General features: G+C 35.9%; 1 protein-coding gene and 1 non-coding gene across 3 annotated transcripts; both read left to right on the top strand.

Moving 5' to 3' along the window:
- The first annotated feature begins 73,352 nt into the window (after positions 1 to 73,352).
- GABRG2 (gamma-aminobutyric acid type A receptor subunit gamma2) lies at positions 73,353 to 189,340 on the top strand. 2 transcript variants are annotated; one of them, XM_043596562.1, is made up of 10 exons: positions 73,353 to 74,044; positions 107,716 to 107,867; positions 109,420 to 109,487; positions 111,795 to 112,015; positions 115,010 to 115,092; positions 118,501 to 118,638; positions 170,104 to 170,256; positions 183,263 to 183,468; positions 185,456 to 185,479; positions 186,880 to 189,340. In XM_043596562.1, exons 1-10 carry the CDS (start codon positions 73,938 to 73,940, stop codon positions 187,153 to 187,155), a joined length of 1,428 nt encoding a protein of 475 aa, XP_043452497.1. In that variant the 5' UTR covers positions 73,353 to 73,937; the 3' UTR covers positions 187,156 to 189,340. The 2 variants fall into 2 exon arrangements, with proteins under 2 accessions (XP_043452497.1, XP_043452506.1); XM_043596571.1 differs by lacking the exon at positions 185,456 to 185,479.
- A 7,064-nt stretch (positions 189,341 to 196,404) lies between these two features.
- Positions 196,405 to 196,511, top strand: LOC122496278. The gene has a single exon (XR_006300750.1). It is a non-coding gene; the product is annotated as a U6 spliceosomal RNA (small nuclear RNA).
- Positions 196,512 to 288,358: the final 91,847 nt, after the last annotated feature.

The following is a 288,358-nucleotide window of genomic DNA, read 5'->3' as shown; positions in this document are numbered from 1 at the left end:
TCAACATTTGGTAGCTCATCTACAGATATATTACCTTTATCAAATCATCTTGGAATGCAATATCCATTATCCAAAGCAAAGAATTGTTTTTTCCCTCGTGCTGACCTTATCCTTTCATTTATTATTACAAGGGAGATCACAACTATTTTTTAGGTACTTTTTACTACTGGGTAGTATTGAATTAAAATTGCAACATCTGGGGCACTTGGGTGGCTCAGTTGGTTAAGCGTTTGACTTCAGCTTAGGTCATGATCTCACAGCTCATGAGTTAGAGCCCTGCATTGGGCTCTGTGCTACATACAGTTCAGAGCCTGGAGCCTGCTTTGGATTCTGTGTCTCCTCTCTTTCTCTGCCCCTCCCCCACTCATGCTCTGTCTCTGTCTCTGTCTCTCTCTCAAAAATACATAAACGTTAAAAAAATTGCTACATCTTTCTACATTTATTTCAATTGGTAACTAACTTATTCTTATGAATTTCCTTTTGGGAAGCAAGCATACATTTCTATTGTCACTTAATATTTTTCTTCTTCAAATGGACAATTATTTTAACCTCTCAAGGACTTCTTTGTATCTGATACTGTAATTGATCTTTTTTGTTTCTTTATAATATCTGTCACCTCCAAATTAGGCAAGCTATCAGTGTTCTTATCAAAGTCATTAATAAAATTTTGAATGTGGTAGAGTCAAAGAAAATGTCATAACGTTCCAACTTGACATTGACGTATATCATCACTTTTAGGTTGTGATTCCACCCCTCTCCATTATTAACCATGATATATTTTTGTGCCTGGTCCAATCATTTCTTAAAACTCTGTCAAATGCTCTACTGAAATGCAGAAGCACTCTAAGTTTCAGTCTGTAAAACCTCGATTTTGGGAGAGGTACAACAAATAGAATATTCACTTAGATTACAAGAAATAGCTTAACATGCATGGCTATCCCAATAAAATTATCACTAATTCTAAACAATATTATAAAAAATGATACTATATATCATTATCCTCTTTAGAACCTCTTCACTCTTACTTTTCTGCATCATTTACTTGTGTCCTTATTTCTATGCCACATTTCCTTCCCACCAGAATTTTGGATCTCATAGCTTAGTTAAATTTTAAAAAATAGCAATTCCAGTAGTAATAGTTGCTAGCTTTTTAATTTTCTAAGTAAAGAGAATACAAATAAACTAGTTCATTTGTTTTTTTCATTTAAGGAATTATTTTTATCATTAAAATAAGAGCATAATCTCAAAAATTAAAAAAAAATAATAATTACACATATCTTTCTGAAAATTGACCACATTTCACTGGCTGAGAAAATATTTCTATACACCATCTTTTAAAGACCACTGATCTAGGGACTTCTGGGTGGCTCAGTTGGTTGAGCGTCTGACTTCAGCTCAGGTCATGATCTCTCTGTTCTTGAGTTCGAGCCCCACATTGGGCTCACTGCTGTCATTGCTGAGCCTGCTTTGGATCCTCTCTCTGCCCCTCCTCTGCTTGCACTCTCTCAAAAAGAAATAAACATCTAAAAAAATAATAATAAAAACCATTGGTCTAGAGTTTGTTCTCAGTAGACCAAAAAAGAAACATTCCATTTACTCAATAAACATACAGAAAAAGGTATTATGTGTCAGAAACTGTGATAAGTGCCTCAGGGATGGAACAGTTTGTAAGATACGTTTAATTGAGGAGAAACAACAGGCCAGCAAACAGGTAATCAGCTACAATACAGACTGGTGGTAAGTGTTATGACAGGGTCAGCTTAGGGTGCAAAGAAAACATGGAGTGAGGGCTACCATATTGATCTAAAATGAGCTAAAGGAGGCTTCCCAGAAAAAGTGAGGGTTAAGTTAAAAGGTAAGTAATTGACAATGATAATAACTATGATTATGATGATATTAAAGAGCAGTAAGGAAAAAGACACAGAGAGAAGGTTGTTCAGATATCAGAAACAAGTAATGAGGCCAGGCATTGAGAACAAAATTGAAATTTCAAAGTAACTAAAAGTAGTTTAGCATAAAGCACAAGAAGACAAGGATAAGATTGAGGAGATGTGATAACAGAGACATTTAGATTAGTGAAGATAACAGTGTCTACTTTCTATTGAGTTTCTACTTGGTGCTTTACTGCCATGTATTTAAATTAATTTTGTTCTTACATTTATTATATTTGACTAGCACCTGTAAAGCACTTATATTTACCAGATTTTCTTCTAAGCGAGAGAAAGGAGACTAATTTAACCCTCAAAATATCTATTTATGTGTATTATTTTCTCCATAATATTAATGGGAAAACCAAAGTATAGAGATGCTACATAACGTGTTAAGTGATACAACTGATAAGTAGCAGAACTTGGCTTCAAATCCAGTCTAGCTCCAGAATCTATGCTCTCAAATACTACATTATGCATAAGAAATGCATAGTATCTCCATTTTGAAGTTGAGGAACTCATTTAAAAGATTGGTCCAAGATTTCTGGGACCAGAATTTATGTGTATTCTACTTCAACTTCATGTTCTGCAACAATAAGAGCATAGCTCTGAACATTCTGGAGCCAGACTGCCAGTGTTCATATCTTTACTATTTATTAACAACTGCTTAGTAACTGTATTATTTTAGAAAACTTTTCTTGCTTTCCTATGCATCAGTTTCTTCATGTGTAAAAAAATCAATTGTAAAATATATGCCACACAAGGTTGTAGGTAAGAATTAAAGAACTATTATTTCTAAAATACTTTAGAAGTGAGCATAACTGACAATGCCCTATAAGAATCATTTATTACTAGAAAGTTTTGCATGGCCTCCTGGTAAGTAAAAGCAGGCTCTAAAAACATTTGTCATGATCATGGAGCACCTGGGTGGCTCAGTCGGTTAAGTGTCTGACTTTGGCTCAGGTCATGTTCTCATAGTTTGTGAATTTGAGCCCTGCATTGGGCTCTGTGCTGTCAGCTCAGAGCCTGGAGCCCGCTTCGGATTCTGTGTCTCTTTCTCTGTCTGCCCCTCCCCCATTTGTGCTCTGTCTCTCTCTGTCTCTCAAAAATAAATAAATGTAGAAAAAAAAACCTTTTAAAAACATTTGTCATGATCAAATAGAATTTCACAGATGTGTGTTGAAAGAAAATATTTTGTTTGTTTTATAAAAACACACCTAACCTGATTAAATGAGCAAACTGATCATGTAACTTTCTAGGGCACAATTGGCCCATTAATAGTTTTAACATTAAATTCATCATTCATTTTAAATGTTTTGTTTTTCTTGTTACTGAAAGTTTAGATTTACGACTTTCAGGCATCAGTTTTAGCTAATCGGAAAATTAAAGATATTCTTTGGTTCTGTTGCTGAGCCTTTTCAAGAATCAGCTTTCCTTTCAAGAAGAAGCCAGTAAGACCAATCAGGATGGTATGATCTGTCAGCTGAATGTACCATTTGTTGATTTCAACAGTAAGATGCCTACAATTGACATTTTAGTCTTCCTTTTAAGGCTCTTTAAAAAATTAAATACAACAGAAAAATTGGATGAAGTTTAGTGGGAAATAAAGAGATGAATTACTTATAATGAAAATGAAATTTTCAAGTATAATTTATTCTTTAAGCCAACCTGTAACATCATAAACTTGTCTTCGCACATTTTGCAATTTATTTAAAAAATTCTTCAGTGTCCACTGTATTCAGGCATTTGGAAAAATCTGCTGAATAAGGTATGTCATATTGTGTCACATTATGTATCACATTGTGGTTCAGGTACATGTTAGAAACCAACCATACACAGAATAACAAGAAATGATCTCTGCCCTGAAGAAACAGTTTGTTTCTGTTATCTTATAATTCTAAAATTCAAATGACTACCAAATCTAATATTCAGCATTTATATTTACTTAATCAACAATAGTCAGAACATTTCTTGGTTGCTACCCAGTTAGTTTCTAATTAATATTTGTCTTCTCCTAAAAGGGAGCATAGTAAGATATATTCATTGACATTTTGTTCTTGGAGAAGATTTCTCTTTCAAATCAACAAGTAGATATTTAGAAACTCAGTATCAGTACTTTGGCCTTTTGTAAATCCAGAATCAAGAATTATTACCCATTATCAATACAATTCTTGGTTAAAGAGGAATTATTGCCTCTCCACTTTTGTATGGGTAAGTGTTTTGTACTTAAGAAGAAAACCTTGTTCTGAATTAGAACCAATCAGATAAGTCCTTTTCAAGGTGAAGTGTAGCTAAATGTGAGCATATTCTATCCCCAATGTTCAATAGAATTTCCGAGATAAAGTCCTTGTTCCTAAATGATAGTGGTCCTTTTGATTTCTGCACTTTTTTTTCCTGTACATAAAAAATTAAACAGTTATTAGAATATTTGACTAAAATGCTTATTTTTCCATCAGGTATAATATAAATGATTGTTATTTATTTATTTATTTATTTATTTATTTATTTAGAGAGGGAGGGGCAGAGAGAGAATCCTACAGGGCTCAATCTCACAAACCACAAGATCATGACCTGAGTGGAAATCAAGACTTTGAGCCACCCAGGTGCCCCATCTTTTTTTGTCTTTTTGCTCTCATTTGACAGGAACTGCCATTTAAGAATATTTCATAGTATTGTAGTTAACCCTTCTTTTTATTTCCCCCAAAAAATTTGCTTAGAAATTATGTCAAGATGACATTCTCTTTCAAAAGGAGAAACACAAAAGCATCTGAATGAATTATGGGATAAATAATCATTACCTATAAAGATGGGAGACTATATGCCATTTCACTAATTGTAAATAACATCCCTGATGCTAATCTAGAAGCGAAATGGTTCATCAACTTAAATTAAGACTGGGTTTGCCCCTCTACAGAGTTAGTAAGTGGAAACATGCATGCTGCATTTGACTTGCAGTAAGACAGGAGATCCTGAAATTTTATTATGATCCCTACATCAAATTTAACAAGGCAGTCTTTTAGATATATCAAATGTATGTACTCCCTGAATACATATTTTTTTTAACTTTGAAAAGAAATATTTTATGCATGAATTGCTATGAGATGACTTAGCTGAGAAAAATACTATGATTACTTTAAGATGGCATTCAATTGATTCCCTTTCTGTTAAAAGCAATTGTGTTTCTATATCCAGAGAAATAACTGGATAGTTTTCCTCATAATTAGAACGGGAACATTTTTCTCTAATATTATGAAAGAAATGTTGATCTTGCGCTGAACCATTCCACTATCTGCAAATAGGAAGAGTGGTGAGTTTTTACTAGTTACTCACTTTGACCTTCATCCAGTTACCTCCATTAGGAGGAGCTCCAGCTGGGCATTATTTGGCCCAGCTGGGTTTAACTTGGCAAGCCTCAGAAGGTAGTCATTTTAACAGTGCTACAAAACAGTGAATTTTAAAAACCAGAACACATGCATTTTCTGTGCTTTCCCTCTCCATGTAAAAGCAAAGCATTGTGGGTTTTTTTCCTACTAATCTAATCTTAGAGTCTACACACTAACTTTGGTTTTGTTGATACATGTAAAAGGCTACTTCAAGAACATTGGCTCAACAACTGAGTCCATTTTTCTGAAGCACTTAGAGATGGTGTTAGAATAATCACAGACAAAAGAAATGGTAGAAACCTGAGAAGCCAATTAAGTGGGGAACAACTTACTCAAATTCTTACTCAAGTATAATTTAATAATTGATTTCTGATTTTCATAGTATACAATAATAACTACTATATTTTGAACTCTTACCATCGACTGGAACTGTTGTAAGAATTTTCCCTAACTTATCTAATTTATTTCTAAATAACTTGTGATACAACTAAAAGAGAAAGTTTGATAACTTGCCCAGGTTACACAGCTAGTAAAGGGAGAAACCCAGCTTTCATCAAATGGCATTCATTATTTATTATTCAAAAATGTTTAGAAAGATTTTTTTTGCCCAGATTTCTCCTACCATGTCATTTTTTCCCCATTCTAATAATCAAATAAGGAAACACAAAATGAAATTGGAAAAATTAGCTTGTTACTATTGCTTTTATTTTTGACACTAAGAGGTATCTGATTTCAGCTTTTTTTCCCAGTGAAATGATCTCATCCTTTAATATCCCATGCTGGCCAGGAGCAAATTTTTAGGGTCCCTAAGTTAAGTTTCAAAATTCCTAAAAGTGGGTTTTCAAGTCCATAGGATAATGGCAGCTAATTAAATTAAATCTGTTTTCCAGGTACAGACAGACCCATGAGAAGAGATTCCAGTAAAAACAAACAAACAAAAAAACCCCCATAAACCCATTCTTACTGTATAATTAAATCATACAGGATACTATTCCTGTAAATTTCCATGTAAGTTGGAAGACAAATTCCCAAGCTTGGCACAGCTTGTCCTAAAACCCACGCTGAGGCAGGCCCAGTGATGATAGAAGATAGGTGAAGGCCCTCCCTAAAAGAGAAAGAAACACCTGGGTGAGGAAATAGATTCAAGATCACACAAGATCAGAACACAGTCTGCAGAATAATCAACGGAAAGGTCCTCAAAACTGGTCAGAACAATAAATGACATTCTTGAAAGAGTAATGTTTCTGACATATCTTAGATGCTTGGAGTAAAGGGAATGAACAAAACAAGTAGTGGAAAACAAAGTTCCTACAGAACAAGATAAAGTACAAGCCTCAGCAAAGAGTTCAGCTCTTGTGTATATGAAGTTAAATTATAGGCCCCTGAAACATAGAATTCACATAGTTCTACTAATCCCATAATGGGCATACATGCCATTATAATCTTTAAAATGGAAAGAAAAAATAAGAAACAAATGCCTCCTCTCCCTTCAGATGGTCGAAATGTTTTCCTCTTTGCCTTTGGTCTGTGCCAGACATTTGCTGTAATTAAACTATACAATGGTAAGTGTCTTTATCTTATAGGTCAGTCTTAAGTCTTTATCTGTCATTTTAGCTTATGCTCTTTACATTGCGTACCACAAATACACCCTTTACTTCATTGGTGTTCTTTCAATTTATGAGCAAACACATGAAGACACTCAAAAAATATATGCTATATGCTGTGTTAAAAATTTAGAAACAAAAAGCTCCTATAAAACAAAACTGAATCACAAAATCAACATACCAAATATTTTCTACCAAAAGAAATATTGCCTATTAAAGATACTGAGCTTTACTACACAGCAGATCAGGGCACTTCTGGAATAAGAAACCTAGTTAATCACCCTTTGACTTCCTATCTACATGTACTTGTTTGTTTTTCTAATGCAAGAAACTCCAAACTAACCAGGTGTCATCCCTCTCTTTATAACACTCCAAAAGGTAACCGTTGATGGGCAGGCTTTTTTGTTGTTGTTTTGTTTTTGTTTTTGTTTATTGTTTTTTTCCTATGGAAAAACACACATGCTCTTCTCTTAGCCTGAATCACTTTCTCTAATTTCTCCATATGGAAAACTTTACTTACTTTCAATATCAGTCCAGTTATCACTTCCACTCCTCTACTATTGCCAACCTTTGTCAAATGACCTTCCATGTACTTCTGTGGTACCCTGTAATTCTCCACATAGTTCTTATTACATTGCACTGCAATAGCCTTTTCTCCATCTTTCCCTACTAGACTATGAGCCCCTTAATGGTTGAGGCCAGTCTTTCTATTTACAATTTTGATCCTGATGTTTTGTAGGAACATTAAATTTTGTTTGGAGTAACTAATGATGTCCTGAATGAGTAAATGGCTATACATTTAAAGATTGAGTGATTATTGAATATCAGGTATTGGGAGGCCCAAGTTTCAAATGTCTAGGGGATATTTGGTTAAAAGTGAGTGTATAATAAATTTAAGTGAAGATGGAAGAGTTACTGAACTGGAAAAATAGTGTATTAAAAGATTTGCTCCATATCACTGGAAATTTACTTGAAGCTAAAAAACACTGTAGATAAGTTAGTATTAATTAAACTACTTTCTGGTACACTAGACTTTAATTACATTTTTTCTTGTCTGATAATTTATCCTCTTCTATCATCTTTTTCTCACCCCAATTTTTTGCTGACCTAGTAACCATAACATAGTCCTCAATAACTTACAGAGTGTCTTGTGATGTTAACTTTGAATTTAACAAGGTTGTGCTACTGAACATCTTTAATTAAATATTACTCACTTTAGTGGTTGAATGGACATGTATAGAAAAATAAAACATCTGGGAGGAAAATATAGGCCTTTTGAATGAATTAAAATGAAGAGCACATGAGAAGATAACTGTATCCAAACCCCAACACTTCCACTCCTCCATGCAAATATACCACCACAATCCACAATTTTGGAAAAAGCAATCCTTTGTTGCTTTTGCTAGAAAGTTTTTTCCAGAAAACCTTACAGGATGTCTTCATTATGGGGATTACACGAGTTATAATAGCATGCCCTGTACCCCAAATATTGTCAATTTGCACCGTAAATATCCCAGCATTTTTCATCTACTACCTATACCTTAATTCTCTTTTGAATTTTATTTTGAAATAAGTATAGATGCATGGAAAATTGATAGATAATACAGCGAGGTCCTGCGTGCCTATCACCCATTTTCCCTAATAGGTAGTACAATATTAAAACCAGGAGTTTGACATAACTATAATGTGTGTATACAGCTCTATGTCATTTGTGATTTATGTAACCACCAGCACAATCAAGACATAAAATATTTCAGCCCCACAAAGATCTCCCTGCTACTAAGCTTCTACAGTTAAACCCACCCCTACCACTCCATATCCCCAAACTATGGTTATATAATTTTGGAATTTGGGGAATATTATATAAATGAAATCATAGGGTATTTGACCTTCGAGGTTGTCTTTTTTTTCACACAGCACAATGAAATAATTTGTTCTTTTGTCTTGTTGAGTTATATTCCGAGTAATGGGTGTACCACAATTTGTTTAAATATTCACCAATAGAAGGCATTTTTGTTACTTTCAGGTTTTTACTACTATACAAAACTGCTAAGACCATCTTACACAAGTTTTTGAGTAGATACAAGTTTTAATTTTCCTGGTATAAATGCCTAGGAGTGTTGTGTTGAAGGAAACGATCCAGAGATTGTGATTTTCATTTTACCTCAGAGCTCCACCCAGGCAACTGGAGGCTCCTGGTCTCCTCTGTGTCCTTGGAGGGAACTTAATCCACCATTCCCACAGCTGAAGCCATTTCAAGGATGCAGCTTTGAAAGAGTAAGGCATGTTGAGATCACCTGGAATGAATATGTAATTAATCCTCATTAGGGCCTCTATATATAGTTCAAGATTCTCACAAGGATGTGTGGAAGTTTAGTTGCCTTGTGGCTCCCTGGGATAAATCTCATATGTAAGTTCCCTTACTTATTAAACCTGTCACCTACCCATTCAGAGTGATCTACCTCTTTCTCTGGTCTCTCCCTGCCCTCTGTTCTGAAGTTAATTTTAGATTTCATTCAGGAAATTCCCAAGGTTCTTGACCAATGACTGCAACCAGGAGACCATGGAAATGGGGCTTGGGAAAAAGCCAAACTTGAGAGAAATTTTAAGTTGGCCACTGGCCACTGAGCTCTGGGAAACGGGGGTAGGGGGAATGGCTGTTAGATGCTTATATACCCGCTGCCTGGTGAGTACAGGGATGCCTCCAAATGCCAGCTAGATTAATGTATTTGTTTAAGGAACTGCTCATAGAGCTGTGATAGGGAAAAACAATGAAGGCATTTTTGAAGTGATTGTATCCATGTTTAGATCCAAAAGATTAAAAAGAGATAGTCATTTGTAGATTTGAACATGACTGTGAATTGTAGGAATAGATCAGTTTGAATGTAATCATGTTTTAAGTAGAAAGAATAGCAGGTCAGTTGGGTGGCTCAGTCAGTTAAGCGTTTGACTCCTGATTTTGGCTCAGGTCATGATCTCATGGTTCATGGGATTGAGTCCCACTTTAGCCTCTGTGCCAACAGCATGGCGCCTGATTGGGATTCTTTCTCTCTCTGCTCCTCCCCTGCTCACTCTTTTTCCCAATAAATAAATAAATTGGAAAAAAAAACAACAACAACCAGAGTTAAATTGCAAGATGGGGGCAAGGTGGAAATCTTGGAACTTTTGAGGAAAAGAGAGGAGGCCAGTGCTCCAGGACAATATTGCATGAGTGTTAATGTGGTGTGGGATGGTACTGGAAAAGGAAATGGAGTCAGATCTTACACAAGAAGCAGTGGAAAGCCATTGAAAATTTTGAAGTTAGGGTGACAAAATATAGTTTGCATTATAAAAGACCCATTCTTGCTTCTCTATGGATAATAGACTGAGAAAAAGATTGAAATAAAGTATCAGAGTGATTGCAAGAGGTTCTCAAGGTGAGAAAAGATGCTTTGGTCATAAAGGATTACAGATTTAAAGACTCAGATGGTAAATATCTAGAAAACTTGGAGATACTTTGGGTAGATGGATATGGTAGGAGGAAGAATCAGTATTACAATATATACTTTTTCATGTTTTGTTATATCTTCTATGTTACAGTATTTATAAATCTACATTTGTATAACCTACAGTTGAGTAGATGGCAGGCAGTGTGGACAGGAGCATCAGTTTGGGACTCAGTTCATCTGATTTAAAATCCTATCTGTAGTACTTACTGCTCACTGGAAATTAGAAGATGGGCTTAATTTCCTCCCTGGGAAAATGGCAGTGCTAAAACCACAATACTGTCATGTGGGTTGTTGGGAGGCTTAACTAAGAATACAATTGCAGTGTCTGCAACAGAGACTGGCGTTGTGTATCCAGTGAAGGGCAGTAGAATGTAGTGGAAGCATTTATTGAACACATGGGGAATAACCATCAATTGTACCTGTGCAAAGTTAGGAATGGGTTTGTAAAAAAGTAGTACTTTTGTTGAGGCTTGGAATATCACAAAACCTTGGCCAGGTGAACACAGCAGATAAGGGAGAAGTGAAATCTGATTTAATTGGAGAGAAGAAAACTAATCTTGCAAATAAACATTCATCTCAGGGAGAAAGGTCTGTAGTCTCTAGGACACTGTTGTTACTTTGCAATAATATAAATCAAACTAACAATAGTTTCTTTTCTAAAAACATTTTGAATCCACTTACTGGATTATTAAATCATTGAGATGGTGCATTTTGTGAGGATTTTATGTTGATAGTGATGATAGGATCTTATAAATCAGTCTGTGAGGCCACCCATGTGTAAGGCTTATCCTGCACAACATAGATCTACCCCATGAAGTGGGAAAGTGTCTGTCAAAGATCCCTGTAAGGCAAACCTCTTTTGGCTGGTATTGAATAGCCCTGACCCCTTTCTGCCAGGATGTTTGTAAGTCAGGTAACCACTCTTTTCATTCAGGCTCTTCCAATTCATTTTATCCTCTAGGTCTTTGGAATGCTCATTTTAATCCCAGTTCTTTTAAATTACTTACATTTACTTTTTAAGTGAGGTTGCTGGAGTTCATTTAATAATGGAAGGAACATAGATAATTCCTCACTAACAGCAGTTCAATACCAGGACTTTAATAATAATCTGGAGCATAAACAAACAATTATTAATGCCTTTTGTGCTATCTTCACATAACCATAGATTATTTAGAAGTGTGGTGTTTGATTTCCAGATATATGGAGACCTTGACATACAACTAGTTATTAATAATTTCTAACTTAGTACCCTTTTGACAAGAAAATATGGTGTACTTATTTTTACCCTTAAAATACATTGAGACTTGTTTTATTGCCCACTGTGGTTTATGTTGGTAAATATTGCCTATGTATTTGAAAGACTTGTGTATCCTACAAGTTGTTCAGTGTGTTCTAAAATGTCAATTAGAAGTTGCTTGAAGCTGGTTTTTAAATCTTCAGTATTCTTGTGGATATTTGATATGTATATATTTTATCATATACTGAAAGATGCTATTAAAATCTCCATGACTGTCTATTTTTTCTATTTTCTCCTCTAGTTTTATCAATGTTTCCATCATTATATATTGAATCCCATTAAGCACACGCATATTCAGCCTTATCTTCTATATGAATGGATCCTTTATATCATGAAATGCCAATTTTATTTCTGATAATATTCTTTATCACAAAATCTTTCATTTCATTAATATTACACAGTCAAAGCCACTCATGCTGTACAATATCTTTTAATGTTGCTGTTTGTATTAGTTAGATTAGTGGCTCACAGAGATTAATTTGAGATCTTATTCCACGAGAAGGTGAAAAAATGCAAAAAACTGAGTTGATCATTTACCTCCACTTTGATTATTAATTCATCTATTCAACTGAAACACCAAAGAGCATATATTCTGTGCCAGGCTTTCTTCTGCATGCTTGGAACACAGCAATGAAAGGACAAACCAATATCCATGCCCCCACCAACCCTGAGCTTATATTCATTCACTTTTTATTCATAATTTATTCATAATTTATCCATTAGAATTCTGTTAAATTCTAGCATATCATTCATCTCTAGAATTTAAGGAAAATATATTCTGTTGATAATAAAATCATTGTATATCTACTTCTATTCAGAGTTTAAGTACCTGGATATTTACAAGTGATAGCATAAAATTAAACATTTGTACTTTGCAATTTGTGAAAATGAATGACTTTGGAAGCCCATTTACTGCTAAATATCTAAGTGCAGCTTTCTAAAAGAGTCAGAAGGAAATACTAGAAGAATGATTATAATGAAATTAAAACATAATTAATGGCTTTAGTAGTTATTTACACATGTCAGAAAACAGAATGCATTGGAAGATAAGCCTGTAGAAAATGTCAAAGTTGAAGCCCAGAAAGGAAAAAAAAGGGAAATAAAAGAAAGAGTAAATATCTTTTGGAACAAAGAAAAGAAATCTCTCTTGTGCTTTTTTAACATTAAAATACACATAAATTCCAGAAACTTTCAAATTGGAAACTCAGAGTGGATGGCTCTAGATAATATTTAAAGAGTTACTATTTTCTAAAACTAGTGAGCTAAATCTCACAGTCAAGTGTTTCTAGATATGCTAAGTAAAATAAAACCAAAGAAACAAGTCTTGGACATATTGTGTTAAAATTCTTAATCTAAAGAGAAAATATTAAAAAGAGAGGAGGGTAAAAAGGACATAATATATTCAGGGGAGCAGCCCACAGCAGCGTTTTGAAAGTGGGGAAGGCAGAAAAAAATTAAAGGTCATCTTTAAAGCACTGAAAGATGGAGAATTGCTTAATTATTATAATATCAGATAAAATAGAATTTAAGAAATTTTACAAGTATAAGGAACTATCCATACTGGGGGAAAAAAGGTGTGATTTCAACAGGGAAATACAGCAGTGCAAGAATCCCAAGCATGCTCTGCGCTGTCAGAACAGAGCCAGTCGCAGGACTTAGTCTCATGAGCTGTGAGATCATGGCTTGAGCTGAAATCAAGAGGTGGACACTTAACCACCCAGGTGCCACAGTCATGTAATCTGAAGACACCTCTCAGTAAACTGCTGTAGTGAACACTGATGTGCTAATAGATCCTGATGTGCTAATAGATCCTGATGTGCTAATAGATCCTGATGTGCTAATAGCACTGATGTGCTAACAGATCCTGATCTGTTTTCTGGGAAAAAACCCAGAAACAGGATTGCTGGATCATATCATAGTTCTATTTTTTTTTCTCTGTTGAAGAAACTCCATAATTCCATACTGTTTTCCACAGTGGCTGTACCATTTTACATTTCCCCTAATAGTGTACAAAAGTTCCAGTTTATCCACATCCTGACCAATACCTGTTGTTTTTGTTTTTTGATAATACCCATTCTAATAGGTGGGAGGTAATATTTCATCATGGGTTGGATTGCTATTTGCCTGGCAATTAGTAACATTGAGGATCATTTCAGATAGTTTTTGGCCATTTGTGGGTGTTCTTTGAAGAAATGTCTATTCCAGTCTTGAGCTCATTTTTTAAATTTGGATTATCAGGGTTTTCTGTCTGTTTTTGTTACTGAGTTTTAGGAGTTCCTTACGTATTTTGGAAATTAACACCTTACCCAATATGTATTTTGCACATATTTTCTTCCAACCCATAGGGTGCATTTTCACACTATCGTTGATTGTTTGCATGTAGAAGCTTTGTAGTTTGATGTAGTCCCATTTGTCTATTTTGTGTTTTTTTTGTGTTTTTTTTTTTGATCCTATCCATAAAATCATTGCTAAGACCAGTGTCATGGAACTTTCCCCCTATGTTTTCCTCTAGGAGTTGTACAGTTTCAGGTCTGAAATCTGCCTTGAATCCATTTTGAGTTGATTTTGGTGTACAGTATAAGATAGGGTTCCAATTTATTTCTTGTGCATGTGGCTATTTATTCAGTTGTTGCCATTTTCTCAACACCATTTTCAAAGAGATTCTCCTTTCACCATTGTGTGTTTCAGGCAACCATAACTGTTAGTTACTTCTAGGATCTCTATTCTGTTGGGTTTCTCTTTGTGCCAGCACCATACTGTTGTTGTTATTATTGTTTTGTAAAATATTTTGAAATCAGGAAATGTGATGCCTCTGGCTTTGTTCTTTGTAAAAATTGTCTTGGCTTTTTAGGGTCCTCTGTGGTTCCATATGAATTTTAGAATTTTGTTTTATTTGTCTGCAAAAAAAATGTCGTTGAGATACTAACAGAGATTGTAGTGATATTAGCACTGTAATGTTCACTGCAGTATAATTCACAATAGCCAAAATGTGAAAACCACCTAAATATTCATCAACAGATGTTGTATATACATGCAATGGAATATTCAACCTTGAAAAAGAAGAAATACCTGACATAAAGTGAAAACTTGGGTGAAGCTTGAAGACATTATGCTAGCTGAAATAAGCCATTCAAAGAGGGACAGATACTGCATGATTCCACTTACATGCAAGGTGTCTAAAATAGTCAGGGTCATAGAAAATAAGTAGAATCATGGTTGATGGGCTGGGAGGAGTAGAAAGTAGGGAATTGCTAATCAATGGAAATAGAATTTCAATTATCCAAGATGAGAAGTTCCAGAGATCTGCACAACAGTTTGTCTATTAATAATATTTTGTTATACACTTAAAACTGTAGGAAGGTACATCTCATGTTAAGTGTTCTTAGTACAAAAAAGTCATTGTAACTAAAATGGTAACTAGATCAATGCACAATCATAAATGAAAATAACTCCTTTCTCTCTGTAACTAAAGGAAAACAAGCAAACAAAAAATCAGTAAGAATAGATGAAGAAATTGGATTTATGACAAATAGGGTGTTCTACTAACACAACAAAGAATAAATGCTGTGTGTTAGTGCATCTAGAACATTGACTAAAATATTACAATACTGGGCAATGAAGAATACATTGTCTACCCATAGAGAAATTGAGGTATAATCAACAGGAAATTACTCCCTATGCTTGGGAAATAAGAAATACCATTCTATGTAATCTAAACTAAATTATAATGTAAAGGCAACATACTAAAATCCAAGGGATGGAATTACATATTTAATGTAAATTTCTAGCTCTATCTGTAGAGTATATAAGCATACAAATAGATTCTCTTCTAAGACTGCTCTAATAGGTTACTGTAATGAAACCGTTTGGACTTTTGGTAATCAAAGGAATTTTGGTTCACCTGTCAAAGCTATCCACAATTTTCTTAAGTTTATTGTATTTTAAATTATTTTCTTAAAATGTATCTCATTTTAAGATACATAACTGAGATCTTATTTTGATTTTGTTTGCATTGTTGAAAATATCTCCTTACTATCAAGTTTGACCTTATAAGAATAGGGTACCTTTTATTCAAGGCTACCAAATAAGTATATATCAGTAGAAAAGAGAAACTCATGTAAGGCAAAATGTATACATAGACTTTAATAAGTGAAATGCTCATTTTATTAACAAAACATTGAAATGCAGAAATTAAGTTGTACATCAGAAAAAACATACATTTAGTGAAGATAAGCTTTTGGTTAGCTATATTAAGACATCTTTTTTTTTTTGTTTTTTTTTTTTTACTGAGAACATTAGTTCTTGTGTTTTCTTAACAGAAAAAAACTTTTTTTTTACAAGAAAACAAATCTACACCTTTATTTACTTTTCAGTTAGTTTAAATCTTTGAGGGGTACAGCGTCACATGGATTCTGTGGGCAATGGCTTTAGCAGGAAGGGTGCTTTGGAATTTGGCAGAAATCCCACTACTATTTCCATGAGCATGAGTTACTTTTCCCCAGATTACTCTGGTTTTGTTCGGTTTGTCACCAGGAGTCACTGTGTTGTTCTTTGCTTTCTACACATACGCACATATCTTGCCTACATAAAATTCAGTTTCATCTCAAGCATAAGCACCTTCAATTTTCAGAGGAGCTGTGTGCTCCCTCTTGTTCCAGAGACCCTGCTTATAGCAAAAATGACTTTGGACCATTGCCTTCCAGACATATTTGTCGTTTTTAGAAGTCTTGTTCCTGGCAGGCCTCCACAAGTTCCAAGATGGCAGAAAGAGAAATGCCAACAAAGTTTTAATAATTTTCCTTTTCTTCAATAAGTCAAAGTTGTTAGGAAATAAAAAAGACTTTACTGAAATATGAATTGGGAGATCTGTATCCTATATAGGCCATGCTATTAACTAACATTAAAACTTTTTTCAGAATTGTCTTAAATTTGCTGTTTAGAATCCCTCTAAATTAAGATTTCATGAGCCTTGATTTTTGACACAATGGTATCAAAGTCAACTGATTCAAAGTGAGGGACTTTGCCATCTTCTAACTTAACTCACCCAGTTGGTAAGACAAGTGTGGCATCATATTAGGGTTGTAAAATTACTCCAAAGCTTTTAGTACTACCTAAAAGTTCCTAAGAACAGAAAAGCATTCATTAGAAATCTACTCTTTAAACACACACACACACACACACACACACAATCTTACATTCGTGAGTTTATGAAGCAATATTTGATAAACAACTTTGCCACCTAAAATAGGGCTTTTTAGCCACAATGTCCTTTTATTTTCCATATCTTTAAAAAAAACCATAATGTAAAAATGTCAGAGAATAGCTCTGTGCTATCTTACAACATTCTTCTTTGATATACAGAGAAAACTTTGGTTGGATAATAAAAAATAAAATTTATCCATGAAGATAAATGTAAAAATAAAATTATCTACCTCTGGCATGCTGAACTAAATGAACTGTAATTCATTGGACTTTAGAGATAGGGCAATAAAAATGCATTAATTCAAAAGTGGAAATGAAAAATTTATCTTGCCACCCTCCTTATCAAAATCAGGAAACTTACTTTAATCATTCCTGAAAAAAAAAATGGCAGCAAGGAAATTAATCCAAATAAAATAGTGAGAGAACTTCTACCCTATGTACTTATTAAGCATCAGAAAATAAGTTAGAGAACATATGATTTTAACCTAAGTATTGAATCAAATATTCTATCACCATGGGTGTAGCCAAATGGCAAAAGTGACTATTTTCAGTGAATGCCTTATTTCAGAATAGACATAAAGTTTTAGAATCCATGTATAGTTCCAAAAACATTACTTAAATTCATTTCTAAGATGAATGTAATTTCTGAAAATCCTACTTTGTTGAATGAAAAATACTGATAAGTAGAAAGATAAATTGTATTCTGATATTTTCTGTACATACTCATTACCCTATACAATTTATAGCTATCACCAAAATAAGAATAGCTATAATGACTATTAATATGGCTTTGAGGGAAAAGTATTTCTTCTCTGTATAATACTGTCAAAAATCTCAGAACTTGCCTAACAAAAAGCAAGTCCTCATACCTTCTTAAACATTTATCAAAATAGAAAAGTGTTAATATTACATTAAAATGTTGAGTTGAAGTTTGAATATTTTAAAAATCAGCTTTTTTGTGGTAGAATTTATATATAGAAAAATTTACCAATGTAAGTTGAATATTTCATTGATATATATTTCATTAATATGAAATGTATATACACATACACACAGATGTGTGAGACAGAAAAAGACTATAGCTATCGTAATAATCAAGAGAACTCCAAGTTATCTGCTTGCTTCTCTTTAGTCCATCCTTTCCTCCTATCTCATGCCTCAGAAAATGACTGATTTTGATTTTTGTCATGAATCATTTAATACCCAATACTTTCACAGTCATTTTGAAAAGATGCTAAATTGCTATGTATTGTACAAGAGTCATTATGATACTTTTCTGTTCCTAGCAAACACCAGCTAGGCAAAAGCAACTGTCTTAAATGTTAAAAATAAGAGTGTCTCCACTTAAGAAGAAGGCAGTGCAATGTCCTAGTTAAGAGGACAGGTTCTCGAACACGTCTGGGTTCAGGGTTCACTCCTTTTACTTAAGAGCTGAATATTTGGTCAATAACTCAGTCTCACTGTGCCTACATGGATAAACTAGAAAAGTAATAGTACCCACTTCATAGGGTAATGATTATATAACTTAATGTATGCTATATACAACAAGTTTAACACAGCCTTTTTTACATGCATTGTTCACCATTAGCAGTTATTAATTAGATATAGACTTGGTTCTAAAAATGTGTATAGTTTGTGCAAATTGAGTCTACTTTAAAGAGTCTAATATTAGAGAATTCAGATATTAAAGCAAAATAAAAATATATAAAACAAGTACTTTTGTCTATTTCTTTAAATTGCTTTCCATTCTATTAGGTTGTATTTTAACTAAAAGAAAATGTGTATCCAGAGAATTGAAGAATTTAATCTTGCTGGATTCAAATGGAACCACTTTCTACTGGTTGAACTCAGTGATACTTTTCTGGCTTGCTTCTGGACAATTCTTAGTCCTGCTATCTGACATATTCTTAGCCTGGAAATCTGACCTCCCCCCACCCCATTAGTCTTCCAATAAGTTAGATTTTCTTATATTCACAATGGAGATACTAAAGCTGTAGTCTAGTCATCTCCTGAAGATATTCAGAGGCTTTTTTGAAGGAACACATATCTGTTTGTACTGCACATTCCTTGTAAAGAAGTAATGTTGTTCTTCATATTCATAAATATGTAACCAAATCAGAAATATAGATGGCACATAAGTCTTAATCCTTTTATCTAAAGCTTATGCTCACAGGACTCCTTTTCTTTAGGAATTTGCTTTATGTCCTATAAAGTTTTTAATATCAATGTTTCAAAAGCCTCCTTTAATCAGATTTTCTATGGCCTTTATCCTTACTAAAATGTTGACTGTCTTAAATTGTTCCAGAGTCTAGCTTTGTCACTCAGACCTTAGACTATGAAATAGGTTTAATTATAGTTAAAGAATCCATAATCTGCTAAGCTTTGTTAAATTCTTTGCTTTGGCATTACAAATGGAAAGTCGATTTATGATAATAAGCTAAACAGATTATAGATTCTTCTAATATTTTTCACTTTTGACTCTTATTTGGGCTCTGGAAATTATTTTAGTTATGAATACTTTTTAGAGAAGTAACTTTATTAATACATATTACATTGTAATTATTAAAAAAATTAATACCAGCTTTGATCTTTGTATCATCTGAGATAATAATAGAAGCATAAGTCTCTTATCTTCTTGATTGTTAAAGATATTACAAAGCATAACTAAAAATAACTCCATACAGTCAAGTTTGACCTTTTAAGATTCAAAAAGGTTTTAGGCCATTTTTTTTTCCTGTTTGTAGAAGTAATGGTTCTTTAAAGAAATGGAAGGATATTAAGATTTAATTTGTAATAGATCTCAGCATAAACTTTCCTGTGTTTAAATTTATTTTTTAAATGTTTGAAAGAAAGCACAAAATGGGGAGGGGCAGGGAGAGGGAGAGAGAGAATATCAAGCAGGCTCTGTACTGTGAACATAGAGCCTGACTCAGGGCTGGAACACATGAACCATGAGATCCTGACCTGAGCTGATATCAAGAGTCAAATGCTTAATTGACTGAGTCAACCAGGTGCCTCTAAGCTTTTCTGTGTTTATATTTAGATTTCATCTTTTTGTCTTTTCCAATTGAGTCAATTTTTGATTTCTGTATAATTGTTATATATTCATTCTCCAAGGTCAAGTAACTGTTACATATTCTAGTAGATAAATAAACTAAATTACCCTAAAAAGAACATATACTTAAAATGAAACAAAATGTTTATGTATTTCTAAAAAGCTAATCACATAAGCATAAATCAGACTTCACATAAGAGATGACATTCAATATATCAAGTGAACATAAACCTTCAGTTAGCTGACTAGGCATATCAATTTTTCTGGTAATGTTGATGCTTCTTTAACCTTAATAAAGAATTAATAGTATTTCACTTTGTCCTTCCTAGATGAGCAATCGATCAACCTCACAGATGTTTCTAATTCATCAGGAAAGCAATGAACTCTCACTCTGAGTAAGTCCATGGTCTGTAAAGGACATAAGGCCAATGTGGTATTTGAAAGCAATGAAGAAAAGTTACACTTTGAATAATTTATCCAAGACACAGTTTGTGAAAAACTGTATCTTTTCAAATTTTGCCAAAACAGAATATAGAGCCAGAAAAGATCTTGTTTAGTTTAGCTTTTTTTCCTGGCAAATCTATAGAAATAAAAAATGTGTTTTAGTATATGTCTATTACTAGACTATGAAAAAGGTGCTGGATAGATTTTTATCAGATGTGGAAGAATATTTGAAATGATTTGACTTGAATGCACATCTTTCTTAACTGATAAGTAAAAGTCTTTGGTGGTTGAATTCCTGTTCTCTTGTCAAACATTCATGGACTTTATACAAAACACAGTCTTGGGAAACTACGTGGATTTGAATCACAGTACCACCACTATAAGACGCTAGGAAAAACTTTTAATTATAATGAGCCCCAAGTTCATTTGTCAAATCAGGACAGTAAGTTCTGTGCCTCACATGGTTGTTACATGATTAATGATACCATGCACTTGAAGTGGCCAGCAGAGTATATGGCACATAGAAAGTGTCTAATTCACATTAGTTAGCTATTATCAGTGTCATTATTATTTGTAGGCAATTATTATACATGTTAGTGCTCCTTGACTATAAGAAAATATGAAATTAAGCTTCTGGATACTAGTGTGGATAGAAGTTATTTAATACTCCCTACCCCCAACCCCCACAACCAGGTCAGCTTGTATTACTAGTTCATCCATCAAATGTACTCTTACAAATAGCAATCATCCACTGTTCCCCATCAATCAACAAATCCTTATTACTAGGCATCATCTATTTAGGGTCTACTATATACTATATGAAGGGCCACTGGGAGATACTTTAGGAGTATATGGCAGGGATGGTCTATGGTCTTTCTTAGATTTTTGGCTGAATTAGAGCAGACTAATTCACAGGAGTCATTCATGAATAATAAAATGAACTGTAAAATTAAAGGCTACATATCAAGGCAAAAAGTGTTGACCCTGTAATATATTTATAAAGAGTCTTCAAGATTCAAGTAACAATATATAACTCAAATTAGATGAAATAGAAACATGAACTTACTGGCTTGTATAAATGAAAGACTTCGGGCAGATATTGGGTACCACAGGATCCAGGAAATTAAATAATTGCATCAATCCTCAGTTTGTCTCTACTTCTCTATTACATTTTGGTCTGTGTTGGGTTCATTTTCATAGGGCTCTCCCTGTAAACTGGTGAAATTGGTGTTGGCATCTCCTGACTCACAGAACCGAAATATGCCAAAGTCCAAGAATATATCATGAAGTCTATTCTCTCTGGTATCCATTTTTCAGCCAGCTTTGCTGAAATTATGTTGGATACTTCCAAGCTATTTCCACTAGGTGGCCTCTGACAGTCCAAAGTTATATCCTCACTCTCCAAGGACAGGAAGGAGTTAGAGATTCTTTTAATCATCTCAACAAAATCCCATGAGTGCATCACCTACATCACTAGTTCTGGTTTGTCTACTTACCCATTTCTGAACAAATCCCTCTTTGTGTATGACAGAGGGCAGAGGGAGAGGGTTGCCATGCTTTAAATGGCTGAAGGCTGAGCCATACAATTACTCCTAAAGCCTGATGTGAATTTAATACCACCAGAACCAAATTAAATGGATTTTAATATGGAAGGGTTTGTTCTCCAATGAGAACAATTAAGATGTTATTGAAAAGATTTTATGGATGCCTGGAACATTCCAAAATAGATGGCCATTAAATTGCTTAAGGCAGGTTGGATTCCTAATCACCAGTTCTTACTCTAGAAAACCCCAGCACTGCTTCCAAAATTCCTGTGCAATCTTCAGCAACAACTACTTAATTGGTAAGCTCTAAGTTGGTTTTCACTGTTTTCAAATACTTTAAACACTTAATTTACATATCTATATTGTGAGGTAAATATTATCTCCTATTCAGATGCACAAACTGAAGCCTATCTGGGATTTGTGCAAGTCCCCAGGGCAAGTTAGGTAAAAAGCAAGTATATAAAAACATATCTGGTTTAGAATATATAAATTGGAATGTATGAATAGAATTACCTTGTTATTTTAGGAGCATCACCTTGCATTCTCTTAAGTCAAGAGACACAAATTTCACTGCCTATAAGAGAAAGGCAGGCAATATAAATTGATGGAGTAAGCAGGGTAGAGATGAACAAAGTCACAAATATGCATATCTTCTGGAGATGGGCAACTCCTACATAGTGACAGATAATAGTTGCCATATAAACATGTAGAATAAATATCTTTAGTCTTTGGATCTTTCAAAGATTAAAGAGAGGGTAAATATTTGAATGCTGTATGCAATTTCCTGTAAGTCCTAGCATCTTGGAGGCTACATAAAATATTTCTCATGCTATACATGTATGGTGTTTTAAACAGTTCAATACCCTTACTCTCACTCAATGTCACTACTGCAGAATTAACTGTGTTTACTTCTTTCTCAACCTGCTGTTCCTAGAATGAATCACTTCATGGGAACACTGTGCTCTTCCTCAGATAAATGAGCTGCATACTCTATCTTGCTCTACATTTCTCTGAGCACTCTTCTTCCTTTGTGGCATTATTATTAAACCTCCATAAATTGTGAAAGAAGATGGAGGAAGAGGCAAATTGTATAGAAAAAAGTTGGAGGCAAATGAGATAGTCTGTCCAGCTAACTAAGGGATGAAAGGAGAGCAGTAATTTAAGAAATATTTCAGAGATAGAATTGAAAAGGATTTCCTTTATTTGGATGGCTGAGAGAAGGGAAGAGTTAAGATTCTCCTGATTGTTATTAAAGAAGAAATTGAGATCAAGAGGGCTTGTTCAAATCCACAAGTGATAGCAGAGATAGACGTAAAAACCATCCAGATGTGACTTCCAGCTGTCAGTTGCTTATCTCTTGAAAAGTTTCAATAGGTTCTCCCGCTTCCTGTGTCTTTCTCAGCCTGTGTGTGTGTGTGTGTGTGTGTGTGTGTGTGTGTGTGTGTGAGAGAGAGAGAGAGAGAGAGAGAGAGAGTGACCCAGTGAGATGACAACATGTCACAGATAAGCTCCTTGTTTTTGTGCATGATCATAAGAAAATATGAAACTGGGGAATAGGGTGTTGGGCATGAAACAATAAGTAATACAATAAAAACAAAATACTCATTGGAATTTCAGTAATCAAATTCCTTGCTATTCAGACTTTAAAACATTTCCTTTAAGGAAAGATCTGAATGAGTACCTATTTCTCTTTCCCTATAACCACCTTAAAAAATAGCATGCCTGTGATATTGTATCAAAAATGTATCATTTCTTTCACTTGAACAAATAAGTTTCTGCCTATCACTTTGTTCTAATTCCCCTAAATTTGCCCTCATTTATCACTTTGTCCAGGCATATTAGCTTCTTTCTCCCCCCTGTTCCTTGAACATGCCAAGATCTTTTCCATGTGTTCTTCCTTATGCCTGGAACATTTTTGCCCCAGATTTTCACATGCCTGCCTGTTATTCTCTTTTTAGAAACCGTTTAAATGTCCATTACTACTCAATCTGAAGTTACACCCTCAGTTAACTATTGTCTCATACCACCATCCTAAAACATATTTGTTTAGTGCTTTTTTTCATTATTTGCTTCTTCCACTAGAATGCAAGCTCCATTTGAAGAGTCCTTATTTGTCAATATCACCATTGCATCCCCAGATCTGGAAGAGTAATTGACACATTGGAGGTTTCTAGGTCTCTGAGAGGCCATGTCTTTTCCACATGTGTTCCAGAAAATGAAAAGAAACAGAGATGGGCAGACAGAACAAGAGGGCCAGATGGAGGTCAAAGCATTATCTACATTATTAGCTGTAATGTATTGACATTACTCAACAAATAGCAGACTCTCCCTTTCTATCTCAGGCAATTCCCGTCTAGGACAGCTTGATGCAAAAGAATATGCCCCTGGAACATCAGATAAGATTCCTGGTTTACAAGGGAAAAAGAAGCTACATTGAACCTGATCAGTTTATTCTTCTCAGTTATTCTAATCCTCTAAGGTCACTTTTCCCTCCCAGAGAATCAGTATGTGAAGAGGCAGGGAGAAGCCAATATTTACATTAACTGATGTCCTTTGACACAGAAATACCTAAAGTGAGAGACAGGCATGTCTTCCTAAATACTAACGAATTAATATTCTTGGAATGAATTATGTTCTTTAGCTCTAACTATAGGTGTGAAAAGGAGATGCTGTGGGTTTGAAAGGGATTTTCCCAAATTTATTAAAGCAGGTGTCCTATTTTCTACTAGAGTATTTTCATACAACATTGTAAAAAAGTATTTCTAAGTTTGGAGCTTCTTGGTGGCATGTGAAGGCCACAGGAACTAATGATGAAGGGTAAACACAAGAAGACAAATAAGTCCTGAAATTTCAGCAGAGGAAATGAGACCAGTGTTTATATTCTGAGCACCCAACAGCTTGGGCCCTAAGAACTGGTTTCCTCTGCTCATCGGCTGCTCATTTTCAGTGAGTCTCCACTACTAAAAGAAGACAAACCATCGGCGGAAACTAATCTGTCCTCATTCAATTAAACTGCGAAGCAATTACTTTTTTCCCCTAAGAGAGTGCAATTAGTCCCCTTTGAAAATTTATTCCAGCTCCAGGAGAAAAACAGAACCTCTGAAAATGTATGTCAAAAGCAAAAATATGAAGAAAGGCTCCTCACCCTTCTTCTCTGTCTACAGCTTGAGTTTTCCCTCTTTGGGGCCCAGCCTCTGTTTGTTTGATCTTTGGTGCCTCTCTTACCTGATTTTCTTCATGGCCTTTCCTAGTTAGGGACCTTTTCTCCTAGTACAAAGAGGCACAGGGATAGGATCTGAGAATGCATAGAAGCAGCATGATATACCAGTAGATCAGTTGGATTTGGAGATGGAGCTGTTTTCTGCTCTGTGACTCTGGGCAACCTAGCTTCCCTCTCTGGGCTTTAGTTCCCTTATTTTTAATTCGAGGCATTCATATTCACATGGGTGTAAAATAGAACACTTTTTAAAATTCTTTTCCAGTAAACTCTTAAAATCAATAAAAATTTGTAGTTGTTCTAGTTGAAGTATCAAGGGGTACAGGAGTACATAGGAAGAGTAAAAGTCAAGGATCTTCCTTCTTAGTAAACTCAGGATCCCTCTTAGGCCCTTAGGAATGTGTGGAAGAGACCACTGAACTAGACAATCTGACGTTCCCTCCACCTATAATAACTCTGAATCCTCCTAGTCTAGGAGCATGGTTTATAGATAACTTGATAGACCTAAGTTTGTATCATAAAAGGATCTTCTTGACCCTTGGAAATTTAATCTATAAAGAGAGTTTACTCTTTTGCAAAATAGAGGAAAATTGATTTTTAAAGAAATGTTATCATACTTTTCTGAAACATTCTTAACTTTACAAAGTCTTAGCATTCTTTCTGAAAAAGTAGATACAAATCTTTCGATCACTGTAACTAATCCACACTGTTCTGGAACATAGACATAATTACCGTTCATCTTGTCACTGAACTTCAGAGTGTTACCATCCCCCCCCACACACTGGCTGCAAATAATACTGAAATGAATACCCATGCATATGTCTCCTTCCATGCATTCAAAAGAATATATGGATTATGAATCTAAACTGGAATCAGATATTTAATATTTTCCATTCTGGTAGATAACATCTAATAATTGCCCAAAGGTTGTGGGGTTTTTTGTTGTTGTTTTTGTTTTTGCCAATTTATGATCCCAGTAATCTTGAACTTGATTACCCTTTTTTCTATAACTCTATCAATATTTGGATGCATCCTATCCTTAAATTTAATAATTTTAGTAATTTTTTGCATTAATTTTCACTATTGCTGAGCTAATACAGAACCTGAAACATTAGGTACTTAACACATATTTATTAAGCTGGACAGATTTGTTATTTTTTCACTAGACATGAGAATAACAAAGTATTGTATAATTAGTATTTTTTCTTGACATGTTAAGAATTAATGTTAAGAACTTTTGATTACAGGTAAATTAGGTGTAATGCTAATAAAAGGGGAGTTCGGGAAGCCAGGTCTAATATGAGAAATAATTACATATGGAAAAGAACAATTACTTTGAGCCTGGGCACACTGAGTTTGAATCTGAGTTCTCCCCCCGCCACCATTATGTATGTTACTATGGGAATTTTACTCTACACACTATGCATCCATTTGTAATTTGTAGAGTAGAGGTTGCACAGCCAATTTCTCAGGACTATGAAAAATGATCCACATATAATGTAAGATGGCCAATTTGGTCCACAGTAGCTATCAGACATTACTGGTTAGGTCCATGTAAAATGCCAGTCTGGTGACCTACCCTACAAGCTTTATATGTTTTCCAAGACTCCATGAGCTAGATACCAATATAATTTTCATTTGGCAGAAATAGGACTCAAATTCAGGTTTTTTTTTGAACTTCTGGAATATACAAATCAAGGAGGATACATTATTTTTAAGAGAGAAATATTTCTATTTTCAGCTCACCACTTAACCCAGCAGTAGTGGAGAAGACCAGATCTATGACAATTGCTTAATAACTTTTATGGGAAACTTGGGCTCTGATTGCAGGATGAATTGAGGTCTGGAGTTTAAACAAGGACACTTAAAACTTCAGCATTTGTTTATCCATCATCTAGAAGAAAGACCCAAAAAGACTTGTGCGTTCGAGGATGGGGCAAAACAATTAGAGAAGGGTTTGTTTAATTATTTTTACTTCCACAAATAAGACGCCAGCCATCTGGCATTTGGCAAGGAAAGAATTCATTCACTTGACTCTTGGGAAATGCTAGGGGCTTGAAAGAATATGTCAAAAGACGAAGACGATATTAGGCATAAATACAATACTTGCTAACTCAGTTTGCTCACCCTTGCTCCTGCCAGCATTAGACATCATGTGTCTCACTACCCAAAATGCTGCAGTCACTTTCTAAATGGTCTTCCTCATGGCATTGGCCTTTTCCCCCAAAGAGTTTTATTTTATTTTTTGTCTGTTTGTCTTTCCCAAAGAATTTTAAAGCAAAACGAAAGAGAAAATTTTCCAAGACAGCCAAACATGACTGTAGTGCCGTGACCAACATTTCTTCATGTTTTCTAAATCACATTTACCTGCAGAGGCTCTAAGTCTCGGTGTACTTTTCTCTGGGCATGTAGCATGTCCATGACCATGGTGACTGCCTACCCCTTGCTGTGACTTTGTGGAAACTACCTGTGTCTTCTTGGAGAAGACAACAGGTATAAATAGCCCTGAGAAATTAATTGTCTGAGAGGACAAAGCTGTTCACCCATAGGTCTAGCTATAAATAAAAATTGCTCACTAAAAAGCAACGGAAGTCCTTGGGGTCAGAATAGGGATTTCCAGATTGATGTCTAACATCTGAAAAGGAAGGAATATGTGTGATGGTGGAGGAGGAGCAATAAGATGGGATGAAATTATAAAATCCCATGCCATTAAGTGAAATTAATTCCAATTCAGTTTGAATATTGGGATTCAGAAGTAGTAACAATAGGAAATATTAGTCCTCTATAATGTTAAGACTAATGAACATGCGTCTGTGTCCATATGCTTTATTGATGTTTTAACTTAATGTCAGAGGTGGGTCAAACTTAACATGTCCAAAAGGTAACCTACCACCATTCACTTTAAACCTGTTCTCCCTCATGGGTTTCTCATTTCAGTAAATGGCACCATCATCCACTGAATGGCCCAAAGCAACTGATGTCCCACATCCAATTAATCACTACTACATCTCCTTAATTCTCTTAATATGTCCCCTTCTTTACAACCCCAATATACCTGGCCAGTAAGGTCTAACAATCTGTCACTTGGACTCTTAATGTAAGACTCCAACTCGGCTTCCTCCTTCCACTCTTATTACCCAAACTAGCTCCTACTAAATTTTTTAAAAATGCTAATCTGACTGTCCGTGGTATGCTCTCTGGGGAAAACACAAAGCTCCTATTTGTTATGTTTGCCAACTTCTTTGATGCAAATACTCCACTATGACCAATTTCAAGTTGCCAATATGATATCACTGAACACAGAGTTGGGGAAAAAGAATTAAAATCATCTTGGGAGTTTTCTCTCCCATTTGCAGAGATATTCTTCTCTTCCACTTATCCTTATTTTTTTAGGCAAAAATAAAATTTACACATGTGCTAGCAGATCATGTCCTAATACAGAGAAAGCATGATGAAAGCATGTTTTACTATAGGCCATGCTCTAGGGCATGTTTTCCACAATCTCCATGCTCTTGACATTTGGGGCCATAAATAATTTTTTGTTGTAAGAAGGCTCTCTGTGAAATGTAGGGTAGTCAGCAGGATTGTGGGAATCTACTCATTAGATGCCAATAGCACATCCTCTGCAACCCCATCTTTTCCTCCCCACCAACATGTGACAACCAAAAATGTCTCCAGACATGGTCAGATGTCTCCAGAAGGAAGGGATAAAGTTCTTCATTGAGAGTCACTAATATGTGAAACAATTTTAGGTAATTACTATAGCCCCACATATGTGTACAAGCTGAAGGTTTCAACTCTTAAACTATCATTTGTCTTCTAGGTATTTAAAGTTCTATTTGTTTTTCTTAACTTTTTTTAAGTGGAAGTGAGGGGGTGGTGGTGTTTCTTTGTTCCATTGTTGTGTTTCGTGTGTTGCTCTATAGGCAAAAGGAGGGACCTTATTGGCAAGGAATAATCTGGATATGGCTTGGAAAACTGCATATCCTTTCTGCTGAACCTATTAACATTGGCTAGCAGGTCTTACATGGATTATAACCTCCATATGGATGTTAGATGGCACTCATGTGTCTGTGGATATGGCACAGCTCCCCCATTGGCTCCTGGGCAATCAGTCATTGACAGCATGCTACTGGACAGTCTGTTCTTTTTGTTCGGGACCCCACAGAACTCTCTAACCTTACTATGATTCTTAGGCCTTAGGAATAAGGACAGTTTGTCTATTTTCTTGCAAATATATATATATATTTTTTATGATATGAGCTTTCTCTTTTTTAGGGCTTAGCCCTCTGAATTCTAAATTAGCAAACTTATACAAACTAAAACTTTTTGCTTTCAAGGTTAAATCCTCTCCAAAGTTTCAAGAATTTTTTTAAACTTTTTTTTCTATGCATTTGATGCATCACTCTGATCTATTTTAATGTGAATAACTACATAAAAAGCAGAGTGAGGGGGTGGACTGGAGGGGGACAGCAGAGAGGAAAGGATATCTCCAACAATTACAGTATCAAAATATTATCCCACTACAAATTTAGATTATTTCCATGTATAATGAAAAGTGTAATATTCAAGTGTTCTAGGTCTATGAAGCCATGGCTATATGGTTATGAAGCCATGACCCATATGATTTAGCCTCTAAGGACTGTTTACTATTTTACAGAATGATTTACAAACAAATATTGAAGAGGGATTCTCTTCTTTCTTCACATGTTGTGAAGAAAATGGTCTGATTAATGGCCTGATTAATAAATGCCTAGAGCAAGTTTTCTAATATATCCTTTTAACGTCCAAGCATTGAGATACATACTTCCTTCTGAACTTGGTCCTTCTTCCATCCTCCTCTTCTCTAGATTGTTTAAGACCAAAATCACTTAACCCAAAAAAGCATGTAACCAAAATCACTTAACCCAAAAAGGGACAACACTTTCTTACACTTTGAGGAAGAAAAAAAGAGAAAGCTTTGCTGAAGTTGTAGTTGCTTTTAGGTACAGGCTGAAGGGAAAGGCTCAGAACACAAAAGTCCTAGCAATCTGTGAAAGTGCTGTGAGAGCACAGAGAAAGGAAGATTTACATCTGTCCATGAGTGAGGGCTGGGCTGAGGGTGGAGGGGGCAGGAAAGTATTTATGGAGAAAGTGACATTAAATGGAGTTTTGAAAAATTAATAGTTTGCCAGGAAAGAAGATGCGCCTCAAAGGTGTGATTTTTTCCTTATCTCTTCTAATGTATACTTTCCCCCCCATGAATCTGTTACTTCATACAATTTGTGGTTGTGTGTGATATCCGTACATAATCTCTTCAATCATATGATAGATTTCTTAAGGTAAAACTATGTATTACACTTATTATTCCTAACATCTTTTTGGTGAATTATAGATACTTAGTAAAGGCTTTGACTATTGGTGAAAAGGTGATAAAAATTATATCATCCCTCTGTTTTCCTTCCCCTCCAAGAACCTAATTATTTTATGCTAAATATGGATTACACATGGCTACATGGAGGACTTCAAAATCTTCAGCCTTTTCTTCTTCAGAAGGAAAGTGTGGTAACTGTAACTCACAGGATGCTTCTTAAGTGGAGCTTGGAATAGAAGTCTGGAGGAGGGAAATTCCACAAATGAACACAGATGTATTATTTGCAGATTAGCTAACATATGGCATGTTTAATTGCAGTTCTAAAACAACAGCAAGACTAAAACTGATGGTTCATTTTTAAAGCTTCAAGTTATAGTACCTTTTAAACATCATTTAAATGTCAGTGTTTTATCCAAATTACCTAAAGCATTTCTCATAGTTTAAAAGATTGAATTGGAAATTCCAAAAATGATTGAAGATTTAAGGAGAAAAAAGTCTTTAAAAATAGGCTGACTTTTCATTCATATGGTAAATCATAATTTCTTTTTCCTCTTTCTCTTCCTTCACTTTGAGAAAAACCACAAGATTTGGAATAAAAGCACATTAAGACATAATAATTGTACTCTTCCTTTCCATTTATCTTGAACAATGAAAAGCACAAAAGATACAGTCACGTTGATAATAAGAAACTTCTTCTGAATGATTATTTTATGTTTATTTTGTTTATGATTAAGTGATACATAATGTTCTTAGTTTGCCTTTTTCTTCAAAAATCATTTTGGAGTAAAAGTTGCAAATCAAAATAGTGCAAAACCAGAAACAAGTGAAAATTTTGCATTTTATCTGTAAAATTTAAAAAAAATCTCACAAATTTGTACTATTATTTTATGGTATCTATAAGCTTCCTAAAATTGTTGTGTGACCAGAGATTGATAATACTTGATTTTTAATATAACCTATATAACTTGATTTATTTTTAAGTTTTATTGTGATATATTTTAACTAGATAAAATACATCAAACATGAATATGTAATTTCATAATTCGTGTTTAATTGAAAAGTTTAAATGCACGAAACCACTATCAAGAAATATAATATTGGAATAATATTTCTTGGAAGATTCCAGTGCCTTCCCTTAGTCAAATCATCCTTCTATCCCTAGAGGTAATCATTCCCCTGACTTCTATAAACACATATTATCAGGACTTTATTAGTTTGCTACTTAAAATGCAGTATATTTTGTGGTTGCTTTTTTTTCAAATTGCTTTTCTGAATCTATTAACATCAGGTAATTTTCTAGTCTAATCTCTTAGATGTAATGTAATTGGATGGATTACATTAATTTCCTAAAGTTAATGACCTCCTTCCTTTCAGGGATGCCCATAACTTCCTTATTATTCATTTTAAGTTCTTGGTTTTCATTTGCTATTATTTTGCAAGAATATTATGACATTAATGAAAAGGATTGGAGGGTGTCTGGGTGGCTGAGTTGGTTAAGTGTCTGACTGTTGATTTTGGCTGAGGTCATGATCTCACAGATCATGAGATCAAGCCCCGTGCCAGGCTCCATGTTGACAGCATAGAACCTGCTTGGGATTTTGGGATTCTCTCTCTCCCTCTCTCTCTGTTCCTCCCCCACTCATGCAGGCACACACACACACTCTCTCTCTCTCTCTCAAAAATAAGTAAACTTTAGGGGTGCCTGGGTGGCTCAATCGGTTGAGTGTTTGGCTTTGGCTCAGGTCATGATCTGAGATGATGTGAGATCGAGCCCTGCGTTGGGCTTAGAGCCGGGAGCCTGCTTCAGAGTCTGTATCCCCCTCTCTCTCCGCCCCACCCCTGCTTGTGCTCTGTCTCTCTGTCTTTCAAAAATGAATAAATATTAAAAAAATTAAAAATAAATAAACTTTAAAATAATGGAAGAAACAATACATATATGTATATGTGTGTATATATATATGCGCACACACACATACACACACATACATATATATATATGTATATATATATATATATATATATATATACACACACATGCATACATACAAACAGAACTATAGGTGGTCAAATGCTGTCTAAATTATTTCTATGTAAAAATAATTTTTATCATTTTTCTATAGAAAATAATTTAAAAAGTCATGTTCTACCCTTCATCACCTTACTTTAAAAAATGTTTATTAAACATATTTGGGAATAAGTGTGGCCGTGCATATTACTCCATTTACTACTTCAAAACATCTGTAATTTTTACTCAGATTTGCCCTTGTGATTAAGTAGAATGTTTTAAAATATATTCTGTAGCCTACTATCCTTTATTCCAGAAAATATTAAGAGCATCATTTGGTGTAAAGTTAATAGATATATGAAATACACTGCTCCAAATGTGAACTTTTGATTTTGCAGCCATTTTATTCTCAAAAGGACGTGATGAACTGTTATGCAGTTCATTGTTACTGTATTGACTTGTGTACATACACCTACCAGATGGTACCTTGTTCCTAGCATTTTCTCAAGAGGGAGGAAAATTCACTTAAGCTGTCATTATTTCATCTCCAAAAAAAGCTTCTAATTTTAGTAGTCTGCTATCGGGATGGGTCTAAGTTAATGCAAGGTGACTAGAACTTGACATTAATGCCTCAAGGTGCAGTGGGCTAGAAGAAGTGTCCACAAGAGCTTGAAACGCTAGAAGAATTTGTATAAAAATTATTTCAGATATTTTACTTTGTCTAAAGCTAAACATAATTGTACATGCTAATTTGTAAGTGTAATTGTCTCCATTTCTGGGTGTCATTTCTTATTTCTGAAAGTCATCTTCTGACACTGAAGCATCAAACACTGATTGTGTTTGTTTGTTTGCTTGCTTTTACTAGCATCTTTGATTTGTATGTATGGTCCAAATTTTAAAGAGTAATAAGTGCTCACTGCAAAAAGCTCAAGAAACAGAAAAAAAACACAGAAATTTAATTTTTCAAAAATCACTTCTAATTCACCATTCATAGAGAATAATTTTTAGCATTTTGATGTTTTCATTTTCAGATGTATGAGTAAACAAGTTATATATATAGTGTATGTACTCATTAAACTGTTGATAGACGTTTGTGCTAATTTTTTTGTTAGTTTATTTAGAGAGCGAGAGAGAGAGAGAGTGTGAGTCGGGGAGGGGCAGACAGAGAGAGAGAGAGAGAGAGAGAGAGAGAGAATCCCAGGCAGGCTCCACTGTCAGTTTGGAGCCCAATGTGGGGCTCAAACCCAGAACTATGAGATAATGACCTGAACTGAAACCAAGAGTTGGATGCTTAATTGACTGAGACAACCAGGCTCCCTATTTGAGCTATTTTTAAAAAATACAGTTGGCACACAATGTTATGTTAGTTTCAGGTGTACAATCTAATGATTCAGCTTCTCCATACTTGATGCTATGCTCACCACAAGTACCACCTGTTACCATACAACATATTCTAATATTATTGACTGTGTTCCCTATGCTGCACCTTTTATTCTTATGACTTATTCATTCCATGATTGAAAGCCTATACTTCCCACTCCCATTCACCCATTTTGCCCATCTACCTCTCTTTGGGCACTCATCAGTTCTCTGAATTTATAAGTCTGATTCTACTTCTTTTGTTTGTTTGTTTGTTCATTCGTGTTGTTTGATTCCACATATGAGTAGAATCATATAGCCATTTGTCTTCCTCAGTCTGACTTATTTCACTTAGTAGAATACCCACTAGGTACATCCATGTTGTCACAAATGGTGCAAACTCATCTTTTTTATGGCTGTATGATACTCCATTGTGTTATATACATGGCATCTTCCTTATCCATTTATCTAATCATCAAAGAAATGTAAATCAAAACTATAGTGATAAATCACCTTATACCTGTCAGAATGGCTAAAATCAAACAGACAAGAAGTAACAATTAGTTTCTAATTGCTGGGATTTTTATTGGAATTGTATCTAACCTGCAGATTAAATTGGGATAAATTGATGTTTTAATAATACTGATTCCAGTCCATAAATGGGAATGATTCTCCATTTATTTAGATCTTTGATTTCTTTTATGTATGTGTTGTAGTCTTCTACATATATTGTATGATTTATAACTTGGTAATTTTTTCTCTTGTTATTATAAATGGTATTGACTTTTTAATTTAAAAATTCCAGTGTTCACTGCTGGCATAAAGAAAAGCAATTGACTTTTGTATATTAGCCATATATATACAGCAATCTTATACATGCTTTTCATTTTCATAACATTTGTTTTTAGTTTTTGTCTTGTTTAGTTTTTGAGGATTCTTTGAGAGTTTATAAGACACTCATGTCATCTATGAATAGAGTTTGATTTATTCCTTTCCAGTATGTATACCTTTAAAAACATTTTTTTAAGTTTATTTTGAGAGAGAGAGCATAAACAAGAGGAGGGGCAGGGAGAGAGAGAATCCCAAGCAGGCCCCATGCCATCTGTGCAGAGCCCGATGTGGGGCTCAAACTCACAAACCATGAGATCATCACCTGAGCTGAAACCAAGAGCCAGACACTTAACCAACTGAGCCACCCAGACATCCCAAGTATACCTTTTATATAATGGAAAAGTAGACCAAATGCAATAACAGATGGGTGATACAAGTAGAGAGATGGAAATTCTAAAAGAAGTCAAAGGGAAATGCTATGAATAAAAAACAAACAAACAAACAAACAAACAAAGTGTAAGAGCAAGAAATAATACCTTTGATGGGCCCATTGGTAGTCAACATAGCCAAGGGAAAAAAATCAGTGTTAATGTTATTCCTTTATTAGCTCTTCATTAACACTTTATTTTTTTATTCATTTTATTCTTTTGGTAGTTACCATATAAATTAAAACGTGCATCCTAGATTTATTACACTGTTGATTGAATTCATTCATTACCACTTCTCAGGGAATAAAAGAAACTTGTAACACTTCATTTTCATTTCACACCTCCAACCTTTGGTGTTAAATATGATTTTTCAGTATATCTTTCACGAGACATTATTTTTCTTTTATTAAGTAGCTACTATTCATCTTCATTTGTATTTATTATCATGTTTACCTTTCTAGTATTTTTCCCCTAAAATTCTAGGGTTCCATTTGGGATCATTTTCCTTTTAACCTGAAGAGGTCCCTTTGCTAATTTTTGTACATTAGCCCTGCTGGCAATAAATTCATCAAATATCAGTGTTGCTTTTTTTTTTATCTTAAAAAAGAAACATTTCTCTCATTTTTATTACTGAAGAATATTTTACCTGAACAGAATTCTAAGTTGGCAGTATTGTTATTTTAACACTCAAAAATTCTTTGTACTTTCAAAGACTTTCTTAAAAAGTTTGCAGTCAGTCTTACTGCTTTCTGTTGTTTATGTACTTTTATGTGGTTATATTTGAGATGTCTACTTTCTTTTTTAATTTTTTAAGTTTATTTTGTGAGAGAGAGAGAGGTGCAGGGTGAGAGAGAATCCCAAGCAGGGACTGCACTGTCAGCATGGAGCTTGATGTGGGCCCAAACCCACAAACTGCAAGATCATGATCTGAGCCAAAAACAAGAGTTGGATGGCTAACTGACTGAGCCCAGATGCCCCTGAGATGTTTACTTTCTAACTATCACTTAGTTAGGTGTCATTTCTTTGTATTTATTTTGTATGGGATTTGCTGAATTTCTTGAATCTGTGGGTTAATTATTTTCATCATATTAAGAAAATCATTGAACAATATTTCTTCAAATATTATTTACGCTCTAGTAGTTCTTTTTAAAGGAAGACTGACTGGGGGCGCCTGGGTGGTTCAGTCGGTTAAGCGTCTGACTTCGGCTCAGGTCATGATCTCACGGTCTGTGAGTTCGAGCCCCACGTCAGGCTCTGTGCTGACAGCTCAGAGCCTGGAGCCTGTTTCAGATTCTGTGTCTCCCTCTCTCTCTGCCCCTCCCCTGTTCACGCTCTGTCTCTCTCTGTCTCAAAAATAAATAAACGTTAAAAAAATTAAAAAAAAAATAAATAAAGGAACACTGACTGAAAGACACTACGTAATATGATACTTAGATACTATTTAAATTTTTTCTTTCTGTTTGTACTCCAGTTTGGATCTTTTCTATTAATTTGTGTGATTTTTAAAAAATGTTTTAAATGTTTTTATTTATTTTTGAGAGAGAGACAGAGCATGAACAGGGAGGAGCAGAGAGAGAGGGAAACACAGAATTTGAAGCAGGCTCCAGGCTCTGAGCTGTCAGCACAGAGCCTGATGCAGGGCTTGAACTCACAAACCACGAGATTATGACCTGAGCCAAAGTCAGATGCTTAACCCACTAAGCCACCCAGGGGCCCCTTAATTTGTCTTTTAATTCACAAATCAGGCTTTATTCTGTGTCCAGTTTGCTCTTAAAAACCAACTGAAGAATTCTTAGAATTCTTAGTTTGCAGTCTTAGGATATCTATTTAATGGTTTTAAATGAATTCTATATCTGTTGAAATTCTGTATTTTTTAATTCGTTTTTTTATCCTTTTCTCAGGTGTCTTTATCATATGATTATAGTTCTACTGATGACTTTGTCTATAGTTCCTATCTCAGTCATCACTGATTTTGCTATGACTGAATCTTTTTTCCTCTTGATTACTTGTCACTCTCTTCCATATATATATATATATATATATATATATATGTGTGTGTGTGTGTGTGTGTATGTGTGTGTATGTATATATATGGAATACATATGTATGTGTATATGTATATATCATATACATATCATGCATTGGGCACCATGGAAGATACGTGGGTGATATATATTACCTTCTTCTAAAAAGTATTTAAAATATGTCAGGCAGATAGATTACACACAGATTAATTTGACAGTGTTAAACTTTGAGGCTTTTGAGAGATGACTCAATTTCATTTTTTCCCTTAAACTTAGGGCACAATCCAGGGGTGTCTCAGTCGATTAAGTGTTGGACCTTGGGTCAGGTCATGATCTCACCTTTCCTGCGTTCCAGCCCCATGTGGGCTCTGTGCTGTCAGCCCAGAGCCTGGAGCCTTCTCCTGATTCTGTGCTTCCTGGTCTTTCTGCCCCTCCCACTCACATTCTGTCTCTCTCTCTCTCTCTCAAAAATAAACATTAAAAAAATTAAAAACAACAACAATAATAAACTTAGGGCACAATCCTTATTCCTAGGCCATGCCCTTCCTGGGTTTCTCAGTAGCTGGGCTCAGACTAAAAGTTCTTTCTCCCAATATTGTAAAAACTCTGAAAGACTTGTCCGCATCTCCAGCCTCTAAGTGGTTCTAACTTCTAGGCCTCCTCAAATCTGCTATGTATGTATAGCATAGGGGTTGGTAAAGAAGCCAAGAATAGTCGTTTATATAGGATTCTAAAGCTCCTTCCCTGCTTCTTTCTCTGTATGGCCAGATTTCCCAAACCCCAGCTCTGAGGGCAGCCCTCAACTCCAACTCTATGTCCTCTGCTGGTTGAGACCACTACTCTGCTTGGAACCTATGTTCCTGTGCCACATTTTAGAACAAGGATTGACAAGTAGTTCAATAGTAAAAGATGGGGAGTCTATTTGCTGACCCTGTTGTTACAACATTCTCTCAGGGGAAAAGCCAAGGTAATAGTGGAGTTTAACATCTATGTATCCCTTCTCTCAATAATGGCACCTGCTATCCAGAGTATACCAAACAGCAGACCACTGATTTTTTTTAAATACTCTCACCAGCTTTTACAGTTTATATATTTTTAATAGTGGGATGGTCTGATGACAGCTACTCCAGCTTTGTCAGAACCAATAGTCTTCTCTTAATCTTATTTCCATATGAAGCTTATAGTCTAAATATTAAAAAAAAATTGGGGGTGCCTGGGTGGATCAGTCAGTTAAACACCTGACTCTTGATTTCTGCTCAGGTCATGATCTCATGGTCTTAGGATGGAGCTCCGTATTGGGCTCAGTACTGAGCATGGAGTCTTCTTGGGATTCTCTCTCTGCCCATACCTCTGTCTCTCTCTTTCTCAAAATAAATAAACTTTAATAACCAAACAAATCTTCCTTAAACCACATTGCTAAATTTCCTCTGCTGACCTCAAAGAAAGATGTGAGGCATAACGTTAAGAAGAGAAAGGGGTGTGGGGTGCCTGGGTGGCGCAGTCGGTTAAGCATCCGACTTCAGCCAGGTCACGATCTCGCGGTCCGTGAGTTCGAGCCCCGCGTCGGGCTCTGGGCTGATGGCTCAGAGCCTGGAGCCTGTTTCGGATTCTGTGTCTCCCTTTCTGTCTGCCCCTCCCCCGTTCATGCTCTGTCTCTCTCTGTCCCAAAAATAAATAAACGTTGAAAAAAAAATTAAAAAAAAAGAGAAAGGGGTGGAAATGAAGGCAAAAGTAAGAGATACTGGGGGAATCTTTACATATTGTTTCACTTCATCCAAAGAAGTTATGTAATCTCTCTGCCTTAAAAAAAATAAAGGTTTACAACACTAGCAATTCTTTTTGTTTAGAGCTTTTTAATTTACTGTCTTTTCTCATTTGATTAGCAAAAAACTTAGATATTTTCTGATCAGAGAAATACATAATTTCATCAGAACAATATATAAGAACAATAATTTGAAGCTTGCTTGATGTTTGAAATTCTCTGAACTATTCCCTATGTCCATTAGCATGTATAATTGAGAGATACTCATTTGGTAGACGCTGTTACCTTCTCCTGATCGTTTCTGTAAGAGTATCTGTATTTAAGAATACATAACGAAGATGCCTTCTGGGAGTGTTGTGTTCTAGGCTTAAGTAATAATGGTACTTGAGAAGAAAAGTTACTTAATAGAGTTTTTAATTTCAATATCTTAGTATACAAGTTCTGTTCTTTCAGGAAGGTGTTTTCCAAGCCCAAAGCAAATAAGTAATATTTCTTCCTAAGTAGCTAGAAAGAATTGGGGGGAAAGCCCACAAAAGTCAATCAAATGCAAAAGTTAAGTGTCAAGGTCATGTAGGGATTCAAATTCTGACTTAATTCAGTTCACATCCTTTTTCTCCACTCTGAAGTCATGTTTGTGGATGTTAAATACAAATGACTTGTTTTATTTTTACCAGCATTGCATTTGTAAAATCACAAACCAATTTCAAGTAAATGTCCTTGATTTATCACTTAGCTCCGGTGAGCTCAATCCAATATGAAATAAAGAAAGAATATCAAGCTAGCACAAAGAGACCTCCCTTGCTGTAACTGCCTGAGGTACATTCATGCAGAAGAAAGCTTTGAAATGTCTCCAAAATAGAGTTGGTTAAATTGCCTCTTAAAAGAAAGTATTTAAAGTCTACCTAAGTATAGTGTCAACTCCTTACATGTGGTATAACTGATGTGCCCATTCTAGATATAAACTCTGACATGTAGAATTAAAGATTAAAGGACACTGAGGAAAATTCAATTTGACATGTTGTAATCGATGACCTATGGATATATGAACTCACTTTGTACAGGACGAAACCCACAGATTCCTAATAAAAATTCTCAGAGCTACCACTTATTGAGTACTTAATAAAATACCAAACACTGCATAAATTATCTATTTTAAATCTTCCAATATCTGATAATGTTTTATCCCCATTGTGAAGCAAATGAAACTGTGACCCAAGATGGTTAGGTGATTCATCACAGTTGCAAGCTAGTCCAAAGCAATGAACTAGTCTAAAAGCAGTGTTTACCCCACATCCCTCTGGATTCAAGGCTAGGGATCTCAAAACCTTGCCATTTTGCTTCTGAGCTAACCTCACTGTTATGCAAATTTAGTTCAACTGGTTTTTTTGGCTAGACAATTAAGTCACAGAGAGCAAGACCACTTCTAATCTACCTCCACTTGGATGTGATGTTTGATGTGGAAAACAAAGGCAAAAGAAACAAATTTCTTTGCCACTTACAGCTCATTGACAAGTACTTGACACAGGCAGAGTGACAATCCTCTAGGAGCTCAAGCTGCTACAGTGATGCAGCTAAGGGCAAAAGGCAATCTTAGCTGACCACACCCACCCCCATCCTATAAATCTACTTTAACATATAAAATTCCTTTAAAATGTCCTTTATCTCTACCTCTTGCCCCAAGGTAAATGTTGACAATCCTACTCCAAGCTTATAGCCCACTGATCTACATTGAAAGGGTCTCATGACTGAGGGTTTACTAGAAAGTAGTAAACGACCTTTGCTAACAACAGCTAGCCCCTTCAAGATCCTGGAAACCTTACTTTCAAAATTTCTTACAAACCTGCTATCCCTAATTCCCTACCAACCTGGAGGTATATAATCAGTCACCTGTCACAATCTCATTGTAGCTCTTTCTGCGCACGGGTTCTATCCCCATGCTTTAATAAAAGCCACCTTTTTGCCCTGAAGATGTCTCAAGAATTCTTTCTTGGCCTTTGGCTCCAAACCCCAACACAACATTTCCACATCAATGTTCATTTTCATTATTTCATTCACTCATTTGTTAACTCCTTTAACAAATATCTACTGAATGCAGATCTCCTGGCCATTAGAAATGTACAAGACAGACAAAATACCTCTCTTAGGGAAATCACGTTCTAGTAAAGAAGACTGACAATAAGGATAATAAGAAAAATAATTATGATAATTTTTAATAGTGGAGTGCCTGTGTGGCTCAGTTAAGTGTCTGACTTCGGCTCAGGTCATAATCTCATGGCTCGAGAGTTTGAGCCCCATGTCGGGCTCTGTGCTGACAGCTCAGTGACACAGCTCTGTCTCAGTGAGACAGTCCTGTGTCTCCCTTCTGCTCTTCTCCTGCTCTGTCTCTCTCAAGAATAAATAAACATAAAAAAAGATAATTTCTAATAGTGATAAGTTCTATGAAAATTATGAAATATGCTACAAATGGAATGAAATTTAGATAGCATGGTCAGTGAGGCCTTTCTAGTCAAAGTAACATTGCAGTTGATAAAATGTATAACTCACCTGCATTTTAAAGCCTAAATTTCATACCTGTCAAGCCTTGGGTTTGCTTAATTCAAATTGAGATTTGCTCTCCATTTCTGTATTACTGCTTCAGGGGAAGAGTCTTTGAGCTCCTCAAAAGGAGATGCATCCTTCTATTGCTATTTTTTTTATTATAGATACTGCTTTACAGTAAGAATATTTGCTTGCAAAGGATAATTGTCTCCTGTGATAGCATAACTTCAAAGTAAAAGTGATTACTTTTTCCACTGCTATTCCTTACCATTTCAAAGAGCCTCTGTTGCCATTGTTAGTCTTGTTGAACATGGTTCTAATAAAGGAAAGAGATCTGCTTAGTGGAAGAGGTATGTCAATTCATGAGATGATGGTGAGTCTCTTTTTTTCCCTATTGTGTTAGGAAAAACGTTAATCAACCAGGCAGATGGGAGAAACATCTTCAGAATACCCAGTAGTCATTTAGGCACTATTGTTTAATTGGTTTTCTTCATTTAAATAATCATTAACAGCTTGTATGAACCAAACACTTTGATAAAGTTTACCTTATAATATAATGAAAAAGCATTCATACCAAAACTAGACAGACACACACAAAATGCATCTCTCAATGGCAATACATTGCTATATTTATATACTATTTATTTATATACCTAAAATTTATATTATTTATTAGACCTTTACTAAGGTAACCTCAAATTAAGTTTTTTATTTGTAATGTTTCCAGGTAGTACCTGATAGCATCATATAAAAACTTTTGTGAATCGAGGCAGTTAAAACCTTGCCTTACACAAGGGAAATGTGCCACTGATAAGAAAGGCTTTGGGAACATTCCTAGTTTGGAGGACAAAACACCCAACACCTATTAAAATTCTGAAATATCATTGCAAATTGTGATCATGTGTTATTTTACTATGGTCAAACTATGATTAAAATGATATTTATATTCTTACTACCAAAAAGGTAATGCACATTTTTGCTTCTGATTAATTGAGGTGATATAATCTCTTAAGGCAAGAATAGCACCACTGGCTCTCTTTGCTTCCTTTAATTATTTTGTGTTAGCTTGGACAAGGTGTAACTGCAGATTTAGTGCAAAGAATTTCACTTCACTAGTGCTTAGGCCTTATTAGGGAAGCATAGCCAAACCTTTATTCTCTATGGCATGTGTACATGGCTTTGAAATAGCTGTATTTCCAAACTAAAGCTCAAAATCTATAAAAGAGACAAGATATGACAGGTGCCGTATACAATGAACAATTGCTAAAGGCAAGATTTGGTAACCAAAATTTCTTTTTTGTTAACTCCTTTATATCTTCTCTGAACAATCATCATGATGTTCAATCCTCTGTTTCTCTAGCACATTCTTTGTAAGATCCGTTAGGGATGATTATTTGAAAAATAAGTTTCTTGTTTTTCTCCACTTGCTACCTCTTTGTAACGATCTTAAATAGTGAGGCTTTCTTCTTCAAGAATCTTCTGAGAATCATGTGTGACTTCATTTGCCTACCAAGTAACTTGAGCTAATTTATTCAGTTATGTGAAATCCCTGGAATAATTCAGCATCTCAGCATTTATATGAAAACTTAGCTGTCCATCTCCTAACCCTCTCCTCCCACAACACCCACATGAACACAAGAGTATTTCCAATAGGGCATAGGCAAACCAGATAGCTTGAGTTACATATTGCCTAACGATTTACTCAGGATTGTCTATCTACATCTCTGATCTCTCATCCCTCCTCCACTTTGTGTGTTAAAAGTAGATAAATAATTATGCACAAATTCACAAATGGAGTTGAAATAAAAACTCCGGAAATGTAACACCCTGTAATGTAGTGAGAGTTGAGTTATTTATTTAAATATTTTTATTGTGGAAAACAACTTTATTTTCTGTAACTTCCAGTAATGGGAAATTATGAATTTTCTTATTAAATAAACTGAAATCAATACTTTCTGTTAATTCTCAGCTCAAAATATCCTGATATTGTATCTCAAATATAATCAGTGGTAATGTGGTAATATAAATCACGGGACATTTTTTAGATAATTTTCAGCAAGTAACTTTAATTACTTTAAAAAGTACACCTCCTTTAGGGTGCCTGAATGGCTCAGTCATTTGAGTGTCCAACTCTTGATTTCGGTCATGATCTCACAGTTCACAGTTTGTGGGTTGGGCTCTGTTCTGACAGTGTGAAGACTGCTTGGGATTCTCTCTTCCTCTCTCTCTCTGTGCCCCTCCCCCACCTGTACATGTGTCCTTTCTCTATCAAAATAAATATTAAAAAAAAGTGTACTTCCATGGACTTAACTACCAATATCAGGAATTTAACCTATGGAAATAATATGTACAATTATATACTATCATATATAAATTATATATGATTATATATAATCAATGAATATATATAGTATACATATCAATGATATATTCAGATATATATAGAGAGAGATATAGATGTGGGCATATATATGTATATATATCTCATTTAGGGGTAATAAATATATAATCATATGTATATATGTCAAGTGTATATATATATATTCATTGTAAATTGCTTGGTTTTTTGTTGCTTTTCAGTCAATGGATCACAAGGGTAATTTTTTAAATGCCTGCTGGCCCACTTCTCCTCAATCGAGATTTTCCTGATGTACCACCTACTGGGCAGAATGCATTATATTTTGTCTTAATTCTACATATGGCTTGAAAGGTTTACATTTGAAATTAATAAGTATTCATAATTTACATTTTTTGTTTATAATAACAAACGGAAACTTTAATTCCTTCAACAGGGAAAGAGTATCTTGTACTACGTTTTATGAATTCCAGAAAGTCAATCCTCTCTTTCTGTATGGGAAATAGAGTTGCTAAGCAGAGAAGCGATTTACATAAGACCTATAGGTCTTTTGTTAAACAACTGAGAAATTATGATTGGAGGATCAGTATATTTTTTAATAAAGTACACAGCTTCCCTTTACCACTCCCTGCCTATACAGAAGATCTAAAAAAAAATAGATGTACAGATATTTTAAAAATATGTACAGATATTTTTAAACATTGCTTTAAAATTGTTCTAGAATATAAAACTATTTTTAAATAAGCATATATTTACATTAGGACCTAGCATAATGTCTGTTTCTTTGTAAACCACTAAACACATTTATTGGGAGAAACGGAGAGGGAAGGGAGGAAGGAAGACATATTAATTATTAATTACAAGGTATGCCAGCCATACTTGAATTATCATTCATTTATAAACTTATCTATAGGTAGAAAGATGTAAGTAAACTTTACAAGTATTCTCTTTTAAAGATCATTTTAAATATATTCAGATGCAGTGGTTTTTAAAGCAAACACAAAGAAATAATGATGGATTATGATTTTTCCCATGCATTAAGTATACCTGCTGGTTAGCATTGTATTTTTATTTCCCATTTTGTCTTTTAATTTTTAGGGCATATTTAGTGATAAATAATTGAATATGTTTCTCATTAAATATAATACATTCAGTAATTACATTAGCAAAGGATACACCTCTCATAGGAAGTGAACTCCCTTGCATTCACATTTATGTATGAATTTTTTATGAGGAGTGTGAGCTGATGAATGTAAATGTTTTCTAAATGAAGGGGTAAAGATGATAGACTTAATCACTGATTAGAAACTATAAACTGGTAATCTCAATACTTCTTACAAAAATCCTAAGCAGTTGGGGCTCCTAAGTGGCTCAGTTCGTTAAGCATCCAACCCTGATTTCAACTCAGGTCATGATCTCATGGTTCGTGGGTTTGAGCCCCACATCAGGCTACACACACTGAGCATGGAGCCTGCTTGAGATTCTCTCCTTCTCTCTCTGCTCTTCTCCCCTACTTGTGCTCTCTGCCCCAAAAAAAGTGTGAGTAGATAATGCCAAATGTCAGTGACATTGTTGAGCTAATAGATATATTGCTGGTGGGGGAAAAAGTTTATATAATGACTTTGAAAAATAATTTAGTGTTACCTGATAACACTGAGTTTACATAAACTACATGTCCACTATTTTCCATTCCTAAGTATATGCCCTATGTATTCTCAATCCTTGTTTATGTGCACCAGAAAAAATATTCAAGAATGTTTATGAAAGAATTATTTTGTAATTGAACAAACAGTGAATAATCTAAATAATTACCAATATTAGAAGAGTTAAAGTATTTGTGATCTAGTATTTCAATAGACCACTCTAGAACAAGATAGATAGATAGATAGATAGAACAATATTGGATAAATCATAAAATGTAAATTGAGTTTAAAAAGTGGAGAATAACAGTGTAACTCCATTAAGATATATTTCAAATGAAACAAAATGTTTAGGGATATAAACATGAACAGTTAAAAAAGAACAAAGAAACAGTAAAGAAATTCAATATAGTGTCTGTTCTAAGGATGTAGGGAAAGAGACGGAAAAGGAATTGGGCATATAGAGAACTTTAGGGTATTGTTAATAATCTTTTAATGAAACTGAGTTCTGTGCCCACAAGGGATTGCCATTATCTTTATTATTACCCCTTACATATATTGCACATATATTCAATTTGTATCTACTGAATATTGAATTTAAAAATTATTTCATGAAAAGTGATAGAAAACTGGGCAACATTTGTGTTTAAAATAGGTATTTTTGATTAAATAAAAATTAAAACTCAGAACAAAATTTTAAAAAGAGAAACAAACAAAAAACCAAGAGTATTACTTGGGATCCCCGGCATTAGCTACTCTCATTACCTATTTTTCATCTGTGGTGTAGTTAAGTTGTTGACTCAAGCTTTGCCTATCCCTAGATCTTTCTGGCATAAAGAATATTAAAAGAAAACTGATAAGAACTAGAATTTATATCATCATGATTCTCAAAGAAGCAGGTTCTTAACCAAATTTAAGTCTGTAGTTCTTTTGGAGTAGATGTGCACGTGTGTTTGTGTTTGTGTGCATGCACACACCCCACACATGGAAGGCACTGAAACAGGTCAACACTTAGATCCATTTGAGACACCATTTTTCCATTCAAGAGCTGTGAAGTATGTTTGATGAATTCACTGGACCTGACTGATGACCTATCACTATTACTACATGGTGAATTGTCGTCTGTCACAGGCAAGTCAAAGCTATAAGGCCTCAAAGGAGAGGTGTGGGTAGTAGAAAGTGGTACAGTCAACTCACATAGGTTTGTCCCTCCTGTATTACAGGTCAAAGTCTACATCCCATGTGTAGCCTAAGGCTGGAGATTTAAGCAGTGCTCACTTATTTAACCATCATAAAGCTGATTCCACCTAACACAAGTTCTGCACAATAGGCTTTCATGGGCAAACAATTTTGGGAAATACATTATCAAACAAAGGTGATAAGTTTCTTTAGTACAGATTATTTTAGAGGATACAAAACCTAAGCCATGTGATTCTCCTAAGCAGGAAATCATGTACACATTTTTCCTTAAATGTATTTGATTCTGATTTCTTTTCCCCTTTGGAGTATCATTCCGTGGGATTACTGATTTGGGTAATAGACTTTGAGAAATGCTGTTGTAAGTTGTTCTATTCTTTACCTTTTCCTAAAAGGGTATAGTAATTAGAGAATATAGGATATCCCAGTAGAATATTAGGATCTATTATGGGGTGGAAGAATGTGCAGAGAAACAAACTGAAGTGAAACTTTGAGCATACTTATTCTCTATAAAAATAGTAGAAAAGTAGTTTATAAGAACATAGATTTATCTATTGATCTCTTAAGATACCACTAAAGACTTCCTTTACCTTTAATATTTCCTCATCATCCTATTCTACCTACCCACCTCCTGCCCTGATCTAAACCCTAAAACATTAATCTGGACTTAGGAGTTTAAAAAATTAAAAATAAAAGGAGAGGTCTCTGGCTAGGTTTGCCTTCTTTTAATCAGGCCAAAGAATTTTCACTTTAAATATAGAAGTGTGTCTCACTCAAGTTTCTCTACAAATATCATACGACCCACATCCTACTTGGCTGTTTTTAGATTCTTAGTCCTCATAAAAGGATAAGACTAAGAGGTGAGAGAAGTCAGGTGAATGTACTGAATGGAATGGAATAAAAAGTTAACACTCCATATGGAACTATGTTTTATTTGAGTGTGAAATTGGGAAAAAATAACCTGTCATGCTGTTGTTAGTGGCTATTGGGTTTTCAGAATTTGAAAAGTTGTTTCACACATACCAATTTCTTCCACAATTTTACCAAGGTTGTGTATATATAGGATTATTTTTATTTCTATATAATGATTAGAAATATGTAAGATGCAGCAAATGGAGATAACCTGTGTAAAGTCACAGGGGGTGGGGAGGTTGGATTAAATGAACCTTAAGAGCTGATTTTAGATTTAACGTTGTTGCCTTCTATACTGTGACAATGTTCTTTCTAGTCAAAATCTTCTTGGAGAACATCAAGGAGATATGGTAACAGGGAATATTTTAGGAATAGTATTAATACTTGATACTAACTACTTATACTACCTTGATTAATTTCTAACTCAGCCATTCATTTTGGATCAAATGTAAAAGTATGTGCTGACTACTCTGGAGTCCACTGCTTATGCCCCACTTCCCCGGGCATGGGAAGAGGGATATTATAGCTCTTTGGTCTCCAATAAAGCAAGGTGGAATCCTGCCTGTTACTACTATGTAAGACAAAATAAAATGGCATTCAGAGGCTATATAGATTTAAAAAAATTAAACAGATACACGAAATAAAGTGCTGGATTCCTGGTTCCTTAATTTCTGTTCTATTGATTGGATGAACTTATAGTTTTGTAGAACTGTAAAACTATCATTTGAAATGATCTTTTATTAATTGATTTTAATTAATTCATATTAAATTGGATGTATTATTAAATATATTTAATTAAATTATAATTATTTTATTAAATATATCCATATTTTATTAATTATCAGTTCAAGCTTGTGCTGTGAAGTCCCCAGTAAATGAAGTTTGATAGTAATATCAGCTACTGGGTAAACTTCAGTTGGAAAGTACATTTGATAATGACTCTTACAACTTCCACATGGATTGTTTGTATACAGGAGTATGGGATGAAATTATCAGCAAAGTTGTCAAAAAATAGAAATGATCTATCTTCATTCCTTATCTTGTGCTGAAACTGCTCTGTAGACTAAGAATTGGAAGCAAATTTTGTAATGTGTACAAAATTTGTAATGTGTACCTCTTAAAAAGACAAGTGAACTTTGACATTACCAAAACTGTAGATTGGGAAGTCCAATATTTTCATATTTGTGTTTCCTAAGCCTCGGAAACCATTCTTACGGACTACTCTGATAATTTTCCTATTATGTAGAACGGGGAAGCCATATCTCAGGTTAAGTAAACTAAAAGAGTAAACACCTGATATGACAAATGCAGATTTCCAGTTGAAATGTTTCTGAGTCTGGCACCTGATATCTTAAGTGTTAAGGCATGCTGTCTGTAATAAATCAGGGGCATCTCTTAATATAGAAGATTTTTCTGAGCCCCTGAAATAATGGTTATTTACCCTCCTGTGGAAAGTCAGTTTGACACCACTCGCCATTTATTGATCTAACCATCAGGGACAAATTTATCCATATATAGATGGGAAATTCAGGATGCTGGGATTCTTTTCTACCTATGAGAACAGGGTCAAATAACATAACCCTTTCAGAACTCAGTTTCCCCTTTCATATAATGGGAAGATTATAACAGATGATCTTTGAGATCCCTTTCAGATTGAACACTGTTCAAAATTCCATCACAATTTTCTCGTTATGCCTAAGAATATGATTTTAAAACTCTTCCAATACAGAACTCTTTTGGAAAACAGGGTCAGACAATAACTAATTAAATTCATAATAAATAAAAAATAAAATTGTTGTGACAGGGGTACCTGGCTGGCTCAGTCAGAAAACCACGTGACTCTTGATCTTGAGGTCGTGAGTTCTAGGTAGTGACTCTAGCCCCACACTGGATGTAGAGATTATGCAAATAAATAAATAAGTAAATAAATGAATAAATAAAATTGGTGTGATATCAATATTTTTCAACCTACATTTTATAGATCGACTTTATCCATTTTAAATGTTGTACAGTGCTCCATAGAACTCCATGCCATTCTAAAATCCACCAAATATATTTAGTCCTACAGCTTTGTAAGGGCCTTTCTATTTCCAAGGTTTCTTTTTCTTTTCCTTTCTCTCTCTTTTTATTTATTTATTTTTGGCTTTTACAAGTAGGTTGCAATGTATATACTTTATTTAAACTGGACATATTCTTAAGATTTCTAGTATTGCTAACTGGGACAAAATGAGGTGAAAATTTTAGTTTATTTAGTTATTTGCTGATGATTATCCAAAATGTTAAAATAATTTGTGTTATCACTGTTAGTATTTGAGATCTGGCCAGGGTACTTTGGGCTGCAATGAATAGAAAGTGTCAATTTAGTGTATTTAAATAATAATAAGATTCATTATCTTGCTTAACTCTAAGTTCAGAAGATGAAAGGATACTCTTCAGATCTCATTCCCCTTCTGTTCTCCTATCCTTTTATAGCTCTCCAAGATATTGAAAGAGGCTGTAGCTCTTCTGGGTGTCTGTTCTAGATCTAACACCATTCAGATACAGAAATGGACATGTTTAATTTTCCTTTTGAGTATAATTCACACAGAGTGTTACAGTAATATCGGGTGTACAGCATAGTGATTCAACATCTCTTTCCATTATGCTATGACCCCACAAGTGTAGCTGCTGTCAGTCACCATAAAATGTTGTTACGATATTGACTATGACTATGTTCCCTATGTTGTGTTTTATATTTCCATGACTTATCCATTTCATAGCTAGAAGCCTGTACCTCTTGATCCTCTTCACCCATGTTGTCCATGCCCCCATCTTGCTTCCTTCTGGCAATCAACAGTTTATTCTCTGTATTTATAGGTCTGATTCTGCTTTTTTGTTACTTCATTTATATTTTAGATTATACATGACTGAAATCATTTGGTATTTGTCTTTCTCAGACTTAATTCATTTAGTGTAATATCCTCTAGATCCATCCATGTTGTTACAAATGGCAAGATCTTATCCTTTTTTTATGACTGCATAACATTCCGGTGGAGTGTGTGTGTGTGTGTGTGTGTATGTGTGTGTGTGTGTGTGTACCCCACATCTCTATCCATTCATAAACTGATGGACACTTGGGTTGTTTCCATAGCTTGGCTATTGTAAATAATGCTGCAATAAACACAGGGTTACACATACCTATTTGAATTAGTGTTTTCATTATTTTTGGGCAAAGACCCAGTAGTGGAATTATTGGACCATACGGTATTTCTATTTTTAATTTTTGAGGCACTTCCATACTGTTTTGCACAGTGGCTCTAACAATTTACATTCTTACCAAAGGTGCACAATGATTCCTTTTTCACCACCTCCTCATCAACAATTGTTATTTCTTATCTTTTTGATTTTAGTCACTTTGATAGATATAAGGTGATACCATTGTGGTTATGGTTTGCATTTCCCTGATGATCTGGTGTTGAGTTGTTGATCTGGTGTTGAGTTGTAGAAGTTCTTTATATATTTTTGGTATTAACCCCTTATTGGATATATCTTTTGCAAATATCATCTCCCATTTAGTAGGATGCCTTTTGGTTTGGTTGATGGTTTACTCCACTGTGCAAAAGCTTAGAAATGGATTTCTTGATTTATTTTATAAAGAGTGTGCAAACCTGCAGAATTTTACCTCTTATCTTATTGGCCTGAGTTATATGAGAAATCCATGCTTAAACCAATCACTGGAAATGGATTGACTCAACAATATTTAACCCTGGAATTGCAAGTAGAGCCAACATAGTCTCTAGTATTTGAGTGTGTTGACAAGGATGAAAAAACTAAATGAATTTGGTTATTTTCAGAAATAAAGAGGTAATTGGTTGTGGTTAGGCAACCAACACATCTCTTATTTTCAGTCTTGGAAGGGTAGCATTTGCTCCCATCTGATGGGCATAAGGATAGCACATAATTATTTTAAAAAGCTTTAAAATTTTTTTAAAATATTTTTTTATTTATTTTTGAGAGAAAGAAAGAGAGACACAGAGCACAAATGGGGGAGGGGCAGAGAAATCCAAAGATGCAGAATCGGCTTCAGGTTCCAAGCTCTCAGTCCAGAATCCGATGCAGGGCTCAAATTCATGGACTGCAAGATCATGACCTAAGCTGAAGTCAAAAACTTAACCAACTGAGCCACTTAGGTGTCCCCACACAGTTGTTTTAATATGAATTCCCCTGGCTATTGGTATAATTAAATCTCTTTTTTTTCATTTATTTATTGGCCTTTTGTAATTTTTCTTCTGTTAACTGACTGTTAGAACATGTTCTTATTATTCTGTTGGAATGAAATGCTTGCTGGTTATATAAACTCTTGGCAGAATAATGTAATAATACATTTTGAGTAAAATAAGTTTTTAAAAATTTGTGGTCTATAGTTGGGCTTTGATTTCTTTTATATATCACTTTTATTATGAAGGTTTCCATTCTCCTGACTCCCCATCTTTTTGAATCCTGGATTTTTGTCTTACTTAAGCTATAAAAACATTTTCTTGTGACTTTTCAAGTAAATCTAACTCATTTAAATACTTATTCTGATATATTTTGATACAAAAGTATTAGGATAAAGTGAAGGGAGAATTGCTGCAAGGTACTTATTTATTAGAATAAATGAAGCATCACAGGGAGTATTTGTTAAGGACTCAGCGAGGCCTTCCTTGACCCCATCTCAATACAAACAAATTCTCCATTCTGCTATCGCTTCTTACCCAACTTATTTAGTTTCTCAATAGCACTTCTCACAACTGGTTTGTTTATATTTATTAGTATGTGTTTTTGTTTTTAACAACAGTCTTCCCACCTAAAAAATAAGCTCAAAGAAGGAAAAGACTATTCCCTTTTTATTCATTGCTATATCTTCAGGACACCTAGAACACATTGCTTGGCACAGAGGTTTTCAATAGTATATGTTAAATAAATTAACACAAAGTGAAGTGGGGAGGTGTGTCATGAAGAAAAAGAACACTTAGCTTTCCATTGTCAAACAAGTGAAAGAAAGGAGCTATTACTCTGGACGGTCTGTTTCTAAATTCTGGTTGCCACCAAATTCCACAAGTTTGGCAATATTGATCAGAAGTCAAGAATTATAAAAATACTTGTGCCATTTTACTTGGGTGGCTGAGTTCATTAAGCATTCGACTTCAGCTCAGGTCATGATCTCACAGTTCATGAATTCGAGCCCCACATTGGACTATGTGCTAACTAGTGAAGAGCCTGCTTGGGATTCTCTCTCTCTCCCTCTCTCTCTGTCCTTCCTCCATTTGTGTTTTCTCTCTCACTCTCAAAATAAATAAATAAACTTAAGAATACTTGTGCCCTTTGACTCAATAATTCAATGTCAAGAAATGATTCCAGAGAACCAAGTAGAGAGGTAATCATAGGTTTACACATAAGAAGTTTTTGTAAGTATTATTTACAACAGCAGATATTTGGAAATTATGTTGATGCCCAATAAAAAAGGACTCATTAAAAAATAAAAAGATATGTCAGACAAAGCATGATGGAATATTATCTAATCATCACACTTGGAGTTTTAAAGACCAAAGCAAACAGCCAGCATTAATGTAATGACCAAAGCAAACAGCCAGTATTAAAAGGGGAATTTCTTTTACTTTCTTCTCTATTGTTTATACATTTTCCAAATATAGTAAAACCTTAGTTTGTGAGCATAATTTGTTCTAGAGACAATTTGTAATCCAAATTATAATTATATGGTTATATATAATCATATATATGATTATATATAATTATATATTATATGATTATAATACTGTAGTATAATATAAAATATTAAAGAAAGTACAAAATAAAAGGAAAAATAAAGAAATTAACCTGCACTTACCTTTGGCAACTTTTGTGGCTGGTGTGAGGGAGACAAGAGACAGGAGGGTTATTGTGTAGGATGACTGTGATTATTACTAACAGATGTTGACTACAGTACAGTATTATTAAACTCTTGTTACATACTGTGTTTAATGTAACTGGCAATAAGGCAATAGAGTGAAGGGTTTAATCCTGCAGTGAGAGAGAGAGAGAGAGAGAGAGAGAGAGAGAGAGAGAGAGAGAGAATGAGAAGAACCATTGGATCATTTGTGATCATGTGATGTTCAGGGTCATGTACTACTCATACTGCAAGACATTGCTCATTTATCAAGTTAAAATTTATTAGAAATGTTTGCTCGTCTGGCAGAACACTCACAGAACAAGTTATTTGCAATCCAAAGTTTAATTGTAGTGCACCTGGAATGTGGATTCCTTTTACAATCAGCAAAAGGGGAGTATTATAAAAAGTATAAAGACTGATTTCTCAGAAGTAACATCAGCATAGTCCGTGAATTATTCTTAATTATTTTACAGACTTTCCCCCCTGCCCCACAACTAGAAATTCAATTGACTACAATCTCCCCAATCTCCTACCTATGAGTGATAACATTTTGCAAATTGTGACTGAGATTTAATAGTTTCTTTATCATTCTATTTCTAATAGTTGCATCTAATGAGTAAGAGATGGAGGCCAACACAACAAATATCACATTTTACTTATATATATTATTTCCTCCAAGATATTCCCGACAGTTCTAGGAGACTGAAAACACTTCTTTATTCTATTTTTTGCTCCTGTTTTTCCTACTGTTGTTTGCATAAACTATAGGAAAGAAAAACATGGGATGCCTGGCTTGCTCACTCAGTGGAGCATGTGACTCTTGATCTCAGGGTCATGAGTTCGAGCCCCATGTTGGGTGCAGAGATTACTTGAACAAAATGTAAAAAGAAAGAAGAAAGAAAGAGTAAAGAAGGAAAGAAAGAAAAACATTAGGTAGGCTTGAAAATATTTGTGTGTATTGATGCAAACAATAGAGGAAGGGCGTCAGAGTGTAAACCTCTCATCAGAACTGGATTTGACTTCACTTATTCCACTTCACAAATATCCTCTTTCCCTAGTGATCTTGTCCCATTTACTTCTGTTTAGGAATTTAACTCAACAATAACCTTTGCCACTTGTTAATGTCTTTGGCTAGAGATAAATAACCTAAGGCAGTGTGGAGGTAGTTACACAAATATAGGTTAGGTTTTTCATTGAAGGGGGCACAGTCCATATATAATGAAACATATAATTTTCAAAACCAAAATAAAAATCAAAACTTGAAAGATTATAAGTGTACTAAGCTTATGCTTACCTGCACTGGTGGTTTAGAATTTAATACCATATTAAACTGTGTCATGTCGATTAAGCACCAAAATATCTGACTGAAAGCTTTTGCAAATAAGTATCTTTCTAAGGAGCAATTATAGAATTTCTGACAAGGTATACAGAGTACTAAACTGCACAGAGCATAAAAAACACCTCGATGATTCAGCTTAATTTTATAATGGTTCTTTATTTAATGCATAGTAGATGGGTGTAAATTAAATGAGAAATGCAAGGATGTCTTTTCTTTTGACTTGAAGTTTCTCTTCAAGGACAAGCCATAATTTTAAAGGGTGGAGGAGGGAAGGAAGAAGGGGGACACGGCATGGGCGGCAGAGGATCTGAAAGAATTTCTTCCAATAGCATGGAATAGTGGATAGGGACATGGCCTCTGTTATCAAGCAGATCTAGTTCCTAAGGGAAGCTCTGACACTTATTAGTTGTGTTACTTTTTAAATGTAACTTAATCTCTTTAAGTTTCAGTTTTCTACTTGTGAAATTTACAAACACTGCTTCCTAGTTCAAGGAGTTGTTGAGACTAAAGGAGATCACACATATGAACCAGCTAAGATGTACTTGGTACAAAGCATTCATTAATTCCTTTTCTGAGGCAGCTAGTATTGAGGGTTCATGACAGTGACCACTTCGTCTTGTGACCCTGTCCTCTTGTCATAGTTGATTTAACAAAGGAATATATCTTACACACATAGGACCAGTTTTCTCCCTCTGATAAATGTGTATTTTCTGATGGAGGAAAACACAGAAAGATTAGAAGGCTTCTGCCTGCTTCTTTTGCCCTTTCTTTATATTACATTAGTCAGTCACTCAGTGTTTCCAGACTTCAAGCTATTGTTTTTAAGTTTTATTTATTTATTTTGAGAGAGAGAGAGGAAAAAAAAACACAAGTGGAGGAGGGTCACAAAGAGAGGGAGAGAGAAAATCTCAAGCAGGCTCTGCACTGCCAATGTGGAGCCTGGTACAGGACTCGAATCCATGAATCATGAGATCATGACCTGAACTAAAACCAAGAGTTGGAGACTCAGCTGACTGAGTCACTCAGGTGCTGCAACTTCAAATTTTTTTTTTTTGGAAATTGAAGCGGTGTGGGTGCCTGGGTGTTTCAGTGAGTGAAGCATCTGACTCTTGATTTTGGCTTAGGTCATGATCTCAAGGTTGTGGGATCGAGCTCTGTGTCAGGCTCCACGTGTGGAGCTTGCTTAAGATTTTCCCTCTCTCTCTTCCTCTCCCTTCTCCTAAGCACATGTTCAAACCTACACTCTCTCTCTCTCTCTAATAAAAATATAAAAGAAAAGAAAAGAAAACAAAATAAAATAAAATAATAAAAGAGGTTAGATTTAATTACCTGTCACTAGAGTTCATTGAACAAATAACTGTATGGTTCTGTTTGAAAACAATAGTATATAATTTATAATTTGTTTTCCTTAATTGTTGGGATTTTAAGTTCTCAATGCTGCATGCAAAGTAAAAATGAGAATAATTTAAATAACACTGTAAATACCAAAACTGTCCATGAAATTAATTTTATTAAAATAATGTCAGACCTGGTAGAATGCTCAATTGTGAGGGCATGTAGGAAATGAAGACAGATAAGGCAATAAAGAATTAAATTCACTTCATCCTCTGCTTCCTCTTGGGTGTACAGTATGTATAAAATTTTTTTTGATGTTTACTTGTTTTTAAGAGAGACAGAGCAGGAGCAGGGAGGGGCAGAGAGAGAGAGAGAGAGAGGGAGACCCAGAATATGAAGCAGGCTCCAGGCTCTGAACTGTCAGCACAGAGCCTGACATGGGCCTGGAACTCACAAGCTGTGAGATCATGACTTGAGCCGATGTCAGACGCTTAACCAACTGAGCCATCCAGGCACCCCTACAGTATGTTTAATGATGGAAATCATGAGAAAAAATCATGTGGTCTTTATGTTCTCATTTTTGAACTTTCACTCCTTGGCTCTTAAGTTTGAACTCTCTTATTTTCGCTTTCCACCCACTGTGATTACCATTCTCTGACTTCATAGCATTATGGCACATGTATATGTCCATATCTCTCTCACAAACTTATACATAATAGGTGATTGATAAATGTTTACTGAAACAAATATCAAATTCAAAAATTTAAATGTTTTTTGTTTACCAGTGAGACACTTATGTAAAAATTTGCACACAGCAAATTGTATATAAAAATGTATATAGTTAAAATATTAGCAGTAAATGTTCACTATTATATTATGATATTTCTCATTATTATGTTATGTACTTGACTGGGATTATTTTACTCATAATGATCTGTGAAGTAGTTAACAGTGTTACCCACATTTTACAGATGTGAAAACTAAGATTCAAAAGGGTAAATAATAGACCTGGGGGTATAGCTCAGGGGTAGAGCATTTGATTGCAAAAGGTTAAAAAATAGGTATTAAGGGGCGCCTGGGTGGCTCAGTCGGTTAGACGCCCGACTTCGGCTCAGGTCATGATCTCGCGGTCCATGAGTTCGAGCCCCGCGTCGGGATCTGTGCTGACCGCTCAGAGCCTGGAGCCTGTTTCAGATTCTGTGTCTCCCTCTCTCTCTGACCCTCCCCTGTTCATGCTCTGTCTCTCTCTGTCTCAAAAATAAATACACGTTAAAAAAAATAGGTATTAAAAATAATTAATATAGAACTAGTGAAGTTCAGCCACTATCCCGTCAGTCAATTCTGGCAGCCACAATATAGTCTTTCTAAGTATCTGTCTATCTACAATCCCCCCATCTACCTCTCTCTCTCTCTCCCCAACTTTCAATAATTTATAACTTTATTAAAATCATATAATTACATACTTTTCAATCCTGCTTCTTGATTTAGCAAAATGTCACCCACATTTTCCATGTCACTAAATATTGTAATATAGTCTTGATGAAACACACATATTTCCTTGTTTTTAACATTATCTTTCATCAAATGTAAATTGTGCTATTTTTATTTTCATGTTACTTAACCTACGCCTCAACACAAATCAATCCTTAGGTTTTTAAAAAATTGAAGAAGCATGGCATTTTACTCAAGAGCTATTCATAAAATAAGTAACATGTTGTTCTAAAGTTAATTCTGTATTCATTAGTTAAGTATACCTAAAAAAACAAAGCAAAACAACCAGCCTCTTTAAGTAGTTGCATATCGCACTGGAGTTTGAATTGTCCAGGAATTTGTCATTCTTTTAAAGACTGAAGCCCAAAGTCTGAAATAAAATGATAAATGACCAGATAAGTCCTCCCTGCCAGCAACTGGAGATGACAAGGTTAATATAGTCTAAAGCAAAATGAAAATGTTTGAAAGCATAGATTTTTATATTAGGAAAGAACATTTTGTTTTTCATATCTCTTTGCTCATACTAAATGCTTAATGCTAGCCTAGTTTAAATGAACAAATTTTTCTCAAAGAGAAATAAAACTTACAATCACGGCTTACATGAATGTAGACTTAAGGTATACAAAGTACTTTTTAAAAAAGTAGTGAAAATAAAATAGTCAGTTGTCAGTCGGTAATTACCTGGGTAGAATCAAGATTCCAAGAAAGAAATAAGGCTATCTGAAGGGACAAGTAGGAGGTTGAGAATGTTACCAATACTATGGTTCAAACCAAGTTGTATTATTGAACTAAACTCACAACCAACTGCAACTACCTACCTGAACACCCCAAAACTCTGCCTTTCAGGAGTATGCATGCCTTTCTTCTTCATCCCCTGGTGTCATCAATGATAACTGGCCTTCTACCATATTGAAGAGTTAAATGGCAAGACTCAATAAAAAGTAAATTATCCTTTGAAGACAGGATAAAATAAACGGGAAAGAATCTCATATTGCAGAGGATTCAAGAAGTACTGAAACAAATATTTTATGGTGATAATCTATACTGTTGTCTTAAACTGTAAACTAAAGTTGTTTTGTTGTGGTTTGGGAGGAAGATCATTTCCCAGTCAGGAACACTGTATTTATTTCTTATCCTCACTCTGCTATTGATTAGCTGAGTAACTTTGGATTAGTCATTAAAACTCTCTTGGCCTGATTTTCTTTCTTTCTCTTTCTTTTTCTTTCTTTCTTTCTTTCTTTCTTTCTTTCTTTCTTTCTTTCTTTCTTTCTTTCTTTCTTTTCCTAAAAGTAGAAACATTAGTTGACTATTTTCTAAAATCAATTTTAGGTCCCACATTATATTTCATAATTTTTTACTGAATAATTTGATAGTGATTAATAGAAATATGGAAAGGTAATAAAAAGTATTAAAGTATTTAATTTTACAAGTAGAATATCAATGAACTACAATCATTTAAAAATGTTTAATTGATAGTTAAATTTTTTAAAATGTTTATTCATTTTTGAGAGACAGAGAAAGAGTGCAAGTGGGAGAGGGGCAGAGAGAGAGTGTGGTAGAGCCCCTCCCTAAGGGATGTGGTAAAAACCTCAAGATAAGGGAAGACAACCTGACTATGTGCACATGCACCTCTGTAATACAGACTACCCATTCAGATTGTATGCTGCCATATATGGGAGACAAAGGAGCAAAAATTGTACAAATGGCAAACCCCCACTGCGCTCGGGGCTCAGCCTTTTGGGTCTTAGCCTGCTGAGCCCGTGCTGGCACAAATAAAGCTGCTTCCTGGAAAGGAAAGCCTTGATGTCCCGACTCTATGTGTGTAACTCACTGTTACAAGATGGAGACAGAGAATCCGAAGCAGGCTCCAGGCTTGAACTGTCACAGCCCAGTGCGGCCCTCAAACTCAAGAACCATGGGATCGTGACCTGAGCTGAAGTCAGATGCTTAACCAACTGAGCCATTCACATGCCTTTAGTTGATAGCCTGTTCAATATCAAATTCCCAAAATCAGCTATGTATAATCTCTTAGAATACCAGCAAGTATTTATCTTCTTAAATCATTTTTCCAAAATGTATATACAGTGCCCTGAAAGTGAACACCAGGCTGCCCTCCTAACAAATCTGTGTAGGGCTTGAGAACAAAAATCATGGTGTACCTACCTCTATATCACCAACACCTGGTGCAGTGTTGACACCTTAGCTGACAATTAAAAGTACTTGTTAAATGAATGCATGAATTAATAAATGAACTTGAAAGCATACTGCTTACCTGGGTGTCTGGAGAATGAAGTTCAAAAGAATTTTCTTTTAGGAAAAGATTCAAGCAAATCAGAATAAACTTTATAAATAAGTGAAGTAGTTGCTTTACTAATATGAATTGAGGAATCAATGTCAATGGAATTCTCTCTTCTAATTTTTGAGTAACCATTGCCATCATCCATCTCCAAAACACATTACTTCTTATAAAACTGACATTCCATACCCATTAAACAATAATTCCCCATTTCCTTCTCACTGCTGCCCTTAGCAACCATGTCACTTCCTGTCTCTATGGTTTTGACTGCCCTAAGTAGCTCATATAAGTGGAATCATGCAGTGTTTGTCTTTCTGTGACTGGCTTATTTCACTTAGCACTGTGTTCATAGGGCTCACCCATGTTGTCACATATGTCAGAATTTCCTTCCTTTTTAAGGTTAAAAAGTTTTCCATTGTATATAAGTACCACATTTGGTTTATCCATTTACCTATTGACACATACTGGGATTGCTTCCACTTTTTAGCTGTTAGGATTTCTTCCCTTCATTTTAGGCCACAGGTTTGGAATTCAAGAGAACCATTCAAAGGGGTGCCCAGTGGCTCAGTCGGTTAAACCTCTGACTCTTGAATTCAGTTCAGGTCAGATCTCATGGTTTGTGGGATCAGGTCTGGTTGGGCTCTGTGCTGCCAGCATAGAGAATGCTTAGGATTCTCTTTGTCCCTCTCTCTCTCTCTCTCTCTCTCTGCCCCTCCCCTGCTTACAAACTTTCTGAGTCACTCTCTCTCTCAAAAAAAAAAAAATATATATATATATATATATATATATATACGCGCCACTCAAAGAGAATGATAAGAGTTCTTTGGAGAATGACGGGGGTGAGGGCGGAGGGATCTGCATATGACTCAGATTTTAACAGTCTAAAGACAAGAGACTATGACTAGAGTTTTCTGGTAGCAGAGGAAGAGACTGGGTGCATTGGAAACACTCTGTACTTTCAGAGCTTGGCAACAAAATTGTGTTTTCCATGATTCAGATATGGCTCCCAGGAAAGGGAGTTGGCTGTGGGCTGTCTTGAGAGATTCCACATAAAGCCTTTCTGATCAGTACGAAGACCGAGATCTACCTGGCAATGCACAAATTTAGGGAATCCTCACCACCACTCAGATGGGTTGTCTGTACCAGAAAACTTCTGGTGGCTCTTAGTGGATATCTCTTAGGAACACTCAAAGGTGCAATATGAGAAGATAGCAACTATGTATCTAAGGCCCTTGCACCAGATGCTGATAAACCAATCAAGTGATATCTACCCTTTGCCCCTTGTTAAAAAAAACAGCTAAAAGGTGTGTATATGTTTGTGTGTGTTTGCTGTGTTTATGTGGGTGCTTCTGCATTAGGGACAGAGTGAGGGAAGATATACCAAGGAAAAGCAGAAATGCCAATTTGCCTCCCCTTCTCTTTTCAGATATCTTATCATGAGGTAGGTCTCTTCACTGCAGCAGCAATGTTATACACTGGAAAATGCTTAGAGTTTGATGTTAAGTTGAATTGTACATGTTAGTACCTGGTAAATCCCTAGTCATTTGTCAGCTGACAGTGCCAGGAAAAGCTATGAGATATGCCTGAAATTTCATGTGCAAGAAAGAATAATGAGCACAGAGAGAGACTTGAAATGAATTTTTGCAAGGAAGATATTATAGAACCTATGTATTAGATATACTGAGTTTGTTCTGCCTGCAGTTGGACATAGGAAACGGAGGAGGATGGGGAAAGGGTGTGCTAAGAGTGAGATGGTAGCAGTTCAGATAGTTAAACTGTAATTTCTGCAAGGGCACAAAATTGGTTTCAAGCAACTTCATTTAAATGATGCCTAGACGGGGGGTGCTTGGGTGGCTCAGTCCATTAAGCATCTGAATTCAACTCAGGTCATGATCTCCTGAGTTTGAGCCCATCAGGCTCTCTGCTGTCAGTGAAGAGCCTACTTTGTATCCTCTGTCTCCCTGTCTCTGCCCCTCCTCTGCATGCACTTGCTGTCTCTCTCTCTCAAAAAATAAATAAACTTTAGAAATGAAATAAATGATGCCTACACTAAGGCCTGATAATTTAGGTGCTAATAAATTTTGATGAATATTATTAAATAATAGAAACATACATAATGATAATAATAGATAATATTTATTAAATTTACAATATAGCCCATCAATTGTATAATGTGTGTGTGTGTGTGTGTGTGTGTGTGTATATATATATACACACAGCAGTATTATTAGCCTATATATGGATGAGGCAAATATAATAAATCCTTATCAGTTGTGATTCACACATGTAGTAAGATTTCTAGTAAGACTTAAAACATGGATTAATTTTTCATGTTGAAACCTCTCCCTTTTTGACAAAGGCAGTAGAAATTTTCACATATTTTCTGTAACTTTAAAGAAGCCATGTTTTAAGTGTCAATTTGAGGAGCTGAAATTAGTTTCCTCAATACAATAGTCTGAAATTTTAAAATGAAAGTTTTTTTTCTTAATGTTTATTTATTTTTGCGAGAGAGAAAGAGAGAACATGAGCACCTCTGCTGGGAAAGGTGTAAAGAGAGAGGGGGACCAAGGAATCGAAGCAGACTCTGCACTGACAGAAGAGAGGCTGATGTGGGTTTCAAAATCAGGGACTGCAAGATCATGACCTGAGCTGAAGTCACACATTTAACCACTTAACTGAGCCACCAAGTCCCCTGAAAGTTTTTTCAGTTTGGTAGATCCATATTGTATTTCTTTTTTTAAGTTTCCACATTTGTTTTCTACTGCTGAAAACTATGTGAAATAAACTGTGATGTTTGCAATAATGATGGGATTTATATTTATATTTTTACCACAGTTAAATTTTTTTTTTTTTAATCTTCTTCTTCTTGGGGCACTAGGGTAGCTCAGTCAGTCTGGCAGCCGACTTCAGCTCAGGTCATGATCTTGTGGTTCATGGATTCAAACCCCACATCAGGCTCTGTGCTGACAGCTCAGAGCCTGGAGCCTGCTTGAGATTCTGTACCTCCCTCTCTCTGCCCCTCCCCCACTTGTACTCTGTCTCTGTCTCTCAAAAGTAACTAAACATTAAAGAAATTAGGGGCACCTGGGTGGCTCAGTAGGTAAAGCATCCGACTTCGGCTCAGGTCACGATCTCACAGTTGGTGGGTTTGAGCCCCGTGTCAGGCTTTGTGCTGACAGCTCAGAGCCTGGAGCCTGCTTCAGATTCTGTGTCTCCCTCTCTTTGCCCCTCCCCTGCTCATGTTCTGTCTCTCTTTCTCTCCCCAAAATAAATAAACATTAAAAAAAGAAAAATAAGAGAAAAAATTAAAAATCTCCTTTTTTTTTAAATCTTTATTTATTTTTGAAAGAGAGAGAGAGCACAAGCATGGAGAGGCAGAGAGAGACGAAGACAGAAAATCCCAAGCAGGCTCCATGCTGTCAGTGCAGAGCCCAATGTTGGGCTCGAACTCACAATCCATGAGATTGTGACCTGAGCCAAAATCATGAGTCAGACACTTAACTGTCTAAGCCACACAGGCACCCCTACCAAAGGATTTAATTTTAATTTTAAAAATTAATTAATTTTAAAAATTAGAAAGTTTTAATATTAAAATTAATTAATTTTTAAATTAAAAATTTTTAATTTGAAAATTAAAATTTTTAAAAAAATGAAATCAATCATTTAAAAGCTGGTTGACTTTTCAACTGAACAACAACAAAAAGAATGAAATTAAACTGATTTGAAGAATGCCAATAATTATCATTATAATTATTTGCTGTTATTTTTATTTGTCCTTATTTTCCCCTGTGGTTCAAAATCCTCTTGTATGGGGTACTTGATTCTGGAGCCAGTAACAGGGAGTTCAAACTGTATACAGCTTCAGGCCCGTCTGCCCCACCAGTCCTATCCACTAACATTGCCACACTCAATGGCACTCTTGTGACTCCAGAGTCTAAAAGAAAATCCCTGGGAGGCCCATAATTAGCAATGAGAGACATTAGCCTGGGAAAAGTCTGCTTTACTGTGTCATGATTGCCTAGAACATCTGAGAATCATTACAAGGTAATTCACAGCATTGATCAAGTGCTTACATGGTGTGCCATGGTAAGTATATGTTGAGAATGCTTGTAATTTTCAGGCCATAGTTTTGATATTAAAAAAAAATTATACGCTGTGATTTTGAAAGAATGGCCAACTTGGCATTCTTAGCATTTATGCATTGTTATTACAAATGTAAATGGACTCATTTCTGGAGCATGCTTTATAAGATTCAACTTTTAGATTTTAGCAGATACTCATTGAACACATACCATGTTCCTGGTTCTCTTCTAGGTGCTGGATAAAGTGCACTGAAAATCAAGCAAGCAAATGCCCTGTTGTCATGGAGAACTGATGTTTTTATGTGATGGCAAGAGCATTCCAAGGAGATGAAGATAAAAGTGGAGATGCCCTTTGAGGCTCAGACTGCAGAACTCACACATCTGTACATTCTATTGGACAAAGCAAATTCAAGGTCAGTCCAAATTCAACTATGGGGACATAGACTCTTCCTCAGAATGTGGCTTGTCTAGTACCCTGAGCATTGAGGTACTTTGAGTTTCCCAGGAGACAGAAGGAGACTGAGATTGAGATAATAAAGCCAAACTTTTTTTTTTTAATGCAAGAACATAGACATCGACCCTGTGAATGTCATGCTGTAATTGAGGGAGATAAATCTATTCGGAGGAACTATAGGTACTCCTTCCATGCCACTACCCTCAAAATGCTATTGGAACCATAGGTTGCTGAATGTTAGAACTGAAAAGATCCATCTATACCACACGTATCATCCCATATTTTATTGATGAGAAAATCAGTCCTAGAGAAATGAAGTGAATTTCCTAACGTCACAGTTGATAGAACCAAGATTCCTGACTCTGGACTCTATGCTTTCTGTATTACAACATAATGCTTCTCAAGTTTTAGAGAAGCCCATAAAAACTGTCGCTTTTTAAATTGCCATCATGTTACTCAGAAACTGCATGCAATCGTGCTTAAGAGTTCAGTTTCTTAAATCAGATTGCCTGGGTTTAATATTTGCTCTGCCATGGACTGTATAACCAGTCTGTGTGTTATTAAAGGCAAATAATTGAACCTCCCTAAACTTTAATCTTCCCTTGTGGAACACTGCAATGGTAATAGTTCCTGCCTTGTGGTTTTTTTAGGAAGATTAACCAATGTCACACAGCACAGTTCCTGATAAAAATTATGCTTTTTGATAAGGATACTACTTATTTTACCCATAAAATTTTAAAATTAAAGTGAAATTAACATATAGTGAAATGCTTAGGTTTTAAGTGTGAATTTCATAAATTTTATCAGTAGATAAACCTGTCTACTAACCTTCCTAATCAAGATATAGAATATTTCCTTTATCCCAGAAATCTCTCCTGTGCCTCAATTAGCACTTATTATAGTCAAATTTGTTCTGATTTTAGTCACATAGACTTATTTTGCTGACTCTGAAGATCATATAACTGGAATGTTTTATTTATTTATTTATTTATTTATTTATTTATTTATTTAGTCCTGGCTTCTTTTGCTTAACATATTTTTGAGACTCAACTATGTTACTGAATGTATATATGTATGTGTGTATATATATTTTATTTATTTATTTTTATTTTTTTTGGTTGGGGGGAGAGAGTACAAGCAGGGGAAGGGCAAAGGGAGAAGGAGAGAGTCTTAAGCAGGCTCCATCCTTAGTGCAGAGCCTGATGCGGGGCTCAATCTCATGACCCTGAGATCATGACCTGAGCTGAAATCAAGAGTAGGGCACTCAACCAATTGAGCCACCCAGGTGCCCCTGTGTGTATGTGTGTGTGTGTGTGTGTGTGTGTGTATGTATGTATGGATAGATAGATGGATAGATAGATAGATAGATATAGATACGTGTTTATATATGTGCATGTGAGTAAGTGGCTTTTATGATTATTGCTAAGAAATTTATTTTTCCATTTTTTAAATATGGCATGGAATCTGATTATTCATTCTTTTGATTATATTTAGATTGTTCCACATCTAATAAATCTTCAACACAATTCTTGTATAGGGCTTTTGGGGGGACATACATTTTTATTTTTATTTGATAAAATATCTTGATGTAGAATCACTTGGTCATATGGTAAGCAGAAGTTTACCATATGTAAGAAACTGCTAAAATTGTTGTACCATTTTACATTTTCACCAGAAAAAGAATGAGTTGTGGTTGCTCTCCACCTTCTAAAATTTTGGCATTGCCGGTTTTGTTAATATGAAAAAAAATCATTGTGGTTTCAATTCATATTTGGTTAATGAGTACTGACAATGAGAAACTTTTCATGTCTTATTAGATACACATACAATTTTTTCATTAAATGCCTATTCAAGTATTTTGACCATTTTTATTAGGTTATTTGTATTTTCATTCATAAGATGTAGAATTTCTTTTTTTTTAATGTTTTCATCTTACTTTTGAGACAGATTGAGAGAGAGAGAGGTTGAGAGAGAATGAGAGAGAGAGAGAGAGAGAGAGAGATTGGATGAGAGAGCAAGCAGGAGAGGGGAGAGAGATGGAAACACAGAATCTGAAACAGGCTCCAGGCTTTGGGCTAACAGGACAGAGCTCAAGGTGGGGGGTGGGGGTGACTTGAACTCAACCCGTGAGATCATGACCTCAGCTAAAGTCAGCTGTTTACCAGATTGAGCCACCCAGGTGCCCCAGATTTCTTTTTTTTTTCTCAATGTTTATTTATTTAATTTAAGAGAGACAGCACAAGCAGGGGAGTGGCAGACAGAAAGTAAGAGAAGATCCTGAGCTTGCTCTGTGCTATCAGCACAGAGCCCCACATGGGATTGTATTTCATGAGCAGTGAGATCATGGTCTGAGCTGAAATCAGGAGTTGGACACTTAACCAACTGAGCCACCCAGGTGCCCCAAGATGTAGGATTTCTTTATGTATACTGGATACAAGCTCTTTGTTGGATATTTTCACTGGGAATATTTTCTCCCTGTATGTGACTTGACTTTTCTTTTTCTTTCTTTCTTTTTATTTTTTTCTAGTGGAATCTTTAGATAAACAGAAAATTTGATTTTTATGAAGTTCAACTTATCAATGTCATATGTTTAATAATTTTTATACCTTCTCTAAGAAATTTTTCCTACCCCAAAGTCATGAAGATAGTCTTTCTAAAGACCATAATTTTTAGCTTTTGCAAGTATGATAGAATAAAAGGCAAAGATTATTTGAAAAAAACTTATCCATCTGGAGGCAACCTGGCTGGCACAGTCAATAGACCATGACTCTTAATCTCAAGGTCATTAGGTTTAAGCCCTATGGTGGGTGTGGAGCCCTACTTAAAAAATAATAATTATAAGATAAAATTTACCCATTTTTCCAACATTATTGGTTTAAAATATTGATCTGTCCCCTTTAAAATGGCTTATCTTTGTTGAAAGTCAAATGAATATGTATATGTAGAACTCATTAATTGATTATTTTTGCTAGCTACTAAAGCCAGAAGCTTAGATAATTAATTTTAATTTTTCTTCTTTTCTATATATATACAATTATAAATTTTCTCCATATCCTGCTTTAGCTCCACAAAACAAATTTTGATATGTTGTATTTTCATTTGTTTTGAAGCAAATGTGGTTTCCTCTTTGATCTATGAATTATTTAGACATATATTGTTCAATTGTCACAGTTTTTGGAACTTTTCTATTATTGTTTTCCAATTGAATTCTTTTGTTGTAAGAGAATATATACTATAAGCTTTCGAAATTTTGAAATTTACTGAGGTTGTTTAATGAACATTTCATAGTTATGCACATTGGTTAATTTACTCTATAATTATTGAGCATACTGTTGTATAATTCTGAAGTCAGAAGACTTTTAATATTGCCAACTAGGACTGTGGGATAGATCTATTTCTCTTGTCAGTCATTGCTTCATTTTATTTTTAGCTCTATTATCAGGTGTGTAAAATTTTCTAATTTTTATGTCTTCTTTATGAATCAATCTTTTTGTCATTATAATAAATAGCACTTTATATCTTCTAATACTCCTTGTATTTATATCTATTTTCAGCCAGCATTTTGCTATTTGTATTCTCCTTATCTTGTTATTTCCTCCCCATTCTGTAATTTTCTGCCTTCTTTTGCATTCATGAATTATTTTTTAGTATTTGGTTTTAATTTCTCTAATGATTTTTAGCTACATCCTTTTGTAGTATTTCCAGGGGTGCTTTAAGGGTTGCCGTATTCATCTTTAACTTATCAGTCTATTTATAGTTGCTATTATGTCACTTCATGAAATGGAAGAAACTTGGAACAGTGTAATTTACTTAACCCCATCTCTGAGATACTTTGTGCTATTATACACATATGTGTTATTAACTCCAGAATGAGCTGTTATAATATTTGCATTAAAATTCTGGTCTCTTGGGGGTGCCTGGATGGCTCAGTCAGTTAAGCAACCAACTCTTGGTTTCAGCTCAGGTCATGATCTCACCATTCGTGAGTATGAGCCCTGCATCGGGCTTCACAGTCAGTGCCTGGAACTTTTCTCCCTCTCTCTTTCTCTGCCCCTCCCCAGTGTGCACAAGCACTCTCTCTGAAAATAAATAAAAATAAACAAAAAGAAAGAAAGAAAAAGGTCTCTTTTACATGAAACACAATAAGGTATGTGGTTTTTTTTTCTCACATATTAACCATTTTCAACGCTCTTCACTTGTGTAGATCTGGGTTTCTATATGGTATCACTTTCCCTCAGCCTGAAGAATTTACTTTATTAATGCTGTCGCAGCTCTGCTGGTGACAAATTCTCTCACCTTTCATTTATTTGAAAATGTCTTTTTTTTATGGGGGGTTCACTTTTGAAGGATCCATTTACTGGATATAGAATTCTATATATACTTTTTTTCAGCACTTTAAAGATGTCACCCACTGTTTCCTGCCCCAAACTGTTTTGATCAGTCAACCATCATTGCAGTGTTAACCTCTAGCAATTAAAGTGTTTCACTGTTCTCTGAATATTTTCAAAATATTCATTTAATCTTTAGATTTTATATGTGTGATTATAAAGTTCCCAGGGGTACTTTTCATTATGTTTACTCTGCTTGGAGTCCACTGAGCTTCTTGGATCTATAATAAATTTTTATTACCAATTTTGGGAAATCTTTTGGCTATTACTACTTTAAATATGTTTCTGCTTTACTTTCTTCTCCTTCTACGATAGCTTATCAGGAGGCTTGAGACTGTCACACAGATTTTCGTAGCTCTTTTAAATTTTTTTCAAAATTTTTTTCTGTGATTTTTATGTCAGATAATTTTTATTGATCTATTTTTAATTCTACTGATTATTGCTTCCATTCTGCAATTGTCAATCTGTTATTAAAACCCATACCTTTCAGGTATTATACATTTTGGTCTAGAATTTTCTATTTTTTTTTTTTTTTAATTTTTTTTTCCAACGTTTATTTATTTTTGGGACAGAGAGAGACAGAGCATGAACGGGGGAGGGGCAGAGAGAGAGGGAGACACAGAATCGGAAACAGGCTCCAGGCTCTGAGCCATCAGCCCAGAGCCTGACGTGGGGCTCAAACTCGCAGACCTCGAGATCGTGACCTGGTTGAAGTCGGATGCTTAACCGACTGCGCCACCCAGACGCCCCGTAGAATTTTCTATTTTTTAAAGTAGTTTCTATTTCTTTGCTGAGATTCCCTACTGTACACTCACTGACCACATAACTATCATGATAAAATTAGTTGACTGAATATCCCTTATTTGCTAATTACATCTCAGGTTTTGTTTATATTGAATGCTATTTTTAAAAAAATATGTGTCCTATTATCCTGTATATATAAGACTTAGAATGTCTTTTTTTTATCATGAATCAAACAATTTTACCATGTATCAAAACAATTTCTATGTTATCAACATTCTGATTCTTAATAGTCCTCTAAAGAATGTTGATTTTTGTTTTATTAGGAGTTAAATTATTGACAAATGACCTTCATCTTGGGCAGGATTAGTTCTATATTGTTTTCAGGTTAGTTTCAGTTTTGTCTATAGGCTTAGAACAAATCCTGTTCCTACAGCAGAGAAGGGTCATGGTCCTTCTAGGGTTTTTAAGAAAAGTGTAATGTATTTATTATGATCCTCTAACTTGGTGGATTGAAATTCCAAACTCAGTCTCTCCTGCACTGAGAGGCAGCTGAAATACTGGCTTAGCTTTTTCAGTCTTTCTGTTTTTAACTTTTTTCCAGACTTTTTGGTGTCTTTCACCCCAAAACAAACAGGTAAGGGAAGTTTGCTTACAGATTTTGACTCTTACTTCTCTGTTATTTTTTTTCTGTGATTTCCCCCTCAGCTTGAGCAGCTCAGGCACCCCCATGTCCTTCTTTGGAATCTCAAACTAATAAGATTGCTGCCTTCTGATTCTAGCCATCCTTTCTGGGGTTGAGGGTTTTCCTGGAATTTGGGACCTCCCATGCTCAAATCAGGCAAATTGGTGGCTAATAGGGACAAGTTGGTCATCCTTTAACTGCCCTCTGTGGAAAAGCCACATAATTGTACATCTCATCCAATTCAGTTTCATTTTTCTGTGGTCAGATGTTCAACACTTTCTGCTTGCTTTGGTAACTTTCTAGTACTTTACACAGTTTGTTTAATATTTTGTCCACTACTTATAATTTTTAGCATGCAGGATGGCTAGCCAATTTCTACATTACCAGGACTAGAACTGCAGTAATATACTTTGATTTCCCAAGTGATAAGAGATTTGCTATCAACAACCAAACTGGTCCAACTTTTGACCTCATAACTCACTTTTGATAATAATAATAATAATAATAATAATAATAATAATAATAATAATGTCAAATTATTAGTAAAAATAAAACTTTATTCAGAAAAAGTTAAACTGCAAAAAGAATCTCAAACATTGACAATGGCTTGCTTAGATGACAGAATCAGGTAGTAGTTTTTTTTTTCTGTTTTATAACAATTTTAAAATTTTAATATAAATGCATATTTGCATAGGTATACATATATTATTTACAATTAAAGTATAAGCATCATAATTACCAAATAATGGTTAAATATGTGTTATAAACATATTTTCTTAAAAATGGGCAAGAATAAATGTAACTAAAAGGTAATTAAAAAATAAATTAGTGGATAAGGTGTCTTCCAAATACCAGTGAATATAATATGTATTGCAAATCTTAGAAAATATATTAAAATAATTTTCTTCAAAGTACTCACCAGACAGGAAAGGTCCTGAGAGGCAAACTGAAGCCTAGCCAGGAATAGGGCAGGTGAAATTGTATAAAAATGCTATAAAAAATTTTAAAAAAGTAAAATTTCACAGATTCTTTTAATATGCTGAAAGGTGTTCCGTTATTAAAATAGATTAGAATTTACAGAGACTGTTATGATACTGATAAGGGATCAATATATGAATTACTACTTTGGGAATATGATAGCATTCATTCTCTCAGGTTAATATGCTTGTCACTAAACTCAGGAGAAAAAAAACCTTAAGATGCAAAATTGGAAATATAGAAGACAGAATTGTCACATCAATTTTTCATGTGCTATAAACAATAATTGCAAGCTAATGACCTACATATGTTTGGTGTGGCTTCCTTTGTGTTTTAAAAATGGGAACATTTCTCATAATTATATTTCCATTTCCTCTGGCAACTCTAACTAGAACAGAGCAGTGGCAACTCCATTCAGAAGGGGTGTGAACACTTCAATGTGTATCATTTCCAACCCTTAAGTTATTCAGAAACACAGCCCTTTTCTTTCATTTATCTTATTGGCTTGGTTTTGGTAGGCATCTGGCCTTAGCCTACAAAAATACAGTAGGATATCTTCATTAAAAGGCGCCTGGGTGGCTCAGTAAATTAAGTGTCCTACTTTGGCTCAGGTCATGATCTCATAGTTCCTGGGCTCAAACCTGATTCCCACTTTAGTGTCTGTGTTGACAGCTTAGACCTGGAGCCTGCTTGAGATTCTGTGTCTCCCTGTCTCTCCATACCTCCCTTGCTCGCTCTCTCTCTCTCTCTCTCTCTCTCCCTCAAAAACAAATAAACATGAAAAATTAAAACAAAACAAAGATACAACTATTAACAACCTAGCCTCTTTTTGTAAGTAAATGTAAACATAAAGAGGGCCAAAGTTCTTCACAGTATAGCAAGGAACCAGAAAATTACAAAGATAGAGATTTACAATTTTTCTCCCTCTATTTTAATAACAATAGAAAGAAGTCACTTGCCTGCTTCCTGTGACTATTGTTTTGACTGGATTCTGTTTAAATGTCATAAAATGAGGCAGATTTTTAAGGCCTTTAGGATTCCAGGTGTGTCTGTTAGACCCTTTTTGCTTCATTGTCAGAATTAATTTCCTCAACTTCTATCAATTCTCTCTGCTTTCCTTGGGCAGAGTTTAGGGTTGTGGTTGGAATATTCTATTCCTCTGCCTCCTGGACTCCTTACTCAAGTTCCCCACCTGGTAGAAAGCCTCTGGTTTTGAAATGACTCCCTGCTATATGGCAACAAGGCATCTTATTAGTCCTCTTCACCTGTATCTGTTCATAAACATCTTTGCTGTGGTCTGGACTCTACTGGAAACTTGAAACAATTTTCACTTTCTTCTTATGATGAGTAATGGGGTTTCCTCTGTGGCAGATGAACTAGGATGGCACAGAGGGATATCTCCCATGTATCAGTATCCATGGTAACATTCTAAGCAAGAAGGAAGCATGCTACCACGACTCATCCACCCCAGAAATTTTCAGGATTGTCACCAAGCAGAACAACAACAACAAAAAAGGCAATTCCCATACAGTGAATAGAAATCTCCTTATATTACTAAATGTCCTCTTGACCTTTCCCCTTTGACCAACTCTCTTCAAAAAGCAGCCACTATTTTGTGGTCTATATTCTTTACCTAAACAACTATCTCAGTGTAATTATTTTCATCCTTCAAGTGTTTGTGTCTTTACATTTTCACTGGGGAAGGGGAACAAAAAAGGGAGGAGTGAATCCTGGGGAGCATAGAATTTTTTCTTGTCTTTTAATTCTATCAATGTTTTCTCCCTTCATTCAAATGGAAAATTCACCAAATCTGTTTCCCTACAGGGAGATTTAGAGAGAAACGGTCATTCCTCCCCCATCCCCCACTTCTGCCCCTCCTCCTCCTACAGTGTAACCGTGACTTCTAAGACTTCACGATTTTAATAAGGATTCTTGGCAGATCTGATGAGACAAACCTTCTGTCACTGGTGATATAGTTTAGGGGCTTGCTAAAGCATCTCTCGTTCCCATGAAAGTCAGTCTTTGCATGCTTGTGTGTGCAGTAAGGAGTTTAAAAGCGCTGGGAAGACACCACGCATGTGTTAATTCGTGCTGCAGCAGCGTGCATCACTTCCACTTTGACCTCATAGTTAATCTGCGTGATAGTTAATCGCGCAGAGACTCTTTGATTTTTTTTTTAATTTCTTTTAAACACACACACACACACACACACACACACACACACACACACACACAGCCTTAGCCCTGCCTGCCCTCACTAAAAGAAAAAAATCAAAACAGCAAACAAATAATCCTAAAACGATGGACCGGGGGAATATGTGTAAGTGTCAGGGGCAGGAGTATGTGTAGAGTGTGCGCGCATCTCTCTCCCTTATTTGTCTCGGTGTGCGTCTCTCCCTGTACCCTCCCCCTGCCTCAAATACATTATTCCCCTAGTCTTGGAAGCCGCTCCCAGAGCTGACGCTTTGATGGTATCTGCAAGCGTTTGTGTTGATCTTATTTCTGCCCCCTGAATATTAGTTCCCAGAGCTGATGGCAACACAGCATCTCAGTGAAGGGACCTACTAGAGGCAGGTGGGGGGAGCCACCATCAGATCATAAGCATAATAATAATACAAAGGGGAGGGATCCTTCTGCAACCAAGAGGCTAGAGGCAGAGGAGGAAAAAAAGCGATGAGTCCGACAAATATATGGAGCACAGGAAGCTCAGACTACTTGACTCCTGTATTTTCACAGAAAATGACGGTGTGGATTCTGATCCTGCTATCGCTCTACCCCGGGTAAGATGTGCTGTTTTCAGCGTTGTTTTGTTCCGGAGACGTGGGGGAGGGGGAGGGATGTGGAAATAGGGAGACCACCCAGATTTTAAACACTGTTCTGGGATATGGGGTTATAAATGAGGGGAATGTGAAAATAGGGGGGCAGAAAAGAGAGGGAGAAAAGGGGAAGGTCACTTTAATTTATTTCTTAATTTTTTTTGGTTTTATTTGTTTTGTTTTAGAGTAGAAAAGCTAACGTCATGAAGACTTTGTATTTGGGGAGTAGCATTTTGATAATACTGCAATCTGATATGGAGGTGGGCTGAACTGATACATGCCGGCAATTGAGGCCATGTTGGAGGCATTTTGGGTGGGGGGTCTAGAGCAGAAAGCTGCAAATGGGATCCTGGATCACACCCAGGAGATGTATGTATGTGGCAGGGAGGGGTTCTGTTCCTGTACACCAAAGTATTGCTTGCTCCTGCACCTGGACATTCTTAAGATCAGTCAGCCAGATTTTCTATTCAGCCCCATTGACCTAGCAGCAGATTCCCTGATGGGCAGACATGGTTCAGCACCAGGGACAGCAGTCCCAGTTAGGGCCAAAAGGAAAAGAAGCTTATCTAATCCCATAGGACAGCTCTAATTCTATACAGGACATCCCTATAGTGCAGACAGGCCAAGGGAGCCAGAGAGCACTAAAAACCTCTGGGGGGTGGGGGGGTGGGGGCTATTCTGATTTCTCTACACCCTCCAGGAGGTGGAAGGAGGACTGGGGCATGGGGTGGATAATGTAGTTGATGAATTTATAGAGGATATATGGCTAGAAAAGAGGTGGTCTTGCTGCAGTGTTGAAAAATAAGCCGAACGAAGTAAATGTTAAGCCAAAATTGTGAAGTTATGCATTGATACCTTAAAGCCTTGCTGCACTAAATGGAAAATGGGTAAGGGGAAGATGAATTCCTAAAAACGCTGAGCAATTATATGCTCTGAAGTGCTTTGCACCCAAATTTTCCTGAACTTCATTGCACCAAAAGTATCAGGAGAATATTCTTCCACCTATAGATCATCATTTATTTACACACCTGAATAGCCCCTGGACCTCACGTACACATACCCTCAGGATTTCTAGCCAGGGCCAAAGTCAAGTTAGAAGTCCACTACTTACATTTCTTACTTTCCTCTATACTGTCATTTTGAAGTAAAGCTCTGGAAGAATTACTCTCATCTTCCTCCACCTAGCACCCCACAAAAAGAAGAGAAAAAAACTAGCTATAGAAGAAATCAAGTCATTGCCCTAAGGTTTTTGTGGGAGTTGATACTCTTGTGTAGTAGTTGTGGCAAAAGAAGACAAAAGGCATGAGGGTTAAACTTTTATTTTATCAAAATTTTCTAGTTAACTTCTCTGGTCCTCCATTCTCTAGGGTAGGTATTGGCAGATAAAGATTTCTGATAAAGAAGAGACACAGGGAAAACAAGGAGTGAAAGCCTTTTTATTTGGAGTTTTTAAGCAGAGAGAGGTTCTGCTTAATTCTTTCAGCACTTTTCATACCTTTGTTCTTTACTATAAAAATAGAATGTGTTTTCATTAAGAGTATAAGATTAGGTAGCTTTCTCAGAAGTGTATACTACCTTTCACTGGAAATTGTTCTATGCAATACATTTGAGTGGAATCCTGGAAAATCATTTTTTCTATTTAAAAATTATGCATATATATTTCTGTTCAGTGTTTTGTGTAGCTCTTAATTTGTCTCAGGAATTAAAGAGTTGATAGTTGCTTATGGATAGAATATCATTCTCATATTGTTACCAGTTATGAAACCTGTGGATTGAAATCTAGACAGGACATAGGGAAATATGTCTTTCCTTCCTCTTCATGTCTATCTTAGTAAACAATTTTATAACTAAATCAATGAAGATATTCTTATTTATCTCCAATAGCCTTATTTTAATGAAAAATATATAATTTTATTATTTTTCATAATAGTATCATATTTAACATGCCTTTTTGTTGCCACAGCTCTGACTTTTCCAATATTATATAAAAAGTAAAACTTTAGTGATGCATTTTAATTTTCAATTCTTTGCTTAGTACCCTAGATGAGCTTTTTAGATAGCTCTAAGTAATGTAAATAATGTGTAATGTAAACTCTCCAATAGGAAGATTTGCATATTTTCTCAGTAATGAGAGGGAATGGAGTCATTGCAGTTCAGTGCAGAGAATGTGATCAGAGTTTTAGTTTGCTGCAATCTCATAAAAAAAAGCCATTTGAGTGGCTGAATAGGGCCGGATGGAAATAGAAGCTTTGATGTCTAAAGCTGATTCTAAAGGAGGACAAAAAAGCATCTGGGAAAATGTGGGATCCTAGGAGCCAATTTAAGAGAGGTTTGGGGGGTAAATAGTGGCAGTAGAACCACCTAGAAAGTTGAAGGGAACTTTAAGAAACAAATATTTAATTGACTTTTTCATTTGTATACCTGCAAAGAATAAGTTTTTACCCCTTATTAAATTGACTAAATTTATTATGTTGTGTTTACACAAAAGGAAAACAAAGAGGATATAAAGCATTGGGATGAGGATGTTAGCACCTAATATCTCTTCTTGTGTGGGAAATATTAGTTTCTGAAACTCAAAATTATGTAAACTGTCCTGTATCTTGTTTATAGTGCTGTCATAAGAATCACCTAAAAAACTTGCCAAAATGGAGATTCCTGAACCCTACACTGAAAGATTCTGAATCTTTATTTCTGGGATGGATCTCAGGAATATTCACTTCCAATAAGTACCCTAGACCCACATTGAAAAAAAGTGGTATTTACTTTGCTGATTTCTAGAAGTTTATTTATCACCATATTTAATATTTACAAGTGCTTTGAATAATGCTATTTTATTCAACTGAGCATAATGAGTCAATTTCATATACAGAATTTTTCATTTGTAACATTGGGCATATTATATAAACCACAAAGGATAAGGAATACCTAGGAAGAATTTTAGTAAACCCAACTCATGTGTGAGTAAACATTGGCTGAAAAAATAAAATATGCATACATGTGTGAATGTGTGTGTAATTATATTCACAAACTACATACACTCCATGTGCAACTTTTCATACATACAGGTTTTAAAATAAATTTTACAATTTTATAAACTCTTTCAATGTGACTACATTCCACCTCAGAGTAAAGATACCCTAACAAGAAAAAAGAAATAGAAATTTTAATGTAATAGAAACTTTTTAGAATAAATAGGAATAAGTGTTAAAAGCGAATATATTTTTATTTCTATCAGAATAAAATAAGATTTTTATAACATAATTTTTTTCAAGGATAGATTGAATAGACATGAATTTGATTAACTTTCTGATATTAAATGTAACCCTTACCTTGAAGTTTGAGCACTGAATTTTATTTCATTTATTAATTTATTTTTTATTTTTTTGAGTTTATTTTCAAAGAGTTAGAACATGAACAGAGGAAGGAGAGACAGAGAGAGAGAGAGAGAGATGGAGGGAGAGAATCCCAAGCAGGCTCTATGCTGTCAGCACAGAGACTGACTTGGGGCTTGAAACTTATACAGACCTTGAGATCATGAGTTGAAACCAAGAGTTGGATGATTAACTGACTGAGCCACTCAGGTGCCCCACACTGAATTATAAAAGAAGAAAACTGAGTTCAAGACTTGTAAATATTTTCTGTTCTTAGCTGTTCTCTGAACAGAAATGCTTCAGGTGACTCTTACGGTGGGCTGCTAAAGATTTTGACCCATAACCAATTTTTTCATAGTTTTAACTTTAACAGGCTATGATCCTGCTTGTAGAGAGGATCTTGTGATTCTTCACTATAACCCTGTTTGTTAACAGAATTCATCTCTAGCTACAACCTTATTCTTTCCTATATTTCTAAATCCTCCACTTGGTTTTATTTAGAAGAAAAACAATTTCCTCAGCATAGTTAATTGCTTAGTTGTAGGTGTAAAATTTCAAACAGTCTACCCTGGGGCAAACATGTACCTGGAAAAAAAAGAAAAAAGAAAAATATGATCACCCAGTATTTCTCAAAATCCAGCTGCCCATCACCATCTACACAAAATATTTGACTTATAGGCAGGAATTTAAGAATTGGCTTTTAATTTAAGTAGTTACATAAATGTCTGTCTGATATCTTAGACTTCATTTAGAATAATCTCCTCAAAATAATTGAACTACAGAATACTTAATGATACAGGTCTCTGTTCTACACACTTGAAATTTGCTTCCATGTCAAAAAATTTTCAAGTTGGGAGTGCCTGGGTGGCTCAGTTGGTTAAGCATCCGACTTTTGATTTCAGCTCAGGTCATGATCTCACAGTTCATGAGTTCAAGCCCCACATTGGTCTCAGTGCTGGTAGCGTGGAGCCTGTTTCGAATTCTCTCTCTCTCTGTCTCTCGCTCTCAGTCTCTCTGCTCCTCCCCACTTGCACTGTCTCTGTCTCTCTGAAAATATATAGACTTAAAATTTTTTAATGTTTTTACTTATTTTTGAAGGAGAGAGAGAGACAGAGCATGGAGGAGCAGAGAGAGAGGGAGACATAGAATTTTAAGCAGGCTCCAGGCTCTAAGCTGTCAGCACAGAGCCCGACTTGGGGCTTGAACTCACGAACTGTGAGATCATGACCTGAGCTGAAGTCGGACGCCCAACTGACTGAGCCACCCAGGTGCCCCTGAAAATAAACAAACTTTAAAAAAAAGAATTTTTCAAATTGAAGGGAAATAATGTTAACTTTGGAGACTTTATCTTTGTTGTAAATATGTTAGTAGGGCTCTGGCTCCTTGTCACTGCCACAGTTTCCTAGCCATTCCCTAACAGGCTTTTCATTGTTCAAATACAAGTAGACTTTGCTGGAATGACACATACTTGTTTTTTTAAATGTTTTTTTTTTAACATTTGTTTATTTTTGAGAGACAGAGAGAGACAGAGCACAAGTGGGGAGGGGCAGAGAGAGAGGGAGATACAGAATCTGAAGCAGGCTCCAGGCTCTGAGCTGTCAGCACAGAGTGCGATGCAGGACTCAAACTCAAAAACTGTGAGATCATGACCTGAGCCGGAGTCAGACGCTCAACCAACTGAGCCACCCAGGTGCCCCTGGAATGACACATACTTGTAATTGAAGGGGAACAAGTACATATTTGTCTTACTACATAGGCTTTGGTTCTACAACCAAACTTGTGTTCATGGCAGGGTTTCAATGATTATAAAGGATCTTTGCTTAAAAGTATTCTTGTTTTCCCCACTATTATTTTATTTGCTATTCATATGGTTTTCCTTATTAATGGGTGGAGAGTGTAATGCCAGTGCTACTTATTTAGCATTTACATGGCATTTTATCTATAGAGTTATACAATGATTTTTTAATGATATAGAATTATTACCATATTTTGCAATCTTATCACAATACTATAGGGATTAATATGATTTGGAGTTAAATTTTATTTTTACTCCAAGCCACTAATGTGTAACTTAAAGAAGGGTTTTTTATTTTCTTTTAAAGGATATTTATTCTCCAGAATATGGGAGAAATGAATAGCAAACAACCCTCTCAGTAAAGTCAACTAGAGAGGCCTTTCATATCTCAAAACAATCCAAGTATTTTCTTACCGTTAGAAAGCAAAAGGGTGGCTATACTTGTGTAGTTTGGATTATTGCCCTAAGAATGTGATTAGAGGAGTTTTAATCCTGCTGTACAACTAATATTCAAGAAGACTCAGACTAGTCCCTTAACTTCTCCATATCTCATTTCCTACAGCTTTCACAAAGAAAATATTATTTTCCTTATCAAACTCATGAGACCAGAGAAAAGAATGTGCATGCAAAAATTCTCAGAAAAAAATAAAGCCCCAATTTCTAGGTGTAAGTTCATACTCCTCTGGAAATTAAAGCTTAAGCACTTTGATATTAAGCTATCATATGCCAAAGTTAATTAAGCAGTTGCTTGTATGATTGAGGTGATTAAAATGTCAACCTTAACTATTAACATATTGAACATAGAGATACACAGATATTGAAGTAGTAACATTATTTCTGCTTGAATATTTAGTTTAGTTGCCTTGATTTCGTCTTTCATTATTTTTTTTCCTAAGGATTTTTGTAGATCTTTAATTTCATGTCTTCTCTTAGGAGATGATACTTAAAATTTGCCTGTACCTCCCAATAACAGATTTATTGAACTTGCTATGTACAGCCTAGAAATTGTGTTTCTCTTCAAACCTCATCTGTTGAATCTCTTTTCCTCACACCTGGACAATATCTAAGACAAATCCTATAAGTTTTCTCTTTATTTTAGAGTTTAAAATAATCTTGTTTTTAGGTATTAAACTCTCATGTAAATTGATCTTTCAACCTCCCAGTGAGTTTTGTTTTTTTTTTTTTTCTTCTATTCTTTTGATCAAGCTTGACCTAGGATTTGGCTTGTTATGCTTGTTTTTGACTATTTTTTGTTATGCTGTTCTTGTTATGCTTGTTATGCTGTTAGGCTTATTATGCTCTTGTTATGCTGTTTTTGACTATTTTTTGAGATTGGAGTGGAAAGATAGAAGATAATTAAAGGAGGAGAAAGATCTTACTTTGTATTATCTGGGTGACAGATATCTAAATGTTGAATTATTCTTTCATGGGGAGATTGGATGGGTTCTATGAAGATACCCTCTTTCTCCTTCCCACTTTTGGGGACCTATAGCATCACATTATTCCCTGACATGAGTTATACTATATGATGGCTGATGTTGGATGACACCCCCTCAGCTCCACTCCAAAATATATCCACCCTGATTCCCTGCTAGCATCATCTCACCAGATAGACAGTTTTTAAAGACAATTCCAACATGATTTTGTTTTGTTTTGGCATTTATTTGTTTTGGCATTCATGGGAAGGGCATAGAGGAGAGGGAGGGAGAGAGAGAGGGAAGAAGGAAGGATGGAGGGAGTGAGGGAGGAATAAAATATGAACTGATAGACTTAGCAAACTCCCTGTCAGATTCTAGAAGTGAAGATCTTTCTAACTCTATTCACTATTGGGTCATTCAAATAAGCCTATTACCTTTAGACTTCTTCAGGAAAGAATCAGGCTAGTCATTTAGACTCTTCAGATTATAGAGAATAAAGGCCAAATTTACCTAAGAGTTCTCTATCCACTCTGTTTCAGAGAGCACTAAAGCAGGTATGCAATTTTCTGTTTGGGGTAGGGATAGCAATTGCCCTCCTTAGTTCTCTCTCACAGTGGACATCTATGAGTGGATTTTGTGACTTCTTTTTTAATCATCTTGAGATAGAAGTGGAGCAAGTACCTCCATGGGAGGAGGGGATATGAAATTGCACAGCTCTTTCTACTCATAGGCCAATAACCTTCTTCTGTAAGAACACCTCTGTCATTGATTCCTTACACATCTATTATGTGGCTCCAAACTGGGAAAAGGGAAAGGAATCCATGACCTGTTTTAGCCTTCTCTAGCAAGGTCTGCCTCTTTTTGGTGCCTAACATATTTGTATTAAATGAAATCCTAACACTTGCCATTTTTTTCCTCTGTTCTCGACATTGGTCATGACAACAGGGAAAATATATTTAATATTCTGTTCCCAGGGCGCCTGGGTGGTTCAGTCATTAAGTGTCTGGTGTGACTTGAGATCAGGTCACTATCTCACAGTTCATGGGTTTGAGCCCTGAGTCAGACTCTGTGCTGACAGCTCAGAGCCTGGAGTCTGCTTCAGATTCTGTGTCTCCCTCGCTCTCTGCCCCTCCCCCGCCTATTCTCTCTCTCTCTCTCTCTCTCTCTCTCTCTCTCTCTCTCTCTCAAAAATAAAGATTAAAAAAATTTTTTAATTAAAAAATTCTGTTACCTTTGCAATATTTCTTCCAAGTATCCACTGGCTAGTTCACCTACTTCAAGTTTTTTCTCAAATATTACTTTCCAATGAGGCCTACACTGATTATTCAATGTAATGTTGCAAACAACCCTCAACCTTGTACTCAAAATTCCACTTATCCTCATCTATGTTTGATCCTTCATTATACTTCAAGCCTTCAGTAATTAAGCAGATAATTTTATTATATGTTGCTTACAGGTTTATTATTTTTTACTTTTCATTTTCTGCCTCCCTTAGCTAGAAGCCAGGATTAATGAAAGCAGGGTTGCTGATTTGTCTACTGATATAACCCAGGCTTTTAGAGAAGGACTTTGCCTCTAATAGATCTTTAATAATTCTTTTTCAATTAAATAATTAAAAATTCATTTTCTTTTCCCTGAAATTTGTCTTTTTTTATAAAAGGAAGAAAGAAAAGCCTTTTTATTTTCCTAACAGTATCTCACTCTAAGTTCAGCATATACAGCTGCCAGTAAAAACAAAAAAGCAAATAGGTCCTATAGTGTAATGTAGTCCTTAAAGAACATAAGCTATGGAGCCACACTTGACCAGAATTCCAACTGCTATCCCTACCATCACTTGATGGCCCTCAGCCACCTTCATGTAGTCTTAGTGTCTTCAAATAAAAAAAGGAAGATAATAATTTTACATAAGATTATTTTGTGTAGTAATTGATATGATACATGTATCATCCCTTGTATGTTGTCATTTTTGTTATTGTTTTTGTTACTACTATAGGGTCTATTTCCTGGGGATATTCCTAAAAGCAGAAGTGTCTTCTCCACCTCTGTTAAACTCCAAATTTTAGGAGAGTGCAGAAGAGAGTTTCTTAATAAAAATTCTCTAGTTCTTTAGTCTCCTACCTTAACTTGTATAGGAAAAGAAAATAGGGGAGAGGTCCCCAAGTTTGTAGAATGCCTATGCTAATCATTGATTTTAGATCATTATTGTAAACTTAATATTTCTAACAGATGTCAATTAGATGCCAATATAATAAGAAAATATATGCTAACATATGAAACTTCTTGAAGATAGCTTCCTTAATGATATGCAAAGGAGCATCTTTTTCCAGAGATAGTGTGAAATCACTGTCTTTGAGTTTCTGAGAAAAATTACTCAACCCATTTTTCAGAGCAAACCCATGTTGTTGTCCAGCAAACCCTGGAGAGTAAGGAGGAAGGAGACAATCCAAGCTGATATTTTGCTATTAAGTGTCATGACTAACTCATGTTTTTCTTTGTGCCTAATAGGTATGATCATAGAATTAAACTCAACATTATCTGTTGTGTAGGGTACTATATCAGTCAACTGAAGTATCATTCTGATTCCAGTTTTGCTATCTTACTAATTTACCACACAGCAAAGAAACTTTCCTTGTATCAAATATATTATTTAAATAAAGACAATTGGGATGTAATAAAATATTCAGAATTTAGGTGTATAGTTAGATGAAATTTTTTCAAATGTATCCACTAGTATAACCATCCCTCCTACACACACACACACACACACACACACACACACACACATACACAGGTTTTTAATATATATTACTTTCCATCACACCTGTAGATTTTCTTGTGCTCCTTTCCAACTAGCTACCTGTCTACTCTCCCTTTCCTCCCTTCTTCTGGTAGTCTCTCTTGTGGCTTTTCTCACCATAGACTTTTTTTTTCCTGTTCTAGAACTTGATAGTGATGAAATCAACAGGTTGTACCTAGCTGCTTTTGCTAAACATAACGTTTTTGAGACATAATAATGTTGCAGATATTATGAGTTCCTTTTTATTGTTAAGAATCCATGGCATGAATTACAGTATGTTTACTGAGTCTTTTCTTGATTTATCCAATTTGAAGCAGTTTGGACAAAGCTGGCAAGGACATTACTGTACAAGTGTTTCTTTGGACCTGTTTCCGTTTCTCTTGGTGGGATTGGTGGGACACAGAATTGATTTATTTGTATATTATAAGAAATTATTGGAACAATTTTCTAATGTGTGACAGTTCAAGTTGCTGCAAACCCTTACAACTTTAGGTATCGTCTGCCTTTGTTTTAGTTATCTATTTCTATATAAGCAGGTATCCAAAGCATATCTTACAAGGTTTCTGAGGATCAGAAATCTAGGGGTGACTTAGTTGGATGATTCTGGTTCACGATCTCTCATGAGGTTGCAATAAAGTTCTTGAACAGGGTTCCAGTTATCTGCAGGTTCTGGACAATCCATTCCCAAGTTCACTCCTATATTGATAGGAAGCTCCATTTCCTAGACTGGTGGCCTTTCCATGGTGACGGAGAAGTGGAGTGAAAAGAAAGAAGAGAGAAAGAGAGAATGCACGCTCATGCGTGCAAGAGAGAACTCAAGATAGAAGCCATAGAATTTTGTAATAAAATCTTATAATTATGTACCAATACTATTGCCATGTGGTGTTAGTAACAGAGAACAATCCTGATACACAGTGGGAAAGGTTTAGGTAAAAGTGTGAATGTGTGAATACCAGGAAGATAAGGATCACTGGGGACATGTCAGAAGCTGGTAACTAAAGCCTTTGGGGTTTTAACCATTATAGTGGGAGTAAAGTTGGACCTATTCAGGTTTTTTGTTTGTTTTGATATATTTTATTATTGATTTGTAGGAGTACTTTATGAATTATAAATAAAAGTCCTTTGTCAGATATAAGTAGTGAAAATATTTTTCCAGTCTATGGGCTTATTATTTACTGATTAGATGAACAAAATATTCAATTTTAAAGTATAATTCATCATTGTTTCTATTCTGGTTAGTGGTTTTCTATCCTATCTAAGATATTTGCTTCCCCCAAGTTTGCAAAAATATTTTCATATTTTTTTCTAGAGGCTTTGTAATTATAGCTTTCTCTTTGATCCATCTCAATTTTTTATTATTTTCATTTAATATGTTAGAGGATGAGATTCATTTCCCCTATACATTTATCCAATGGTCTTAGCCATATTTTCTGGGAAGATTTTCCTTTTCCTATTAACATTCCTTTGAACTTTGTCAAAATGTTATTAACGTGTATGTTGAGGTCTGTTTCTGAAATCTGTTTTCTATTCCATTGGTCTACTTGACTATTCTTAAGTCAGTACCATATAACTTTGATCATTGTAGCCTTGTAATAAATCTTGAAACAAGGCACTGAATATGAAATAGATCCTTATGTATTTTTCTTTTGCAAGATCTGATTTGTCTATTTTACATCTTTTATATCCTCACATATTTTTAGTAAATTTGTCAACTTATACAAAAACAAACAAAACAAAAATGTCCTGCTGTGTCTCTTTTGAAGTGGTACTGAATGTACAGATCAAGTTAAAAATTATTGACATTTTGACAATGTTAAGTCCTACAATCCATGGACATGGTTTATCTTTCTTTATGTTTAGGTTTTCTTAAGTTCTTCTCACTAATTATATATTTCAATGTAGACACTTCACATTCTCCTTAAGTTTATTAAGTATTTTGTCTCATTTTAAGTTATGTTTTTAAATTATTTTCTGTTTATTATTATTATATAGAAAAACAATATATTTTGTATATTACTTTTATATCCTCTGGTATTTGTTCTAAAAGTTATTCCAGTAGTTCTTATAGGTCCCTTATGATTTTTTATATGCAATATTGTTATCTGCAAATAAAAATAGTTTTACTTCAGAATAACTTATTTTTTAAAATTTTTTACATTTTATTTATTTTTGAGAGAGAGACAGAGCACAAGGGGGGGAGTGGCAGAGAGAGAGAGAGAGAGAGAATCCGAATCAGGCTCCAGGCCCTGAGATGTCAGCGCAGAGCCTGACGCGGGGCTCAAACTCACAAACCATGAATGAGATCATGACCTGAGCCGAAGTCAGAGGCTTAACCAATTGAGCCACCCAGGGGGCCCCAGAATGACTTCTTGAAATACAAATATGGTTGTTATATTGCCACATTAAATATTTGCAGTCACTCCCCTAATACCATAAGATCCAGTTGTCTTAGGTAGACTTGCAGGTAATATACCATATATTTGTTACACAAAATGGAGACATTTTTATAGTGAAAGGGTATAATTATTAATAATTCTGTCAGGATCACAGGTGCCAACTGGAACTTTCCCAGGCAAACTGGGCATGTGAATACTCAATATGGTCTTTCATGATCTGATCCCTGACAACCTCTCGAGTGTCAGCTTCTGATTTCTCATCAGATACAACTTGACTCTCCCACTATATTTTACTGTTTTATTTCAAATGCTAGTTTAATTTTCCTATTTCCCTTACACATACTACTTTCAGAGCTTCTTCCCTCTCAATTTTCTTTTGAAGATTTTGAAATTCTATAATTCAGAATTTCCATCATTGAGATGTTTTAGGATTGAAGAATATTTTTAATATAAATCTCTTCTATTTCATGGTTAAAAAGGAGAGATCATAGTAAAAGATATTTAACTGAACTAATTCTTATAGTTAAAAGGATGAAAAATATCCGGTAGTGATACCTTACCTAAATGGACAAAGAAAACTTCTTAGTCACACCACATGTCACCTCCCCCAAATATTTATATAATACAATAAACAACAAATAAAAGTAACTCAATGGACAACATAATGGCCCTGTTGGCCATTAAGTACTCCTTGAAACATGTGACTTTTCAAATACCCTTGTGGTCAACAGGCCATTTACAGAGTTTCTGAGGTCCATGATAAGAGCTCCTTTTTGTAGATATGCTACCATTCCCATATACAGCTCAATTTCTCTGATGAATAAGTATGAAAGTAGACTCTGTAGAGAATCATAATAGGGAGAGAGATATTTTCTCATTAATTTTATTATTTGGACCTCAGATTCCAAGTAATCTCCTAAGCAGAATCTTAGTAGATGTTTAGGTATAAATGAAATTTATCAGAAAAATGCACATAAAGCAGAAGTTTGGAATTAGTGGTTACATACTCTGATTTAGGTGATGTGAATAGTGCCCTTCTTAATTCCTGTTTATTTTGTGAATCACTTTTTGTTTAATCCATAGCCACTATGTTCCTGGCACTATGCCGGATGCTGACAAGCATTGAATGAGACAAACCAGTCCTCGCTCTTGTGGAAGTTATTTTCTAGAATAAAGACGTGCTTTTAAAAGCAAAACACTATACTATTTATTATATATTATAATTATACTTTTATAAATTTACTTATAGAAAATATTCTATTTTATATTTGTTTCACTTACTGCCTCTGATTTAAGGAAATTGTGTAACCAGGTAAACATTTCATGCTCAATAATTTTTTCAACCCATAGGTCCATGTGGTTCTGTCCATTTTCTCCTTGAAATAGGCTAACATGGGATGTCATTAGACTCTTGTTGAGCTTTAAATTGCTATGTTAAACGTGAATTTAACAAATGCAAAGCAGACAAATTTCCTCCTTCTTGTCTCCTGCTTTCCTGCCATAAATAAATATTTGTTGCATTCCCAATACTTGTTTGGCACTATACTAGGGGATGGAGATAAAACCATGAGAAAAATAGATACCTTCTTAATTCTTTTAGACCTTACAGTCTAGGGAAAAACAGTACACAAACAAACTTCAAAGAGAGGTGAGTGTTGAAGAAATAAAAATTTGATATGATGGAGAAAAGAAAAGAATTACTTTAGGTAGAATGGTCAGGAAAGGCCATTCTGACTAATGGATAAGAAATTGAGTTTATATGAGTATTAAAAAAATTACCCATGAAAAGATTGAAGTGAAGATGGTTCTTATCATAGGTAACTGCATGTGCAAGGGTCCTGAATGGAGTAAGAACTTGGTGTGATTTAGGAACTAAAAAAAGGCCCAGATGGCTGGAGGATAGTAACTAAGAATGAAAAAGTCAGGACATAGGATTTAGGAGGCAGAAATCTACTTCCTATTACATGGAGTTGTAGCTTTAGTGAAAAAGTTGAATTATATTCCAGATGAGGGGTTTGTGTCAGGGGAAATGCCTTATATAATAACACCATCAATTTTTTTTCTTAAGGTAGAAGTGTGCCTCTATGATTTGGGGAATGGTAAGAGTTGCAATTTACCTACCAATTCTCAATTGCCTGCAGTTAATGAAATTTTTGACTTTAACCTTCCTTAGAGTTATATATAGTAGCGTTCTACAGTTTGTTACAGAATCTTAGTGGGATCAAGAGTTAGTTATTAATTCTATTATGTCAATTATTTGAAGTGTAGTAATTATTTTGTGGCATTGTTATGAAATGATTGCACTATATTTAAATAATGTGTTTAAACAAATATATTTTATAAAGATGAATATTCTGTGTCTAAGAAGTAGCAATGTAGTCTCTTATTTCCAAATTAATCAATATGACTTAAGAGCAGTTATTTGGATGACTGAATTTTAGATTTTAAGGGATTCTCCAAGAGCATTAACAAAAGTATACTTATTTCTTATCCATAAAATATGTTGCTGAACGTAATCTGAGAACAACAAAGCCATGAAAAGTAATATTCCATCTAAAAAGCTAAAAGAAATCCAAATATCATTGTACCAATTTAAAAGGAAATCACATTACCATTTCATTAATAAAATTCCTTTTTCCCTAGAAGATTTTTAAATGTTTAGACTCAATTACCTCATACTTTAGTATCTGGAAATTTCACAAATATCTCATATCAAAGAATATTTTCAAATGTTCAGTGATTTAAGTTTACAGCATAATAGCTCTTTGTTTCATTTTTAGGTTAACATCAAGCATAACTGACCTTTTTTGGTAGGGAGTTTTATGAATTTTAATACAAACATAAATTCTTGTAATTCAGTATCAGGATACTGAATTGTTCTATTACTCCCCTTCCCAAAATAACTCCCTCCTACCACCCTTTGTAGTCAAACCACTCTCCCTCCCTTAAATCTTGGCAAAAACTGGTCTTTTATTCATTAGTGTAGTTGTTTTCTTTTGAAGAATATTATATAAGTGGCATCATCTAGTTGACTCCATATAGTGCTTTTGAGATTCATCTAAGTTATCGAGATGTCAGTAAGCACACACAAAAAGAGGTTCAACTGTCATAGCCATTAAATGTAAATGTACATTATGATACCAGTATACGCTTATCAGAATGGGTAGAATAAAAAAAAATACTGGCAAGACTAAGGGTTGGTAAGGATGTGGAGCAACTGAAACTCTTATACATTGCTAGTGGAAATAATTGGACAATTTTGTATAAGGTTAAACATACATACTATTACTCAGCAATCTACTATTTGTATGACAGAATTAAATATCTTATGGAATAATAACTTTAAAATGGATTACTAGATTATTTTTTTTCTGGAATGCTTACACAACATGATCATATTAAGTTTTTCCAGATGAGATGGAAGTTTCTTTTATATTGACTCGAGATTGTACTCTTGACTGAATTAATCAGGACTTTTTCAATGATAGTGATATCACCGAAATGGTAACCAGCAATTTGATCTACTTTGACACCACTGGTGATTATGTACCTGAGGATACTGGAAAGAATGGAAAGAATACCGTTAGGGAACACATGGAAGTATGGATTCTGTGGGATCCTCTTTTTGTAGTTTGTGCATTTGGTTATCAGTCTCTTGAAAAAAGTAATAATACACTATCTAGAAAAGACACTAATTGACATTGTTATTCCATTAAGGCACTCTGTACATGATATGAATTCATTATCACTTCAAGCTTTAACCTTATTTCCTGATACAGGATAAGTTTGTTAGTACATAAATGATAAAAACTGGGCTTTCTCTGTTAAAATTTTTAATTTGCCTATGAACCAGCATGACAATTTAAAATGTGCTTAAACTGGGGCGAAGTTAGGGTGATTTCAAATTCTATTGGGATTTCTTTTTTTTACATTGTTTTGGAATTCTAAGAACGAAAGTAAGTATGGACTCTGTAAAATACATCTACAGAGCACTTATTCTCATTTCAGTACAGTTTTTTTTTGTAAACATCTACAATACTTTCATAATGATTAATACAAAGTGAATTAATGATTGAATAAAAATTTCTATGATCTGGAGTATTTATAATTCCTAGTTACGTAAATTTACATTATAATGAGATAAAAATGGATTACTTATATAACAGGGATAGGGAAATTGAGGAGGAAGAAAACTGAAAGATAAAATTTGATTAATTTTTTTAACGTTTTAATTATTTTTGAGAGAGAGACAGAGAGAGAGAGAGAGAGAGAGAGAGAGGGAGGGAGAGAATGAGCAAAGGAGGGACAGAGAGAGAGGGAACAGAATCCATGAAGCAGGCTTCAGGCTCTGAGCTGTTACCGCAGAGCCTGACGTGGGGCTGGAACCCATGAAACACTGGATCATGACCTGAGCTGAAGTCAGACACTTAACTGACTGAGACACCCAGGTGCCACAGATTTGATTAATTTTTTAAAGTGACTAATAAAACCTTGATTTTAAGAAAATGTTTTAAGCAGGAAGAGCCAAATAATAAAACATTAAGAGTGATCTAGAAGTAACCATGGCCACAGAGAGGGTGTTGGAAATTGTACTGACTTGAACTTAAAGACACAGTACAATTTTAGAAAATAAAGAAACAAAGGAGAGAAAAAAAAATTTCCTATAATTATGCTCACTCAGATGTATGTACTCATGTTGGTAAAATTCCACATAAAAGTGAAAATTCAATCAGCCACCTGAATAAATGAGCTCCATATTTCCAAACATTTGAATATTAAAACAAAATTGGAATATTTTACTTTCTGTTCTCACAGAACAGTGTCCAAAGATAGGAATTTTCAATATATTTTAAATACATTTGAATAAACAAATGAATATATGTAGATATTGCATATAATAGAATCAGCCTTCATTTTCCTTTCTTTTCCTTTCTTTATTTTCTTTTCTTTTAAGATTTTATTTTTTAAATAATCTGTACACCCAATATTGGGCTTGAACTCATAACCCTGACATGCTCTACTGACTAAGCCAACCAAGTGCCCCCATCCTTCATTTTCTTAAACTAGTTTTCAGTGACCCTTAAACTAACCTAAATCTGGGACAGTTTAACCTTTGGGAGAAAGTACACAGAGGTCCTCCTAACCACATGTGTGGTCTCCTTGCAAATATGGGAACAGTTTTTATATGTGTGACTTTTATTTTGCTGGAAGAGCAAAAGTTGTATCAGTTCTTCAAAATGTTTTATGTTCCAGAGAAAACTATCCTTCTTACTACAGAAATTAAGGTTTTGCAAAAATGCAAAAGCACATTCATAGAAATAACCTTAACATCAAGTTGGAGGTACTGCAGACAGAGATTAGTCATGGTCTACCATATGACAGTGTTTTTAGTATTGCCTTGTGTTGTTAGTTAAGTGTTGCCTGTTTCTAACTTTTCAGGTATTTGTTTCCTCAAATAGATGAAAGGTGTTTTGATATCAGCATTGAACTTTCTATTTCTTTCCATCTGCAGTTGTGCTCTGCACAAAAGAATCTCAAATACATGCTAATTAAGTGAAGGACCAAGAAATCTAAATCTATAAGGCATTATTTCCCAAATTTGGCTACCTTCATGGTTTTTGCCACATCTCAGTGACATCTGATCATTTATTTCCTTGATATCTTTCATAAAACTGGTATCTTTTTAAAGCATATTATTTTATTTAATACATTAAATAATAAAAGAAAATCTTAAAAATCATTTTTACTTTTCATAATGCAAGACAACTGCAAAGTAAATACAATGAAACCAGGGTGGTGTTATGACATTTTATTATTTTTTTTTTTTTTAATTTTTTTTTTTTTTTTTTTTTTGGGACAGAGACAGAACATGAACAGGCGAGGGGCAGAGAGAGAGGGAGACACAGAATCGGAAAAGACATTTTAAATGTATATATTGGGGCGCCTGGGTGGCGCAGTCGGTTAAGCGTCCGACTTCAGCCAGGTCACGATCTCGTGGTCCGTGAGTTGCAGCCCCGCGTCGGGCTCTGGGCTGATGGCTCGGAACCTGGAGCCTGTTTCCGATTCTGTGTCTCCCTCTCTCTCTGCCCCTCCCCCGTTCATGCTCTGTCTCTCTCTGTCCCAAAAATAAATAAACATTGGAAAAAAAATTAAAAAAAAATAAATGTATATATTACTTTCTGCTAGAAGTGCTAAGTTTGATGTTCTCCTTAGAAAGCAGATTAGTAAATTGGCAAATGTGGCTAAAGACAAATTACAAATAAACCAAGACAGTGTCCTTAATATAACTGAATATTCTAAAAGAAAATTAAAAAGGGAAAAATTTCAAATTACATGTTTCAGTGTCTTAATGCTATTCCTATGTGACATTTAAAGCTGCCTTGGTTACCAAGGACAATTGTCCTAAGTTCTTGGAAATACTGATATGGGATGATCTTAATAGGACATAAATTTTGAGGATAATGCTATCTTGAATTTCCAGTGTACCCTGAAACACTATTTCTAAAAATAGAAAACTGTGTATTTCTAGAATGAAGGAGAGCAGCCCCCCTAAATTATATTGGTCGAGTTTGTCACTGCGTTGTCACAGTCCGACAATAATGCAAGTGCAGTGGCTAAGTTCTGCTACCTCATAGAAAAAAAATTGTTGCATGAGATCAACATGTTATGGCCCCACTTTAGGGTACTGCCTTTTAAAAGTTCCATATTAGTATATAGATTGCAAGAAGAGTTGTTTCACTTTCCCAAGATCATTCAGGTTTTGAAGCCATAGCTTTTACTCTGTGGCAAAGTTTACCCAAACAAGAAATTGAGAATATTATTATTTTTATCACTTGGTAAAAAAAATGACATAAAAATACTTTATAAATAAAGGGATAAATTAGGAATGTGCCAGTTTAATAATCATTATTATCTATATAAATATCAATGTTTACACCATAAGAATTCTAGTATTCATTGACATTTCTTTCTTAGCACAATTTACCATCAACACTTTGTTTCTATTCTATCCAACAGCTATAGACAGTTGGTGTCTGGTTTTTAGAGTTAGCCATGGCCTTGTTTCCTTTTTAACTCTCAAAGACATCTTCAGTGTATGTTACCTGAGTTTTCACATGCAAAGAATTATAGCATTTAACAAAAAAGGTGATGGCAATTATATGATGGCATATTATATGAGCAGCTCATTTTAATATTAGCTGTAATTGTTACATGTGTACATTTTTAAATAGAGTAAATTTTACCATGTGAATTTTGCCAACATTCAATTTTTAAAAATAACCCACATTCTCCTTGATTCATTCAGTATTTTGGAAACTATTCATTGTGTGTTTTGTCAAGTGGCAGGCACTTGGCAAATTTTCTGAAAATGACACTGTTGGAGACGGAAACATTTCTTGCTCTTAGGAACCTTATGTTCTACTTTTAGCGCTCACACCTAAACCTAATTTTTAAATGCTTTGTTGTTGTTGTTATTGTTGTTGTTAAGCAAAAATGTATGCAAAGTACAAAAGGACTAAAGATGGCTCAATGAATCATCACAAAATCCATATAATCACCAACCACAACTGGCAATAAAATATTGTTAGCACCCTAGGAAACAGCCTCACCTCCTTCCTCATTTTCTTCTTCTTTCCCTTCCCCCAAAGAAACCATTGTTTTGACTTTGAGCTCGATAGTTGAATTTTGCCTTTTATTAAATTTTTTAAAGGTTTATTTATTTTAAGAGAGAGAGAGCACTAGTAGGGGAGGGGGTAGAGAGAGAGAGGAGGCTAGAGAATCTCAAGACATGGGGCTTAATTCCACGACCATGAGATCATGATCTGAGCCAAAATCAAGAGTCAGACATTTAACCAACTGAGCCACCCAGAAGTCCCTGCCTTTTATTACATTTTATATGCAGAAGCAGCATGTGGGTGTGTGTATATGAGTGTATGTGTAGTATCTTTTGCTCAAATTTTTATTTTTCAGATTTCATTTTGCTGAATTTAGTAATAGTTCACCAATTTGTATTGTTGTATAATATTATGTGAATATACTGTATTTTATTAATCCATTCTACTGAATTATGTTCTTATCTGTTTGGGTCATGTTTTATGTTTATATCTATTACTAATAATGCAATTACGAATATTTCTGGACAAGTCTTTGAGTGGATATGTCCATGTGTTTCTTTTTGAAATAAATCTAGGGATGGACTTTTTGGGGGTGATTATCACTAGCAGACAATGCCAAAATGTTTTCCCACCAGTAGTGAATGAGTCCTAGTTGCTCCACAGTCTCCCACTTTTATTCAAGAACAGTTAAAACAAACCAACAAGGATGGTGAAGTGGCTAACCCAGAGAAAATGCACTTCAGGGATAATTCTAGACCTAACATTGATTTTCTTTCCTTTTCTTTTTTTTTTTTTCTGTGTACACCCCTGGACCCCAATCAGTGTTGTGGTTGCCTTTTCCACATTTCTTCTCCTCACTTTATTAATTGTCCCAATTTCCCTTGGGTGTCTGTGAAGTCTCCATGTTTTTTTGTGAAGCTAATTCCATCTTGGATACTAGTGGTAGGATAGTTAGACTAAAATAATTAATATAATCCCACCCTTGGCCTTGGATCATAGTTTCATATGTGTGAATTCCTATGTATTTGGCTAGTGATGCATGAAATTAGACTTTCTGAGGACTTCCTTCTTTTTGAGAGAATTTCTGGAAGAGTTTCTCTATGTTTTCATAGATGTAAATAAAGAGGCATAGAAGTTAGGAGTTGGAGTTAGCTTCTCCTGACTGCAAAGTCAAGCTACCTTTGCGTTGAAGCTGACACCGTGGAGGATAGAAGGGTGAGATACAAAGAATCAGAGTTTTTAAATACATAGTTGTGAAGCTAACCAGGGCACCATGAAGCTTATCCTACATTAGGCTTTATGATTATATATTCCAGTGCTCCCCAATTTAGTTTGAATGTTCTGAGACTTGCCTTGAAATTTATCTTACCTAATAAAACCCCACAGAGAGTTATTTGATATGGATCGTTGGTGATTGCTAATAAAAAAAACAGTTTGCATTTACACACTGGAATATATATGTGTGATAATGGACTCAGTCAAATAAGCATATTTACCCACAGCTGTTAACCTAATATTAAAAAATTGAACCTGGTAAGAACTAAGGAAATCATCATAAATAGGAAAATTCATTACCAGAATTGATACTTAGGGATTTGCTTCCTTGCTGTAACACTCCCCTTTTTGTATATCCGCACTTGGGTACACACACGGGCAGAGAGCATTCCCAACAGGTTATGCACAGGTTCCTTACATGTCCTTACTGGGAGGTACAGAATCGCATAGGCCACTAAAGGCCCTAGGTGAAAGAGTAACTGGTGCCCCAATGATCTTGTTTACAGAACACCACAGCATCCTGTGAGAGTTCCCAGTCCTCTTGGACAATACGGAGTAGAGTCCCTTCCTCCCATGATCACATTATGAGTCCCCATGTCCTTTGAGACATATATTTCACCTTCCATACCTGCTCTGACACTTTTTGCAGTGGCTGGAGGACATCGTTTAAAATGAACTGGTTGATATGTATGTCTTGCTCCTGGAGTGTGCACGGCTCTCCAAACTGATAAAGAGTTTGAGATGCTTGACCACATCCATGAAGTTAAATTACAAGCTCTGCCTTTTTTTTTTCTTTTAATGTTCATTTATTTTTGAGGGGGTGGGGAACACAATCAGGCGAGGGGAACAAAGAGAGGGAGACACAGAATTTTATTCATTTATTTATTTTTTCAATATATGAAGTTTATTGTCAAATTGGTTTCTATACAACACCCAGTGCTCATCCCAACAGGTGTCCTCCTCAAAACCCCTCACCCACCCTCCCCTCCATTCCACCCCCCATCAGCCCTCAGTTTGTTCTCAGTTTTTAAGAGTCTCTTATGCTTTGGCTCTCTCCCACTCTAACCTCTTTTTTTTTTCCTTCCCCTCCCCCATGGGTTTCTGTTAAGTTTCTCAGGATCGACATAAGAGTGAAACCATATGGTATCTGTCTTTCTCTGTATGGCTTATTTCACTTAGCATCACACTCTCCAGTTCCATCCATGTTGCTACAAGGGGCCATATTTCATTCTTTCTCATTGCCACGTAGTACTCCATTGTGTATATAAACCACAATTTTTTTTTTAATCCATTCATCAGTTGATGGACATTTAGGCTCTTTCCATAATTTGGCTATTGTTGAGAGTGCTGCTATAAACATTGGGGTACAAGTGCCCCTATGCATCACTACTCCTGTATCCCTTGGATAAATTCCTAGCAGTGCTATTGCTGGGTCATAGGGTAGGTCTATTTTTAATTTTCTGAGGAACCTCCACACTGTTTCCCAGAGGGGCTGCACCAATTTGCATTCCCACCAACAGTGCAAGAGGGTTCCCATTTCTCCACATCCTCTCCAGCATCTATAGTCTCCTGATTTGTTCATTTTGGCCACTCTGACTGGCGTGAGATGATATCTGAGTGTGGTTTTGATTTGTATTTCCCTGATGAGCGACGTTGAGCATCTTTTCATGTGCCTGTTGGCCATCCAGATGTCTTCTTTAGAGAAGTGTCTATTCATGTTTTCTGCCCATTTCTTCACTGGGTTATTTGTTTTTCGGGTGTGGAGTTTGGTGAGCTCTTTATAGATTTTGTATACTAGCCCTTTTTTCGATATGTCATTTGCAAATATCTTCCCATTCCGTTGGTTGCCTTTTAGTTTTGTTGGTTGTTTCCTTTGCTGTGCAGAAGCTTTTTATCTTCATAAGGTCCCAGTAGTTCATTTTTGCTTTTAATTCCCATGCCTTTGGGGATGTGTCAACTAAGAAATTGCTACGGCTGAGGTCAGAGAGGTCTTTTCCTGCTTTCTCCTCTACGGTTTGGATGGTTTCCTGTCTCACATTCAGGTCCTTTATCCATTTTGAGTTTATTTTTGTGAATGGTGTGAGAAAGTGGTCTAGTTTCAACCTTCTGCATGTTGCTGTCCAGTTCTCCCAGCACCATTTGTTAAAGAGACTGTCTTTTTTCCATTGGATGTTCTTTCCTGCTTTGTCAAAGATGAGTTGGCCATACGTTTGTGGGTCTAGTTCTGGGGTTTCTATTCTATTCCATTGGTCTATGTGTCTGTTTTGGTGCCAATACCATGCTGTCTTGATGATGACAGCTTTGTAGTAGAGGCTAAAGTCTGGGATTGTGATGCCTCCTGCTTTGGTCTTCTTCTTCAGAATTACTTTGGCTATTCGGGCCTTTTGTGGTTCCATATGAATTTTAGGATTGCTTGTTCTAGTTTTGAAAAGAATGTGGTGCAATTTTGATTGGGATTGCATTGAATGTGTAGATAGCTTTGGGTAGTATTGACATTTTGACAATATTTATTCTTCCAATCCATGAGCATGGAATGTTTTTCCATTTTTTATATCTTCTTCAATTTCTTTCATAAGCTTTCTATAGTTTTCAGCATACAGATCCTTTACATCTTTGGTTAGATTTATCCCTAGGTATTTTATGCTTCTTGGTGCAATTGTGAATGGGATCAGTTTCTTTGTCTTTCTGTTGCTTCATTGTTAGTGTATAAGAATGCAACTGATTTCTGTACATTGATTTTGTATCCTATGACTTTGCTAAATTCATGTATCAGTTCTAGCAGACTTTTGGTGGAGTCTATCAGATTTTCCATGCATAATATCATGTCATCTGCAAAAAGTGAAAGCTTGACTTCATCTTTGCCAATTTTGATGCCTTTGATTTACTTTTGTTGTCTGATTGCTGATGCTAGCACTTCCAACACTATGTTAAACAACAGCAGTGAGAGTGGGCATCCCTGTCGTGTTCTTGATCTCAGGGAGAAAGCTCTCAGTTTTTCCCCATTGAGGATGATGTTAGCTGTGGGCTTTTCATAAATGGCTTTTATGATCTTTAAGTATGTTCCTTCTATCCTGACTTTCTCGAGGGTTTTTATTAAGAAAGGGTGCTGGATTTTGTCAAAGGCCTTTTCTGCATCGATTGACAGGATCATATGGTTCTTATCTTTTCTTTTATTAATGTGATGTATCAGGTTGATTGATTTGCAAATGTTGAACCAGCCCTGCATCCCAGGAATGAATCCCACTTGATCATGGTGAATATTCTTTTTATATGCTGCTGAATTCGATTTGCTAGTATCTTATTGAGAATTTTTGCATCCATATTCATCAGGGATATTGGCCTGTAGTTCTCTTTTTACTGGGTCTCTGTCTGGTTTAGGAATCAAAGTAATACTGGCTTCATAGAATGAGTCTGGAAGTTTTCCTTCCCTTTCTATTTCTTGGAATAGCTTGAGAAGGATAGGTATTATCTCTGCTTTAAACGTCTGGTAGAACTCCCCTGGGAAGCCATCTGGTCCTGGACTCTTATTTTTTTGGGAGATTTTTGATGACTGATTCAATTTCTTCGCTGGTTATGGGTCTGCTCAAGCTTTCTATTTCCTCCTGATTGAGTTTTGGAAGAGTGTGGGTGTTCAGGAATTTGTCCATTTCTTCCAGGTTGTCCAGTTTGTTGGCATATAATTTTTCATAGTATTCCTTGATAATTGCGTGTATCTCTGAGGGATTGGTTGTAATCATTCCATTTTCATTCATGATGTTATCTCTTTGGGTCATCTCCCTTTTCTTTTTGAGAAGCCTGGCTAGAGGTTTAATTGTGTTTATTTTTTCAAAAAACCAACTCTTGGTTTTGTTGATCTGCTCTACAGTTTTTTTAGATTCTATATTGTTTATTTCTGCTCTGATCTTTATTATTTCTCTTCTTCTGCTGAATTTAGGCTGTCTTTGCTGTTCTGCTTCTATTTCCTTTAGGTGTGCTGTTAGAGTTTGTATTTGGGATTTTTCTTGTTTCTTGAGATAGGCCTGGATTCCAATGTATTTTCCTCTCAGGACTGCCTTCACTGCATCCCAAAGTGTTTGGATTGTTGTATTTTCATTTTCATTTGTTTCCATATATTTTTTAATTTCTTTTCTAATTTCCTGTTTGACCCATTCATTCTTTAGTAGGGTGTTCTTTAACCTCCTTGCTTTTGGAGGTTTTCCAGACTTTTTCCTGTGGTTGATTTCAAGCTTCATAGCATTGTGGTCTGAGAGTATGCATGGTATGATCTCAATTCTTGTGTACTTATGAAGGGCTGTTTTGTGACCCAGTATGTGATCTAGCTTGGAGAATGTTCCATGTGCACTCGAGAAGAAAGTATATTCTGTTGCTTTAGGATGCAGATTTCTAAATATATCTGTCAAGTCCATCTGATCCAATGTATCATTCAGGGCCCTTGTTTCTTTATTGACCGTGTGTCTAGATGATATATCCATTTCTGTAAGTGGAGTGTTAAAATCCCATGCAATTACCACATTCTTATCAATAAGGTTGCTTATGTTTGTGAGTAATTGTTTTATATATTTGGGGGCTCCTGTATTCGGCGCATAGACATTTATAATTGTTTGCTCTTCCTGATGGATAGACCCTGTGATTATTATATAATGCCCTTCTTCATCTCTTGTTACAGACTTTAATTTAAAGTCTAGTTTGTCTGATAGAAGTATGGCTACTCCATCTTTCTTTTGACTTCCAGTGGCATGATAAATAGTTCTCCATCCCCTCACTCTCAATCTGAAGGTGTCCTCAGGTCTAAAATGAGTCTCTTGTAGACAGCAAATAGATGGGTCTTGTGTTTTTATCCATTCTGATACCCTATGTCTTTTGGTTGGTGCATTTAGTCCATTTACATTCAGTGTTATTATAGAAAGATATGGGTTTAGAGTCATTGTGATGTCCGTAGGTTTCATGCTTAGAGCGATGTCTCTGGTACTTTGTCTCACAGGATCCCCCTTAGGATCTCTTGTAGGGCTGGTTTAGTGGTGACGAATTCCTTCAGGTCTTGTTTGTTTGGGAGACCTTTATCTCTCCTTATATTCTAAATGACAGACTTGCTGGATAAAGGATTCTCAGCTGCATATTTTTTCTGTTCATCACATTGAAGATCTCCTGCCATTCCTTTCTGGCCTGCCAAGTTTCAGTAGAGAGATTGGTCACGAGTCTTATAGGTCTCCCTTTATATGTTAGAGCACGTTTATCTCTAGCTGCTTTCAGAATTTTCTGTTTATCCTTGTATTTTGCCAGTTTCACTATGATATTTCGTGCAGAAGATCGATTCAAGTTACGTCTGAAGGGAGTTCTCTGTGCCTCTTGGATTTCAATGCCTTTTTCCTTCCCCAGATCAGGGAAGTTCTCAGCTATTATTTCTTCAAGTACCCCTTCAGCACCTTTCCCTCTCTCTTCCTCCTCTGGGATACCAATTATGCGTATATTATTTCTCTTTAGTGCATCACTTAGTTCTCTAATTTTCCCCTCATACTCCTGGATTTTTTTCTCTCTTTTTCTCAGCTTCTTCTTTTTCCATAATTTTATCTTCTAGTTCACCTATTCGCTCCTCTGCCTCTTCAATCTCAGCCGTAGTTGTCTCCATTTTATTTTGCATCTCATTGATAGCATTTCTTAGCTCCTCCTGGCTGTTTCTTAGTCCCTTGATCTCTGTAGCAAGAGATTGTCTGCTGTCCTTTATACTGTTTTCAAGCCCAGTGATTAATTTTATGACTATTATTCTAAATTCACTTTCTTTTATATGGTTTATATCATTTTTGATCAGTTCGTTAGCTGTTGTTATTTCCTGGACGTTTTTCTGAGGGGAATTCTTCTGTTTCGTCATTTTGGATAGTCCCTGGAGTGGTGCAGGACTGCAGGGCACTTCCCCTGTGCTGTCTTGAATAACTTGCGTTGGTGGGCGGGGCTGCAGTCAGACCCGATGTGTGCCCCCAGCCCACCGCTGGGGCCACAGTCAGACTGGTGTGTGCCTTCTCTTCCCCTCTCCTAGGGGCGGGATTCACTGTGGGATGGCGTGGCCCATCTGGGCTACTTGCACACTGACAGGCTTGTGGTGCTGGAGATCTGGCGTATTAGCTGGGGTGGATCCGCAAGGTGCACAGGGGCGGGTGGGGCAGGCTCAGCTCACTTTTCCTTCTGTGATCCGCTTAGGGAGGGGCCCTGTGGCACTGGGAGGGAGTTAGACCAGCTGGAGGGATGGATCCGCAGAAGCTCAGCATTGGGTGTTTGTGTGGTGCAAGCAAGTTCCCTGGTAGGAACTGGTTCCCTTTGGGATTTTGGCTGTGGGATGGGCAAGGGAGATGGCGCTGGCCAGCGACTTTGTTCCCTGCCGAACTGAGCTCTCTTGTCCCAGGGCTTAGCAACTCTCCATCCCTTTGTCCTCTAGCCTTCCCGCTTTCCGAGCAGAGCTGTTAACTTATGACCTCCCAGATGCTAAGTCCTGCTTGCTGTTGGAACACACTCCCTCTGGCCCCTCCGCTTTGGCAAGCCAGACTCAGGGGCTCTGCTTGGCTGGCGGGCCGCCCTTCCGCCCTGGCTCCCTCCCGCCAGTGCATGGAGCGCGCACCGCCTCTCCACCTTTCCTGCCGTCTTCCGTGGGCCTCTCATCTGCACTTGGTTCTGGAGACTCCGTTCTGCTAGTCTTCTGGTGGTTTTCTGGGTTATTTAGGCAGGTGTGGGTGGAATCTAAGTGATCAGCAGGACGCGCAGTGAGCCCAGCGTCCTCCTAAGCCGCCATCTTCCCAGGATCCTCTGAGATACAGAATTTTAAACAGGCTTCAGGCTCTGAGCTGTCAGCACAGAGCCCAATGTGGGGCTTGAATTCACAAGCTGTGAGATCATGACCTGAGCCAAAGTCAGAAGTTTAACCAACTGAGCCACCCAAGTACCACCCAGGCATCTCTGCTTTTAGTCCTTGGTATGGGGAGATCAAATTTTTGGTATCTGGAATAACAAGCTTATGAAGTTTGAGTATTATTAACTTTGTGCTGAAGTTGCCATACTGTTATTGAGCTCAGGCATAAACGAATTTATTGTCCTAAAGGAAAATGAGCTTGAACAACTATTTATTTTGGGTGATCTTATTTTTTCATGAATGTACAGTAGCAGATTCTTTGGACCCAGTTTCTTTTTCAAAGCCTTGCAGCATAATGGTTAAATGTTTTGGTTTTGGCAAACTGAAGTGACTAGTGGAAACATTGTGTTTCTTCATTGGCAAAATGGGGATAATTAAAGGAATACCACTGTTTTAAGGATTAAGTGGGAGAATGTATGTGAAGTTTTTAAAGTTATTCCTAGGACATGGTGAATATTGGAAAGTAGCTATTGTTGGTATTATTATTTACCTCAGAAAAACTGGTTAGCAAGAATATTTCTTTTTCACAAATCTTATTTAAGCATGCACTCATGGAATTTATAGTCTAGTAATGGAAACAGACAATAAGCAAATCAGTACACAGACATTGTATCAAATGCTATGAAGCAATCATGGGGCTGGCTATTGCGTACGAAGGGTGGGGTGGGTGACAGTGTTAGATAAAACAATAAGGGATGACTTCTATGTGAAGGTTATTTCTGTTGAAAAGTAAGAAGCGATAAGCCATACAAAATACTGGTTTAGGAGGTGAAGAGAAGAAAAGATTGTAGGAGGAAGGAATATATGTGTAAATGTACTGGAGTTTGGCCAAGTTTTTAGAACTCATCAAATGTAAGGATGTAAGGATGCTATGTAAGGAATAGCACATTCTTCTGTTCCTGATGCTTTTGGAGTGTGAGGATTCTCACTGGATTCTATGGCCTGATGAGAATGTGAGGTCAAATGGGATCTCTTTGAGAGCAGAGATTTATGTTATATAAGCAGTGGAGATTCACAAGAGGTAATGTTAACAGAGCAGAGAATCCAATACATAGGAACTTTTAATAGAAAAGATTCAAAAGGTTTTATTTTGTTGACATATATGTCTTGGGAGATTTATTTTGACATGTAAAATACCCTGTATTTAACTGATTGTACCTATAGAATAAAAATAAACCGAGATTTGTACCAACAAAATATTGAAGCTAATGTTAGGAACGAATGAAACACGAATTATTTAAAAAGAGCTCAAGCATAAAAATGAATGAGTTTTTGTATATTTTTTATTCTACTTACCTACATATGTCAGAGAAAGAAAAAAAAATATATATATATATTCTGCCTTTATGATGCCAAATACCAGTGGGTTTTAAGATACCTGAATGAAATGACAGATGTTTTTATATCTCACCCAAGCGTTTTCTGTTATATTACCCTGGGAGGATACAATGACGAGATTTTTCTTCTCACAAAACTTAGATCCTTATTGAATTTCTGGAAATGTGAAATACATGGATTAAAATTTAAAATTCCATAAACTGCATGATTAATCTTTAGTGTCAAACATCGAGAATATGTACCAAAATTTGAATATTTAGCTTCTTCTATATAATTGAACTTTCACTGAACATCAATCAAGTATTTGTTTCTTGTTTTTCTTGAAAAAAATTTTTAATGTTTGTTTATTTTTGACACACAGAGAGAGAGAGAGACAGCATAAGTGGGGCAGGCACAGAGAGAGAGGGAGACACAGAATCCAAAGCAGGCTCTAGGCTCTGAGCTGTCAGCACAGAGCTCATCCCAGGGCTTGAAATCACAAGCCATGAGATCATGACTGAGCTGAAGTCAGAAGCTTAACCAACTGAGTCACCCAGTTGCCCTCTTTTTTTTTGTTTTTTTCTAAGCCACTTTTATTTTTCTAAGTAAAATCAATTTTTGTTTCTGATTATAAACATGAACTCAAAACATGTTTGTAATCATGCATAAATGAAAATAATGCATAAAACTGTAAACATGAAAATAAAAATATAATAACCTAATTTACAACATGGAGACTCAGATCTAAAGGGGGAACTGGGAATCTGTATTTTTTTTTTCAACGTTTATTTATTTTTGGGACAGAGAGAGACAGAGCATGAACGGGGGAGGGGCAGAGAGAGAGGGAGACACCGAATCGGAAACAGGCTCCAGGCTCCAAGCCATCAGCCCAGAGCCTGACGCGGGGCTCGAACTCACAGACCGCGAGATCGTGACCTGGCTGAAGTCAGACGCTTAACCGACTGCGCCACCCAGGCGCCCTGGGAATCTGTATTTTTAAAGAGCCTTCCCGCTGCGCTCCGCCCAGGAGTACACATCACTGGTTTAAACACAGACTGAGTTGCTCAAATTTTAATGTGCAGATGAATCGCTTGTAAATTTATTAAAGATTTTGATTCAGGAATCTCAGTGGGGCCCAAGGTTCTGCATTTGTATTAATATCTTTAGGAGATATTCATACTGCTTGTCCAAGGTTCGTGGTCAGATGGCTTTCTCACGTTTTTTTTTAGAAAGCTTTTAAGGATGAGGGGCACCTGGGTCAGGTTAGGCATCTGACTTCTGTTGTGGTCATGACCTCCAGGGTTTAGGAGTTTGAGCCCCACTGTTGGGCTCTGTGCTGACAGCTCAGAGCCAGGAGCCTGTTTCGGATTCTATATCTGCCTCTCTCTGTGCCCCTCTTCTGCTTGCACGTTCTCTCTCTCTCTTTCTCTCTCTCTCTCAAAAATAAATATTCAACAAATAAAAACTAAAAAATAAAAAGCTTTCAAGGATGAAAAATTTACAACCTTTTCGGATATTGTCTTTGACAAAGTTTACTCAGATTACAAAAAAATGTTTTTCAGGATGGTAAGTTCATTTAAGACTAATTTAAATATTGGTTCTCTCTCTTTATAAGATTATTTTTTAAACTAAAATGTACAAGAACAAGTAATTGCTTCTAAAGACTATTGCATTTGGATAGATGCTGTTAGCTAGAAGTTCACCTTTGTGTTTGTGCTCAGCGCACTCAATGGTCAAGTGCGTTTTCTTGAATCATTATCGATTTATTTCCACCCAGGCCTTCTTCTGGAGTTAATAGTTCTGCAGAATGCCTTTTCTAATGATCAGACTTCATTTATTTCTAGACAGCCTACGTATAAATGAAGTCTTGACTCCTCAGAATTCTGAAGAAACAACCGATGTTGAATGAAAGAGGTGCTTTTTTTCTTTTTTTAAGACAAATCTGGAAACAATCCCAGATTATGTATCAGTCCCATTAATTTAGATCTCAGCTGGGAAAACTGTAGAGAATAAAAACTTCATTTATTATAATGTAGGGGTTCATTATTTTTCTTCCTGGAAAACATCTGTTTTTAGTTCTTCTCAGCATGTGTTACATAAAAGCCTGGAAGCAGCTTCTATAGATTCAGGTTTTAGATACATGTTTGGACCTGTGGGTATAAATCTAACAGTGGTCACTTTATAACAATAATTACAATGGACCTATTTTCAGGGCTGTGTGTCTGGTACTGTGTGAAACACTTAATAACCATTATCTTAATCTGACATAAAAATGTCAAAAAATGCTAGAATACTAGCATTAACTCTATTTTAAAGATGATAACTTTGTGAAGTTTAGCAAGGTTAAATAACATGCCCCAGGCCATTAAATAGTAAGTGATAGAGGAAAGACATGATAAATCTAGAAAGCAGAACTAGTACTTTCTAACTTCAAAATGTATACTCTTAATTTCTCAACTCTTTTTTTTTAACCTCTCTCTGGCTCAGTAGGCATCCTCAAGTATGATAAAATCTGTCACTGATACTTTTATATGAAATAATCGATTTATTTACTGTTTTGGCATCTAACAGATGATGACTCTAAATAAATTATTGGTGCAATTCTACAAAGTGGTATTCTTTCTAAGCAAGTATCCTTTGTATTTTTACTTAATGTATTTTTCCTACTTGTCTGCCAGATGATGGTAACACCAGTAACACAGCACCATCATGCTTGGGTCGTTTAGTTGTTAGTATGAGGAGTTGCTATAAGTGAGCAAGCCAAATGATTTAACATTTCTTCCCTTCCCTTGAAGAAACTTGAATAGGGTGCATTTGTCTGACAGAGACAGAAAGAGACACACAGAAAGCAGGGGAAAGGAAGAGGGAGAAATGTTTTTTTAAAGACATTTTTGCATGGATGAATTAAATGGTGGTACAATTCCATAGTGATGATGTCCAATGGGCTAAGCACAGTCTTTTCTCAAAGTTGCTGAAGGGATTTGAAAATTTCTTTATCAGAGAGCTGTTATTTCTTCTTAAACTAGTAGGATTTAGGTCATAGGATTAGAGCTCTATTAGGCAGTGTTCAGCAGTGCTCTAGAGAAATGATGAATTGAGGTCCAAGAAGGATTTTCCTAGCAGAGAACTTGCTTCCGCCAGCAGCAAGGCCTTTCTCTTTGAGAGCTCCTTGAAGCTTTGTCTAGCCCATCGTCCCCTATATGGGTGCTTTATGAAATTTAAATGTTGTTTAAAGTCATTATGGCAATTGAAGTGCAAGATGTAAGTCTGGCTATGTTAGGTTTTATGCAGATGTGTGGTTCAGTTTTTATAACATTTCCTATTTATAAAGCTTTAAAGGAATGAAAGAGGAGATTACTTGCTTACTAAGTTGATCCATGCCAGTGATTACTCTTAAAACTTCATCTCCCATCCACATTCTCAAACCTGGTTAATCATGCAATCAGCTTTCGTCTGCCATATGTAGTCATCTATTTACCTATACATACACACATATACATACATATATTTTATATATGTAAATTGATGAATGAGTGTGATTGAAGAAAGTTGATAAATATGGTTTGTGTGTGTATGTACATACGTATGTATGTATATTCAGGGTAATGTGGCAGTGGTTTGATTTCTGATCAGATCCATTCTTTACCATATATTTACAAAAGTAAAATGAAGATAGGGATGGGACACTTTACATTTTAAGTTTGTAATTTTAAAAATTTTACCATAAACCACAGAAATAACCAACATTCACTGAATGCTGCTAAAAATGAAAATGGCAGTTGTTGCAAGGTTTACATTGGCCCTAGATCTGAAAAATGTAATTCTCTTGTGTGGGCGGCAGGGAGAGGGGAGTTGGACCTTGGGGCAAGAGGAGAAGCAAGGTCTAGGAATTCCAATATCTTTCCAAAGTCAGCCTTAACTTCTGGTCTACTTGCGGGGGGTTTCTGCCAGGTTCAGGCATTGAAATCTGAATCACAGGATATTACATGACTTTTTGATCACTCGAAGTAGGTAATTTCAATTATACAATTATAGTACATTAACCATTAGTATGAGTTTTCAGATCAGGAACTTTCGCTGTAAGAAAGACTGGTTTAAAGTCTACAGCCAACCTCCATAGTGCCAGGTTCTAAACAATCAAAGATAAATGAACCACCCTTGCTTTCAGTGCAAGTGAGAGGAAAAAAATACACATACACACACCCTGGGGGAAGAAAAAGCAGCAAGACTGAGTTCTCCTTAGTAGTTCAATTGAGAGGGGAGAGGCTTGTCTGGTGGTTTGTGGGAGTGAATCTAATTATCAGTCTCTTACTTTCATTAATAGGTTGGAGCAAGTTAACTTCGTAGAGGAGGAAGAAGTAGACATTACATCTGAATTCTTGAACTACGTTATGATCATTTAAGCATTACTTAAAATAGTTTAAGCATTCACAAAAATTGTTTTTCTAAATAAGTCCTTCATGAGGTTGGGCAGGTAGACAAGAAGAACATCAACTATGGAAAAGGCAAAAATATACTTACAGATGGGAAGACAGAGCATTCTGGAAAACTGGAGAGTACACTTTAATACGTTTTAATTTACATTTATGCAGTTTAATTAGCTAGACTAACCCTCAGTGAAAAATGTCATTTTCATCCATTGTAATACCTTCCTGTAATTCTGTTTCATTTCTCCTTTCTTCCCAGTGGTCTGTGAGTAAAAGTCCTCTTGGATGTAGTCTATATGTTTCCTGACCAATATTTTTGTTTTCTTAGCCTCACCAGCCAAAAATCTGATGATGACTATGAAGATTATGCTTCTAACAAAACATGGGTCTTGACTCCAAAAGTTCCTGAGGGGGATGTCACTGTCATCTTAAATAACCTCCTGGAAGGATATGACAATAAACTTCGGCCTGATATAGGAGGTATATTAAAATATTTTGTGATATGGCACAGGCAGAGGCAAACACATTGGAAGAAAAAATTAGCATATTTTAATAATCAGAAATACTTAAACGATCATTATATGTTGTAAAGATGGATACAGAATGTATAAAGAGCATTCAGGCTTGGAGGTGGGAGGGCATTGATAAATGCAAAATGAAGAAAGATGATCTTCAAGTGAGGCCTGAGAACTAGAAATTCAAAATTTCCTAGATATCTTAGACAAAGGCTGTAGAAGAAATGTGACAATTGATTTATGAAGTAGTATCAAAATGTTATGTTATATGTATATATAATATCAAAATGTTGTGAAGTAATATCAAAATAATAGTAGAAGAAAGGATATATTAGTTACGTACTTCTGTGAAATAAAGTATCACAACTCTCAGTAGCATATAATAATAAGCATTTATTTAACATTTTGCCAGGGATGGTCTAATCTAAGCTAAGCCAGGTTAGGGCTGCTCATTTAAGAAAGCTGTATTCTCATTCTACTCCTGGGAGCAGCAGACTAGCCAGGCGTATCTTTATCATGAAAAAAAAAAAAAAAAGCAAACAAAGAATGAGACAGAAAGTAGAAGCTCATAAGGCTTAATGCTTGGGATTAGAATTTGTGTACTCACTGATCTGTGTAGTATTAGCCAACACAAGTCAGATGGTCAAGCCCCAAGTTCAGAGGCAGAGAAGTAGCCTCACTGGAGTAAATGCAGGGGCATAGATGCAGGGACTACTGAAGAATTCAATCCAACACAGAAAATTAGGGCATGGCACTTTCAGGGAAAGTGGATAAAGATGAGAGAAAATGTACTTGTTGACTTGAAGTACAGGATGATATTATGAATCCTTGTTCATTAACTGTTAAATGAAAATGGAGCACATCCATTTGGTCATGGATGAAATACTTCATGAGTTTTAATATCATTCATCTTTGACAAATAGGTGTGTATTGAGTTTCCATATGGTTTCCTCATATTATTTGATGAGTCACACGATTGAATAAGTCATTTAGGAAGATTGATTTTGTGTTGGCTGAAGTGTATGAGAATTAAGTGGTCATGAAAGGAATCAACAGAGGGAAATATTTTAAACTTACAATATTTGTTGCACTAAATGTCTACTTCGTGTTTCTAATGCTTAGTTTTTCTAGATCACTAAGTAGTTATTTTTTCTACATGGGTCAAGTCAAATTATGATGCCCAAAAGATTCTGGGGCTTGAAGAAAAATGGTAAAATTCAGGATATGTAGAGAAGGCTAAAGAAAATCTAAGCAGTGTTTTCTCATTTGTTCATCTTAATGTAATTTTAAAGCTTAATCAGTTTCAAAACTCTAATATGCTTAGTTACTGCATTTATGTGCTTAAAAGGAGATTTTTTGAAAGTAAATAGTTATTTAAATGTAATAAATTAGTCACCGACACCAAATTAGTTGTGAATAAATCACTTCTAATGTGGCAAAATAAATCTATTTCTAGAATAACACAGACTAAAACATTAAAATGTTTAATTCACATATCTTTATCATTCTCTTTAAAGTGAAACCAACGTTAATTCACACAGACATGTATGTGAACAGCATCGGTCCAGTGAATGCTATTAATATGGTAAGTTTCTAATGGTTTGTCAATTTTATTAACATATTAGAGAGGAGATGTGGTATCATAAAAATAGCAAAGAATATGCTAACAAAAAATCCATAAGGGGGAGATAGTCGTTCAGATTTTTTTATTGTAATATGAAGATAATTATTTTTTATAATTTATGAGACTTAAATGTGATCATATGTGTACAAATTAATTTTTGTAAATATGTTATACTTTTAAAATTCAACAATCATTGCTTACTTGGAAAGTACTCGTTACTACAAAATAAAATACAGTGTTCCACTAGTTTTTGGAAAATGATGGGGTAGAGAGGACAGAGTTTGCTTCATACTGGAATTATTTATCAGAGAAAATAGTGCATTAGATATAATGATAAATGTAGCTTTATTATTATATGATTCTTTCTGCCCAAATCTGACTTAAGAAACTAGATTGGAGTCTAGAATAGAATAGAGTAGAACATGCTATAACATAATACCTAACCTAACATAACATAATATTAGTGATACTATAGTTTTGAAATGGTGTTTATCAAGCTAGCAATAAGGACACTCTATTGAGTCAGAGAGATGAGAAACTTTAAGTGTTCTCATGTACAGTGATGATAAAGTATATCACCTGCATACTCCAAGCAAGTAAGTTCATTTGTTTAACAATGAAACAAATATCAACAGTTTTCTTCCTTATAAATAAAATTTTCAGCATATTTAGCATTCTAATGCAAAATGTAAATATCTAAGAAGCTATATAAGTAGTTTATTTAAACATAGAACTTTTAACTTCAGGAGTACTAGTCCCCAGAATTGTTATCCCAGGATCGCATTTTATGAAATGCTGGTTCAGTGAAAAAAAGATTTTATTTTTGTGGGATTTATTTATTTATTTATTTATTTATTTATTTATTTATTTATGCTTCTTGCCAAAATGTAGTTTAGAATTATTTAATTACTTTATCTACTGGTACGTCACTAGTTGATAAAGAATTTCATAAGATAGGTTCCTTTCTTACTACTTACAGACAACAAATATGGAACAAAGTGTTATGTGGCTTATGCCAGTGGAAATGTAGTCAGCTACAGTGAGACACCTCAGCAGGAGGTGCAAAGAAATCACACAGAGCAATGCAAGTGAGGCAAAGGAAGAAGATTTTAGTCTGATCCTGACAGGCTATGTATTTTTGGGTAACCTTCCTGTTTTATATGTGTTCTTCATTATAAAGTGGTGGTTGGTTGCTGGTATTAGACAGGAAATGTGGATGATTCCCAACATTCAGCTCTCATATTCTAAGAACACTGAGTTTTTTCTCATTTATAGGCATCAGTGAAATTGTTATAAAATAATGTTAAATAATATCTAAATGTGACAAACCAGAACTTTGGTGTTCAGATTCCAGGTCTAATGGTCTGAATTCACGTCAAACTTACTTCTCTTTAAGTAAAGTCAATCACTTGCCAATTTAGTGATGTATACTTGAGCATAGTCATTACAGAATCATGTCTCATCACAGCACTTTGTGAATGTGCTTTGTGATGGAGTTAGCACATTAGTAAAAATTATTTTTTAATTGGTTAATTTCCTCGTTATTAGTGAAAAGGACAACTATAATAGTAAAAATATTTTAAAAGTTACCTTGCATTTGGTTTTTGCTATCTGCCAGACCAAAACCATTTTATGTGAATTCTCCTTTTCCATCTTCATACTACCTAACAAGGCAGGTTCTTAAAGATCCCAATTTTATTTTGAGGCAACTGAGCCGTTCTCCAGAGCTCCAGTTGAGGACTGTTTTGAGTATTATGGACTTTCTTCACTCTTTAGCAGTGATTCTGAACGTAGGTGATTGTTTTCCTCAAGATACATGTGGCAATGTCTGAAGATATTTTTAGCTATCACAATATGCAGGGGGTTGCGTTGGGGGTGGTGGTGTTGGTGCTACTGGCATCTAGTGGGTAGAGGCTAAGAATGCTACTACTAAGCATTCGAACATACACAACAACAGCCCCCACAACAAAGAATTAGCTGGCCCAAAGTAACATGAGAAACTGCTGTACAGACACTGAATGCAAATGACTATATTACAACTATGATCTTTTGCTAGAATTCATCTAAACAGGTCTATTTTTTTTATCAATTTGTCTATAAAAGATGGATGTATCTCCTTAGCAAAGCTCTTGCCTTCTTTAAATTAATTAAAACCAGAGTACCTTTGCTTGGTAATGAGAATACAAATGATAAATACAAACAAATGTTCTACATTACAATTCTGTGTTTAAAATGTTCTATTTCACCTTTTTTTTTAAAAAAAAACAGGAATATACAATTGACATATTTTTTGCTCAAACGTGGTATGACAGACGTCTGAAATTTAACAGCACCATTAAAGTCCTCCGATTGAATAGCAACATGGTAGGGAAAATCTGGATTCCAGACACTTTCTTCAGAAACTCCAAGAAAGCTGATGCACACTGGATAACCACCCCTAATAGGATGCTGAGAATTTGGAATGATGGTCGAGTGCTCTACACTTTAAGGTATTCTTTTGAAAAAGAAAAAGAGGAATCTCTGGGAATAAAACAAAGATCACCCACACTCTCTTGAAACAAGAGGAATGAAAGAAATTTCAAACCTACATCAGGGTGTGAATGTTTGATCAAAACAGTATGTGGTAGTACAAAATTTGTATTTCTTTCTGTTTTCAATATGCTTTGCAAAGTCATAGGTAGAACTTATTTCTTTGACTAATGTAAGAACTCTGTTTTCTCACACGGACATGAAATGTCCCTTGACTTTATAAGGTTACCTGATCTTTGTGCCTGCCTTGGCTTTTGCATGTGTGTTCTGCTACTTTAAAATAAGGAGACTGAAACACAGTTACCATTGGGATCACCAGTTGTTATGCTTGGAAATGTCTCTGTTTCCAAGGAAACCATTGCTAAAGGAGAAATTTTGGTGTGGAGAGCTCCTGTACCTCCTTTTCTTTTCTGCACAATAGCAAGTAACTACAATGAGTTCTATCTGACAGCACCCACTCCCCACTACACTGATAGGCTATTTGACTTAATTTATTGGCTATTTTGGGAATAGACTTCTTTAGGGATAAGTTGAAGGAGGTATCTTTTATTTTCAGAACTTAAATATGAAATAACTTTTGGGAGATTTTCTACTTAAATTCCTGTATGCCATTATCTTAGCACTTTATTTTATCTATCTATCTATCTATCTATCTATCTATCTATCTACTTATTTATTTATTATTTTAAAAATGTTTGTTTTTGAGAGAGTGCAAATGGGGTAGGGGCAGAGAGGGGGAACAGAGGATCTGAAGCCGACTCTGCCCTGACAGCAATGAGCCCAATGTGGGGCTCGAACTCACAAACTGCAAGATCATGACCTGAGCTGAATTTGGACACTCAAGCTACTGAACCATTCAGGCACCCCTTATACTTACATGTATTTAAAATGTTTTTATGTTGAGGTTTCAAATGGGTAAAAGTATATTATTAAACATCATAATAGGTAAGTATATAAACTTAAGAACCAGACAGATCTGACTTTGGTTCTTAGCTCTATTTGACTATCAATATGAATTAGGGCAGCTCTCCAGAATTTCTATGTATATGACTTAAGGGCAGCTATCTGGTTGCAGGGGTCTTGATGCTAGAAGGTATATCTCAAAGCTTTATTAGTAAGTTTAATGTTTTTACTTGGTTACATTTTTATTTAGAGGAATTAGGTAGGAATTGATGGAGATTATTGTAAATAAGGCACTACCACCCTCATGACACATTCCCCCACCCAAGATCAGTAACTAGGAAAAATGGCCACAATTACAAAAGAAATTCATTGCATATAGTTTGTATTCATCATGGGTTTCATTAAATGAGAGATAGAGTAGTGATTGAAATTAGAATCTAGTGGAAATCAAAGTTTCATAAATCAGAGCTCAGTCTAGCTTTTGCAAAATTGAGTCACTCACACTATCTGAGGTCCCTTTATTGTCCTCATAACTATAGTCATTTTTTAACTTGTAATAACTTGCAGAATCTCTATCCAATATTTAATTATGGAAGTTACTTCAAAAATTCCACTTGTAAGATTCAAAGTTTGAATGAGTTGTGAATCTATAGAGATGATTTTATTCTTGTTGCCAATCTATAAGTTATGAATATTTGTGTGTGCACAGATTATATATGTGTGTATCTATTTTTGTATCTGCAATCTTTCTAAAGGTGTTTTCAATTTTAATAATTCCAGTTTAACTTGAAAATAAAAAAATATCAAATTAATTATAATTTCACTTACAAATAAAACTAACCTTTTCTTTGGAAGAGCATATAATTATTGAATGACAATGATTAAAACCTTCAGGTTTAGAGACAAATAATCTTGGGTTCAAATCTCAACTGTGCTGCTAGTTTTGTGACTGAACAAGTTAAAGTACATTAAAGCGATAATAACATTTATTAAATGAGAGAAAAATTTATCATACCCAGTGTCACATAGATGATTAAAGGCTGAATAATTATTACTTATATTTTAAGATCAGTAGTTGCTCTATTATACCATAGAAAAATGAAATCTCCCCAATTAATAATTATGCTGAGTTATAAAATCTTTTAAAATAAATTAATATTTATAAAATAATGCTTTTATTAGTTCAAGATTATTCTCTGTACTTTGTAAGAAATATAGCTAACAAATAAGAAATCTTAAAAATAATCAACCCACTGCCATTACAATTTTAGAGTATATTCCTACTTGTCCAAAGATGGTCCAAAACATCTGGGACTCCATTAAACTTCTCCATCCTAGAGTCCTAGCCTATATCGAGATCCAGAAAATCTGTAACTTTAATAAACACCCCAGATGCAAACTAATTGAGGTTCACTGGCAAACATTTTTCGAACATGTCTGTATATGTGTTATTAACATTTCTTGTTTGCTATTAAGTATTCTTCTACTCTGTAACATCCTGTCTAATGGCTTCATAGTGTTCCATTATAAGAATGCATAATACTCCATTGTGAAATATAAATATGTTAAAACTCACATATAGTAATTTAAATCTAACAGCTACCAAGTACTTACAAACAGAAGGTTCTGCTTTAATTAGCAGATAAGATCTGAGAATTATCAGCATTAATTTACATGCAAACAGTAAATGAGCTTAAGTTCCTAAAACAATTTGTTCTGTTAAGTTAAATATATTCACCAAGCAATCTCATGTGTGCAATTAATTTGCCAAAAAAATTACATGGTCATAAATTTTGGAAAAAATGGAATTGAAGCCAATGAGATCCTATTGTTTGTTCTGTGAAAATGAATGGACTACATTAAGTCTTAAGTAATTTTCTCCTGGACTTGGTGGGTTTCTTCAGGGAGAATCACCTTGAATTATCAATAGGAATATGAGATATATTCTCCAGGAACAAAGATGAAGAATAGTCATTAAAAACTGCATTCATGTACATTCTTAAAACTGTGTCTAAACTCTTTCTATTTGTGTTTCATATCCTTCTGTTTAGGTTGACAATTGATGCAGAGTGCCAATTGCAGTTGCACAATTTTCCAATGGACGAACATTCCTGCCCCTTGGAGTTTTCCAGCTGTAAGTAATCTCATTCTGTATTCTGTATCCTCTCTCACCAACAGTTTCCTAATTGCAATGCCAACTAATTGGGATACTCCTAGAGAATGCAGAAACAAGCAATGTTGTTGACTTTGAAGATTTTGACAGTTACTTTCATCATAATACCAGCTTAACCCTATTAGAGTGATTTCCTGCAAAAAAGGATCTATTTTATTAGAATTTACAAGTAGCTTTCACTGGGGCATAAATTTTTAATAAATTCACAGTGGTTGCCTGGAGATATTTTTCTTTTCTTTTTTTTTATTTGTATTTATTTTTGAGAGAGAGAGAGCGCACATATAGGGGAGGGGTAGAGAAAGAGGGAAACACAGAATCCAAAGCAGGCTCCAGGCTCTGAGGTGTCAGCGCAGAACCCAATGTGGGGCTCAAACCCACAGGCCCCACATCATTACCTGAGCTGAAGTCCAAAGCTTAACCTATTCAGACACCCAGACGCCCCACCCAGACACCTTTCTCAAGAAGGATTGTAAAGCCAGGCCTGAACTCAATGGAAAGGTATAATGGTAGGTTTTACATCCTTCTTCCCGGCTCCCACCTGCCCCCAATTAGCTCAGAAGAAGAGAGTAGCAGCATCTTTGCTATTTATTCTCTCCCTTACAGTGTCATCTGCTTATTTCGATTTCAGTATATGCATTAAAGGTAGCAAAATTGAAAATTACCCACTTCATATGGAGTTTGAATAATATCTAGAACTAGTTATCTACCAGTGAATAAAAGACTAATTTTTGGTGTCTTTTGTGTCTAGTTCAAATCCCAACTCCATCACTATAGACTTGAGCAAATTATTAAATCTTGCAGTGAGTCCACAATCTCAGGTGCCCAGCAGAGACTTTGAGATGTGCCCTCCCACAATATTGTTTTGTTGATGTAATATATGTAAAATGCTTGATATGCGACCTCACACACAATAGGATTCAGTAAAAAACTCTATTATTTCTATTAATTATTATTATTATCAGGCAATAGATTATATAGCAAAATGATCTGTGATGATTATAATACAAATTAAGCTTCATAGATAATTTCCTGCCTGAACTAAACCCAAGCTTCAGTGTCCCCCACATGTTTGCCTCACTAATTGTTCAGGTCCACGTTAGGTTGCTCACCTCTTTCTTATTTTTGGTCTGACAACTATGGATACTAGGCAGAATGAAAAACTTATTATGAATTTTAAGTTTATATTTCTATAAGTAGAATTTCCCAGGCAGGGAGTGACAGAGACCCATACAAACCAACTAAATAATAATAGCTGTCCTTTCAAAAAGAAAAAAAATCAATGATGAAAGCAGCAATCATCTGTTCATCATTACATAAATTCCAGAAGGAACTAGAGGAAAAATATCACTATCTATCATATCTATTTAGAAAAGTTCCCATTAAATTGGGGCACCTGGGTGGCTTAGTCAGTTAAGCGTCTGACTTTGGCTCAGGTCATGATCTCATGGGTTCATGAGTTTGAGTCCCACATCTGACTCTGTGCTGACAGCTCAGAGCCTGGAGTCTGTTTCAGATTCTATGTCTCCCTCTCTCTCTGCCCCTCTGCAACTCATGCTCTGCTTCTCTTTTTCTCAAAAATAAAATAAAACATTAAGAAAATTAAAAAAGAAAATTTCCCATTATAAATCTTATTTCATATGTTTTACTTTATCCAAGAATGGAATATTTTTAAGTAAAATCCTCCCCAAGCTTTAGGAGATGAGACTTCTTTTCTATTATTTTTTCAACTGGGACTACTCTTCTGAGTCAGATAAAATCTAGAGCTGGTGATTTCTGTGTCTTTAGGTCACTGATGGACACTTGTCTTCTGAACCCAAATACAACTTCATGTTTCTTACTGCTATCAAAAAAGTTAAATCATCAACATGTTCTCCATAGGGAGTTCCCTAACATTACTATTCTTTTTCTTGGTTCAACACATCCTGTCCCCTACCCTTTCTCCATGCCAGTCTGGGGATCATGCTTTCTTTTTTTTTGCATCTTAGTTAATAAGCACACAACACAAGACTAGTTGGACCAAAAGAAAAGAAAAAGGGAACACGTTAGGGATCCTATTCAAGGTAGTCAATCAGCCTCCATAATTAAGACTTATATAGCATTATTAGTTCATAAATAGTTGAGATGATGTCTAGTTTTATTTATCATCTATCTATCATTTATCTATCATCTATCTATCTGTTTTTACTTGAGTTTATGCTTTTCTTTTAGATTTTATTTTTATGTGATCTCTACACGTAACATGGGGCTTTAACTTCCAACCCTGAGATCAAGAGTTGCATGATCTAGTGACTGAACCAGCCAGGCACCCCTACAGAGTTTATTCTATAATTTACTTCAAAATGTTTATCCACTCAACAATTATACATTGGCCATCAGTCATGAAATAAGTACTACCATCATCTCCATAAAGAGACAAATAATTGAGGGGAAAAAAACCAAAGAAATTTGTCTAGGGTATTATGGCTAGCAAATGGTACTGATAATCTCTACATAATCAGTGCACTACCTCTCTCATGAAGGCTTTCTGTTCTCTTGGCTGAACATAATTAACTTCTTCAGAATCTACATAGTGCTCATTGGTATCTTCCCCTTGGCATTTCTACTTACTACTTTTTTTTTTAAGTTTATTTAGTTTGGGGGGGGAGGGGCAGAGAGAGTGGAAAAGAGAGAGAATGCCAACCTGGCTTCACATTGTCAGTACAGAACCCAATGTGGGGCTCAAACTCATGAACTGTGTGATCATGACCTGAACCAAAATCAAGAGTTGGATGTTTAACGGACTGAGCCACCCAGGCGTCCCACTACTTACTACTGTTAATTGTAGATTTCTGCATGTATTAAAATGAAGTCCCAACAAATTGAGAGAGAGAGAATAATGTAAATAGTTGAGGTTATTTTTCTCAGTCATCTTCCACTCTAAGGGCATACCCTGGAGAGGCATTTGAGTCTCCTCTTCCATTATTTTCTGTTTCTGCATGACTCTCAAAACCTTGCCTTGTTTACTCCTCATCATATGCAAAATAATATCTTGCATATGTGCTATTTATCATATATTGGATACTTTTTATATCTTAACTCAGACAATGTAAAGCATGCATATAGTATATCCGAAACCATGTTTAAAATATCTTCTATGCAAATTAAGTTATTTTCAAGGGTAATCTTGACCTATGACTTCTTAACTTCTTGTTGGGATAAGATGTCATGTATTTATTTCCTCTATTGTGATGCTCTTTAGTTCAAGATCCTTTTCTAACTTAAAACGCCATCTCTCTCATAATTACCTCAGTGTCTTGTTCATGGAAGGTGGTTGCTACATACATTCATTTATAAATATTTTTAAATATGTGCTTTTCCATCTTATGGCAGATGGCTATCCACGTGAAGAAATTGTCTACCAATGGAAGCGTAGTTCTGTTGAAGTAGGTGACACAAGATCGTGGAGGCTTTATCAATTTTCATTTGTTGGACTGAGAAATACCACTGAAGTAGTGAAGACAACTTCTGGTAAGATGCTCTTGAAAGCAATTTTGAGTGACCCCTTCCAGAGTTAATACTCTGGTATAAATAATTCACAGACTTTTCAATACCTGTCTACAAATGATATGCAGAAAATTAAATGAAGTGTTTTAATTTACCAGAGAAAATTATAATTGGTATTCTAGCATAATAGATAAATATAAATGGATTCTATCAGTTTGAAGCAAAATGGATTAAAATTGGATTAGTAACTTATTTGCTTAATTTCTTTAAGCAAAAATGACTAGCAATTATTTTAAAAGCAGACAATATTTATTAGGTGTAGGTGTAATGTTTCTTTTAGGAAATAAGTTTTATGGTATATTAAAATAGCAGCATTTAAAGTAATCACACAGGGAAAATTAACTTTCTGCAAATACAGAAATGTGATCATAATGGATATAGACTGATTCCGCATTCACTAATTTAATATTTTGAACTGGCTCTATTATGGATAAGGGACAGGCCTCGTTTGAAACCCCAACTGCATCAGTTACTAGCTATAGATATTGAGAAAATTACTGAATTTCTCAGGGATTAAATCTCCCAGATAACTAATGTGGACAAAAAACCTGTTTCACAGGCATACTGTGTGTATAAAGGAAAAAACAAAAAACAAAATCAAAAAAACAAAAAAGAAGAGTGCTTAGAATGATACCTGGAACTTAGTGAGCATTCAATAAATAGTAGCTTTTACTAATACAAGTGCGTGTGGGACCTAACGTGGTCAGGAGCTCAGATTTCTTAAGAGAAACTAAAAATCTTTATTTTTACAACAAGTATCATAGATTTTATTGGCATTAATTGAATTTATTTGAAAACCCATGTGATATAATTTAAGCCTATTTCAGAGACCATATCTGTCTCCTGGGTGGCCAGTATAAACCCTCTGCAATGTTGAGTACATACTCCAAGCAAATTATTCAAGCTGCTCCTTTTAAAATTGAGTTTGATATGTCCCAGTTTCAAATATAAATGATGGGTTCTCAGCTTAATGTCTATTAAGACATGTATTTTGATATATATTCCTGTGAGTTGAACTGTTTTCTGTTGATGTATTTGCACTAACCTGAGTTTTTTCCCTGAAATTCATAGAATATACTTCTGTGTTGACTAATTTGGAATAAGGTCTTGGTCTGCTATACATAGAGAAGCAAGTTAAGGACCTATGCAAAAATAGAAATTTAAGATTATATCTTCATAACCATCATTCTCCAAATCAAAGAACTATCTGGTCTTAACACTATTATCAACAGTGTTTGCATATTTCTCCAACTCTCTTAATTTGCAAAAAGAATATAAAAGAAGGTCAAAGAAATGCTTGAGTATATTTTTGAAAAGTGGCCTTCTGTTCCCTTATTCACTGCAAATCCTGAACATCAAGTACTAGAACAGTCTTTTATTTGGTCCCTAAAAAAGATTTAGGATTGCCTTAGAACTGGTTTTCCATCTGTGAAAGGAAGAACATGTGTAAAAATAATTTCTAAGTCTGCATGCTTCCAGAATGAGAAATTGGGAATTAAATTGTGTTGTATATTCATATTTCTGTAATTGCTCCAGCACCCTAAAACAGAGCCCCAAAACTGATGACTAGCCAGTCTTTTTAGTCATTTGAGCCCAGAGGGGCATTAAAACCAAATGGTGGTAAGGGAAGTGTTGGCTTTATATCATAGGGCCTAAATCATTTCCTCCCCAATATTTCATCTTGAGAATGATCTAGAGTATTTACTGTCTATTATGAGATATTTCCAGAAGAAAATGACCTACTTACTTAAAGCATGGCAAGAAATATTACCAAGGTGCCACAAAGCTATTAATCTTCCTAGGGAAATCAAAGCAAGACTGCATTGATATCAGATTTGATACTGAGTAGCATGATTTAATTGATTGCATCATTTGTGAATTTTAATACGGTGGTTAGCCTCCCTGTTGGTCTTGTTGTTCACTCCCTGCTCTTGTTGGTTTGTATTTTGTGTGCAGCGCCATCTTAGTTGTATTTGTGAAGAGAAAGGACTGAATGGAAACTTAACACCAATGCTGAGAGGCAGTTTGATTCTCATGACAGTTGATTTTGTAATGATTTGAAGTTTCTGCATGACCTTTTGTTTGATTTCTGATGCCATTCTTACCTTCAAAGCAGAGCTTTACAACTAGTTAATATCTACAAGGAAGTTATAAAAACAGCTTTTATGGGAAATTATCAGATCAAATTTATACTCCTTTTAAATTTATACTCCTTTTAAATACATTATTACAATGTGATTTTCTCTGAGACTTACCATAAATGTTTATCAGTTTAAGAAGCCTTGGTCGGGGCGCCTGGGTGGCGCAGTCGGTTAAGCGTCCGACTTCAGCCAGGTCACGATCTCGCGGTCCGTGAGTTCGAGCCCCGCGTCAGGCTCTGGGCTGATGGCTCAGAGCCTGGAGCCTGTTTCCAATTCTGTGTCTCCCTCTCTCTCTGCCCCTCCCCCGTTCATGCTCTGTCTCTCTCTGTCCCAAAAATAAATAAACATTGAAAAAAAAAATTTAAAAAAAAGAAGCCTTGGTCAAAACTGGGTGAGAATATTGCCTAATATCTGACCTAGCTTACTGCAAGGCTTTCTAACCTTCATTCATTCAAGCCCACCTCTCATGACTTTATTATATTCAAATGGTGACTATACTGCTGATTCCTTAGTATTTTTTCTTTAAATTGATTCATTATTGTTTTTAGTAAAATGAATTTTTAAAAAGAAAGTTCATATTAGGGCCATAATGAAAAAGCAGAAGCATTTGACACAATAGAAGTTGATGCAAAAATATAATGAAAAGCAAACAAATGTTCTTAAATTTTAAGTTCATATATTAGTGTTATGCAGACTGAGTATATTGAAAATGAGGGAAGGAAAGATATTTGAGAAATGGGAAATTGCAGCTGGCACCAAAGTAAAACATTTCATTGATGCAAACAGAAGAGTAGAAGGACCATTTCTCAGGGAAGAATCTTCTCGCCATGTAATTCAATGTCATCAGTGACAACCTTTGCACACATCACCTGAACCTTCTTAATTTCCCACCAGTCACATCTGTATCATACTTGAGAATAATATTGCCTTGGTGGTAGATGGATATGACTTGAAGAACATCTTTAGTTCACAGTCAATATATCAAAACAGATTCTGCATCCATGATTTTTCCCCCAAACCATCATGTCTTTATAATTGCTCTGCATCTGGGAATAGCACCATCATTGTCTCAGTGAGCCAGGCGTGAACAGTTAGAGTCATGTCTCTACCTCCCACCTCTAATGAATCACAAAGGCACTTATGCCTCTAAAGCATCTTGTGTAACTGTCCTCTTTTCTGTTGCCAATGCCCCTGTCCTAGTTCAGGATTTGTCTGTTCCCATCTGGACTGTGTTGGTAGCCTATTAAGTTATGTCCCTGCTGTCAGTCTCTCTCTTCCACAGTCTGTCTTTTACACATTAATCATAAAAGCTAGCGCTTACTGAGCACTAACTACATGTACTGTAGCAAACTTTTTATCCAAACAACCTAGTTGAATTCTCATAGCCATGGTCCTATTTCCTACACATCACACCCAAGGTATCACTGTGGATGAGGAAATAGACTTCTAGAGGCTCATTTACTGCAGGGATCAGTTACAAAACCTGGGCTATGAGTTCAAGTGATTTGCTCCTAGAGTTGTGCTCTCAATTATTATGCTATTTTATTCCCACTGTGGTCTAATGGATCTTCTGAAAACACAACTTTCACCATGTTTCAAGAATTTAGTAGGTCAATTAAGCACAAGCTTTTGTTCTCAGGAACTTTCCAACATTGTTTTCTATAATTTCCCACCTTGTGACAGAACTAATCCAACTATATTTTTCTGAATATAAATAGCCAATCCTATCCACACACTGAATCTTAATTTTTCTTCTCTGAATGGCTTCGCAAATCCTTTCTACCTTCTTTATGACTTTAAGGCTTAAAAGCATAGCATCTCCTCAACAAGGTCTTTACTACCTTTCATCAAAAAAACTTGGAGCAATTTTTAAATGTGTACTCTTGGAGTTAGGCAGCTCAAGTTTGAATATTAACTTGTATAAATTATTTAATATATTTAAGCTCAGTATCACCAATATTTCAGGGTTGTTCTGAGGATTAAGTAATACACTCAATTAAAAATGCTTAAAACTTTCTCTGACACACAGAAAAGACTCTGTAAGAGAAGACATTCATATTAATAATTATCATCATCGTCATCATTCCATTAACTCTCCCTCAGAGCATTTTCACCCACTTTATGAAGACATAATTTCTGCTTTGTGTTGCTTAAGGCACTTTTTTCCCTACTAATTTTATTTATTTATTTATTTATTTATTTATTTATTTATTTATTTATTTATATTTAATTCTAGTTAGTTAACATACAGTGGCAATATTGGTTTCAGGAGTTAGAATTCAGTGATTCATCACTTATATACAACACCCAGTGCTCACCACAAGTGCCGTTCTTGATACCCCTCAGTCATCTGGCCCCTCCCCCACCCCCTCTGTCTCATGGTTTGTTTCCCTCTCTTCTTTTCCCCCTCCCCTTCCCATGTGTTCATCTGTTTTGTTTCTTAAATTCCACATCTGGGTGAAATCATATGGTATTTGTCTTTCTCTGAGTGGCTTTTCTCGCTTAGCATAATACACTCTAGCTCCATCTCCATCAGTGCAAATGGCAAGATTTCATTATTTTGGATAGCTGAGTAATATCCCATTGTGTGTGTGTGTGTGTGTGTGTGTGTATGTGTGTGTATATATATATATACACACACACAACATCTTCTTTATTCATCCATCAGTCAATGGACATTTGGGCTCTCTCCATAGTTTGCCTATTGTTCATAATGCTGCTATAAACATTGGGGTTCATGTAGCCCCTTTGAATCGTTTTTTTTTGATCCTTTGAGTAAATACCTAATAGTGCAATTGCTGGATCATAGGGCTTAGGCACTTTTTATTTACCCCTTTCTGCCCCCTCATTCCAATAAATCACAAATTTCACAAAATTCACTTCTTTTAATCATCTTTGTACCCATGATGTTATTAGTATAGTGGCTTGCTTAGAGTTGTTGATGAGTAGCAATTGTAGAATTGATTGTTTATGACAATTATATTGATAAACCTGCAAAATTTCTCTCAATTTAATAAGCAGTGCAGAATTCTATTATGTATATTCTCATTACTCATTGTTTACTCTAAAGTAGAAGACTTTGTTCTTTCTGATCATGTTACCATTGCCAGTTCACCAAATTATCTACATGATTTTTAGTATCAGGCAGAACTTTTTTCCTTCATGTTCTTATCCTGATGTGTGGGCTACAAAAGTGGGCAAATAAGTTTCTTAGGAGAATCTGTGATCCAAGTGCCATCATTCTGAATCACAAAGAATGTATCACATTCTTCCCATGTTAGAATACCATGAAAGCTTCCATATTTTCTTTAGGATGCAAACTTCAGTGTTTCATGAAAATCCTCATAAATTTTTTGGTGAACCCATGAACATTAGATATTATTTACTTTTTTGTCTTTAATTCACCATTTTGGTTAGGATTCCATGTGCTTATTGTATTTTCCTAATTTCTATTATAAGAAATACATAAATATTAAAATAAAAAGTCCCTGTATCACTAAATTTACCTTACTTTCCAACAGTACTGGTCAGACTACAATTTTAGAAATACCAGCTCTGTGGATAGAGTCCATGTTCATTGCTTCATTTCTAAAATATTTAAAATTTACCCTATACCTTCAAAGCTTGACCACTATTCTTCCCCCATACCCTTAACCCCCTGAGGTGTTCTGTATAGGTAGTACGTACTTCATGTCTTTGTGTCCTATATTCCTTATTTAATACCAAGCTCAAATCCAACCTTCTGTACCTGTATCAGCCTATATGTATTGGTCAAATAATTATCCAAGTAGAAAAAAAAAAAAAAAGAAGAGCTCCCACCTTCCACGATGTGTTTTAATTTAGATGTCTTTGGCAAACCAGGGAGACACTTTTGAAAACTTTACTCATAATGGAGGTGAACTATTTTAAGGGAAAGAAAAGGGGGAAAAAAGATACAAGTTAACAGGATTTTTTTTTCTGAAGAGGTTGAAATAAACCAAAAAATTCAGAAACCTAGTTGGTAGGAGAGAAACAACTGTGCATTAATCTCACAGTCTCCTGTGACTTTGGGTCACAATAAGCTGTGAGTTCATTTTAGTCAAAAATATACTTTCAAACTAGTTGAAGAAATGTAATGTCTTAAAATAAATCCATGGAAAACTTCATAGTAATTGAGTTTTATTTTATTTTTAAGCTTTGATTTAGAAAAAAAAAATAAGTTTGGTTTCAATAGAAGAAAACATAAGAATAACGTAAAGAGAGCTGGACCAGGAATAGCCATCTCTGGGATTAAAGTTCCTTGCTTATAATAAGATGAATGCATTTTACTAGATGCTTCTTTGAAATCCTTGTTCTTAGACCTATCCAGAACCTCTGACGTCACCACAGTTACACTATAGATGTCCTAATGTAGGAATGCCTTTTTTTTTATAAATTAAGTTTTCCTAGAATGTTCTCCATCAAGTTTTCAATAGGTTTTCAAAGCAAGTCAAATGCAGAAACAAACTCCTTTAGATTTTTAATTTAAGGGGAATAACAGTCCCATGCATGTATTTGTTTTTAGTGACATATGATGGTATATATGTTAACCCAAAATTTTATGTTTTTCTTTCTTTCAGTTGTAACCCTGCAGTATTTATATATTACATTTTAAAAAGTTCCACATCAGAATTTTAAATTCCAAGGTTGCTCTGACCTTGCCTAGTGGGGAGACAGGGCTTGAGAGATAGAGAGAGGTTGCATAGGAAGTCATATCAAATCTAAGGAAAATTGTTTGGCTTCAAGGTGATACACTTTATTTATGCTTACATTCCACTGGCAAGAATATTGTATGTTCCCGTGATGATAAAATGAGTCTGGGAAATGTAGCTCAGTTGTGTGCTAGGAAGGAACAATGGGTTTTATGGCTTTCTAGCATCTGTGCAACATGGTGTGCTATCATATTATTTCTCACAACAAGCCTCTAAGAAATACATTTTTTTGCTATTTGACACATGAAGCAACTTAAGTTTAGAGCGGCTAAATAATTTATTCAAGGATATTCAATAAAGCAGAGTTATTTATCCAGATACCAAATTTTTATCCCAATTGCCTCTCATAAACATATTAGGCAAAGAGATGAATTAATTAAAAGAAAAAGTTAATTCTTAAGCTTGAAAATAGGTAATATTACACAAACAATGCAATGAAGTCATACAATAACCCTATATATATGCATCAAAAAAAATGTTAACTTATAAGAATAGGAATTATATTTGTATATAGCAATAACAAGTGAAAAACAATTTAGCAATGATAGCCTTTCATTTTTCAGAAGCATGTTTACTGCCTATGAGCTAATACTATTCACTTGCTTAGTGGACCAATTGGTCACTATCTAAATAAGGTTTTAATTAAGAAACTGTCAGATCCAGTGTATTTGCTATTTGTTCTTATAAGAAAGAAAACCTAATAAAGGGTTTGTATGACTACTATTTACAGTAATTTTGGGGATTAATACTTTATTGTGACAGTCTATGAGAACTAACCAGGTCAAGACATTAATTTTTATCCAAGTCTTTGGTGTTGCCTAATTCAATCGAAAATCCTACTTTGCCATATTTAAAAGACACATTCATCCATGTGACTGATATGACTAATAGAGCCCTCCTGTCAAGCTGCTGCCCCAAATAAATATAAAATATTAAATAAGTATTAAAATATAAAAATGGGAGATATACTGAGTCTACAGACATCATGCTCTCCACACAAACTCATTAATGATTCCTTTCACTGTTTGATGCAATTGACCAATTTCCTCTTCTTATTTTTGCACTTTCAGAAAATAATGCTATTCAAGCATTATAGATAGCAAATTTAAGCATATCAGAGACTGAAAAGGGAAGCAGACAACAATGAGGAAATTTTTTTTTAATATTTCACTTTTTTTTCCCAAAAAGAGTTTATTAAGAAGGTCACGACACATTGCAGTGCTAAACAGCTCAGAAAAGAATTTGCTGCACATATAAGCAGTGGCTGACCAGAATTTGTTTACCATGTTCACCTACCTCTCATGTATATCTATCTCATTCAGAAAAGCAAGAACAGTCTATTCCCAAAGGGCAGAAATAGGTCAGAAAGTGCAAGGAAAAGATAATTGACAAATATCTTAAACATGACTAAATTATTTTTTTTATATATCGATATCTCCACTGTTTAAGAAATTGACAGTGCTTCTCATTAACAGGTGAGTCACATCATAAATGTTTGATTTTTCATATTTGTCTTCCAGTTTATCTTCCCCAAAATTAGCTTTTCCTTGCTATGAATTATCTATCAGAATAATGACAAAAAGAATACCAAAAATAGCATTTTCTTAAAATTACAGTTGTTCTTCCATCCGCATCACAAATTGAATTGATGTGCCCTTAAATGCTTCTCTATCAGCTCTATAAGAACATTGAAGTACAATAAATAAGTGGCTTTGTTTAGAAGATAAAGCTTCAGTCAAGAACGCTGAGTTTACTGGAATAGTTTCCAAACATGATTTCTAGTATGTTTAGGCTCACATGACTTAAAGCACTAAGCACCTGGAATTTCATTGGTAAGTGGTGAAGAGCTACATAACATATAAGACAATGTGTAATTCATGAGCTGTGTAATAGCTCCTTGTTAACCAGACAATGCAATCATGGACATCAATTATAACCACCTAATGATTATACTTTCTTAGCTGGTGATTTCTTGCTCGCAGTATCAGTACTGAGAGTGGAAAGAGATGGATAGAGAAAGGTAAAATTTTAGGGATAAATCTTGAAGATCAAGCCCAATTGTAATTTTACTTACAGGGAAATTACTCCAAAGAGGTAGAGTCATTGGTTGTAACTTGGTAGCCACTTGTCCAACTCCAGCTTAGAGCATGAATCATTAGACATGGATGAGTTTCATTTAATTTTATTCAGTATTGAACAATTGAAAATTTTCATGTGAAAATCTTAAACATATTTACATCTTAAACATCTGGGTCTTCATTTTCATTCGAACATGATTGAGTAGAGTTGGATTGTGACATTTCTGAAAAGGTGAGGTGCATCATTACCAGTTTACCAAAGTCCCTGTTGTATTTTTGGGGCTTTGGGTCTTTTTTCTGTTACTGTTTCCTTATTTTGAAAACTAAGTGCATCTATATCTCTGTGGAAAACTGGGGAAAATGAAAGATAATCCCCAAATGAGCACTTATGTATGCCTGGAAATGAAGTTTTTCTTTGTTTGTTTGTTTGTTGCTGTTGTTTTTACTTTTAATAGGCAAAAAGAAATGAACATGGAAACTATTATTCAGCCAATGTTTACTTGAGAATAGACAGTGATTTGCAGGGAAGTGCCAGAACCTATCCAATCTACATTTCACTTGTTTTTTTATATTCTACAGCTGGATTTATTTGTCATAAATATATAGTATATGCAGTGCAAATCAATTTTAAGTTTATTCAGTTTATCTCTATAATCCACTTTCCTGGCAGATGGATTTTAAATAAAATCCTGGGTGGCTCAGTTGGTTAAGTGTCCGACTCTTGAATTCAGCTCAGGTCATGATCTTGTGGCACGTAGGATAAAGCTCCACATTGGACTCTTCTCTGACAGTGTAGAGCCTGTTTGTGCACTCTGAACACACACACACTCTCTCTCTCTCTTTCTCTCTCAAAAATAAATAAGTAAACTTAAATATATTTGTATATAAATAAACATAAAGTGGTGCAGTTACATAGATGGACATCTGTGCATCTAGTCTTGTCTGTATTTGTCTTTTTCAGCTCACATCTAAGCAGATAAAAGCTTGGTTGCAATTTTCCTGAACATTACTGAGTAGCAGCCTTGCATAGCCAATTGACACTTTTTCCTGTTGTACTTTCTTGATGATTGATACAATTATTGTTCTGCAATAAAGCTCTGTTCTTTATTATCCCAGATGAAATGAGACAGCTGGATATAGAGCAAAAAAAAAAAAACCTGATTCCTATGTAAGAGTTGTCTTTGTGGTTGTACTATCATATAGTTGAATGACCTTGAACAGTCATATTTTGTTTTGACCCTCAATTTCTCTGTCTCAAAAAACAAACAAACAAACAAAAAAAACCCAGACTATATTGAATTTGAAGCTTCTTTCACCTCTAAAATGCTGTGTTATATTTCCTGATATTTGGCACTTTTGTTATAAAGCAATCTTCTGGTGGGCATTTATGTCCCCACAAGTTCCTAGTATACACTTCCTAATGTTTTATTATTCCATGAAACTTAGAAATTAACAGATCTATTTTATCTACCATGTATAGAGAACTTCAGTGGTAACCATGGGGGCAAGAGGCCCAGAGTGTTGCCATCGAGATGGTTGGTAAGTTAGTTAAGGTCTGAAAAAATGAATTTGGCATGGGAAAAATAGGCCCACAGTGGGTGTGGGGAGAGAGGGTGGATGTGAACTACCTTTATTCTGAATGAGAAATTAGGAGAGGGCAAAGGTAAGACAGTGGCTTTGGCATGGCTTTCAGAGAGGAGAAAGAAGAGGCACTTGGTATCCTACAACAAAAAGAACACTTGCCCTCAAGTGTGCATAGTATGACCATAATGTATTATTTTTAAGAGCTTAATTGTATAAATTTGGCTAATGGATATTGTGCTGAGAATTGGTGATCCCTTAAAATAGTATTGATCTACTACTTCTAAAATAATATGATGTACTAGCATTTGTAAGCTCTCTCTATATAAATCACCTCATTAACTTTTCACAGTATTTCTATAATGTGATGTTCATTTTCCAGGTGAGATGATTATGTATAACCAATCTTGTAGAAAAGTACCCAAAGAGGACAAAGACCTTGTCCAAATCATAGAGTAGGTCACTAAACAGACAGCTTCCTGTCCAGCTTTCATCTGTGCATCTGTGTATGGCAGAATTGGACTATATTGGTCAGTTTAAGCTAGATTATGCTATGGTAGCAATAGCCCTCAAATATCAGTGATTTAAAGCTGAAAAAAATATATTCCATTCTTTGGCATACTATTCTATTGGCTGAGGAGGGGGCAATAGACGAATAAAATGATTCTTAAACTTCCTGCTTTGATAAACATAAGTGATTTGGCTCATATTCCCTTTGCCAAAGCAAGTCACATAGACAAGCCTGTTGCCCATGGGGTAGAATGCATACTTCTCTTACACAAAGGGTCACTGGGCAAGGCCTTTGTAGGGAAAGACTTGGTAGAAAGAGATAACAAATATTTGGACTGCCAAGTCATAACCAAAATTTACCATTATTATAATCCTTTCTGCTGTACATGGCCCATCCCCTGGCCAGGTGAGCAGGTATAGCTTGAGATGATATGGCAGAGAAAAAACCCACTAGCAAGGGGGAGGAATGATGAACTCTCAAAGAAAATAGAAACCAGTTTTTAAAATGTCTCTGATTCTGAGAATTACTCTCTTTAAAAGAGACTGTTTTGGTCAAGCTTGCTTATTTTGTCAATGACCCAGCCATGATTTCCTATTTATGTAAAATTGGCTTCAGAAAGAGCAGATGAAAAGATACAATATTAACATGGAAATGATTGTAGGGTGATATGAACTGTCACATTTTATAAACATGGGCAGGATTTTCCCTGCTATACTTCTGGGACAGCTTTATTAATTACATTGAAAAACAAGTCCATAAATATTGGTCCCATACTAAATCTAATTTTACAGATATTAGGCAGTGTAACTTCTAAGAAACAATAAACTAGCATCATCCTCTTGTCACTAGGAGGAAGTAATTGAACATGATTTAATAAAGAATGGCCACAAAATAATGAAAAGTTCAGGCTGTCTTGATTGCTGTTATTTTGTCATGATAAAAAATCTGTAGTAGTCTTGTATAACAAAAGAGTATAAATACAGTAGTTTCAAGTAAAATTGGAATCATTTTATTTAATCTTAACAATAAAGCTATAATTTTAACACTTTCCTTTACAAACATTCTTAAAATTAATTCTGTCCCTCTGTTCTGTAGGTGAAGCACATGAAGTATAGGAAAACAATAATTAAAACATTTTTGCGTGGCTAGTTATCAGTACAATTACAACTAATCAACAAGAATCTGTGTCCCCAAGTCACTGTTCCCTGGCCATTTATCTAAAATGAAGCTAATATAAAATGGAATTTTCATTTCACTGGCTGACGCCAAATAAGTGAGTAATAGGAGATATTTTGGTCCTAAAGATCTGCTCCTATTAATCTACGCACAGATGAGTAGTGTTGATAATGAGGGGGTGGTAGTGGTGATGAGGATGATGAGGAGAATGTTCAAGCCAGGTTTTATTGGGCATTTCCTGTATGCCAGGCTCAGTGCTAAGGATTTTACAAGGTTTATTAAATATATACCTGCAACAGCTTTAGAAGGCTGACCTTATTTTCATTTCTATGATCACGTAGCTAGGAAGTGGCAGAGACAGGGTTTGAACCTGTGCTCTGAGACTGAGCCATAGCATTTGGGGGGGGGGGTCTCATTTGTAGAAAATAGCAATTTCCTTTTTATTAAGGAAAAAAACTATTCACATCAACAGGTGTGTGTGTGTGTGTGTGTGTGTGTGTGTGTAGTATTCAATAAAGGGCACATGCTTTCAAGGTACCTCATGCCCCGGCATACCATAACAACCTAATGTGTTCCACTATTCAAGTTGATGGCAATGTTTAGAATGCTGATAATTGGATATATCAAGTTAGAGTCAGTTTTTCTTTACAAAGATAAGAATGAGGAAGTAACAGGAGCATCTTGAACAAGGCTAGTTAAAATGCTTTCCATTACTAGAAGTATTTTCTATGACTCAAAACTCTATACAAAATGACATGTATACTATATTAGTAAAACATGACTTTAAGTAAAAGTTGAAAGGAAAGAATACTTGGCTAAGGGTGATATGAGCTGGCCTTAAGTCCTAGCTGACTTTATTAATAGGTTTATATATCTGAGCAAGTCATTTAACCTGTCAGACCTCACTTTGTTTATCTGTAAAATGGAAGAATTATAATTGCCCTACAAGAGTTGGTATGAGTATCTGAAAATGCCTAGAAAATTGTGAATAGCTTCGGAAATAGAGGACAACATGATCATAATATAATTGTATTTTCCCCTCTTTCTCATTCCTTTCCCTAACCTTTGAAATTCACATATTTCTGCATGATGATTTCAGGCATATTTAATGACTGAGAAAAGAAAAGTGATTTATAATTTATTGAAAGGTCATAGAAGATAGTGATTGATGCAATGATTCACTTCTGCTTGCTTTTGTAACCTTAAATTTAGACTAAAAAAAGAAAGAAGGCTGAATTTTGTCCAAAAAGGGCAGATGTGTGTGTGGGAGTGCTCTTTTAATAGCTGTCCCATAAAGTGACTTTGGAAAGATTTAGGAAAGGGATGTTAAGTGGACTTGTTGATTTGATTGGATATGACCAGATTGGGGTCTCTAACACACACACACACACACACACACACACACACACACACTCACACACAAACACACGCACGCTAAATGTGTCAGAGAAATTCATTATTTTCCATTCCACAGTACCAATAGTATTCAATGCTGCAGTTATGTAATAAAGACAAAAACATGTAAGTCAAAGAGACTCCAGAATTGCCTACTCAAAGTGTCCTTATTTCTCATATTAAAAAGAAAAATAAAGTCCATGGAAGTGACATGGCCAGCCTAAGGTCTCCCAACTAGTTTCATAGGAAATGAAGCATCTAACAATTGGCTTCCAGATTTCATTCCAACAGACTCTCTCAAGCCTCTATGTTAAGTTCTATAACTCAAATGTTTATGGGCAGGTCCTTTCCCATGTATCAGATATTGAGGTAAAATAAAATGAAGAAAAATAAAAACCAAAAGGGAAAGAATGACTGAGTTAAGAAGATGACCTATTTCTATTTCTATGTTGGCAGAAGATGTTGCATTCAGTGCTGTCTGAGAAATAAGTCATATGTGGCTTAGCAGTGGTGATAGCATAAGTCTACATTATTGGTTAGAATCTTATGGAGTGGTGACAGAAAAACTAGAATAAGAGTTTTAAACCCAGGTTCCACTCACAGTCTGCATCTAACTTGCTGCATTACCTTGATCAAATCCTTTTATCCCTTTGTGTTTTAGTTTCTGTCAGTAAGATGTGCATGGCATTAGCGGGAGTCCTTTCTCATAGAGGTGTGGGGAGAATCAAATGAGATAATGGATGTGAAAATGCTTTATAACATGTTGGGAGTGCAGCACATATCCAAAGCATCATTGTCATCACTTTAACAATTACCTATAAGGCTTCCTCTAGATCTGAAGTTCCAGAGTCATGTCGTAAAGCTAAGGCCTAAAGATGTATATATCTTTGTGCCAGTAAGGAAGCTGAGAAATGAAAAACAAAACAAAACAAAACAAAAAAACCCTGAATCATTGAATCATTGATCTCAGCCCCAGATGGGGCAAGGCTGGGAGTGTGACTCAATTCTTGCCTTTCAGTCCTGGGTCCCTGGGATCAGATTTTGTCACCAGGACTTGATGAGGATGACAAGCTGATCAAAATTAAGGGTATTATTAAAGCAACAGGTTTTTTTGTTTTGTTTTGTTTTTGTTTTTGTTTTTGCTACTCTCTGGGGGAACCTGATATTAAAAGATCAAGGCTAAATGTACAAATGAAAGGAAAATGAAAGTTATACTCAGTGGAAGGCACAGGAAAATGGAATTTGGATGTTCCTTAGGATTAATGCATTTTCACCTAAAGTCAATAAAAGACCTGCTCGTTTGACAATCTTTAAGTCATTGTGGGTTTGTGAGAGAGCCAAGCAGGCTAAACTCAATGCTTTAACTTTTCTTGAGATCAAAAGTTAAACTTTTATTTATTTATTTGTTTGTTTATTTAAAAAAATTTTTTTGAGAAAGAGTGGGGAGGGGCAGGGGAGAGAGAGAGAGAGAGAGAGAGAGAGAGAGAGAGAGAGAGAGAATGAGAATGAGAATGAGAAGCTTAAGCAGTCTCCATGCCCAGTGCAGATCCAGATGCAGGGCTTGATGTCACCACCCTAGGATCATGACCTGAGCCAAAATCAAGAGCTAGATACAACTGACTGAGCCATGCAGGAGCCCCAAAAGTTAGACTCTTATATGGAAAATATAGGATGGGAAACATTCTGAAATTAAAATTCGTGTAGGGATTTAGAAACATATTTTAAGAAAATTATCTTTTCCTTTCAAAATATTCAATGCATTCTCATGATTGCAAGTGTGGGTGCAAGAATAAGGACAAGAGTCAGCATTAGTGCCAGTCTCCATTCTGTCTGGGACTAAGAAAAAGGGATGCTTATTTCTTCTTAAGAACGAGTATCCTCACTGAACATTTCTCTAGGAATAAATGCTGCTTAATTTAAGACATCACAGTTATTCAGTGGGACAATCAATAACATGATTTATTTATTGAAAACATACTATGTACAACAAACTGCCCCTGGTAATTTCTATAAAACTTCTTTCTTAATCCCCATAAAAACCTCCAAGTAGATATGATCAACTACCCTCCTTTCAGAGATAAGAGAACTGTAACTCAAGGAAATTAGGTAACTTGTCCAAGCCCTCCCAAGCGGTAAGAGAAATAGAGGATTTGAAATCAGATTGAACAGGTCACATATCCCAGGTTCTTAAACATTCTACTCAGTAGAATTCCTTAGGAGGATGTTTTTGGTGAGGGACAGGGGATGAAGAGGAAGAGGGAAAATAATTCTGTAGTTAAAATTTACTTGAGAAATCACTGGAAATTGAGACCAGCATGGCCAGAGCACTTGCTAGAGATGTTAGTAGATTTTGCCAAAGGCAGGTTCAACATTGTGCTTCATTTCTCTGTAGCATTCCCTCACCCTGTGTTAAATAATTAAAAGAAAAAATGGTAAAGGTCACCTGCCATGTCCCTGAATGGTTCAGCTTTTTTATTTCTTAAATGCTATGTACTGGTGAATTTCACCAACTCTAAGAATAGTCAGAAAGTCAGTGTAGATGAGGGATTCATGAAAATTAGTGGGTAAACCCGCTCAAAACATACTGCATAGAAAGATGGCTTCTCCACTGTTTTGTTTTAACTGGCCCAGGATTTTCAATCCTTTACAGAAATTGTACCTTTTTAGGAAATGTTTAAAAAAATCTAAAAAAGATTTTTGTTTGTTTGTTTGTTTTTGCTATTGGAATGATTGATCCCTACTACCAGTGTTATTTAATTCTCTCAATTACCCCATGCAGTGGGTAAATTAGTACAGCCACTTAAAAATTTTTAATCTTTATTTATTTTTGAGAGAGAGAGACAGAGCGTGAGCAGAGGAGAGGCAGAGAGAGAGGGAGACACAGAAACTGAAGCAGGCTCTAGGTTCTGAGCTGTCAGCACAGCTGATGGAGGGCTCAAGCTCACAAAAGTGAGTTCATGACCTGAGCCGAAGTTGGATGCTTAACCGACTGAGCCACCCAGGCGCCCCAGTACAGCCCCTTTACAGATGGAAAAATCAATGCTCAGAAAGGATAAGTACCTTACCCAAGGTCATACAGCTAGTGAGCAGAAGAGCTGGGATTCAGACTCAGTTGAGACCACAAAGCCTCCCTCTGTATATCTATGCAATGCTGCTGAACTCTACCAAGAGTGGCTGAAAGCTCTGACCTCTTTGAGGTCACCTAAGTTCCATTTATTGCTTATTTATGCAGGACCTCCTATGTTCTAAGCACCATTAATAGGGTTCAAGACAATAAATTAACCATAGTCCTTGCCCTTGAGCAGCCCACAGTCCAATGGATTGACAATGAGCTGCATCTAACTGAATTTTAAATAACTTTTACATGAATCTCTATGTGACAAGACTGATGAAGTATCACACACAAAAACCCATACTTTTCACTAAACCAGAGCATGTTAATGCATACATGCTTCAATAGCATGCCATCCTCACTCTTTTTTCCCCCTGAATGAAGAAACTATTGTTCTAAAAACATCTCAAGTTCTTATATTACATTAGTATACATTTACAACATAATTTGAAAGTACCAGTATGCTCATTATCTTGTTTAAGAGACATTGTAATTCTTAATTGTGACTGCTCTAGGGGCTTCATTCAGTGAGTTGCCTGCTTCCATCCACCCCTCTTTCTGGCAGTCGGGATGCTTGCCCCTGTACCTATGATGCTCAATGCCTCCAGATAGAAGCTGGTGGGAGAGAGGTGTCTGCAGAAGCCAAGTGCCAGTCTAGCACTCTAAGAACCAATTTGGGGAGCATTTGCTAACATACCAGCCAGTATGGCATTTCTATACCTATGCTGGCTTAATGATGAGTAAAATTCTGAACTGTTTCTAGTTGACTTCCCTGTCTTTCATTCAATTTTTGGCCCATGTAAGTACCAGGCATGAGCATTGTGTCCAGAAAAATCTGATCTGTCTGTAGTTCCAGATTTGATAGTCATTTAATGTTTCATCCAACCTTTCAATCCATGCTCAGTCCCTCAGGAATCCATTTTGTAATAGGTCATAGCAAGAAGGGTATCAGGAGAAAAAAAAAAAAGAGTACCAAGTTCTCTTTGAGACCTATGGCTCTAGCATTGCAATTTCGTGTCTAAACATGACATTATATCTACTAGAATTCTCTGTATAGTGGTGATATTAGGAAATTACAGTCAGTACTCCAGCCTGTAGGTTTCACTTGAATAATCAATCTTTCTAGCCTCTTGACTCGGGTAAATTCTGGAAGAGGAGTCAGGTAACCTGAGCTCTGGGGCCATCTCTGTAAGCTGCATGGACTTTGGCAAGTTTCTAGCCTATTTTAGCCACAGTTTCCATGCCTATAAATAAAACCAAAATATTGTATTTAGTCAACCATAGAGAATATCTCTAATAATTAAATGAAATTAAAGTATATGAAATTGGCTTTGTAATTGCAAAGCACTACATACCTCCACAGGATCATTTGTATAGTGTTATATAAGTTCAGTTAGTTACTTTGTCCATTATTCATTTGGTAATACCAGAGCACATGTGGTAAAGAAAATGTTTATTTAAAACATGATACTAGGTTCAAAGTTACATGAGGTATCAATCTCTCTGTCAAGCTTAAAACCTAGTTATTCATTGAAATAATTATAAAACTGTAGAGGAGAGAAACTCTTTACTCTCCTTGTTTAATTCAACTCAAACTAGTCTACATAGCTACTTTTTCCATTCCCTCAACTAAAAGTATTGACTGATGCCCTTGGTAATTTGAACATTTGAGGCTCATGGTTGACTCTATTACATGTCTATGTAATTCTGCTGAATTTACTATTTATCCAGAGTTCTATTTTTGCCCAAATATGTTTATGAATGGCAAACTATTTTAATGACACACTAGACATTACATGAAGTCATATATTTGGGTGTGGGTTAATTGTGAGTGATTATCAAAATAATAGATATTAAAACAAATGTTATACTTCAAATTTTTTTAAGTAGATGAATCTAGATTTATGGTCTATAATTTTAGGATCTATTTATGTGGGGAAGGTAACACTGATAAAGAATTGGTAGAATCTTCTCCAAAGAAAGAGTCTTGGGTCTATTTTTTTAAGTGGTGGATAAAGTATACTTTTTGTAAATTTTTATGTTAAAATGCACCTAAAGACAGCCTACCACAAGCTCTTTGTATTTGAGGAGAGGGCTTCTCCTTTATAAGACTGAAAGTATTGTTATGGAAGTCCATCTTCATTGTTATCTCCTTAGCAACTAGCACAGGACCTGACACAGAGAATGTTCCATAAATGTCTATTGTACAACTGAAGGAAGACAGCTAGAGGAAACATCTGACTCCTCACCTTTTGGTAGTAAATGGCTACAGTGCAACAGACTTCATATCTCCCCAACATTGTCAAAGACAAAATCTCTCCTTGGAATTCCTGGTATTTATCTACTATTAACTTTATTTTTTTTAATGTTTATTTATTATTTTGACAGAGAGACAGAGCATGAGCAGGGAAGGGGCAGAGAGAGAGGGAGACACAGAATACAAAGCAGGCTCCAGGCTCCGAGCTGTTAGCACAGAGCCTAACATGGGACTCAAACCCATGGACTATGAGATCATGACCTGAACCACAGTTGAACGCCTAACCAACTGAGCCACCCAGTCGACCCCTATTAACTTTAAATTTGGTCAGTTTCACATTCCTGAACCAATTGTTCTAGCCATGAGGATAGGATTGTCCCAGTAATCCTCTCCATAGGATATGGAGTGGGATGAGTACTTCCCAAATTTAGTGGCTGAGAAAGAAGAGTAAATACCCAAAGGTAAGAAAGTAAGGTACTTGGGTCAAAGAGGGAGGGAGGAGATAGTAAGTAAATTATAATGATACTCATTTTCTTAAACCTTGAGAATATTTGAATAAAATCCTAGTACCAAGAAAAATAAATAGGTAAAAAGAAAAATCAGTTAAAAATATATCAGTATCAAATTTACCACTTCTCATTTAATGTAAAACCTAGAGGTTAAAAAAAATATTTGGTATCAGAGCTTAAACAAAACATATTTTCTTGAATTCTTTAAAAAATGCATTCTTGGTGGAAATGGTCCAAGGTAGGAAAGAGTGGTATTGTCAGTAGCAAAATTTACACATTATTAATGTTTACTTCGGTCACTGTATAAACTGGGAATAAAAGTGAAGCCAATAATATAAAACAGTTAAGAGCAGATTATGAGTGCTGTCTCAATCCAAAGAGATTAGATTATACTACAGTAGCAATCACATGGCCATGTCTAACTTCAAAGGGGGTGAATGGTTTTCTACCCTGGTCCAGAAAGAATATTTGTAAACTGCATAAGCATTCTACAGACACTTAGTAAAACATTTTAGGAATTAACAAAAAAAAAAAAGATTTCAAAGTTGTAGTTATATGGCCACTGAAGCACATTTTTCTTTTTTAACTTAGTGGTGAACAAGAGAATTTTTGAGCAAAGCGGTAGCACAGTATAAAGAAGACTATCGTTAGAGTCCCAGCCATGCTCCTATCCTGGCTTTGCCACACACTAGCCTGTCTTTGAACCAGTCACTTTAACCCTCTGGGCCTCAGTTTCCTCACCTTTACAATAAGACCACAAAGATGTTTTTCATAGGAATATAGTGAAAACAACAACAAGATCATATGTAATACACTAAATACAATGCCAGGCAAATATTAAGTGTTTAATAAAGTATAGCTGTTAAAGTCCTCAGTGTCTTATTCACAGTAATTAATTTCAAGTAAAAGTGTTAATTTGACAGTTGTAGTTTTTATTTCATCATAAAAGTAATACAACTTGATCTCAACTAATTTGGTTGAAAGAACTTACTTATAAAGACATGAGGCTTGTTATAGATTATGTCCCATTTAGTATGAATATTATCGTAACACAAATATGCTTGATTATGGCTACTGCTCCAGACTCTTCTGAATTGTTCCATAATCCATGTCATATGCATAGTGTTCATTTTGTAAAATCTTTTTAGAAAATGGCTTCGGAACACATTTATCCCCAAGACGAGTGGGGGAAAGGATTTTATGTCTTTACTTCAATCTCTGCAGTTGATCCAAATGATTGTGTTTCTCACCCATGCAGGGCATTAAAATGACTTAAAAAGACAATTGGTTCTTTCCTCTTTTATAGAAATGTGAGGGCTCTGAAATTAAACAAAGTAGAATCACTTGTTAATTTTTCCTTTACTCCTTTGATATTTTTAGAGTGTTTTTTCTCAGAAGACATTATGGGTACTCCAGCATTGCTCCTGCTACTTACTCAAAATACAGACTTCTAGACCCCTCCTCATATCTGTAGAATTAGAATCCCAAGACGTGCAGCCCTAGACTCAGCATTGTAAACAGGATCCCAAGGTGATTCTTAGGCATAATAAAGTTTTAGAAGTGCTGCCTCAGATGCTAAGGATAAGCTGGCCTTTTAATTTCCTATTGCATAAGTGATTCAGTCCATCCCTAACAAGTTTCTTCCCATATTATATTGTGTAATGCATCCTGTATTCCTGTCTTCTATTTGCTATCATTTGAAGTCCCTCCTATTGTATTTTATATGCCTTTTAGTCCCCTGGCATATTTAGTTGTACTTTTTTTATTGCCTATGATTACCACCAGTGCTTTCTAAGTAGAGGTCTTGGAATAGCTCCTAGGAAAGGAGAGTACATTGACCTTCTTCAGAAAATTAATCCAGGCATGGCAAAGATACAGGGAAACTCTTGTTCTCTTTGTAGATATGATAGTAATGTAACAAAAGGTATGGCTTCTTTCTTACTACAACATCTGACCAAAGTGACTAAGAGCTATGTGGTGATGTGGGAGTCTCAATGGTCAAATAATACTGTAAAGATTCTAATATTTCAAAAGGCAGGCATCTAGGAAGACACTGATTTAACTTAGAATTATTAACTTCCAGCTGGCCCTGGTTCTTTAAACAAGCATTGGGAAAATATGGGTTCAATAGTAGGAAAAGTTGAGGTTTAAACCACAAACCCACAACTGGTCAGTTTAGTGAGTCACTCATGTGGTCTATTTTAAATGGCCATTTCTTTGTAAAATGGAAAAAACAGTATTTACTTCAAAGTTTAGTTGGATTAAATGGATAATATAGAGGGCAAAATATAGTTTGGTGTTTTGTATTTTATTTAACAGAACACTATCTTCAATCCATTCTAGAATTGGATTATTTTCTTAGGAAAATATCTACAGATAAGAAATCAGATACACTTATGAGCATTATCATACACAGCTCAAGTGCAAGTTTCTACCCCAAGGAAGTGAAACTGTTGAGCAATTTATGAGTAACCTCTGTGAGTGTCAGTGACAACATGAAAGGTGGAGTGGAGGTGAGTGTGGGCTAAAGAGGAATAAAACTGTTTATCCAACTGGTTATTTGTAAACTCTGTTGAAATCAATAGCGTGAATGATAAAATATAAATGTATAAGCTAAGAAATAGAAGACAGGAATCTTGCAAAAGAAATTCTGAAGGGTCCAATTTCAAAAGTTGCTCATTTGTGTCTTTGTCTTAACATTCTTAATCACGTTATGTACATATATTGAATTCTTAGACTTCAAGCCCAATCTGTTCATTAGAAATGGAGAAGTTGAGGCCTAATGAACACTGGGTTAAATTATGACAGAGCTAGGGTTAAAACACCATGCTTTTATTGTTGTATCTAGTGTTTTATTCACTACAGGAACCACATCACTTGATGATACCTGCACCATAAATGTACAGACTTAAAATATTTTATGAGTTTATTCTTTGGTTTCCCATCTGCAATTCATGATCATATATTTTCAGCCTCATTTCCAGTAGTGGCATTACAGGCCCCACCAATGAAACTGAGAAAAAATCCTGAAATGTTATTATGGGGCCTGTGAAATTCCATGAGATGGAAATGACCTGTTAATGACTGACATTTTATGATCTCTTAAAATATAAATCATATAAGCCAAATAACAATTAAATAGATATTTCTTTTTTTTTAATTTTTTTTTCAACGTTTATTTATTTTTGGGACAGAGAAAGACAGAGCATGAACGGGAGAGGGGTAGAGAGAGAGGGAGACACAGAATCAGAAATGGGCTCCAGGCTCTGAGCCATCAGCCCAGAGCCTGATGCGGGGCTCGAACTCACAGACCGCGAGATCGTGACCTGGCTGAAGTCGGACGCTTAACCGACTGCGCCACCCAGGCGCCCCTTAAATAGATATTTCTAGACAACATATACCACCTAAAACTTTGCTTACTATGGCTTTTACACCTGCAACAATATTCTGCTTTTTTATGAATGCTTTTTATTGAAGTATAGTTGACATAAAATATTAGTTTTAGGCGTACAACACAGTGATTTGACAATTATATACATTATGAAATACTCACCATATGAAGTGTAGTTACCATCCATCACCATGTTAAATTATTACAATATTATTAACTATACACCCTATACTGTACTTTTCATCCCTGTGGCTTATTTATTCTATAACTAGAAGTTTGTGCCTCTTAATCCCCTTCACCTGTTTTGCCCATCCTCCCACAATCACCAGTTTGTTCTCTGTATTTATGAGTCTATTTCTGTTTTTTGTTCACTTTTAAACATTTATTTATTGAAAGAGAGAGAGAGAGGAGGGGTAGAGAGAGAGGGAGAGAGGGGATCCCAAATATGCTTCGTGCTGTCAGCACAGAACCCAATGCGGGGCTTGACCTCATGAACTGTAAGATCATGACCTGAGCCAGAGTCAAGAGTTGAACACTTAACCAACTGAGCCACCCAGATGCCCCTGTTTTGTTTTTTATATTGCATATATAGTAAAATATTATGGTATTTGTTTGACTTGTTTCACTTAGTATAATGCCTTCTAGGTCCATCCATGTTTTTGTGAATGGCAAGATTTTATTCTTCTTATAGATGAGTAATATTCCACCATGCCTGTGTGCCTGTACTCGTGTGTGTGTGTGTGTGTGTGTGTGTGTGTGTGTGTGTGTACCACATCTTTATCAATTCATCTGTTGATGGACTCTTAGGTTGCTTCCATATCTTGGCTATTGTAAATAATGCTGCAATAAACTTAGGGGTGTATGTATCTTTACAAATGAGTGTTTTTGTTTTCTTCAGGTAAATACCAGTAGTGGAATTACTGGGTCATATGGTAATTCTATTTTTAGTTTTCTGCAGAAACTTCATACTGTTTTTCATAGTGGCTGCACCAATTTATATGCCCACCAATAGTGCACGAGGTTCTCTTTTCTCTACATCCTCCCCAACACTTGTTATTTCTTATCTTATTGATACTAGCCATTCTGACTGGTGTGAGATGTTATCTCATAGTGCTTTTGATTTATACTTTCCTGATAATTAGTGATCTTGAACATCCTTTCATGTGTTTCTTGACTATCTGTGTATCTTTGGAAAAGTGCCTATATTGCCTGCCCGTTTTTAATAGGATCATTTGTGGGGTTTCCTTGGTGTTGAGTTCTATGAGTTTAAAAAATATATATTTTCCATATTAATCCCTTATTGGATATATCATTTGGAAATAGCTTCTTCCATTCAGTAAGTTTTAGTTTTGTTGATGGCTCCTTTGCTATGCAAAATCTTTTTAGTTTGATATAGTCCCAATAGTTTATTTTACCTTTTGTTTCCCTTGTCTAAGGTTAATGTCCAAGAGATTATGGTCGATGTTATCTTTAAGAATTTTTGGTTTCAGATCTTATATTTAGGTTTTTATTCCATTTTGAGTTTATTTTTATGTATGGTATAAGAAAGGGATCCAGTTTCAATCTTTTGCATCTACCTGTCCAGTTGTCCTTGCACCACTTACTGAAGAGGATCCTTTCCACGTTGTATATTCTTCCATCCTTTGTTGCAGATTAATTGACCATATATGTGTAGATTTATTTCTAGGCTCCTTTATTCTGTTCCATTGATCCTTGTGTCTATCTCTGGGCCAATGTAATTATTAAAGAATAAAGCACATGGAGTAAAGTGCAAAAACAATGTTTTCAGCTTGATGAATTTTTACAAAACAAACACACTCATGTTTTCACCACCCAAATAAAAATATAGAATAATACTAACACCACAGAAGCCTTCCTAATACACCTTCTTAGTAATACCTACCTACCACTACCTCAATCCCTATTCTGGTTTTTTATTTTCTGAGCTATGTTTTTTATCAGGTTTTGAAATTTACATGAATGGTATCATACGGTATGCAAACTTTTTCATCTAGTATCTTAGATTCAATACATTCTTCCATGTTCTGAGCAGCAATAAATCATTTCATTGATATGTAATATGCAATTTCATTAATATACCACAACTTATTTTATGCCTTATGAACATTTTTGATTGTTTTACTTTTGACTACTATAAATAACATTGCTATAAGCACTGATATGCATATCTTTTGGTGCATTTATGCATTACTTTTGGATATATAACCAAGAGTGAAATTTCTGGGCCAGCCATAAAGAAAGCAGATGTTCAGCTTTTGTAGAAACTGCTAGTTTCCCAAGTGATTCTATCACTTTACACTTTCAGTATAAGTTTTAGATACTCTACATTCTAGCCAAGTCTTGGGATTTCCATGAAAAGTTACTGTTTTAAGTTTTAATTTTAATTTTTAGCCACTCTGATGGATGAATGGTGGCATCACTTTGTAGATTCAACTTTGATTTCCCTAATGGCTTCTGAAATACACTTATTGATCATTTGCTTATTTCTCCTTGCAAAGTGTCTGCTCAAGACTATCCAACTTTTTTGTCTTTGTTTTTCTTATTTTCTTACTGGTTTGTGGGAATTCTTGAATATATGGATACAAGGCTTTTGACAGATAGATATATGTCTTCTCCCATTCTCTGACTTGCCATTTAATTTCCCCGTGATGCTTTTTCATCAATAGTAGTTCTTAACTTTAATGTAACACAATTTTATTCTTATGGTTAACTGCCTTTTGTGTCATGTTGAAGATCTCTCCGCCTATCCCAATGTCAAGAAGAAATTTTTCTATGTTCTAGAATTTACATTTTATTGTTAGACCTTTCATATTTACATCCATGATCCATCTGGAATTGTTTTTGTGTAAGGTGTCATGTAGCAATCAAGCAACAAACTTAACCAAATGTATATTCAATGATGTTATCAGCATTTTTTTTAAAAGACTGTCTTTGCCAGTTGCAGGTTAGTGGCAATTGTATAATGGGTTAAGTGACCATATATATGTTTCTTAGAGTAAATGTAGTATGATTTTCTACCTTTGTGCCAGTGTCACATTGTCTGAATGACTCTAGTTTGTAAATATCTTGTTACCTAATCTAATTATCTAATAATTCCTCAGCTTGATTTTTTTGGTTACCATATAGAACAATATCATTATGTTTTTCTATAAATTTTAAAGCAATATTATCAACTTTAAAAATACCTGAAATTACAATTGATGCTGTATTGATTCTATAAATCTTTTATGGACAGCTGGCATCTTTATAGTATCAACCTTAGATCTTCTTAATTTGTTACTTAATCATACCTTTTGTGTGGATGTCTGTGTGTGTGCATGTGCATGCATGCATGTATAAGTCCTGCACGTTTTTCATTAGACATCATAAAAGCGCATTATAAGACAAATAGAAAAAGCCCAAGAAGGAGAAAGAAAAGAAGGGAGAAGAGGAGGAGAAGAAGGAAGGGCAAGAATAATAACAAGAAAAACAAAAGCAAAAACAAAAAGAGCAAGAAAAAAGAACACATACAAATAAACTCAGACCAACCTTGCTCATGAACTTGGAGGTGAAATTGTAATGAAGGTGTTGACACATCTACTCCAGTGTTATTTAAGAAGAATATTATTTCACGACCAAGTCAAGTTTATTCTTAGAATGCAGAACTGGCTTAATATTATAAAATCTATAATTACATGCTAAATTTATCACAGTCCTAAAATAAAAAAGGATATACATATGATTCTATCTCTGGATGCAAAAACATTCATTTAGAAGACTTAACGTTAATAATAAAAATTACTAGTAAACTAAGAATAAAAAGGAATGTCCCCAATACAATAAACAGCATTTAAAAAAGAAAAGAAAAAAAAAAAAACTAAGGCAAACATTCAGAGGTGAAATATTGAAAGATTCTCTCCGGAATAAAAACTCAGTAAAATCACTAAATCAAATGCCAACAGAAAAATCACTATTATTTCTCTATATTAGAAATAATAATTAGAAACTCAACTGAAAGCTTAGGTTGTTTTCCAGATTCCCCTTTCTGGTCTGTCCTGGAACTCCATTTTTTTACTGTCCTAGCAACATGAAAGTGCTGAATCAACAAATATAAGTGACTGTAGTTTTCTTTTTTCTAGAATTTTGAGAGAGGTCCTGGATGCCTCCTTTGTTACCTGATGCCTTCAAACTATGTGCTTTCATTTCTTGTCAAAAAACTTTATCCATTTTATTTTTAAAAATATTTTTATACTTTTGTCTCATCAGGAGGTTTGGTGTGATATAGGTTCTTTTTTTACAGTTTAAAATGGACATCTGTACGATTATTTTTTTCTTGTTCTTACCATTACTAACATCCTTTAAAAGTTTATTTTTGATTTTTTAGTCGATTGTAGTTAAGTCAAAATTACCTTTGAATAAAAATTTGTCTTCAATTTTGATGCTTTTAATCCCTAACTTTATTATTTTTCATACATTTCCCTTATAATTTTTGTTGGTGTTCATTAAGGTAGGAACATTGTATCTCGGTCTGTGTTTTATACCCTCACATAGAATCTGCCATATATTCTCAATAAATCTTTCTGAAAAGTTAACTTACTCTCTGATTCTACAGTGCACATTCATTTTATATCTTAGTATCTCTAAAATTAAGACCCCTTGTATTTAAAAAATTTTTTTTAACATTTATTTTTGAGACAGAGAGAGACAGAGCATGAATGGGGGAGGGTCAGAGAGAGGGAGACACAGAATCTGAAACAGGTTCCAGGCTCAGAGCTATCAGCACACAGCCCGATGTGGGGCTTGAATTCACAGACCTGAGCCGAAGTCGGCCGCTTAACTGACTGAGCCACCCAAGCGCCCCTAAGACACCTTTTAAAATCTATGTTATTTTGCAATACCTGTAAGATAAGTAGATTCTGATACAGCCAAGAAACCACCAATATTAACATTTAATATTAATTAAAGCACTTTAGAACATATTAAACATGATAATCATTAGATATTTGAGAAAAAGTAATTATGAGGAACTGAATTATTAGTATTCTGCAGATGACAAACTGAGATTTGGAGAAGTTAAGAAGCTTGTCTTGTGTCACTTAGTATGTGGCAAAGCCAAGACTTGAAAACTGGCCCTTCTGACTCCAAAGAATGTACTTAAATAATCATTGTGTTAACACTTTCATTTGTGTGTAAAACATTTAAAATAACTCCCACTATAGGGGCACCATCTTTAAATTATAAATCAGCACAAAATCTATGAGGAAAGTCAATCCCTTATGTTCACATATCAAAACAGGGCAGTAAGCAACAAGTCAAGATTAGGACAGTAAATTAGAGTTAAAGCAATGCTCAGTATAGGCTTAGAGATGCAAAATAAACCAGAGCAGGCTCCCTAGAAGATTGCATGCTTGAATTGGGTTTTAATGTGAGATTTTGTTAGGCTGAGGAGTGAGGAGAGGCATTTAACCAAGGATAAGAGCTCAGATGTTGGAAGGACCAAGCTTATTCAAACAATTGTGAATGTTGAGTGTTTAAGGAATCCAATTAGTAACATGACATTTTTGCCTCTCCTGTTCTAAAACAATTGAAAAAGTAAACAAGTAAATGGAAAGCAACCAAAGTGTTTTCTTCATTACTGGCAAAGCTGATCTTGTTTGTTTGTTTGTTTAAAGTTTATTTATTTTGAGAAAGAGAGTGCATGCAGTGGAAGGTCAGAGAAAGAGGGAGAGAATTTGATTTTGAAAAATCTCACATATACCTATGTGAGCATGAGCTTGACAATACTAAACCCCAGAACTAGAATTACCCATCCAGAAGAACTAAGATTACCCATACCTCGATAACGAGTGAAACAGGTATGTCCTTTAGGCACTCACTGCCAAGAAGAAGGAGGAACAGGAAGGCACTGAGCAATGACTGTCCAGCTTCTTCTAAAGCTCATCACTCACCTAAACAATTCCATCTTCCCTGGGATGGATTGAAATTCTATAGAGTGGATAGTAGTGTTATTCTAATGAAGTTCTTTCACAGGGTGGAAAACATTGGGAGTGGAGATGAAGCATACCTTCAACTTGGTCTAACTTGAAAATCTATACCTAAAAATCATAAAATTGACTCCCTTTCTTAATTTTCGACTTGGCACATAATGCTAGAGATCCAGCCCTTCATTCCTAGCTTGCCTTAAATATTTCCAAAAGCCATGAAACAGAACTGAAATACTGCCATACAAAATAGTTCAAGGGATCTCATAAGTCATCCAGAAAGAACATTTTTTAAGTGCCTTTTAAATGCCTTTAAATAAGGTACACTGTTCTTGGTTCCTTTTGGAATAGAGGGACATGTTTGCACCTAAGCATATGAAAAACTGAATGCCAGACAGGGTTTCTCAGGTCGCATCATGGTATCTTTCCAAGTGTACCTCCTATGTGTTCAGTAGTTCAAATAATTAAGTCTGAAAACAAAAGGCCTTGGGATAAATATTCTATATCCTAAGATTTTCACTTTCTGGTAGAGAAACAACTAGAAAAATTTATGGCCTAGATACATATGTTTTAATTCCTAGAATTTATATTTATTTGTTTCCAGTTGAATCTTTGGGCCAACTATGTTTGGTGCTAGAGTCCTTTTAAATTTTCTGGATATTCAATATTATCTCACTATTTCCTCATGTATCCTTTCTAGCATTAATTTTTGTTTTTATGAATAATTTTAAATTTTGTTAGGAGAGTAAAATAATAGGCATCTGGGTTCTACTGACCAAACCATTTCCAACCAAGGTTGTGGGTAACATGGGCACTAAGGAGGCCTCATTATAACATAGTAGTTATACTTCAAGGTCTTATATATAAGGTTTATTGGGGTCCTATACACCATTTTGGAGTTAAGATTCTCAGATTTCTAGATTCTCAGATTTCTAGATACAACTTGTTAATTACTGTGAAGTTCCTAAGGCAAAAGGATTCTTGGGCTGTCTCAGGAACATCAAGAAGATCAGCGAGACTAGAAATAGGCATCTAGTACAAGGAATTTTACTTTAACCAAGGTGGTGGTTTTCACGGATGCATGTGATAAATGGCAACAAAGTTGAGCGAGTATAAGGGGATGGTGTAATGATCAGACAAAGAGTTTACAAAGAGTAAGGGAGGAGAGGATACGGAGGAGACAAGGGAGAATAAAAAGCTTATAGAAACTATGGATTGAAGGTCCCTGTTGGGTCAAAAGATTTTGGAGACCAGAGTACCAGAGAAAGTTAACTAGAAACAAGAGATTTTAGTCACATAGTAGGATTCAAAAAGTAGAGATTATGAAACAGTTGCAGTTAATTTTTAAAAAGTGGTGTTGCAGGGGTGCCTGAGTGACTCAGTCAGTTGAGCATCTGACTTCGGCTCAGGTCATGATCTCACAGTTCGTGGGTTTGAACCCCACATTGGGTTCTGTCCTGACAGCTCAGAGCCTGGAGCCTGCTTCAGATTCTGTGTCTCCCTCTCTGTCCCTTCCCTGCTCTCTCTCTCTCAAAATAAACATTAAAAAAATTAAAAAAAAAATAAAGTGGTGTTGCAGTGCCACACAAGTGGGTGAATAAAGTGGCACTGAGGTCACTGTCATTATATCAGCAGACTAGAGGAATTTAAGGAACTCAAAGAGTTTTATAAAGATCATGCAGTGATCTTTGACAACTCAGAATTTACATAAAGGATGTCAGAGAGTGCGATAGTGAGCCAAGAGTTAAAAATCTTTAATAAGTGGGAAATGATCTGAGCATATTGATTAGATATGGAACACTCAAGGTGGCTACTGCTGGGATTGTTGTTGAGGGTATGGCTAGGGAGAAGTTATCTGTGTCTCCTCCTTCGACCTTACAGATGAGGAAAGGCATTCTGGAAAATCATATGTTTATGCCAGTATGTGATCCAGGCCTCTCCCCAACTGATCCGTGACAATTGGAAAAGGCTAGGGAAATCACAGTCTTACACTACTATGTGGATTCACTCTTGACCTCAGTTGTGGGTGAATGAGCTTATACCAAGTGTGAGACTCTACCTGAAAGCTTTAAATAGAGTTGAAACTTTAGAAGAAGGCAAACGTTATCATGAGGTTTCCCTATTCACCGTGATAATGTGGCAGAAGGCCTAGGAAATGCTGGGCATTGTTCTCAGGTCGAATTCCAAATTCCTTAGCATAATATATGTAAGCCTCAATATCTGCTTCTCCAAGCATTCTCTCTCTGCCTTCTTCACTCAATCCTGAAGCTCTACCTGATACCCACAGAACTGTTTGTAGTTTCCCAAGTATTTCAGGCTCTCACATGCCTCAGGGAATTTGCACTTGCTGTTTTCTTCTACATAGCATTTTCTTGGATTCTTCACCTGACAACTCTTTCTGTCCTTCATGATTCAGCTGAGATGAAGCAACCCCTGACAATGTTTGCACCTCTCTTCCTTCATTCTCTTCTTTTGTGGCACTTGTAACAGTGTTATGGATTACCTGTTTACTTCTCATTGTACATGAGTGGCACTTTGTGAGCTGAGAAGTTCTCATTCACCCGTGTATTTTCAGTTCCTCCCACTGGGAGTGGCTTATAGCAGATAATCAATAAACATTGGTTACTATAAATATATTTAATTTCCAATAGTAATAAATATTCCTTAACTTTTTAAAACTTACAATTCCAAAATTTCAGAGGTAATTCCCAGGCATCATTACTTCTGCAAACCTATCATTATTAGAATTCAACAGTGGCACTATTAAGAGATGATAAGAGAGAAAAACAAGTAGGTACAAACATATAAGTAATAGAAATTTAAGAGACCATGATTGCCTGAAGCTCCATGATTCATGTTAAGGATTGTTTTTAGCAAAGTTATCAAATCTCCACACACTGACAAAGAGTGTGTTTTGAACATAAATGTCATTTTTCTTCACAGGAAAATCTTCACTATTGCATGCACCTTAGATATTTGGAGTAAATGGATTTTCCTTCAAAATTAAAACTGTGCTCAAAAAAATTAAGATTATTCTAGGTTCATATTAGAATGTTTTAGTCTGTCTTTTCTCTCTAATCATCTATGTAATCTGTTTAGGATTTACAACTAAATCTAAGATTTGCATAAGATATTAGAATTGAGACTATTCTTATTCATCATGTAATCCAACCATAACTGGAAGCTCATATCTCCAGATGTGAGCAGTACTAAGGTTTGACTTTATGGTGGTTTAGGCTGTCAGCCTTCTCAGTTTAGTTTCAGTGGCTCTGGATATGAGGCTGGACTCATGAATCCCAGAGATCCCAATTTTGAAAATCCTGTCGACTGAGCTAAAGCATTGTGTCTACAGGAATCCCCTATAAAATGCAATGCTGCTAGGAAAGATAATCATTTAGACCCCTAGTCTATCATATTGTCTTCCTTTCTACCAGATAAGTCAAAAGGGAGGGCATGTGACACAGAAAAGAGCTGAGTGTAGATGTGAAGAAACGTGTTCCATGGAGTTAAGTAACTTACCTTAAGTTGTATATCTATTAAGAACTAGAGTTAAGGTGTATATCCAGAGTTGATCTCAAAGCCCACACTGTTTTCATTGCATAAACTTGACTAGAATGTAGAGGTTGCTGAAGGCAAGCAAGTCAGACAAGGTCCTATATGAAGTAGGGCAGGGGGCAGAAAGGAGATCTTTGGCCACACAGGACAGAGAGCATCAGGAGGAAAAGACCAGAGAAATGGAAAACATAATATACAATTTCAGCCTTTATCATGTTTTTTCTTAGATCTTCAGAATTAACCAAAAAAAGGGAAAACCATGTTTTCTTGTAACTACTGGTCCAACCTTCTGAATGCTCTTCCTTTCCTGGGGATTAGAGAACATGGCTACATGCCAAGCCATGTTATCTCTCCTGCTTAGCTATCCCGAGTTCTCTTCCCTGGCTGAGATACAGGTGAGGAGGTGGATTGATTTCAGCTCAGATTTTCATCTTGGTCATTCAACCTACATTCTGCAAGTGGCATTATTTTACTTCTGCAGGCAGAGAGACAGTCAGTCCCTCCCTGGAGGACAGTTGACTAAGTGTGGAGAGACTGTTGGCATCCTTTCCCTTGTCTGGGTTTGTTTTATATAACGGCATGCCACAGCTCTTCAAGGAACAATGCTAGAAACGGCACCGGTTTCCCTTCCTGTGACATGTAGTGAGGAAACCTAAGTACTTGCAAAATGCTGTTGCTCCAAGCTCAGCTCCAAGCAGGCAGATAATCAATTTTCTCCAATGCCAAGTTTCTTTCTCTTCTCTCCTCTCCCTCTTACGCCACATTACACATTGTAACCTATGACAGAGGATCACTGATAGCTTCCAGTTCTCTGGGAGGAAGGTTGAGGAGTGAGGGCTTCCCTCTCTTCATTTCTAAGATGCAGCTATTGAACAAGTTGATATCTAGAATTGCATATTTCTGTAGTTTTGGTTATTGTGTTATTTTGTCAGTGCATGCAGCAAAAAATATGTGCAACACTTTTAATGGAAATTCAGCATGGAAATTGAGAATCAGCCTCCTGGAATTCCATATTTTAGATCTGATGCTAACTAATTGTGTGGTCCTGGATGTATCATTTTAACCCTGAGCTTCACTTACAGCTGGATTAGATGATCCTTGAGATGTCTTCTAATTCTAAAGTCTAAGCTACATGCTTTCTCTTTTTCTATTAGTACATCTTTCACTTAACTCTAAAGCAATAGTTGTTTAAAGGAATTACTCTAGAACTAGGAACAAAGAGAATCTGTCTGTATTCTATTCTTTATCAGTGTCTTTTCTTAACAAGAACAATGGTCAAACTCTATAGAGGAGCCATGAGGGGTTGCAGGGAATGTTTATGTCACCACATTTTTTATGTCTTTCTCCAAAGATGAGCTATAGAAGAAGGATACCCTTTGAACCCTGTGGTAAGCTGTTCTTTTCTTTCAGAGATTTCAATTTGGTAACAGCCAAAAATAAGTAAAAGAATAGCCCTAAAATGCCTAAAATATGGTAAAAATGTAGTCCTCGAAAAGTTTTCACTTTGTCTCAGTATTGCCCAATAATTAAAAGCCTTTTATGAAAGACTTCCCTACTAAAAATGTTCTAGGTTCATTGCATAGTGAGGTCAAAGGGCAGTAGGGGTTTTTGGGCAGTTAGTGAGCCCCCCTCCCATCTGCATATCCACTCCTGGCAACTGGGGTCTCTCTCAGTGCAGGTCTTTGGTAGTTCATTTTGGCCAAAGTCATTTTAGGATTGCTATTCTATATCAAAATTTTAGGGTGCTCATAAAATATGGAACAGTTTTTAAATTCAAACACTGTTTCAGTTATGCCACTGGGAAATCAAGGTTCTAATTCACTTCAGACATATCCTGCACCAGGTTCTACTTCATTTTTAATTTCAGATTTGAAAGTTAAATGTCAACAGTTCCTTTAAAAGTAACCATTGTTTTTTGAAAACACATCTGCCCCTATGTTTCATTTCAAGCAATGTTTTCTTCAGCTTTTGTAGAGATGGCTCTAACTAAGCTTTGAGCACTGTGTGTGTATGTGTGTACAGGACACTGAATTGTTCACGCTCATTTGGATTTCTCACGTGGATTATTTTAGTCATCAAAACAAACAAATCAACCTTGATTGAATGACTGTTAGGGCATGATGTTTCCTATTTTCAGACTGTTCTAGTTCCTTTTACTTGATGATTCTGCTCCCATGATGAGCCCTGGTATATCAGATTTAGCTTTTCTTGTCCCTTATTGGGAACTGTGTTAATAGTGGCTGCCTCACGTAATTTCTAAATTGGGCACATCGCCTTGTGTTGTATTTTTATGATCTTACATGAAAAGAATCTATACTGGAAGTAAAACCTACCCCAATAATTTTTGGCCTTGAGTCTGCATTAAATGGTAGAATTCATGTTCATGCAAAGAATGACTGGGGATGTCTGCCTTCCTTACTTTATGTTTAGTCAGCACTGATCTCAGATAATTCTTTATTACAGTACATTAAAGTCAATCAATCTGTAATGAAATAGTTATGAAAATAGATGTATATGTCTACTAAGTATAGTTTAATACTTTATTTTGCTAAAATGCCTTGGTATAATATATTTGATAAAATTTAGTATGCCTGAGAAGTTTAACCAGTTTTTCTTATTTGTTTTACTTGGCCAATTTTTATCTGTTTTTTGAGGGTCTAAGTTTTTTCTGTGCCTATAGGTGTTGTTGTTTTTGTTTGTTTAACAAAACGTTTCCGTTTCTAACTTGCCTGGTATTTATCTCTTAAGAAGAATCGGAGAAATATTTGCCATTGATGTTGATGTGTAATACAGATGTCTTATTCCAGCAGGCTGGTTCCTATTCCCTCTCTCTTCATTGTATGACTACTATAAGAGTCTGTCTTCCATAATTCAGTTTATTTGAGATACACATTGTAGTGTACCCTTAATTACTAATGAAATTAAAATCTTATAGCTTAAAAAGAAGATGAGCTGCATGTAAGCTTGGTGAATTTGACATTGTGGCAGATTGCAGATTGTTCACCAAAACATACATGGCAAACAAGAAAAGAGAGAGAGATCTTCTCTTTTTGCAGAATGGAAGTCTTAAAACATGGCCAGGAGTATCTTCCCTACCAATATAAAGATTAAATATAGTAATATTTAATTTAAAGCAGCTATTTTCAATTCTTTAATATCCTATAGCTTGAAAACTAGGTTTTGTGAATTGTTCCAATTACTTCTTCGTGCCATCAAATCCAATATGTTGTCAAAGAATTGGTTGGGCCAAAGGAGCTATAGATTAGTGTTAATAAATTCTACAAATCACACATCCTTTAGAAACTGATTGAAAACAAAGAGTGATATTTTTTTTCTTCCTTCCAAGAAGGTTATAGAAGGGAAGCAAGGGACTTCAATTTGCCATTATTTAAATACCAGATTCCAAGTAGGCTACAATTTTATGAATGTCAACATCAAATCCTCCTTGAGAGATCTCTTGGGATCAGCTGACAAGAAGTTCTTGCCTCAATGCTGAGAGAACAATAGTTCTTGGCAAATAACAGCTCTCTACAATTAATATTTTTTCCTTCTTATTTGCAAACCATAAAAATGGTTACTCCACAGAAAGAATTGGTTAACTCTGAAGTTTATTTAGGAACTCAAGCATGGGAAAGGAGAGAGAACATCTAATTAAATGTTTAATGCATAAAACCATACTTCAATTTTACAACTGACAATTTAGTTATTCAAATGACAGTATTAATGAAAATAAGAAAGCTCTCGGAGGTAAACTGAGAGACCTAGCTTCTGGTGAAAGTTCTATGGTGTGACCTTTGGCAAGCTCTGGTATTCCTCAGAGGTTTACTTTCTCATCTGGAAAATGAAGGAACTGGCCCGATCTCTAAATTTTCTTTCAGCTTTGACACCCTAGGATCAAATCCAAATTCTAATTCAGCAATGAAAGTACTGAAAACACTCTATATAATGAGGCCAAAGACACTTTCAGTTTTTGGTGAGCAGAGCATTACACCATTGTTCTTGATGCTAATTAGACATGGAATACCATCTGTGAAAATAAAACAAGTGCCAACTCAAAAAAAAAAAAAAGAAAAGAAAAGACTTGGAGGGCCTTTAATAATCTCTTATATCAATCCTGCAATAGCAGAAGCCAAATACGAGGCAGATACCTACATACATTGGTTCACATAATTTTTCTCCTAGAACATTTGCTCCCAGAAGCCCATTTTGTTCAAAACCACAATTCTTTATCTTCCCTGTGGACAAAGAATGCTGAGCATCAACCCCCTAATCTAGACTATGCTTCATAAAGTGAAAGAGACACAACATTCCATGTGGCAAACAGGTCGATGCTAGAATTCATTCTCTGACATACAAAGCAAAAAGCCTTGAGATGTGAATCTCAGTATAATCAGAAAATGGATGTGGTTGCATGCTTTTCTCAACTCTTTATATTACTTTCTTCTATTAATCAAGTCACAACAAGGGCTTTTTGGTGGATAAAAGGCGATGACTCTGTCTCATAGTTGAGTAGAGGACACATGTCATCTCATCAGCCCTGGGGTGGAGTCTTGAGTAGATAGTGTCAGGTATTGAGTATAAGGCCTGCTGATCCCCTACTAGGGGCATTCTTATATCCTGGCTACACTGTGGCTTCTTAAGTTGTTATGTCTGCAATGGAGTCTTTTCAGGGGAAGGAAGAAGATAGATTGTTCTGCTCTCTTGTCTTTGACTCCAAGGCCATTATAGTGCAAGAAAAGAGGTTCTGTCAGCTGTACAGCTATAGAATTCTTACATTTAAAATCAGAGAAGGAAGGAATGGGACTAAGATTTGACTTCCTGATGGTGGAGAAAATTGAATGTTTATTGTAGATACAAATCAAAACCAACAGCTCTGATCTAAACTAGTTTTTCAAGGTCATAAGACCCTCTCAGTTCAGTGAAAACATTAGGAAAAGGAAAAAAAAAATAACGGTAATAAAGGTCAGTAACATTTATTAAGACCTAGGATGCCTCAGTCCCTGTTCCAAACACTCTACAGCAATCATTCCCCTTAACCTTCACTAGAATTCTAGTAGGTACGGATAACTATTATCCCTATTTTTCCATGTGCTGAAGCTGAGACCAGACAGGTTAAGAAACCTGCTTAAGGTTGTCGAGCAAATTAATGCCAAACTAAGAAATAGCCAGTTTTTATTTTACTTTTTGTCCAATATTTCTTCATTTTTCATAGATTTTACAACTCCTGTTGGTGAAATTTGAATATATGTTTCAATATGTAGCTTTAAACATCCCTAATAATAAATTTAATATTAAAAGAATAATTAACATTTTATGTAGGGTCTCCACAAGATTCAATATCTAACTGATTTAGTTTTATCTTACAAAAAAGACAAAAAAAAACCAGAAAGGAAAATGGATTTACCCAAGATCACACAACAAGATCATAAACAGGCAGGAATTAGAGCATAGGTCTGCTGACTTTGAGTCTAGTGCTTTCCCTACCAAAATAAAGCTTCCTTTCTCAGAGGAGTTGAGTGTTTTAGAACTCTATGTAGTTTTATATGATTTACAGAGTTTTAAAAAATATATTAGTAATGATTTTTTACCAGACATCCTAAAAAGTATCTTGAATATCAGAAAATGTAAAGCTTCCAGGGTGAGAGAATTCCAGTGGAGGATGGGGGTGGGAAGCTTTAAAATTGACTGCTTGGGCATTGAACAAAGAGCAAGTGAGGTCAAGTTTTTAAGCTTACAGTTTTGCAGAGTATCCCCAGGAGTGATTTGACATCTTGGGGAACATTTTGTGATTTGACCTTTTGCAACCATTGCCTGCAGTTGCCTGAATTTGGATGTTCTTTTTTTCCAGCTGCTTTCAAAGCTGTTTTAGAAAGCTTGGTGTTCTGATAACATTAGGTTTCTCAACTGCTGTGGAGTCTTTTCTTTAAGAAAATGTCAGTGCCTGGGTTAGATTAATCAGGTCTGGCTTCAAACACAAAATTATGCCGGGCCCATCAAATGAATAAAAACAAGAAATTACAATATTTCTACTGACATGGTTATTTCTCCAGAACAGTTTTCTGGGTTTGAATTAAAGTCATTAACAACCTTTTGCTCTTTGCCTCCTGATTTTGAACCATTTGTGGCATACATCTATAAATCCAACAGATAGAATTCTAATACCATCTTTATTGGGGTAGCATTGATTTGGAAGATACATTTGTGTTTTTTTTGTTTTTTTTTTTTTGTTTTTTTTTTCAACGTTTATTTATTTGGGACAGAGAGACAGAGCATGAACGGGGGAGGGGCAGAGAGAGAGGGAGACACAGAATCGGAAACAGGCTCCAGGCTCTGAGCCATCAGCCCAGAGCCCGACGAACTCACGGACCTCGAACTCACGGGGCTCGAACTCACGGACCGCGAGATCGTGACCTGGCTGAAGTCGGACGCTTAACCGACTGCGCCACCCAGGCGCCCCTGGAAGATACATTTGTAATCACAGTCGGGATTCTTACTAAATTATCATGCATATCTAACTTTTGGCATCACCCAACTCAGAGGAGAAGTTGGTGTATAAGACCAATTACTCGCTTAGAATAGCTGGCTGAGAACAATTCAGTACCTAAAGTAGGGACTGAGTAGGACAAACTTCTAGATTAGCCTCTAAGAATTAGTCGTTGGCTTGGGGCGCCTGGGTGGCGCAGTCGGTTAAGCGTCCGACTTCAGCCAGGTCACGATCTCGCGGTCCGTGAGTTCGAGCCCCGCGTCGGGCTCTGGGCTGATGGCTCAGAGCCTGGAGCCTGTTTCCGATTCTGTGTCTCCCTCTCTCTCTGCCCCTCCCCCGTTCATGCTCTGTCTCTCTCTGTCCCAAAAATAAATAAACGTTGAAAAAAAATTAAAAAAAAAAAAGAATTAGTCGTTGGCTTGACTCAGGAGACCTTACCAAATGGAGAACAGATGCAAGAAATTATTAGATCTATCCAGTAAGGAAACACCTAAGTGGGCATGTGTCTCAATTTTGCCTATCAGACAACAGAAGGAATGAAGCAGAAGAAAGAGTGGAATCTTTACTTTCCAGTATTTTCCAAAAGTGTGGAAATTCCTGTTTAATAGGTGAGGGAAAATAGAGGAAACTGGCTGCCCGTGGCTAAAGACTCCATTCTTCATGAACAGACCTGTGGACCATGCCTTTCATATTGGGAAATCTTGTTTCTTTCTGCAGGCCACAAGTAGAATTTCTGTACTTTTCCTCTGTGAAGTGCAGTCTCATCATGTACATGTCAGGATGGAAAAATATAACATATTGACCCATTTGCTGTAGCCCTGGGATCACAACTGTGACAAATCAGTTATAACCTCTAATTACAAGGAGCATGAAGTCCTTCCTCATCGAGCACTTACCTGTGGTTGGCTGGAAGTAAACAACTGCTACTTTTCTTAGGATTTCTCAAATATCCAGTGATACCTCTATTAGGCCAGTTTAATTTTCTTGTTCAAGTTGACAGATTTAACTATGCTATGGTGTGTGCTTCTTACAGGTATCTCTCTCCTGAGCCATTGACAATATTTCCAGTCAGCAACTTAGAGCCATGAGAGCTGAATGGAATATGAATTCACATTTTAAAATCTCCCCTACAATGGGACTTCTCAAAGAGAGAAATTAGGAGATCTGGTGGTGTCACAGTACATACATAAAAGGATATTTTGTCACCTTTGACTACCAAGCTATTGATATATAACTAGTCCATACTTCAGTTACATATTGAACAGTGAATCATTGAACAGATGATTTTTATGACACAAATCTGTGAACTACGTTAAAATGATGGTATTAATGATTTTCATGGACAAACTGATGTTCATACAAACAAGAACAAGACTGAACGCTTTACTATTATTCCTGATGGTTGCAGGTAGCCTTTTAACAAAGGATAAAAAATATATAGATATCACCTCAGGAGGAAGCTCACTTACCAATGCCATAGAAGTTATTTTGCAAAACAACTGTATCATCGTCTCTGAATTTTACAAAGCACTTTTGCTACAATTAGCAAATGTGGTTTTCACAACAGCCTTAGCAATAGGTATGATTATCTCTATTTTACTGGGAGAATGTAAACAATTTGCCCTTGTCTCTGAACCTTGTTAATGTCATTAGTAGTAACTTGAATTCTGGAACTGGATTCAGTATATTTCCTGCTACTACAACCTACTCTGAATTTACATAAAACATGTTTTAGTATCTAGTCAGATGTTTGTAGGAGTTATATTTAATTATGCTGAGAAATTGCATTCTTTTTGGATGGATCAAAGTGGCAAACACATTCATTTGTATCTTCAGCTTTAGACTTCTGAGCCAGAGTTGTCTTATTTATATAAATCCCAAGGTGAATTATTTGCTACATTGTTGGAATTTGACAATGGACCCAAAACAATGAATTGTATTACAAAAGGTCACACTGAGCTAAGAAATTGTGGTGGCTTCTTCAGAGGGTGAGAAAGAGAAGTGATTTACACTAGTAAAGAGAATTTTCTAGGACAGAAATACAGAGAACTGAGTTATTAGCAAACACTTAGGTTCACTGCACAAATCTAGAGAAAACCACTCATCTCTGGAATCTTTACAAATATTAAGCTTCCTTCTATGTGAAGCTATTCTCCAGGAGGAAATCTCTAGTATGGTTAAGTTTCCATTCTCCTAAAAGTAATTTGCCTATCATAAAAGGTTCAAGAGCAAATGAAAAGAATTTTTCTCTTTGTGGTTTGAGCCCCCAGTTATCCAAACCAGCTTTCTGTATTAACTATATTCAATAATTGCTTGACTTTCTATTTGTGTGTTTGCTTTTTGCTTTTTTTCCATGATCCTAGCCATTTGCTCAAAATAAACAGGCTGTGGGGCACCTGGGTGACTCAGTCAGTTAAGTATCTGACTTCGGCTCAGGTCATGATCTCACAGCTTGTGAGTTCGAGCTCCGTGTCAGGCTCTGTGCTGACAGCTCAGAGCCTGGACCCTCCTTCAGATTCCATGTCTCCCTCGCTCTCTGCCCCACCCCTGCTCACACTCTGTTTCTCTCTCAAAAATGAAGCTTTTTTTTTTTTTTTTTTTTTTTTTAATGAACGAGCTGTTTACTACAAAAATAGTGTTGCTTTGGGAGGCAGAAGTCTGGGGTCTGCCACAAGATAGCTCTGTGTTCTTAGATAAAACACCAAACTTCTTTTTTTTTTTTTAATTTTTTTTTCAACGTTTTTTATTTATTTTTGGGACAGAGCGAGACAGAGCATGAACGGGGGAGGGGCAGAGAGAGAGGGACACACAGAATCGGAAACAGGCTCCAGGCTCTGAGCCATCAGCCCAGAGCCCGACGCGGGGCTCGAACCCACGGACCGCGAGATCGTGACCTGGCTGAAGTCGGGCACTTAACCGACTGTGCCACCCAGGCGCCCCATAAAACACCAAACTTCTTTGATGGATCTCAACTGCCCCTCTATCTTTAAGAGGATAGAATAGGTTGATATAGATAAATTATCAGACCCTTTCTAACCAGTTCTCTTTTGGAGTACTATTTCCTCCATGCTTGTATGTGCCAGAATGGTGTTAATAATATTACATAGATTATGCTAATTTGTGCTAATAAATTACATTAATGGGCTCTTTATTATGTGCCATGAATTATACCAGACACTTTACATACATTCACTCGTTTCAGGTTCAAAATAATCCTATGTGGTGAGTTTTCTTAGTATCCCTACTTTACACGTAAGGAACTTGAGACTCAGAGAGTTAAGGCATTTTCCCCAAATCGCACAACCAGTTAGTGACAGGACTAGGACTTTTGAACCAAGCCAGTCTGACATCACAGTCCTTAGAGCAGATGTTTTTGATGTACCCTCCTTCCCATCTTCTCTGAGCTGGTGTATCCATCCTCCAGGTGTTGTAAGGGGTGACTGCTGACAGCTCACCACTGTTCCTTCTCTCCAGAATTGCCTTTGACCAAGACAGAACCATCTCAACAAGGAGATTAAGACCATTACACTTTAGCCTACAGAGTACACGTGGCTGCTGCTCTTGCCTCCAGGTGGCACTAACTCTGTGGTGTACTTTGTTCCAGAAACTCCTAGAAGCTTTCCTCCTTAGGCTGAAGCAAATCTATGCTTAGTAGTTTTTCCCACTGCCAGTTCTCGCTTCCTTCTCTTACTCCCCTTCTTCTGAAAGCTTAAACCCACAAGTAACTCAACCCAGCAGGAATTCTTGACTCCACCTCTGCTTCTAGGGAATATAACTTGAAGCAGATGTCTTCATAATCCTATCCTCTCTTTGCTCAGTGGAGAAGCCAGAGGGAGACTTTAAAAGATAGATTTAGCCTAGAAAAAAATTTAAAAAGTATAAATTATACTTTAATTTTCCATTTTAATTTTTCAAATTGTTATTTTTTTCCATATATGAGTTTAAAGAAATAATAGATGGAATAAAAATGGCGATGTTTTGAAATGAAAACACACTATTAGACTTAATGGAGAAGACTGATTGATCTGTTTCAGCAGCCAAGCCCCTTTGTTTTCTTCTCTCATTAATTGAATCTGGCTGAGAAACTCAAATTGCCAATTGATTTTTTAATAAGCATAATGCGGTCACTCTGATATAACTGATTTCCTATCCCTTTTTTCTTCTTGGCAAGTGGTTAAGATTGCTAACAGCTCACTGTGACCTTATATTCACATCTCCAGGGATTAAGTTCAGCAAGGTGTCCACTAAAAATATTTCCAGAAGCAATAATTTCTAAAGTGAAAGCTTAATATTTTAAAAGCTCATGGTGATCTCTGCCTTGTTCTTAAATGTTTTGGATATAGAGCTCACCCAAGATTTTCTGCATGACTTTCTAAGCTAAAACATTTATTCATTTAACAAATAATTGTTGAACTCATTCTGTGTACCAGGCACTGTACTAGATGCTGTGACTAAAATAGATGAATAGGTATGGCTATTTCCCTCGTGGAACTCGTGAACTAATTATAGATTGTAATCCAACATTAACACCAATCATAGACTTTGAATTGTGATCAGTTCTCTAATAGTCATACCTACTATGAGGTTTTACTGAAGACATTAGATCTATTGATTTCTTTGATGATGGGATAAATTAATGGACATCTGAAGGTAGAATGGAGTTAATTAAATAAAATAGGGATATTAGAATTTTAGCCAAGATAATCAGCATATGAAAAGATCCGAAGGCAAGAAGTAGCAGGGCCATTTAAGGAATCACAAGAACCCCAGTTGGAGTGTAGGGAATACTATTTAAGATGAGGTTAGAGGCTAGAGTCAGGGGAAAGACCATACAAAGTCTTAAAGGGCAAGTTAAAGGATTTAGTGTGTACTGATATCATTGGATATTTATTGAAGGGTTTAGAGGAATGTATATGTGTGTGACATGATCAAAGGAGCAGGGGGTATTCCAGAAATTGGAGGTAACAGGGAAATGAAGACATAAGAATGAGCAATACCCCTTGGCAGAGTAGAAAGTAAATCAGGTTGGGTGGGCATTAAATGGAGAGATGATAAATGGTGTGAGATACAGCTGGGATCATTCAGTATGGATCAAGGTAAAATGGACCAGAAGCATATGTTAAGCAGTATGGATTGTATACTGAGAAACATGAAGGGAATGGCATGAGTAGAAATGCATTTTAGAAAGATTGGTCTAAACTAGCACTGTCCAACTGAGTTTTCCAAGATGAAGTAGCTTTTCTAAAATCTGTACTATTGCAATATAGTACTTACAAACTGTGTATAGTTACTGAGCATTTGAAATGCCTTTGATGAACTGGAGGAATAGATTTTTGAATTTTGTTTAATTCTATATTTTACTTAAGGTAACTACCATCTTAGCACAAGTCTAGTCATTGTACAGAGCACGTGTGTGTGGTAGTGTGGTGGTGTTGGGACATTGGGAAATTGGAATGAGGAAAAGGAGCAAGGAGATGAGCTAGGAATCTGAGAGAGACAGAGGAGGTCAGATCTTCCTGACAGAAAGATCATAGAAATGTGAAATGAAAATATTTAATTTACTTTGTCTAGGGCTTAAAGAACATGAAGGAAATAGTGAGAAAGGTTTAGGTTAAATTCAGATTATAAACAGCCTCCCATGCCAGACTAAGGGGTCTGGACTGTGAGGAAGAACATGGATCTCTTTAAGGCTCTCAAAGATTGGAATATTTATGCAGAAATTTCAGATATGTTTCTTGCCAGAAACTTAATTACGGTACTGAGCACCTGACTGGCTCAATCAGTTGAGCATCCAACTCTTGATTTGGGCTCAGGTCATGATCTCACAGATGATGGGATGGAGTCCCATGTCGGGCTCCACACTGACAGCACAGAGCCTGCTTGGGATTATCTCTCTCCTTCTCTCTCTGACCCTCCCCCGCAGGAAGGTGCACTCTCCCAAAATAAATAAATATACTTAAAAAAAACATGGCATGTTATCATGTATATGTTTTGATAGACCCTTTGCCATTGAGTAGTGATGCCATATCCCTAGGTCTTTCTTAGCCTGAGGAGTCTTTGATGGCAAGGATTACAGTTTAGTCGTGTTTCCCTTCCCCTGACTTCACAGGATCTAGTTACTGAAAGAATGTTGAATGTAATTCCAGAAAAGTTAATAGGACTCTGAGCAGTCATTGGGAATGGTGGGCAGGTGATGGACACAGAAACACATGGGAACAGCATGTATAGAAGTTAGCAGCCATTTACCATTTAAATTTTGAAGTCATTACTTCCCCATAATACTCTAGACTCCATAAGCTCAGGGACTGTGATTCTGCCCAAGGTATGCTACTCATTCTTGTGAGCACACAACAAACCTGGAGAAAAACTTCATGCCACGTGAAAGGCAATATTTACAAAGCATTTTTTGGGGAAAAAGTATTTATTCTAGATATCTTGAAGTTAAATTTGTTTTTGAAAAAGCTATTTCCATAGTACCTTTCAAAAAGTGAAGAATACCCCCACCTACAGTGTGCAGCTCTTTGTTTACATGTTGTCTGTACTGTAAATTTTTTGTCCCCCAATGTAATAGGCTGAAAATGAAATACTTTCACTTGGCCTTTCACTGATCACTACCAAAGTTGAGACTCTTCATTTATCCATTCATTTGCCATTAATTTTGTTTAACCTAGTTAAAAATTTGGGTTTCTTTTCTCAATGATTAATGGGAATTGTTTATGTATCAGTGATACTAGCCTTTGATTTCTTATTTTGGAGATAGATTATTCGGCTGTGGTATTTTGCCTTTTAAAATTGCCTAAAGCATTCTTTAAAAAAATTTTTTTAAGTTGTCATCTGTCTGTCTATCTTGGTAAGTAAACTCTCTTCCCAACCTGGGATTAACTCACATCCCCAAGATTGAGAGTCACATTGCTCTACCAACTGAGTCAGCCAAGCACCCCTAAAGCATTCTTTATAATACGGGAGTTGTACCTTTTTAAAAAAATTTTTAATGTTTTGTTTTAGTTTTGACACAGAGAGAGAGAGACAGAGCATGAGCAGGGAAGGGGCAGATGGAGAGGGAGACACAGCATCTGAAGCAGGCTTCAAGCTCTGGGCTGTCAGCACAGAGCCCCATGCAGAGCTTGAACCCACCAACTGTGAGATCAGGACCTGAGACAAAGTCAGATGCTTAACCAACTGAGCCACCCAGGTGCCCCATGAGTTCTTTTACATGCTAAAGACATAATTTTTTTCCATTATGCTTTTTGTTTTATGCCTTTTTGGGGCACCTGGGTGGCGCAGTTGGTTAAGCGTCCGACTTCAGCCAGGTCACGATCTCGCGGTCTGTGAGTTCGAGCCCCGCGTCAGGCTCTGGGCTGATGGCTCGGAGCCTGGAGCCTGTTTCCGATTCTGTGTCTCCCTCTCTCTCTGCCCCTCCCCCGTTCATGCTCTGTCTCTCTCTGTCCCAAAAAAAATAAATAAATAAAATGTTGAAAAAAAAATTATGTTTTATGCCTTTTTACAGTAAGATTATAAAGATATTCTCTTGTAGTTTTGCCTTGTGTAGGATCATGCTTGGATCTTCAGTCCATTTTAAATTTATTTTTGTGAGGTGATTTACAGATCTAATTTAAAAACAAACTCCCCAAAGGAAAATGTGGCCAATCAACTCTCCTGCTTTCCTATGGTCAAAAGCAACCTCAGAGAAGGATACAACGGATTCAAGTATTTAATAAGGGGTGATAAAATTAGATCTAATGCGTTGTCTCAATACATGTCTCTATCTTAATTATAGTCAAAAGAAAATTATCTTTTCCCCATTTAATCTATTTAATTTAGAATAAGTTGTGAGATTCCATTGGTCTTAATCTCTATATTCCCTAATAGAATGCTCTGTGCATAGCAGTGATTCAAAAATGTTTGTTGATTTAAATAAAGAAGAGAGGGGCGCCTGGGTGGCGCAGTCGGTTAAGCGTCCGACTTCAGCCAGGTCATGATCTCGCGGTCTGTGAGTTCGAGCCCTGCGTCGGGCTCTGGGCTGATGGCTCAGAGCCTGGAGCCTGTTTCTGATTCTGTGTCTCCCTCTCTCTCTGCCCCTCCCCTGTTCATGCTCTGTCTCTCTCTGTCCCAAAAATAAACGTTGAAAAAAAAATTTTTTTTAATAAATAAATAAATAAATAAACAAAGAAGAGACTATGAAAAAAAATGTAAAGAAAAGCATAGTACTAATAATGCCTTCAAGTCAATCTAGTAGAATAATATAAACTCTATTCAATGATATTTAAGTGGAATAAGAGTCATGAGTGAGGAACAAAGTGAAGTATTTGTTTTACTCACTGTCCTGACAAAGTATTGATGATGTTGAGATAATATATGCAAATTATTCAGCCCCAGTCTCTGTACACAGTAGGTCCTTGTTACTATATGGTAGGTAACCAGAAAATACTTGTTTTCATTATTTCAGATGTTCATTGGGGTGGAAGACTTTTCTACTGTGGGATCTTTAAGTTTTTAGGAAATAGTTTTATATATGAAATAAAATCCTAAACACCCTAATAAACGCTGAATTTTAAAGGTTTAATATGATTAACAACATAGCTTAAAAAAATGAAATTCATTAATTGACATTGATGTTCTTTTCATAAAACCAGACATAAGAAGCTTGTAAAACAATAAAGAAAGAATGGACCTTAGTGGGTGTCATTCAAATTCTTTCCTCTCTTTTCAGTTATAGCTTGTGTCTATTATATGCTAAATTAGGACACAAACAGGGACTAAACTAATTTATAAAATGCTATGACTTTAAATATCATATGTTAGAATAAATCAATAGATGAAATATATTTGAAGTGGGTGAAATAACCACTTTTGACTTGGTTGGGATTTAAACCTTTTGGGCTTAGGAATCACTGATGTGGCACTTTCAGAGGATTTGATTTTATAGGCTTCTTGGCCCAGAGTTTTTAAAAATACAAAAAGGGATGTGGCCTTAGAGATAAGACAGGCATCAGGCTGTCACTGTGAAGCTGCTTTGCTTTTAAATGGCCTGTTCCCAAGTCTGAATTCGTAATCTAGTGGTAGAGAAGCTTTGGATTTGCTGGCAAAAATGAAAGATGCTCAGAAGCTATTACCTTAAAATAGAAATTGATAGATAAATAAGCTATGGAAGTTTAGATTCTGACCTGAAAGGAGGTGGAGAATTGAATTAGATAATTATCTTGTTAACTTCAGACAAAATTGAAGTTCACCTTTAAAAGAATCAGATCATTAATGCCAAAGTATAGATTCTCATTCACTTACATGATACGAAGTAAAACGAAGTTACTAATATTGTGTAGATTTATTTAAAATATTTTAATTTGTAAAGTCTCACTTAAACACGTGTTTAAAATGTGCAGAAAACTCTCAAGGACTCTGAAAATAGGGAGAAAAAGTGCCACTGAATATTAATTATTTAAAAAGAAAACCTTGCCTTGTTTTTCCTATCTAGCATATGAGAACTTGAATTTGCCTTTGGTATTCTGATCAAAGAAACAGGAAAGAAAAAGACAGACATTCCTAGGGATAATCTCAAATGAAATGTTTTTACTCCACGATCATAGCCTGTGTCTGTTATATTCTAAATTAGAAGAAAAGCAGAGACCAAACTAATTTATGAAATGCCATGACTTTACAGAGCTTAAGTTCAGATAAATCAACAGAGAGAAGCATAAACTAATCAAGACCTACTTAATATCAGTGAGAAATTCCTACCTTTATGTCTTCAGGAATACTTGCTAAATAATGGCTACTCATTGATCTCTGAGAGGGAACTTGTGGTCAAATAGAAGCTGAATTTCCCAGTTAGTGTCTGGGTCACTGTCACTGACTTAACCAACCCTGACTTGGACAAATGACAGTACATCAATCCACCAAAAGGCAGTGTTAGGAGGTTTCATAACCCCACTTAGGAAACTGCAGGATTAGAGGAAAATCATTACTTCTTGGAGGAGTAACCAAGGGGGTTTCCTGTCTCATCAGCTTGGTAGGGTGTGGAATGACACTTGCAAGTGGGAAGGAAGACCTGGACTGAGGAGTCATAACTCATTCTGCTAAGTCAGTCATCTCTGCCTGAGGCTTCTAAAGTACTTGATTTTCAAATCAAATCTAAATCTCCTAAATAAGTAGAGAAACATAGGCACAAAGCCAAATAATTAAACCAAAACACAGGATTTGTATTTTGTTCTTTATGTATTCTATGACAAATTATAATTTAGTAAAGAAAAGAAACAAGATTTGAGAAGTGGTCTCAGGTTCATCTCTCATTGCAAGAGCAGACATAGTCTTTGAAACTAATATTCTCTAAGAGTATAAAGAAAATATAAATGTATAGTAACTGGAATGTGTCTCCATAGCATATTATCTAGTTAAAACATGTAATTCCCTAAAATTTCACTTGGAATCATACAAAATGCAAGACATGATTCTTTCTTTTGATCATTCATTCAACAAATGTTACTGAATACCTATTTGGAGTCAATTAGGATGCTAAGTACTGATAGTGCAACGTTATGCTAAAAGAGACACTGTGAACTCATGCAATAAATTCTAATAGGACAGATATTTATAAAAATAGCCACACATATGAATGAGAAACTAAGAATTGCAGTGTTATGAAGGAAAGCCATAAGATTCAATGAAACATGAGAAAAATGTCTCAGCATAGAAATTTGGTTATAAACTGGGTAAAATAGGTACTTACTGGTGTCAGTCACCAGCATATTGTTCTGTGGCTTGCATAGAGAAAGGTCCTGAGAATAAGAGGAAATTGTTACAAATCTTAGGGTTCATTATAGGCACTGTTTCCTTCCCTACCCAGGAAGCAAAAAGTTTTACATTGTATATATTTAAGTAGGCAGCCAAGGCACCATCAAAAACCACCTCAAAGAAAAAAATATTATCAATATGCTCGAAAGGTTTCCTTTCATCTAGTGGTCACGTTACTTATGAAAGGATCAGAAGTCAGTTTAATCTGTTTTTTTTAACCCAAATGGGAAAAAGATAGTTTTCAACATACCCCTTGTACAGAACTCTCAAATGTGTGAACATGAAAATTCGATATATGCTTCTTTTCAAATGCTTTGCAGTTTTTTACTGAAGTATAATCAACATAAAATAACCTACTGGCTTTAGGTATACCTCATGGTGATTTGGTATTTTTATACATTACAAAATGATCTCCATGATACATCTAGTTAACATCTGTTACCATATAAAATTATTACAATATTATTGGCTATATCCTTACGACTTATGTTTTATAACTAGAAGTTTGTAACTCTTAATCACCTTTACCTATTTCACCTACCCCCAACCCCTCCCCACTCTGGTAATCAGTTTGTTTCCTATACCTATGAATCTGTTTCTGTTCTGTTTTTTAGTTTGCACATATAAGTGAAATTTGTCTTTTTCTATTTTACTTAGCATCATACCCTCTAGGTTCATCCATGCTACTACATATGGCAAGATTTAATTTTTTATGGTGTAGTAATATTCCATTGTACATATATTACATCTTCATCAGTTTATCTATGGATGGACACTTAGGTTGCTTCTATATCTTAGCTATTGTAAATAATGCGGCAATGAATATAGAAATGAATATTTATCCTCAAATTGGTGTTTTTGTTTTCTTTTGGTAAACAGCCAAAAGTAGAATTGTTAGATTGTATGGTATTTCTATTATTAATTTTTTGAGGAACCTCCATACTGCTTCCCATATTGGCTGCACCAAATTATTTTCTCAGCAACAGCACACAAGGGTGGTTGACTTTTCTCCACATCCTTTCCAATAACTTGCTATTTTTTTTGTCCTTTTGATAATAGCAAATCTGACAGGTATGAAGTGATATATCACTGAGGTTTGATTTGCATTTCCCTGATGATTAGTGATGTTGAACATCTTTTCTTGTGCCTCTTGGCATTTGTAGGTCTTCTTTGGAAAAAATGTCTTTTCAAGTACCACCCATTTTTTTCATTGGATTTTTTATATTAAGTTATGTAAGTGCTTTATATATTTTGGATATTAACCTCTTATCAAATATATCACTTGAAAATATCTTCTTCCATTCAGTAGGTTGTCTTTTCATTTTGCTGATGCTTTCTTTCACCACTGAAAAGCTTTTCAGTTTGAAGTAATCTTGTTTGTTTATTTTAGCTTTTGTTGTGCTTGCCTGAGACTGGTCCAAAAATATGTTTAAGACTGATGTTGAAGAGCTTACTGCTTATGTTTTCTTCTAGGATTTTTGTGGTTTCAGGTCTTACATTCAAGTTAACCCATTTTGAATTTATTTTTGCATATAGTGTAAGGTATTCATCCAGTGTCATTCTTTTGCATGTAGCTCCAATTTTTCCAAAACTATTCATTGGAGACTCATTGTACATTTTTGCCTCCTTTGTCATTGACTAATTGACCACATCAGCATGGGTTTATTGCTGGGATTCCTATTCTAAATGCTTTTCAGTTTTGATAAGGGTTTGCATGGTGCTATCTTTGTTCTGTTCCAGGAGATTATGTGGTCATGTCTGTCTACTTTGACCTGAGCAGAAGAATGGGATACTTCACCATCCAGACCTACATCCCCTGCACACTCATCGTTGTCCTATCCTGGGTATCTTTCTGGATCAATAAGGATGCTGTTCCAGCCAGGACTTCTTTAGGTGAGACACATTCCTTTGTGTTTTAGTGTTTCAAGTACCCAATATCAATAATCTTCATTCCCCTAAGTTGATTTGCTTTTACCTCAGTCAGCAATTACATAGAAATGCTGTTATGTTATGCTGTGTTATGTCATGTTGAGAGAGAGGCAGAGAGATAGAGACAGCGAGCAGGAGATGGAGAGAAGGAATCTTAAGCAGACTCCTCACTCAGCGCAGAGCCTGATACAGGGCCCAATCTCATGACCCTGATATCATGATCCGAGTCAAATCAAGTATCAGACACCCAACTGAGATACCTAGGTGCCCCTATTTCATTTTGAAGAAAACTAGCATTAAAAAAAAGTGTTTAAAAGTTTTCTAGTTCTAGTTCTCCTTAATTACCTTTATTTGCTTTCTTTGGTAAATTTTCTTAATAAACTTCAATTAACTAGGAAAAAATCAAACTTCTAATTTCAACAGATTTTTGTTTTGGTCTCTGGGCAGTTATATTTTGGAGCTGCTCACACAAACTCATAAGAGCTCATTGTGTTTATTCTTTCCAAACGTTGTATTGAGAGATGTCACATTGGTAGACTGAAGTCAGCCAAGGTGAGAGTATTAACATCATGGAAATAGGCAAACACTAAAAATCAGGACTGCCTTTTTTTCCCCCAGTAAATTGTCACACATTTACCAGTGCATAACTGATGTCTATTAATTCCAACATCCACAATTATAATGACATTTGAAGACATATACACAGCCATTGGCTCTGTGTAGAAGAACAAATTTAAAACGCTATTTTTGAAAAAATACCTGTAACATTTTTGGAACACCACCATTCACCCCCCACCACACACACACACACACACACACATTCTTTTAAGATTATTTGAGGTTGCTTGATGTATTGTATATGTGATATTACCTTGGATTTTCATACATCTTTCCTCATGTGAGGAAGAAGGTTCACATAGATTATTACAAAGCCACAGACTCACAGGGACATTACAGTCTAGGTCCATGAATGATATTTTCATATTACATAAAATCCCTTAGATAACTAAGAATAGAGCTGTCGAAAGATGAATTATAAAATCACAATCCTCTTTCATCAGCTCTGTGAAAACTAGAACCACATCTCTTGCTCAGTCTTTGGCTAGAGAGTCAATACAATTGCAATAGTCAGGAGCTTGGGTTTTAAAATCCAATAAACCTGGATTTCAACCCACATGTATAATATAACCTTGAAAATGCTCTTTAATTTGTATAAATCACAGTTTCTTCAAATGGAGAACATATATCATTTCCTGTACCTAACTTGTAGGGTTTTATTAGGTTACATAAAGTATTCTATGTAACACATATGAAATATAGCAAGGCCTTAGAAATGTTAGCAACTACAGGTGACCCTTGCATAATGTGAGGATTAAGGGTTTTGACTCCACCTGTGCAAAAATCAATGGATAATTTCTAACTCTCCCAAAACTTAAGTACTAATAGCCTATTGTTGACTGGAAGCCTTACCATTAACACACACACTGTATGCTACACGATCTATGTACTGTATGATCTTACAGTAAAGTAAGGTAGAGAAAAGCAAATGCTAAGAAAATCGTAAGGAAGAGAAAATACAGTACTGTGCTGTTTTTATTGAAAAAAATCTGAATAGAGTGGGCCCATGTAGTTCAAGGGTCAACTAGATAGTCCTTTTCAGACAAAATGACCTGTACCAGGTTATTAAAACTGAGGGCAAAAGATGTTATGGGAAGAAGACATCATTTGCATGTTTATCCTCTTCTAAACCTAATTTATTTTCCCATGTTTCAAAATAGTTTTATTTTGATTTTTCTGTTATATGGAGTACTTTATTACAAGTCCTATTCAAAAGTCATGAGATCTTGTCTGATACTTTAAGTTGAAACAAATCCAAAATATGTTGAGACTATTACTTTAGGACCATTACTTGTCACTGTGATTAGAATGCATTGCATTACATGCTCACATGTCTGTCTCTCACAACAGAATATAAATGTTTTTTTTCATTCCCAGTATAGTGCCTGGTGCATAGCTGGTACCTCAGTGATTATTCAAGTAATGTATGCTCTTAAGAATGGATGGAACAAATGCATTAATGCATTTCAATCTACCCCTATCAAAGATATTTTAAGGAAAAGCTTTTAAATCAATCTCTTCTCTTGAAATTCAGACTTCCGCTGGTCAAAACCCCTCTTAAGACCATTTGGTAATTCATTTCGACCACCCATTAAGTGAATGCTCATTGGCAAAGCACCATGGTAGGAGAAGGGATCTAGGTGAGTGAGCTAAGGAATGAGGGAGAGGCCCCTGAACAAATAACAGGTAGGTGTTCCTATTTGTTAATCTTTGACTACAAGTCCTGCATGTTTAATATAGCACCTGTGCCCTTTCTGCTCTTTACAAGTGCATATAGAAGTTGAAATGACAATAAAAATTATTGTCACATATTTTAGGGGTAAGCAGAGGGCTGCAATGTTAAATGACATTAACAAAGTCACAGAACCAGCAGATAGTACATCTATCTGCACCTTGGATAATGGGACTTATATTTGCTCTGTGAGGCCTTGTTGAAGGCTGTAGTGGGGAAAGGTGGGCCAGCTGAACTGACACAGTTTCTCTGTATTAACTTTGCTGTCTTCTCCTGATGTAGAACTTCTTAAATTTAACTGTGCATTTAAATCACCAGAGTGCCATTAAAAGTACAGCTGCCTCAGTCCAATCATAGGACATGTCGATTTCGTTTTTGAAATCATGGCCTGGGTGTCAGGATTAAAAAGCAATTTTGCAGGTGATTCAAATGTGTGATCATATTACCTTTTCCAGTGTTTATAACCTAGAGTTAAACCAGATGACTCTAAACCCCTGTGGATCATAAGTTTCTTGCTACAGAATAGTGATAGGCAAGTTGTTTAGTAAGTGAGATAAATATACCTGTGTGGCTCAGATTCTGGCTGCTTTCTGAGCTCAGACCACAAGGGCATGGGGGGAGCAGTTATCTTGGAGCTTGTAACACTTGAATGTAGTTTGGTATGCAGGCGGTAGCTGGTAAACCTTAATCATGATTTAATGACGATGGATGAAATGGTAAAAATACCAGTTGGTATTTTTCACCTAAGTAACCTGAGGTACTTAAGTACCTATTTTTCACTTAAGTAACGTGAGATAACATGCCTGAGAGCTTACTTGATGCCAGGACTGGAGGAATTGATAAAACTTGTGGATATTTTTCATCCATCCCAGGTAAGAGAAGTCTAATTCTTTGCTTAGCAAAACTGCACTTAAAAACTACCCCCAGCTATCTTGTTGGTTGGTGAATGAGTTAAAACTACACTTGTCTGCCACTCATTGTTCTCTTTCCTGAGGCTCCCAGCAGAGACTTGAAAATATCATGATATATTTTCAATATCATGAAACAGTTTCCTTAAGGTTTTTCTTTTAAATGGCTGTGATGAACTTCCAAGTAGCCTAAATAACATTTTCTCAACTTGCTTGATAAGTGTTTAACTTACATGTCAGATCTGTCAGATTTTCTGAAGTGAATTTATCTATGGTATCTACTATAAATACTGACATTTTCACTCCTCCATAGGTCAAGTGTGGCTTGAGGCCTGAATGTGAAGGGAAGGTCAGGTCCCAATTTAGTTTTTAAATTCTCCTCCCCCAAATATCAACTGTAATTAAGTAGTCAAGAACTTCTACATGAATTAATGCATAGACAACTAAAGTGAAGCTTTTTCAGTTTGAGAAGCAGACTGTTCTTCTCTAAAATAAATATCTTACATTTACTGATATCTTACTAGGAATTGACAGTTAATGAACATTACTTAATCTTCATGAGAATACTATGGGGTCTGCCCCTCTCCACACCATCCCAGTTTGTAGAGGAGAAATTTGGCCATTACTGAAGTTCTACCATGGCAATATGGAAGACCCACAGTCCACATCATCCCAGATTAGGAATATACACTAGCTTCCAAGTGTCTGGGGCTTCATGCTGCATATTAGATACATATTTGTAGAGAACGAAAGAATATAACAATGTGGGTTAGAACATAGCATTTTATTTATTTATTATTATTTTTTTTTTTTGAGAGAGAGACCGAGTGAGCATGAATGGGGAGGGGCAGAGAGAAGAGTGAGACACAGAATTCAAAGCAGACTCCAGACTTTGAGCTGTCAGCACAAAGCCTGACACAGGACTCAAACCCATGGATCACAAGATCATGATCTGAGCCGAATTCAGATGCTTAACCTACTGAGCCACCCAGGTGCCCCAGAGCATTGCGCTTTAAATCAGATTCCACAGGCTTGCATCTCATCTCATCTCTGTCACTTACTACCTTGGACAAATTTCTTATTTTTTCGGTGCTTTTTTTCACCTGCAAAAAAAAGGGATAACAGTGATAATCCTCATTGTGAGGATAATACATCAAGTGCCTGACACAGTACCTGGACAAAGAAGGAGATCCATAAATGTTAGCTGCTTTTATGTGCAGTTAAAACTCTCTCCTCCAAGTCATCAATATGAAATCATATTTTCAAATGTAGGGTAACTGTCTCTGTCCTTTCATGTATACACTATTCATTGATTGGTTCACTTATGAACTCAAAAGATATTGAGTCCAAGAACTACACTTGTCCATAAAATCACAAAGGACATTAAGATAGAGGTCTTTTCTGTTGTCTCAGAGTATACAGACTAGGAAGGGAGATGGGTTATTCCATAATAATAATATAGGAAAGAGGATAGGATTTATAACTGCAGTTCCCTGATCGTTCCTCCCTCTCTGTGAAAGGCTACTCTTTTCTGTGAAGTGATTTCAACCAGCACAGATATTTCCCCTCTTGAGAATTTCATAACAGAAAATCAGAGGAAACTTGATTTTAACTAAGACATAATGGCCCAAGAGAGCCACATGGTTCTCGTGCATTATTTATTCTATAACTGGAAGTTTGTACTTCTTAATCCCCTTCACCTATTTTGCCTATGTCCCTCCCCACCTCCCCTCTGACAAACACCAGTTTGTTCTCATGAGTCTGTTTCTATTCTTGTTGTTGTTTGCTCATTTGTACATTTGTCTTTAGATTTCACATATAAGTGAAATCATATGGCATTTGTCTTTGCCTGATTTATTTCACTAAGCATAATACCCTCTAGGGTCATACATGTTGTCACAAAAGGAAAGATTTTATGTTATCTTTATCTATCCATCTATCAATGGATACTTGGGTTTCTTCCATGTCTTGGCTATTCTAAATGCCACCACAATAACCATAAGGGTGCACATATCTTTTTGAATTAGGATTTTCATTTTTTTCAGGTAAATGCCCAGAAGTGGAATTACTGGATAATGTAGTACTTCTATTTTTAGTTTTTTGAAGAACTTCCATACTGTTTTGCAGAGTGGCTACACCAATTTACATCTTTAACAACAGTGTGCAATGGTTCCTTTTCCTCCACATCCCTGCCAAGACTGCTATTTCTTGTCTTTTTGATACTAGCCATTCTGACAGGTGTGAGGTAATATCTTACTGTAATTTTGATTTGCATTCCCCTAATAACTAGTGATGCTGAGCATATTTTCATGAGTATCTCGGCCATTTTTGTGAGTCATCTTTGGAAAAATGTCTATTCACATCATCTGATCATTTTAATTGGATTCTTTACTTTTTTAGTGTTGAGTTGTAGGAGTTCTTAATATATTTTGGATATTAACCCCTTATCAGAGATATCATTTGCAAATATCTTCTTCCATTCTGTAGGTTGCCTTTTTGTTTTCTTGATGGTTTCCTTTGCTATGCCAAAGGTTTTTAGTTTGATATAGTGCCAATTGTTTATTGTTTCTTTTGTTTTCCCTGCCTGGAGAGACATATTCAGAAAAAAAAATATTGCAAAGGCTGAGGTCCATGAGTTTACCAGCTATGTTTTCTTTTAGGAGTTTTATGGTTTCAGGTCTTACATTAGATCTTTCATCCATTTTGAGTCTATTTTTGTAGATGATGTGGGAAAGTGATCCAGTTGCATTATTTTTCACATAGCTGTCCAGTTTTCCCAACACTATTTATCAAAGAGATTTTCTTTTTCTCATTGCATATTCTTGCCTCCTTTCTTGTAGATTAATTGGCCATATATGCATGGATTCATTTCTGGGCTCTTTTCTTCTGATCCATTTGTCTATGTGTCTGTTTTTGTGCCAGTACCATACTCTTGACTACTACAGCTTCATGGTATTGTTTCAAACCTGGGATTGTGATACCTCCAACTTTGCCTTTCATCAAGATTGCTTTGGCTATGAAAGATGTTGTATGGCTCCACACAATTGTAGGATTGGGAAAAATGCTTTTGTTATTTTGACAGAAATTGCACTGAATCTGTAGATTGCTTTGGGTAATAGGGACATTTTAACAATATTAGATCTTCCAAATCATGAGCATGTTCTATCCACTTGTTTGTGCTGTCTTCAATTTATAATCATTTTCAGAGTCAGGTCTTTCACTTCCTTGGTTAAATTTATTCCTAAGTATTTTATTATTTTTGATGCAATTAAAAGGATTTGTGGTGGAGTCTTTAGGGTTTTTTGTATGTAGTATCATACCATCTGCAAATAGTTAACAGTTTTACCTATTCCTTACCAATTCAGACACAATTTATTTCTTTTTCTTTTTAAAAAAATTTTTTTAATCTTTTTTTTTAATGTTTATTTTTGAGAGAGAGAAAGAGAGCGTGAGCAGGGGAGGGGCAGAGAGAGAGGAAGGCACAGAATCTGAAGCAGACTCCAGGCTCTAGGCTGTCAGCACAGAGCCCAACATGGGGCTCAAACTCACGGACCATGAGATCATGACCTGAGCTGAAGTCAGATGCTTAACCGACTAAGCCACCCATGTGCCCCCATTTATTTGTTTTTCTTATCTGATTGTTATAGCTAGGACTTCTGATACTATGTTAAATAAACGTGGTGAGAGTGGACATCCTTGTCTTATTCTTCAGCTTTTCACCATTATGGTGTTGGCTGTGGGTTTTTCATATATGGCCTTTATTATGTTGAGGTACATTCCTTCTATACACATTTCGTTGAGAGTTTTTATCATGAATGGATGTTGAATTTTGTCAAATGCCTTTCTGCATCTATTGAGATGATGTGATTTTTTTAAAATGAGTTTTATCTTTCATTTTGTTAATGTAGTGCATCACATTGATTGATTTGCACATACTGAACCATCCTCACATCCCTGGAATAAATATCACTTAATAGTATTGAATGATCCTTTTAATGTATTGTTAAACTCAGTTTGCTAACATTTTGTTGAGAATTTTTGCATCTATATTTATCAGGAATATTGGTCTGCAATTTTCTTTCTCTCTCTTTTGTAGTGTCTTTTCTGGTTTTGTTATGAGGGTAATGCTGGCCTTATAAAATGATTTGGAGCATTCTCTTCTCTTCCATTTTTTGAATAGTTTGAGAGGAATAGGCATGAAGTCATCTTCAAGTGTTTGGTAGAATTCATCTGTGAAGCCATCTAGTCTCAGACTTTTGTTTGTTTGAGGTTTTTTTGACTACCAAATCAATTTCATTACTAGTAATTAGCCTTTTCATTTTTCAAATTAAAAAAAAATTAATGTTTATTTTTGAGAGAGGGAGAGAGAGTGTGAGCTGGGGAGGGGCTGAGCTATCAGCACAGAGCCTGACACAGGGCTCAAACTCACGAACTGTGAGATCATGATGTGAGCCAAAGTCGGATGCTTAATCAACTGAGCCACCCAGGTGCCCCATTAGCCTGCTCATTTTTTAAAAAATTTCATCCTGAGTCAGTCTTAGATGATTGCAAATTTCTAGGAATTTATCCATTTCTTCTAGGCTATCCATTTTTTTGGCACACATTTTTCAAAATAGTCCGTTATTTTTTATATCTCTGTCTTATCAGTTATAACTTCTCTTTCAGTTCTGACTTTGAGTCCTTTCTCTTTTTTTCTTGATCAGTCTTACTAAAGATTTCTCAATTTTATCTTTTAAAAGAACAAGTTTTAGTTTCTTTTCCTTTTTAGTCTCTATTTCATTTATTTCTACTCTGATCTTTATCATTTCCATCCTTCTACTAACCTTAGGCTTCATTCTTCTGTTTCTAATTCCTTGAGGTGTAAAGCTAGATTTGAGATTAAGTTTTACTTGAGATTTTTCTTGTTTCTTGATGTAGGCCTGTATTGCTATAAACTTCCCTCACAGAACTGCTTTTGCTGTCTCCCAAAGATTCTGAACCGTATTAGTTCTATTTTCATTTGTCTCTAGGTATTTTTTTATTTCCTCTTTGATTTCTTTCTTGACTCATTTGTTCTTTAGCAGTCTTTGTGTTTAGTCTTTAGTCTTTAGCTGTCTTTGTGTTTCTTCCAGTTCTTTTCTTATAATTGGTTTCTACTTTATTTTTTTATATTTTTTTAAGTTTGTTTATTTTTGAGAAAGAGAGAACTAGCAGGGAGGGAGAGAGAGAGGGACAGAGAAAGAGAGCGGGACAGAGGATCCAAGCAGGCTTTGTGCTGACAGCTGAGAGTTTCATGCAGGGCTCAAATTCACAAACCGTGAGATCATGACCTGAGCCCAAGTTGGATGCTTAACCAACTGAGCCACCCAGGTGTCCCAATCTCTACTTTCATATAATTGTGCTTCTTAAATTTATTAAGACTTGTTTTGTGGTACAATGTGTGTTCTATCCCTAGAGAATGTTCCATGTGCACTTGAAAAGGATGTGTATTCTGCTGTTTTGGGATGGATTTTTCTGTGTATATCTCTTAAGTCCATTTGGTCTAATATGTCATTTAAAGCCACTGTTCCTCTAATGATTTTTCATCTGAATGATCTATCCATTGATGTAAATGGGCTTTTAAAGTCCCCTATTATTATTGTATTACTGACAATTTCTTCCCTTTATGTCTGTTAATATTTATATGTTTAGGTGCTCCTATGTTGGGTGTGTGTAGATATTTACAAGTGTTATGCCCTCTTGTTGCATTGGTCTTTTTATTATATGTAATGCCCTTCTTTGTCTTGTTACAGCCTTTGCCTTAAAGTCTATTTTGTCTGAAAAAAAAGTATTGCCATCCCAGTTTTTCCTACTTTCCTTTTCATGAAATATCTTTTTCTATCCCTTCACTTTCAGTCTGGATGTGTCTTTAGGTCGGAAGTGAGTCTCTTTTAGGCAGCATAAAGATGGGTCTTGTTTTTTTTTTTTAATACATTCAGTCACTCTGTCTTTTGATTGAAGCATTTAGTCCATTTACATTTAAAGTAATTATCAGTAGGTATGTATTTATTGCCATTTTTAATTATTGTCTTCTCATTGTTTTATAGTTTTGTTTTGTTTTAATTTTGTTTTAGGGATGCCTGTGTGGCTCTGTTGGTTAAGCATCTTACTTTGGCTCAGGTCATGATCTCATGGCTTGTGAGTTTGGGCTCCACGTTGGGCTCTGTGCTGATACCCGGGAGCCTGGAGCCTGCTTTGGATTGTGTGTGTGTCTTTCTCTCTGCCATCACCCACTCCCTCTCTCTCAAAAATAAACATTAAAAAAATTTTAAATAATAATATTTTTAAATGTTTATTTTTGAGAGAGACAGAGCATGAGCAGGGGAGAGACAGAGAGAGGGAGACACAGAATCCGAAACAGGCCCCAGGCTCTGAGCTGTCAGTACAGAGCTAGACATAGTGCTTGAACCCATGAACTGTGAGATCATGACCTGTGCTGAAGTCAGATGCTTACCAACTGAGCCACCCAGGTGCCCCTATACTTCTATCTTCTTTTGCTCTCTTCCCTCATAGTTTGATGACCTTCTTTAGTGTTATGCTTCAATTATTTTCTCTTTATTTTTTGAGGGTGCATCTATTTTAAGTTTTTAGTTTGTGATTACCATGAGGTCCATATATAATATCCTAAGTATATAGTAGTCTGTATTAAGTTGGTGGCTGCTTAAGTCCAAATACATTCTGAAACACTACATTTTTACTCTCCATGTTTATGTATATGATGTCATATTTAACATCTTTTTATTTTATGTATTCCTTGACTAATTTCTGTAGATATTGCTGATTATACTAATTTTGCATTTTAACCTTCATACTAGCTCAATGATTAATTTGCTAACTTTAATGTATATTTGCTTTTGCCATTGAGATTTTTCTTCCTTTCATAATTTTCCTCTAGGTTTAGCCTTTTATTTTCCACTTAAGACGTTCCTTTTACATTTCCTGTAAGGCCAGTTTAGTGGTGATAAAATCCTGTAACTTTCATTTGTCTAGGAAACTCTCTTTCCTTCTACATACCAGCCTTTTCTGGTGGAGTATTGTTGTTTATAGGTTTGTTTTTCCTTTCAGCACTTTAATATCATGCTACTCCCTTCTGGCCTGCAAAGTCTCAGCTGGAAAAACTAGCTGAGGACTTTAGAGGGTTTTGCCTGTTAGGTAACTGTTTGCCCCACTCTTGCTGTTTTCTTATCTTAAATTCTGCCATTTTAATTATGTGTCATGGTGTGGACCTCCTTGGATTTGCTTGGGACTTCCTGGACCTGGATGTCATTTTTCTTTCCCAGATTAGGGAAGTTTTCAGCTGTCATTTCTTCAAATAGGTTTCTATTCCCTTCTTTCTCTCTTCTCCTCTGGGACCTCTATAATGCAAATGTTAGTATGCTTGTGTTGTCTCAGAGATCCCTTAACCTATTCTCATTTTTTCAAATTCTTTTTTCTTTTTGCTGTTCAGCTTGGGTGCTTTCCATTACCCTGTCTCCCAGTTCACTCATCCGTTCTTCTGCATCCTCAAATCTTCTGTTGATTCCTTCTAGTGCATTTTTAATTACAATTATATGCTCTGACTAGTTCATTATATTTTCTATTTTTTTGTTCTCATTGTGTTCACTCACCCACCTCTCAAGTCATGTGACCATTACTTTGAACTCTTTTCCAGGGATTTTGCTTATGTCCATTTTGTTTAGCTCTTTTTCTGTGGTTTTGTCTTGTTTTTTTTTTTGTTTTGTTTTTTTGGTTTTTTTTTTTTTTTTGGAACATATTCCTCTGTCCCCTCATTTCGTGTAACTCTCTGTGTTTGTTTTTATGTATCACGTAGGTCAGCTATATCTGATCTTGAAATTAGTGGCTTTATGGTGAAGGCATCCCGTGGTGCCCCACAGCATAATATACCTTTGTTTCCAGAGCCAGGTGCCCCAGAGATATCCCCTGTGTGTGCATCTTCCTGTTGTGGCTATACTGCTGTGGGCACATTGGTGGGTGGGGTCTGCCCCTCACACAGCTAGTGGAGAGGCCTGTTTATAGGGGCAATAGACTCTTTGAGGGGTCACTGGTCCCAACTGAGGCTACGTGGCTGGTTATGTCAGGACAGCAGTCACTTTGGAGGGGTGCCTGCTGAGGAGGGTGGATTATGTGGGATGGACCTATTGAGGAATGAGGGGGTGGTGCAAGTGCTGCTCACAAAGAAGAGAATTTCAGAAATGGCCCTTGTAAGCATCCAGATATCTAGGCTGAAGCATGCCAATAAAAATGGCGCCTGTCAGTACCTCTTTTCCTTGGAGAAAGCTTCTGCAGATTTCTGACCCTCTGGCACATATTTGAAAATCAGTCATAAATATCCTTTTCAAACTGGTTCTTCTGTGTTTGAAAAGTTGGCACTTTTCTTACTGCTTCTTCAGTGCTGGCTCTTTAAAAGTCAAGACTTGGTGTCCTTATAACCTTCTGGCTCTCCGGGAGTTAAGCCATGCTGATTTTTAAAAAAAAAATGTTTATTTACTTTTATTTTGAGAGAGAGTGTTCACAAGTGGGGCAGGAACAGAGAGAGAAATCCCAAGTAGGCTATATGCTCAGCATGGAGCCCAACATGGGTCTCTTATCTCACAATTGTGAGATCATGACCTGAGCCAAAATCAAGAGTCAGACACTTAACTGACTGAGCCACCCAGCTGCCCCAAGCCCTGCTGATTTTTAAAACCAGACATAGCGACTCATCTCAAGTGTAGGAGCCCAGGGCTGGGGGGCCCAGTATGGGGCTTGATCCCATTGTTCCTCCATGCTTCTGATGTCCCTCCTACTTGTTGGTAGCTGCAGCAGTTAAGTTCCTCAACATATCTCTGTTCCTCTTACCTTTCGTGATGTAGCCTTCTTTTTATTACTTTAGCTGTTAGAGAAGATCTGTTCTGCCAATCTTCAGGTCATTTTCAGAGTGAGTTGCAATATAGGTAGTTGTTACACCTTGGTATATCTGTGAGGTTGGTGAACTCATGATTCTTCTACTCCACCATCTTCTTTCTATATCATATCCTTTAAAAAACTCATTAATCAGAACGTGTCACTTAGCACATCTCCTCTATTTAACAGCATTTAGTGGATTCTCCTTGTATTTTAAATGAAATGCAAATTCCTTTGCATGCTATGCATGATACAACTTCTGTTATCCCAGTATCACCTTGACACCGCTGCCTCTCCCCAGATGCTAGATATTCTGTTTTTTTTTTAAAAGACATAGTGTCCCTTCCTCAATATCTTCCTTTTACTCTGCAATTAGCTAAAAGTTGGTGTCTTCTAACTTTTTAAGCTCCTTAACTATCATCTCTTCAAAGATGCCTTTCCTTAGCATTCCATCTAACTAGGTTTTCAACACCTATGCTGTTATCCATGGCATGAACCATAATTTGTAATTATACTTTTCTTTGCTCACTTGATTTATAGTGTTCTTTGTCACTAAAATGTAAGGTACATACGCTCAGGGAACATGTTCATCTTATTTTTCAGCATATACTCAGTGCTTGTCATAGTAACTGATACATGGTAGGCAGGCAATAAATATTTGTGGGCAGAGCGAATGGATTACACCTGTGCCTCCTTTCCCTTTTTGAGGTTGCTTATCAGCAGTCACAAAACAAATTTTGTTTCAGTAGTGACTCAGTTACCCAACTTGCTGATAAGGTCACATGGTCTGTTTTACTGTACCTTTCTTCAGGTATCACCACTGTCCTGACAATGACCACCCTCAGCACTATTGCCCGGAAGTCACTCCCCAAGGTCTCCTATGTCACAGCAATGGATCTCTTTGTATCTGTTTGCTTCATCTTTGTCTTCTCTGCTTTGGTGGAGTATGGCACCCTGCATTATTTTGTCAGCAACCGGAAACCAAGCAAGGATAAAGACAAAAAGAAGAAAAACCCTGTATGTATCATTTCCCATTGGGATCATGGAGATTTTTATGTAGAAGCCCACCTGGTTTTGTTTTTGTTGGGTCTTTGTCTGCAGACTAAACCTCAGTGATTTGGGTTCCAAAATGAAAACAGAATGTATGAGTTTGGCTAGGACATAAGAATTCATTTTGGTCATTAGTTATTTGGGAGAGACCTGATTCATGAAGGAAGACTCCCACTCTTTTCATTTCATGGGAATTATAAATATTGCTGACACCTGCATTTATTTTCTATTGATTGTCACCTTTCTGTTCCTTACAATAACATTCTTAAGTTATTGTTATTTTAAAATAACATTTTCATTCAAGGCTTTCCACTAGGAAGCCATAATGTTCTTGAAACTTCAAAGATCACCACATTTTTGCAAGTAATTGTCTCTGTGCATATTACCACCAGAGTACTACTATTGGTTTCATACCAAAATGTATATCATTTTGTTTTTAAATGAAATGATACTCTATTGTTTGGGCAAGTTACTTAGCCTCTGAGTGTCTTTGTTTACTCATATACAAAATATGTATTTTTTTATAATAATTACCTCAAAGTGCTACTGTGGCAATGAAGGTAAAAAGCATTACATGGTACCTTACAAATTGAAGTCCTTACCTTTAATAGTTGATGATGACGATGGTTGATGTTGATGATTTATACACTTACCGACAAGGATTGATTTCAATGATTTGGAAAAAGGTAGGATGACTTCACCTTGCCATCAAACTTTAAATAAAAAGGCACAGATAAACAAGCCTAAAGCAATTATCTTTTAATATGGATGTTGAAGAGAGCAAGTATACCCATTTATGTACCTGAATGTGGCCGGCTGGCTCATAGGAAGCCCTGTGGAAGTTAAGGTCCATTCCCTTCTAAGTCAGGGGCAAAGGAAGTCACCCTAGCCTCCTCAGTTTATAGCCCTTCCTTGTCTGCTGTAAGGGCCATGAGGGCCTTGATAGTGGCTAGTTATCTGGCCCACCAACTTAGGGGGAACTAAATTATAATGAGGAAATATAGCTGATTCTAGGTTGTATCCTGATGGATCTCCAGGAAACCTGGTGAGATTCTACAAATGGCATATATTTACTTGAATGTAACAATTTGCAACAGGTAAAGAAAAAAAAATCATCATTATTCTTGGTAATTAAAACAAAAAGAAATGCTTATCCTTAATTTCCCAACTATTCACTAAGCTTTATGCAGTCCTTTCCTTCCCTTTCTGTTTTGCTTGTCTTTGCATTTTTTCTAACCTTATTTTATTTTTGTTGTTGTATTTTTTTAAATTATTATTTCTCCCCATTCTTCACTTTCCATTATTTTTCCCAAGAATAGAGTTCTATACCATTCAGCATTATTACCTTCCAGCATTGATAAGGATGTGAGGGTGTGCTTTTAAACAAGAGTCCTTCGGAAAAAGCCTTTATGCCCTAACAGCTATATGATTGCAGACGAGATTAAAGAAACTGAAAAAAAATTAAATTATCTGAGAATTTCATGGACTTCCCTATTTTGAGACAATCAAGTGATTTATCAAAACAAGAAAGAGACTAAGCTGTGAAGGAAAAGCTGAAACCTTATTTTTCCATTTAATATGCTCTTTGGTTCATTCTATTAAGACTTACCTATTAAGGCTTCTTTGACAATAATTAGAAAATAAAAATCACAATACTTCTATACAGGGAAGCCAGGCTATGGAAAGCTTCCTCACAAGTGGACAACACTGGCTTTTATAGTTAAGTAATTGTGGATTAATTTATTAAAATCCCCAAATTCCATTTTTCAACGTTAGGCATATACTTTATTCCAAGTTCAGAATTGTCCTTCTGTGTTTATAATTTCAGTTCATTTTACTTACTATGTTTTTAAAATGTATTTTTAATTTGTCTTATTTTGTCTTTTTCTTTTCTTTTTTTCCTTCTTTTAATTAAAAAAAAATGCAATTCTCTTTTCTGTCTACAAACCCAAAGCTTCTTCGGATGTTTTCCTTCAAGGTATAATGTTTTTGGAATGAAAATTCACTGCATGCAACTGCTGAATTTAATTATTAACGCTTACATGGTGTTTCGACTTCTTTTGTTTTTTAGTGAGTAGACCTTTAAGCATTCTACTAAAGATAAGGGCTTTGATATGAAGAAAGCTTTATAGATTTCCAGAGTTGAGTCATCAACCCTACACTAATTCACAGAAGTGTTGACCCTATATAAAGCTCAAAAGCTGCAAACTCTATGAGATGTCCTTAGAAAAGAGGGCCTCTTTAAACATCAAAACCAAAACTTATCCTCTCTTCCCAGATAAAAATAGGATCCAATTTCACTGACAGCACCTAACATATATACTATATATGTTCTTAAAATGTAACTCTGTAAATCTGAATTCAAAATAAGATTTGTTTTTTGTTAAGTAAATTTAATAATCTCCATTGGTCTGAACCCTACCTGTCAGTTTTATAAAAATAATACGCTTTGAAATGCTTTAAGTTAAAATATCCATCCCTTTCTTCTAGAATAATCCAGGGGCCTTTTGGCTCTATCATGCAATACTGCAATGATATTTCTTTTCCCAGTTGAATTCTGATAATTTTCCCAGAGACACTGGGATTTGTGTTTATAATATCCAAAACAAACTCCTCCAAATTAATCATTGAGATTTATAGTTATTTCATAATTAATATGACAGCAAAAATCAAATTATAATTCAGTTTATTGATATTAGTTTCTTCTCAAATGCTAAAAATGTGGTAGCATTTTTTTTTCTGAATGTTGACTCACATATAGGTAAACATTGCTGATGTTCTAAAGCTTCTAGATGGTAAATGTTAGACAAAGCACTATATGTCTTTAAAACATAAGCCATACCATTTATGGCCTATACTTAGGAAACTCCTACATTTGTATATATTTTAACATTTTCTTTTAATAGCATTTAGTACATTATACTTTGCTCAGTGTAATGGGGTTTACCATTTGCCTATAGGTAAGCATGACACAAAATTTGAGTTCAAAATTAATGCATTTTATTTCTCTGTTCTACTCACATGCAACACCATTAAATGCCTTCATGTAACCAATCTCACATCTAATATTTACTAGACTAAGATTCCATGTAGTTGTTTGATTTAAATCTTTAAACTTTGAGTTCTTTTGGTGTTCAATCTTCTTGCTATAGCTATTAGCTTGATGGTATTATTTTCAGCTGCACTGCTTAAGCTCAAAATTTGAAATCTGCAAATGTGCTATCCTTCTAAGTTCAATTTTACCATTGTAGATCACGATGTCATAGCAATTTCCTGAGTACTCATTTTCAGATTCATCATTCACATTGGTGACATTGTGGAGACTTAATCTAGGATTTATCAAGTATATCTAATTCTTCTTCCCCACCCTTGTCTCAGGCCCCTACCATTGATATCCGCCCAAGATCAGCAACCATTCAAATGAACAATGCCACTCACCTTCAAGAGAGAGATGAAGAATATGGGTATGAGTGTCTCGATGGCAAGGACTGTGCCAGTTTTTTCTGCTGTTTTGAAGATTGCCGAACAGGAGCTTGGAGACATGGGAGGATACATATCCGTATCGCCAAAATGGACTCATATGCACGGATCTTCTTCCCCACTGCCTTCTGCTTGTTCAATCTGGTTTATTGGGTTTCCTACCTTTACCTGTGAAAGAGGTATGGGTTTTATTGATGTGGGTCTTATTCACTAAATCTCATGGAGAGGAGATGTCCTTTCTAAAGTCCACTTAAATAATCCCCTGTGTGGTTTATGATAATTTGAATTTGTTTCTATGTTCTAACCTGCTAAATTGTATTAATGTCATATTGTTTGCGCCCAACTCTCCTGTGGTAAGTATAATTTGAACTCTAATGTTTGCCGTGTTTCAAACCTGCAAGGCAGAGTGAAATTAGAGCAAGAACACTGAAATCAACAAGATACCTTTCAGCTACAACAACTGAAATAGTGAAAGCCATGACTGTTTACAGTGGTGGTGTCCTTAATCAATTCAAAATACAATTAGATGCAAAATGTCCAAAACTGCACCCTATGTTCATTTGGGGGCAGGTTGTGATAAATTTAATCCCAGTAGAATATCTCCCTCATTTGAGAAAAATCACAAGTCACTTTAAATATAAGAGCCTAGACTAGAAATCTATTACACCTCTATCCCAAGATAGGAAGAAATTTTCCTCCACATCACATGTACAATGATGTAAATATTTCAATAACGTAGAATGCTTCAAGTTTAATGCATGCATCTCTTTAGAACCAAAATAAATGGAATGAAGTTAACATCACAAAGCATTGTCTTTTATTCTGTGTCTTTGGGCAATAAAAGAATCATGAATGTAACGATAAGGGTTTGGGTTTGGAATTGGAGGGAGGAATTTTCTCTACCTTCTCCCTCACGCATGAAGATTCAAACAGCTTTTTTTTTTTTCTTTTCCTTGTAGGACAGATTAGAACACTTTAAGTAAAATATAGACTGAATAATTGACATTTGCCACTTCTAAATATGCCCAATTTCATAGAGTATAAAGTAATTGTATGTGCTTGCCGCTATTTTTTCTTCCTTTTAGGTTGATAGATTATAACAGAACTTATTCTCCATCTCAAGATCTGCTTCTAGTGATTGTGAGTGCCTTGTGGGCAGAATCCTTGTCATTTCCTCTTTGGGTCCTCAGCACCTTATATAGTGCCTAGCACATAGTTGGTGCTCAACAGATAGGGTTTGAAGTAAATTGGCTTCATATGCTTCTGTGAATCTCTCTGATCTGGCCTGGAACCAGTGACTCATCTTTTGAACATAGGCATGGTCAAGTGATACTTGATCTTGTGAAAATGAACAAAAGGATCCAAAGAACTTTGCCTAAAATAAATTTTTGATAATGAACAATAATAGCCAAAGTCCACACTCCTTTTAAAATAATACTTAAGTCATATGTTTATGCAAAAAAAAAAAAAATGAGTCTACTAGGGCATAATTAGAGTTTGTGTATTTTTTTCCAGGTTTGGGGATGAGTTAGCTTTGACCCATCCACAATTCCACTTGAAGACATAGGACAGGCAAGATCAGGAATCATACCTGACTAGTGTTCAGAATGTTGTTTTCTATGCTCTGTAAAAAAAAAATGCACTGAAAATTAACTTCTAAAAATAAAACAAGAAATGAATGACTTACATGGAGGTTGAACCTATGACTGTGGCTTCTTTCAACTAAATGATAATCACATGAAGTGGTTGTCCCAGACTTCAAACATGATGAGTTGAGCTCTACCTTTAAGTACTCATCCTGAATCCCCTTTTTTCTAAAATAACACCCTTTGTCAGTTCTTCTTTATAGCAACCATTTCTTAAAGTCAGAATTCAATCATAGCCCGTATAACTTGATAGATAATCTAAAAAGAGTAGAAAATAAAGAGTGACTTTGTTATAAAGCTATGTAAAGTCCTCATTGAGTCATCTGGATGAATCTTGAAACACATTTAGCTGCCAATTTTACAAATCTTTAATATATCAGTACTCTCATATATAACCTCAAAGACATGTAAATAGAATTAATTATTTTCATGTTTTGAATTGTTAACAATTTAATGTTGACTCTTTAGGAGAGTTGTCGGCAAATTTTCAACGGTGAGAAACACATTATTGTCAACTTGAAATGTATTCTGTAATGGGGACACGCAAAAAAAAAGCTAGCTTTCCAATGTATGCATAGTACTGGCAGTATGAATATATGTTATATATAATCTTAATTATTAGCTGCTCCCCATCTGTGTATTTCAAAACCTTTTCACAAAGGGAATTGCCTAATATGTGGACTTTTCCAATAAAAATGCTGCATTCTAATTGATGGTGGCATGTCAGTGGTCTGGTTGGACTTGTTTGTCGTGAAGACCGTGACTTCTCTCCAGTAGCATTCCCCAATGCTGCTTTCCTTTTATGTGAGCTTTATTTGTGAGCAGTGTGATCATATTATGCATGGTGATGCTCCTCACTTTGAAGAAATTAAGAGATATATTTGAGGTGTGAAATGGAAATGGAAGGAAGTAATAACATCAAGTAAGTAAAGTTCAAGCCTTCTGTACCTCCAAACTTGTGGTGTGGTTAAGAATACGGACATTGGTGTCAAACATAATTGGGATCCCGACTCTACCATTTGCCTGTTTGACAGTTATTAATTCATCCTTTATAATCCTCCATTTTATCAGCTAAAAGGTATAATAATGCCACCTCATGTAGTGACACTCAACAAATGATCAAAATGTCTTCTTTCACTTCCAGGGCCTCCGATATTCTGCCACCATGATCCTCCCACCTCCATCATATAAGCTGTCTTTAAAAATATCCAACAATACTCACATATGTCTTAATGTGACTCTGCAGCATGAGGTTTCATTTTTAAAGAGTATTTGTATTGCAACATTCCTTTAAACTATAAAAATCTGAGAGTCTCTTATTAAAGAAATCTTACAGATTACTTTTAAGGCCAAAGAACATTTCCCTGTACCCCCAAACTTAAAAACATAGGGAGATATGCTCCAGAGACAGTGTCATATTTTATTGAAGTCCTCTGAAATTCTCAAAAGAAAGTAGCATAATCCTTTACAAGCACAGCTGCCCTAACCTTCCTCTTCCTGTCATTCTCTTGGCTTTTCATGGCTGCCTGCATCCAATTTAGACATCTTTCTCACCTTCTAGACATGTTTAAAAAACAATTTCACTTAGGTCTTGTTTTCTAACTCAATGCCTTTATATATTGCTGAGTGCGTATTCATTGTATGGCCTTCAGCCCCCTTTTTAAGTCTCATATTATTCTGACTAGTAGCAACAATTTTTGTCTGTGATGAAGGTCAAATTAAATTAACCAAATGATGCAGTCTTTGGGGATTGTGTCAAAAATTGCTGTCTGTATGCTTTGTCACTATGAATTTTTGTCAAATGTGTAGGAGAAAGGGAGGATGACCTAGACCAAAAGCTCTGCTATGTTTTTTAGTGCTGGTTGAATTGCCAAAGGTCACACACCCAGTTAATGGCAAACCTGGGAGAGGCATCTGACCACTGCTCTTTCTACTGGGTCATAGAGCATTTCAGGATTTGGAAGTAAAATTCTATAATACTTTATCTTTCTGTTAATACTTGAGGATCCGCCAAACTTGAGGATGCCTTTCTTTGATCTTGACCTCGCTTTGAATATTTTATTGCAATGAGACAGAAATTTTAGAATATGTAGTAAAAGAGATAATGTGATAAATTTTGCATTTCTTTTATTCTCTTTCTAATGTAATGATCAAACACTATTCGGTGTTACCTGCTGCTTTCAGAATGCTGTTTGAAAGAAGACATCTCCAGTTACCTGAAAAATTCCAGACCCAGAGTTGGCCTTTGTCCCTTAGGACTTGAGACAATAAACTAAAGATTTTCCTGTGGCTCCTCGGTATAGGCTCATTATTTCTATTATATCAAGAAAGTGCTACGACTGCTTTATTGTTACCAGTTCTGACAATAAAAATCATAGGCCAATTATAAAACCAGTTGTAACTTTCTTCTGCCATATTTGGGATATAAACATTTTCCCTTTTTATTTTTAGAGCAAAATGGAAAAGCAGAGGCTGTTTCAGTTTACCTAGGTTCAAATCCAGGCCCTCTCAAGACCTATTATTCCTGAATAGGGGATAATCATGGCTTATAACTCATAACTTTGTTGTAAGGAGTAACTGAGTTAATACCAAAGAAGGACTGCATGTTAATAATTTTCCTCAGCACAGAAAAGAAAGGGCATGAGATCTTTCTTAGTCTATCTTGCTTAAGAATATGGATTATCATTTATGAAGTTAATTACTACATATTCCCACTTTGTGGGAATAATAAACATAGATAATAAACAATAACTATCTTTACTGACATGCAATACTTGGGAAATTCATGTATATAAAGAGTAGAGCCAAGTACTAATAATTACTCCCAAGTGGAACAGTGTATCATTTCAATTACCATAGATGATACATATAAAGACAAAAGTGTAGCTATCTTTTAAAAAGTAAAAAAGATTTCCCTTAAAAACATGAAAATGTGTAATGGGATTGCTAAATAAACATAAGTGACATTATCAACAAAGGTGTAGTTCCATCTTAATATAGTACATTTTTATAAGTCAATAAATTATTTTGTAGCTAATTTATAAAATCCTTAAATAAATCAACATGAGGACTCAATCATAATTGAGGACTCTTGCCATTAAAAGAAAAACAAAATGTCACTGGGCCTGGGATAGAGAATTCAAGTCACATCTGGGGATATTCCTAACTATTCCTATCTTGGGAGACTCAGTCTCATATGTAAATGAAGGTAATTGGTCTCTTCTGACTGATGTTAATTCTATCACTCCTCTGCTAATGTTACTGATATCATCTAACATTCAGACCCTCCTAAACTCTGTCATATCTTCCACACAGTTGTCTTGACTCATTTGTCCTATTTCCTCCTTGAGTCTTTTCCAAAACAGTGACACATTGCTGGAATGCCTTTCTCTGTTCACTTTCTGAAGAGTTGCTAATTAAAGATTCTACCTAGTCCATGGAGACTTTCCAGTCTGACTAAAGTATGATAGGCTATTTTCTTTTATTTCTTTCAGTATTTGATGGGATTTTTGAGTAGCCTTATCCTAATGTTTACTTCAGCTAAGTACTTATATTTATTTAATCCTCTTCGTAAACAAATTTTAAATGAACAATTCTGTAACAAGAATCTGATATAAATAATTCAGCAAAATTTGCATCTTAAACCAGGTTATCTTCTATCTCCCTGCTCTATGAGTTTGCCTCTTATTTTTTTCTGTCACTTGTATTTTTTATGGGTTTGAAAAGAAGTCCCTCATCAAAGAAGTTTGGATGAAGCATCTGTAAAATCAACTTAATATAAAGCTTTCAGTAAACACATATCAAGAGCCTCACATAGGGCACTGTAAGTATAGGAAGAAAGAAATTTTAAGGCATTCTCTGCTTCAAAATGCCCTTAATATGATAGAGAAGTCAGATAAGAATATAAGTAACTAAAATGGAGCTGCACTAAATAGTTGTAGGTAGAGGAAATTACTATTCTAACTGGGTGAAACTAGAAAAGATTTTCTCTGTAATACAAAGCATTCCACCATAAGTAAGGAAGGCTCATTACTGCTTTAGAACTTTCTCTCTGAACACTAATGAAAGCCTTGTAGAAGTTTTGAAAAAATATGAAAAACTAAAAAAAAAAAAAATTATCCTAATCCACTAGCAAAAGTTAACCACTAAAATCATCATTTATATTTTTCCTTTATATAGTGAGACACTAGCTAGCTAGCTAGTTAACTACTTAATAGAGGTATAAACATGGATACAAACAGAAGGATAGGTATAGATATAGATCTGTTTTGTAGCCTGATTTTTTCACACAGTCATGCATGTATTTATGTACATATATAACAAACAATTTCTGGTGTTCTATTTTTATATCAGATAGCAATACCATAATTTATTTAGCCAGTCCATATTCTGAAAATTTATGTTATTTCTTAACATAATTTCTGAAAACTGTATTGTTATACATAATGATACAATGAATATCTATATTTATCTCAGGCACTGAGATATAGGCATTTAACAGCGTCTTAGCAGAAATCAAGATGGCACACTCAAAGGGGATAAATGAAAAATTAATGAAATTATTCACAAAGGTCCACCAATAAAAGGATGATGTAGTATCATGGGAAAGCCATTATCATCTGAGTTTTCTATTGCCATTACATCAAGTTACCACAAATTTATAGTTATCTAGAACAGCACAAATTCATATCATACCTCAAAGTTTGTAGTCTCGCTGGCTAACCTAAAGGTGTTCTCTGGGCCAAGTTCCTTTTGGAGGCGCTAAGAGAGACTGGTTCTTTGCTTTTTTCAGGTTCTAAAGGCTTCCTGCATTTCTTGGCTGATGGCCCTTTTCCATCTTCAAAGCTAGCAATTATATCAGTCCAACTTCTGATTCCTTCTTCATAACTCTAGCTCCAACCTCCTGCTTCCCATGTATAAAGGCGATTGTGATTACACTGGGCCCACCTACATAATCCAGGATAACCCGCTCATCTCCATACTCTAAGCTTAATCACATCTTCAAAGTCCTTTTTGATAAGTAAGGCCTCATATTCACAAATTTCAGGGATTAGAACATCAACATGTTGGGGACACCATTATTCTGCCTACCACACCACTCTAAGTCCTGCAAGTGCAAGAGGAAGGAGCAGTATTGGAACCTAGAAAATGCCATAGAACAGAAGCCACCAACAGGAGCTGTGGCTTTAGATAGATGGTATAGCTAGTGCCAAACAGTGGCCAGGCAGGAAGGGAGGGAGAGAACAAGTACCCAGAATTCTCTCCTCTCCTACCTAAAGCATCTCATCGGTCAAACCAAATGGAAACTAGAGAGCATGGAAAATCAGCTAGTGTGGACTAGAGAGATTAGCCTCGTGGGGTATACCTCATGGTGAGAAAGCCTGGAAAACAGGTCTAGAGAAATTGAAAGAAATTACCCAATAAATCTCTCCAAAAATTAGTACATGTGGTGCATGACAAAGCCTCTTTATTTGCACAACAGTCATCATAACTCTGATTATAAAGGTTAAATTTAGGGGGTGCTTGGGTGGCTCAGTGGCTCAGTCGGTTAAGCATTCAACTTTGGCTCAGGTCATGATCTCATGGTTGGTGAGTTCAAGCCCTGCGTTGGGGTCTGTGCTGACAGCTCAGAGCCTGGAGCCTGCTTCAGATTCTGTGTCTCCCTCTCTCTCTCTGCCCCTTCCCCCACTCATACTCTGTCTCTCTCTCTCAAAAATAAATAAACATTTAAAAAATTTAAAGGTTAAATATAGGTCTTTTCAGCTGATGCCTAGTCTATGAAAAAAGTAGTCTTTAAAAGGAATTTTATTGGAGTACTAAAAACTGATATATTTTATACCGTGTATTCTGTTCAACATGAACAACTTTCCAATTGGCTTTATAACAGGTAAATACCTTCAGGAAACTGCTTTTGGAGAGTTAATATAGGCTGATAGCCATGGCCCTCAGGTGAGCCCCATGCAAGGGTGCCAAGTCAGTGATTTATAGGGCAAAGCAGGCTGGAGCTACTTTAACAAAGTGTGGACCATCTGAGCCAATATTTCGCATCTGCTCTCACTCAGTTTAAAGAGAGATGTGGCTTCTGAGTTAAGGGGTCCCCAAGGGTATAATTCTATAATGGGTTGAAGCTAAAAATAGCAAAGCCAGAGTCCTATTTCTGTAAATAAAATGACTATAGGGACAACAGACTATTAGCACAACTTAACCTAAAGAGACTATAGATAAAACCATATGGAGAACGGATCAACCCATAGACCCTCTGAACCCAACATCTGACAGGGTATAAAACTATGACTTCCTTACTGAACAGGGCCCTGACTTCCTTGAAAGTCAAGAAGAACCAAGTCCTCATGAAGACCAGATGTGAACCCTGCTGAACAGAAGAGTAGTCCAATTATATTTGGTACCAAAATTTGAGTTGCTTTCCTTCTTTAAGCTTCTACTGACTCTGTCTCTCCCCTTACACTCTTATTATTTTTTTTCCCAAAATACTTGATGCCTTTGTAAAGTAAGGATTAAACTGAGTAAGTGTGTTGAGTACTTACCATATGTCAAGTACTACACTGTGTTTTGGAAGTAACAACTATTGGCACAGGCTTTTTCCTTACAGAGTTTACACTGTATTGCCAAAAATTTTTTATTAAATTTGAAATTCAACAGGTGGTGTTAATTATTAGTGTAAAACGGAAAGATCTAATCACAAAATCCTTACCTCTTCCCAAATCATATACATATATATGGAGGATGCCTTATGCTGGTTTTCTTTAATTAATTTTCATATATAGTTGACCCTTGACAATTCAGGGGTTGGGTACTGACCTGTGCAGATGAAAATCAGCATATAACTGTTGACTCCCTCAAAATTTAACTACTAATTGCCTACTAATGTTGACTGAAGCCTTACTGATAACATAAGCAGCCGATTAACATATTTTGTATGTTATATGTATTATATATTGTATTCTTAGTATGAAGTAAGCTACAAAAAAGAAAATTTTATTTAAAAAATCATAAGAGAAAATATATTTGCAGTACTTTCCTGTATTTATCAAAAAAAATCTGCATATAAGTGAATGCAAACAGTACAAACTCATGTTATTCAAGTTTCAACTGTATTTATGTATTTTCTATCTATATTTATTTATATTTGTAAGATATAAATAGAAAAGGAGACTAGAAGGTGGTGGATTATTGGGTTTCCCTAGGAGAATATATTTTTTATTAAAAAAGCCCCACTAGAATATAATTATTCAAGGCACTTGTTAACAACATTAAGAAAGACTATTCAAGAGAGACTACTGAGAGGAGGATTCTGCAGTAGGAGGAAGAGGTTGGGCTCAACCACACGTTGAATACAAGGACAAGTGGGGATTTATGGTCAAGGAGTACAGTAGGGGTCACTGGATGGAAAATTACTAAAAGGAAACATCAAGGCTTAGAGGGATATGTGCTAGACTGACTCAACAGGATTCTTGGTGAAACTAGGCAATGCAAGGATGAATACGCAGTCCAAAAGTTGAGCCTACTTGAGATAAAGGGCTCAGAGAAGCTGGCTACGGTTTGCTCAAGGAGAGAATCTTTGTTAATACCTAACAGTAATGAAACAGTGTTTCTTTCAAAATTGTCCTTTTTGGCATATATATGCAGTTACATAGCCAACATGCATTTCTTTTGAACGTATATTGGTCTTTAGGCACAGTGACATTACCCAAGGACTGAACAATACAGAATCTTAAAGTACTCTGAAAAGTGTTTTATATTTAACTGTTGACCTCCTGTGCTCACTTTGGCAGCACATATGCTAAAATTGGAACAATACAGAGAAGATTAGCATGGCCCTTGCACAAGGATGACACACAAATTTGTGAAGCATTTCATATTTTTATGATCTCACTCATATGTGGAATTTGAGAAACCAAACAAACAAGAAGAAATGAGAATGGCAGATCAAGAAACAGACCCTTAACTATAAAGAACAAACTGATAGTTATCAGAGGGGAGGTGGGGGGGGCGGATGATGGGGATTAAGAAGTGTACTTGTGATGAACACCAGGTGTTGTAAGCATTGAATCACTAAATTTTAATTTTTTTAAAATAAATGTCTTATTTATTTTTGAGAGAGAGAGAGAGAGAGAGCATGAGTGAGGGAGGGACAGAGAGACAGGGAGACACAGAATCCAAAGCAGGCTCCAGGCTCTGAGCTGTCAGCACAGAGCCCAATGCGGGGCTCAAACCCACGAGCTGTGAGATCATGACCTGGCAGAAGTTGGAAGCCCAACCAACTGAGCCACTGAGGTGCCCCAGAATCACTAAATTTTATACCTGAAACTAGTATTACACTATATGTAAACTAACTAGAATTTAAATAAAAACTAAAAACTAAACTAAACTAAAATATATAATTGCTCACCTCCCTAGTTTGTCAGTGGGGAATTGGTAACATTTATTAAAGTAAAAAAAATTCCTGGGATGCCTGGGTGGGTCAGTCGGTTGGGTGTCCAACTTCAGCTCAGGTCATGATTTCACAGTTCATGAGTTCAACCCCCGCGTCGGGCTCTGTGCTGACAGCTCAGAGCCTGGAGCCTGCTTTGGATTCTGTCTCCCTCTCTCTCTGCCCCTTCCCTGCTTACACTCTGTGTGTGTCTCTCTCTCAAAAATAAATAAACATTTTTTAAAATTTAAAAAACTAAAGTAAAAATATTCCTGCTACTACCATGAAAGCTAGGGCTTTCAAGCTTTTATTGAGCTATGGTAGAAAATGATTTTACATTACAAACTAATATACCTGCACCATGTACAATATAGTGGCCCCCCCAAAAAAAAGTACTGAATTTGAAATTTAGTAGGTAAAAACCATTAATGCAGAAGTGAAGATCTGATCACAAAATCCTTACCCTTCTCCAAACTTGTAAAATGTATACATGATGTGGCCTTTCCTGTAAAGCTATAAGCATCCTAAAAGTGGGAGCCACAGTTTTTACCTCTGAATCTTTCTTAAAATATAGAAAATCCTTATCCATAATAGGCAATAGAGAGATAAAGGAGAATTTTCAAAATAAAGGCTGTGAAATGAATGCCACTCACTATGATTTGCGAAATTGTCACTTAGAATATTCACAATGTATGCATATTTTTATTTTTGAAACAGATTAATCAGAGTACTATTTTTAATAGCTTATATATTGAAACCACTCAAATGCCTATCAACTGCAGAATGGATAAAAAAAAGCTGTAGAATATTATCACAATAGCATATTCTACACTACAGAATTTACAAGAATCAGACAAACTACAAGTAACAACATGAATGAATCCACATCTATAAGACAGAGCAAAATGCCAAACTCAAAAGAGGGTATCTATAAGTTCCAGTTATATAAAATTCAATAAGAATAAAAAAACTAATCTATAGTGATAGAGTAAGGAGAATTCTTATGGGAACAGGTAGAGGAGAAGATTCCTGAGCACAAGAGAGGCTTCTGAGAACTGGTAATAGTTTCTTGATCTGCACTCTAGGTACATGGATAGGTTATTTTGTGAAAATTATTGATGTGTCCTTTTCAGTATATATGTTTATTTTTTAAAAACTCAAAAATACTAAAAGGGATACAATTACATATATATTTTTTTCTGTATTCATTTATATCTATCCATAAACACTATCAATCTACCATAAAAATGAAATAGACCTGTTGGCTGTTAAGCATGGGCACAATATAAAAAATCTTGATAGAAAATCAAGTCAGGGATGTCTGGGTGACTTAGTCGGTTGGTTAAGCATCTGACTCTTAATTTAGGCTCAGGTCATGATCTCACGGTTCGTGGGTTCAAGCCCCACATTGAGCTCTGCTCTGACAGTGCAGAGCCTGCTTGGGATTCTCTCTCTCCCTCTCTCTACCTCTCCCCCATTTGCGTACTCTGTCACTCTCTCTCTCAAAATAAATAAACTAAAAAACAAAGAGTAATAAAAAAAAAGTAAAAGAAAAAGAAAATCAAATCAATTTTATTCTGACTCTGTTTTTGAAACTAACCAGTACTGTGACCTAAAGATAAAAATACCAGACTCAGAATTTCCTCATGAGAAATTTGGACTACATTAATTCCAGGTTTACCGTTTATATATTATATGTTATGAGTAGAATTTCATATAAACATCCTAAGTACTAATACTTCCTTTGAAAAAGAATGAAGGATATGGATGTAGTTTCTTGAGTATCAGTAGATCCAGTGTTAAGTTTATTTAGGTTTATACTGGTTCACTTTACAAAATGAATTTTGTAGGTTAGTCAGAAGTTTTAACTATGTAATCATAAGCAGAAAAATTTAAATAATATATTAATAGTTGGAAAATATTCTGCATGATGTATAAACAGAATAACCCAGTTGTTGTTGGAAAATATACCTACAATGTATATCTCACCCATAGAATAGCCTTCATTTCTTAATTTAAGAGAATCATGAGCCCTCATCAAATGAATTTTTTTTAATTGAAAAAAAAATTTTAAAAGTTAACACACAGAGGGTGGAGGGGCAGAGAGAGAGATACACACACAGAATCTGAAGCAGTCTCCAGGTCCAAGCTATCAGCACAGAGCCTGATGCAGGGCTTGAGCTCACAAACCATGAGATCATGACCTGAGTCAAAGTCAGATACTTAACTGACTGAGCCATCCAGGTGCCCCTAAATTTTTTTTAATTGGGGTGAAATACACATGATCTTTGCCACATCAACCATTTTATTTTCTTATTTTAAGTAATCTCTACCCCCAATGTGGGCTCAAACTCATGACCTTAAGATCAAGAATAGCATACAGACTGAACCAGTGAGGTGCCACCAAATGAGGAAATTCTAAAAGCTATTCCCCTGATGTGTGCTATATACATTTGTCAAGAATTAGTTACATAAATATTAACTGCCTTTGTGACACGTGACCTGAAATCATTGTTTTCTTTACTCAGTTTTAGTACTGAGTTGAGATGTGGGTCCATCTCCCCTGACCGGAATCACATGCCCTCTAGCTGTGCCTAACTCTCAACTGCTTTGAAAGCCAGCTCCCAAAAAGAGTCATCCAATAAGAATAAAGTCTTTTGCCACCCATATGAGAAGGCACTACAATAATCATTCCCATTAAAAGCAAATCATGACCTGTAATTTCTCTGGAATCCTAACTCTTGGCCCCCAAAATAAATTTTTAGTATGTACCCTAGCATATTTTAAGTCAGGAAATCATAAAGATAACTTCCAAATTTGGTAGAAAGCTAGCATATGTACTAAAAAATGGATGGATATAAAAAATGCTAATAATATTTATACTGTCTGGAACATTAGGGATTATTGGTGCTTTTTTTAAAAAATCACTCTCTGAGTTTTCTAAAATCCTTATCTGTGCACACGATTTAATAATCAGGAAAAGGATATATTACTGAACTAGAAAATTGCCATGATAAAAATTTGGATTTTTAAAATACATTATATGTAGTCAGTATAAGAGAGAGCTTTCTTAGACAACAAGGAATTCTACCTAAAAAAAAAAAAAAAGAAAAAGAAAATCACTACCAGCAAAGCAGATGACAGTGGTACATACACAATTAGTCAAAACAAACAAAAAGGTTTTTTAAATGCTAAGTGTTCTAAAAACCAGAAATAGAGCCCATCCACTTTCCATTGTTGTTTAAACACATTCCCACAGTCCTTTCCTCAAAGCCCTTCCTGTTTCAGATGGTATTTCAGAAAGCTATTTGAAGACTCAGCTTCTTCCACACCCACACCTCCCTTTAAATTCCATTTTTTTTTTAATACAGAAAATGCTCATGGGAAGCACCAGAATAATAGCTCTGGAGATTGGAGCTCTCTTTATAGTTCTATCATTACTGGAGTCAGGTGGCAGCAGTCAATCTATGTTCTACCATCCCACAGTGTGGTTTTAAATATTTCTGAAGTGACAGGGCCCCAAAATTGGGTCATGGTGGCCCTTGTCCAATTAGTCACCATCACTCTGCTCTGAGGCCGATGAAAGAACATCGCAACATTCCTCTTCCCTGATGTGGCCTGGGTATAGGTGATTAAATCATGTGCTCTGCATTGCATAGCACCCACACAGATAATAAAGTGACGTGTTTGAAGAGGATACAGTGGAAGATACATACTGATTTTTTAAATATTATAGAATCTCCCAGCTTACAAGGACCTTACAGATCATCTACTTCATTCAGTAAGACCTTCATTCAATTATTCATTCAAAATATTTATTAAACATTTACTAAGTGCTGGAATTAATGCTCCATGCTGAGGACAAAAAAATAAACAAATCACAGAAACTTGCTTCCTTCTTAAAAAGAAATATCTATATATCTATATAAATTATATCTATATCTATCTATCTATAGAGAGAGAGAGAGAAAGAGAGAGAGAGAGAGACTTACTTAATAAATATTTCTGAGCACTCTCTATGTGCCAGACACTGGGAGACATCAAGTCTAGTATAGTAAACAAGGCTATAGCAAATGTTACATGCATGAAGATGAATGAATGAATGAATGAATATGGAGACCCATATTCATCACTAACATCCAGTGTGTACTGGACCTACTTTCAAATGCCAGCTCCTAAATTTCTTCGACTGAGGGCTTTTGGATCACTGGAATTAATTTTGTTGTCTACACAGCACACTAAAAGCGTCAGGGAGTTACTACCTGCTCCTCTACTCACCTGCCCTCTTCCCTTAGCTGCCTTCAACTAGTAACTGGTGGGAGCTGGTGGTTAGGGTGATTAACTACTCAGGTTTGGCTGGGATTGAGGGGTTAATCAGTGCTACAACTGTAACCTTCAGTGCAACCAGGATGATATGTGAATACACAAACTTTCTCCTAGGATGGGGTAACTCTGAAGCACAGGTTTTACATTGGCTCCCAGAGTACCTCAGCATATTAAGCTCCATTAACCTAAGCTCCCGAGCTCTTCATTGACTAGTTTCCCTTCCCTGTCTCACTTCTTTACTCTGCCTCCAGTGTTTTCTGAGATCACCCTCCAAATTATTTGCACTTGAATCCTTCCCTCAGGCTCTGCTTCTGAGGAAAACTAATGTCATGATGCCCACCATTGAAGGGATATAAAGTGCACAGACACAGGTAAGAAAATGAGTTATGATAATACAGTGTGATAAATTCTACAGTAAAAAAACAACTATGCTGGGAGAACACAGGAGGATCTTGGCAGCAGAGAGAAGACTTACAAGAGGAAGTTCCATCAAAGCTGAATTGTGAAGGACCCATTGAATGGGGGAGGAAGGATACTTTTTAGGCAGGAGAAAAAAATCTTTTAAAATCTTAGAACTGAAACAGAGCACAGCATGCTCAGGGATCTACAAATAGTGTCCAATGGCTGGAGCTTAAAATGAACTGAGTACTTTAGGTAGAGGAAGCCATAGATTTAAGGAGATGCTAGGTCAGAAATGACTTTGTATGCCCTGGTAAGGAGTTTATCCAGAGGGCAGTGGAATGGCATTGACAGACTTTAAGTAGGCAAGGAAGTGACATGATCAGATTTGACTTTAGAAAATCACTCAGACTGCCTTGTGAAAAATGGATTGGAAGGGTCATGACCTGAAGCATGGACACCAGTTAGGAAGCTGCTGAATTGATTCAGGGCAGGATTAATTATGTTTCAAACAGTGGGGATAGATAGATAGAAAGCCCTGTCTTTTTAAGGTATTAGAAAAGTAGAAGTTATAAGATTTGTGATTTATTAGGTATGATCTGTAAGCCAAAAAGTCCAGTTTCTTGCTTGTGTGAATTGATGGAGAAGTGGAAAATCATTGTGATAGTGAATTAAATGGAAGATTTCAGTTTAGGACCTGCTGGATTTGAGTTTTGGTGGAGAATATTCATCCTGAGAAGAGGTATAAGAAATGGTGAGTGGTGTGGTATTAGAAAGTAAACACTATTTCTGGATTCTAGGATTCTAGTTACATGTGTTGAGTAATTTATTAAATATCTCTAAGCCTCAGTTTACTCTCCTTGAAATGGGGACGTTATTTGAACCTCTACATAAGGCTGAGATAATTCATGAAATGGGTTTAATGGAGAGCCTGATTCACAGTTATTTCTCAATTATTATGATTCTTGTATTTAATAATAGTATTATCCAGGTTCTGATATGTAGTAGATAGTTGGATACTTAGACTGGAACCAAAGAGACAGATAAAGACTCAAAATATAGCCTAAATTATTAGAAAACAGTAAATGAGGGGCACCTGGGTGGCTCAGGTCATGATCTCTCAGTTCATGGGTTCGAGCCCCGCGTCAGGCCCCTGCTGACAGCTCAGAGCCTGGAGCCTTCTTCAGATTATGTGTCTCCCTCTCTTTCTGCCCCTCCCCCACTCGCATTGTCTCTCAAAAATGAATAAACATTTAAAAAAAAACCAAAAAACAAAAAACAGCATACCAAGATCAGAGACTGGATAGGATTACTAAGAGAAATGTTTAGAATTAAAAAAAAAAGTGAATATAAGTATAGGAAAACAAAGGAAAATACCATAAAAAGGCTCAGAAGGACCTATCAAGAAGAGTGTGGTGTCACAGAACCCCACCTCCTCTAAAAGAGAGTGCAATGCAAGGAGAGGTTAATGAACAGATCAAGTTCTGCACAAAGTTTAACTAAGACCAAGATTGGGAAGTTTCCATTGAATTTAGTAGCAAAGAAGTCAATGGTGATTTTATCTACAACAATTTCAGCTGAGTGGAGGTGGCAGAAGTCAGACTGTAGTTGTCTAAAGCACAAATAGAAGGTGAAAGAATGGAGACAGCAACTGCAGACAACTCCTTTAATACACTTGGTTGTGAATGGAAGGAGAGAGATAAGAAAATATCTCCAGGGATTTAAAAGAGGTGAAGGGAAATTTTTATCTTTTGAATATAGGAGATGATTTTACATGTTTAAATACTGTTGGAAAGGAGTCATAAGCAAAATGTTGAAGATAAAGAAAATAAATTGTGTCAGTAATGATCCAGAATCTTAAGGGGACTAAATGCAATGGGATCGTGCTCATCGGTGAAGGAAGATCATCTTTAAGATCACGACTAACAGAGGAGCAAAAAATTGAGGCAGATGTGATGAGATGTGAAGATGGTCTGTCATGAAGACTATAATGTAACTGATGAACCATAAGGTCTAGGAAGGAGAGTGAAGAAAGTAAATACTCATGGAGATGGTTATAGTGAAAAGTCACAGAATACATCTAAATTATATAGATTACTAGACACCAATCCAGATCTGTAGAATCAGAATCTGAATATTGGGCCCAAGATTGTACTTTTAAAAACTTTCCAAGTAGGGGTGCCTGGTGGTTCAGTCAGTTAAGCTTCTGACTTCGGCTCAGGTAGTGATCTCATGGTTCGTGAGTTCAAGCCCAGCATCAGGCTCTGAGCTGTCAGCCTGCTTCAGATTCTGGGTCTCCCTCTCTCTCTCTGCCCCACCCCTGCTTGTGCTCTGTCTCTGTCTCTCAAAAATGAATAAATGTTAAAAAAATTGTTTTAAAAACCTTCCAAGTAATTTTTATAAAAAAAAGTAGATTCAATTTATGAAGCATTTTGAGAAGCAGTGACTTAGTTCACGTTAAAGAATAGGTTATATCCATATACATGTACATTCTCACACACACACACACACACACACACACACACACACATAATGCCTTAATAAAGGCATTAATTGTAAAGGCATTATAATTATAATTATAAAGGCATTAATCTCGTTTATAAGGGCTCCATCCTCATGATTTAGTCACCTGTCAAACATCCCACCTACAATTACCATCATATTTGGGATTTGATTTCAACATATGAACTTTGGCGGGGCACAAACATCAGTGTACAGCAGTCAGTCATCTGCCTTTCAGCTAGAACTACCCCAAGGGTGAAGTTATTACAGAGAAAGCCCCATTTCTTGCTCTACCAGTAGCTTTGAGATGTCTAAATTGTTGTCAGTCTCTAATAAAGGCTCTGCTAGTTACTGAATATTTATTATATGATGTTAGATTGAAAACATGGAAGTTATACCCAGAGATCTTTGGTGTAGAAGTTAATGGACACCTTAGAATATTAATGAATAGATTTTAGGGATTCTATAAATCCTCTGAATTTAGGTGCATTTTTTTTTCCAAGTCAAATTAATCAAAGAACAACCTACATGCACTACCTATAGTCTAAAAGAGATGGCAGCTAGCTGTGTTAATCCTATTCTTATTCTTGATTTTCCTATCTACTAACATTTGTCTCCAAAGTGGCTTATCAATTTAGGCTCCCACCAGAAAGAGTATGAGAGAATAATGTTTTTCTTATTCCTGCTGATACATATCACTTTAAGACTTCTAATACTTTTTCTAATCTTCTAGGTGTGAAATTGTGCTGCTTTGTTTTAAATTGCATTTTTCTTTGTGTTCATGGGGTTCAAAACCTCTCCTTATGTATGTGATCATTCAAATTACTTTTGTGAATTGACTATGCATATCCTCTGTATATTGTTTTCCCTTTATCTCTTCTTTCATTCTTTTTTTTTCTTTTTCATTCTTATTCATTTGTAGGTGTTTATGCTGTGGTGAGCATATTTTGCCTTTGTTGTCAATGCACAGATGTTGTATTTACCTTCTCTCAGTCTACCCAGTATTTAAGCTTTATGATTTCTTTTTTTTTTTTAATATTTTATTATTATTTTTTTTAATTTTTTTTTTCAACGTTTATTTATTTTTGGGACAGAGAGAGACAGAGCATGAACGGGGGAGGGGCAGAGAGAGAGGAAGACACAGAATCAGAAACAGGCTCCAGGCTCTGAGCCATCAGCTCAGAGCCTGACGCGGGGCTCGAACTCACGGACCGCGAGATCGTGACCTGGCTGAAGTCGGTCGCTTAACCGACTGCGCCACCCAGGCGCCCCTAAGCTTTATGATTTCTAAAGCATAGAAAGTTTTTAATTCACAGAAGTGTTTATGTACTTTTCTTTCAAAAAGGCTTCCTTAAACAGTAGTTAAAAACTATATTTGTATATCTTATTATAATAGTTTTGTACTTTTATTTTTACACTAGTTATTCTAGTTAAAACTTATTTTTATATGACTTAAAGTAGGACCTAAGTTATTTTATATGCTTAAACTTAATTAACCCAACAAAAATTGTTCGCTAATCAATTATTTGCCACATTAAAGTGCCTACTATTTCTGTCATAAAATAAATTTATCTACCTAGCTATCGAGCTAGCTGTCTAGCTACCTATATAATCTTTCCTGATTAGACTGATTATTATAAGCATGGTACATCCAGGTAATATAGTATCATGCAGAAGCTAAAACAATGATGTGGATTGAAGCTCATTGACATGAAAAAATCCATAATATATTGCTAAGTGTAAAAAGCAGAATATAAAATTACATAAACAAATATAGATACAGTCACCAAGTTGCATCTGGCATGTATATTCCATATGTAAAAAAAGCATATATATATATATATATATGTGCCATATACACAGATACATAATAGATGTAAAATTAAAACATATAGAAGGGTTTACTAAAGTCTTGAGAATGCTCATCTCAACACAACAGTCATCTTTGAGGTATGAAGAAGAAAGAGAGGAAGGGCAAATGAGAGAGAAGAAGAAAGAAAAGAGGGAGGGAGAATGGAAGGACTGGCAGGAGGGTGCAAGGGAAGAGGAACGGTAAGAAGAAGGCGGCTTACTTTGTTCTTTCTACTGGTATGTATGGCTTTAATATTATACAACACAAACGATTTATTTGTACCACCAGAAAGAAAAGAACCATCTATATAATTAGATGTGTATATCTCCGTTTCCATAATCATACTCATGGCCATAACTATGTATTATCAAGCCAAAAAGGATGGGTCCCCCTATCTCATATATTAATAGAACACATGCTGATGCATTGACTGCATTAATTTTGGAGAATTGTACTGAAAGGCAGGGGAGATGTTATTTGACCTGGTGTGTTCAGAATGTCCTCATCGATGAGGCAACACCTGAGTAAAAACATGAACTGAGTGGGAGTGAGAGTCTTGCAATAAATCCATGGGAAGAGTATTTAAGGCAGAGGGAACAGAAAGATCACAGTCTCCAGTCTCCAACTGAGGTTACTCCAGGAGCAGTTTGGCTGGAGATAGTGTGCCAGCTGGGGAGGCAACCACTGGGTAGATGAGGGAGGAACTAGAATCCATTAGGACTTTGGATCTTAATTTTTTTGTTGTTAGGTTTGGACAAGTGTGATGGGATGGGAAAGAAACTTGTAGGAAATTCAAAAGGTATAAAGTAAGGGACTAAAATATGTGAAAAAAGGGGCGCCTGGGTGGCTCAGTCGGTTAAGCATCCGACTTTGGCTCAGGTCACGATCTCACGGTATGGGAGTTCGAGCCCCGCGTCGGGCTCTGTGCTGACTGCTCAGAGCCTGGAGCCTGTTTCAGATTCTGTGTCTCCCTCTCTCTCTGACCCTCTCCCATTCATGCTCTGTCTCTCTCTGTCTCAAAAATAAATAAGTTAAAATATGTGGAAAAAAAAACTCATAGAGGCAGGTGTTATGGAGCCACCAATTTTGATTAGAAGCCTATAAAAAAGCCCAACAACTCAAAATAATCCACCTTCTGTTTGCACTCCCATTTACTTCACTCTTGTGGTTATAAGGATTTCACAATTCTGTAGCCTTTTGTTTCTCTACCTAAGATTTTTTGAGTTGACTGTTTTATTATCTATGACTACTTGTTAAATTTAGTGCATTTCTATCCTCCAACATAATAGATTCCTCTTTGAATAAAAGGTGCCCAAACATTGGTAACTACAATATTCATTTTGTAAATAAGGAAAGGGGAGACACAGAGCAGGAAAATTAACAAGTCTAAGGTCACTCAGGAACTTAAACATTTTTGAGAGAGGGTCCCAAGCAAGTAGGAAGAATAATCCATCCTGTGACATGACTTTAAGCAGAAGTCTTAGTTCCTTTTCAGACCAAGAACTTCTCTCTTAATCCTGGGTCATGTTTTAATTCTAAACTCCTCAACTAAAATGATGGATAACCCTGGTCCTCATTCCCTTCTTGCTGCTTAGGTGTTGCTTACTCTTTATTTCTGTCACCTATAGATTTTCTTTTCCTTTTGTAATTCCAACTTTGCTTCCAAAATAATTTATGTTACCAGAATTTCAAGATGTTTGTAGCTATGGCTGTGCCAGAATCAGAAGTCAGTGGGTTTATACAATTGAGGAATAGTATTTTCTCATATATGAAGGACGTAAAAAACTAGGTTCATTTGCAGTGTTACAACATTAAAATAAAATTGCAAGCAAGCATGTAAGTAGAACACAGGCTTTTTTTTTAAATTATGCTGCAAAGACCAATTATCTTATTGCGTTAGTGTAACACTCTTATGGTATCCTTTTTCTCCCTTTATTTTTATAATAGATAATCTCATCAAAATTGTTGAGAATATCTGATTTTTCTCCTAGTATGTATATTCATTTTTGCTGGTTTTGAGCTAATAGCCCCCATTTTTTTATATCAGATCATCAGCCCATGTTTTCAGTTGAAAATATTATTTTAAGTTATTGTACTTTAATTTTAACATTAAGATCACAAAAGATAGAACTTTTAATAATGTTTCTATGTAATTTCATGTTGAAAACTATTTATTTTACAATCCTTCCCCTTCTAATATGTACATTAATATAATTTCTATTTTTTTTTTTTGTATTTGCTTTTTAACCAATAGTTCAACTGTCCATCACTATCTTAATCCATCTTCATTTTCAGGGATCAAATTTCTTTTTTTTTTTTTTACAGTCTATTTATTTTGAGAGAGAGTGGGGGAGGGCAGAGAGAGAGAGAGGGAAGGGCAGAGAGAGAACTAGGGAAAGAATCCCAAGCAGGTTCTGCACTGTCAGTGCATGGAGTCCAACATAGGGCTAGATCTCACAAACCATGAAATCATGATCTGGGCCAAAATCAAGAGGTTGATGCCTAAGCAACAGAGCCACCCACCTGCCCCTCAGGGATAAAATTTCTAAACATTGAAATGCAAAAATTATAAGTGTGCCATCATATGACAAAGCATTTGCTTATAATATAAACCAACATCAAAAGATGTAACATCATCACCCCTAGAGAGGTCCTTCACCTACCTGCCCAAGGAATTCTATCTGTCATCTCCCCAGAGACCATCACTTTTGTGACCTTTTCACAATAGTTGAGTTTCACCTGTACTAGAAGATTATATAAAAGGAAATACACCATGTGTATTATTTTATGTAAGGCTTCTTTCACTTCGGTAATATTTTTAGGATTCATCTATGATTATTGCACATATCAGTCATTCTTTTATATTTTAAGAGTAGTATCTTCTTGTATAAATATACCTAGATCTGGGGCGCCTGGGTGGCGCAGTCGGTTAAGCGTCCGACTTCAGCCAGGTCACGATCTCGTGGTCTGTGAGTTCGAGCCCCGCGTCGGGCTCTGGGCTGATGGCTCAGAGCCTGGAGCCTGTTTCCGACTCTGTGTCTCCCTCTCTCTCTGCCCCTCCCCCGTTCATGCTCTGTCTCTCTCTGTCCCAAAAATAAATAAACGTTTAAAAAAATAATTAAAAAAAATATACCTAGATCTGTTTATCTATTCTTTGATGAAAAATTAATTTTTTTCTAGTTTAAGGCTACTACAAATAAAGCTGATGTGAACACTTTTTCAAATCACTTGTGGGCATATGTTTTCATACATCTTAGGTATATATCTACTAATGAAATTGCCAGGTCATAGGGTAGATATATATTTAATTTTATAAGAAACAATCACAACTTTTCCCAAATATATTCTAATACTTAACAGTCCCATAAAAATGTATGAGCATTCTGATTGTTCCATATACATGAAACATTTATTGTTATCATTTCATTTAATTTTAGTTATTCTAGTGAATGTATTCTTGTGGTTCTTTTGTTATCTTTCCAAAACTGTTTGAGTGGAATTAGAACTTCCAGGAAAATACGGCATGATTACTTTGGGATTTTGCATACCACCTGCAAGAAAACACCTATGTCAGAGGACTATACTAGTTTGGAAATACAGCACCAAGAGCTAACTTTCTTGGAGAAAACTGTATTCATTTCAGCCCAAGTAATGCAACACCAGATGGTTTAGTCAAATTGATTGATTATATGTAATTTCATTGTGAAAAGCAATTTTAGAGAATAAAACTTCAAGGAACCAAAGCACATTTTGATTCACCAGATTGCAGTGTCCTTGTTTTTATTTATGTTTTTAATGCTTATTTATTTATTTATTTATTGATTGATTGATTGAGGTGGGGGGGAGAGGAAGGGAGGGAGGGAGAGAATGTGCACATGCAAGCAGGGAGGTTCAGATAGAGAGGGGGAGAGAGAATCCCAAGCAGCCTCTGTACTGTCTCATGGGGCCCAACAGGGGATTCCATCCTACAAACCATGAGATTGTAACCTGAGCCAAAACCAAGAGTCAGAGGCTTAACTTATTGAGCAACCCAGGTACCTCTTGAGTCTTTTTTTTTTTAACATTTATATAATCTTGAGAGACAGAGAGACACAGAGTGTGAGCAGGAGAGGAACAGAGAGAGAGGGAGACACAGAATCTGACCAGGCTCCAGGCTCTGAGCTGTCAGCACAGATCCTGATGTGGGGCTCAAACTCATAAACCATGAGATCATGACCTGAGCCGAAGTTGGATGTTCAACAGACAAAGCCACGCAGGTGCCCCACCTCTTGGCTTTTAATTTAACCATATATACAATAATTTTATATATCTCTGTTACAAATAACCCAGAGTATATTAACTAAATTAGATAAATAAATTAAAAAATATTATAATCCTTACCATATTTATCCTGATTACCTGGTTGTTTTCCTAGCTTTTTAAAGCCATAAAGCATGAAACATACAGTTGACCCTTAAACATCATGGGTTTGAACTGTGTGTATCCATTATATGCAGATTTTTTTAAAATAAATACAGTAGAGTACTGTAAGTGTATTTTCTCCTTCTCATGACTTTCTCAATAACATTTTATTTTCTGTAACATACTTTACTATAAGAATATAAAATATAATACATATAACAAAAATATGTGCTAACTGTTCACGTTATTTGTAAGGCTTTTTAGTCAATAGAAAGCAATTAGTAGTTTAAGTTTTGAGGGATTAGAAAGTTATAAATGTGTATTTTTTTCTACTGCACAGTATTATTGGAGGCAGTTGATTCAGTGCCCCTAACCATCCTGTTGTTCACAACATGTAGTTCACAAGGGTGAACTACATTGCCTGGCATTATAAACTATATAATAACAGGTGATCTACTAGGTAAAATTTATAAGGATTACCAAATTGCTTCTCATAAAATCAAAAGTCCACTTTTTAAATGGACTGCTGTGAATTTTTGTCTTATTTAAACTATCTTTCACCATTAATGCATGTACTGTTAGCACATGACTTCTAAAGAGATGACAGAATGGGAGAAGATATTTGCAAATGACATATATAATAATTTGGGTTAATACCCAAAATCTACAATGAACTTATCAAACTCAACACCCAGAAAAAGCAAATAATCCAGTTGAGAAATGGGCAAAAGACATGAAAGACACTTTTCCAAAGAAGACATCCAGATGGCTAACAGACACATGAAAGGATGCTCAACATCACTCATCATCAGGGAAATCCAAATCCAAACTACAATGAGTTATCACCTCAAACAAGTCAGAATGTCTAAAATTAACAACACAGGAAACAGCATGTTAGGATGTGGAGAAAGGGGAATGCTCTTGCAATGTTGGTGGGAATGCAAACTGGTGCAACCATTCTGGAGAATATTATAATATATTATATTATTATTATTATTATATAATTATAATTATAATTATATTAATACATTATTATATATTATATTATTAATATATATTATATACATATATGTCATCAAAAAGAATGAAATCGCACCACTTGCAACAATGTGGATGAAGCCAGAGAACATTATGCTAAGCAAAATAGCATAAGTCAGTCTGAGAAAGACAAACATAATATTATTTCACTTACATGTGGAATTTAAGAGACAAAACAGATGAACATATATAAAGAGGGAAAACGATGGTTAATAGAATGGAAGTGAGTGGTACGCTGAGTAAAATAAGTGATGGGAATTAAGGAGTACACTTGTTATGATAAGCATTGGGTGTTAAAGGAAGCGTTGCATCATTATATGGTATACCTGAAATTAATGGAACACTGTTAACTATACTGAAAACGAAATGAAATGAAATGAAATGAAATGAATAAAAAGGAGGCAAGAGGATTTAATTTTTTAGTTATGTAGAATGTGGTTATTTTTCCTTCATTTCATTCTAGTACTTTTCTTACCATGAAAGTTTTTCATGTAGACTCTTAATTAAATCAATGGAAAAACAGTAGAGTATAAACATAACATCCATTTAATGGAAGGTCAAAATCAACCACTAGAGTTTAAGGCTTCACAAATGATAAGTATGCAGACATAATTTAGACACTTGCTTATTATTCTTTGCTTCTTTTCTGTGACATTAAAGTAGAACCAGCAATAGTCTGTAATTGCTGAGTTCTATGTACTGTTAATTATTTCATGGTAATCTTTTTATAAGCATTTAATTTCCTTTGTTGACTTTTTGGAATTTACTTTTAGGAGAATATCATCTGAAAACCTAAAGATCTTGGGCGTGTCCATGCCACTTTGCAGTAAGAAATGGGACTTTTAGTCAAGGCATTAATCTCTTCTGAATTCCTATTTCCCTTAATAACTTTTCAAAAAAAATCATTGTCTTATTTTATAAAAGCAAATGTGCAAGATGTTCTGCTTATTTCACATAGATAGGATAGACCACTCCACCCCAGATTTGATTGGATGTTGAGACTGATAATGTTACACATGCACCAAGATGGCATGGAAAGGTTTATTACACTTAAGACTTTCTGGGAAGAACAGGAGTAGGTTCCTCACTGGTCCAAAAATGAAACTAGAGAAAGATTGGCTTAAAGGTGGCTCGTTGGTAAGGCTGGGGAATGTTGGTTAAGATGCACAGCCCAGGTATTGTATGATTTGAACTCTGGCTCCAAAGGAGGGAGTAACCAAGCTTTATTGTAACATTTCCCAGATGTGGTGCAGAAAGAGAATGGGCTTAAAAGCCCTCAGCCATAACACATCAAAAATGGAATTAGACTCCTTACACAAAAAATACCCTATGCTTGGCAGAGCGTAAGATACATAAGGAGTGCCATGATATTATTCTGAGTGCATGAGTGGGTATTAATTCTAAGGTTTAAAGGTCTAAAAATAGTAATTTAAAATGCCAGAGAAAAATAATATTTGCATGGGTGCTATCTCAGGATATGGATATTCAGAATCCCCTTCCTATCTCTTCCTGAGACCTTATACCCAGAGCACCCATATGCCAAGTGAATGTGAAGGCTATGTAACTGGGCATAATTCTAAATCAAGAAGCTAATTTTTTTAATAGCTTTTGTTTTGTTTTTGTTTTTTTCACTTTGCCATGACTTGGCCAACATAGTCTTAATGGCACTTCAGCTTCTGTTGGGTACATTTTTATAGGCAGAATATGTGTTGTTATGCTATTATCATTCTTTTTTTTTTAATGTTTGTTTATTTTTGAGACAGAGCGAGACAGAGTGTGAAGGGGGTAGGAGCAGAGAGAGAGACACACACACAAAATCTGAAGCAGTCTCCAGGCTCCAAGCTCTCAGCACAGAGCCTGACACAGGGCTCGAACTCATGGATTGTGAGATCATGACCTGAGTCGAAGTTGATTGCTTAACCAACTGACCCACCCAGGCACCCCAAGCTATTATCATTCTTGTTGCTGAAACACATATGGAAGCCTGACTCTTGTCCGTGTCTTTGTTTAGAGTCATACCTCTCTCACACAGAAGGGATTGTGGACATCCGTTCAACTCTCAAACACACTCAGGCACATGAAAAGAAAAAAAAATCATTATTTATGGATCTTTATAACAGTAACCTTATAGAATTCAGTCATGAAGAGAAACACATATTTACCTCATCTAACTTCCTCATTTGACAAATTAGAAAAATGGGATAGAATCTTATTCTAATTATTAAGTTACAGAAAGCAGGAAAACAGGAGAAATATTCCAACTCCATTGTTTATATAACCTTGGAGAATGTCAGTGTCAACCAAATCTAAAGATGTTTTTTTCTAGAGTTTGGGTAGATGCCCCGAGAATGTTTCAGTAACATGAAAAGTTGATGGCCAATTTCTCATTATTGTCATCATTATTCTCATATATATTCCCAATTATTAAGAGCGCTCATACCTCATAGGATTGGTGTTAGAATTTAAAAATGTAATTTTCGTGTTGTGCTTAGCACAGTGCTTGGAACTTGGTAAATATTCTGTTGCTGCTCCCAATATTTCCAATACTCACTCATAACTACCATTACTTGCTCTAACATTATTAAGCATAGTTTGTTTTAAATTTAAGATAAAAATTACATTGGTACAATATTATTAACTAAACTACAGCCCTTACTAGAATTCCATCAGTTTGTTCAACAATGTACTTTTCTAGAACTGCTTTGGCCTGGAATTGACAGGGTTGCTTCTCAGAGCCAGAACTCATTATATAACTCTAACCCAATGCAAGGATTAGGACGTGAGGGGAGGACATGAATATTTTGTGGGAACAAATAACCTTTACTTATCATTTTCTTTAGACAGTTGAATGACCAAATAAAATTCGTCTCTTCAAAGATTCTAGGGACATATTTAGTCAGCCAGAAGACTCTGATTCTTAACAACCTGTGCAAAGTGGGTGTTGCCATACCTGGGGAGTCACTTATTTTTGCTCTCGCTGTCTATTGAGAGTCTCAACATAGACTGTGACTATTTGAAAAGGCTCATGGTCAAAGTCCATCTATATCATTTTTCCCTCATCGGTTCTCTAGCTCACTATGAGGCACAAGTCTGTGGTCCCACATCTCCTAAAAATACTCATGGAGTTACCTAATTTTCTATACAGAAAATTCATAGATGACCATTTCCCTGAAATGATCTCTTTACAATGACTTTGAGATGCTTGACTACTCTGAGGCTCATTCGCCTCTTCTGCAAATAGAGATAGTAATGCCTCAGAGGGTTAATGTAAGGATTATATGAAATAATATATATACAGCAAATAGAATGCTTGAGCTATAATACACATTTAAGAAATGAGAAATGCTAATACTATTACTGTGACAGTATTTCATGCAGCACCAATTAAGCAGATAATTCAGTAATGTTCTTCTCCGACCTTTAGTCTTTTTAAGGTTAGTGTGCTAGAAGATTCAGTTTATATAACATTATTAATATAACACTGAAATTTAATTTTAAAGTGTTTTATAAACTCCCCCAAAACTAACTGGATCAATGTAATCTTTTCCTCTGGGAAAATAGAATTCAAAGAGAAAATCAGAAAGTCCAGGATTCAATTCTCAGTGAGTATTCCATTTTAATACTACTTTCCATTGGCCTTTTCCCCCTCCTAAGAATAAATTGTGTTTGTTTCTATAATGTGTCATCTCACACTATCTATAGAGAACTGGAAAACTGTGATATTTTTAATACAGGTTTTTTTGCTCCCCAGAAATTGGGCTAAAAGAAGGTGAGAATCTTATCAGAGTTGCCGACAGAGAAATGTTTGGTGATAAATCATCTATCTGAGCATGTACACTGGACATACAAGATATCTGAAACTGTCAAATTGAATGTGAGTATGATTAGAATAAAGTTGCTCTATGGCAGGGCCTTGCTTAAATAAAAATGACAAGTTCTGACAGAATTCCTGCCTAGTGTGGATGAATGATTGAGCAAGCAGCATTGAGATGGTTTCTGAAGCAGTCTTTTTGTCAAGAAAACAATAAAAAGTCAAAGTTTCACTGCTCTATACTGTCTAAAGACAACACTTTGGAAATGAAAAGCATGACACTTTTCTAGAAGCCACATATTCTGCACACTCCAATGGCATGGTCCATCTCTCATCTCCTTTCACTTCTGGCTGGACCTGGGCTTTGATCAGTTCTAGGTAAAATAACACTGTGTTTTTCACAACTACAAGGGAAAGCTAAGATCAAAGGACAACTGCACTCTGGTCTTCAGGGTCTAGTCATTCTCTCCATCAATGCTTTTCCCAAGAGAGCAGTTTGCCTTCCCAGGAAAGTCATATACCTTCTTAGAGAAGAGGCAGCTGTACGGCCATTGTAGTGGCTCTTGATCCCAAATCTACTGAGAAACAACCATATAACTTGAATAAGACTTGTGCTCTCTTTGAATCATTTTACTCCATTAAAATAGAATAATACTCTCAACAATTATTAGGCATTGTAACAATTAGACATTATGATTACTCACATGCTACATTTTAGTCACTATGATAGACATGGAAAATAATAAAGATGCACACTCTGCTTCTAATGGCTTCACAGTCCATCTATTTACAGAACTGGAGATTATTTAAGTCAAAATTTAAAATAAAAAATATTATGTCAATGCAAGGATTCACCATGGTATTTTATCTCTCTCTATATATGTGTGTGTACATGTACACAACACAGACACACACACTGAGAATGAGAAGAAGACACTGAGAGACTGATTAGAAATCACCTTATAATTATTATCATTTTTGAAAAGAAGGATTGGAAGATGGCGGCGTAGGAGGACGCTGGGCTTACTGCGCGTCCTGCTGATCACTTAGATTCCACCTACACCTGTCTAAATAACCCAGAAAACCGCCAGAGGATTAGCAGAATGGAGTCGCCGGAGCCAAGCGCAGACGAGAGGCCCACGGAAGAAGGTAGGAAGGGTGGCGAGGCGGTGCGCGCTCCACGTGGCGGGAGGGAGCTGGGGTGGAGGGGCGGCTCACCGGCCAAGCAGAACCCCCGAGTCTGGCTGGCAAAAGCGGAGGGGCCGGGTGGACTGTGTTCCGACAGCAAGCACGACTTAGCATCTGGGAGGTCATAAGTTAACAGCTCTGCTCGGAAAGCGGAAGGCTGGAGGACAAAGGGAGGGAGAGCTGCTGAGCCCCCTGATGACAGAGCTCAGTTTGGTGGGAAACAAAGGCGCTCGCCAGCGCCATCTCCCCCGCCCATCCCCCAGCCAAAATCCCAAAGAGAACCAGTTCCTGCCAGGGAACTTGCTCACTCTGGGCAAACAACCAACTCTGTGCTTCTGCGGAACCAAACCTCCGGCAGCGGATCTGACTCCCTCCGCTGCCACAGGGCCCCTCCTGATGTGGATCACCTAAGGAGAAGCGAGCTAAGCCTGCCCCTCCTGCCACTGTGCACCTTGCCTACCCACCCCAGCTAATACGCCAGATCCCCAGCATCACAAGCCTGGCAGTGTGCAAGTAGCCCAGACGGGCCACGCCACCCCACAGTGAATCCCGCCCCTAGGAGAGGGGAAGAGAAGGCACACACCAGTCTGACTGTGGCCCCAGCTGTGGGCTGGGGGCAGACATCAGGTCTGACTGCGGCCCCGCCCACCAACTCCAGTTATACACCACAGCACAGGGGAAGTGCCCTGCAGGTCCTTACCACACCAGAGACTATCCAAAATGACTAAGCGGAAGAATTCCCCTCAGAAGAATCTCCAGGAAATAACAACAGCTAATGAGCTGATCAAAAAGGATTTAAATAATATAACAGAAAGTGAATTTAGAATAATAGTCATAAAATTAATCACTGGGCTTGAAAACAGTATAGAGGACAGCAGAGAATCTCTTGCTACAGAGATCAAGGGACTAAGGAACAGTCATGAGGAGCTGAAAAACGTTTTAAATGAAATGCAAAACAAAATTGAAACCACCACGGCTCAGATTGAAGAGGCAGAGGAGAGAATAGGTGAACTAGAAGATAAAGTTATGGAAAAAGAGGAAGCTGAGAAAAAGAGAGATAAAAAAATCCAGGAGTATGAGGGGAAAATTAGAGAACTAAATGATACACTAAAAAGAAATAATATACGCATAACTGGTATCCCAGAGGAGGAAGAGAGAGGGAAAGGTGCTGAAGGGGTACTTGAAGAAATAATAGCTGAGAACTTCCCTGAACTGGGGAAGGAAAAATGCATTGAAATCCAAGAGGCACAGAGAACTCCCTTCAGACGTAACTTGAATCGATCTTCTGCACAACATATCATAGTGAAACTGGCAAAATACAGGGATAAAGAGAAAATTGTGAAAGCAGCAAGGGGTAAACGTGCCCTCACATATAAAGGGAGACCTATAAGACTCGTGACTGATCTCTCTTTTGAAACTTGGCAGGCCAGAAAGAATTGGCACGAGATTTTCAGGGTGCTAGACAGAAAAAATATGCAGCCGAGAATCCTTTATCCAGCAAGTCTGTCATTTAGAATAGAAGGAGAGATAAAGGTCTTCCCAACAAACAAAAACTGAAGGAATTTGTCACCACTAAACCAGCCCTACAAGAGATCCTAAGGGGGACCCTGTGAGACAAAGTCCCAGAGACATCACTACAAGCATAAAACATACAGACAACACAATGACTCTAAACCCGTATCTTTCTATAATAACACTGAATGTAAATGGATTAAATGCGCCAACCAAAAGACATAGGGTATCAGAATGGATAAAAAAACAAGACCCATCCATTTGCTGTCTACAAGAGACTCATTTTAGACCTGAGGACACTTTTAGATTTAGAGTGAGGGGATGGAGAACTATTTATTATGCGACTGGAAGCCAAAAGAAAGCTGGAGTAGCCATACTTATATCAGACAAACTAGACTTTAAATTAAAGGCTGTAACAAGAGATGAAGAAGGACATTATATAATAGTTACAGGGTCTATCCATCAGGAAGAGCTAACAATTATAAATGTCTATGCGCCGAATACCGAAGCCCCCAAATATATAAAACAATTACTCATAAACATAAGCAACCTTATTGATAAGAATGTGGTAATTGCAGGGGACTTTACACCCCACTTACAGAAATGGATAGATCATCTAGACACACGGTCAATAAAGAAACAAGGGCCCTGAATGAGACATTGGATCAGATGGACTTGACAGATGTATTTAGAACTCTGCATCCCAAAGCAACAGAATATACTTTCTTCTCGAGTGCACATGGAACATTCTCCAAGATAGATCATATACTGGGTCACAAAACAGCCCTTCATAAGTTTACAAGAATTGAAATTATACCATGCTTACTTTCAGACCACAATGCTATGAAGCTTGAAATCAACCACAGGAAAAAGTCTGGAAAACCTCCAAAAGCATGGAGGTTAAAGAACACCCTACTAACGAATGAGTGGGTCAACCAGGCAATTAGAGAAGAAATTAAAAAATATATGGAAACAAACGAAAATGAAAATACAACAATCCAAACGCTTTGGGACGCAGCAAAGGCAATCCTGAGAGGAAAATACATTGGAATCAAGGCCTATCTCAAGAAACAAGAAAAATCCCAAATACAAAATCTAACAGCACACCTAAAGGAACTAGAAGCAGAACAGCAAAGGCAGCCTAAACCCAGCAGAAGAAGAGAAATAATAAAGATCAGAGCAGAAATAAACAATATAGAATCTAAAAAAACTGTAGAGCAGATCAATGAAACCAAGAGTTGGTTTTTTGAAAAAATAAACAAAATTGACAAACCTCTAGCCAGGCTTCTCAAAAAGAAAAGGGAGATGACCCAAATAGATAAAATCATGAATGAAAATGGAATTATTACAACCGATCCCTCAGAGATACAAACAATTATCAGGGAATACTATGAAAAATTATATGCCAACTAGTTGGACAACCTGGAAGAAATGGACAAATTCCTAAACACCCACACTCTTCCAAAACTCAACCAGGAGGAAATAGAAAGCTTGAACAGACCCATAACCAGCGAAGAAATTGAATCGATTATCAAAAATCTCCCAACAAATAAGAGTCCAGGACCAGATGGCTTCCCAGGGGAGTTCTACCAGATGTTTAAAGCAGAGATAATACCTATCCTTCTCAAGCTATTCCAAGAAATAGAAAGGGAAGGAAAACTTCCAGACTCATTCTATGAAGCCAGTATACTTTGATTCCTAAACCAGACAGAGACCCAGTAAAAAAAGAGAACTACAGGCCAATATCCCTGATGAATATGGATGCAAAAATTCTCAATAAGATACTAGCAAATGGAATTCAACGGCATATAAAAAGAATTATTCACCATGATCAAGTGGGACTCATTCCTGGGATGCAGGGCTGGTTCAACATTTGCAAATCAATCAACGTGATACATCACATTAACAAAAAAAAAAGAGAAGAACCATATGATCCTGTCAATCGATGCAGAAAAGGCCTTTGACAAAATCCAGCCCCTTTCTTAATAAAAACCCTTGAGAAAGTCGGGATAGAAGGAACATACTTAAAGATCATAAAAGCCATTTATGAAAAGCCCACAGCTAACATCATCCTCAATGGGGAAAAACTGAGAGCTTTTTCCCTGAGATCAGGAACACGACAGGGATGCCCACTCTCTCCGCTGCTGTTTAACATAGTGCTGGAAGTTCTAGCATCAGCAATCAGACAACAAAAGGAAATCAAAGGCATCAAAATTGGCAAAGATGAAGTCAACCTTTCGCTTTTTGCAGATGACATGATATTATACATGGAAAATCCGATAGACTCCACCAAAAGTCTGCTAGAACTGATACAGGACTTCAGCAAAGTTGCAGGATACAAAATCAATGTACAGAAATCAGTTGCATTCTTATACACTAACAATGAAGCAACAGAAAGACAAATAAAGAAACTGATCCCATTCACAATTGCACCAAGAAGCATAAAATACCTAGGAATAAATCTAACCAAAGATGTAAAGGATCTGTATGCTGAAAACTATAGAAAGCTTATGAAGGAAATTGAAGAAGATTTAAAGAAATGGAAAGACATTCCCTGTTCATGGATTGGAAAAATAAATATTGTCAAAATGTCAATACTACCCAAAGCTATCTACACATTCAATGCAATCCCAATCAAAATTGTACCAGCATTCTTCTTGAAACTAGAACAAGCAATCCTAAAATTCATATGGAACCACAAAAGGCCCCGAATAGCCAAAGGAATTTTGAAGAAGAAGACCAAAGCAGGAGGCATCACAATCCCAGACTTTAGCCTCTACTACAAAGCTGTCATCATCAAGACAGCATGGTATTGGCACAAAAACAGACACATAGACCAATGGAATAGAATAGAAACCCCAGAACTAGACCCACAAACGTATGGCCAACTCATCTTTGACAAAGCAAATAAAAGAGAGTCTCTTTAACAAATGGTGCTGGGAGAACTGGACAGCAACATGCAGAAGGTTGAAACTAGACCACTTTCTCACACCATTCACAAAAATAAACTCAAAATGGATAAAGGACCTAAATGTGAGACAGGAAACCATCAAAACCTTAGAGGAGAAAGCAGGAAAAGACCTCTCTGACCTCAGCCGTAGCAATCTCTTACTCGACACATCCCCAAAGGCAAGGGAATTAAAAGCAAAAGTGAATTACTGGGACCTTATGAAGATAAAAAGCTTCTGCACAGCAAAGGAAACAACCAACAAAACTAAAAGCAACCAACGGAATGGGAAAAGATATTCGCAAATGACATATCGGACAAAGGGCTAGTATCCAAAATCTATAAAGAGCTCACCAAACTCCACACCCGAAAAACAAATAACCCAGTGAAGAAATGGGCAGAAAACATGAATAGACACTTCTCTAAAGAAGATATCTGGATGGCCAACAGGCACAGGAAAAGATGTTCAGCGTCGCTCCTTATCAGGGAAATACAAATCAAAACCACACTCAGGTATCACCTCACGCCAGTCAGAGTGGCCAAAGTGAACAAATCAGGAGACTGTAGATGCTGGCGAGGATGTGGAGAAATGGGAACCCTCTTGCACTGTTGGTGGGAATGCAAATTGGTGCAGCCGCTCTGGAAAGCAGTGTGGAGGTTCCTCAGAAAATTAAAAATAGACCTACCCTATGACCCAGCAATAGCACTGCTAGGAATTTATCAAGGGATACAGGAGTACTGATGCATAGGGCCACTTGCACCTCAATGTTCCTAGCAGCACTTTCAACAATAGCCAAATTATGGAAAGAGCCTAAATGTCCATCAACTGATGAATGGATAAAGAAATTGTGGTTTATATACACAATGGAGTACTACGTGGCAATGAGAAAAAATGAATTATGGCCTTTTGTAGCAACATGGATGGAATTGGAGAGTGTGATGCTAAGTGAAATAAGCCATACAGAGAAAGACAGATACCATATGGTTTCACTCTTATGTGGATCCTGAGAAACTTAACAGGAACCCATGGGGGAGGGGAAGAAAAAAAAAAGAGGTTAGAGTGGGAGAGAGCCAAAGCATAAGAGACTGTTAAAAACTGAGAACAGGGGTGCCTGGGTGGCGCAGTCGGTTGAGCGTCCGACTTCAGCCAGGTCACGATCTCGCGGTCTGTGAGTTCGAGCCCCACGTTGGGCTCTGGGCTGATGGCTCGGAGCCTGGATCCTGTTTCCAATTCTGTGTCTCTCTCTCTCTGCCCCTCCCCCGTTCATGCTCTGTCTCTCTCTGTCCCAAAATAAATAAAAAACGTTGAAAAAAAAAATTAAAAAAAAAAAAAAAAACTGAGAACAAACTGAGGGTTGATGGGGGGTGGGAGGGAGGAGAGGGCGGGTGATGGGTATTGAGGAGGGCACCTTTTGGGATGAGCACTGGGTGTTGTATGGAAACCAATTTGTCAATAAATTTCATATATAAAAAATAATTATTATCATTTTTGGTATGATTGTATATGACATTTGATTTTGTACTTATTGTGGTTTCCAGGAGGAAAATTCATTGCTTTTATAATAAAATAGGCAAATAAACATTATTTCATCTGTATTCAGAAAAAAAGTCATTCTTACAAGGATACAGTTTTGTAATTTCTCTTATCATCTGATGCTCATATTCACTAGTTAATAGAAATATGACCTCTCTTCTCTCTTGAAGACTATTTTCCTACAATGCAAGAGTAGAGGAAATAGGGAAGGAATATGATAGAGATTTTATTTCAAAATAGTTTTGGAATTTTTAGGAATTCAGTGAGCCGGTGAGAGTAAATCAGACCTGATGGCTGGTGTTGAAGGAATGAAAGAAGTTGCCTTGTTCAGTCTGATGCTTAATGTCGGTAAGCATGCCCACCACATAAGAGATGCTAAGAAAACTCTTTGCTGCAGCAACATAACTATCAACTCCCAGACCCAAGTTTTGGCTTTGACACACAAGTCAGAGGAATGTGTTTTTGAAGACTTAGTTATCAAGAAAATAGGAAGATATGCCAAAGAATGAGAGGAAGTATTTGCAAAAAGCAAATCTGCTAAAGGACTGTATCCGAAATATATAAAGAATTCTTAAAACTCAACAATAAGTAAACAAACCAATTTAAAAAAAAAGGAGCCAAAGACATTAACAGATACCTCACCAAAGATTACAGATGGCAAATAAGCATATGAAAAATGCTTCACATCATATGCCATCAGGGAAGTACAAATTAAAACAACATGAGATACTATTACATGACTATTAGAATGGCCAAAATCCAGAACACTGACAACTTCAAATGCTGGAACAACAGGAACTTTCATTCATCACTGATGGGAATGAAAAATAGTATAGTTACTCTGGAAGAGAGTGTGGTAGTTAACTTATAAAACTAAACATACTTGGGGTGGTCAGTTGGTTAAGCGTCTGACTCTTGATTTTGGTTCATCATGATCTCTCAATTCATGAGATCAAGTCCTACATTGGGCTCTGCACTGACAACTGACAGTGTGGGATCTGCTTGGGATTCATTCTCTCTCTCTCTCTCTCTCTCTCTCCCTCTCTCCCTCTCTCCCTCTCTCTCTCTCTCTCTCTCTCTCTCTAAATAAATAAATAAATATATATATAAATAAATACTTAAAAAAAAAACAAAACTAAACACACTCTTATCATACAGTTCAGCGATCATGCTCCTTGGTATTTACCCAAAGAGAGGAAAATTTAAGTCCATACAAAACCTGCATATGGATGTTTACAGCAGCTTTATCTATAACTGCCCAAACTTGGAAGTAACCAAGATGTTCTTCAGTAGGTGAATGGATAAACTGTAACACATTCAGACAATGGAATATTATTCAGTGCTAAAAGAAAGAAAGAAAGAAAGAAAGAAAGAAAGAAAGAAAGAAAGAAAGAAAGAAAAAGAAAGAAAAAGCTATCAAGTAAAACGAAAGATTTGAAGGGATTTAAATGCATATTATCAAGTGAAAGAAGCCAATCTGAAAAGGCTACATACTAAATGATTTCAATTATATGACATTCTGGGAACGACATAACTATGGGGACTGTAAAAAGATGAGTGGTTATATGGGGTGAGAGAGGAGGGAGTGAGGGAGGGATGAATACATTACAGAGGACTTTTAGGACAGTGAAACTATGTGGTACAACACTACAATGATAGATATATGTCATTATATATTTGTAAAATACATAGAACGTACAACAGTGAACTCATATATAAACTATGGACTTTGTGAAATTATGCCATGTCAATGTAGGTTCATCAATTGTAATAAATACAACACTCTGGTAGGGGGTGTTAATAATGTGGGTGGTTATGCATGCATGAAGGCAGAGGGTATATGGGAGATCTCTGTACCTTCCTCTCAGTTTTGTTGTGAACCTAAAACTGTTCTAAAAAAAAATCCTAAGAATGTCTCCATTAATTATGAGATAGCTTTGAAGACTGAAATCTTTTAGTAGAAACACTTTACAGAAAAAGCCCTTAAATTGGATAAGAACAAGTTTCCATATCTACTCTCTTTATGAAATATCTCTCTGGTCATCTGGGGATCAACTGAAAGCAAAAGACTTTAAGTTAAACAATCATTTAGTTGTGACAGATAAATTACATTCGCTATCTGTTGCTGTGTAACAAATTTCCCCAAATCTTTGTGGTTCAAAACAACAAACTTTTAAAATCTCACAGCTCCACAGGTTGTTGGCAGGCCTCAGTTCCTCTTTGGCTCTTTGCCAGAGGCTTTGGTTCCTGGTCCTGTGACATCTTCTACAGGCTGCTCACAGCATGACAGCTTTCACCCCCCAGATAAAGTAATCCAAGAGAGAATCCCCAATGCTTTTATGGGTTATATCAGAATCACACACCATTAATTACTCTATTTGTTAGAAGCAAAATACTAAGTCAAGACTAATTCAAAGGAGAAGTATCAAACAACTGACATTTTTAAAACCACCACCAATAGATTGAATCCTGGGTGGGGGAGGAGTCAGGGACATGAGTTTGGCTCTGGCAGGAACTAACTTATACATCCCCTTACCAGGACCAGGATAAGTTATATGCTGATTCAATTAATATTGCTGAAATAGATGTCCCTAAGCTAAGTGTGCCTTCTGTGAAGGGCCTGGTGAGTATTGACATGGATTTAAGAGTATAAAGAGATCAGTTTTCATTTTGTTGGATGGTTTCACTAACACTCATGCAATTCAAAAAATATGATGAGATTTTTTTCAGTCCTTTATTTGTTCACCCTTGCCTTTCCCAACTGGTGATTTTGAGCGTCCCAGAGGAAACTGATATGCCCAGGAAGAAAAGGAAACCAGAGATATTACTTTAACTCCTGGTCTCACAGCCAGAAGGAAAACTAGATTTATTAAATAATAAAAGAATGCCTTTTTAAAATTGTTTTTCTCTCTCAATATTTGAAAACATTCACAGTAAAAATTACTATTTTAAGAAGATTTTACAAAAATTGAACATGGATTTATCAAGCAATATTGTGCTTTCTGGGTGCTAAAAATATCTAGCTAAGAATCACACTATTAGTTTCCTACTTTATGACTACATAGCACTTCACAGTTTATAGATAATTTTGCATATATGATTTTATTTCAGCTTCATGAAAAACCTGTGGGAGAGGTAAAACAAGCATTAATCTTTCCATTATATATACATGTCGTAGACTCTGGGTCTGGAGTTCTTTCCTATCCAGCAAGAAAGTGGGATGCAGGATTAAAATTGCAAGAGATGGCTAATGTCCAGGAGAAGACAAGAGCCTCAATTAAGGGTCCTTGCTCTTGTTTTTATTAGGATCAGAAGGCTTACAAACATGGTGATGGACATACACAAAGAGACAATGAAACTGTGAACATTAAGTCATGGGCATGAGGGAAAGGGGGTTTTCAAAATATGTGGGGTTAGGGGTTTGGGTTAATACAAAACAAAATCCTGGCACCTGGCAGAAGGTTGTTTACAGCAGATGTGAGGCACCACCTCTGTTTACATAAACTGGTCTAGGGGACAAGAAAGACAGAGCATGCTACCTCAGGGTCAACAAGGCACCTTTCTTTTACTAATTAGCTCTGCTCTGGGCAACTTTCCCTGCAGTATTCTGTAGCCCTATTTACCTGTTTACCTAATTTAGTCCTTCCTTCTTGTGAAAGCAGATTTCTGCTATTATGCTAAATTGGGGGGGGGACGTTTCCACCCTGAGTACCTAATCTTGCTTACCTCATATACCTTTGTCCTATACTGGGAACTTTGCCCCACTTTACCTATTCTTATTTACCTAATCTTGTTTACCCAAACTTGGGTGTGTACATCCTATGGCTTTCTAATTCTTTGTGCCTTGTTAACCCATCAGGGAAGGCTCAGGGAATTCCTAAGCTTATTCCCTATATGTATATGTATATGTATATGTATATGTATATGTATATGTTATGTATATGTATATATATATTAATCCTTTTATCATATCCTTTTACATATCCATTATATAATGAGAGAAAGACCGACCGACCAACCACACCAGAAACCAGGTTTCTGGGGCTACACAGCTGATTCTCAAAGTTAATACAAAGCTTCTACCTTTTTGAAATAAGAGGAAAAAACTATAAAGAACTTGTAAGCTTGGTGAATCACAGTGCTGTGAAAATTTTTAACTTTAAAATGAACATTTCTTCCTGGAATCTCTCCTCTATTTGCTGATAAATTAGTGCTTCTTGACTATAGTCAAAGCATTGCAAAATAAAAAGAAAGTAGTTACAAACACCTTGTCCAAATCAGTCTATGAATTTATCCAAGTGATTCTTAAAATTGCAAAAGTATCAGAATTACATGAAGGGTTCCTTGAAACTATATGTGGTAGACAGGTACAACCTCTTAACCGGGTTGTCTGTTTCAATAGCTATGGGGTGGAGCCCGGTTCCCAGTCTATGCTGATTTTTCTGGTCTAGGGGATTTTACACCAAGAACCCCTAGTCTGTCCTATTAATTTCTACCCATGTTATATCCTCTTCTGTTGGTCTTTGACACCACCTTGCATCAAGTTTCCATGCATTGCCCTCAGGTACCTTTAGCACTGGTCCTACCTTTGGCAACCTTCTATTTTATCATCTAAACTGGACACTTTTGAGAATGAAGGAGACACTAGTAATAAATACTCATATCTAGACCCTAACATCATTGCTTTGACTCAATTCTCTCCACATTGACACATACTGATACATAAAATATAAATATAAATATATAATTTATAGTTATAAAAATGAATCATACTGCTTTTCCTGGGAAAGTTATGAAATCCCTCTAGTCCCTAATTACGTCATCTGTAAAGTTGAGATAATAACATCAACCTCTTGGTGTACTGTGAAAACTTAAGGAAATGCGCATTAGATGTTAAGCCCAGTTCCTTATACATTGTGGTAGATTCCCTGAGGAGCATTCTTTAAGATGAAAGAATGGATTTATTCCCTTAGCTGCTGCTGAAAACAGCTGGCAGTGCTTCTAGACCTTAGGAAATTGCCTTAGCAGAAGCACACTGCTCACCCAAGGTCATGCCTCCCCTAGAGCAGTCTACATCAGTGATGTATCAACATGGGTTATACAGGCCTAATCCCTTGTACCAATTTAGGGGCAATTCCAAAAGGTCATCCCAGCCCTAGGGGGTCTTCTAGGTTGGCTGAGGCATATATGCTGAGACTGCTTCATACCTCAACTTTTTTCTCAACCCCAAACTGCCTTCCTCCCTTCCATAAGTACTGATCCCAACTGATGTTTGGCATGCTAACTCTGTCTCAGAGTTGCTTTGCAGAACCCATACTTGGACATACATAACAAGTATTCACTGAGTATGGGTTATTATTTTTATTACTACTAGTAGTACAACAACCACTACGACTTTCTCTGATTAACTGTCCATGCTAGTGGCTCCCTTGGGCATTGTTAGATATTCCACTACCATTTGATCTATGACAACTACTGAAACTATTACTCTAAATTCTGTAACTAAAAAAACTATTATTCATAGAGTTTATACACTAACCTTATACTTTATACATAGTGATAAATGCTTTATAGCAAAGTATAATTAAAGCATGCCCTCACTAGGAGGCTGAGCCCACATAATGGCAACCACAGGACTGATATAGTGGAAAACAACTGTGCAGTTCTTTAACCTGCATTTAATTAATACTCACTGTAACTCCTAGAGGTGACTACTGTTGCTTTCCACATTCTACATTTTAGAATGTCTTGTATATTCAGTGTGGACCACAGGGTGTGTATGTGACAGGTGTGCAGGTGTGCACACACATGGACAGAATGTCTTATGTTGAGCAACTTTCAGTGTCTCCAGTTCTGACAGCAAAATGTGTCTCCAGATATTGCAAAATGCTCCATGGGGATAGGGGTAAAATTGCTTCAAATCAGAAACCACTGATTGAGATGGTTAAGGGGCAAATGAACATTGCCAATGATACAAACACATCACCAATAGTCCAAATCATTTGTCTCTATCCCAGGCAGTGGACTAAGGCCAAATACCTGGTGATCCAGCCCCCATTTAAACATTAACAACTATGTATTGAATTAATTCTCAATGTATTTCCTGGCTGAAAAATAGTACTATTATTCAGTGGCTACACAAGGCTATTATAAGTTGATAATGTTTCTATACGCAGCTCTTCCTCCACTAGCACCTTGATCAATGTCATGATTGCCTCATATTCATGCCCCTCTTGTATCCTATACTGTTTCACAGTAACTACATGACTAGACAAGGGAAGACTTACAGGATCCAAGTTAAATAATCTTCCACAGTCTCTGCTGTCATTATGTTATTTCCCCATCCAGAACACTTCTTACAATCAAGAGCAGATTACACATCCTTAACATGTCTAAATGCTACAATACATGCAACATTGCCAGTTACTGATTGTGTACTTCCACAAAGGGACCCACCTACAAATCTAATCAGCTTACTGTCTAATCAGAGTTTTTTTTTCATATTATGTATTTTTTTTAATCACACCCATAGGTGTTTCCCGACTAAAAAGTTTTGGCACCCTTAGTTAGCATAAAATCCTCAACACATCTTAACCAGTGAATAAGACCTTTAGTCCTCTTTTGGTAACTTTAGTCTCTGACCTAGTCCTGTGTGTTCTTGAAGAGAGTAAAATGTAGTTGGAAAGATGGCATCAAAAATATCAGGTCTACATTGGTCCAAATAGCACATACCTCTCAGCCAAAGGGGTTTAAGATCCTCATGGCATGCCTCCTGTTTGCCCAAAGAAGATTGCAAAGCTAGCTAGGGATTTTCTTTTGCTATTTCTAAATATTCAAATTGTGTGTCCTTCTCATGGCTTAAAAGTGAGGGATAATATCATCTATTAGCTGACTATTTTATTATCTGGATGTTCATAATTTCTATTATTAGTCCAGGCTGGAGTTACAATGGTTCTAAGAAAAGTTATTGCTTCTCCTACAGGCTTCCTTCCATGAGTGCTTATCACAACATGAAAACTCATCCTGGGCAGACCACTGTTTCATATGTATGTGAAAATTCATTCTAGTAAGTCTTGATTTGTTTTTACATGTTCTTCCTCTGTGTCTATGTCTTTGAAGAAGGTGGTTGTGGCTAGGGTGGCTTAGGGCATAGAGTTGATCATTAACCAACTAAGAGAATTCCATTCCTTCTTATCCAGCAAACTTAGTGTAGTTCCCTCATCTGCCAACCAGCTGAGTCACATTTCTATAATCTCACTAGGCTTTTGCCCAGATTGATTTCTAATTTCTCTCTTTCTGTACTTGTAAGAGCAGAGAATTATTTTCTGAATAACTAATTGCTCTGAAATACTCCAGGAAGTATTTCATCTTTTGACAACCATTAGTTGGAGGGAAGTGCCATTGATTTGCCAGTGGTGCAGAAGAATGAGCAACATCCACCATACACTCTCATTAGCTTCACAGTCTTCTCCCTACTTTATCTCTAATTCTAACTACCAAAGCAACTCATCAGCCATCTCAGGGGTAATTATTCAGAACTAGTTGTTTCCGTGGTTACTGAACATTTTAGCAACCATATCCACTCCTACCCTCCACAGTGCCATACCTGACCAACAAACACAAGGAGTCCAGTTGTCATTATTACAAAAGAGCATTGTGACTTTACCAGCCCAAGGAAGGGGACAAATTTTTCAAGAAAGCTGTAAAATTCACCTAGTAAAGAAAATTTAAACCTAAATAGGTTCACAATTTATTACTTATACAGACACAGCAATAACAAGATCAGCAATGATGTCAGCTCCCCGTGTCACAGGATGACACTGAAGCAAAAGGGACCAGATGACATGCAAATGAGTTATGGGACACCTTGTTTCTGAGGAGTCAATTACACACTGCAATTAAGCAATTTTGTAGTTTGCAGTTATAAACTAAAAGGGGACAAGGCAGAAAGCTCCCTACCCTATCAGAATTACAGAGACAGATGAGAAACTGCCCCATGAAAGCCTCCCTCACGATAAGGAATTAAGTGACAAATTGTCTGGCAGCCACTCCTCACAAAACTGTTTATCTTTACCTGGTCCTGGAAGCTCACAGGGCATTCTGCTAAGGGTTATATCAGTTGTGGTTGAGCCTTGCCTATGTGGCTTATATTGTACAGGGTCATCAGAGAACCAGCATAAAACAGTTCTTCTAGACCCACCACTAAGAAAGTTGGTCCACGTTTTAGGAAACCAATCTTCAAACCACTCTTGATTCAGGGCTCATAGCTGCAGGCCTAGCATATGCCTAGTGGGATGAAGGGCTAAGAATGATCTGGTTATAGAATGTTTCAGTCTTACGTTTCTAACCAGAACAGTATATTCCACAGGTTATTTCTAAGTATCCTAATCATGTAGCATGTTAGGTATTAATGTATACTACTTAAACATAGAAAGGCAGACGAGTAATCTGTTGAAAAGGATTGTCTTATGTTCTCATTATTCTTATCAGAAAGAAAATATTTTCAGCTATTTTAATTACAAAGTGTTATAAGAAGGGAAAAAGGTATCTACTCCAACCATTTTGCCATCTGGAAAAGGTTCTCTGTCTTACTGTTATTCAAGGAGATGAATTATGAACCAAATTATCATATGTTCTTCATTTTGTCTGTGTTTTCACAAAGCAACTTGGCTCATAGGCATATTTTTCCCTCTAGAAATGTAATTTGTTTGAAGAGAAGATCTGGTGTCTTCATAGAATTCAACAATGAACTGACGACAATCTAGCATTTGAGACAGGTTATGTTTGAGATAGTATAATGATTATATTAACTATTTCTTCTTGAAGATATTCTAAGCTATAGCCCAAGATGATGTTGAGTTGTGACCAAGAATTAGTTATGACTAATTCAGACAATAGGACATTCATGTTAGTATTTACCATTCTATGATTTGCTAACAGATGAAAGGTTTCTCAAGTAGTATACCACTACTGCTATATAAAATGACAGGTGTTATGTGGAATCCTATATTAAATATTGATATATGTTTATTTTGTGGTCATCTTTTGATGTTGAAATTCTTTTCAAAACAGGCTAAATTACTAAGTATAAAACAGTATATCAACCTATGAAAATAAAATATCCTTAAGTGTGTTAAGATATGATTGGAGTTTGAAGACACTAAGATAGAAAGAAAAACCAGGGGTGCCTGGGTGGCTCAGTCAGTTAATCATCCAACTTCGGCTCAGGTCATGATCTCACAGTTCGTGAGTTCAAGCCCCACGTCAGACTCTGTGCTGACAGCTTGGAGCCCGGAGTCTGCTTCTGATTCTGTGTCTCCCTCTCTCTCTGCCCCTCCCCTGTTCACGTTCGGTCTCTCACTGTCTCTAAAAATAAATAAACATTAAAACAAATTTAAAAAAGAAAGAAAAACCAGCCTGCTATGGTAGATTGCATATTTGGCCCCCATTATTCACCTCTCCCTGTATTCACACTTACATGACTTTCTTCATACTAAAGGGATGATATATGTGTCTAACTCTTGACATCTTTTTTTTTATTATGGGATTTCTTTGACCAACAGAAAAAGACAGAAGAGCAGGGTACATATGCTGAGCCTAGGGCCCAAGAGACCCTACCTTTTTTCATTCACTTTGCATGCTTGCTCTCAGCAACAGAAGAATACGCATCAGCTAACTTGATGGTCTAAAAGAGTGAGGGTCACAAAGAAGAAAGCCAGCTCAGCCAAACCAGTCTAGATCTCCCTAACCCCAGACAGGATGCAAATGCAAGAAAAATAATAAATGTATTTTAAGCCACTGAGTTTGGAGATGGTTTGGAATGCAGCAATAGCTTAACTACTCACTTGATAAAGAGCAAAAAAAAAAAAAATGTGTGTTTCTACTAGCTATTTTGGTATAGTCTGTAATAACTTTCTAGCTTCATATCTACTATTCCAATGCTTCTTCATGATAATGCCATGAAGGCAGCAGATCTAATAGAACAGCCATTCTACAGATAAAGAAATTAAGGTTCTGCAGAATTCATTATATTTCATTTGGTCACTCTCATGACTAGATTATAAAAGAAAAAAATGTTTAAATCTAAATTAGAACCCTGAAATAATTCATTATCATTGGGATTATATTACTGGGAAGCAAATCATTAAGTTTGATATTTCTCCTTGACAACTGTTTTTTTTTTCAGAAATTCTATTTAGGGAGGTAAGTCCATCTTGGTCTGAAAAGTAATAGAAAATACTTATTAATTCTCCTACTTAAAAGCATTCAAATTATTTCCATTAAAAATTCATGTAAAATATATAACAGCTAAAAAATAATTGGTATGAAAATATGGAATATTTTCCAATATACTGTGTTAAATTAAAGTAAAATCCAGGACAATATGTATAAATTGGTAACATTTATATGAAAAATACTATATATTTTATGAATTGATATATTTATATAAATGAATATACTGCATGAGTATAAATATAAATAAAAAATGGCTAGAAGTTTTCCCAAACTGACCGACAAGTAGTTACCTCAAGGTGTAGGAAATGCCTAATATTGTAGGTAATGGGGGAAGTAACCTGTAGCCTTAGAAACAAATTAAAATTCTTTTTTAAAGTTGTTTTACTGTTATTTATTTTTGAGAGAGAGAGAGAGAGAAAGAGAGAAAGAGAGAGAACATGAGCAGGGAAGGGACAGAGAGAGAGGGAGACACAGACTCCAAAGTAGGCTCTAGGCTCTGGGCTATCAGCCCAGAACCCACTGCAGGGCTCGAACTCATGAACCATGAGATGATGACCTGAAGCCAAAGTTGGACGGAGCCACCCAGGTACCTCACAAATTAAAATTCTTATAAGGAAAATCCATTTATCTATTACCTGTGCAACAAAATATTAACATAAAATGGAAAGTTATTTGGAGGAGTATTGAATTATCTGAAGCCAAAGGAATATTTCTACATTTGGATCTAAACTAGGTTATATAACACTGCAAATTCACTGTGTTAAGACAGATTGAAAATTATGTGCCAAAAGGGGGAACAGAAAATTTGAAAAATTTCCTGTATTAATAATGATCATTAAGAGATAAGAAGTGCCCATTAGAGAAACACACCCTTTTCTTTTTCAGACAGAGAGATACAAATTTATTGTCCTGAATATTTCTCTCACACACAATGACTTCAATGCTAAAAATAATATGCAAAATTCATGTTAAATTTTAAAAAATACCCTACTCATACTTTGTACATCACTTGTGCACAGTGTCAAAGAAAGCCTATATTAATATCTCACTCTTAATTCACAAAATATGAGCTTACATAAGCAGATCAATTTGACTGCATCATTCACTTCTCCTTGCCATGCGAGTTCCATTGATGATTCATGAATGAGGGCAGCAAAGGAGAAGTGCAGTGATCTAATAAAATTGACAGATGAATATCTCAAGCATTTTTTAAAAGGTTACCACAATAATTTTTCTTCCCTGTTGTTTTTAGCCTTCCTTTTTGTCTCTAACTCACCATTCCACTCTACTTGTCTCCCAACATATTTAATTAATATTTTTTTGAAAAAAATTTTAAGTTTATTTATTGATTTTGAGAGAGATAGAGTGTAAGCAGGAGAAGGACAGAGAGAAAGGGAGAGAGAGAATCCTAACCAAGCTCTGCACTATTGGCATAGAGCCCAACGTGGGACTGAAATTCAGGAACTTGGAGATGAGGACCTGAGGCGAAACCAAGAGTCAGATGCTTAACCCACTGAGACAATCAGGTGCCCCGTTAATAAATAATTTAATAAATAAGGTAGGTGACACTGAGAGCAGGAAATAGCCAAAACGAACTCTTGAAGTCAGAGAATGAAAAAAAACAAGGACGAGGGAAACCAATGAATTAGGTAGGTGAGTCAGTGGAAAATATTATTCTCCTTTGTTCCTCTGTTATTCTGAATAACGTATTCCTATTATTTGTTAGTTGTTTGATTTCTTGAAAATCCCAAGATTTTTTTCTAATATGTATATTGGTTCATCACACTCTTGCCTAAACTTTTCTCATATAAAAGACCCAATTCATTCCTTATTCACTGAAGCTGTTACCTCCATTTGACAGCTGAAGATGCCAATAAGGGTCTGTCCATGTTCACAGAGCAGATTTACACCAACACCCTTTGGCACATTCTTCCCTCAGTCACCAAAATGTTTTTTTTTTTTTTTTTTTTTTTAATATGTGTCTGGTCATATAGGCTTTCTAGTTTAAATCTTCCAATAGCTTTCAGTGCTCATCACACAAAATCCAAACACCATGCATTTAAAGTCCTATTGGAGTCTCATCCTGCAAACTTCTTCAACCTCATCTTCCACTCGTCTCCCACCATTCATTACATACTTCACCTACTATGTCTTTCAGTTGCTCAAAACTGCAAATTCCATTCCTGCCTGGAATGCTTTCCTTAAATTCACATAGAAGTGACTGCTCTCATCATTCAGGCCTCAGACCAACTATTACTTCTCCCAGGGTTTCTTTCTAGATCACCACATTCAGTGTTACTAGACTCACCAGAAATAAATGGATTGAGAATAAGAAAGAGCTCAGTTCCATACTGGCAATCAGAGTATGGATTTTCCAAGAAAGCTACAAAATTCTAAGCTATGGAAACAACAAAAGTCGCTACTAAGTGATTCAAGAAATTCATCTCAAATTGGGCAAGTTTTTAACCTGGGGTCAAAATAAATAGTGAGTATGTGATGTGGTTGAGGAAGAAGAATATATGTACAGAATGTGAAGTTAGGGGTCTATAAGCTTTGTGGAGATAAAGGATGCTTTCAGAGGTGAAAATAGGTTGAGAAGGTAGAGGGTAACTGAAGAAGGACTCTGAATCTTGACTACTGGGCATAGACATGAGGTGATTTGATTTGTTAAGCATCCAGGTTTTTGAAGACAGTATGCCACTGAATGCTTCTGAGAAGAGTAATGATTTAGTGAGAAGCATTTTGAAGAACATTTGCCTTCTCTGTGTAAAGTATGGCAATTATACTAATTACAGAAAACATACAACAGAAATAGTAAATATATACTTATCAAAGCAATGAACCTACAACTCAGTAATGTTTAATTTGGCTATTCGACAATGCTACATGCAGTGCTTGAGACCACTGGTGATCATACTTAATAAGATAATTTTCAAATCAATTTCTCTTTCTTCTTTTCTTCCTTTCCTTCCTTTCTTTCTTTCTTTCTTTCTTTCTTTCTTTCTTTCTTTCAAACTTATGGGATATTGTGGAAAGTTAGTTAAGATTTCAAGGAAGAATTTCCTTTTGAGAAAAATCTGAACTTTTCAGGCTTTTTTTAAATGTATAATTTTGCAAAGAAAATTCTGTGTATATAATCAGAAGATCTAGGGCACCTGTGTGGCTCAGTTGGTTAAGTGTCTGACTCCTGATTTCAGCTCAGGTCATGATCTCATGGTTCATGGATCAAGCCCCATGTGGGGCTCTGCACTGACAGTGTGGAGCCTGCTTGGGATTCTCTCTCCTTTCTCTGTGCCTCTACCCCTGCTCATGCGCATGCATTCTCTCTTTCTCAAAATAAATCACTTTTTTAATACAAAGATTTATTTATTTATTATTATATTATTATTATTATTATTATTATTATTATTTCTTTGAGGTGAGAGGAGCAGAGGGAGAGAGAGAATCTTAAGCAGGCTCCATGCTGGGCATGCGGGGCTTTATCTCACAATCCTGAGTTCATGACCTGAGCCAAAATGAAGACTCAGTCACTCAAATGACTGAGCCACCCAGGTGCCGCAGAAGATATATTTTTAAATCTCAGTTTTCCCATTTACTAATCCATCACATTGATTAAAATATATTAAATATATATTTTTTTTTTTTTAAATTTTTTTTTCAACGTTTATTTATTTTTGCGACAGAGAGAGACAGAGCATGAACGGGGGAGGGGCAGAGAGAGAGGGAGACACAGAATCGGAAACAGGCTCCAGGCTCTGAGCCATCAGCCCAGAGCCCGACGCGGGGCTCGAACTCCCGGACCGTGAGATCGTGACCTGGCTGAAGTCGGACGCTCAACCGACTGCGCCACCCAGGCGCCCCTAAATATATTTTTTTAATCACAAGCAAATGGGGAAAATATGAGATAACTCATCATGTTTCTCAAAATCGTGTTTTCCATTTTATGAGATGCCCTTCAAATGTCCAGTACACAGAACAGGTGAAGCATACCAAAGGAAATTACGCTGTCTGAAGTTTATATAACAACACCGTACCAACACTTTACTAAATGTTGAGATAAAATTGGGATCAAGAATAGGCCCAGCCCTCAAAAAAAACTATAGTCTATAGTCAAAATGTTTTCTGTAGTCCAGCTATATAGCATCTTCTGTAGGTATTTATATACTATTTATTTTTTGGCCATTTAAAGCTATTTTATGGGGCGCCTGGGTGGCTCAGTTGGTTGAGCAGCCGACTTCGGCTCAGGTCACGATCTTGCGGTCGGTGAGTTCGAGCCCCACATCGGGCTCTGTGCTGACAGCTCGGAGCCTGGAGCCTGCTTCCGATTCTGTGTCCCCCTCCCCCATTCATGCTCTGTCTCTCTCTGTCTCAAAACTAAATACACGTTAAAGCTATTTTATAAGTCATGGAATGAGTTTCTGAAATCAAACTGATGTTATTGAAGTATTTAAACAAGGAGGCTATCAGACCCTGGTGGCTCTAATGCCCTGGTAACTAATCTATGTAAACAAACCAAAACCTAAGCTAGAATCAACACACTTAAATCTGAGAAAGTAAAACTTAAGAACAACCAATCACAAAAGCACCTAGGCTTTCCGAAATCAGGCAACTGTTTAAGTTTAACCAATCAACTCATTTATTTGCTTTGCTTCAGTTCTCTATAAAAACCTTGCCCCCAGTTCCTGTCCTGCAAGCACTGCTAACCACTTTTGCTTTGGGTGGTGCTCAACTCAAATCAGGATATGTTCAAATAAGGTCATGAAAATTTTAATGTGCCTCCATTTGTCTTTTAACACTGGTAACAGAGAGCAGAACTGTATTTCTCGAAAGTCAGATGATTTCTTTTCATTCGAGATTAATTGTTCTATTATAAACACCACATTTGACAAGTCTTAGGCATTTCAACCCTTTGCTTTCTGGGTTTTGAGCTTGTTTATTTCTCTTGACATATGCAAATTACACTCTCAGAAATCATCAGATTCTCCTTTTCTCTGTAATATATTTTCTGGGGACTCAAATGGCACAGTGTTTTCCCAATGCCATGGTGATAAATGATAAATTACAGAACTAGATTCACCAAATTCTGAAAGCGATTTCACAGTTCATAGGAGAGTGATAAAAGAAACTTTCTAAAAGGTTAGTCAATACCTCAGCTCAGCTGTAGATAGCTCATTATGGATACTTCCCAGATACAATCATGCTCATAACTCTGTTTTGTTTTGTTTAAGCTTCTCAGCCAGGGAAAAGTGTCATGGGTTGTGACTGACACATGTCTATAGACATCAGGTAGTTTTTCTCTTTACAGGGACAGGTTGGTCAGCTTAAAACCCCAGAGAATGTCTGTAGTATTTAACTATGTGAGGTAGGGAGAAAATAATTCTCTTCATCCCCCAAGACATATACCAGTAGTTATTTTGCAAATGTCATTGCTTTCTTAGAAATATTTAAAAAAAAATTAACATTTATTTATTATTGAGAGACAGAGAGAGACAGAGCATGAGCATGGGGTGAGGGGAGGGGGCGGGCAGATAGAGGAAGAGACACAGAATCCGAAACAGGCTCCAGGCTCTGAACTGTTAACAAAGAGACCAATGCGGGGCTCAAACCCACAAACCATGAGATCATGACCTGAGCGGAAGTCAGAGGCTTAACCACATGAGCCACCCAGGCACCCCAGAAATATTTTAAATAGATCACAGTCCAGGGTTCTTTCTGGAATGCTGCAAAAGGAAGCACCAGCAATTGGAAATAACCCAAGTGGGGTTGTAAAATGCAAGGTGACTTAATATGCCATAAAACCTGTCAGTTCATGTATCATTACAGGGGGTGTGGGGGAGGAGAATAGTCTGCATCAGTGGTGGTAATGTGGGATAAGGCAGCATTAGAATCAGCTAGTAACTTCTTAGAAATGGAAATTATCAGGCTCCACTGCAGATTTAGTGAGTCAGAAACTCTGTGGGCGAGACAATCTGGGTTTTAGCAAGGACCACTGTTCAGTCTAGCTCTGTGATACTCAAGTGTTGCCTGAAAACCAGCAACATCAGAATCCCATGGTAACTTGTTAGATCAACAGAATTTGGGTTCCATCCCAGTCCTACTGATTCAGAATCTACATTCTAATAGGATCTCCAAGTTATCTGCCTGTACATATGTGTTGGAAAAGCAATGCTTTACAAATTTGACAAATGCGTGGGGTGAAAATTTCACTATTTCTGCCTATGAGGTAAGAGGTAAGGTCACTCTTTTACACTGAGGCTAGAGGAGGGCCTAAAAAAAATATCTCTTTCTCAAGACAATTTTCTGTTAAACATCACCCATCCATTCATCCACGCATCCATTCAGCAAACATTTGTTGAGCATCTTCTATATAGCGGGCATATTAATAACCACTGATTTTAGGAGCAGTGCCCTAGAGAAAATGAGCTTACAATCTCAATGTAATCAGGATGGAGATAGGAACTGAAGCTGATTTGCTATCCTTGCTGTAAATAAGATTAAGAAGGAAATTCTGATGAATAAATTGTTATCTAGATTATTATATTATAGTTATTATTATTTTTATAGTCATTATTATAGTTTTATTCATGTTCACTAATGCATATTTGTACTTTCACAGCTATGGCACAAAATATTCCAGAAGATCAATCTTGTGTGCTATGGATCAAAATTATAGTTCTGGCATCTAATTTGTGTCATGGGTAATATGTGAGGTAGAGTGAAAACTTAAGCTAGTAGTGCATGTGTGTTGAGAGTCTGCAGGAGAAGCAGCACCAATAATTGTTGACCTTACTGAGGGGTGAGGGGATGAGTTTTGTGGATTCAGGTTTCCATGGCTGTTTAATGAAAATCTACATAAGAAATTTTAACTTAATGCTACTCTAAATGAAATATTTGGCATTATATATGTGCTGTAGCAAGAGTCTCTGTTATAAAAATAATTCACAGCAAAAATTCTTTAAATGGTGGATTCACTTTATATATACTTTATATATATACATATATTCATATTAATTTAAATTTTGATTATATATATTTAAATAATTTATTTACCTTGTAGGGAGGGAAAAAGCACTATGAAGGAATGGTGGGACATTTCAGTAAAAGGATTTGAGTGAAACTTCTAGTAGGATTTGAGATTGTGCCAGTTGATTCTATGGCAGATTTAAGGGAACCAGGGCCAATTCTGGGTTGCATGTTGTCAAAAACCAAGGATGATTTGGTGATTGCTTACATTTTTTTTACTTTAAAAAAAGTGGCAAAATACGCATAATATTTATCATTTTAGCCATTTAAAAATCTACTTTGTGTACATTCACATTGTTGTGCAACCATCACTCTAGAACATTTTTTATCTTCCACAACTCAAACCCTGTATCCATTAAATAATAACTCCCGATTCGCCCCATCACTCTAGTCTCTGGCAACCACTGTTTCCATGAATTTGCCTACCCTAGGTATTTCATATAAATAGAATCATATAGTATTTGACCTTTTGTGACTTACTTAGTATAATGTCTTCAACGTTCATCATGTTGTAACGTGTCAGACTTTCCTTTTAAAGGCTGAATAATGTTTCATCATATGTCTGTATCACATCTCATTTATCCTTTCATCCGTTGATTAAGAACTTGGGTTGTGTCCGACTTTTGGCTATTGTCAATATGCTGTTATATACATGGGTGGACAAACATATGTTCAAGTCTTTGCTTTTACTTCTTTCGGGTATATACTCAGAAGTGGAATTGCTGGATCATATGATAATCCTACTTTTAATTTTTGAGGAAATGCCATACTGTTTTCCGAGTGACTGCACCATTTTATAACCCCAACAGCAATGACTAATAGTTCCAAATTCTCCACATGCTAACAACTGTTATTTTTCATTCCTGTTCTGTTGTTTTTATAATAGCCTACATCCTAATGGATGTAAAAATGGTATCCCATTGTAGTTTTGATTTGCGCTTCCCTAATGATTGGTGATGTTGAGCATTTTTCATTTCCTATTGGTTATATGTGTATTGTCTTTGCAGAAATGTCTATTCAAGTTATTTGCCCATTTTTAATTGGGTTATTGCTGAATTGTATACTTCTTTATATACCACGGATATTAACCTTTTACCAGATACAAAATTTGAAAATAATTTATCCAGTTCCCTACATTGACTTTCACTCTGTTGGTTGTCTTTTAATAGGCAAAAGTTTTTAATTTTGATGTAATCCAATTTATCTCTTTTTCTTTTGTTGACTGTATTGGGTGTCATATCCAAGAAATAATTGTTAAATGCAATGTGAAGCTTTTTTCATGTTTTCTCCTAAAAGTTTTATAGTTTTAGCTCTTGTGCTTATCTGTTCTATCCATTTTGAGTTATTTTTTACATATAGTGTATAGTAAAGGTCCATCTTAATTTTTTTCCAGTTTTCCCAGCATCATTTGTTTCAAAAGATTGTCTTTCCCTCACTGAATTAGCAACACTGTTTAAAATCACTTAACTATATATATCTATATATATGTATAAATATATATATTTATTTCTGAGATCTTCATTATATTGGTCTACACATCTATCTTTATGACAGTATCAAACTACATTGATTACTGTAGCTTTAAATTTTTTTTTTAACATTTATTTATTTTTGAGACAGAGAGAGACAGAGCATGAACAGGGGAGGGTCAGAGAGAGAGAGGGAGACACAGAACCTGAAACAGGCTTCAGGCTCTGAACAGAGCCCAACCCGGGGCTCGAACTAACAGATCACGAGATCATGACCTGAGCCGAAGTCGGAGGCTTAACCGACTGAGCCACCCAGGCGCCACTGATTACTATAGCTTTATAATAAGTGTTGAAACCAGCAAGTGTGAGACCTTCAGCTGGTTATTCTTTCTCAAGATTGTTTTGGCTTTTCAGGGCCCTTTGAGATTTTTATGATTTTAGGATGGATTTTTCTGTTACTGCAAAAATCACTGTTGGGATTCTAAAAGGGATTATATAAATATGTATATCACTTTAGACAGTCCTGACATTTTAAGAATATGAAGTCTTCCAGTCCATAAATATGGGATGTCTCTCCATTTATTGTTGTCTTCTTTAATTTTATTCAGAAAGTTGTTGTGCTTTTCAGTGTACAAGTCTCACATTCTTGGTTAAATTTACTCATATGTATTTTATTATTTCTGATGTTATTTTTAACTAGAATTATTTTTTAATTGCCCTTTCAGATTGTTTGTTGTTACTATACAAAAACAACTTATTTTGTGTTCTGAATTTGTATCGTTTACCTCTGATGAATTCATTATTAATTCTAAGAGGTTTTTGGGGGCAGTTTAGGTTTGGGTTTTTGGGGTTTTTTTAGGGTTTTCCTCATAAAATATGCTGTCATCTGCAAACAGATATTTTATTTCATCCTTTCCAATTTGAATGTTTTTTATTCCTTTTTCTTGCCTAACTTCTCTGAGTAGGACTTCCAGTGTTGTGTTGAATGTAAGTGGTCAAGATGAACACCCTATTTTTTTTTTATAATCTCTCACCATTGAGTATGATGCTAGCTGTGGGCTTTTCATAAATGGTATTCATTATGTAGAGATAATTTCCTTCAATTTCTAGTGTTTTGAGTGTTTTTATCATGAAACGCTGTTGAATGATGTCATATATTTTTCTGCATTATGATTCTGGGTTTTTTTTTTTGTTTTCAATCTGTTATGTAATGTATTCTCTTGATTGATTTTCAGATGTGAAATACCCCTGCATTCCAGGAATAACTTCCACTTTGTCAAGGTGTATAATCCTTTTAGTATACCTTTGAGTTAGGTTTGCTAGTATTTTATTGAGGATTTGTGCATCTATGTTTATAAGGAATACTGATTTGTAGTTTTCTTTCCTAGTAGTGTCTTTGTGTGGTTTTGGTATTGGAGTAATGCTGGCCTCATAAAATGAGTATGGAAGTATTTCCTCCCCTTCGACTTTTGGAAAGAGTTGTGGAAGATTAGTTTTATTTGCTCTTTTAACATTTGGTAGGATTCACTTGTGAAGCCATGTAGTCCTGGAATTTTCTTTTTTGGGTAGTATTTGAATTCTGATTAATTCTCTTACCAGTTTTAGGTCTGTTCAGATTTTCTATTTCTTTACAATTTATTCTTGGTAGGTTTGTTTCTAGGAATTGTCCATTTAGATTACTCAATTTGTTGTTCATAGTATTCTTTTACAATCCTTTATATATTTATCAAATGAATAGTAGTCTTCCCTCTTTCATTTCTGATGTCAGTTGTGTTAATTTTGTTTTCTTCTTAGTCTAAGTAAAGATTTGTCAATTTTGTTGCTATTTTTGAAAATACAACTGTTGGTTTTATTGATTTTCTCTATACGTTTCTATTCTCTATTTTGTTTATCTTTTCTTTAATCTTTATTTTTTTCTTTCTGCTAGTTTTGGGTTCAATTTTTTGTTTTCTCAATTCCTTAAGGTGTAAAGTTAGGTTGACAACAGAAGACCTTTTTCTCTGATATAAGATTTATAACTATAAATTTCCCGCTTTACACTGTTTTTTCTGCATCCTATAAGTTCCAATGTGTTCATTTTCATTTGTTTCAAGATATTTTCTAATTTCCCTTTTAGCTTATTCTTTGGCCCAATGGTAGTTTAAGAGTGCACTGTTTAATTTCTACATATTTGTATATTTTCTACTTTTTCTTTTGTTATTGATTTCTATTTTCATTCCATTCTGATCACAAAGATATTTTGTATGACTTTAGTCTTCTTAAGTAAGACTTGCTTTATTGGCTAACATGTGGTCTATCCTGGAGAATATTCCATGTTCACTCAAGGGAAATGCTTTTTCTGGTGGAAATTCTTTGGTGGACAGTTCTGTATAAGTCTGTTACGTCCAATTGGTCTCTAGTGTTCTTTAAGTCCTCTATTTCCATATTGACCTTCTGTCTGGGTGTTCTATATGTTTTTGTAAGTGAGATATTGAAGTCTCCTTCTGTTATTGTAGAGTGTAGATATAACTTTTATAGCCTTAATTTTTTTAATCCGAATTTGGTGCAAGGATTGGGAGCAAGGATATGTGAGAGATCGAAAAAACTAATTTTGTATGGTATTTTTAAAGTTATTATTTATTTCTTCTTCTTTCCTGCTGCTTCAACATTCCCACAAGCATGCTGTGAGCACCTTACACAAGTGATCAGATGCACCAGAATGATAAGGTTGGCCCCTGCTAAAAGTTCTTCCTGATCTCCCCTAACCATGACCTAGTAACATTTGAACACACCAGTGAAATCATCTCAGGCCTTTCCTTGTGTACTCCACTCTAACCGTTAGTAAAGGCACCTGCTCACAGGCCCTTACTCTCTATTTTCTATCTAAATTGGTTGAGCTGGCTTCTTGGTTGGCACTTCTCCTGTGTGACTTCCCTTTTGGCATGCAGTGACTTTAGGACCTGTGAGTATAATAGCCTTTGTTTTTCTAAACCCCTCTTTTGTCCTCGCTTGTGGTCACGCATGAGTGACCATCACCTAAAAGAATACAAAAAAAATTTCTAGAACCCAAACTGATCATAAACTTAACCAAATGAATCACTGTACAGGAGAAACTGATACATTTAAGAATTAAAAATCTAGCCTAAAGTAACACAGTAATTTATAGCAGAGTTGGATCTAAACGTCGATGCTTTTCTGTCGACGTAAATTCTTCTTTCATACCAATTTTGTTATATGTATATTAAATTCCCAGAGTTATACACTAAGAAAAATTCAGCTGTCTTACCCGGGCTCAGTGGGAAAGAGATTTGTAAAGGATTAGTTGGTGTGTGCCAAAATTATTTTAAGGAGTGGGCAATACATATCCACATGACTGTGGTCTAGAATAAAAAGGTCTTGTGGGGCACCCGAGTGGCTCACTTGGTTAAGAGTCTGACTCTTGATTCCAGCCCAGGCCATGATCTCCTGGATCTTGAGATGGAACCTTGAACTCTGCACTGATAATGCATAGTGAATCTATTTAAGAAAAGTATTTAGTACTTTGGTAACACTGAATAATAATATTGTATAATATTTAAGAAATTAAACTCTGGGGTCAGATTCTAGCATAAATTCTAACTCTGCCACTTAATTTCTTTGGGCCTTAGCTTGTAAAAAATAGGGATACTAATATTTACCTATATGATTACTGGAGGATTAAAGTTGTTAATACAAATAAATTCTCAGAACAGTGACAGAAATAGTGTAGGCACTGTATGTTAGTGTTAACTAATTGCAGTATTGATAATACATACAAAAATTATGAAGGTTGTACACAAACAAATGAAGACTGAAACTGAAGCCATGTCTATCACTGTGTTGTAGGAAAGAGTTACCCCAAGAAACCTAGAGAGTAGGCAATTGCATAATAAATATGATGAAGGACTTTGATGGTCCTGGTTTTTAGTCTAATATGCCATTTATGAATGCTTTACCATGGACTGGTACTTAATTTTCCCAAACATGGACTGTCTTATCACTTGTTTAGATACAACAGAACCTTCCACATATGGTTGTTTGAAAATTAAAGGAGGCACTGCAAATAAAGAGATTAACATACAACATGGTTAACAGTAAGGGTTCAATAAATGTTAAGAAAGTATAGGAAGAGGAGGAAAAGGAAAAAGGGCACCATCCCCCTGAGAACAGAATCTAAAATAATTAAACACCTTGTAAGACATTTATGGGAGGCAGGGGGAAAGACATTGGGAATGTATTCCATTCCTGGATATTATGATGTTGCTAATGGATGAGTTCTTAAAGTCATTAACTATAAAGTTCACTAAAATTCAAAAGGAATTATCCAACTTACCCCTGGTTTGGTGATGTATCACATATTTTAATCATATATTTCATCAACAAATATACATTATCAATATTTATTACATGTTGAACACTGTGTCAGACTTTGAGGGGAGAATAATGAGAAATGATTCTTTACCTTGCAAAGCTCACAGGGTGATTTCAAATAAATTTATTAAATTAATTCTCCTGAAAAAAATAATTAAAAAAAAACCTCTGCAATCAGACACTGTTATATTTTTAGGAAGAAGGAGGGCATCTTCCAACCCAGTAATTACTGACCTTAACACATATTCAAAACATGAATTTAATGGCAACAGAACTTACTTAAATTATAATCAACATATATTTGGCACTTAAAAAGGTAATTTCTATTAAAATAAAATCAGCATTTATATTTACTATCATCACTGTCAAGTTGTATCAACCACATTGTCAACCCAATTTTCCTGTCTACAATTTCTTTGCCACATCTTACATCCTGTGTCTACTGTGAGAGTAAGTCTGAGCCAGTAGGCATGCCTCCAAATGCACTTATCTTCTACTGCTGGTTCTTATTAGTGCTAATTTTTTCAGAAGATACCCAAATGCTGTTCCAGCTCAGCAGTGATTTTCAATTCCTTAACTCATGCTGGGCAACAAACCAAGACTCCTAAGTTACTTCTTCACCAGCTATACCCACAACTGCCTCAGATGTCATGGATATTTCAGCAGTTTGGCTCATTTTCTTCAAAGGTGATTGTAATAACCTGTCTTTTAACCAATTCAATGGCTTCTAGCAACAAGTTGAACATCACCTCTTCTGCAGATTTCCCAGCTACATAGCATCATCTTGGGGCTTTGTAGAGACTCCTGCTGACTGCCATTTATCTCCCTCCCTGTTGCCACCCTAATTTTACTGAGCATCACCCAACTTGATGGCTTCTTGCACACTGTATAATGGAAGGAAGAGATATTTCTGCTAAAATTAGTGAAGAAGATGAGTAGAGATACATCAAAATTAACGTCATTTTTCTTCCTTTCAACCAGTCTCCTTTGCTATACTCAGCTGAAAGGGTCGCACTGATTATTGTAATTAGTTATTTTTTTATACCTGTGATCAAGGCAGATTCTTATTAGAGAACCTAACATCCTGGAGATAGTAAGCTAGTGAGAGGCAATTAGCTGTTTTCATCATTATTCTTTTTTTTTTTAAACTTTGAAACTGACCTCATTCCACCAAACTGCGAAGTAGCAGCAAATCTCTCTTTTGGACAATTACTTTTCCTTACCAGTAGTTATTAGGACCTCTCCATTTATATATATGGGCCCTTTCTAGCACTCTAGGGTTGATTTAGATTATGGAAAAAAAAACAACAGCTTTGAGCTCAGATGGACATGAGTTCAAACCATGGTACTATGGCTCCCAAACTTTATTCCTTGAATAGAATTAGCAGCTTCCTTAATTCTAGTTTTCTAATTGGTGAAACTGAATAATACCTATTGTATAAAGCTATAAGAATAAAAATGAAGCAAATACATGTATAATGTTAGGCCCTTAGGTGTAATTAACATATTTTAGTTATTAATGATATTTATATTTCCTTGCTTTTTTATTCATTCAAAAAGTAATTATTAAACACTATTGTTTGTCAGATAAGATTATTCCACTTTAAGGGTAGGACTATGCATTCTTATATCTGTACCACATGGGATTTACTAAGGTGTTTTTCTTTACTATATGTTTGCAAATGTGAATCTAGCATTATTATAGTATCTATTGTCTTAGAGAACACTAGAGAAATTGCAAGCTTTTTCTAGTGGGTTTTTTTCAGCTGGAAATATTTCAAGCGTATAGCATTATCACAGTCGATATTGTACCGGACTCAAGAGGTGTCTAAACATTCATCCAATACTAAATAAATGTCTCACTCTGTTCCTATATGACCCAGTAAATTACATGATGCCATCTTGCTAGGACTCACTGTTTCAAATTTTCATCTGTAAATTTCATTCATTCATCCATTCATTCATTCTACTTACATTTTTATTCCTTTTACTCAAATATTCACGAGGTTTTAAAACATTCTTTAAGTACATAAGGACTTATTTCATGTGATAATTTCAAGGTCCAAAGTATTATAGGTTATTTCTTAAAATAAATCATCTAAATGTAAAATGTTATTGTTCTTAGAACACATGCTCTTTTGCTCTCCCTGAAGTGAATTAAATAAGAGAAAGCAATTTTACAACTGCATGCCAGAATGAACTGTTTAGCTATCGAAAGAAGAAATTCCATTAAGGATTAAACACATTTTAATATATTGTGTGGAGATTTGAAAATATAGTATGTCCCCAGTGAAATACTATTGTAGAAAGGTCTACCAGTCCTGATATACTTTTTAGAACAGTAATAATAAAATTAGCACCTTATTTTAAAATTATTTAAACTTTATACTTTCCCTGATGTTTAAACAGTTCAATGAATTATATTCACAATATCAGCCTTGACCCTCAACACACAGGCATCACACTATTATTTGATTATTATACAAATCATGAGAAGTCTCAGAGATTACTTCCTAGAGGTTGGGGGGTTCTATAATCTCCACTGTCTACCCAAATCTAGGGCAATAGTTTGGTTTGTAGATATAATGCTAGGTGAGCCCAATCCAACCTTATTGTGTCCATGATGTTTTCCCACAATATTGAAATGCCTACTGTGTGCCAAGCACTAGGGTAGATATAATAGATGAACAAACAAGATAAAATTCTTATCTTCAAGGATATCATATTAAATATGTAGATGTAGATAGCAATTAAATAGGCAATTTCAACATTTTATAGTACACTCTGTATATTGGTATAAATAAAAGGTACTAAAGGAACAGAAGAGTGGCACAGATCCTGATAATGTGCCATCTGGCAAGGTTTTTCACGGGTGGAAAAATTGAAACTGACCCTGAAAAAGGAAGAGAGAAAAGAGAACTTGTGAAGGATGGTGTTTGGGGCCTATGTATAGTAGAAGGCATGAAGTAGGCTATTCAATTATTTTTCATTTCAGAAGGAACTGCTTTTAGAAAACACTCTGAAAACCAGAATAAGAACATGATGAAATTATCTAACTGGAAGAACAATCCAGGAAGGCTAGCAGATCCTTGCTATACTGGCCATGACATGAAATAGAAGGGACCTCTTGCAGTTAGTTTCTGAATTATTCTAACAAAGCTATTCAATCATCAGAAGCTACTTAGTGCTATTAATTTTTGAGATCTGGTCATGTATATATTAGTCTGGTATTAGCAGGAAACAGATGGCACATTCAAATTAGGATAACTCAAGGGACTTTAATAAAGGAACTACTTACAAAGATATGGCTGGATCACCACCAGAACTGTTTGCACTCCTGAAGGGGTGAGTGGACAGAGCAATTACAGAAATTCTTAACAAGAGTCATGTAGAGATGGCCACCTGGAGAAGAGATGTTACCTTTAGTAAAAGGATGCAGCCAGGCCAAGGAGAAGCCACAGAGTTAGGAGAATAAATACCCTGAATACCATCTTTCTTTCTTTCCAGTTGTCAACTCAATGGAAGAGAGCAGAGGGTCCAGAATCGCAGCCAATACTGTGGGAAGCAGAGAGCAGGCTGATAAAGAAAGATGATCTAGAGGGCATGAGAAAGCTATCCAGTGCAGCATAACTCATGAATCAAACAGAGGACCAATTCACATGCATCCACTTGGTTATTTTTCAACTTTTCAAACAGCAATACCTATGAAAGTCTTTCTGAAAAATGCTTATGGAGGAATTGAAGTTAAAGAATTCTCCTCTGTCCCGCCTTCCGTGTGTGTGTGCACATGTGCCGTGAGAGATGTTCTATTAGGTCTTTCTAATTCTCCTGAGGCTATATTGTAGACATTTAAGCTGACCTACTCCTCAACACCAGGGGTAGCATTGGATGAGCAGAGTCAATTTTAATCTCTCCTGAGAATTATCATGGCAGTGCAAAAATACCATAGACCTCACCAAACAATAAAATTAACCATCAGGAAACGTTTTATAGCCCTGTAAAACTGATCTAGCACAGCTAGTATTATTGCTAGATATTACATGTTTGAGGACTAAAGCCAGGTAGTTTTAAATGGAGACATTCAATGGTTGAAGAATAACAGATGCCAAGAAAAATACTAGGACTGGAGCCAGGAACAATTTTCTATTCGATAACTCTAGAGATCCTAAATTTGGTCTTTATTCTTTGGTTCCTAGTCCAGTTTCAAGATACATATTGCCAGTCTCACATTCAATCGCCAGTGATAGATTTCAACAAACAAGTCAGACACCCTCCCCATTGGTTGTAGAAAATACTAATCCTATGTACTGACTTAAAAAACATTTTTTATGTTTACTTTTGAGAGTGAGAGAGACAAAGCACAAATGGGGGGTTGGGGGGTGGGCAGAGAGACAGGGAGACACAGAATCCAAAGCAAGCTCCAGGCTCTGAGCTTCAGCACAGAGCATGACATGGGGCTTGAACTCATGAGCTGTGAGATCATGACCTGAGCTGAAGGTGGATGTTTAATCAAATGAGCCATCCTGCTTAGGCACTGACTTTAAAAGGCTATTGTAGCTACTGTATGAGAAGGTGGACATTTCCCATTTCCACACTAAAGATTTTGTTCCTGTTCAGATCATAAGCTGTTTTCAATGTGTTGTTCCTGGCATGTAATAAATGCAAAATAAATGTTATTGTTATTACATAGAAGGTTTTTAATTTGTTTCTATTTTATTTTATTTATTTATTTATTTATTTATTTATTTATTTATTGTGTGAATGCAAGCAAGGGGGGATAGTAGAGGGAAGGAGAGAGAGAGGAAGGGAGGAAGGGAAGCAGGGAGGGGGGAGAGAAGGGGAGAGGGAGAGGGAGAGGGAGAGGGAGAGGGAGAGGGAGAGGGAGAGGGAGAGGGAGAGGGAGAGGGAGAGAATATTAAGCAGTCTTCAAGCCCAGTATGGAGTCCAATGTGGGGCTTTATCTCCTGACCCTGAGATCATAACCTGAGCCAAAATCAAGAGTCTAACGCTTGACTGAGCCATCCAGACACCCCTAATTTGTCTCTATTTAACACAGATCCCTTTTGTTTTGTATTTTTACATCTCTACCATGTCTTGTCTTATTTCTATCATAATAAAATAACTAAAGCTCATCCTTAGAAGTAAAGCAGAGACTTTCTTTTATATTTGTTAAGGAGCCACTATGTCACTCAGGAGATTCACATAAGGTCAGGTTCCACCTCCCACTAAAACACTTCTTTTATTTTATTTGAGTTTATTGAAAAACTTTAGAAAATACTCAATGAATGAATAATTGAAAGTACTGAGGATAAAAAATTTGGAACAAAACTGTGAACCAGGGAGATGTTTTCTATCATGTGTTTTTTATAACTTCACTTTTTAGTTCTTTGTAGGAATATTAAAGTTATAAAATATAAAACAAAGATTTGGTTGTGGAATTTATTTCTTGTCTAATATTTTCATTGAAATCATTAATGTTCAGATTGTGAACTTCCTCAGTAATATTAATTACTGTAATATTAATTACAGTAATATTAATTACATTAATTAATGCCTGTCTGAACGGCTAGTCTGTCTGCAGGATCTTAGGTGCCAAAGCTTACTAAGATATTATTCTGGAGCAAATAACTCTACCTTTGGGAAATGTACTTCTGGATGGTAGTGGTGGTTGTTGGTGTGTGTGTATGTGTATTTCATAGATTTCCTGGTGAGACAGGAGAGGGTGGGAAATAGGTTTTAGTATAAGACCAAACCCCATGGGTGGATGATCACGGTGATATAAATAATGGTAAGAATTATTTGAGTACATGGAAAATACTTACAAAAGTACCTAGCACATAGTAAGTAACACTATTATAATAATTATAGTAATCATCAACAACATCTCCAGTTATACTATAATAATATAAAAAAGAATACGCCTCCCACAATGGAAAAGAAGGCAAAAAGATAGGTAAGAATATTGGGGAAGGTACTCATGGGAAGATAGCCTATAAAAATGTTCATCTATATTGTCTTTTTCACTTGGATCTTAGCAAACTATTGTTAGCACTGGGTGTCCACCCACTGTCAGCTTCTGCTTTTGACTGCACTGACCTTGAAGTAGTAGCATTTTGTCACATACCTAAAAACAGAGACATAAAGGAGACTGCAACAGTCATGATTTTCCTATATCAGACACATCTTTCTTTGGATGTCAGCTTCAAATCCCCCCACGACTGAGTGCCTGCAGAGTTGAAATAAGGTTTGTTAAGGAGGTTACCTAAAAGACTCATGTTACGTTTTTGACCACTTACTAAAAATACAGATTAGATATGTTTGTTCACTTTGTAAGTTTTTCTTTTGCCCTCTGCCACAATGGTCTCAGTCTCCTTGCCAGCTCTTTTCTCATGCAACCAATAAACCTCCTCTTCCAGCATGTCTTCTCTGGCCCCTGATGACTTACCCTTCTTGGCCAAGTTAAATCTATGTAGTTAACTATTCACCCCCTTAAAAGGGCAGTTCAGTGACCAGCATCATTACTTGAGCAGACCCCTTCAGGGGCTTTCCTTTCATACAAGCAGCTTAACAAATTATTTATCCCCAAATTATTTGTTCTATAGGGAAACAAGATAAGGGAGTTCTATTACTAAGAAGAGTCTCAATTTCAGATTCCATATAAACATGACAATTTATTAAAGGGAAAAACAATATTAAAAACCTCCAGACATATTTTAGTTCTTTAAAATTCTGAAGTGTATTCTTTTTTTTTTTTTTCAACGTTTATTTATTTTTGGGACAGAGAGAGACAGAGCATGAACGGGGGAGGGGCAGAGAGAGAGGGAGACACAGAATCAGAAACAGGCTCCAGGCTCCGAGCCATCAGCCCAGAGCCTGACGCGGGGCTCGAACTCACGGACCGCGAGATCGTGACCTGGCTGAAGTCGGACGCTTAACCGACTGCGCCACCCAGGCGCCCCTGAAGTGTATTCTTAACTGTATTAATTTCCCTTAACCATACATTTGTTTTAGGCTGCAGCAGTGCATTTAGTTCAGGGGTAGCTTCACAGAGTGGCAAAGAAAGCCCAGTCTTCTAGATTATACCTTCTTGACACAAATGTTATAATACTAATTCAGGCTGACCATTTGCTTTTCCATCTGTTTTTCTTTTTAAATAGCCTATCACTAAAACAGCATGGTTACTTTTTCCTAGTTCTTTTTTTCAAGACCCACTGTTCTAGAGAAAATATCATTACTCTTTTTCATTAAGCTTTTAATCTGCAAATACATTTTAACTGTCTGTCAAGAATCCAATTTACCCAGCACTAGAATATATGAATTAGTATGTTTGTTCATTGAGGGCAAAAAGAAACTGAAAAAGAGAATGGAAAAAGGAGATGAGAACCAGAAATTGTTGGGCAAGTAGTGGACTAAATGCAATAAATATAAATATAATGCAATTTCAAAAAACACTAATGTAAGAAAGAATAAAAAAGAAATAAAAGATCACTTAGATTAAGTAGTTTGCTGAATATCACATACTCATAAGTGGTAGAGGTTAACTTCAAATCCAGGGTACAAGGATGATTATCTTGAGTTAATGGGAGGTCATTTAATTGTTAAGTTCTATCAGTCTAATGACACCTTGCAACTAAGAGATAAGAAAATGTAAAAGTCCATGTGGGATGAAGAAGTAGGAGACAGCTTCATAGAGGAAAAGGTACTTGAGATGAACCTTACAAGATAGGTAGACTTTGGTCCCTAGCTAGAATAGGGTCACTCCAAGGGTATCAGGATGACAAGGTGCTGGGTAAACAGTGAAGACAGCCATCTGATTAAAGCAGCTGAGCAATTCTGCCAGTGATCTCAGGTTGCAGAGTATCTATATCCTTTGCCAATGGGCTCAGCATTGCTCAACCATAACTAAATCTAGCAGATGCCAAGAAACATTACTAGAAAGAGGTAACCTTCCAGTTTATTGGAAGACTTAGGAAGATGATGCTTAGGATTTCCTTTAAAACTAAAAAGATGAATTACATGAGACAAAGTGTAATTGTTCTCCATCCACATTTTGTTTAGTGTATTCTGTTCAGTAAATTTTGGTTGTCATAGAGTGAAATGAAACCCAGCTTTAAATTACTTATTTTGGCTTTTGGTCAAGCACAGCCTGGTAATAAACTAAAGGTATATATACTTTTACTGACAGGATTCATCATTATTTTCCCATCACCCTCTCCTCCTACTCCCTCTCCCTCTTTCCCTTCCTAAAAAGCAATTCTCTTAAAACCCAGAAGCCTTGCAGTAATTGCTTTCTCAGGATTCTGAAATTAGGATACCTCTCCCTACTTATTTAGCTCTTCAGAAACAACCAGAAATTTCTTTACATGACCAAGGAAGATTGAAACCTCACACTCTATAGCCTGGTAGGATGTTGTCATGAATGCAAAATCTTTGGAAAAGTTGCTGGGTTGTTTTGTAACCTCTTACAAATGTCCCAGTTAAGGAGTACACAGTGAGAAAGCTCTTTATAATTAATCTTTTACTTTAAATAAATGCTTAAAACCCTTTTCTATACAATACTCTTGTCACTAATAATGTTCTTTTCCCAGAACTCCCAGAGCACAGTCAAGGTAGCATTTTCAATGTCTCCTACCCTTCAAAAGAGCCTTTCTTATGGTAAGACCCCTAGAGTTCAAGGGAAGCTGAGGACACAGTATTTTCAAAATGCCTAATTTCAACATCTGTTTTACCAAAGTGTTAGTGATTTATACTTAACATTGGAAGTGAAATGAAGAGGGGTTTCACTCAGTAATGACAGTGTACTGAGGATTCCAAAAAAACAGTCTCATTTCAATTGCATGTTTGCCGTTAAATGGGGTACCCCTCAATCCTTCTGCTCTCTGGGACTGAAAGATTAGGGGAGTATAGAATGAAGAATGAATATCCAAATGGGAAATAGAATTTCACTTTATTAATCTTGAACACCCCTCTCTAACTCAGTAAATGAAGGGCTTCTCAATGTTGGAGAAGGTGGTGTAAGCCCAAAGTTGAAATGAGCTTTCCTCCTTCATTCCCTTGAAGTTAGAACAGCTGTCGGGGTGCCTGGGTGGCTCAGTCTGTTAAGTGTCCGACTTCGGTTCAGGTCATGATCTCTCGGTTCGTGACTTTGAACCCCGCGTCAGGCTCTGTGCTGATGCCTCCAAGCCTGGAGCCTGCTTGGGATTCTGTGTCTCCCTGTCTCTCTCTGCCCCTCCCCTGCTCATGCTCTGTCTCTCTCTCTGTCTCTAAAAAATAAATGTTAAAAAAAAAATTAAAAAGAACTTAAAACAGTTCTATTCAGGGAAGATTCAGCTTTACAACATTACACTTTGGACAATTGGCTTCATTGAGCATTATCAAATGTTTTTTACCATCACCTACCTAATCTTGTATTTTTTAATTCATTTTTTTAGGCAGCTACGTATGCATATGTGTATTTCCATCACAAATGATTTATAATAGTTTTGTTTTGTTTATTCCTAAGATTTCTACACACACACATTTATGCAAGTAATAAATGTGTTATATATGTGTATATGTATTTGCATATAAACCACGACTTAAATCACTACAGATATCCTGAGTTACAATTCTTTTTCTCAAAACTATCAGCATGATTACATTCTTTCTGGTGTTTTGTACTCTAGAAGCAAAGCTTAAGAGAATGGTTTTTCCTATACATATGACTTTAATATATTCCTTGATATCTAAAGATTATATGTTCTTTATCCTTGAATTAAATAAAATTAAAATAAAATATCTAGGTCTGAATTGTTTTAACGTTGTGAACTTTTTTGATCTGCAATCGTCAAACCTTCCATTCAGGAAGATATTTGAGTACACTCTATTATTTCACTGAATATTTCTTCTCTGTGCGTTCTTGGCAACACTGTGCCCCTTCTTCCCAAATCAAGTAATCCTCATACATAGAAACTGGAACTCCTGAACCTATTCATGTCTTTCAACTATTCTGTCACTTTATTCTTATCTTGTATGACCTTTTGTCCCCCCAAAATCTATTTTTTATCTTCTATAATCGCTTGATTTTTTCTATCTTCATTTGTAATTTAGTAATTGTATTTCTCATCAAATGTATTTTTCTAATTTATATTTCCCATACTTCACACTTGCTTGCTTTAGTTTCATAGATTGGACATCTTTTATAATCCCCTCTTGTTTTTACATAAAATATTTTTCAAAGTTTTCCTCTGATTTTTCAGGATGCATTTATTTTATTTTATTTTATTTTATTTTATTTTATTTTATTTTATTTTATTGTTTTATTGTATTTTTTTGTTTAAATTTTTTAAATGTTTTATTTACTTTTGAGAGAGAAAGAACCAGGCCATGAGTGGGGGAGGACCAGAGAGAGGGAGACACAAAATCAGAAGTAGGCTCCAGGCTCTGAGCAGTCAGCACAGAGCTGGATATGGGACTTGAACTCACAAACGTCGAGATCATGACCCGAGCTGAAGTCAGACGCTTAACCCACTGAGCCACCCAGGCGCCCATATTTTATTTTATTTTTATTATTTTCTTTTATTATTTTCTTTTATTGTATTACTTTATTTTATTTTATTACTGTATTTAATTTGTTTAGTGTACTGTAACAGCTAATTTGCATAGGTTCCCTGCTTTTCTTCTATAGTGGAATCTGACAGAAAGTTCCACTCAGTAACATTGATTTTACTGTGAGCAGTAACTATTGGAGTCCATCTGTAACAGGTTTTCTGCTATTTGCAACATCTGTTTTGAGTCAAAGCACTGCTATTTCACTCATTCATTTATTCAATGAATATTGCATTCTTACTAGGACCCAGACGTGAGCAATGGAAATCTTACTGAGAACCACATGGGCTGCTTTGTTTTACTACCTGCCCCATAAAAGAAAGAGAAGAATTCCAAAGGACCAAAACATCTCAAGGGAATAATAATGCCATTATTGTTAACACTGAAAGTTCTCTCCCTGCCAGGCTGTGATAGTCTTTAAAAAGGCCAAGTGGAGGGAACAAGAGGAGCCACCCTCTCTACCCACAGAGGGGGATATACTTTTACTTCCTGCCATTTTTTTCTTTGCTATCATTGCCTTTTATCATTCCTTTCCACAGCCTGATGTTTGCCAGGATCTTCCCCCACATGGATGCATGTTAAGAAATAGAAGTGGGGAGTAGACAGAGGAGACTTATCTACATTACAAATGATGGCACTGTATCTTCAAAGGCACAGGAAAAAGTCAGCCTCCCTGTCTTCTGAAAACCACTAGTGCAACAAGCCACCTTGTGAGCTAATTGTGCTTCTAGGAAATCATCTTATCACTTATTGATTAAACAAACACACCAACAAAAAAAAAAAAAACAGAACACCACTTAGGATCTTAGTGATCTCTGGGAAGAATAGTTAAGGTAATACTGTTTTATCTTGCCTCTAATGAAATGGTGCAGTTTTAAAGCGCTTAAGCCAACTATTGCTACAAATGATTTGTACTGCTGTTTAAACTCTAGAGTCAAGGCTAACAATTACTTTCTGAATGTTTATGATATGCCTGGCTCTGTGCTAAATGCTTTCCATATGACTGACTTTCTTAACTGTTATCAAAATTCTGTCAGGAACTCCTAATATCTCCTTATTACAAGTAAGAAAACTAAAGCTCAGAAAAGTTTGGGGATTTGCCCAACATCACAGAGCAGCAGACCTAGAATTAGGGTCTCCTAACAAAAACCCTTACTATCCCAACTCAAAAGAAGCAACAAGAATTATCACACATATATAACTTTGAGGCATATTGTATGTACATTGTAGGTGAACATTCATAAACTGATTTGATATTGCAAACAATCACCATCTTCTTCATCCCTCATGTTTTAGCAATAATTTGTATTTTACAGGAAGTTTTCCCAAATACACTGACTTGTTTAAGCATCAAAACTACTCATTAAAAAAACCAGGGCAGAAACAATCACATGGCACCGAGAAAGAGGCTGAAGTTTAGAAGACTGAAGTGTCTGAAACTAAATTTACTCAAATAGCTAGGGTCAGGGCTCTCTCTTGCATTTATCACTCTCTATTTTGTCAACTGCCCCAAACTTGTCTCCTATTACCAGCTAATGTCTGGTTAGATCCCATTGTTAGCAGAGCTCAGAAACTTCTATGAGGTAGCCTGAATGTGTCTAAATATAAAAATTGAGTAATATCATCCATAGGGAAAAGGAAATAGCCAGCATGGGGATGTGCTGGGTGAATCTCTCTGGGAGAACCGGTAACAGTTACAAGAACAAAATTATTGTGTTCTGGGTGAATGAGAAGCGAAAAATCAGGTTGTCATCCTAAAGTCAGATTTTTCCCTATTCAAAAAGGATCCCAGTGGGATGAGAACTGCTCACTGAGGATTAGTATAATAGACAAATATTTTATTCCAATTTGATTTCAGTCATGATAAATGAAGTGAGAGGAATATAAGTTGGGAACCACATATTCTATTGTCTTATGGAATAAATAGGAAAAATTCTGGGCTCTAAATTTGTCTCAGACTTTTCTGATGCATGCAAAACCAGCCTGGAGTCTGAAAACTTGACAACACTTACTGGAATTAAACAGTAATAAAACACAGAATCTTGGGGTGTCAGGGCCTTCTCATTTATCTATTCCAACCCTGTAATATCCCTAAGATATGATGGTCCAGCATCTACTTGAAATCCTCTGATGAGGAGGTTTATTACCATGATGGGTAGCGTGTATGTTTTACAAGTTCATCTGTTCTTAAATGGCAGCCATGGCTCTCAGCTACCTCTCAGGAGTCTCGCTGAATAAGTATAATCAAGTTTAATTCATTAAGAAGCTCAAGTATTTCAAGATAGTTATATCATCTTGGGTCTTTTCTTCTTCAAGCTAAATATCTGGTATTCTATCGACTTCATCTCATGATACAGGCTTCTGATTCCTCAACTTCTAAGTGCTTTGCTTTTTTTTTTTTTTGCTTTTTAATTTGTTAACACTCTGAAGTTCTACCCATGTGCTTCCATCAGGATAGCAATAGGAGACTATCACTAAACAAATTCAATAAGCAGCAAAAGAATTTCCAGGTGAGGTAGGAAGCTGAAGGTACTCCATTTCAAATAGGCTCCATCTCTACTGTTTTTCTGCTGGGTCCCATTTACTCATGTTGTGTATTTTGCCTCTGACCAAGCCAAAGAAACCATGTTCCCACTTCAAGGGGGAAACAAGAAAGTTCATCATTTTCTGAACTTTGTCCTAGGACCCAAACATCTGATAACACCTAAGGAGAGCCAGATCCCAAACATGTTCCAAGATATTAGTTTCAAACAAATCTTGGCTGAGGTTGGCATCAATACACCTTACCCTTGGTGATTTCTAAAAACACACCTATTGTTTCCTGGCATTCACCATTGACTGGATCCTACCCTATGATTCCTGAAGGAACACATACCATAGACCCCTTTCCAATATAAACCTCTAACCCCAAGCAACAACGAGGCTCATTCTCCTCTTCTTTCTGAGTCTCCCAGACACTCCTGTTCTCAAACCAGCCTGTCTGCATGGCAGGTAGTTGTTCACATGGTCAGCTCTAATGGATATGACTCATTTATCCAATAAACTTATTTATACTCATAAAGTTATTCCTAGTGCAGTCCATAAAAATTTATTTAGCCATTTTATGTTTCAGTATTTCACCCAGAAAATAGAAATACTTTGCATATCCTTCCTTCCTTTTTCATCCACTTATTGCTTACATTTTTATCTTGTCTCTAAAAGGATTCCTTCTGACACATGCAATTATCCTGAGATAATAATTGGGGAAAATCAGCTCCCAGCCCCAATAAAAACCTGTAAGTTTGCTTTTCATACTTGTATTTTGTCTCATTTTATTTCCCTATTTTTAAAGTTTACTTTTGAGAGAGAGAGAGAGAGAGAGAGCAAGCTCCCGTGTGCACACACACAAGCAGGAGAGGGGCAGAGAAAGAGACAGACATAGAATCAGAAGCAGACTCCAGGCTCTGAGTTGTCAGTACAGAGTCCAACATGGGGCTTGAACCCACAAACTGTGAGATCATGGCCTGAGCTGAAGTCAGACACTTAACAGTCTAAGACACCCAGAAGCCTGGGTCTCATTTTCTGCTTACTTTTTTAACGTTACCATCATTGCTCAAACCTCTTATATTCAGGGATGGAATTCATTATGTTCAGGAATGGAATAAATCATTCACCCAAGAAATACCATGGACTGTTCTACTGTGTACAAGGCATTGCACTTGGCATTAGAAATCAATGGATATACCTAATCAGGGAATTCAATTCAAGCTCTGACTTTTTAATTAATATATCAGATAAAAATAACTGGTGTTTATCATGTATTTAGTATATGTCAATACTATGTTAAGTATTTTCATGCCTTATGTAAATCACCCTCATAAAACTTCATGTAAATCACCCTCATAAAACTTCATGAATATTGTTATCTTAATTTTACATATGAAGAATCTCATACTTGAGGTAGTGAGAAACTTGTCTATATCTCACAGCTAATAAACTGAGGGTTTATAAACAAATCTAAGATTATCCAATGTGAAAGCTATCTCCCAACCAGAATATAATAAATACATTGCATTATTTGGGATATCACTTCAGTAGTCACATTTACATCTTCCTCTTAACCTGTTCAGGTTTAAATTTTTTTCAATTATTTTAGTCTGCTTAAGGCAAAAGTAAATTTTAGTTAAGAGAAATGTAACTTACTCTGCCCAGAGGTTGCTGTCTATTTGGTTGCGCATTTAACCATCCTAAGACAGAGGTATTTGTAAATGTTCCCCGCAGTCAGTCACCTCTGATTTGAAATTGTTTAGAACAGATTTTGAATTTCATTGAACAAATAATGCACCACTTCATAAAGCACTAATGATCGTCTTAAGCACTCACAAGCACAATCGAGTGGAATACAAGAGCAGTTTAAAAGACTCCATAAAAAGCAGAAACAAAAGCCAGGATGTTCCATCTCTAAAGGTAACATGCTGGAGAAATTGATTTGGTAATTGTTGCCTTACCTGCTGAAGTATAAGGGTGTTGTGCACAAAACAATGCAATACATTGTATACTTTTTTTAGATTGGAAACTCTAAATGCAAGATAATTGCAGAAATTGTTCCAATAGTTGGAATGAAGTTTTTCAAGAGGCACCAAAGAAATTGCTGCAGTCTGGGAAGGAAGCTGTAAAGGCTTAGCTCCAGGGAGTCACTTGGAAAGAAACTATTGAGGAAATCACTAACTTCTCTTGGAAGAATGAAAAAAAGTTTCACCATCTAGTACTAGAAACTACTCCTGAGTTGAGCCTTGGGAGAATCTATGCCTCTATCAAATTAGCCATTTAGACAGGCATGAATTGCAGGGGCTATGCCTTTGTTATTTATCTAACCCCCACCCCCAACCAGAGATTTTGTTTTGTTTTGGTTTGGTTTTGTACAATACTAGTGTTTAAAGATAACATTTTCAGGGCGCCTAGATGGCTCAGTCGGTTAAGTATCTGACTGTTGGTTTTGGCTCAGGTCATGAACTCACAGTTCATGAGATTGACTCAGTTCCTGAGGTTGAGCAACACATCTGGCTCTGTGCTGACAGTGCAGAGCCTGGTTGGGATTCTATCTCCCTCTCTCTGTCCCTCCCCCACTCTCTCTCTCTCTCTCAAAATAAATTAAAAAAAGTTCAAAGATAACATTTTCAAAAGAGGGTATAATCATGTAGATATAAAATGAGCACAGGTCAAAACTTGGTATTTAACTCATTAATTAAGGAGAGAATCCAGTAAGATGTTACTTTAGATTCTCCAAAGAAAATCTAAAGGGAAGGTGACTGTGTGACCGTACTGGCCTATTCGGAACGCTGAAATGAATGTACTTAAGAGAGGCAGAACTAGGACAACTGGTCAATATCCACAGGGCATCAATTAACTAAATCTCCAATGGACGTAATTTATACTGTCATGGACAAGGACCTTTGTGTAACTATTAGTTTCCTCCAACTTAAAGGCTTTTAAAATAGCTCAAAAGTAATGAAAAGCAGAGATAACGTGGAGAGGAGTACAGGACAGGACACTCAATAATCTTTCGGTCCTTTTCAGTCTTTCATAATTTTCCCTATATTAGAATCTGTTTTTAAATGAAGCTTATAGTTTTATGACAATGTCCTAAGGTACATGTGAGATTTAAAAAAAAAAACATTAATGTAAGTTTGGCTTCTTAAGGAAAATTTCAACTTGTTTAGCAAGAAAAGCTTAATGAGTTGGTTGTTTCTTAGGTGACTTCATCAGAAAAGATGCATCTAAACATAGAATCATGTGTTAAACATAGATATATGTTTTTTAAGCATACATTTATTGAATACAGATTGTAAATGAAGCACTTGAAAGCAGAAACAGAATTAGCCTAGGTAAAATAAGTTCGTTTAATATTATTTTTCAACCTGCCAGAGCAGATGCTAGAGAAAGCAGAAAGACATATTGGATTTAGTCTTTAATATTTCCAAGAGTCCCTGTTGTGGTAATTCCCCAAAACTAGTATCTGGGTTATTTCCATACTGTTTGCTCTTCCAGGATGGCAAGATCCACCCTCTCTCTAAATCCTTGGTATGCCTTGAGCCAAGGATTCATCAGAAATGGTTGTCTCTTGCCAAAGAGCCTGTCTAATAGCATGCAAATTGTTAAAAAAAAAAATCACATCTTAGTAAGAAAGAAGCCTCAGGAAGCTTGCCAACAGCATTATGTGGCTGATAGAATATGATGTATCTTCTCTCCTCTGTCAAAAGTTAAGGACACCTAACCTTGAACCCTTTCTTCAACCTACTTTGGCAGTGTTCCAGAGCCCTAAAAGGACTGTTCTTTTACACTGGGCCATGTTTTTTTCCATTGGTATAACAAATTAGCATATTTATATACATTTAAGTAACCAAACAAATTCCTGTTAGGGAACAAGCTAGGAGACATACAATATGAGAGTATACATGCATTCAACTTTTAACAATGCAGACAATCTCTCCAATAAAGATATATGTCAGCATATTTTAGATATGCAGTGAATTTATTCATTCAACAAATAATTACTGAGCATCACTTGGCTTTGTGCAGACATGGTCCCTATTCTCAGGGTCCCTACAGTCACATGAAAAGGAGATATATTTGTTACTAAGCTTGGAATTACTCATTGTTTTAAAATATAGGTTTTAGTGTTATTTAGGTATGGCAAAGCCAACAGATCAGGAGATGAATGCCATTGAAAATTAGTTTCTTACATGCACAGATCCCTTGAGAATGAGGATGTCACACCATGGGCAGCACATAGGGAAGCACTGGGATCAGCCAGGAGGCAGAGGGAGTGGGGAGAGAAATATAGTCAATAGCCTTGGTAGTAGTTTCCATGGGAAAGAAGAGTGAGGCAGAGGAAGCATGCTTAGTAGTGGATAATTTGAATAATTTCAGTGCACCGGGGCTGTCTTTAGTTGTGTGCCCCAACCTCTGGCATGATTAGGGTAAGGTGATCGGCTCAGTGTGAGAGCCCCATAAAGGAAGTGGTTGAGAGTGTGGGCTCTGACTGATTGGTGTACATTGGAAAAGGGTGATCTTGAGCAAGTTTTTATTATCTCTAGGAATCGGCTAACCCTGGGAGAAACAGGCCCTCCAGGGTCAGCAAGGTCCTGAATGTCAAAGCATCAGAATATATATAAAAAAAAGATATGGTTAATACACTCATACTTAATTTATTTTTTCCCTTTATGCTCAATAGCAAAACTTGTTACCACTACAGGCAGAGAGTTGGTGATAATTGAAATGATGAGGAAGAAAGAAAATGAGGAGTGATACCATCACAAATGAAACTGAAAAAAAGTTCAGAAACCTTTGTAATCCATTCCAGCTTCTTATACATAAGATGGATAAGTTGAGCAAACTGTAATCCCAGAGGAGAATTATAAATAATAACAGAACTACTCAGGGTTTGCTTATCATAAGCCAGGCAATATGCTTAGTGCTTTGCATGCAGTTATCTCATTTGATCCTTCCAGAAGCTCTAACAAATATGGGAAAGCAAGGCTTGGAGAGCTTAAGTAATTTTCCCAAGTTTACCCAGCAAGTAAGGAGAATTTATAGTGAGATCTAAAGGTCTCTAGAAGTGAGGCCATAAATTATTATGCATATAGACACCTTTTTATACACACTTATACATGTATGTATCCACACACATTTTATTTGAGCAAAGAGGAAAACTTTTGAACATATCACAAATTATATACAGAAGACTTTAATTTTCTAGAATGGTTTAGAAACGGAGTGTGGGAATTCAACTACAAGAGTAATGAAGTGATAAGTATAAATGTCCTTTTTTTTCAATAAAATCTTCATACACCATATAGTCTTATCATAATGAAGCTCTTCTAAAAAATCTAATATTATCTGTGATTATAGGATCTCTGGGAGGGCCTTAGTGTGGTCATGACGAAGATGAGTTGGAACCGGATTATCCTAAAGAAGTAATAGGTGTGAAATGAAATGAACTGACTTTGCCTACTCATTGTGAACATCATATTTGATGTTGTCACTGTCATTTTCTCACCTCTTAATCCTAAAACTGTATTGATAGGAAAAAATTTTATATGTCCTTATATAATATATAATTTACATAAATATATTTAACTTAATGTATATAGATTTCCATATATAAACATATGAAATATATAAGCATATAAATTCAATTAATTCAATTAATTAATTAATAATGGGTTTACTAGTTCTTGAATATCATCTATTTATTCTTACCTGGAAACTGAAAGGGAGAAAAGGAGCCATTGCTTCTGATATTAAAGAAAACGGGGAGAAAAGTAGTTTAATATGTATTTATTCCAAGACCATAATGGATAGAGCACTGGCTCTGGGTTCATCTGGTTTGTATTTGAATTCAGGCTGTATCTTCCTAGCTCTGTGAACTGATTTCTCCTCTGTGAAATAGTGGAAATGCCTATCTCATGGGATGGTTGTGAGGGCTATATAAAATAATGAATGTATAACTCCTAGTATGGTGTTTAGTTCATATTAACATTTAATAAATGTTACTTATTATTGCCATTGGAGGGTGATGTGGTCTCCTGGAATGAAACCTCAAATTTGCCCTTTATATCCTTTCTTGCCCCATTCTCAGCTGAATTTCTCAATCTCCAATGGAACCAGCACCCTCAGGCAAGAATTTTCTAACATAAAAGTTCCCAGCACTACTGGAACCTGTCTCAGTCCATTAATTTCAAGGGGGAAAGTGAGTCCGAGCCCAAGAGAAGCAGAGTGTAAAGCACAACCTTCAGCCTCAGGCTCAACAGGCACATGGTTCTGAGACGGAAGGGTGCTGAGGCAGAATGCAGCAAGCAATGACTTAATTAGCTCTGGTAGAAAATGAGATGCTAATTGGTCTGCTCCTGCCAGCCTACGGGACTTACATTCTCCACTTCTTATCAGATGGTCCCTTGGCTCTAATTTCTTTGGAGGAAGAATATTGCTGCTGATAGCTTTCTCATACCAACAGGAAGGCTACTGCTCAGAATCCCAGAGATGGGTGCTGAGTTGGCTCCGTTCCCAAAAGTGAAGTAAGCAAAATCCTTTAACTGTCTGAATGTCAACTCTTCAGCTTCTGTCCTTCTAACGGCTACCCCAAGACTTTCCAATGTATTCTTTTCCAGCCACACTGACCTTGCCCTGGAAATCTCGTAATTACCAACTGTCAATTAGGTATCATTTTCTATTAATAAACATAAGGATAAGTCCAAGTTTCTCATCATCTCACAATGTGAGACTCAAATTGTAATGGCAAAATCCAGCACAAGATGTGATGATTTCTAGGGTTATGAGTTTTCTTTTTTTTTGTAATGTTTATTTATTCAATTTGAGAGTGACTGAGTGGGGAAGGGGCAGAGAGACAGAGAGAGAGAGAAAGAGAGAGAGAGGTGAGAGAGAATCCCAAGCAGGCTCTGTGCTATTAGTGTGGAGCTGGTCGTGGGGGTCCATCTCACAACCCTGAGATCATGACCTGAGCTGAAACCATGAGTCAATGCTTTACTGACTGAGCCACCCAGGTGCCCTATGACCATGGGTTTTCTAATCACTTGGCTATATTAGGCCATATTAAGAAAAATGCATTGTAAACCTTATATACCCACCAGGTTCTCCCCACAAGCATCCCCCTTTTAAAGACTGCCTCCATACTGCCTGGAAAGAGTAACCTTATGCAATAAGTTCCCCTACTCTCAGGCTATTCCTGATAGAAACAGGATATTTTACTGCATAACCCAGATGATACTTAAAAATATATTATTGTGTAGTTTTCTTTTTCTCACTTCCATGTGCTTGACACTTTCCCTGGTGAGTCCAAAGCATCAAGCTACTTTAGTGTAGGATTGAGGTGATGATAGGGAATTAAATTGATGCAGAAATAGTCACAATACAAAAAGGAGAAACAGTTACTATTTTCCTTCTGACATTAAGACAGAAGGGCAGATGGAATTCTGAGCCTGTTGTTTCTTAGAGACAATGTTTCTCATCACATACCATAGTCACCCTAAAAAAAAGCATGATGATCTCTGTAAGCAACTGAAAACACAAAGGCATTACTGGTGATAACCACCACAGAGTGATGGCTTTTGAGTAACACATGTAGGACCTCTGAGAATTGGGGGTCAAATAAAAGAATTAAAAGTGTTTAACTTGAAGACATTCTAACATTCCTAAGATCTGAAAGAATCACTTAAGGATTCATACTATTTGCTCATATTTGTATTATTTGTTATATTATTTGTTCAAAGAGTTGGGGGAGGGGTAATGTTCATCAAAGTGTTGATGAATACCCTGATTCTGGCCACTGTTTAATCTGAATCAGAGTGAATAAATATATATCTATAGATATGTATAGATATCGATCTATAGATCGATATCTATACATATAGATATATATATATATACATACATATATACATATATATACATATATATATATATATATACACAGATAGATGGATCTCTATCGATATCTATATATTCACTTTCAATTTCCCTAAGGCGAACTTAGAATTCCAGTCCTTAAATTCCACCTTAGTTTTGTTTGTCTTGTGCTTTTTCCAGTCAAATGATGCTTCAGTGAGTGCCTGACTTCCTGTAGCCACAGTTTCTTCCTTTTAAAAAATGGAGTCTTTTATTTTGCAAGGAGGACAGACACATTGATTCCGGGTGCTTAAATCTCTTCCTCACGTCTACAGAGACGGTGTGGCTTTATGACTCCAGAGTCTGTTCTTTCACCTCCCAAACTACCTCCCCGAAACCTTCCCAAGCATTTCCACCTCAGAGGAGGTGAGGTGACTTGCTCAAAGGCAGACACCGGCAGGCTGCCAAGTCCCTTGACTCCTAGTTTAGCACATTTTCATATTGCATCGGGCTGCCTCCCATTCTTATTGAATTATAATGAGCTCTATTCTATTTTAATGAGTATGTTAATGTGTTAGTGTTGGTCTCAGCCTGACCTTGTATATGTTTGTCTTTGCTGCTCGGTTTCTATTTAAACTGCAAGCTCTTGGGAGGAGGAAAGGATGCCAATAACCACCCCACTGCCTCGTGCTCCTGGAGGCTTAGCAAACACTATTTGGTGATGGTAATGACGACAGGCTAGGCATAATAAAAATTCCCCTTTCTCCCTAGGGAACAGTGTGGTTGCTTCCTTCTGCATTTTCGTTGCTCAAGAGATAGGTACTACACGAGTCTTCTAAAGGTCAGAAAATGGAAGCCACATTTTCCATCAACAACTTTTCTCACAAGAATTCTGAATTTTCCCCAGATTTGCAAAGGGAAACAGAAGTGTGAAACCCAGAGATAGTGTGGAGTGGAGCTGTCATTTTATATTTGTTTTCCAGGACACTGCTGAGCATAGCAAATATAAATGGCAAATGCCACGTTTCATTTTCAGGAGAGCAGGTGGCACTTGAAGCAAGGGAATTGAAAGGATGTAGGATATGTGGGAAAGAAAAACACTAACAGAGCAATGGAAGCTGAGAAGGTAGTTGAATACAGTTCCTAACACATGGTATGTGTTCACTACAAAAAGTACGAATGTGTCTAACTTGCAGAAAAGCTAGAGGAGCTGAATTCCCATAGGCCATCCAATGAAATTAGAAGTAGCATAGTAGAGTGGCTTGGTTCTTGAGCTAAACTACAGTGACTGGTGGTCCAGCACCAACAAGTCCTAGGCAATATCTATTACTCAGGGTTGTTGTCAGGATTAAATGAAATAATGCATGTGAAACTATTCGAATAATGCCTTTCCCATATTAGACACTAAAATGATAGTTATTACCTTATTTTTACATTTATGCTTTCGTTCTTACCAGCAGAATAATCGGGTCATCCTCAACTTAGAGACAGAGGGATTACAAAATTTGGGTGGCCCAAACGCTGATCTTAGAGCTGTCATTCAAGGAAGTGGAATAGACAGTAGTCTCCAAAGTCCTCCCTGCTGGTAGCTACATGTCTACAAATGTTCACTTCTGTGAGTTGAGACATTAGAATATTACAAATGTGTAATATATGATTAAGACACAATCACCTATTAAAACATAATTATTAATCTATTAATCATATTAACTACTGATAGCCTAATGGGTCTGAGAAGATTAGAGGAGACAAAACATGAATGTGTGAGGCAGACATTGGCCAGCTGTTCCCACATCTATTTCCTTTTTTTTTCCTGGGCACACAGATATACTTTATGCCCCAGATTACCTTCCAATCAGGCATGAACACAGGTTTAAGTTCTATACAATGTTATGTGATCAGAAGTGATAAGTGCTTCTTCCAGGTGAAGACCACTAAAAATTTCCCACATGCTATCCTCCCTATACTTTCTTTGACTCGATCAATGAGCACAGGGATACTGAAAGCTTCATGTTGAAGATGGAAATAATTCAGGTCACTGATACCGTTTTGAGATTTTTTAAAACCGAGAGTAAACTCATATATATATGCCTGTGTGTTCATAAAATTTAGAGCAAGCAACCTCATAGAAGAGAAGGACTAGAGCAAATTAGCCCTTAAAATGTACTGCAGTGCCATTTTCTAAGTAAAAACCTGTGAGGTTAGAGGGAGGACAATTCATAATTCACATGACTCATCATTTTTTACACCATTTGCAAGTTTGGGGGCCCCAGAGATGACCCTTAGATTTGAAAATTAGCTATAAGGACTCACAGATTTCACTAAATGTTACAGTTTATCACAGCTAGAGGATAAAGATTAAAATTAGCAAGGGAGGAGGCCATAGTTCAGAGTCCAAAAAACCTCCAAATGCAGAACTTCTAGTCATTCTCTCCTCCATGGAATCATGGGGAGTATTACTTTACAAGTACTGACAAGTGACAATATGTGCATCATATTGCCATCTGGGGATGCTCACTCAAGCTTTGAATCCAGAATTTTTATTGGGGCTCCTTCATGTAAGTATGACCAACTGCCCTTGTGGCTGATCTCAGTCCCCAGCTGCTCTGGAGGTTGAGCTGATACAACATGACCCACGGGCTGTACCCTGAATCACATTGTTAAACTCTGAAGTGACCCAGGCCTCCAGGAAAAACAAAAATCTCCTATCAAGCATGAAGTTCCAAGGGCTTAGAGATTACTTCCCAGGAACCTGGAACAAAGTGCAGATCTCTGTTTGGGTAAGATGAAATTCCTTACTACATAAAGTCTTTCCATACTCTTATGACATCTGGGAAGGCAAGCAGGTATAGATCTTTTGCATAATGAAGACAATGTTTTATTAGCCAATTAGAGACACTCACACAAACTTTGGTAGATTTTGTACTTTCACAGCAAAGGGACTAAATGAAGGATGAAATTCACACCTCACATTCCTGGCCAACCTGTATTTATGGGGCTGTATAAACCAAGAGGAGGTGACTTTTTGTAACTCGTGAAGTGAGGAGGCAGATCCTTTTCCTAATCCCATGAAGGCATTGTATATGTGAGAGGCAGTCTTGCATATATAGTCCAGATAGTGTAAAAGCAGCTCATATAAAGTCTAGCTCATACAGATGTCAATAAGCCCCATCTCTCTCTGATCTCATTTTCTTTACTCCCTTAGATTTCCTTTCGACTCCTGCCTCAGGTCTTGGCCTGGAAAGGAAGAAGTACATCTTTAATCTCCATAGACTAAAGGAAAAGTCTTGTAGATTTTTCACAGTAACTATGTACAAGACAACTAAAGCATTTTTCTGGCTTCTTTGATTTCACCTCAAAATATCATTTCCGTGTGTTTGTGTGCTCACAAATTATTTTTGCCTTTATTTAGTCTCATGTAAGATCACTTGAGTGAGGAGATAAAAAATAATAATAATAAGGGTTAGAAATTCAATCCTGCCATAGAAGAATATCTCAGGGCATTAAAAGGAATTAAGGAGATTTTTTTTAAAGGAACTTACTATCACTTCACATTTATGTAATACTTTGCTGTTAGAAAAGACAATCGTATGACAAAATTAAGGCATGTATGATTATTTCCATTTTACAGATGAAAAAAATGGTGGCTTATAGATGTTACGTGACCTGTTCAAGGTCACACAGACAACAAGTAAATAACCTGTTTCTTTCTGTGAAGTGGTACAGTAAGAATGCTATGGATACTTTTATCATGATTTCAGATTTCCTTTGTAATAATGAATCTGAATCATTATGAAACACCTACTATTTACCAGATGATATTGGAAATATATGGAGGGATGTGTGTATGTGTGTGTGTACACATGTGTATAAATGCACATATATATGTGTATATATATATATATATATCACATATTTATATATTTATTTTAAAGTAGGAAATGCTGTCTCTTTCAAAATGTCTTTGAGGGGTGCCTGGGTGGCTCAGTCGGTTAAGCGTCCGACTTTGGCTCAGGTCATGATCTCACGGTTTGTGAGTTCGAGCCCTGCGTCGGGCTCTGTGCTGACAGCTCAGAGCCTGGAGCTTGCTTCAGATTCTGTGTCTCCCTCTCCCTCTGCCCCTCCCCTGCTCACTCTCTGACTCTCTCTGTCTTTCAATAATAAATAAACGTTAAAAAAATTAAAAAAAAATGTCTTTGAAAGTTGCCTTAGTCAGAGTTAACGTTACAGCTACTTGAATTAAAATTCTTATTGAAATCTTTTTGATGTTATTTACCCTAGTATACATGGATTATTCTCTGGAATTTTATTCTGTATATGTTTTGAATAAGGTATATATAGTACTGGCTTACAGAGAGCTTGAGCCCTCTGGCCATAATCATAGCTCCTAGGATGGTTGCATGTCTCATAGTGGGCCAGTTAGAGTTCTTCCTGAAACTTTTGCTACAGGGCTCAGTAAAGATAGTATCTTTTTCAGATAGAGAACTCTAAAGATAATGGAGGTTTGTGGCTATGTGTAGGCTTATTAATGACAAATGAAAAGAATGTACCCAAGAAGATAGACAAACAGAAAAGCAGAGCTAAGAGGCAAGGAAAGAGAGAACTCTGTTGACACTGTTTGAACTCACTAATCCAAGTGTGTCCAATGAACTTGTCTTTGGACTGTCTATTCAATGGGCACACACATTTTCTTTTTGGTTTAAATTGTTTGAGGTAGATTAGTATAGCTTAAAATTGAAAGATCCTGAGTAATGAAGGAAAACATTAAAAGTGATCAAAAGCACAGGAAAAGATAACCGTCTTTGGCAATATTCCTCTCTCAACTGACACTAAGAATTTTCCTGTCATTGGCTACTGTAATGCGATTATGGCTTGCTCATATTTCTTTAGTTGGCCCCTGTCTCAGGATATTATAGCTATAATCAGGGACCCTGTATGTATAAGAATGATTGAGTTTAGCTTAGACAGGAACGTACTCATCAAGAGATCCTCTCCACCAAAAGTGCAATGATTACTGAGCTCATTTCTCTCATAATTCAAAAGGGACTCAACAGGGGGCCTATCTGGTTATATGGAGACAAACTAAGAGGTAATTTGTGTATGCCCAACACCTTCAATTCAGCTAGTTCCATAAGACTGGGACTTACCCTGCCCCTCAAATGAGGGAGGCATCAGTATTTTGTTTTTAATTTGTTACATGGCAGACTGTAACAAAATAAGAAACCGTTCTCGCAACTAAAGTTTGTTTTGACATATCATAAAATAGCTATGTTATAGTTACTTTAGCTGCTATCTAATAATTAAAAAAAATCCTTATATTTGCAAAATATCTACTATTCACAGATGCCAGGTAGTGATAGGTGTTCCTACAGATATGTAATAACACTGCTGTCTGGGCCCTAAGTGATCTAGAAGCAGGAAAATGTTTATCTAAATTACCTAAATAAGACCAAAAATTTGAATAAACATACCCTTCCACATACTAAATTCATGTCCCAAGATACAAATATCTCTTTTAAAAAAATCATGCTTAATGCCTCTATCATAGCTTCTCCAAGTGAATGTGAGATTATAAACACAGAGACTATGTCTTTTACATGTACTATTTACATTCTTTGAAAAACTTTGTGTACTCAACCACAATGTCTGAAGATATTAGAAAAGTTGATTTTCAAATTGTGAAACATGAAATTTTTGCACAAATAGAGACTAAGCAGATACCAAAATTTTCTTTGAGTACTAATGGGCGAATCAGCAGAACATAAAAGATAATGTGGAAAGGATTTGAGAAAGCATATATGTTTACTGTGAAAAGGACTGGTCAAACAAGATTGCTGTATTAGAAAAATATTGATATCCTACAAAACAATAACCATGACTTTAGGATTATCTTCCCTATTGAAAAGGAAAAGAGTCCTAAGACACCAGTTTCTACAAGTTAATAGCTAACTTAAGAGGGTTATAAAACATCCAAGCTCCATTCATTAGCCAAAGCTACACTGAAAGCATCAGATTTTGTCTAGATAGGCTGATTGGAAAATTAATACTATATTGAAGTCACATAAACAACAGTTTGTTTTATTTTCAAATTTTAGCCATTTTCCTAAAGAGATAATTCAGCATATATGTAAGCCAAATTAATTGATCTTACTTAACCAAAAATGGAGTTTCTGAGATAATTGAGGGGACTCATTGATTTATTATTCCATGCTAATAAACAAAAATATAAGTTCAATTATTCTTAGCAAAAATATATCTCAGATATTTGTAAATTTGCCAGCGATACCAAACAAACAAGTCAGAAGCTCAGAAAGCAGGTATCAAGGAAAAGACACAAATTAAGCTGCTTATACTGTATACAGGGAAGGAGAAATTTAGTTTGGAAAATTAAACAATGATAAATGGAGTTGGCGTTTCTAAAGGAAAAACTCACCAGCAGATGATATTTCAATTATAATAAGAAATTATAAATAGTAATTTTATTGTGAAGAACTTTTAAGATCTTTAGGGTTGTTTCTCCTTGAATGGAATTTTTTTTTTAAGATTGCTTTTTTTCCTCATTTTTCCATACAGTGTTAGAAGTGTCACACACTTCTAGAATTTAAAAAAGGAAAGAAGAAGGAAAAATGGAAGGAAACAAAAAACCTTGAATCAAACCATCAATCTCAGTATTTAATTTGGATCATCCTCACCATCATCTTAGAACACTCTAATTTGCCTTCCCAAAGAACTTTTTCCCCTCAAATAATAATTAACATTTGATTAAAATGCAAATTACAGAGAATTTTTTTTTATTTCATTAAATGAAAGGATTTTCCTTCTTTTGGATACTCTGCCTTGTCTAAATCCTTTTCTGCTTCTTGTCTTGGGAACAAGCATTGGCACAATTTTTACCACAGTTAACAAGTCACCACAAATTCTACCATAGTTAACAAGTTGCCTGGGGTCACCTGGGTGGCTTAGTCAGTTAAGCACCTGACTCTGTTTCAGCTCAGGTCATGATCTCATGGTTTTGTGAGTTCAATCCCCATGTCAGGCTCTGTGCTGATGGTGCAGAGCCTGCTTGGGATTCTCTCTCCCTTTCTCTGCCCCTCCACACTCACACTGTCTCTATCCCTTTCAAAATAAATAAATAAACTTAATTAAAACAAACAAACAAACAAACAAACAAACAATCAAGTTGCCTGACCATTAACCAATAGTTTTAGTATTGCAGAGACAGGCAGGATATTAAGCTGTTCCTAGTTTATCTTCTTTGGTTGGAATTAGTAATATAAGTGTTGGTTGCATAAGGAACTTCTAACTAAATGCATAGGCTAGAAAAGCTAAGCTTAGGAAGATATAAAAACAAAATCAGCCCATATGTATGCAACTATAAACCATGAGTTACAGAAATTTGGTGAACACAGGATTAGGTGAGTTTGAGTTTGGCTTAGTGGTTATTTTGGGGTTCAGTGGAAGACCCTCAGGACATGGGTTCTCATCCTTGTGACTTTGGGCAAGAAACTTCATCTTACTATCTTCAGTGGGGAAAAACAAAATCCATGAGCACTTGGTATTATATAACCTGATATTTACATAATCTGAAAAGTACAAATGATTAGTGTTGTGAATATCCTTGTTGAGAGTACTTGAGTATCTTGTACTCAGGTTTTCTTTTGTAATCATGGTATGTGCTCATCAGTAAGAATATGAGGGCGTTAAAGTTTAGAATGTCAATGATTATGACACTCCGAGAAAATAAATCGGACAACTGAAGGGTGGATTAAGTGTCTGAACTAGGAAGATGTTCCTTGAGAAAGGGGCAGTCTTCCAAGTCATCTACTTGAGGAAGAGGGCTGTGTTTGGAATCAGCAGCATCCCTAAAACACAAATCTTCCTCACCATAAAGACTTAGGTGATTGACAAGTTAGCAAGCCCAACTCCATGGAGTCTGAATAAATGATTCTACTAACTATTGTTAAATGTATCCTGGGGCTCGAAGGATTTGACTCCTAATAAACTGACATTAAAATCCCATTCCTAGGGGCACCTGGGTGACTCAGTCGGTTAAACATCTGACTTCAACTCAGGTCATGATTTCACTGTTTGTGATTTCAAGCCCTGTGTCAGGGTCTGTGCTGACAGCTCAGAGCCTGGACCCTGCTTCAGATTCTGTGTCTAACTCTCTCTCTCTGCCCTTCCCCTGCTCATGCTCACACACACACACTCTCTCTCTCTCAAGAATAAACATCAAAAATAAAAAAAATAATAAAATAAAAGACAAAGGTTGTCTGTCTACTTTGATTTGGCAACTTTTGATTTTCTCATACTTGCTTTATCTTTGGACTCTTTTCTATCCATGGTTTTAGCCACAGCCTGCATGGGGAGCTGCCTTTTAAGCCTGGCACCAGGGCCACTTCCCTTGCCTTTATAAAGAAAAATCCACTCAAAAAGCAAAATATAAGGAAATATAACACTTCCTCTAAATACAATGATCACATAGATTTATTACATAAATGGTTTGCATGAGTCTTAAATTCTTTTCAAGACAAAAAAAAATGTTCCCCAAACAATAACTGGGTTATACTATACCTTTTATTCTTTATGCCATTTTCTCACTTGCTTCAGATGAATTTCAGGTAATATTCTACTCATAAATTCCTACATAAAAATAACCTGTCACTCTCAGCCACTTTTTTTTTTTTTAAGAAATGAAGGCTCCACTAAAGTTTTTTGTTTTTTCTTTTTTTTTTTAAGTTTATTTATTTTGAGAAAGAGAGCATGGGTGGGGGAGGGCAGAGAGAGAGGGAAAGAGAAAGAATCCCAGGCAGGCTTCACACGATCAGCACAGAGCCTGATAGAGGGCTCCAACACATGAACCACAAGATCATGGCCTGAGTTGAAGTCACACACTTAATTGACTGAGCCACCCAAGTGCCCCTCTGCTGAAGTCTTAATAATTCCCTAGGTTATATTAAATAGTGTTTTATTTTGTTATAGTGAACATCATCTTCCTATAAGTATTCCACTATATTAGCAGGAAAATGGAACAAAGAAATTCTGTAAGCACTATCTTTGTTTTAGTTTTTTGTTAAATCTTATCTCATCTCTTCTCTACCTTATATAAAAGCCCCCTTCTTCAATGTTCAACATTTTAATGGTATATGACATTAAACTAATTAAAGTTGTAATTTTTACCTTAAAATAAAAAAAAACACAGTCTTCTAAAAAAAATCACATTACATGAATCTTGAAAAAGGAGAATAAAGTTGGGATACCTAATTTCTGATTTCAAACTTACCACAAAGTTATAGTATCAAAACAGGGTGGCATGAAGATAATAATAAGCAGTTCACTGAAGGTAATATTTGCAAAAGATACACCTAATAAAAGACTATTGTCCAAAATATACAACAAACACTTAAATTTCAATAATAAGAAAAACAAATAGCCCAGGTAAACAGTGGACAAGGAACATAACAGATACCTTATCAAAGAAGATGTGCATAAGACAAATAAGCCCATGCAAAGATGTTCCACATGGTGTTCACAAAAAAACCTGCACACAGATGTTTACAGCAGCTTTTATCCAAATTTCCCAAACCTGGAAGCAACCAAGATGTCCTCCAGTAGGTGAACAGATAAATAAATTGTGATAAATCCAGACAATGAGATATTATTGAGGGTTATCAAGAAGTGACTTATTAATCCATGAAAAGGCATGGAGAAGGGGCTCCTGGGTGGCCCAGTCAGTTAAGCATTGGACTCTTGATTTTGGTTCAGGTCTTTATCTCATGGTTTGTGAGATCAAGCCCCACGTCTGGCTCTGCACTGACAGTGCGGAGCCTGCTTGGGATTTTGGGATTGTTTCTTTCCCTCTTTCTCTGCCCCCAACCCCCCCCCCAAATAAATGAAAAAGATAGAAAAGGCATGAAGGAAACTTGTATGCATATTACTAAGTTTCAGAAGCCAATCTGAAAAGTCTGTATACTCTATGATTCTAACTAGGTGACATACTGGTAAAGATAAAACTGCAGAGTAAAAAAGGTTGCCAGGGATTAGGAGGGAGGGAGAAGTGAATAGGCCTAGTGAAAGTATTTCTAGGGCACTGAAACTACTCAGTATGATACTACAATGATGGATACATGTCATTTTATGTATGTCCAGACCCATAAAATACACAACACCAGGAGTGATCTCTGATGTAAACTATGGACTTTGAGTGATAATAATGGGTCAATGTAAGATCATCAATTGTAACAACTGTGGAGAGTGTTGGCAATGTGGGGAGGCTATACTTGTATGGGGGGCAGGGAATGTACAGGAAATCTCTGTACCTTCCATTTAATTTTACTCAACCTAAAACTTCTCCAAAAAGTAAAGTCCTTACAAAAAATATTACATTCCTTGTAGTTTTAACTTAATCTCTCTTTTCAGAATCTTCCAGGTGGCAGTTTACAGCCTTAATTTTAGAAGTCATACCTCTTAACTTGTCCTTCTCTTCCAGAAATGTGAGCAGTTCATAATGCTTTGTGAGAATATAATTAATGAAGTGCCAACTGGCAAAGGACACAAGACTAGACACAAAGCAGAAAATTTACAGCAACAAAGTTGTTGCCCTTTGAGAAATTTCAATACAATGCATCACAAAAAGAGTACTATTAGATGAAGATGTATGCGCACTATGAATGAAGATAAACTTTGGACTGCTGCAGTAAATATGTAGTGATTATTTTAAAGAGCCAATAAGGAATAGCAATCAGATCCTGAAAACGACACTATTTAGAATAGAACCCAATGGGGGGCACCTGGGTGACTCTGTTGGTTAAGTGTCCGACTTTAGATCAGGTCATGATCTCGCAGTTAGTGAGTTTGAGCCCCACATTGGGCTCCATGCTGACATCTCTGAGCCTGTAGCCTGCTTTAGATTATCTGTCTCCCTCTCTCTCTCTGTCCCTCCCCTGTTTGCACACACTCTCTCTCTCTCTCAAAAATAACCTTTAAAAAAAAATAGAATTCAATGGAAAAAGAAAAAAAAAGTGTAAATATAAAGCAAATCCTACAAAAGTAACAGACTGGTCCCATGACATCAAGTAAAGAAAATGAATAAAATATACTGATAAACACCACTCAGAGAGTCATTGTGTAGTTCTCTTTGCTTTGAAAAATAATTTGCATTTCCTTGTGTCTCAACATAGTTGTAGCTTTCATTCATGGGTAGAAGCTCTGACCTTTATCCCTAACTTCCTTCTTATGTTTGATTTGGATTGATAAAATTTTCACTAGATTTACCATCTCTTAACAAACTGGGACTAAACTTAGTCTTCAAAACAATGTCACATACTTGAGTCAAAGAAGAGAGAAAAAAGATAGCAGCCTTGTTTCTTTCTTATCATAGTTTAGTTTTCAGTAAACATGCCTCCTACATCCCAATCTGTGAAACTACTTTTATTAAAACAATCTTATGGTAAGCAGCTATTAATGAAGTTGGAAGTAAATTGTTAGACTGTACATCACTGAATTAAAAAAAAAGATACTTAACCACTAAATATTCCATTTGCTATCATTTAATATTTTGACATACATGAGGCTATTCATTTCCTCCTGCACATTATTTATGTAATTGGATCAAGCTGCCAACGAGGGAACACTGGTGCCCAGGTCATGGCTTAGTGGTTTGAATTTGAATAAAATTCATATTCAAATAAGTGAAACTTAGCTCGTAGCATATGATTATAATAATCACCCTTCTTCTATTTAATACTATTTAACTAAATAGTAAACACAAATATCAGTACCTATTCAAAAAAAATACAGCTTAGAACAAGATTTAAGGAAATTAAAACAGTAGAAAACTTAGATACTACAGGACTATAACATAAAAATTCAAACTACAAGAGGTCTCTAAGGAGAATTTTTATGTTCTTTATTATTATCCTATCTAAGCTTCAATTTTTCTCTCAAATCTAAAGAGAAAGAAACTAATTTTCAAGCTTTTATTTATCTCAACCCCACAAATTTTTTCCTTCTCTAGTATTAATGTTTTAACTAACCTAGTCTCAAAAATCAGATTTAACCAATTTAACAATTTATATCAACATAAATGTTAGTATCCCACTTTACATATTGATTTCATTGTTAGAAACTGATTCTACAGATATACCTGAATAAAAAAAATATAAATGTAAAATGATGTTTAATAAAGCATTATTTACAATAGGAGAACCAAATATACATTAGTAAGAGATATGAGTACATTAAAATATGATATATTATACTCATAGTGTATACATACTTTACTTATAGTTAAATTATGATATAATCACAATGTGAAACTAAGGTTGATGTATCCATGTTGATATGAAAAAATTTCCAACATATTTCTATAAGTATAACCTTATTTCTGTAAAACTAATGTAATTTTTCAACTTGTAGAGTGTTAACTCCCTAGAAATTCAATAGTGGCTTAGGGTCTAAAATATTTCATCTTTTGTCCATGCACATGCATTATTTTTTATTTTTTAAGTTAAAAAGAAACATGTTGGCAACAAAAACACAATATCATAAACAAGAGAGATAGCAGAAACTAATTTTCTTTTTTAAATTTGTTGCTTGCTTCAATTATTTCCAGAAAAAAATATTACAAGACATGTTTAAATGGAAACTGTAAAATTCAATAAAATAGCTTTGTAGCAGTTATCCTAAACCTAACATTACAATTTGCATAGTATAAAGGAGTAATCCACTGCCAATTTGTGAATATTTACCCAGTCATAGCCTATAAACTCAGCAGTACACAGAGGAGTGGCTGTGCCAGGGTTATTCACAGTTCTCATCAGGAAAACAAACACTCATTCCTCATCCAGGTGATGAAAATCCTTTGAAACCAATCAGAGATTGTAATAACTATAATTTTGTGGGAGCTGTCCTGAAAATCAGAACTCAAACAAGAAGGAAGACATTTCACAATCTAGATACAACAGAAAATGAAAAGTATGCACAAGAACAGAACTCTCCAAATCTCACAGTAAACATCTTGCTCAAGCAACATAATTTAGAAAATAGAGAAAATTAAAATCTATTTGTGATAAAACATTTAGAATATAACTATAGCATGTTATATACAAGAAAATGGAAAACTGCATCTCCGTATATACTGACAGACCAGGGTTTTCCGTTCTCGGCACTAGTGACATTTGGGGCCAGACACTCCTTGGTTATGAAAGGCTGTGTGTTGCACAGTGGTTATTTAGCAGTATTCTTGGCCCTTTAACCACTGGTTGCCAATGACAGTCCAGTCCTCCATTCTCCCATTTCTACTTGTGAAATGCCCAAAAATGTCTCCAGACATGGCCAAATATTCCCCAAGAGGACAAACTCTTCCTGATTGGGAACCATGGCATAGATTAACTAACTTGGGGGATTGAAATTATGTTTGCCATGATCCTTAGAAAAATATACATTTTAAATCACAATTTAGTACCCGAATATACACACAGATGTTATTGGGAATATATATGAAACATTCTGGCATGGACACAGATCAAAACAGACAGGAGTGGTATTGCTAGAAGACCTTAACTCATCAGGAAAACACTTTATCTTTTAGACTCTGAAGAGCTTTAATGGGAGGGCCCAGGGGAGGTGTTGTGTCCAGAGACAGAGGGCACTAGGGGTCAAAGGAGTCCTTGACTTAAGCCAACTATGGAAAAATACCTCATCATTGTAACAACTAGTTCAGCTGGTCCTGCTGGAGTGAATGTTAGCACTTATAACAGGTACAAATATTTTATGAAACAGTAACTAGCTCTCATAATACATACTGATATTTTCTATTCTCGTATTCCTTTCTTTTTCTCTTTCCCTCCCTATATTTTAATGTTGGTACCATCTACTAAATCATATTTTCTGAACACATAGCTAAGTTATAATTTACACTTTGGTAAATCCTGTACTAGATGTGTATAATCTCAACCACACAAGTACAACTGATTCATATCCACAGAAAGAACCACACTGATTTGGAATAGTTTCCCCATGCAATGTCACACAGTATTGGGGATTGAACATGGTACTAACCGAGATGAAACCTATTAAAAAATGCAATTGTAAATTACCTGGTATTTATGATGTGAAAGCTACTGAAAAATACCTCTAATTCAAATTATATCAGCTACCAACCTGCTTGAAACTCCCTTAATAACCAGGCCTTCTAGGCCTTCAGTATTGAGAACTTGATTTAAATTCAAATATTTGTTTTGGGGAGGTTAATAATTAATTTATTATTAGCCTTCAACTTCTTTGGATGAATTTAAAGGAAGTATGCTATAGTGGTTAAGAGTATGAACATTGGAGTCGTATAGAACAGTATGCACATCCTGGTTTTGCTGCTTTATATCTAGTAGTCTTTGGGCAATTAACTTCTCTAAGCTTCAGTTACTTTTCTTAAAAGTGAAAGTAACACTAGTATATGATGTATGCAGTTATTGCAAGAACTAAGTGTATATAAGACATTTAGTTCTCTTCCCAGCATATACTAAGTACTCCAAAAAGTTATTATTAACAAAAATGATAACACCAATAAGTTAATAATATGAGTGCCAAAGATGTCATTCTGTGAATCTCAGAAAAAGGAATATATAACAGGAGGATTTGGAAACAATATCCAGGTTGCTTCTTGCCCTCGTTCAAAATCTTTTGGATCATTCTTCCTGTAAACTATTTTAAGTCACTTAAGGTCTGTATGTGAATATTGATCATTTAAATGAATTAATAACTAAATATCTTTTTACTTAAGTGGGTAGGATATATATCACACTCTAAGGGAGAAAAGTTGTTTGAAAAGAATGTTTCAGTAAAATTTTCCAAATTTCCAAATAAAGCATCTGGAAGCTTTTGGAGAACAAACTGGGTTGCTGTTTATAGATCCAGATTAACAATTGCTAGGCTTTTTTTTATTCATCTTTTTTACCCCTTGAAGGAAATTGTAGAAATGTTCTACTGAGTTGAGCCTCATATATACACACATCTGCTGCATAGCAATTCACATATGCTGTCTCCTTAATAAAATGCTAGATTGACACCAGCCTCCTGCAGCTCCTTCAAATGTGAATCTATTAGGGGATATTCTCTGTATTGGAAACTGGCAATCCCCCCCCCACAATCTCATCTGGTAGACCCAAGAAATGAGGGAAAAACAGTTAAGTAGCTTCCATGGTAGGTAAATAGGCATTTCTGCTTGGAAATATAATTGGAACTGGTGCTCTCTTTCAGAATTAAACACAGAAGTGTCCACTTTGTGTTTTCTCACTTTATTGGAAACTTAATCTTTTTGAAGAAGTAAGGCTATGCAAGTGGCAAAACAAAAGAGTATCTTTGCTACCCAGGTAATGAAATTTTAATTAATTTTGTGTTTGCCACTAACCCTGGTGATCCTTCACCTCATTTAGCATTAATATGAAATACAATGTAAGAACCAAAAGATCATGGAGATTAATTAATTCCACTTGTATTGTTATAGATGTTGTGATAACTGAAATAAGTATTCTCCGTCCTATTTATCTCCTTAGTTTACAGTTAATTCTCAAAGTTTCTAGGACAAGAAGATTATTTTTTAAGATATATATTCAAATGACAATGCAGCAAGATTCTGGTATGGTTAAGGTAGATTAAACAGCCTACCTCTTCCATGTATTACAATTTAAAACTCTGGATGGATGTTTAAAACATTGATCCAAAAACTGTGAAAAGTAAGTAATAGCTAGTAAATTGGAGAGGAAAATCAAAACTTGGAGAAAGACTAGCACAGTGGCCAGTTTTCTTTTTTTTTAATTTTTACCCTTCCATCATCCTTCTTGAACACAGAGCAGTCTGAATGGGTGACTGCCTGAAGTGTGGCCATGGAAAACCCTCTCTCTCTGGCCAGAGGACTGGGAGAGGGAACCTCAGGAAGAGAGAATGCTGAATATACTGTGTTTCATTTTTCTCTCCCAACTCTCCCTGACTTGGAGGCATAAGCTAGTCCTCAGACTTCAATTCTGTGATGTAGGGATTGGTAGCAGCAACCAGGTTCACTTATTTGCCCTGGAGGGAAAAAAAAAATGTTCGCAGGAGATTTGCAACAGTATGCGAGAACTTAAAATTCTGCTTTCTGGCCAGAAAACAAGAATGGTAGCCTCTGAAAGACAATAAAATGGGTAGATTATGGAAAAAAAGAAATTTTGCCAAAAGATCAAGAAGAAAAGCTATATATTAAATCCAAACTATGAAACTGTAGAAATGATCCCAAAATCAAATGAGTTGAGAACAATGTATGCTGTAGGCCACCATCCAGTTCCCAGACAAGTCCGTGGGTGACACATAATAAGGGTGAATTCCAACAGCAAACTAACTCTTTAAAAACTGAACTGACATTTGAATCACAGCTTACATAAGACAGGAGTTAAAACCTAGACCAAACAAAATTGTTAAAACAAACAAGTCAACATTCTCTAAAGGACTTTAATGACTTAGGAGGTAATATTTCAAATACTTGGGACATAATACAAAATTGACATACAAAGAAACATGAACATTTCAACAACATTCAAGGTAAAAGGAAATCAACAGATGCCAAACACACAGACATATGCTGGAATGAGGTGACACAGATTTAAAAACAGTTACCATAATCAACTTTCTTGAATTAAAAGTAAGAACTCTTGCAATAAACAGAAAGCTTGAAAATTTTAGAAATGTAAGTTACTTAAAAAGTGAAAATTCTGAAACTTGAAAAATACAACAACCAAAATAAAAATCTCACGTGAAGGACTCGATGGGAGATTGTAAATTATAAAGGAAAGATTCTGTGAACTTGAGTGTAAACTAATGGAAATAACTCATTCTGAATAACAGAGAGGAGAAAGATTGAAAAACATAATGATCAAAGCCTTACGGACTTGTGGAACAATACCAAAAGATCTCTTATATGTGTTGTTGTAGTCACATAAGTATAGGAGAAAGTTTGTGTCCTACCCCCTGAAAATAGAAAAATAGTATCTTAAAACTTCCCAAATTTTATGAAAGAAAAAAATCTGCAGATTTAAGAAACTCTGTGAACTACAAACAGTACAAGCTCATAAAAAAAAACTATATCCGGGGCGCCTGGGTGGCGCAGTCGGTTAAGCGTCCGACTTCAGCCAGGTCACGATCTCGTGGTGCGTGAGTTCGAGCCCCGCGTCGGGCTCTGGGCTGATGGCTCAGAGCCTGGAGCCTGTTTCCGATTCTGTGTCTCCCTCTCTCTCTGCCCCTCCCCTGTTCATGCTCTGTCTCTCTCTGTCCCAAAAAAATAAAAAACGTTGAAAAAAAAAATTATTTAAAAAAAAATAAAAAAAATTAAAAAAAAACTATATCCATACACTTCCTAATCAAACTGATTAACACCAAGGTCAAAAGAAAACAACCAAAACCTTTAAAATAGACAGAAAAATGGTATGTAATATATATGGGAAACAGTAATTTTAATGATTGTTGATTTTTTATCACAGACCATGGGAGCCAGCAGGCAGTTGAACACATTTTTTAAGTGCCAAAAGCAAATAATTGTTAACCAAGAATTCTGTATCCAGAAAAAATATCCTTCAGAAATGAGGGTAAAACAAAAATATTTTAAGATGAATAAAAACTAAAACAATCTCCTTCTAGCAACACTGTTCTAAAGGAAATACTAAGACAGTTTTTCAGGCAAAAGGGAAATGATTGCCAGAAGAAAACATGATAAATTAGGAAATAAAATTTTTAAAAAGTAAATATATTTGTAAACATAATAGACTATCTTTCTCCTTTAAGTATGTGTGACAGTTGATAATACATATTTAAGACTGGCTGATGGAAATTCAACTTATCCAGATAGAAAGCATAGGACAATTGTAACATAAGGAGAGTAAAGAGATTTAAAAGACTGTAAGAGTTCCACATTTCACATAAATATGTAAAGTATTGACTCTGTGTTAAGTGTGAAAATTGGCAAGTGGATATGATAAACCCCAATCAGTAAAATAAATAAAAAATATATAGTGAAAAATTCAATGGATATATTAAAATGGAATTCTAAAGTTATTCTCAAAATCCAAAGAAGGCAAAAAAGATTAAAAAATAAAGAACAGGTGAAATAGAAAAAAAATATTAAAAGGGTAATCTAAATCTGAATGCATTAGTATTACATAAAATATAAGTTATCTAAGACCACCAATTTAAAGACAGTGATAATTAGATTGGATTAAAATATTCAAATGTTTGCTGTTTATGCAAAACTCACTTTAAATATAGTTATATTGACAGATTAAAGTAAAAAAAAAGTAGCAAATGTTATACTGTGTAAATACTAATCAAAAGAAAGCTGGAGTGACTAGAGAAAGGAAAATTACCAGAATAAAGAGGGATATTGTATAGTGATAAAAACAATGTTTCAACATGAAGATATAATAAGTATAAATTGCATATGTATAAGAACTTAAAAATACCTGTGTATGCATTTAGAGATATCAACATTCACTTGAATATAGTTGATAGAACAAGTAGCTGGAAAATCATCAAGGAAGTAGAAGACTTGAACAATACTTTGTGATATTGTGAGTTATAATAAGAAATAAATACTTGGTTTTCATCTCCATTTCTGTTACAGAGCTCCAAAAACCCTTGGAGTTTCCTAGGAGTTGAGAGCAATAGAGGTGTCTTTTGTTACGTTAATAAGATGACTTTAAACCACATCTAAGGATGGGTGCTGATTGCCAGAAGAACCAATAATGTGATTAGAGGGTTGGAATTTTCTGTCCTATCCTCCTGATCTCTAGGAAGGTGAAAGTTGAAGAGTCAATTAATTGTCAATAGCCATTGATTTAATCAATTGTGGCTATGTAATTAAGGCCTCTACAAAAATCCCCTAAGGAGGATATTCAGAGAACTTCTGGATAGGTAAACACAGTTGAGATTTGGGAAGAGTGGTATACTAGGAGAGGGGATGGAAGCTCCTCCTTTCTCCATACTTAGCCCTATGCATCTCTTCCATCTTGCGCTTCCTGAGTTATACCCTTTCATGATAAACCCATAATCTAGTTAAGTAAAATGTTTCAGAGTTTTGTGAGCAGCTCTAGCAAATTAACAGAATGTAAGCAGAAGGTTATTGGAAGTTTCTATCTACAGCCTGGGAGTCAGAAGCCCAGGTGAAAATCTAGACATTCACCCTGATCTGATGAGGGGGGTGTTACAAGACTGATGCTATCTTAACCCGTGGGATCTGATACTATCTCTAGGTAGACAGTATCAGAATTGAGCTGAATTGTAGAATACCCTAGTGGTGCCTAGAGAATTGCTTGGTGTTAAAAAAAAAAAAAGCCACCCCTACAAACACTAGATTGTGTCCTGAAAATTTAAGTTAGCAATCAGAAGTGAGATCAGTGTCAGAACTTCTATCAATTATCTTCACCCAAATGAGATATATACAACCCTCAACCCAACAGCCTGAGATACACATTCTTTTCAGGTGCATATGAAATATTCACCAAAATAGAACATATTCTAGGTCACAAAAAATTGACAAATTTACTAAAAAGTGAAATTATACAAATTTTATCTTGTTCCCTAATGGAATTTAACTAGAAATCAAAAATAGAAAAATATCTGGAAACCTCTAGGTATTTGAAAATTATACAACACATTTCTGTAATTACTGTGCCAAAGAGCAAGTCTCAAGAGAAATTCAAAAATGTTTTGAATTAAATGAAAAAGAAATACATCATATCAGAAGTTGTGGGATGTACCAAAGTCATGAGTTATCAAAATGTATAGCATTAAATGCATATATATATATATATTTTTTTTAAAGGACAAACCTCAAACCTTCAATTTAAGCTTGTGTCTTAAGAATCTAGAAAAAGAGAAACAATATAAACCCAAAGCATGCATAAAAATGAAATAAAAACATGAACAAATATCAGAGAAATTGAAAATGGAAAAACAATAAAGAAAACAAAATCAAGACTGGTTCTTTGTCAACATCAACAAAACTGATAAAACTATAGCCAGTCTGACAAAGAAAATGAGTAAACATCAAGTTCTAATATCAAGAATAAAAGAAGGAATATTTCTATAAACTGCACAGACATTAAAATTTAACAAGGGAATACTAGGAACAACATGACCTTAGCATGGGCTGCTATTTAAAAATATCATAAAATGTTTGGTTTATCAACAACATGAATTTATTACTCATAGTTCTGATAACCTACAGACCCATATCAGGTTACAGCATGGTCAGGTTCTTGGCAAGGACCCTCCTTCTGTTTTACAGATGGCTATTTTATTGCTGTATCATCCAATGGTGAGGAAATACCTAGTTAGCTCTCTGGTCCTTTCTTATAAGGGCAATAATTTCATTCCTGGAGGTTCTACCATCATGATCTAATTATCTCCCAAAGGCCCCATCTCCAAATACCATCACATTGGAATTAGGGTTTCTAAATAAGAATCAGAAAGAGGCATAACCATTTAGTCTATCACAAACACCATGAACATAAGTTTGTCCTGAGGAAGATGGGCCATTTCCTTGAAAGACATATAACAGGAAATTCTCTTAATAAGACAAATAATCTAAATAGTCCTATATCTAACAGACTGAATTCACAGATAAAACCCTTTATGAAAATGTCAAGTCTAGATGATTTCACTAAAACCTACGAGACATTTAAAGAAAAGAAATACAAATCTTACAAAGAATCTTTCAGAAAATATAAGAAAAAGGAATGTTTACCAACTAATTTATGATTTGATGATTGTCCTCAAACCAAAATCAGACAAAAACAGTACAAGAAAATAAAGCCACAGGAAAATATAAATCATAAACACAGATGCTAAAATCCTCAATAAGATACCAGCAAAATAACCCAGCAATAAATAAAAAACATAAAATATCATGACCAAACTGAACTTGATCTCAGGAATGCAACATTAAAAATCACTATTAAAAAAAAATCAATGTTTAGATGATCTGTCCATTGTTATAAGTGGAGTATTAAAGTCTCCTACTATTATGGTATTATTTACATTTATTTATTTTTGAGAGAGCACAAGTGGGGGAGAGGCAGAGAGAGAAAGAGACACAGAATTCAAAGCAGACTCCAGGCTCTGAGCTGTCAGCACAGAGCCCAACATGGGGCTCGAACTCACAAACCATGAGATCATGACCTGAGCCAAAGTCAGGTGCTTAACTGACTGAGCCATCATCACAATACGCCCCCGTTATTATGGTATTATTATGAATGAGTTTCTTCACGTTTGTGATTAGTTGATTTATATATTTGGGTTCTATCAAGTTGGGGGCATAAGTATCTACAATTATTAGATCTTCTTGATGGAGAGACCCCCTAATTATACTATAATGCCCTTCTTCATCTCTTGCTACAGTCTTTGTTTAAAATTTTTGTGTGCCTGGGTGGCTCAGTCAGATGAGTGTCCAACTTTGGTTCAGGTCATAATCTCACAGTTTGTGAGTTTGAGCCCCACATCAGGCTCTCTGCTGTCAGTGTAGAGCCCACTTTGGATCCTGTCTCTCTCTGCCCCTCCCCTACTGTCATGCGCTGTATCTCACTCTCAAAAATAAACATTAAAAAAATAAAATAAAATCTAGTTTGTCTAAGTATGGCTACTCTGGCTTTCTTTTTACTTCCATTAGCATAATAGGTGATCCTCCACCCCCTCACTTTCAATG

The sequence above is a fragment of the Prionailurus bengalensis genome, chromosome A1, assembly GCF_016509475.1.
Source record: "Prionailurus bengalensis isolate Pbe53 chromosome A1, Fcat_Pben_1.1_paternal_pri, whole genome shotgun sequence".
In the NCBI taxonomy this organism is placed as follows: Eukaryota; Metazoa; Chordata; class Mammalia; order Carnivora; family Felidae; genus Prionailurus; species Prionailurus bengalensis.
This window is presented reverse-complemented; position numbering and strand designations above follow the sequence as displayed.

Excerpts from the sequence above, each read along its gene's own strand:
- GABRG2 (XM_043596562.1), top strand. The coding sequence starts at position 73,938 with ATGAGTCCGACAAATATATGGAGCACAGGAAGCTCAGACTACTTGACT. Across the intron at positions 107,868-109,419 it reads ACTTCGGCCTGATATAGGAG|TGAAACCAACGTTAATTCAC; the intron begins GTATATTAAAAT and ends TTCTCTTTAAAG. Across the intron at positions 115,093-118,500 it reads CCCCTTGGAGTTTTCCAGCT|ATGGCTATCCACGTGAAGAA; the intron begins GTAAGTAATCTC and ends ATCTTATGGCAG.